Raw genomic sequence first — 235,112 nt, 5'->3', positions numbered from 1 at the left:
AAGTACAGATGATGGATGCTGACGAAGGGGGACCCTCTGCCTGGAGAAACCTAAGCCCCCTTGCTAGTCTCCAGTCTTCCATCTGCAGGCTGCGGTTTCATCAGTATTTCTCTGTGCTTAGATAAAAACCAAAAAATCCAAACCCATTGGTGTTGAGTTGATTCCAACTCATACCGACCCTATAGGACAGTAGAACTGTCCCAGTTTCCAAGAAGCAGCTGATGGGTTCCAGCTGCCGGGCTTTTGGTTAGCAACAGTAGCTCTTAAACACAGCGCCACCAGGACTCACATTGCTTCAAATATAATTTAATACTATATGGTAAATGAAATATAAGCCCATGAGGGGTAACATATCCCTGATTTTTTTTTTTTAAACTGTGAGAGAAGGAAGAAATTCCCAAGGCGAGAGTAAAATCTTCCCATCGAAATACCGGGTGCCCCTAGTGACCAGGCACTAGCTTAAGCCATGCTTGACTTAAGTTTAATGCAATAACTTAATATTGGTCTCTGCACTTTCGCCATACAACCGTTCATCAACCTGCAGAAGGCCGGGCTAAAATCAAAAAAGGAGACTTGGGGCGGGGCGAACGACAGCATTACCAAGGCAACTCCAGAGCTAGGTCCAGTACTGTACTTGTCAGAGGTGGCGTTGTGAATGGACGCACGGAAACTGAGGCTATCTGCTTGCTCCGTTCAACATCATGAACTGCCGCACTTTCACCACTAAGTCGAACAAAACAAACCTCATCTATATTTAATGGAATTCTTTGCTTATATTCTGAACTTGAAAGGACTGCAAAAGAAGTGAGAATCCATTTTTTTTTTAAACAAATCTGCTAACAGTGGGGCTCAAGTGACAAGGGGCTAAGTGAAGCGAGTAGGTGAATTGAGATACGGGCAATCACGCTACATCAAAAAAAAAAAAAACAAAAACACGCTACATAGCTACAGTGAAATGGAGAAACGGCAAAGCTTTACATCCCCGGACTCCCTCTACCCCTAATCCTCAACGTTTTCTCAGCATCGCCACCAAACGGGGCCCCGACTATCCCCAGCGTGGGCGTGGAAGCGAATCTGCTATCTTTAATATGCAGTCCACGTCGCCTAGAACGGGGTGGGAGGGTGCAATGGGAGGAGCTCTCCCTGCGACCACGCCCCTCGCCTTTTCGCCTTATCAGTATGCATACCCCCTCCACCCAATTTGAGATCAAGTCTGAACCTCCCAATCCTGGCGTTCAGGCCTCTCCAGTCATTCTCTCAGCGGTGGTCCAATACCTGCACTTTTTTCCGGGTTCCTCCCAACCCCTCGTGGCCCAGCTCCACCGCACTCAGCTCTTAGAGAGACTCCATCACCCTAAAACCAAAAAACCAAGCCCGTTGCTGTCCACTGGATTCCGACTTCTAGCAACCCTATAACAACAACAAAAGACCACTGCTGTGGGAGTCGATTCCGACTTACAGCGACCCTATAGAACAGACTAGAACTGTCCCATAGAATTTCCAAGGAGAGAATGGCGGATTCAAAGTGCGGACCTCTTGGTTAGCAGCTATAGCACTTAACCACTACAATACCAGAGCTTCCATAGCAACCCTTTAGGACGGAGCAAACTGCCCCATCGAATTTCTAAGGTTGTAATCTTCACGGAAGCTGACAGCCACATCTTTCTCCCACAGAGCGGCTGGTGGGTTGGAGCCACCATTGTTTCGGTTAGCGGAGCGCTTAACAACTCCGCCATCAGGGCTCCTGTTCCACCACCCTACCACACCCCCAAATCTGTCTCCAGCCCTGTGGGGTGCAGAAACACACACACACTAAAAAAAAAAAAACAGGAGTCTAATTTTCTTGGGACAATTGGTTCTTTGGCAGGAGGGGAGCAGTGGGGAGTATCTTCAGCACAGCTAAACTTTGCCGTGCCTTCCATAAACAATTTCCCACTCTATAATTTGCCTTCTTTCCTTCCCCCAGTCTTCTGGAACTGGCATGAGGCCCATATTTCTGTGGCATTCAGAGTTCTGTGAGGTAGAGCATTCCTTTCAACAGGATCTAGAACTCATTGGGTTGCAGAATTTTAACAACTAAGCTCTGGAGGTCCCAAGAAGCCAGAGTTGGTTGGAGCTTGGCTCAAAATTCCAAGGGAGCTCAGAACTCTACAGGGTCCAGAATTCCATGGAGGTGAGACTCCAATGTCTTTGACACCTAGCGTTCCCAGCTCAGCAACACCTGGGATACTGTGGCTAAGGCAGAAAGGTCTTCATAGCTTGAAAGTGTATGCAATAATGTCACTACATCGGAGCAGCGCCTCAGCCTGCACACCTATCGGAGTCTGCAGCTGCGACACGTAGAAGTTGGCCACATCCAGGTCAGTGGCTCCAAAGCGGGCAGTCACATGCACACCCTCGTGCAACGTGAAGCTCACCTGGTGACCCGCCATGGCCAACAGGCTTCGGAGGTAGCGCTCCCGAAGGATGGCTCGAGCTCGCTGTTCCTGGGATTCTAGAGATTCTTGAACTACGGGAGACTCCTGGACTTCAGGAACCTCTGGCTTCAGAAGGGCCCTGCGTCCATCAGGGGCAAAGCCACGGCTTGAGCCATCAGGGCCCCGGGGCAGCCGGAGCACAGGCACAGGAATGGTGGGTGAACTCTGCATTGCCCTGGCTGTTGGGTGAGAAGAACAGGGAAGACATCAGCTAGGGGGCATGGGGACTAAAAGGAGTCAGGCGGAATTGGATGCACTAGGGGGCATGGGGACTAAAAGGAGTCAGGCGGAATTGGATGCACTAGGGGGCATGGGGACTAAAAGGAGTCAGGCGGAATTGGATGCAGAGGCATGTCTACCAGGCATCTCACGTGGAACCTGTCCAAACCCCAACTCCTGATCTTCCCTCTGAAAATCTGCACCACCTCTCCCCCAGGCCCCTTTCTCAGGAACTGGCAGTCACCCAGTGACTTGGGCCAGAAACAGAGTGTGATATGCACAAGAATGTGAGTTCCATGAGGGCAGAAACTTCTGTCTGCTTTTATCACAGCTTTATCCCTGTTCATGGCTCAGAGTAAAGAATAAGTATTTGCTGAGAGAACCCCAGCCTCCTCTCTCTCTCTCCCTTTCTGACCATCCATCCAATCCATCAGGAAATCTTATCTTCCAAATAGATTCACAATCGCACAGGAGCCAGCTTGAAAGGGCTCCCACTGGCCAAATCTAGAACAATTTGTACATTAAAATAATGATTGCGGGGCTTCCTGGATCTTTGAGAACATTCAAGCAGGTGAGACAGTGGCAGGAAACCATGCTGACACCCCACCCCAGACTTGATCGTCTCTTCACATTTGGCCTTAGGCCAGGATCTGTACCAGGGGTCAGCAAACTTTTTCCGTAAAGGGTCAAATAGATAGAACTGCTCCATCGGGTTTTCTTGGCCGTAATCTTCGCAGAAGCACATCGCCAGGCCTTTCTCCTGTGCAGCCTAGCCACTGGGTGGCTTCAAACCACCAAACCCTTAGAAGCAGCTGGCCTCATAGACTTGCAAAGGCTAATGGAAGGCTCAGTTATGGTACCACCTGGGAAACAACACCTTGCAAGGTTGGGATGCTGTCCCTACAGGAGTGGAATCACTCTGAACCAGCCAACAGTATCTATCTAATACTGTTTCTCTCACCGCCGGAATACGTGGATCTGGGAGCAAAGGGGTGGAAAAGGTTAGTGGCACCTCTCAGTATTAAACCTAACGACTCACTGAAAAAAATCAAATAATGATTGCTACAGATTATTATAACCTGCTGAACAAAGCAGAAATCCATGAGTCCATACTGGTTATAAGTAAAGAAATGGATAAATAAATAAATGAAGGGGGAGAAGGAAAGGTTGTCCCTTACAGTAGAATGGCAACTAATAAATATAAAAGGCATGGCGATGGCATTAGAAAATCATCAATGGATGCTAAAGCTAGTGGGTGAACATTTGGTGAGGTACAGGATTACCTACATCATCTTAAAGTACCTCTTCACTACGTGTTTATTCATTATCCAGGGCAAAGAGTAACTTCATAGTGGAGAAACTTGGTGGACGCTACCTTAATGATCAAACTCACTCATAATGGAACAAAGTGACACCACGTGCCTCCTGATAGCAGGTACTGAGGACAGGGCATCGCTTCTGCAGTCTTCCCGCCAAAAGCGCATCAGCTGAATCTAACGAGGCCGTCATGAGTCAGAAAAGCCTCGACAACTAGCAACAATCATGAGGAAACAGCAAACAAACCCAAATTGTGGGACATTCTATAAAATAAGTAGCCTGGACTCTTCAAAAATACCAAGGTCATAAAAGAGAAAGACTGAAGAAAAAATACATACTTAAATATATTCACAAGGTGCTCTGGTGGCGCAGTGGGTAAGTGCTCAGCTCCAACTAAAAGGTCAGTGGTTCGAACCTACTAGCCGCTCCACAGGAGAAAGATGTGGCAGTCTGCTTCTGTAAAGATTACAGCCTTTGAAAGCCTATGGGGCAGTACTGCTCTGTCCTATAGGGTCGCCATGAGTCAGAATCAACTTGACAGCAATGCGCTTGGTTTTTGTTTTATATGTATTCACAAGAAGTCCCTGGGTGATGCAAACAGTTTACCCTCAATGACTAACTGGAAGTTTGGTTGTTTGAACCCATTCAGCAGCACTGCAGAAGAAAGGCTTGGCAACCTGCTTCTGTAAAGACAACGACCAAGAAAACCCTACAGACCACTTCTACTCTGTAACATATGCGGTCGCCATATGTCTGATCTGACTCCACAGCGACGAGTTTGGGTTTTTTTAATATATATTCATAACCCAACACTTATAACTCCCACCACTGCCGACACCCTGATCCAGTTCCCATCACTTCCTGCCTGGACTATTGAAGTCACTTCCTCACTGACTTCCCAGCTTCCACTTTCACCAACGGCCCCCAGTCTGTCCCACACAGCCATCACAAGGATCCTGTTAGAAAAGTCTGATCAGGCCCCACTTCTGCTCAGAGACGTCCCGGGGCTCCCGCCTCAGAGTCCTCCCTACAGCCCCCCAGTCCTGCATGCTCCGGATCTTGCTGCTCTCTACCCTCAGAGCCTTCATTCCACACCGGTTCTCTCAACTCCCCTCACACTGGCCTCCTTGCTGACCTTCAGACACACCTGGTACAGGCCTTTCTCAGGGCCCTTGCACTAGCTGTTTCCTCAGCCTGTATCTCCTTTTCTGCTGCCTGAACGCTCTGTCTTAAAGATGTACATTTCATCCGTCTCCATCCCTTCACTGGCTTCATCATTGTTTATAGCACACAACACTACTTGACGTGACACCTTATATTTATTGTTCTCTTTATGGCTGTCTCCTCCACCAACCAGTTGCCTCCTTGAGGGTAGGCCCCTTGCTCTTGCACTGCTGAGTCCCCAGTTCCTGGAACAGTGCCTGGCTCAGAAACCAAAATCAACAGCAAAAAACAAACCTGTTGCCATCAAGTCGATTCTGACTCATAGTGACCCTATAAGACAAGTAGAACTTCCCCATAGGGTTTCCAAGGCTGTCATCTTTACGGAAACAGACTGCCACATCTTTCTCCTGCAGAGCAGCTGGTGGGTTTGAACCACCAACCTTTTGGTTAGCAGCTGAGCACTTAACTGCTACACTACCTGGCTCCTCAGCACAGAGGCCAGGCTCAGTAAATACTGTTCTTATGAATGGAGTAGAAATGAAGCTCCCAGGCCCTTGCTTAGCTGTGTGACCTCAAGCAAAAGACTATTTTCTCTTCCATTATATGAAAAAATAGTAGCAATTGCCACCCATGCGTGTTATCAAGATTCAGTAGTAGGCTCGTGCAGAACGGGGCCCGACTCACGCTACACCAGTTGCCATCCAGTCATGGAATGTCAGCGTGTCAGAGTACGACGTGCTCCATGGGGTTTTCAATGATTGATTTTTCTGAAGTAGATCACCAGGCCTTTCTTCCAAGATGCCTGTGGGTGGATTCGAGTGGCCAACCTTTCCGTTAGCAGCCGAGCACAGAAGCTATTAGCACCTCAGGGACTCTAACACATACTAAAAAAAAAAAACATGTTACCATTGAGTCGATTCCTATTCATAGCAATCACATAGGACAGAGTAGAACTGCCCCGTAGGGTTTCTTAGGCCGTAGATCTTTATGGAAGCAGACTGCCACATCTTACTTCCGGGAAGAGGCTGGTGGGTTCAAACCACCAAGCTTTTGGTTAGCAGCCAAGCGTTTAACCACTTCGCCACCAGGGTTCCTTCCAACACAAATGGTTATTATAGTTGTAAGGTGCCGTCAAGTCAGCTCCAACTCATAGCAACACTTCAGGACAGAGTAGAACTGCCCTATAGGGTTTCCAAGGATTTGAACTGCCAACCTTTTGGTTAGCAGCCAAGTGTTTAACCACTGTGCCCCCAGGGCTCCTTACCACACATACTAAGTTCCATATAAAAGATAGTTGTTGGTGTTATTGTTATTCATTGCTGTGACCCGGACTAAGTTGCTTCACCATGCTGTGCCTCAGTTTCCCCATCTGTGAAATGGGGCTGAAAAAGGCCTGAAGTCGCAGGGTTGCTGTGGGGATTAAATGACCTAACAAATGTACACTGCTTAGGACACACCTGGAACTTGTTAAGTGCTACGGCTAAGATGCTGCTTGTCTATAAGGAAATGCTGGCCTTGTGGGTGGGAACAGGGAGAGAGGCGGCCCTGCTCCCTGCAGCTCAGTCCCCTCCTCCCTCAAGCCCAGGGAGGACTCACTGAGGTGACTGGGAGGTGCTAGGCACCCAAGGTGCCCAGGGCCAGGCACAGAATGCAGGTCTGCATTGTCTTTTTTGTGTGTGTTAGGCTCTTCTGTCTCTGCAGCTCAACTGCGAGCTCCTTGCAAGAAAGGACCTGTGGAAAACAGGGCTTGACCCTACTGATATTTGGGGCCAGGATAATTCTTCATTGTGGGGGCTGTCTTGTGCACATTATTGTTGGGTGCTGTGGAGCTGATTCCGACTCATGGCAACTGTACAGGGCAGAGCAGAACTGCCCCCTTGGGTTTCCTAGGCTGTAATCTTTACAGGAGCAGATCAACAGGTCTTTTCACCTGCTGAGCGGCTGGTGGGTTCGAACTGCTGACCTTTCCTTAGCAGCCAAGTGCTTAAACCACTGTGCAACCCAGGTTCCTTTTCACGTGCATAGGTATAGGGTTTAGCAGCATTCCTGGCCTCTACCCACTAGGTGCCAGTAGAACCCTCGCCCTAGTTGTGACTACCAAAATTACATCTCAATAAAGCCGTTAGAAAGTCTCCAGACATTGTCCAATGTTCCCTAGGGGGCAAAAATCGCCCCTAGTTGTGAACCACTTCTGTTAGACAAACAGATGTTGGAGGGGAGGAATAAAGATGGCTACTGAAGACATGAAAATATTCACCACCTCTCTGAGAACCAGAGAAATTCAAATTAAGGCTACAAAGCCATGGATTCTTCACCACTTAGACTCAGAGAGATCAAAAGGGTTGAGAGCACACTCACTTGTGCTGGTAAAGCTGTGGAGAAACAGGCTGTCAAGTCCCTTGGGAGCATAAATTAGGACGGCCTCAGCAGAAGGCAACTTGACAGTAACCATGGTGACGCAGTGGTTAAGCACTCACTCGACTGCTAACCGAAAGGTCAGCAGTTCCAACCCATCAGCAGCTCTGTGGGAGAAAGATGTGACAGTCTGCTTCCATAAAGATTACAGCCTTGAAACCCTAGGTGACGGGTCTGAAAACCTTAAAGGCACAATCCTTCGGATTTAGCACTTCTAATGGAGAGGCCAAGAGGTAGTGTGGGGAGAGCTTTAGCTACCTTTTTCTTTTTGCAGGAGGCCTGGAAACACCATAGTTAATCGCTCGGCTGCTAACTGAAAGGTTGGTGATTTGAACCCACCTGGTGGCTCCACGGGAGAAAGACGTGGTGATCCGCTTCTGTGAAAGACTGCAGCCTTGGAAACCCTGTGGGGCAGTTCTACTCTGTTACATGGGGTGGCTATGAGTCGAAACTGACAGCAACTAAGAACAACAATCTATTTTTGTACCTTTTGAATTTTATACATAATTTTTCTCTTCTACTCCAAATGTTTTTGCTTAATTTTAACTTTACAAAGGACGGGGTATACCGTAATGCTTCCGGGTCTCTTAAAAAAAATGTTAGAAAGAGCCCTGTCCCCTCCAGGGATCTGAACCCCATCTCCTATTATCCTACAGTTCCCCACCCAGAACTTTCCTAGTATCTTGTGTCACCAGCTGGCCAGCCCTAATGATCCTATGCCCCCTCAGGTAGCCCAAATCGAATACTTCTTAGCAGAACTTCACCATGAATCTGAAACTGGTTTGGTTTTTGGTTTTCAGCAGAACATAAAGCAGAGTTCGACAAACCTCCTCTGTAAAGGGCCAGATAGGATTTTAGGTTTTACAGGCCATAGGATCTGGGTCACAACGACTCAACTCTGCAACTGTAGCACAAAATAAACCGTAGACGATTCCTACATGAATGAATGTGGCTATGTTCCAATAAAACTTTACTTATTGGATTACTGCAATTTTATCTAATTTCACATGCTACGAAATTTTTTTTATAAGTTTTTTTTTTTTTTTTTTTAACCACTTAAAAATGTAAAACCACTCTTAGCTCGTGGGCCATGCAAGAACAGGCAGCAGGCGGCAGTATACCACCTGGGCATAGAGAATGGGAGTGTAGACTCTCGGAGACAGCCGGGTCACAGCCCTCCCCGACTTACCACAGGGGAGGGGGTCTGAGAGGTCACTGTGACTTTGTGAACAGCCCATTTCCTCCTCTGGGAAATGAAGCATAAAAAAAGACCTTCGAGGGCTGTTAGGAAAATGAGGGGGCGGCATGCAGAGTCCCTGGGTGGCATAAACGTTAACACGCTTGGCTGCTAAATGAAAGGTTGGTGACTCAAGTCCACCCAGAGGTGCCTCAGGAGAAGGGCTGGTAATCTACTTCTGAAAAATCAGGCACTGAAAACCCTATGGAGCACAGTTCTACTTGGTCCCACACAAGCGGTCACCGTGAGTTGGAATTGACGGTAACTGGAGGATCATGCAGCCAAAGAACATTCCAGAGAGCCTAACACAGACAGAACTCTGGGCTTCCATATCCAACTCATCAGCAAGGCTTGTTGGCTCCATCTTCCAAACATATCCAGGATCCAGCAACACCACACCACCCCTACTCTACTCCCTCACCGGTCCTGCTACTGTCCCCCCCTCCCTTAACTGGACGATTGCAGTCTCCCCCTCACCAGGCTCCTGGCTTCCACCTTCACTCCAGTCTGTTCCCCCAGCAGAGGAGGGCCAGGTGCTAATTTAGGATTTCTCTGTCTCCCTCTGCCTGCTGCAAGAATAGACCCTGAGGGACAACAGGAAAAGCAGGGAGCCCAGTGAGCCCACTGCAACGGTCAGGATAGAAGATAAAGGTGTTTAGGATGGGGTGTGGCAGTGGAGATGAGGTGAAATGGTCAGATTAGTATATGTCTTCATTTTTGTCTTTAATATTTGTTGTATTTTTGGTGAGAAAAAGTATACAAAGCAAAACAGGTTCCCATTCAACAGATTAGCATATGTTTTGAAGGTTGAGAGCCTGCAGAATTTTGGTGATGGTCTGGATGTGTGGGTCAAGGGAAAAACTGGAGTCAAGGGGGACTCCAAGGTTTTTGCCTGATGGGGAAGACCGAGGTAAATGGGATTAAGGGATAAACACATTTTCTAACGTGTCTAACCACTGTCACGGAAAGTTTAGTCATGGGTCACCAGCCCTCAGGGCTTTCCTCCAAAGGATGCTAGCACTTCAGTGTTTGAAGAGAATCACCCTAGTCTCCAGAGTTAGCACTCTATAAGGGGTTGATGACTTAAGCAAGTGGACAAAGATGATGTTAAATCCCTGGATAAAACAAAATCAATACTCATGCAATCCTCATTTCCAAATGAAGAAACTGAAGCTGGAAGACGTAGGGCAATTTCTGAGTGCAAGCTAGAATATGGCAGGAAAAGGAGGCCAACCCAGGTGGGTCTGACCAGGGATCCGGGCCCCTTACCCCTGCCCTGTGCAGGACTGCAGACTTGATTTGGCCAGGACAGGGGAGCCCTTGGAGGTTTTGGAGCAAAGGTATGACCAGATAAGAATCTGACTTGAGAAAGGTCATGGCAGGGCGTGCCCAAGAAGGTGAAGAAAGGTATTATCCACTCTCCCTGGTGACCTGGCCAAAATTCTTTATCCTTTCAGTCTCCAAGCCAAAGATTTACTGCTGGAAGGTTTCAGGGAAATGTCCGCACCCATCCCCCACCACTTGAAAACCTGCTTGGTTAGGCTCAAGAGCTCATAACTTAGTTCAATGGCCAGGGAAGGAGATTCACGGAGATCCCTCCCTGGAGGACATCCTTTTAAGAAAATGAGAGTGGATCAGCTCAGTGGACAAACTTAGCCAGCACTTCAAAAGTATCAAAGTAAGGAAATAACTGAGTTATCAGATTAACAACGAGGTTCCCATAGCCAATCAACCAAGGTGCTCACGTGTCCACACACACCCGTGGGCTGCCCTGTCTTGATGCAAATTAGTGATATGTGGCCTCCAGGGAGGGTCAGAACCCCAAGGACAGAATGCCTCCCCTCCGCTCCGCCCCGGGCCTGGTCAGTTCTCTTTCAATTCCGCCCTGGCCACCCATCGCTCTCCTTTTCTTATACTAAGTAGGTCCTCCAGGCCCCCAGGCGTCCACTCCCCACTCTGCCCTGAGCGCTGGAGCTGGTCATTCTTCCCAGCTCCCCGCTCCGATTAAGGAGGCGATTCTACTCAGGGAAAGACAAGAGTCTGACAACTGCCCCCGCTGTTACTACTCTGAGGATCGTCGTCATCATTTCCCCGAGGGGGAGCATGCCTCCCTCCTGCTACTCCCCAATCCCATGCAGGGCGCGGGGACGTCCCCGCTGCCTGCGTTCGGGTACCAAAGCGTCCCTGCTGCCGGCGTTCCAGGCGCAGCCTCGCCTTTTCCCGCCACGGCCGGCCTCTCACGGGGGTGGGCGGCCCGGGCCCGGGCCAGGGGAAGGGAACCCGCTCCGACTCCCCGCCACCACCCCACACTTACCGAGGTCCGCTGCTGTAGCACCCCCACTTCCGCCGGCGCCTAGCACCAGAGGCCCGGGCGGGCTGCGAGCCGCAGAGCCAGGGTTCCGCCCGCGCTGCCGCGGCTGCCCCACGTGGTGGCCGGCGGGCTTGCAGGCTCAGAAGCGAGCACAGACCTGGGCACCACTCCGCTGGCTTGGCTGGCGGGCCAGCGGGCGCTCCAGTCTAATCTGCTAGCTGCGAGATGGGGGCTTCTGGGATGCCCATTTTACAGTCAAAGAAACTGAGGCCCAGAGAGGAAAAGACTCCTTGCTTGGTCTTTTTGGCCTCCAGGCCTCTGGGCTATGCACCCCCAGGCCCTACACAAACACACCTACCCGTCGCTTCCAGTTAGAACCCACATGCCTTACTTGAAACCAGGAAAAGGCTTGCCGTGGGGTAGCTGGGGTGACCTAAAGGCAGTCATTTTGTCCTCCGGCCCTCCCTGCAGCCCCATTTTACAAAAGAGGCACTGCGAGGGGAATGTCTGCCCTGAAGTGCTGTGGGACCTCACTGCTCCCAGCTCAGGCAGACTTTGCTTCCTCTACACAGAGTTCCACGCAGGCAGGGACCCTGTGGGTCTCTGTGCTCACCAGGTCCCCAGGGCCTGGTACGTGGCACACAGTAGGCTCTCAGCAAGTATCTGTTGAAAGAATGCCAGTCACACAGTAGGAGCTTAATCGATATTTGTGAGGGAACTGTGAATGAGGCAGGTCGAGCCATGTATCAGCCAACAAGACAGATCAGAAGCCTGCCCCTCTCAGAACCTACATTTTAGGGGGTGTGGTGAAGATCAAACACTTGGTGTCCAAACCTGAGCCTCAGGCGGAAAGGCAAGGCAAACGGAATAAATGAGCAAATACGTAAAAGATGTCTCAGGGCATAAGAAGTGATGTGAAAAATATAAAATAAGGGCCACGGAATAGATGGTGGCAAAGTTGGGGGAGCGTCTTTAATTGAGTGGTCAGAGGAGGCAGTGTCAAAGGAAAAGCCACCTTAGGTAACCCTCTAGTTCCAGCCTCTCCAAACTCCTTTGACAGATGGGGAAACTGAGGCCCAGGAGGGAACTGGGGACAGATGGAGGTCATCGAGTGTAAATTGCAAGGCCTTCAGCAGGGTGGGGCTACTTTAGATACCATGGTCAGGGAGGCCCTGGGCTCTCTGGAGGACAATTGAGCTGAGACCTGAATAACAATATGAGAAGCCCACCTGGCCTGGAGCATGGCTCCTCCAGGATGTGAAATGATCAGCATGTGAAATGCCAAATGCACTCAGTTCTGGGCTGGGGTCAGCTGGGGCAGGACAGAGGCTGGCCCTGACCTCAGGGGGCTTGTATTCTGGGGGGTTGGGAGAGCAATCAACAAACAGCCCTATATTATGATGTGGTTGGTAGGTAGTAAGGGATAGAGGGGAGGGCAGGGTGTGGACGCCACTTCAAACAGTGATCTGAAAGGGCCGCTTTGACGAGGGAAGTTAAGGGGTGGAGGGAGGTAAGATAGTTGGCTACTTGCTTTTAATTGCCAGTCCACGTTTAAGAAGAGAGAAATTGCATATCATTACCACCCTCCTGGGCTCCAAACCCTTGTAAGCCCCCAGTCTCAGGAAAATCAAAAGAACTTAAACTGGTCAAAAGACCTTCCTGGATCCGTCCGCGTTTCCTCACTGACCTCAGTCACCCACCGCTCTATCCCTATTCCTTATTGTTCCTCAATACATAAGCCCGCTGCCTAGCCCCCTCACCTCCGTCGGGTCTTAACTCCACCACGCCCTTCCCTGATGTCGGCAAGAAAATTGGAGACCCCACACCAGTAACCCTAGCCCCTTCCTGGCTTTATTTTTCTCCATGGTACTTTATCATGGAAAGCACTCTTTATTTTTACATCTTTATCTTGTTTGAAGGGTACCTACCCCGCTAGAGTATAAGCTATAGGAGAGCAGGAATTTTGCCTGTTTTGTACGGCAATGGGGTGGGGGTGGGGTACCCCCCCCACCCCAGTGCTTAGAACAGGAGCCTGGTGCACAGTAGGCGCTCAGTGTTTGCTAAATGAATTTTGATTGTAATGCATTTCATGGAACAGTCCAGATTACAGTAGGAGCCTAATTAGAAACGTGGCCGCACCATTGTCTCGCGGGGGGTATGTGTAGGCAGCCTGTGCCTCAGTTGCACCAGGAGGAAAATGATTGGGTTTGGGCACTCCGCCAGTCGCAGTGGGCACCGTCTTGATTGCGTCTGGCTGCCGGCCGGCTCCTGCGTGGCCGCCCCCGGCCCCTCCCGCCAGGCCCCGCCCCCGGAGGGCGGAGCCGCGGCCCGGCCAGCACGTGTAAGAGTTCGCGGCGGGTCGCCGCAGTCACTCACCTGAGCGCCGCGCTCCCAGCGCACTGCTCGCGCGTCCTCCGCCTGCCAGCCAGCCTGCCTGCCTGCTCGCCCGGCCCGCGACCCATGTCCCGCCGCAAGGCCGGCAGCGCGCCCCGCCGAGTCGACCCCGTGCCCACCGCCAACTCAGACGACGAGATGGAGATGCCGGACCTCGTCATCGAAGCGAAGCCCGAGCTAGACGCGCGGCCCCTACAGGCCCCGGGGCTGGGGCCCTTCTCCCCGAAGGAGGCGCCCGCACCGCGGCGCCCCGGAGGCGAACCCCGCCATTCCCCCGGCCCCACGCCCGCCGGGGCCGTCCTCCACGCCCTCGGCGCGAGGAGCCAGTGGGCCCTGTGGACGCGGCTGATCCCCAACTCTCTCGGTGAGCTCGTCGGCCCCGGGCCCAGCCTTCCTCCACTTTGACTCTCGGGTCGAGGGGGGGAACCCCTGCACTGGGCGCAGACCCCTCGCCCTGCCCTACCTCCCTCGGCCGGTCCTGGCCCTTAGCCCCCTTTCTGACCCTCGGGCTTCCCCTCTCCCTCGGAACCCCAGGCCCCCATCCTGGCCCCGCCCCACGCTCACCACCCGCTTCCTCCCTGCAGACCGCCAGCCATGGACCGACAAACACCCAGATCTGTTGACCTGCGGCCGCTGCCTGCAGACCTTCCCGTTGGAGGCCATCACTGCCTTCATGGACCACAAGAAGCTGGACTGTCAGCTCTTCAGAGGCCCCAGACCCTGGCAGGGCTCAGGTGAGTAGAGCGGGCGTGCAGTCCCTCTCTCAAGTTCAAGGGCTGGGCTTCCTGCGAGAGAAGCGTGGCTGAGCTGGACAGGCAGGGCAGCTAGCGCGACTTCCCCTTTCTGGCTCCCCTTGGGGTGCAGCCTAGGCGTGGCCAGGGCCTGCCCCGTCCTAGCAGGGACCTGTGGTGGTGGGGGCGGGGGCCGGGCAGGCGGGGAGGGCGGCCCACAGGGTGTGGCCAGCCCCAGAAGACTGGCCTGGGGTTTTGCCACAGGCACCCCCCCCCAATCTAGTTTCACTTCTCCTTCCCCTTGGCCAGAAATAACTGGCCAGGTGGCTGGACCAGGGTGGCAGTAGGGCGGACCTCTGGGAGGGGGCAGCGGCCTGGGGAGGGGGGTAGCCTAGACCAGCTGGAAGGGGAGGTTGCCACCCTCTCCCACCTCTTTCTCACTTCTGGTGCGTTCTGATCAGAGCCCTGGACGGGGCTTCTGTCATCTAACCCCTGATGGAATCTCCCAGTTCTGAGTGCTGGGAAGCCCCTGGTTGAGCCCGGCTCTGGGTGTCTGGATACCTGGGTTCCTTCTCTTGGGAGGGAATTAAAACCCTTAACATGGTATTGTGGCTTGTGGGGCTCATCCATATTTATGAATTTCCAGCCCTGGGGGCCCATGCCCTCCTGGGACTTTTGTGAGAAACTGTGTCATACTCAGGGCTGGGCCGAGGGAGGGTCCCCTGGTGGGAGAGTGAAGGAAGGGAAGAGCTGTGACCAGTCAGGTTTGGAGCTGGACCCCCTGCTGAGTAACAGTTGTGATGAGATTGCTGGACTAACACACTCAGAAATGAGTGTATTTGTAGACTGGGGGGCACCTTGGAGCCGTGGGCTTATTAGTTCATGTTTACTGAGGGCTTAATACAGACCAAAGCTTTCAACCCATATTCTGGTAGCTCAGGAAACAGGCTCAGAGACAGGTATGTCTCACCCAAGATTCCACAGCTAGGGAGCAGGGGAGGGGAATTCAAACCCAGGCTAGGCTGACCCTCCCTGGCCTCTCCCAGTCCTCTTGACCCCCGTATTGCATTCCAGAGGCCACTCCATCCAAGACTGTCCAGGATTTGAAAAATCTTAAAGGCAAGTGGATCTGGGACATGTCCACTGAGGAACCCAGAGAAATATCAAGTGTGGGGTGGATACAGAGGATAGGGGATCTAGGTTACTACCTCTTCACCTCTGTGTGGCTGCTAAGCCTTCTTCCCCACCTGGACCTGAAAGCTACTATGTGGCACAATGGTTAGGCACTCGGCTGTGGTTCCCTCCTGGCGATCTGCTCCTGTAAAGATTCCCAAGCCCAATTTGTTGCCATTGAATTGATTCCAACTCACAGCGATCTCATATATAGGACAGAGATAGAGCTGCCCCATCGAGTTTCCAAAGCTGTCATCTTTTTGGGCGCAGACTGCCACATTTCTCCCAAGGAGCAGCGCTGTAACCATTGTGCAACCAGGGCTCCTTCCATAGATTACAGCCTAGAAAACCCTATGGGCAGTCTACACTGGCCTTTAGGGTTGCTATGAGTCCGAATCGACCCCACAGCACACATTATTAAACCAACAGTCTTTTTTGAAAATCTATTCCCTGCTTCCCAGGTTTCTGGATTGAAATACCAGTCCCAACCCTTTCAATCTGTGTGACCTTGGGGATGGTGCCCCTCTGCCTCAGTTTCCCCATCTGGAAAATAGATCTTATTTCCTGTCTTGAAGCGTGGCTGTGAGAGTGAGCTGAGGCAGGCATGGTCTAACGCACAGGAAGTGCTTACTGGACTTGGTTACCACCTCCTTAGCCAGGCCTTCCTACCACCCTGCACAGCCAAGCACTCCTGCCCCTCTCCCTGCTTTAACCTTTTCTCATGAGAATTTTCAAACCCATGAAAATAGAAGGAATCCCCGGGTACTTGGCACCCACACCACAGGTTACTTTCCTGGTTTCTTGTCTACCCACCCTCTGAGCACCAGCTTTTCTGAGAGCAGGGAGTTGTGTCTGCCTGTCTTGTGACTGCTGTGTTCTTGGCCCCCAGAATACAGCCTTTCCCACAGAAGGTATCCAGCTGGCAGCTGTTCACAGCTGTGAGCTGTGACTGCCATTATTTGATCACATAAGCAGCGAGCTCTCCTACAAACTGCCTTGCCCCTTTTTCTTCTCCAGAATGCGAGGACCTCAAAGCCTTGAGCTGCCTCCGCTGCGGCAGACAGTTCACACAAGCCTGGAAGCTGCTGTACCACGCCCAGTGGGATCACGGCCTGTCCATCTACCAGACAGAATCCGAAGCCCCCGAGACCCCGCTGCTGGGCCTGGCTGAGGTGGCTGTTGCAGTGTCCGCCGTGGTAGGGTCAGAGGTTGAGCCCAGGGGCTCCCGGGTTAGCGGCCGGCGGAGCCCCACCTGCTCTGTGTGCAAGAAGACCCTCAGCTCCTTCAGCAACCTCAAGGTGCACATGCGCTCGCACACGGGCGAGCGGCCCTATGCCTGTGACCAGTGTCCCTATGCCTGTGCCCAGAGCAGTAAGCTCAACCGCCACAAGAAGACGCATCGACAGCTGCAGCCCCAGAGCCCCTGCGCTGCCGACGCTGGTCAGGAGCAGGCCTCCGCGGCACCCCCAGAACCAGCCGCCCACGCTGCCGCTCCAGCTAGCACCCTCCAGTGCAGCGATGGGGAAGGGGGTGGAGCCGCCGCCACAGCCGGTGTCCAGGAGCCTGGGGCTCCCAGGGGTGGGGCTCAGGCAGGCCCTGGGGATGACGACTGGGGAGGTGCCACCATGGAACAGAGAGCTGACCCTGCCAAGAGCCAGAAGCCTCTGCCCAAGAAGATGCAGAAGTCCACGGGCAAGAGCCGCGGGCCAGGGGGCAGCTGTGAGTTCTGCGGAAAGCACTTCACCAACAGCAGCAACCTGACAGTGCACCGGCGCTCACACACCGGGGAGCGGCCCTACACTTGCCAGCTGTGCCCCTACGCCTGTGCACAGAGCAGCAAGCTCAACCGCCACCGCCGCATGCACGGCCTGGGGCCTGGCGGCACCTGCTTCCAGTGCCCCCACTGCTGCATTCCCTTTGGCCTGCGTGCCACCCTGGACAAGCACTTGCGACAGAAGCATGGGGAGGGGGCATCTGAGCATCGGGCTGCCCCTGTGCCCCACTCCTAATGCCACTGTTGGCCTGCCTGTCCTTCCCCTGCTGCAAGTAAATCCTTCCTCCCTAGTACTCGTTCGGACTCTTGGCTTTCTTGGGGTGTATGAGGTGGGGCAGGAGGCTCCCCTCCTTGGGTGGACGGCTGGACAGACCGGTTTGGGGTGAGGAGGTGAGGGGAAAGGCCGGCCCCCAGCGCCTGCGGCACAGCAGGACTGGCACAGAAAGCCGTGCTCCCGGTTCCCGGTGTGGGCGAGGCCAGGGCAGGGGCTGAGGCGAGGGCTGGGGAGCGGCCTGGACCTGTTGCCAGAGGCCCCCGGGCAAAGAGTCCCTGCCCAGCCTCTGCTGGGTGCAGGCCCGCACCCCATCCACACCTGCAGTCAGGTGTGGGCCCTTCCACAGCCCGATGATTGCCCGTGCCTTCACTTCCAGCACACCTGGCTGAGCCTCTGGGCTTTGTGACCCACACAGCAGTTCTCAGCAACAAGCCCAACGCTCTTGCACCATCCAGAGGTCTGGTTCCTTCAGCAAGGACTGGCCCTGCTGGCAGCACTGGCACCCGCTTGTAAACCTAGCCAGTTCCCAACCCAGGACTGCCCTGTACCGACCACAGACCACACTGAGGCCAGGTGAAGGGAATTAAATAATGTTTGATTTTATTACTCCACCAGAGCTAAAACCAGCAGCATCACAGCTTGAACCCTACCCTCCCCTGTCCCACCTCCCCCACCCCCGACTCTTCTGCCTAGTGGCGGTAATGGGGGCTTCGGGAGCGGGACCGTGAGCGCCTGGAGAGAGAAAGGGGGTGGCCCTGTGAGGGTGGCTGTGAAGCAAGAAGCCTGCCCCATCCCCAACATGCTGGGGACCTGTGAGGCTTGGGTGATCAGAATCAGCTGCAGAGAGGACTGATTCCCAAGGGCCACAGGGTTGGAGTGGAAGATGAGGGCTGTGCCCTGCCTGCTACCAAAGGACAACCCTGATTTCCAGGGCAGGGAGGGCCTCAGGGAGGCAGGTGGGCTTCCTTACCTCCGGGAAGAGCTGTATTCCCGACCTGGGAAAGAAAGGAGGAGGGTGAAGACAAAGCAAAGGGCCAGGGCTCTTCCCTGACCCGAGTCAAGGCTGGACTACTGGCGTTCCCTCCACCTGAGGCCACATCCACTGACAGGATGGGAGGGAGAGGGCAGTAGGGACCCGCCGCCTCTGCCCTCCCCTCCCCCGCCCTGGGAATGGGCATTGCACAATGACCCTGAAGCTGAAGCAGTCACACTGTGTATCACCCACTTAAGAGCTTTGCTGTGGAGGGATAACATGAAAGGTGCCTTGGTTCCTCTAACCCTGTTGACATTTTTCTCCCTTTAACGCCTAGAGCCCTCCAGGCTGTGGGCCACTCACTGTAGCGGGGGGAGGGCGAGCGGCTCTGCCGGCTGTACTGGCGTTCCCACTCTTCTCTCTCCTTCTCTCGACGCTCCCGCTCCCTGCAGGGGCACAGGGGAGGCAGCCAAGAGGAAGGGTGCATCCCCCTGGGAACACTGATTGCCGGGGTAGGGTGGCTGTCTGCTCTGCCCAGGATAGGTGCTGGCCACACACCAGTACAAGCAGAACAGTAACCCAAGGGGGAGGTGGTGCTATTGTCCCCATGTGGAAACGAGCCACTGAGGCTCAGAGGGGAGACCGGCTGGTGGTCAGGATCGGAACAAACCTAAGCGGGGGAGTGGATGGTTCCATCACTGCGGCCCCGGCTCAGAGCACCATCTCCTACACAGGACCTATATGTTCTGAGTGCTTACTTGGCCCATGTCACCATGAACGGGCTCAGCAAACCCAACGGCTACATTTAGCGGGTGCCTCCTCCACGCCTGACCCTAAGTCCTCCGACAAGCCTCTGAGGTGGGACTGCAGTTCCCTTCCCATTTAGTAGATGAGTAGCTGAGGCTCGGACAGGAGAAAAGACCCGTAGCACCGGGCAGCAGAGCCAGAATAAGAAACCGAGTTTAAGTGACCACAAATGCCAAGACCCTGACCACTCTGCTGCCCCACCTCCTCAGCCTCTGACACCCAGCACACGGTGGGCATGTGCGTTGCAGTGAATTGCTTAATATGGACCTTCCAGTCATACACAGTTTCTGTACCTCCTACCAGATGACTAGGTGGAACTACGCAAATAAAGTGCTTACGGCCCACCAAGGAGTTTAGATAGCTTGCTAAGAATGTAAATAAGGTGCATGGCACCCTTGTGCGGGGTGGGTCCATGCAAATAAGATGTATGGAACCCTAACAAGAGGATTGGTCAGTTTTGCCATGCCACTAGGCTTGTTAAAATGAGCCATCCCAGAGGTGGCAAGGGGGGATCTCGACACTACCATGGAAGAAGTGGAGCATGTCCTTTGGATCTGGGATCCCTGTGCTGAGAACCTCCTAGATTCAGGAGACACAAAAAGGAGCTTTAACACGGAAGACGTGCGATACAGCACACGATAGCAGGAATCAGAAGACCTGCGCAAGACAGCTGCGGTGGCGCTTCCCAGCCCACGGAGTGAGAGAGCTGAGCAGCTTGAGGCACGAGGCTTACTGGTGGAGTGGGATGCCTTCGGGTACTTATTGGCAGGGCTTATAAAGCTTTAACCTTGCCCGAGCAGGGCAGAGGCCAGGCTACGGGGCCAGAGACAGGCGTGCCTGCGGCACAGCTGAGAAGAGACTGTCCTGATGGAAGAAGTGTATCCTGAGCATTCCTGAACCTGAATTGTAACCTGTTGCTTCCCCAAAAACCCCAGAATCATGAGTATTGTCTGAGTTCTGTGTGGCCACTGCAATGAATTATGGAACCCAGCAGAGAAGTAGTGAGTGCTTAAGAGGGTTGGCTGGTGTCAGAATTAGTAAAAATGGGAGAAGGAAGAGGCATGTCTGACCTCCACCTCATAGGAATCTGCCTTGGGCTGTCGATTCTCCTTCCCCCACCAGGCCATTGTTACAGCACGCAATGGACAACCGTAACAATAGCAGCTTTGGGACACCGCACCTTACTGCAGGACCCTGTGAAAGCCTGCGTGAAGGCCCTGTGGAGATGGGTGCCATTATGACCTCCATCTCACAGGGGAAGAGCCTCAGCTCCAAGAGGTAAGGCAGCTCATTCAAGGCCCTGCAGCAAGAATAGAACGGAACCAGAAACGGCTCACAAGCTACACAGTCAGCCTCCTGGCCACTGACTGACCCGCCTCCTTGACAACACGAAGCGTTACAGCCCCAGGTGCTGCCTTCCGGCCCTGCGCAGGCTGAGCCTTATGGGCACCAAGGCCCAGGCTGTTTGCACTGCAGGCTGTCCTGCTGCACACAGCATGAAGGGCAGCTCCAGAGGGCAAGTCCCCAGCCCAGGGCCACACAGAGAGGCAGGGCTGGGATTAGATCAGCTCTGAGGGCCTAGCCTCCTCGCAACACTGTGACGGAAAGAAAAAGAAGCAGAGGAATGAAGAGAAAAGCCCTGGTCTCCCCAGCACCAGGTGGAACCAGCCATGGGTACGGCATCAGTTCACTAACTCAACAAATGTTCACTGAGCACCAATTACATGAGTTCCAGGAGCTAAGGACACAGCACGAACACACGACAGATGCTAACACGTTAGCGGGGGACACGCATGGTGAGTAAACAAAACGTGTCATTAATGCCGGTGGAGATTAGGGCTACAAAGAATTCTAAAGCAGGTTGAAGGACGGGGTCTTGGGGGAATGGCCAGGGAGGGCCCCCCAAGTGAAATGAGTGAGGGACCTGGGTGGGTATCTGGGGGAGGGCTTGGACCTTAGCTTGGTGGCTGGCGGAACTGGACGGGGTCGCAGCAGCTGGAACTAAGTTGGGAATGTTGTCATTAGGTGCTGTCAAGTCAATTCTGACTTATGGCAGCCCTGTGTGTGCAGAGAGAGGCTTTTCAAGGCTGTGACCTTTCAGAGGCAGACTGTCAGGCCTGCCTTCTGAAGTACCTCTGGGTGAACCGCTTTCTGACCAGTACTCTAGTGCTAGTAGTAACCGTCTGCACCACCCAAGGACTCCAAGTTGGGACTGGAGAATATCAAGGTAGAGGCAGCGGGAAGGTGGCAGTCACCACAGCACAGCCCTGAGGCTCTGGCTCTGATGCGCCCACAGAGGGCCAGCCAGCAGGGCACGTGGGCAGCCCAGAAGCAGGAGAGGGGGTGGCACGATAGAGGGTGGGGGTGCCTTACTTCATACGGATCTTGCGGGCCATGGCACGCAGCTCGTCCTCCCGCTCCTGTGGCAGAGATGGCTGTGAGGCGCAGCCTGGTCTGGCACCCCACCCGCCCCCACGCACACCCCTCACCCCTGCCGCATACCTGCCGCTCATGCTCCTGCTGGATCATCTTCTCCTGAGCAGCCTTCTTATCCGCCTTAACTGTAGGGGAAAGGGACACGGTGGCTGAGCAGAGCCCTCAAGAGCTCCCGAACCAGATGACGACGCTGAACCCAGAGAGGTCAGCCAGGCTGCTGAGAGGCCTGGGCAGGGTGGCCACAGGGCCAGGCTGCAGAGCCACTCCTCTCCGACCACACTTTTTCTGCTCCTGGCCTTTAGGAATAGGCCAGGTTCCTGAGGCCAGGGCTGGTCATCCAAGTGCCTCTACTGCTGGGACAGGAGGAGCGGGACGAGCAGAGGGGAGGGCAAGGGACGTACACTGCCTATTCAGGGCCTTCTGCATCCTCAGCTTCAGCTTCTCCTGTGGCGTCAGCTTGGGCTGGGGAAGGGGAGAAGAGATGGATGGGGGTGGGTGTCCTGGAGCTTCCATAGCCCACTTCAGCCAAGAGCCTGGGACTTGCAGGGGAAGTGGGAGGACGGACAGGCTGTGGACACCTGCCACAAGGGTCTGGGACACTCAGGGACAGTTGTGTGATCAGGAGAAGAGCGGGCAGGGTTCTAGCGGGGCAGACCCCACCCAGTCCCCTCCACCCCTGGGGCTGGATCTCCCGGCCCACCCGGGCCCCCCCGCAGGCCCACCGGGCCCAGCTCTTGGGCACTGCTGCTGACGGGAGTTAGACGGGCGAGTTCCAAATTCTTACTGACTTTGGCAGCTCCTGTCTCTTTACCAGCGGCAGGCTCGGTCCTGGGGTTGGGGAGGCAGAGAGCATGATCAGGACAAGGAGAGGGCAGCTGCCACCTCCCATCTCACACAGCCTGAGCACTGCCTCAGCTCAGACACACAGGGCCATGACCCTTCAGATCCTCCAGAGAGGGGCCACGTCTTCCTCTGAACCCCCTTCCAAGACAAGGTTGTAACCTCAGGGTCCCCCGGGACAGGACAGTGTCCCCTTAGACCTCAGGGCAGGGCCGTGGCCCCTCAGACACCCCAGGACAGGGCCACGTCCCCTCAGACACCCCAGAGCACGGCCATGTCCCTCCAGGTCCCCCCCGCGCAGGGCCGTGTCCCCTCAGACCTCCTAGGGCCAGCACAGGTTCCCTTCAAATAGAAAGCCATGTGCTCATCCTCCCTTCCCACCAGGGGTGACAGCCCTCATCCCTGAGAACTGCCTGCTCACTTTTTCAGCTTCTCGCCCACGGCAGGGGACGCCGCCGGCCTGGCCAGCTTCTCCCTTGGGGGCGATGGTGAGTGACTCTGGCTGCGGCTGTGGCTGCGGCTGCGGCTCCTGCTATGGCTGTGGCTGCGGCTGCGCGTCAGGCTGCGGCTGCGGGACGGGCTGAGGGACCAGCTGCTTCGGCTGCGGCTGCTGCTGTGGTGCCTGGGGCCCCGGGCACCCCGCCTATACCGGTCCCCTGAGCGGGAGCGGCTCCTGGGGGCACAGCAGAGCAGGGGAGAGCCATGAGGCTTGGGGAATCCCATCTGCACCCCTCCCCTGGCTCCAGATCTACAGCTCTCCTGACAGCCTGTAAGCCTGTGCGACCTGGTGTGACCCCCAGATTTCTCTCTTGCTATTTTCCCTCAAAAGCCCCAGAGCCCGTTCCCTTAGGGCTCTGAACCCACACCACCCTCTTAGCACCACTGGCCTGCAACAGTAGGCTCCTCAGGCCTCAGTCATCCCCGACCTGGCTTTACCTCTCACACAACTCACTCAACCGCCAACTTCTCTGGGAGGTGAACACAGGGAAAGGGAAAGGGGGACTCAGCTAGTCATCTCCCCTCTCCGAACGTCACGCCCAGCTCCCAGCACAGGACACACACACCTGGGTGACCTCATCTACACCACCTCTTCATCTTGCCAAGGTCTCAACCCCAAAGGGTCTCTCCTTTCCCAGCCCCTCTCCCCTAGTCTCCAGCACAGAACCCTGAGACCCAGTCTGGGCATGGGCACCCCACCCTCCTCTGCTCAGGACCCTGCGGGGGTAGGGGGTTTCCTACTCAAGCCGGCTTCACCTGTGGCCAAACCCCACCTCCTTCCCTGCCTTTCCTGTTACCACCCTGCCCCGGGCTACAGGGGAATGACCTGGAAGCCAAGCCCAGGCCCCACTCTCATTCTGTTTGGGCTCTCTCAGGTTCTGACAAAATGCAGGTTTGTTGTCAAAATTGTGAAAACAAGAGCTACCCTTTAAAAATCCAGACTTTCAATTTCTCTGGGGCGAGAGGAAGACTGGGCCACACCAGGCCTGTCAGATGGGACATGTGCTCCCCAGGTCACCAGGGTGCACATGGCCCTCCACTTTCCCTGCTGGCCTCTCCCCAGCCCAGCTAGCTGACTTTGAAATCCACGACAACAATGACACAGACAACAATGCTGCCAACACTAAGAGTGCTCGGCCACTTCTGAGCACTTCCCGTGGCTCTACTTGTTGCGCCCTCACAACAACTCAACGCAGTGGGCACTCTCAACATTGTTACTGTACAGACGGAGAGACAAGGCTGAGCTGGCACCCAGGCAGTCTGCTCCACAGTCTGTGCTCTCGACCACCGAACCCCGGTGCTTTCCCGAGAGCACCCCGACCCACTGGGGAAAGGGGATGGCTCACTCTCCCAGACAACATTCCTTCTCACCTGTCTGCGTGCTCGCCCATGAAGGGCTGCCTGCCTACCCCTCCCCCCGCCCCAACACACAGGAGCTCTCCCCAGCCCAGGTCCCATCCCTCACTGCAAACTAGAGTGACTATGCAGCTTCACCTCCTCGGCCTGGGACCCCTGACAGCAGAGGCGTCGTCCCCCTCTCAGAACACAAGGCCCCCAAGAAGAAACGACACTCAGTCTCTCTCAGCCCTGAGCTCGGAGGACAGCACGAGCTTGGACTCTGGACAGAGTGGGCACAGCCCTCCTTCACACAGGGAGCTCCGCGGAATAGTGGCCTACACCTGCCCCTCAGACCCGGCATGCTTTGAACATGGTGGCCATGTCCCCTACTTCAGAGCATGGCTCCCTGAAATCCAAGTCCATGCCCATCCCACACACTTGGGGCCCCACACTCGTCCCACACACCAACCTGCACCCACCTGCTTCTGCGCCGGGGCCCATAACCACCACGCCGGGCGGGTGAGCGGGAGTAGCGGTGTCCGTCCCGGGAGCCCCCACCTGAGTGGCGCCGGCCACGGCTACGGGAGCGTGAGTAGCGCCGGGAGCGGGACCGGGAACGGGACCAGGAGCGGGAGCGGGAGCGGGCGTGGCGGCCAGAGCGGTAGTAGCCCCCACCTCGGCGGGAGCGGGAGCTGGAGCGAGAGCTGGAGCGGGAGCTGGAGGTCCTCGAGGCGGAGGAAGAAGAGGAGGATGAGGAGCGGCGGCTGCAGGCAGGGCACGGAAGCGCGGTCAGCACAGCCCTGGACCACGGCCCCGCACTGCCCCGGGTCCCCCTCAGGATGGCGGGGGCATAGGGCGGGTGGTGTGAGCGTTACCGACCGGGCACTGGCATTACGTCCCGGTGTGGGGCCGCCGGGCTGAGGGGGTGCAGGGGGCTTCCCTGTGGCAGCCCCTGATGCGGCAGCTGCAGCTGCAGCTGCGGCTGCCTCCTCATCGCTGCCCCCAAAGCTGGTAATGAATGTGATCTTCTCCTCGCGGCCTGGGGTCGGGGAGCGGGAGCGGGAACGTGACTCTGAGCTGGACTCGGAGGGTGACCTACAGAGCAGGGGGAACGGGGCTCATTCACCAGGCTCCCTAAGTCTGCCCACTAGATAACCAGACATGCTGTGGGGCAGCAGAACCAGAGCCGCGGGGCCCCACAGCAACACTGGAAACCCCACACCAAGGAACCAACCCAAAACAGCAGAAAGAGACCAGCTATGCACAAGGATTTGGTTCCTGATGACAAAGCCTTTTCAAAAATAGCCAGGAGTGGGATGCAGACCCCAAATTCTCATAAAAAGACCAGACTGGATGGTCTGACTGAGACTAGAAGGACCCTGCAGGTCATGGTCCCCAGACCCTCTGTTAGCCCAAGACAGGAACCATTCCCAAAGCCAACTCTTCAGACAGGGATTGGACTGGACTATGGGATGGAAAATGATACTGGTGAAGAACGAGCTTCGTGGATCAAGTAGGCACATGAGACTATGTGGGCAGCTCCTGTCTGGAGAGGAGATGGGAGGGCAGAGGGGGCCAGAAGCTGCCCGAATGGACACGTGGAGAGAGAGTGGAGGGAAGGACTGAGCTGTCTCATTAGGGGGAGAGCAACCAGGAGTGTAGAGCAAGGTGTATGCACATTTTTGTATGAGAGACTGAACTGATTTCTAAACTTTCACTTAAAGCACAACACAAATTAAAAAAAAAAAAAAAAGCCAGGAAAGCAAATGACAGAAAACCGCGTTCACTTTACTTGGCTGTTAAAAACAGACAAGAAAATCTACGCTTAACACAGAAAGTTTCCCGCCATATATCACACAGGAACCAGCTGCCATAAAGTCGATTCTAACTCATGGCGACCCCACGTGTGTCAGAGAAGAACTGTACTCCACAGGGTTTTCAATGGCTGGGCTTTTGGAAGTAGATCGTCAGGCCTTTCTTCTGAGGCATCTCTGGGTGGCTTCAAACCGCAAACCTTTCAGTTAGCAGCCGAGCACATTAACCATTTATACCACACCCAGGGACTCCCAATATATCCAGTGGGGTGAAAAGGCGAGTTATAAAATGTTAACGATGGCACAATTCCATCTTTATAGAATAAAAAAAAAAAGACTTGGTATTAATAATAATTCTTATCTATACCAGACATTTTCCTGAAAGTTTAACAGGTTTTATCTCAACTAACTGCACACTAGGCCATGAGGCAGAGGCCACCTTCCTCCCGTTCTAAAGAGAGAATAGAGCTCAGAGAGGTGCGGCCCCTTCCCGAGGTTGCAGAGCTCAGATGAGGAGGACTGGGGGTCAGACTGAGGTCTAGCCCTTATCAAAGCCCCTGCCCTCTCCACCACCCACCCACCTCCACACCCAGGTAATTCTAGGCCTTTATTTCTCACTGGTTATTTTGAGAGACTTGATTTCTAAGTCACAGCTATCTGCCATGTTTGATCATTTTTAACACAAGACTGCACAATTACATTTAAAATCAGAAAAATGAAATAAGTGTTCAAATTTTTAAAAAAGGAAACAAAATTGGGAAAGCAGGCCTAACAATCTAGGGAAGAGAAAAATGATTCAAACCCAAAGCTGACCCTAAGTGCTAAGAGACCCTAGAACACATCGCCCAGGATGGCCTACAGGATGGCCCCTGTCCCCGCTGCCCCTTAGTAGCCCAGGATCTCAGGCCCCACCTCTCCTGGGCCCCTGGGACTCACCGCTTATAGGGGTCGTAGGTGGGGCTGTCTCGGCGGGCATAGCTATGGAGAGAATGGGGTGGGGACAAGTGGGGGCTTGAGGTCTGAGCAGGCATAGAATTGAGTCCAGCCCCCCAGCCTAGGGGATCAGGCCAGGCAAAATCAGGAGGGGCTGAAGCCCACTGAGTGTCCTGTCCTGATTCCTCCACCTACCCCGGCTCAGATCTGTCCAAAGACAAACCTCGGCCCCTCCCAGCACACAATGCCCCAGACCATCCTGACCGTGAGCAACAAAGTCTCTGGCAACCTCAGTCCTGCTTCGGCTTCTGACCTCAGACTGGAAGCACTGCTCCTTCCTCTCCATGTCCCCTGTTACACTAACTTGGGTCCTGGCTTCTTGATGATGATGTTTAAACTAAAATAGCTTTCATGTCTTCAATGCTTCCTACATACCAGGCACTAACTGCTCATGACCATTCATTCAATTCCTCTTTGTAACGACCCTCTGATAGGGTACCATGAATATTCATTCATACTTTACAGCTGAGATAGCTGAGGCCCAGAGAGGTGAAGTCACTTGCCCAGGGTCACACAGCTCATAACTGAAGGAACGGGATTCAAACCCAGCACCTAGGCTTTCATGCACTACACTACTGTGCGCCTGTACATGGTGACAATGATGGGCAGAGCAGCGCTGCCCTCCAATAAACGTTTTCAGACCCAGCACCAAACCCTGCACCCACATCATGTCACCAAAGTCTCACAGAAACCCTCAATGGCCGTCCTTGAACAGGCTCGCCACCAGCCACACAGCTTCATCCAAACCTGCCCCGAGACCTCCAGGTGGGGTCATCGTGGCAGGTCTCAGAGCACTGTTTCCTGACAGAGGAAACTGAAGCTCAGACAGGAAGTGCTAGCCACATGCCCAAACTGTGACAGCACCAATGGGACTCCAGGGCCAGGCCTGGGCCCCCCAGCTCTTCCAGCCAACCCTGCAATAGCCTGCACTATGCACTGCCTCCCCACTGGCTCCTGAGAGCACAGTAAGGGTCCCATGAGTGGGACAGCTAATGGGGAGGGGGTCCACACACCCCTCAAGGCCACGCCTACCTCTAAACCTCTCCTGGGGGCATCAACTGCTCCACCTGGAGGTCCCTCTCCTTGAGCTGCAAGTCCACCTCCAAAGTCTTCCTGGCCCTGAGCCCCTGCCCTGCCCCCAGGCTCCTCAGTGCCCCCGCAAGACTGACACTGACAAGGGTTAGCACAGGGGAGAAGGCCTACCTGGGTGGGCTGATTTTGCGGCCCCTTAGCCGCTTCTCCCGGAACTCCCTTCGCTGGCGTCGGGAACGACGGCCCTAGGGTGGGGAGCACCAGGCAGGTGAGGGTGTGCCCCCCAGGTACCCGCTGCTCCCCAGGCTTATAGGCCCCACCCTTACCGAGTACATGGCCTTCTCCTCCTCCAGGGCCTTGGCATGCTTGATGGCCTCTGCCTCCTCCTTGTCTTTCCGGAGCATCCTGGGTAGGAGAGTGAAGGTCATGGTAGAGGAGGGGCCAGTCACAGGATGGTGAAGGGTCACAGGCAGAAGGTGGTGAGGGGGCCTGTGCCATCCTGGGGTCTCTCATTCGTTAGATAATGATCTGTCGAGCACCTACTGTGTGCCAGTCAGGTGCTGTTTTAGGTGCTGGAGACTCAGCATTTAAAAAAAAAAAAAAAAAAAAGCTCATCCCCATGGGCTTCCATTCTAGGAGAGCCAACAGACGATGAACATGGTAGTAAACCACAGCGCATGTCAGATGGTGAGAACCCTGACAGGAGAAAGCAAGCATGGAGGGGGACAGGAAGTGCAGGGGGTGGACAGAGGCTGCAGTTTACACAGGGTGGTGGCAGGGAAAGTGACATCTGAAGAGAAACCTGTGCTGAGGGCAGGTGGAGGACCAGCAGTCAGGGTGGCCCAGAAGAGGGACAGGCCTCAGGCATCTGGGGAGCAAGGAGGCTGTGAAGGCTGAGGTAGCAGAGTGTTCGGGAGGAGGAGATGCTGTCAGGAGGGAGATGGGTCTGGACAGGCAAGGCCTCGTGGGCCGTGGTGAGGACGCTGGCATTTCCTGAGTGATGAGAGCGTGGCAGGGCTCTGCACTGACTCAGGTTTACTCTGTTTCCGACTCACTGCTCTGCTAGCTGGGGCCAGTCTGTGAGATCCTGTGAGTGAGGAACTCGGTGCTGGGAGCACAGGGGAGAGGCCGAGTGCGTGAGCAGATGAGTGAGGCCTTTCCACTAGGGGGCGCTGTCCACCAGGCCCAGAGCCCTCCCTGAGGTGGCACGCTGACCTGACGCTGAGTAATGGTGCTGCAGCCTCGCTTTCTGCACAGGTAAAGGGCTCACCAGTGCCCACCCCTGGGTTCTAGAGCCTGCGTGTGGGGTTCTGGGCGCAGGGGCAGATACGGGAATGTTCAGGAACAGGGTGGCAGGAAGAGGCTTGAGTGGGGCCCACAGGGGGCAGAGGGGAGCTGGTCGGCAGCCCTCACCTGACGAAGTCACCATCGGCCATGCCATAGGTTGTTGCCTGCTTGTTGAGATCTGCCACCTGCTCCTGGTTCAGTTCATCCACGTCCACCTCCACATCTGCACCAACACATAAGCTGTCAGGGGTGGAAGCCCCCGTGCAGGGACAGGGGAGGGGGGACAGTGCCCCGGGATGGGGTGCCGGGGGTGCCCACCAGCCTCAAGGCCACTTCAGGGAGGGACCGGTCGGGCCTGGTGTGTCTGGAGGCCTCCTGAGGAGAGCGTGACACTGTGGTGGGGTGAGGGGGACTGGAACTGGGGGCTGTGGTAGAAGGCAGAGGGGACAAATGGAGGGGGTGGGATGGAGGACTGAGATGTGTGGCTGGAGAGCGAGGGGCCAGTGGGGGTGGGCAGATGGGCAGATGAAGACTCAGGTGGGTGTGCGCAGGGCCTAGGAGGATGGTAAGTGGAGGTGGGATGGACGGACGGACGGACAGAAAGCTCAGGGTCTGACGGAGAGCAGACGCACAGACAATGGCTGAGCAGACAATGGTGCTGAGTGAGCGAGAGTGAAGGCTGGAGCCAGACTGAGGATGCTGGATGGGTATTCAGGTGGGGAGGGGCATGGTGGAGGGCAAGGCAGAGGCTTAGGGGTGGCTCTGTAAACAATGGCCATTTGGTGTGCAGAGGAGACAGAAAGCAGAGGGGGAGACAGCCAGCCCAAGCAGATGAGAACAGAGCCTGAACCTTGCTGAGGAAAGTATCATGAGAAATGAGAGAGCACCACAGGGAGACAGACAGAAAAACGAAGGCAGGGAAGAGAGGAGAGCATGGCTGCGACAGGGCGGGAAGGGAGGAGGCTGGCGCGGCCCGGAGCAGGGTGAGGAAGAGAGGGCTTGTAATCGTGGGGTGCCCCACGAGGGTGAGGGTCGAGACACAGAAACGATGCCCGGGGACTGCGGGTGGGGAGGGCAGAGAGGGGACCCCACCGATGTCGGGGATGACCTCATCTTCGTCCGAGTTGCTCTCCTCCTCTGCCGGCGACTCCTCCTCCTCTGGCTTCTCCGCCACCTTCTCCACCTCGGCCACTGTGCTGTCTTCATAGGTATAGCCGATGGACGCCTTCTTCTCCGCCAGCCTGGGCAGGGAAGTCGTAAGAGGGGCAGGCCCAGTGGACAAGAGGCCATGGGCGGGACACAGCCACCGTGACCAGCCCTGAGGGCCCGCCTCACTCCTTCCCAAGCCCCACACACTTAGCTCTCTGCACGCCAGCCTCTAAGTTCCCAGGCAACACAGGACGCTGGCCTCCAGGCCCTTCCACATGCTCCCCCCCACTCTGGAAGCCCTCTCCTCCACCACGCACCAGCTCCCCTCATCCTCCAGGCCCCAGCTTCCAGCAAGTCCTCCTTGACCCGCCCCCCAAGGGGGGTGGAGCGCTGCCCTGAGTCACACTATCAGGGGATGGGGCCATTTCCCCCACTGGACTGAGTTCTGAGGGCACAGCATGGAGCTATCTTGGGCAACAACGCGCCCTCAGCATTGCCCAGAAGAGAGCAGGAGTCTTGCGAAGGGCTGCTGTGAACTAGTTTAGTGGACATTCCTGAGGTCTTCCCAGCGCCCAGCCTCATCCTGGAAGCTGACATAAGCAGCGTCCTCAGGGAGCTCCCAGTCAGGTTGTGTGAACAATCTTAGATGGAGGAAAGCAGCAAATGCATCAGGCCACCCAGAAGGAAGGCCCGGGAGCAGGAGGGAAGGACCCCCTGAGGAAAGTGCTGGTCCCCTGGGTCAGGGCTCCAAAACTGCCCGTGGACAAAAAAAACCTTGCCCTTGGAGGATGGAAAGGTAACACTGGCAGAAAGAATAGCGTGTACAAAGGCAGAAGGACATTGAGTATGGTCAGACTAGGGTGGAGGACAGAAGCCGGACAGACAGCCCCAGGTGTGGTTCCTCAGGGAACACTCCCTAGAGGCTGCTCCAAGAGAAGGGCCCCACAGTTCCCAGCCATTCCTCAAGGGACACAACTCTGAAAAGGCCTTTCCATAGTGACACGAGCTACTGTTGCTACGAGCTTAGTATATACACCAGGCGCCAAGACAAGTGCCAAGCGCCCTATCAGCTCAACCTCTGACAATCCTCACAAATGCAGGCAGTGGAGGCTCCTGTCAGCCCAATTTGCAGGGGAGAACACCAAGGCTCAGGGAGGGAAGCCCCACTGGGGGTCCCAGCCAGGGTTCACACCAGGGCCATCCCTCCACAGGGCCTGTCTCAGAGCTGCACTGCCCACTGCACCACAAGCTGAAAAGCACAGGGGAAAACCTTCCACAAACACTTGCCCTCTGGCTGTGGCTTGCGTTAATTGTATTAAGTATACTAATTGAGCGAAAACCCACTATGTGCCAACACTGGCCCCAGCCCTGGGAGGCACGGTGGACAGGGTGGACAAAGCTGTGGCCGGGTGGGCCCAGAGCCCTCCTGCCTCCCCCAAGCCCGGCTCACTTCTTCTTCTCGTCCTCACTGGGTCTCTGGAGGCCGCCATACAACTCGTCGATGTAGATCTGGTACAGGCACTGCTCCTCTGAGACTGCAGCAAGGCAAGGGCGTGTGGGTCAGGCAGGGCAGGGACACCCAAGAAGGCAGTGGGGGCAGGTGGGCAGGTGCAACCCAAGTGATGCTGGGGACGGAGTCACTGATTCCAGAGAATGACCAACTGTCTATGGGGACCCGGGAACTGCAGCAGAGCCCTGGCTACACCACTTAACGCCACGTGACCCTGGACGAGTGACTTAGCCTCTCAGCCTCCACTTTCCTTTTCTTTTTAAAAAAAAAAAATAATTTATACTATTTTTGTTCTTAGCGAAAATATACACAACAGAAAAAAACCTGTTGCCGTAGAGTCAATTCCAACTCATAGCCAACCTACAGGACAGAGCAGACCTGCCCTGTGGAGTTCCCAAGGCTGTCATCTTCACGGAAAAAGACTACCACATCTATATTCCACAGAGCACCTGGTGGGTTCGAACCACCGACCTTTTGGTTAGCCAAGTGCTTAACAACTGTGCCACCAGGACTCCTTATACATGGCAGAACATACACAAAAACTCAACAATTTCTACATGAGCAATTTAGTGACACTGATCATATTCTTCAAGTTGTACAACCATTCTCACCCTCTCCCAAGTTGTTCCTCCCTCTGAACATGAACTCACTACCCCCTAAGTTTCCTGTCTAATCTTCCGAGTTTCTGTTGTGAGCCCTGGTGAGCTCACCTCCCCGAGCGTCAAGCCCTGCTGCTCTGCCCACAAAGGCCATCTCTCCGTGCCTCCAGTGCCGGCTCCCTCCCCCTCACCACGGAGCTCCTGGCCACTCTTCATTGACCTCAGGCTCGGTCAAGCACCTCCTGTCGTATTTTTCTCAGGGAACAGCTCACTGTCCGTCATAACACACCTTTGCTTGTAATTACCTGCCTGCTTCTGGAGCTGCGGCCCTCTCCCCGACTAGACTCCTGGTCCCAGAACACTGCCGGACACACCGCAGGTGCTCAGTAATTGTTGTGGGAACAAATGAATGCAGCATCAGAGAGGACTAAGGAAACCCTGGCTCCACCACCAGGAACCTGCATGGTCTCACGTAATAGCAAAAGCAACAGCCGAATCAACAACGAAGAATGTACCTGATTTCAGGCCTCCCCTGGAGATTTTGGAAAACTGATTCTGAAGATGCAAAATATCTTAGAGACAAAGAAATGTGGACTAGCGAACCTGTCTGGAGGGCCAACTGTGCACCAGGCTTTATACACGTGGCATCACGGAGCCCTCATGGCCACCCCGTGGGACAGAAACTGGGACCAGCCCCACAAAGAATCCCCCTTCCCCTAACCCCACAGGAGAAGAGGGGTCTCTAGTCCCTCTTGACAAATCTGGAGCTTTCTGCCAGGAGGGAGCAGTGCTTAAAGGACACAGGTCCCAGCTCAGACCCAGAGAGGTGAGTAAACCAGCCCCTGAGCTCTGAGCCCTGACTGGCACCCCTATAGATGGAGCACCACCCCTGCCTTGCAGGGCGGTTGTGCAGATGTAATGGGGGAACACAGACAAAGCCCAGTCTGTCTGGCCCAAACTGCTCCAGCCAAGCCTCCATCTCCTCACTTGTTAAAGGGTGGTAGGCGTGACGCTGGGCTTGGTGAAAAATACTGGGCGTACATAAACACTTCGCAAGTTAAAAAACACTATGTATTAGTTTAACAAGGAGAAATGTCCTCTTCAGAGCTGACACTGTAATCCAGAGGCAGGGAAAATACACGGGAAAAAAAATGTGCTGCCGCTACTTCCCCAAGCTTTTAGGGAAAAAAGACTGTAGTATCAGAGGATCTGGACTGTGAAGACCAGTCTCCATCAAATCAATTCCAACTCATGTGACCCCCTCCCTGCGTTACACAGTAAAACTGCTCCACAGGGTTTTCTTGGCTATAATCTTTACGAAAGCAGATCGCTGGGCTTTTCTTCCGTGGGACCACTAGGTGGATTTGAACGGACAACCTGTAGGTTAGCAGCCGAGTGCAAACCATTTTTGTCACCAGGGACCTTCTGGACTGTACAGGATCACCTAACTCAGCAGACATCTTCTGTACCAGCTCGAGACAGGCCCCAGACCAGGGAGATGAGGACAGAGCACGTCCAGGACAGGGCTGGGACCAGAGCCATGGCCCTTCAGTAGAAAGTGCTTGGGTAACACTTCTCCCCAGACTTGTCTAAGCCCTTCCAGTCTCCAGGGGCCCCCAGCCCCACTGCTCGCCCCATCACTCACTGCCAGCAAAGTCGTTCTGCACCAGGCCACGATAGCGTTCGTAGTTACATTTCCTCTCATCCGACTCTTGTTCTGGGGAGCTTTGGGGAGGTCAAGATCTTGAGGTCGGAGGGAGTGGGGAGACCCCACCCCAAGCCAGCAAAAAGGAGGGGCCTGGCTCAGGCTCCTGGCGGGGAAGGGACTCCTCCCTTCTCACACTTCCTTTCCAGGAAGATGACAGGCAGATAAGAGCCCAGGGACAGAGGGGACAAGGAGCTGTGCTGGGCCTGACAGCCGGCTGACAGCCTCCAGGGAGGCAGCTTACATGGTGGTGAGCAGCGGGGGGGTGTAGTCAGGGATGTGGTCCAGGTGGGCGCGGACGTCGAAGCGGTCGATCATGTTGTTGGTGTCCCCCTGCCAGGGCATCCTGGGAGGAGGGACAGAGAAGCAAGGAGCTCATTTAGGGGTCCCCATCCCCCAAGACACCAAGTAACTGTTCCCTGCCACCTCAGCCCACTCAGATCTCCATACCAGGGCCCCCACCCCCACCTCCCTTTGACCAGTCTCTTATGCTATAGCTCCCCCTGAACCAATATTCAGGCTCCTGGCACCTGGAGTGAGCCAGTCGTTTAGCCACCCCTGGGAACACCAGGGCCCCGTTTCTCAAAATCAGGAACAATGAGGAACTTGAACGAAATCCCAGGGATCACATGCTGAGGCCCAGTCACCCCAAGACATCTCTCTCTGGTAACCCACTCCTTGCTTCTCTGGGCCTCTGGCCCCAGCCCCACTCCTTCCCCTCGAAGGCCTCCGGCTACCACAGGAGGACCAGCCCAAGGCCTCCTTCCCAACCCCCAGCTGCCTGCCTTAGCCTCTGACAGTCACCTTCACCTGCAAGCCAAGCCTCCCCTGCCTCTCAGTCCCTCAAGTCTGTCCAGATTCCCAGGGTCTCTGCTCCAGACTGCACAACACCTCAGCCCTCAGTCACAACCATTACTCTGCCCCCCAAACTCAGTCTTACATGTTAACGGGGCTCTCGGCAGCCAGGGCGACTGCAGAATCCAGGTGCACCTTGCAGGCTCGGCCGTGTACCTGCAGGAACTGGGCGGGGTCCTTCTTCTGCAGGGACAGACAGGACAGGGTCACCACCCACAGGCTCCAACCCTACGGTCCTACAGCCGAGCTCAGCAACAAGCCCACCTCTGAGTTTAGGCAGAGTCATCCCTCGGAGGTGAACAACCACACACACGTGGGTCAGGGAGGGCAGCGCTAATGAGGCCACCAGACCTCTGGGGACAGGGGACCATCTCCTAACACGGTGGTGGCAAGAGGTTCTGAGCACTGCTCCAATCTTCTGCACAGCTACTACCAGGACATTACTCTCGATGATGTCACCCTCCCCTCACCCCAAGGCCACTGGACCAGCCTATAGGCACCAAAACCAAACAAGCACACGAAAGACACTCGATGTAATCAAGGCAGTGCACAACAAAACCACACCTGCTAAGATGGGATAGCCATAATCAAAACGACAATGACAAGTGCTGTCGAGGATATAGGGAAATTAGGTTCTTCAAAAAGTTAAACATAGAATTTCTACATTATTGTTGTTAGCTGCTGTTGAGTAGACTCACGGCAGCCCCGCATGTGCAGAGTAAAACTGCTCCGGAGGGTTTTCGGGGCCATGACCTCTCAGGACCACATCGCCAGATTGAGGTGCCCCTGGGTGGATGTGGATGGACAGCCTTTCAGTTAGTAGTCCCGTGCTTAACCATCTGTGCCACTCAGGGACTCTAGAATTTCCCTATGACCAGCAATTCCACTCCTAGGTATACACCCCAGAGAACTGAAACCTGGTGTTCAGACAAGTACCTGTACGTGAATGTTGATAGCAGCAACTACTCACAACAAGTCGAAAGGTAGAAACAACCCAAATGCCTATCAACGGATGAACGGATAAACAAAAGGTGGTGTATTCATGCAATGGAATACTACTCAGTCAAAAAGAGAAAACAAGCTCTGCTACCACGTGGATGAACCTCGAAAGAAGCCAGTCACAAAAGGCCAGGCACTATGAGATTCCAGTTCTATGAAAGGTCCAAAACAGACAGGTCCAGAGACAGAAAGTAGATGAGTGGTTACCTAGCACTGGGGAGGTCGGAGGGAATGAGGAGGGACTACTGACAGCTCCGGGGTTTCCTTTTGAAAATGTTCTAGAATTGATCGTGGTGATGGCTGCACAACCCCATGGATACACTAAAAACCACTAAACTGTTCACTTTAAATGGGTGAACTGTATGGAATGTGAGTTATATCCCCATAAAGCTATTAAAATGAAAAAAAGACACCAAGATGGGGGAGCACGTCCTGAGTCTGTGCCCTCAGACCTGAGCCCGTGGGAGGGACACAATTGTAAGTCACTATAACAGGGTCTTGAAAAGGATCAAATCCAGCAGCAGCGGCTCCTGGGGCAGAGTTTCCAAAGTACCACCCCAGAGAGACCCACCAGAGCTGAGGGAGGGGTAGCTGGTGTTATCCATTCAATCCTGGCTGTGCGCCTGTCAGCGCCCACCCAGAGTCCAGCCACCTCTCACCGCTGCCCCCCACCAGGTCCAGCCAGCATCTCCTTTCACCACCTCACTAGGATCCCTGCTGCCACCTTTGCTCACTACAGTCTATCTGCCATACGGCGGCCAGAGGGAATCTGCTGCTAAAACCTATGAGGCCTCCTCTGCTCAGAGATCACTTGATGAGTAAAGCCGACACTGTCCACAGACCACAAGGCCCGGCTTGTTCTGGTCTGTCCCCCATGGCCCCTGCCCCCCACTCTGCTCCAGGTATATCTGAGCTCCCATTCGGGACCTCCAGACTTGCTGCTCCTGGGGCCTGTAATGTTCTTGCACATGGCTGCTCCCTCGCTATCTCACCTCGCCTTGTAGAAGCCTACCTCGTGGACACTATTGAAGTAGCTCCCCACCCACTTTATATACTCTATCCCCTTAACCCTGCTTCTTTCTTCACCCGATGTTACACTTCACATTCATCCCACACTAGAATGCAAATCCCATGGTGGGGGGCGGGTAGCTCTGTTTCACTCACTGCAGGATCCCCAGTGCCTAGAGGGGCCCGGCGCACAGTAAGCACTCAGAACACTGACAGAGGGCAGGAGAAGAGGAATCCTCACAACAGATGGGGAGGCTGAGCCCCTTCAGAAAAAACGTCACCTCCAATTTTCAAAGCTCTGAACTTCCTGGCTCTATCTCCATGCCAGCCCCGCCCCAGCCAGCAGAGCTCAGGAGCAGGGTGCTGTGTACGAAGCTGAGAGACATTGCTACAGTGACCACAGCTCATGAATGGGCCAGGTGCTGGGCAGCTGTCATCCTTACTTCCCACTTGGAGAAACGGAGGGTAGGACACATCCCAGACCCAGGGTCCGACAGGGGCAGTACTGGTGAACTCCAGCTCCCCATCCTTCCCCTCACTCACCCCCTCTCAGTGCCTCCCTCGGCCGCACAGCACATCCAGCTCCCTCAGCCCCATGACAGCTGCTGGCCCAAGTCCAAGGCGAAGATCCCATTGTGCTCCTGAGGCTGCTCTGGGCCACATGCCCAGGTCCTACAGCAGCCAAGGCTCGAGAAACACTGGTTGCCGTCCCGACTTTGGCAGGTAAGGGGAAGCCGTTGGCAGCATTGACGCTGCAGACGGGAAAAATACACTGAGCTGGATGTAAGGACCCGGAGTCCAGGGCCTAGCTCTATCAGAAGATTCTGGAAAAATCAATGCGCTGCTGCTAGCTGTAGTTTTCACATCTCATAACTAGGGGCCAACGAGAACAACTTCTGTCTTCTAGGCAGTTACTAAGAGCACGCATTGAGTTACACACATTTTCTCACTCAAACTTACCAATCATAGGAAAACCAGAAGCTACTGAGCTGACTATGACTCACGGCCATCCCATGTGTGTCAGAGCCGAACTGTGCCCTACGGGTTTTCCAATGGCTGATTTTTTGAACGGAGACTACCAGGCCTTTCTTTGGAGGCACCTCCGGGTAGACACGAACCTCCAACCTTTCAGTGAGCAGCTGAGCTCTTAACCATGTGCACCACTCAGGGACTCCCCAACCACAGAGGAGTGGTTATATTCTCATCCCCATGTTAGAGGTGAGGTAACTGAGGCTCAGAGGGGTGAGACCCACTTGCCTAAGATCACACCAATAAATAAGTAGAACTAGAATTGGAACCCAGATGGTCCTGAATCCAAGATCCACTCTGAACCACTGGCCTATCCTGCCTCTAGGATCAGATGCCGTCAGAAGAGTTCAAGTCATTCAGCTGTTCGTTTGTTCATTCAACTGTTAGACAGGCACCTACTGCACATTAGGCCCTGTACTGGGGACATGACAGCGACGGGCTCTATCCATACCAGCCCAGCCACAGCCAGCAGAGCACAGGAGCACAGCGGTGCTGTGTGGGGAGCTGAGAGGGACACTGCTACAGTGACCACAGCTCATGTACAGGCCAAGCGCTAAGCAGCTGTCATCCTCAGTTCCCACCTGGAGAAACAGAGGGTGGGACACATCCAAGGCCCAGGGTCAGGCAGGGGTGGCACTGCTGGACTCCAGCTCCCCACCCAGCATCCTTTGACACCTGTTCCGGCCTCACAGCACATCCAGCTATCCTGAGACAGCCCTGGCCCTGTCCTCGTGAGACTCACAGTTCGGTGAAGGAGACAGTCCTGTCCCCTTGCTCTAAGACAGTGACAACCTACTGGAGTGGGCACTGCTGAACTAGGAGAGGCCAGTCTGACCCAGCATGGAGGGTGGGGGAGAGCTTTCTGAAGGAATAGACTTCTGAGCTGACACCTGCTTATTTCTCAATTTCACATCATAGGGATTGTTTCTTTATCCAAACTACTGATCAAAACAAGAAAGCTGACAAAGACAGGAGGGATGGCAGAACCAGGGTCAGCCAGGCAGTGAAGACTGAGGGAGAGAGCCAGGACGAGGAACAAAACAGAACAGAGAAACCAGCTCTGTATGGACATACTCGTTCAACCCACCACACTCTGCCTCGGCTTCAACACTTGTCCCACTGCCTCCTTTCTCGGCCCCAGGATAAGAGGAAGAGACCTGTGTGAGCAGCCCCGCCCCTTCCTCAAAGCAGCCACTGGCCACAGCTTGACAGCTCGGATCTCAATGCTGGTCACGTCGGGCAGGGACAATGGCTGCTTGTACAGCCCTGTACCACACAGCACCCCTCGGACACTCGTTCTTAAGCTCCCGTCATCCAGTGAAGAGGGCTGGCTGTCACCAGTGTCTAGAGGGGGGAATGAAGCTCCAGGAGCTTCCCTGTTAACCAGAGGAATGCCTGGAGTCCCAGGCCTTCTGAGTGACCCAAATCCAGCCTTCTTTTCATACACCGTTCCTTGATCTGGGTGCAAATTCCAGCTTGGCCCGGCAATACTAACTTCAATGAACAATAAGAGCTAGTATTTATTAAGCACTAGTTACCATGGGTAGGCCTAGGCTAAGTTGTCTATGTGCCCAATCTCACCAAATCCCTCACACTGTGAGGGAGGAACTCTTATCCTCCATTATTTGGGGCAGACTCCTACTTATCACCAATGTTCACCCCCTTCTTCAATAACAGCTGTTGTCGTTAATTGCCTTTGAATCGGCTCTGACTCATGGCAACCTTATGGATAGAACAAAACGCTGTCGGGTCCTGCGCCATCTTCATGACCGTTGCTATGTTTAAGTTCACTGTTGCGGCCACTGTGTCAATTCATCTCACCTAGGGCCTTCCTCACCTTCACCAACCCTCTACTTTACCAAACACAATGTTTTTTTCTAGTAATTTGTCTTTCCTGATGACATGTCCACAGTAAGTGAGCTGAGGTCTCACCATCCTGGCTTCTAAGGAGCATTCTGATTTGTTTCTTCCAAGACTGACTTGTTCGTTCTTCCGGCAGTCTGTGGCATAGTCGGTCACCATTCAAACGCATCAATTCTTCTGTTCTGGGCACAAGGCCACTCAAAATACAGTCTACGCCTCTTAGCCTTCCTTGCAGCTGCATGTGACCATGGGACTACTTTCTGGTCAGTGGGATATAAGTGGAAGTGCCATGTGAAAAAGGCAAGCAACCTTCCTTTAACAGCAACTGGCAGGAGCCCCTTTGCCCTTGCTTCCTCCTCCTTGCTGGATGGAATGGAGACATGATAGCTGGAGCCTGAGCAGCCCTCTTAGGGTTTGAGACAACACTAAAAAGGGAAGCCATGTGCAAGTGGACCACAAAATAAAAGGAGCTGAGGTCCCTGAGCAGAACTGCTTGCCTCTAGGCTTTTACATGAAAAGGAAACAAACTTCTACCTCGTTTAAGCCACTGAGATTTAAAATCTCTGTTCCTCACAGCCAAACAGGCTCAGGGAGGCTCACCCAAGGTCACACAACAGGTAAGCGGATATCTGGAACTTAAACCAGAGTCCAAGGACTCCAAGCTCCAGAGCCCTCAGCATTATGGGATTTTGCCTTTTGACTGTGTCCCTTTAGGTAAGTTTCTTCTCTTTTCTAAACCTCTCTGTCTGCAGTACAAGGCCTGGGAGAAGAGGTTAAGGGTCAGAAGGTCTGGGTTAGAATGCCAGCTCTGCCCTCTTGCAATGTGGCCATAGGCTGTGATTCTCTGAGCCTCAGCTTGCTCATCTGTAAAATGGAGATAACAGGGACCACCTCCCAGGCTGGAGTGAGGATTTGATGAAGCAGGCAGAGTCATATGTCAACAGCTCAGCCCAGCAGTTAACACGTAAATGCGCAACACCTGTAGCTGTTATTATCAGTAACATCCGGATCACCCATGCCTACCATCGAGGCCTGCCAGAAGGACAAAATGAGTGGACCAGAGCAGCAGGCACTGGGTCAGGCACACCACAGGCCCTCAGTGAAAGGCAACTATTCATTCCTGAACAAGAAGCCCTGATAGCGCAATGATCAAGCACTCAGCTGCTAACCAAAAGGATGGTAACTCAAACCCACCCAGAGGCTTCGCACGATAAAGACCTGGTGATCTGCTCCCGAAAAAAAAACGTTGCTATTGAGTCAATTCCAACTCATAGCAACCCAATACAACAGAGTAGAACTGCCCCACAGGGTTTCCAAGGTTGAAATCTTCAGGGAGGGGACTGCCACATCTTTCTCCTGTGGAGCTGGGAGGCTCAAATCGCTGACCTTTGGGTTAGCAGCTGATTGTCTAACCACCACACCACCTGGGCTCCTCCTGTAAAGATTACAGCCTAGCTTTTTCCAGGTTTTCTTTTTCTGTTGATTTCTACCTTTACTCTGTTGTGGCCAGAGAAAAATACTTTGTGTGATTCCCATCTTTTTAAATTTATCAAGACTTGCTCTGTGGCCTAAAATGTGGTCTATGGTGGAAAATGGTCCGTCTGCACTGGAGTAGAACGCACACTGTGCTGTCGCCGGGTGCAGTGTTCTGTGTGTCTGTTAAGCCTAGTTGGTTTACACTAGCATTCAGGTCCTCTGTTTCCTTGTTCATCTTTCTAGATGTTCTGTCCAATATTGAAAATGGTGTCTTAAAGTCCCCAATTATTACCGTAGTACTATTTCTCCCTTCAATTCTATCAGTGTCTGCTTTACATATTTAGGTGCCCCAATGTTGGGTACATATATGACTGTTAAATCTTGATTAATTGACCTTTTATCATTATATAATGTCCATTTTTATCTCTTTTTGACAGGTTTTGTCTTGAAGTTTACTTTGTCTGATATTAAGATTGCTACTCCAGCTCTCTTTTGGTTATTATTTGCATGGGATATTTTTTTCCATCCTTTCACTTTCAACCTATTTGTGTCCTTCAGTTTAAGGTGTGTCTCTTGTAAACCGCATACAGTTGGATCATGTTTTTTAACCTGTTCTGCCACTATCTGCTTTATGATTGGAGCATTTAGTCCATTTACATTCACTGTAATTACTGCTAGAAACCCTGGTGGCGTACTGGTTAAGTGCTATGGCTGCTAACCAAGAGACTGGCAGTTCAAATTTGCCAGGCGCTCCTTGGAAACTCTATGGGGCCTTCTACATTGTCCTATAGGGTCGCTATGAGTCAGAACTGACTCGTTGGCAGTGGGTTTGGTTTTTGGTTTGTAATTACTGCTAAGACGTGGCTTACTTCTGCCATTCTGTTATTTGGTTTTTGTGTGTCTTAAGCCTTCTTTTTTGTCTTTGTCCTTTAGTACTACTTGCTTTTGTGTTTTGTTGGCTTACTGTAATGAGTCCTTTTGGTTCCCTTTCCTTTCATGTATGTTCTTTTACATATTTTCTCAGTGGTTACTATGAATATCACATTTAAGAGCTTATTTATAACTAATTAGGGTAATGTGGTACCAACTTAACTTGCAAACAAGAAATTCTGTATCTACATCATTTCTCTCCTTCCTCTTTTATTGTTATCTAATTATATCTTTATATCTCATGGGCCCTATAACATAATTTTATCCTGATCTTTTATATATTTGTTATTAAAAAACCTGAAGGAGAAAACATCTGGAATTATCAAGCATTAATACCTTATTATTAGCCCCTATGCTTGTCTATGCACTTCCCTCTTTCTTTTTATATATAGCTTCGAATCACTTTCTAGGGTCTTTTCCCTTCCACCTACAGAACTCCCGTTAGTATTTTCTTTAGAGCCGGTCCGGTGGATATGAACTCTTTATTTCTGTTTGGGAATGTTTTAAATTTCACCCTCACTCCTGAAGGATAGTTTCGCTGGGTATAGTATCCCTGGTTGACATTTTTTTTTTTCCTTTCAGCACCTTAAATGTATCATTCTACTGCCTTCTGCCCTCCAATGTTTCTGAGGAAAAATCAGCACTTATTCTTATTGGGAATCCTTTGTACGGGACTGTTTGCTTCTCTCCCCCTGCTTTCGGGATTCTCTCCTTAATTTTTGAGAGCCTGTGATATGTCTTGGTGTAGATCTCTTCAGGTTTATTCTGCCTCGAGTTTTTTGAGCTTTCTGGACTTGCAGATTCACGTCCTTCATTAGATTAGGGAAATCTTCTGTCATTATTTCTTCAAATATTCTTTCTGCTCCTTTCTCTCATCTCTTTCTGAAACTCTCATGATGTATATATTAGGTCTCACGTTGTTATCCCCTAATTTCATCAAACCATGCTTAGCCTTCTTGAGCCTGTGTTCTTGTTGCTCGTCAGTGTCTGTAATTTTAACTGTCTTACCCCCTAATCTACTGATTCTTTCTTCTGATCAAATCTGTTGCTAAGTCCTTCTATTGTGTTTCTCATTTCAGTTATTGTCCCTTTCAGTTGCAACATCTTTTTTTAGATCTTCATTTTATTGTTTTCCTTACTTACGTTTAATGTTGTAACACAGTCTTCCTTTTTTTTTTTTTTTTCATTATTTGGTCATCCCGATTGTGCTTTCAGAAACCCTGGTGGAGTAGTGGTTAAGAACTACGGCTGCTAACCAAAAGGTCTCAGTTTGAATCCACCAGGTGCTCCTCGGAAATCCTACAGGGACAGTTCTACTCTGTCCCATAGGGCTGCTATGAATCAGAATCGACTTGACAGCAATGGGTTTGGTTTTTTTGGTTTTACTGTGCTTTCATCCCCTTTGTCATGTTTACTTGGATGGGCCACTGTTTCTCTGTTCTTTGTGATTTTTTGGTTGGGGCAGTGAAGTTTTCAAAGGTATTAACTTTCTCAGTTTTCCCCAGTATTTGGTGTTTTTGCTCACAATACTTTCGGCAAGGAGCCCTGGTGGTGCACCGGTTAAGATGTGGGCTGCTAATCAAAAGGTGAGCAGTGCAAATCTACCAGTCACTCCTTCGAAACCCTATGGGGCAGTTCTAATCTGTCGTATAGGGTCACTATGAGTCGGAATCAACTAGACAGCAATGGTTTGGGTTTTTTTTTGTGGGCGAGGTGCTTTCTGCAAGAACCTCTTAGGTAGGCAGAGCCTTCAGCCTTTGTTTACCATTTCCTCTCCCTCTCTGTGATAGCTCCTTCTCCATCCCTGGTTTAGTTGGGATTCAAAAGTCCAGATCTCATTTTTCAACCTTCGATCTCTCCCAAACACCAGAGAACATGTTGTGGTCAGTCTGTCCACCAGCAAGCACCACCACTCCAGCGAGATATTGTGTACCAATCAATCTGTTCACCAGGTGGCACAGTCCCCTTTCTCTGGTTATTACTCCCATCCCTTCTGTTTCTGCAATCACATTTCTGTTAAAATACCCACACCCAGTGAGCCGCCTTCAGGGTTGGGTGTTGCCCTCCAGTTTTGCCTGAGGTTTCCTTACCTGAGGGCTGCTTAAATCTGAACTGGCTTTCAGGGGACACACAGGCAGACTTCCCATCATTTAACGAGGAAGAGGGTCAACACTCCCCAGAAGGACCTCTGAAAGGGCTGTCTTATTTGTTTCAAAGCCCCAGCTGCCCTGTGGTGGTTGGCAGGAGCAGTCCCCACTAAGATGACCCACCTCCCAACTCTATTATAAGGAACTTTCTATAGGAGTTCATATCAGTACAGCGGCCAACAGTTACTTGTTGGGGTAGGGGTAGTCACACCCTGAATGGACCCCCAGAGAGGTATGCCTTGTTCCTATCAGAGCCCAGCCCATAGTACATTGGCTATGGGTATAGCATCCACTCAAGATGCCTGCTTCCTGGCATACAGTAGGCTCAGTGAGCAGTCCTCAGCACCAGCTATAAGAGGGTGGCGACAGATCCAAACTGATTCCAGGGAGGTCTCTCCTATCGTTTCAGGGGTCTGACCCATGGGATGCACAAGGAGGCAGGGAGAGTGCTGACTGTGGGAGCAGGCTCCACTGTGGGGACTTTCTGTAGCAGTTAGTAACAGCCTGGCAACCAACAATAACCAGGTGGGGAAGGGGGTATCGCACTCTGGTCAGATTCCCATGGAGGTCTGCCTTCTTGCTATCAGAGATCCCCCAGTGGATCGCTCATTTTGCGTGCAGCCTCCAACCAAGACTCATGCTTCCTAGCACACGGCAGCCTCAGTCAGCAATTTTCAGTGCCAACTGAAAGTGGGGGCAGACTAACCTTAACTGACCCCCAGGGAGGTTTGTCCTGTTGGTTTCAAAGCCCAGAGCTATGGGGTGTGCAGGCAGCCAGGCAGGATGCTGACTATGGACGCAGACTCTACTGCAGAGCCCTTCTGTAGCAATTCACAGCAGTCTTGCAGGTGACAGTGTCTGGGTGAGGGAGGGGTTGTCACACTCCAAAAAGACCTCCATGGAGGTCTGCCTTGCTGCTATAGGAGCCCTCCCTTTAGTATTTTGGCCGTGGGTGTAGCCTCCACTAAAGATGCCTGATTCTTAGCACACATCAGCTTCAGTCAGCAGTCCTCAGCAATGACTGAAAGGGGGAGCAGACAGACCTGAACTGACTCCCCGGGAGGTCTGTCCTGTTGGTTTCAGAGGTCTGAGCTATGGGGTTCACAGAGAGACCAGCAGAGTGTTCAGGGCGGAAATTAATAAAATAGAAAACAGAAAAACAATAGAGAGAATCAATAAAACCAGAAGTTGGTTCTTTGAAAAGATCAATTAAATGGACAAACTTTTAGCTAGGCTGACAAAGATGCAAATAACCAAAATAAAAAATGAAAGAAGACATTACAAGTGACTCAGTAAAGAGAATTATAACATTATGAACAACTGTATGGCAACAAACTGGATAACCTAGATGAAATGGACAAATTTTTAGAAGCACATAACCTACCCAAACAGATTCAGAAGGAATAGAAAATCTCAACGGTCCCATAACAGCTGAAGAGACTGAATCCATGATCAAAAACCTCCCAGCAATAAAGTCCTAGACCAGATGGCTCCACTAGGGAATTCTACCAAACGTTTAAGGGAGAATTGACACCAATACTGTTTAAACTCTCCCAAAAGATAGAGAACAAGAGGCAAACATAACCCCAAATACCCAAACCAAAGGCACCACAAAGATATGCCAATATCTCCAATGCATATGGATGCAAAAATCCTCAAAAAATTACTAGTGAACAGAATCCAACAGCATATTGAAAGAGTCATACACCATAACCAAGTGGGATTTATTCCAGAAATGCAGGGATGGCCCAACATTAGAAAATAAATCAACATAATACACCACACCAACAGAACAAAGAAAAAGAACCACACGGTCATCTCTACAGACGCAGAAAAAGCATCTCATAAAATTCAAAATCCTTTCTTGATGAAAATCCTAAAGAAGGTTGGAACAGAAGGGAAACCCCTCAATATGGTTCAGGGCATATATGAAAAGCCAACAGCCAACATTATACTTAATGGAGAAAGACTGACAGCTTTCCCCTTGAAATCAGGAACAAGAAAAGGGTGCCCGCTCTCACCAGTGGTATTCAATATTGTACCAGAGCAATAAGACAAAAAAAGAAATAAAAGGTACACAGATTGAAAAAGAAGTAGTAAAATTATCTCTATTCACACATGATATGATACTATATTTGCACCCATTCCAAAGAAAGCTGATCCAACAGAATGCAGAAATTATCAAACAATATCATTAATATCACACACAAGTAAAATTTTACTGAAGATCATTCAAAAGCAGTTGCAGCAATACCTTGACAAGGAACTGCCAGAAATTCAAGCCAGATTCGGAAAAGGATGTGGAACAAGGGATATCATTGCTGACGTCAGACTGATTACAGCTGAAAGCAGAGAATACCAGAAAGATGTTCACCTGTGTTTTATTGACTATGCATTCAACTGTGTGGATCATAACAAATTATGGATAACATTGCAAAGAACGGGAAATCCAGAACACTTAATTGTGCTCATGTGGAACCTGAACTTAGACCAAGAAACAGTCATTCGAACAGAAGGGGATACTGTGTGCTTTAAAATCAGGAAAGGTGTGTCTCAGAGTTGTATCCTTTCACCACACTTATTCAGTCTGTATCCTGAGCACATAGAAAAGTTGGACTCTATGAAGTAGAACAGGGCATCAGGACTGGAGGAGGACTCATTAACAATCTGCTATATGCAGATGACACAATCTTGCTTGCTGAAAGTGAAGGGGACTTGAAGCCCTTACCAATAAAGATCAAAGACCACAGCCTTCAATGTGGATTGCACCTCAACATAAAGAAAACAAAAACCCTCACAACTGGACCAAAAAGCAACATCATGATAAAAAGAGAAAAGACTGAAGTTGTCAAGGATTTCATTTTACTTAGATCTAAAATCAACACCTACAGAAGCAGCAGTCAAGAAATCAAACGACATACTGCATTTGACAAATCTCTGCAAGAGACCTCTTTAAAGTATTAAAAAGCAAAGATGTCACTTTAAGGACTAAGACGTGCCTGACCCAAGCCATGGTATTTTCAATCGCTTCGTATGCACATGAAAGCCGGAAAACGAATAAGGAGGACTGAAGAAGAACGGGTGCCTCTGAATTGTGGTATTGGCAAAGAATATTGACTATACCATGGACTGCCAGAAGAATGAACAAATCTGTCTTGGAAGAAGTACAGCCAGAATGTTCCTTAGAAGCAAGGATGGTGACGCTTTGTCTCACATACTTTGGACATGTTATCAGGAGAGACCAGTCCCTGGAAAAAGACATCACGGGTCAACAAAAAAGAAGACGACCCTCAAGGAGAGGGACTGACACTGACACGGTGGCTACAATAATGGGCTCGAGCACAATTGTGAGGATGGCACAGGACTGGGCGGTGTTTCGTTCTGTTGCACATAGGTTCGCTATGCGTTGGAACCGACTTCACGGCACCTAACAACAACAACAACTTTACCTGTGGTGTGATGAATTACTTAGTATGGCCTTTCTCTCGATAATCCTGTAACTCCCACCCAGGTGACTGGACAGGACTGTGCAAATAAAATAATTGTGGCCCACCAAGGGGACTGGTCAGTTTTGCCTTACAAGAACACCAATTCCAGAGCAGAAAGAAGAGCCCACCACCATTGGCAGGAGACACCCGCAGGAGACAGCACAGTGGGCTTCCCCGCTACGGAACGAGAAAGGTGGGTGCCTCTGGGCAGAGACAGAGGTACAGGGAGAAACCTACGCCCGATGCATGAATCTGGGACTTGCCAGACTCTACAACCGCTTGAGCCATTTCCTTTATACGGTTCATGAGGTCTGGAAACGTTGCAGTGAACTAGGAAACCCAAAGACAGGGGGGAGAGTACCGAGGGGAGAGGGAGTAGTTGATGTTAGAGATGATGGAGTGGCAAGAGGCCCCAAGTAGCTTGGAAAACTTGGCCATTTGGGACATTTTTAACCTCTGCCTCATAGGAAGCAGTTTTGTGTTGATCCTTATAAATTATCTAATACCATGCACAGAAAATCCCGAAGAGTCCATAAGAAAACTTCTAGAGCTAATAGAGGAATGTAGCACAGTTGCAGAGTATAAGGTCAAGAAACAAAAATCAGTTGGGTTTCTATACCCCAGCAATGAGTAATCAGAAAGGGAAATTAGGGAAACAATTACACTTACGACAGTATCTAAGAGATAAAATCCCTAGGAATAAATCTAGCCAGGGATGTGAAGGACTTAAACAATGAAAACTATGAAATACTGCTGAAAGTGATTACAGATTTAAATGAGTGGAAAAATGTTCCATGTTCATGGATTGGAAGACTTAATATCGTTAAGACGTCAATACTAACCAAAACGATCCATACTCAATGCAATCCCGATCAAAATCCCAACAGCCTCTTTAAAGAAATGGGAAAACAAATCCCAAACTTTATATATATGGAATGGCAAGAGGCCCCAAATAGCTAAAAAATGTTGAAAGAGAAGAACAAAGTAGGAGAACTCACACTTCCTAATTTTAAAACATACTATACAGTTTACTGTAATCAAAACAGCCTGGTACTGGTATAACAACAGCCACACAGACCAATGGAATAGAATTGAGAGTCCAGAAATAAACCCACACACCTGTGGTCAAATGATTTTTAACAAGAGTGCTAAGTCCATTCAATAGGGAAAGAAGAATCTCTTCAATGAATGATGTTGGGAAAATTGGATTTCCACATGCAGAAAAATAAAAATGATCCATGCCTCACACCATACACAAAAACAAATTCAAAATGAATTAAGGACCTAAATGTGCAAACTAAAACCATAAAATTCTTAGAAGAACAAGCAGGGGCAACGCTGTCAGGACTAGCTTTCAAAAATCGATTATCTAACATAAGAAAAGCACAAACACAAAGGACAAAATAAACAAATGGGGCGTCACAAAAATTAAAAACTTATGTTTATCAAAAGACTTTACCAAAAATGTGAAAAGATAAGCTACCAACTGGGAGAATATCTTCAGAAACCATGTTATCTGACAAGAATCTAATAATTCAAAAAAGATATGTAACTTCAACAACTTAATAACAAAAAGACAACCCAATCATAAAATGGGCAAAGGAACTGAATAGACATTTTGCCAAAGAGGGCATTCAAATGGCCACCAAACACATAAAAAGATGCTCTGTGTCATTAGCCATCAGAGAGATGCAAATCAAAACCACGAGATACCATTTCACTCCCACTAAAATAAAAAAAATAAAAAAACAGAAAATAGCAAATCTTGGCAAAGATATGGTGAAGTTGGAACCCTATCCACTGCTCGTGGGGATTCAAAATGGTACAGCCATTGTGGAAAACAGTGTGGTAGTTCCTCAAGAAACCAAAAATCGAACTACCATATGATCCAGCAATTCCACTCCTAGGCATATACCCAAAAGACTTGAAAGCAGAGACTTGTACATCAATGTTCATTGCAGCACTATTCACAGAGGCAAAAGGGAGAAACAACCTAAATACCAATCAACAGACGAATGGATAAACAAAACGTGGTACGTACGTACAATGGTAAACTGTGGTTATTGATACAAGTACATAAAATCAGGGCATGAGCATGACTTGATAAGTTAATTTCCATAGTATAAGAGGGACCAGTTAAAATTCTCACCATTTGTTTCACTCCCACAAAAACCACTTCAAGGCCACTAATGAGCTTTTAAAACTGTTCAGTTTTGTGCAAATAAAGCACGTTTCTTTTATAAAGACTTGTGCACTTGCCCAGGCTCAAGATATTAAAATCTAGAACATAAAGCCCATTACTAGAGACAGAAACGTAGGCAATATAACTATTACAGCAATAACCATCAATTACAGTTACGAATTTTTCTGTTAACAACCAAATGGATAATCAATATTTCAACAACTCAAGTATTACTGAGCAAAGTGCATGTCAACAATATTCAGTGTTGCTATTCAGTTTTCTACTACTGTATGGATAGAGCTTGAAGACATTATGCTGAGTGAAACAAACCAATCACAAAAGGACAAATATTGTTATGACCTCACATATATAAAAACACAAGAAATGGCCAATGTTTAGAGACTAAAGTTTATTAGGAGTTACCAGGGGCAGGAGGGAGGGGGGAAAGGGGGTTAATGGTGACAAAAAAAATTCCATTAATTAAGGGTAGGGTTGCACAGCCAATTATTGTAATTGCTGTCAATAAGCTGTACTCCTGTAAAAAGTTGTATTGGCAGAAGTTATGTGACAGATATATTTACAACAACGACCAAAAAACCAAGAGTAGCTGCTGAGGCTGCTAATGTACAACCGAACACCTCATGGGATCTGGTTCCTTGGTTTGGAGTTTAGGGTCATGGTTTCACGGGGCATCCCGGTTAACTGACCTAAATACATGTTTAGTGCTTCTGTTCTACCTCCTAGTTAGTTGAATAGTGCCTGGGGTCTTGAAAGCTTACAAGCAGCCATCAAAGGCACAACAATTGGTCTCTACTCAACTGGAGCAACAGAGGATGAAAGAGTCAAGAATAGCAGGAGGATATGGAATGTGTGGCTAATTGCCTCCATGAACTACTGCCTTCTTTACCATGAGACCAGAAGAACTGGATGGTGCCCGGCTACCATTACTGAACATTTTGATCAAAGATTCCATAGAAGAATCCTGATCAAAAGGAGAAAAATGCAGAACAGAATTTCAATTTCTCACGGACTCTGGAGCCATGAAAGTTGGATGAACCCCTGAAACTACTGCCCGGAGATAATCTTCAAATCTTAAACCAAAAATATCCCCTGAAGTCACCTTAAAACCAAACAAAAGTTTAGCTTAACTAGTAAAAAAAGGTCTATCTTGAGTATTATGTTCTTTCGAGGACTATCTATAAGGGATCTAACTGACAATGGCAACTTGAAAGACTAGATACGAACCTTGAGGGGCAGTGAGTTTACGTTAATGGAGGAGGAACAACTCAGAAAAGGCAGGTGAGAATGGTCTCACAACTCAAAAGAATGTAATCAACGTCACTAAACTGTACATGTAGAAACTGTTGAACTGTTTTGCTGTGTATATCCGCATCAAGGAAAAAAAAAGATTACAGCAGTTCTACTCTGTCACATGGGGTCACTATGAGATGAAATTGACTCAACAGCACCTAACAACAATTCACTCCTGAGCACTCACTCTGCACCTGGGCTGCTGCTGGACCCTCAACTACAATAACACAGAGCCAGTCCCTGTCCTGTGGCCAAGTAATAGATATTCTGACACCACCAGAGACAGGCTCTCCCTCCAACCCAGTGGTTCCTTCCTGGGGAACAGAAGTGAGGGGTTCTCTGCACTTCACCTCGTCTCCAAAGGGGTAGCAATAGCAGCCTGTCTCATTGGTCATTGTGGCGATTCAAAGTACTCGTGCACCTAAAGCCCTTCTCAGGTAGCCTGGTGCCTGAGAAGGACCACTAGATGGCAGCTGCTGTTGTTATTACTGTTTTATTCATCTATTCTTTCAAACCGTATTTGTTGGGCTTAACACGGGGATCCAAACGTGAACCAAATACACCAAGTGCCCGGTGTCACCGAGCTGGGGGAAACAGCTTCACAAGCCATCAAACAACTTCACAAGCATGTACGTGTACACGTGTAGCAAATGCGCCAAGCTGCACAAAGGGGAAGGACAGGGAGCTATGACGGCATTTCTAAGGGCACGTGACTGTGTCCAGAGGAGGGAAGACTTCCCTGAGGACTGAGACCTGACAGATGAGCAGGGGTTAACCAGTGTGGCTGGAGAGCACTTGGGTCAATGGAGGAACAACAAGGAGGCCAGTACTGCTTCAGCAAAGGACTGAGGCAGAGTGGGGTGGCACCACTCTGGAGGTGAGGCAAAAGCCAGACCATGCAGTCTCATAGGCTGTGGGTTTTCTCCCAAGGGTCCTAGGGAGCTATGGAGGAGTTCTGAGCAGGGGAGAGACAAGGTTAGCTTTGGGCTTCAGAAAGACCTCTCTGGCCTGGAGGGGCCAGGAGACAGGGGAAGCTGGGGTAGTGATGCAGCGATGCAGAAGAACGGGTGAATGTCGGTATGAAGCTCACTACCGGGAGCCCATCTAAAAGAACTGAAGCTAGTAAGCAAGCGCCATTTGAAACGGAGGCCTCAAGAACAAGCAGAAGTTAAACCAGTGACGGGGGGCCATGACAGGCACAAAGCCCTATGGTGGGAGACAAGGAAAAAGGCAGGTGGAGCTGCCCTAGGACCAGGGTTTCAAACAGGCTTTTTCTGGTTCGAACCTCTGCTGCGAATTCAAATTTCTAACAAGATCCTAGAAAGTTACACATAAGAATCACCTGGGGATCTTGCTAAATTCTGATTCAGTATATCTAGGGGTGGAAATGCACACTCTCAGCAGGGAACTTGCTAGAAGTGCAAATTCTCAGTAGGGGTTTGAAGCCGTGCCTAGAAGGAAGCTTCAGGCTGGCAGAGGCCAGACCACAAAAGCATTTTAGGCCACAAGATGGAGTCTGGTCTTCTCTCCAAAAGCAAAGGAAGTACCAAAGGATTTTAACAGGAGGACCTGGTCAGATTTTGCCCAATAAATATTGACGGTGCTCCTACTGCGTACCACGCCAAACCTCAAGAATGGCTGAGCTCTCCCAGGCTCTGGGAAGAGAGCAATTGCAGACAGCCAACATTCTGGAGGTGGCCAGTCTAACATCTGCACTGCACTGCTTCCTGCTAACACCAGCTCTGTCCTCTGGGGCCACATCAAACTGCACCTCCCAGGATGATGACAACGATTATGCTCAAGAAACGATTAGTGAATGGTCACCTGAGAAAACAGGGCTCCTCTCGCGCCTTATTCTCGTTTTACCAGGATGACCAGGGCCCCACCTTCCAGGGTTACTCACGATCTTTTCATAGTACTCCCGCCGCCGCTCGGCCCGCTTCTTGTAGTCAACCATCATGCCTCGAAGCTTCCGCTCATGCTTCCGCGCTTCGTGCCACATCGTGGTGAGGCCAAGCCTGAGGCCTCAACCTGGGGGAGGAGGGAGCTGGGAATGTCAGATGGGCCATAGGAACCACAAAGACAGAATCCAAGTCAACCAGCACTGTAGGTGACAGAGCCGACCCTAAACACCTTGTCTCCCAACTTCCGGGAGGGGAAATGAGGCCAGCAGAACCGTGTGCCACAATCACCTGGACGGCTGTTGTGGAGCACAGCCCTGACAACTCTGCTCCAGTAGCTCAGGGAATTCCGGGGCTGAGGAGCCCTGGGGAAGGGGCGTCCTGGATTCAACACTCTGGAGTCAGGGATGAAAGGTTTTGGGATAGGCGTCACATGTGTCTGAAATAAGCTCTGGGGTAAGGGCCGAGTTTCTGAGGCTGGGAACCGGACAAGCTAACCCCTCCCGCCCCGGCCAGGAGACATGCGTGGAAGGGGGTATGGGTTGCAGGAGGATGAGGAGGAAGGCAGGTGAAGGAAGAGGGAAAAAACATAACAAATTAGTGGTATGGGGTTGGGGGTGGAGGGCAGGTGAAGGGCGTGGAGGGAAGAAGATGAAGCTGGGGGGAAGGGGGCACACAGAAGAGTGCAGACCAGAAAGGGACTGAGGTCTGAAGAAGCACTCTGACTTGGGGGAGTGTTCAGGTAAAAAGGGGGGAGGGCCAGGAGGAGGAGGATCTGGCCGACGGGAGGCGGTGGCTGAGTTTGGGGGCAGGGCTTGTGGACAGGGACGGAACCCGACACTTAGGACTGCGATTGCGGACCGGATCGCGGCCTTAGGGTTTGGACCGAGTTCTTTTGACAAGGGGGCGGGGCCTGTAGTAAGCAGCGGGGTCGAAGGCCGGGCCTGACGCCGCAAGTTCGGGCTTCGGGCGGGGGCGGGGAGCGGCCTGCGGCCCCTAAGGCCAGAGGAGGTGCGGAGCGGGCGGCCCTCGGGGCCGGAGCCACGCAGAGGCACACAACGACCTGGGGTGAGGCCAAGGCAAGGGCGGCGTTAAGCTGACGCAGGCCCGAAAGCCAAAGTGTCGGGCCCGCAGCCTTCACTCACCGGCTCGTCGCCACCTCCCACCGCTGCGCTCGCGCGCGGCCCGCACCGGAAGCGGAAATGGTAGCCCGCGCGAAGGGGGAGGGGCGCAGCGTGTCGACGCTCGCAGGCGCCGACGCAAGGGGCGGGACCTGTAGGTGGGAGGGGCGGGGCCCGGAGGTGGGGGCGGGGCCTGGAGAGCGAGGAGAGCCTGGCGAGTTTGCCGCAGAAGAGCCCAGGCTAAGAGACGACATCTCCCACCAGGGCTCAAAAACTCATCTTTATTGGGAAGACTCTGAACAAGCAAACTGCCCCCGCACCTTCAGGCCTGGGGAAGGACAGCCAGGGATCTGCCCCCTACTCCCAATCCGGCTGGAGAAGGTGCCCCCAAGTGTGAGGGGCCAGGCAGCTTTAACAAACCAGTGGTATGGGGGGGCAGGTCCTTTTTCCTTTCCGGACTCAGCTTTCTCATTTGTAGAATGGGCTCAAGGAGATCCCCATCTCCGGACCAGGGCTCCTTGCCAAGCGCTGAAGATGTCCAATTCAGATGGGATGAGGAGGTCTGCAGACCGCCCCAGGGCAGCCCGGGGTGGGGCTGAACGCCAGTCCCTCCACCACCCTCCCCACCCAGTGCTTCTGCTCCGCCGGCTCCCCGGAGGCTACGTGGCCTCGGGTCCGGGGGACAGGAGGCCGCCCCCGAAGGCCGCCTCGCGGTACTGGTTGGGGAACATGTTGCTGCCCACAAGGCTGGCGGTGACCCCATCCCCGGGGCCCGAGGCCTGGTATGAGTCCAGCGTCAGCGGCTCGGGGCCGGGGGGCTCCCCGACCGCGGCCCCCGCGCTCCCGCTGCCAGGGACAGCACTGGCAAGTGGCGGCGCCGGGGGCAGCAGGTCCAGCATGGTGAAGAGCGTGGGCGCCGTGGGGTCGTAGGCAAAGTTGTCATCCAGGAGGTCGGGCCCGCCCGGGGGCTCCAGGCCGGGCAAGGACACTGAGCCGGGGAAGAAGTCTGTGTCCGGCAGCAGGGCTGAGGGCGGGAGGAAGGTGCCTGCGAGGAGAGAAGAAAGAGGGGTGGGCTTCAAGTCCACGTCTGGTGAGGCCCTAACTCTGACACACTGCATTGACATCCTGCTAAAAGTGCTTTGTCAGTGTGGCGTCCTTTAATCCTGAGAACCTACGAATAGGGGCTTATCATCGTTTTCATTTGCTAAGCAAACTAAGACAAAATAACTCGCTGTCACACAGCTGTCGAGTTGTGGAACCAGGGTTGAAACCATGCTCCTGCAGGGCTGGGGAGAGTTTTCTCCAGAAGCAGGAAGGAAAGGAGGCTCCCAGCAGTAGCAGGCTGTTGTTATTAGCTGTCATCAAGTAGGCCCCTGAGCCCTGCAACCTGTGGCGATAGCAGTTTGTGATGAACTGCTAAACTAAAGGTTGGTGGTTCAAAACCACCCAGCTGCACTGAGGAAAAAAGGGATGCTGGTCAACTTCTGTAAAGATCACAGCCAAGAAAAACCTATGGAGCAGTTCTACTCTGCAACACATGGGGTCCCGAGTAGTGGGCAAGCCCCCCAAAATATAGAGACAATCCAAAAAATGAAATGGGGGAAGTTGCCAGTCCAAAAATTAGAAGGTAAAAGAAGTGTGTCATTGTGGGAGAACCTCTCTGTCTTTCTGAGACAAGACTAACCTTATCGAAGAGGCACTATCTGATTACAACGTATTATCTCAGAAAGAAAGTTGGACAATGAAACAGGAAGCTCAAGGAAGAATTGGCACAAATTGTGGTGTTGCCAGAAGAACAAACAAACCTGTGTTGGAGGAAATACAGCCAGAATGCTCCTTAGACACAAGGATGGCAAGACTCTGTCTAGCTTACTTTGGACATGTCTTCAGGGGGATCAATTGCTGGAGAGGGACATCATGCTTCATAAAGTAGAGGGTCATCGGAAAAGACGGAGACCCTCAATGAGTTGGATTGATATAGTGGCTACAGCAATGGGCTCAAACAGCAGTGATTGTGAGGATGACGCAGGACTGGGCAACCTTTTGTTCTGATATACATAAGGTCGCTATGAGACGGAGCCAACTCCACAGCGCCTACCAACAGCAACAGGAAAATCCTTCTTAGCCGTCTCTGATGCTTGGTGTCCTAGAAGTTTCTATTCACTGCTTAAGTAAAAAATAATTAATTTAAACTAAAGATAATAATAATTAATGAGGACCTAGAATTGTCGTTATTTGTATCTCCTTAAAATTGTAGAACTCCCTACCCTGTTTCCCTGCATTATTATCTCCCATAGCACTTAGCTACCTTCAAATACATTACATAGCTCACTTATTTAGTTTATCATCCATCTCTCTGTTAAAATATAAGCCTCGTGAGAGCAGAGACTTTTGTCCTCTTGACACACAAATACATCCCCAGCAACCAGAACAGAACCTGGTATGTAGCTCAATAAACGTTTGTTGAATGAACAAATGAGTGAATATGTGAATGATGAATGGCATAAACTGGATGAACAGAAATAGGGAATTCAGGGTGGAAAGGGGGAGAGTGCCGACACGTTGCGGGGATTGCAACCAGTGTCACAAAACGATGTGTGTATAAGTTTTTGAATAAGAAACTAATTTGCTCTATAAACTTTTACCTAAAGCACAATTAAAAAAAAAAAATATATATATATATATATATATATATATATATATATATATATATATATATATATATGGGTGGCAGGGACTGCCAGCTCTCACCCAATAACCTTTCTCCCCTTCTCCAGGTTTTAGTTGGGCACGTGGCTAAAAAAACAAACAGGGGCCAGTTGACGTCGGCTTTGACTCACGGAGACCCTCTGTGTGTTGGAGTAGAACTGTGCTCCATAGGATTTTCAATGGCTGATTTTTTGGAAGTAGATCATCAGGCCTTTATTTCAAGGCACCTCTGAGTGGACTCAAACCTCCAACCTTTTGATTAGCAGCTGAGCATGTTAACCATTTGCGCCACCCAAGGACTGCAGAGCATGTGGCTACTAGAATGCTATTTCCCCGCCTCCCTTGCTGCTTGATGTGGTCATGTGACTAAGTTCTGGCCAATAGAATATAAGTAGGCATAAGGTATGGGGCTTCTAGAACCCAAAGTTCAGGTTCTTCCTGCTGGCTAGAATGTGGGCGTGGTGGCTGGAGCTGCAGCGGCCACATTATACTGTGAGATGGAAACTATGAATTGAAGATGGCAGGAGCTTGGGTCTCTGATGATCACGCAGCCCCCGTACCATCCCTGGACCACCTACCTCTGGACTGTGTTTATGTAATAGGAGAAACAAAATTCTATCCTGTTTAAGCTCCTGTTATTTTGGGTTTTTCTGTGACTAAAGTTAAACATAATCATTAACAAATTAAGGAGGCATTCCTGATTTCTAGCAAGTTCCTAACATGACTCCGTGCCAGCCACTGTGTTAAGTAACTGTATGACATGCACTAAATTCTAGAAAGGACGCTAAGAGGTAGGATCCCCATCTGACAGATGCATACACTGAGGCTCAGAGAGGTCACACAGCTGCTAAATTGTAGGCTCATAATTCAAAACCGGTCTGATTCCAGAGGCCATGCTCCTAACCATCACACTACAATGCCTGGGTGACTTTGCCCCAAGGATGAGGGAGGGGGCTTTAGACGTGTGGAAAAGTGGAGTGATGGGGGAGAGAGGTGAATGGCAGGTGGCTAATGAGGAAGGGCTTCAGGGATTGGGGGCTGTGGGGGAGCACTAGGATTGGCACAGGGCTTCAAACCATTTTGTTCCAGTTCAAACCCCTGCTGAGAATTTGCATTCCCGTCCCAGATATACTGAATCAGAATCTAAATTTTAACAAGATCCCTGGGTGATTCTTATGTATAACTTCCTAGGAACTTCTTAGAAATGCAAATTCTCAGCCAAGAGTTCGAACCAGAACACACAGGTTCATTCTGGTTCGAACCCTTGGATTGGTGGTTGCTAGAGACAGACCTGCTGTGGATTGGTTACCAATTGTGTGGGGGGTGGGCAGGACAACAGGTGGTATTGGAAACCTCCAGGGTGGGATTGGCTGGAATGGTCCAGGGCTCAGCAGACTCTGGGTGGTAGGTGGCTAGCTGGGAGCCAGGTGCTCTGGGGCAGATGGGGTATTGTTGGCAGCATTCTCGGAGCTGATGATCAGTGGGTGGGGAGGTTTCTTCTGATGGCAGCCAAACAGGGTTGGGGTTCACGGCAACTGGAAGATGGCATGTGAGTTGAAGCAAAGCAAGGGTAGGAAACAGACTAGTGTGGGTGGTTGGGATCGAGGTTGACTACCTCTGATGACCACCCCCATTTATCCACTGTCTACTCCCTGCTACCCACTTTACAAACATGATCATTAGTCCATGCAGATGCCCAGGTTCAAGTCCCTGTTTCACCACAGATCAACTGTGTGACCTCAGGCAGGAGACTTAGCCTTTCTGGGCCTCAACTTCTTCACCCGTAAAATGGAGGTAATGACAGCACCTACCTCACAGGATGATTGTGCAAAAGCAAAAAAAAAAAAACAAACTCGTTGTTGTCAAGTCGATTCTGACTCATAGCGACCCTATAGACAGAGTAGAACTGCCCCACAGAGTTTCCAAAGAGCGCCTGGTGGATTTGAACTGCCAACGTTTTGGTTAGCAGCCATAGCTCTCAACCACTACGCCACCAGGGTTTCCGATGATTATGTAAAGTAATGATTAAATACACACAGCACTTATGTGCTTGTCATACACCAGTTGCCATTGAGTCGATTCCAACTTATGGTGACCCCACGTGTGTCAGAGTAGAACAGCAGAGCTGTGTTCAATAGGGTTTTCAAAGCCTGATTTTTTAGAAGTAGATTGCCAGGCCTTTCTCCTGAGGCACCCCTGGGTGGACTAAAACTTCCAACCTTTTGGTTAGCAGCTGAGTGTTTTAACCATTTGTACTATCTAGGAGTGCCTGTCGAATAGTATCTATAAAAAGAAAGAAATTAAAAGGCCAATGAGGTAGGTAAGTGATAAGGCTTTTCAGGAGACTTCTGAGATTCAGAGAAGTGGTGGAACTTGGCGAAGGAAAATGGCCCAGCCAGGACTGCAGCCTCTGGAATGTCTCCAGAACCCTCGTGTTATGGACTGAATTGTGTACCTCCAAAATACATGTTGCAATTCTAATCTCCAAACCTGTGGATGGAATCCCATTTGAGATTAAGGTTTTCTTTGATACGTTAATGAGGCCATATCAGAATAGGGTGTGTCTTAAACCTACTCACTTTTGAGATATAAAAGGAGCAGATTGGACACAGAAGCAAGCAAGCATGAATGGGGGAAAGACAGATGGCACCTGGAGATCTACAAGGGATGCAGAGAAGAACACTAGAGAAGCTGGAACAAGGATCCCCCTCCTCCCCCACCCTCAGAGGACAGACAGTCTCCCCCTAGAGCGGTGCCCTAAATTCAGACTTCTGACCTCCTAAACCAAACCAAAAAAATCCATTGCAGTCGAGTCAATTCCGACTCAAAGAGACCCTATAGGACAGAGCAGAACTACCCCATAAGGTTTCCAAGGCTGCAGTCTTTATAGCAGCAGACTGTCACGTTTTTTTCCCACAGAGTGGCTGATGGGTTCGGAGCAGCTGGTGGGTTCGAACCACCCGCCTTTCGGTTAGCAGGCGAGCGCTTAACCACTGCACCACCAGGGCTCCTTTCTAACCTCCTAAACTGTGAGAAAATACATTTCAGTTTGCTAAAGCCACCCACTTGTGCTATTTCTATTATACCAGTGCTAGATAACTAAGACACCTTGTTCTTTCCACTTTATGTTGCTAGCCTCACAGGAGCAATCAGGGGAGCCTGAAGGGGCCAGAAGGACTGAGACTCACCCTCAGCCCACTCCAGGGGGCTGGTACAGAGCTGGGACCCACCTGAGCCGTGGCTGGGCAAGAAGTGGTCCAGGAAGGCCGGCTTTTTCTTCCGCCGTTTGCTTTCAATGCCGTGGGGGTCTGAGGAAAGGCAGAGATGAGGACCCCTTGACCCCGACAGCCCTCCCTCCCAGTCTGGAGTGGAGCAGGGCGAGAGCTCATTTATCTCCTCCAGGGTCCAGAGGATGGACATGGGAAAGGGCAGAGGGGACGCACCAGAGCTGTTCAGCTCCCCAAGGACATCAGGCATCCCTCGTTTCCGCTTCTTGTCCACGCCGTAGCTGTCTGTGCCAGAGACACGAAGAGTAATCCGTCAATATTAATAAAGAATTATAAAGTCCAAGAAATTGCGGAGCTATTCCAGTTCTTGGCTAATCAATGCAGACAGATGCCTGCATCTTAATCGGAATAAAACTCAAATTGGCTTCTAGTACCTCATGCTGTTAGTTGCCCTCCAGTAGATTCTAACTTATGGCAATCTCTCATGTGCAGAGAACTGCTCCATAGGGTTTTCAAGGCTGTGACCTTCTGAGGTGCCTCTGCGTGGGTTCCAACTGCCAACCTTTCATCTAGTAGCAAAGCACTTAACCATTCGCACCACCCAGGGACTCCTTTTCAGGATCTATGAAACCTAAAGACGCATTACATTGGGCAAATCTGCTGCAAAGGACCTCTTTAAAGTGTTGAAAAGCAAAGATGTCACCTTGAAGACTAAGGTGCACCTGACCCAAGCCATGGCATTTTCAATCGCATCATATGCATGTGAAAGCTGGACAATGAATAAGGAAGACTGAAAAAGAATTGACGCCTTTGAATTGTGGTGTTGGTGAAGAATATTGAATATACCATGGACTGCCAAAAGAACGAACAAATCTGCCTTAGAAGAAGTGCAACCAGAATGCTCCTTAGAAGCAAGGATGGCGAGACTGCAACTTACATACTTTGGACATTTTGTCAGGAGGGATCAGTCCCTGGAGAAGGACATCATGCTTGGTAAAGTACAGGGTCTGCGGAAAAGAAGACCCTCAACGAGGTGGATTGACACAGTGACTGCAACAATGGGCTCAAGCATAGCAAGGATTGTGAGGATGGTGCAGGACCGGACAGTGTTTCGTTCTGTTGTGCATAGGATCGCCATGAGTCGGAACCTACTCGACGGCACCTAACAACATGAAACCTAAAGAACTCATCTGCCACTCTCCTCACCTCCCTCCATCTTTTCTCCCTGATTTCATTTCCTAGGTATCCTTCTTCTCTCAGGTCCAACTACACTGGTCTTTGCAGTTCCTGGAACACCCCAGGCACAATCCTGCCTCAGGGCCTTGCGCTTGCTGTTCCCATTGTTTAAAACATGCTTCCTCAACTGCCACCACTTCCTTGGAGAACCACTTAGTCTTTCTCCCAGCCTCAGTTCAGCTGTCCCCTCCTCCAGGAACCCCTCTCTAACCCCTCAGGCTGGGTCAGGTGCCCACTCTGGGCTCTCAGAGCCCCCTGAGCTTCTCCATCCCAGTCCTGGCTACTCTGGTCATCACTGTATGGGGACAGTCTGTGAACCTCATGAAGGCAGAGCCGGTGCTGTCTTGGTCACTCCTGTGTCCCCAGCACTGCCTGGCTCAGGGCTGGGCATGAACAGACATGTTGAGGGGATGAATGATTGAATGCTTCCAAAATACCATGAGACAGGTACTATCAAGATTTCCATTTTGCCAGAAGTTCAAATTCCCACGGAGTCCAGACTTCCTGGAGCCATAGAGGCTGGATGAACCCCTTAAATTATTGCCCTGAGATAATCTTTAAACCTTAAACCAAAAGTATCCCCTGAAGTCTTCTTAAAACTAAACAGAAGTTTAACTTAACTAGTAAAGAATGCCTGCCTTGAGCATTGTGCTCTTTTACGATCTATCCATGGTGGCACAGTAGTTAAGCGTCCAGCTGCTAACCAAAAGGTTGGCAGTTCGAATCAACCAGACGCTTCCTGGAAACCCCACGGGGCAGTTCTACTCTGTCCTATAGGGTCGCTGTGAGTTGAAATCAACTGGACGGCAACAGATATATGGGATCACACTGACAACAACTCAAAAGATTAGAGAGAAAGTTTATGAGCTTTCTCTTTTAAAGCAGTGAGTTTATGTTAATGGGGGAGGAACAGCTGAGAAAAGGAGGGTGCGAATGGTCACACAACTTGGAAGAATGTAATCAGTGTCACTGAATCGTACATGTAGAAACCGTTCAACTGGCGTATGTTTTGCTGTGTATATTCTCCTCAACAACAAATAAGTTATAAAAAAAAACAGAGACAGGAAGAGAAGATTTCCATTTTGCACAGGAGGAAACTGAGGTTTGGAAAGGCAAAGCTCACACAGCTGGTAAGCAGCAGAGCCAGGATTTGAACCCCAGTCTACCTGGCTCCCCTGGTGGCATAATGGTTAAGCCCTTGCTGCTAACCAGAAGGTTGGCGGTTTGAAGCCACTCAGTGGCTCCCAGGGAGAAAGACTTAGCAGCCTGCTCCCGTAATGTTCACAGCCTTGCAAACCCTGCGGGGAAGGTCTGCTGTTACACGGGGTCACTGTGAGTCAGAACTGACTGGAGAGCACCCAACGACAACAACATAACTCTTGGAATCCTTGCGCAGTGCAAACAGTTAAGTACTTGATCACTAATGAAAGGATGGCAAGTTGGCAGTTTAAGCCCATCCAGGGGTCCCTCAAAAGAAAGGAATGATGACCGCCCTTGTAAAGACCACAGCTGAGGAAACCCTACGGGGCAATTCTACTCTGTAACACGTAGGGTTGCTGTGAGTCGGAATTGACTATCTGGCTCTGAGCCTGCGTTCTGCTTCTGCCTCTTCCCCCTTTCCCCTCTGGGCCACTCAAAGCAAGGCTAAAGGCCTGGGTCCCGGGGGCAGTGGGCACTCTGGGTTGCCGTGGTTACCGTGGTCCCGAGGCAGGTAGGTGAAAGGCAGTGGCTCGCTGCAGACCCCGTCGGTGAGCCGCTGCAGGAAGACGTTGACGGTCACAGGCTCAGTGATCTCCAGGTCCTCGTAGGGTGGTGTCTTGAACACGATGGCAATCTGGCGGTGCACATCAGCCTGGGAGAAGTCGGCCCGGCCTTCCCAGGAGGCCGTGCTGAACACCACCGATATGTCCTCTGGCAGGAAGGTGGAGTCGTCAGCTGAGCCAGGAGGGCCAGCCTGCCTGGCCCCCAACACACTCAGCCTCCCCCAGAATCAATATCAATATTCCTAAGAACAAAACTGGGACCCTGGATGGTGCAATTGGTTGACAGCCTTGGCTGCTAACCAGAACACTGGCAGTTCAAGTCCACCCAGAGGTACCTTGGAAGAAAGGCCTGGTGATCTCCTTCTGAAAAAAAATCAGCCACTGAAAACCCACGAATAGCCAAAACTATTGCCCTAAGATAATCTTTAAACTTTAAACCAAAAAATCCCCTGGAGTCCTCTTAAAATCAAACAATTTGAATGTTCTGCTGTGTATACTCTCAACAACCACAAAATAAATAAAACTTAGGGGGAAAAAAAAAAACTAGTAAAGAATGTTGCCTTGAGCTTTGTGCTCTTTTAAGATCTATATAGGATCAAATGTACAATAGCAACCGGAAAGATTAGATAGGAAACTCAGGGGGCAGTGAGTTTATGTTAATGGGGGAGGAACAACCCAGACAAGGCGGATGAGGATTGTTGCACAACTCAAAGAATGTAATCAATGTCTCTGAATTGCACATTTAGAAACTGTTGAATGCATGTTTTTGCTGTGTATATTCTCAACAACAAAAATGAAATAAATTATTAAATAAATAAAATCCACGAAGCACAGTTCTACTCTGACACGTGTGGAATCGCCAAGAGTCAGAATCGACTCGACAGCAACTTGTATTTTTTTTAAAATAGAACGCATCATAGCCGCAGCTAACTTTTTGCTGAGTACCTCCTGTGTGCTAGTCACTAAGTGTTTTACGTATTTTTTAAAATACATTTTCTCATGTAATCCTCATTTAACACACCTAACAGGAGCCCTGGTAGCGCAGTGGTTAAGCACTCGGCTGCTAACTGAAAGGTTGGTGGTTCAAACCAACCAGCCGCTCCGCAGGAGAAAGATGTGGCAGTCTGCTTCTGTAAAGATTCCAGCCTTGGAAACCCTATGGGGCACCTCTACTCTGTCCTACAGGGTTGCTATGAGTCAGAATCGACATGATGGCAGCGGGTTTGGCGTTTGGTTTGAAGAGGCAGAGAGAATCAGTGTCCCCATGGGTACCCTCAGGTTTGAAGATTCACTGGGAGGAGTCACCAGACTCTGCATACAGTTGTACTCAAGGCTCTAATTCGTTACAGTGAAAAGATACAAAGCACAATCAGCAGAGGGAGAAGGTACATGGTGCAAAGTCCAGAGGAGGCCAGACATAAGCTTCCAAGAGTCTCTCCCAGTGGAGTCACACAAGATTCACTTAATTCCCCCAGTGACAAGTTGTGACAACCCCTGTGAAGTGTTGTCTACCAAGAAACTCAGAGACTGCAGTGTGATGTATCCCTTTTGTGTGACCTTTCTCACCATGGTCTTGTAACTCCCACGCAAGTGATTTGGCAAGACTGTGTGATAGGGTAATTGTGGCCCACTAAAGGGATTGGTCATTTATTCCCATCCTGCTTGGCTTGAAATGAGCCACCCCGGAGAAGAGAGAGAGAAGATCCCACCACCAACCAGGAAGGACAGCCAGAAGCAGACAGTGCATCCTTTGGACCTGGGATCCCTGTACTAAGAAGCTCCTGGAAACAGGAGACAGAAAGAGAGAGAGCTGTAACACTGCAGACAGTGAGACCTGGTGGCAGAGACCCAGCAGCAGGAGACACTGCAGTGGGTGTCCCGGCCTAAGGAAAGAGAAAGCTGAGTGACTTTGGGCAGAGGCCGAGGGCCACAAAGAGACGTACCTGCGAGCATGACTGGGAAGAGGCTGTCCTGATGGAAGAACTGTATCCTGCGTTTACCTGAGCATGAGTGATAATTGTTACTTCCCTAATAGACCCATAATATTGAATATGGTCTGTGAGTTCTGTGTGGCCATTGCAATAAATTATCAAACCCAGCAGGGAAGTGGAGAGTGCAGTGGGAGAGACAGTTGGTGTCAGGATTGGTAAAGATGGCGGAGAGAGAAGGCATGTCTGACCTCTGCCTCATAGGAATCAGCCTTGGGCTGTTGATCTTGATCTCCTTCCCCCTGTGAAGTTAGAGGAGGTCAAACACCTCCCCCAGAGCGTTTTTTACAGAGACACGGCACCCAGGATTTTTACTGGAGGCTGGTCGCGTAGGCACCCTCTGCCCGGCACCCAGGAGTCCCTGGATGGTACAAATGGTTAACATGCTCAGCTGCTAACAGAAAGGTTGGAGGTTCAAGTCCACCCAGAGGCACCTCAGAAGAAAGGCCTAGACTATCACCATGAAATATCCTTTAAACTTTGTATGGAAACCACACCCAGAGGTCACCTTTCAGCTAAATAACAGATTGGCTCATAAAATAAACATCACCTGTAAGTACTGTGCTCCTTTAAAAAATCATCTATACAGGGTCAAATGGTCAACATTTACCCTAAAGCAAAGATGATGGGCAACAACCGCACAAAAGCAAAGACAAGAAGGCAGAAAGGGACAGGAAAACTGGACGAATGGTCGCGGAGAACTTGAGGTAGAAAGGAGAGTGCTGACACATTGCTGCGATTGCAAACAATCCCAGAAAATAATTTGTGTAGGAATTTTTGAATGAGAAACTACTTTGCACTGTAAACTATCACCTAACGGACAATAAAATTAAAAAAAAACAAAAAGATGAGAAGGTAAGAGGTGGCAGGGAAGCTAGATTAATGGAAACAGAACAACCAGAATGAAAACAGTGAGAATGTGGACACATTGTAAAAAATGTAACCAATGGCACTTGACAATATGTATAAAAATTATTAAATGGGAACCGAATTTGCTGGGTAAACTTTCACCAAAAACACAATAAAATATTATTTTAAAAAAGAGGAAGAAGAAAGACTTGGCAGTCTACTTCTGAAAAAAATCAGTCATTAAAAACTCTGTGGAGCACAGTTCTACTCTGACACTCATGGGATCACCATGAGTCAGAGTCAACTCGATGGCAACCGGTAGGTAGCCAGGCACATAGGAAATTCCAGCCTCTCAGAAGGAAAGGAGGTGTTCAGCATAAACCACGATGTTTGTACAAACAGCTGAGGCACAGTGAGCCATTTTTATCAGGGAATCGTGGGAATCCTCTGAAAATCCAAGTTCCTAGACACTAGCCAAGGACCTTGTAAACAGGTCTTTCCAAGGATAGCAGTCTCAGGCCTGCAATGTTAACTCTCTTCTGCACATCCACTTTAAAGATGGGGAAATCAAGGCTGAGAGGGGTTAAGAGACTTTTCCAAGGTCACACAGCTGGTAGCAGGACAGTCAGGATTCAGTATGCTACTCTGCTTGTTATTTCTTTTTCTTGCCTTATTGTATTGTCTCTTATACACTTAGTCCATGTACTGAGGCTTTGTATGTGTCAGGCCCACACAGATTGCCTCTAAGCCTCATGCAACCCTATGAAGAAGGTACCATTAGGCCCCATTAAACAGAGAAGGAAACCAAGGCACAGAAAGGGAAGCCATTTCTCCAAGGTCACACAGCCAGGAAATGACAGAGCCAGAATGGGAATCCCAACAAACTAGAGCTCGTACCCACCAGCTTTGCTGGAGTCGAGTTAGGGAAGTCACCTGATATTTCTGGACCAGTTTCCTCACCTTGTTGTTGTTGCTGTTAGTTGCCACCGAGTCAGTTCTGGTGCTTGGTAACCCCATGTGTGCAGAGCAGCACTGCTACAGGGAGTTTTCAAGGCCGTGACCTTCCAGAAGCAGATCGCCAGGCCTTTCTTCCTATGACCCTCTGGACGGACTTGAACTGTCAACCTTTCAGCAAGTAGTTGAACACTTAAACATTTGTGCCAACCAGGGACTTCTTTTCTTACCTTAACAGAGGCATAATAATAGTACCGACTAGACACGGTTGTTACTAGAGTTAAATGAGTCAAACCAAGTCAAGGGCTTAGAAGAGGACGTAGTATATAATAGGCACTTCCAAACCAAAACCAAACCCACTGCCATCAAGTTGATTCCGACTCATAGCGACCCTATAGGACAGAGCAGAACTGGCCCATAGAGGTTCCAAGGAGCACCTGGTGGATTTGAACCACAGACCTTTTGGTTAGCAGCCGTAGCACTTAACCACTACGCCACCAGCATTTCCAATTGGCACTCAGTCGATGGTAGATGTAATTGTTCCCATTACTAATGCAGACAATACAGCCTCGCTTGCTGAAAAGAAAGACTTGAGGCACTCACTGACGAAGGTCAAAGACCACAGCCTTCAGTATGGATTATAACCTGAACGTGAAGAAAATGGAGATCCTCACAAATGGACCAATAAGCAACATCATGATAAACAGAGAAAAAATTTAGGTTGTCAAGGATTTCATTCTACTTGAATCAACAATGTCCGTGGAAGCAACAATCAAGAAATTAAAGATGTACTGCATTGGGCAAATCTGCTGCAAAAGGCCTCTTTAAAGTGCTAAAAAGCAAAGATGACATTTTGATGGCTAAGGTGCAGCTGACCCAAGCCATGGTATTTTTGATCGATTCATATGTATGCGAAAGGGGGACAACGAAAAAGGAAGACAGAAGTATTGATGCACTCAAATTGTGGTGTTGGCAAAAAATTTAAAAAAATGAATATACTGTGGACTGCCGGAAGAACAGACAAGTTGGTCTTAGAAGAAATGCAACCAGAATGCTCCTTAGAAGGGAGGATGGCGAGACTTCAGCTCGCTTACTTTGGTCGCGTCTTTGGGAAAGACCAGTCGCTAGAAAAGGACATCATGTTTGGAAAAGCAGTAGTTGTTTGTTGCCATCAAGTTGATTTCAACTCATGATGACCCCATGTGTACAGAGTAGAACTGCCCCATAGGCTTTTCAAGGCTTTGACCTTTCAGAAGTCAATCACCACAACTGTCTTGCCAGGTGCCTCTGGGTCATTTCAGGCCACCAACCTTTCAGCTAGTAGTCAAGCGCTTAACTGTTTGCACCACCTACAGACTCCTAGCAAAGCAGAGGGTCAGGAAAAACGAGGGAAACCCTTAGTGAGGTAGATCGACCCAACAGCCAAAACAATGGACTCAAACGATCATGAGGATGGCACAGGACCAGGCAACCTTTTGTTCTATTACCCATAAGGTCACCATGAGTCGGAGATGACTCAACAACAACTAACAACAACAACCAGCTCCAAGCCTGGCACACTCAGAAAGTCCTCGGTAAACACCAGTGCTATAGTTGTGGTTCTTGGGCCGTTGGGATCTCATCTCATCCCCACAGCCCATTTCAGAGATGAGTAAATGGAGACTCAGAGCAGTGAAATCACCTGCCCAGGATGGGCCAGTGAATGAATGATGGACGAGAACTCACACCCACCTCTAGTGTTCAGCCACACCTGGAGCAGTTTCCCTGCCCTGACCCCCAGTTTCCAGGTCCCAGCCCATCTCCTCTGCAGTCCTCAGCTCTCAGCTCAAACAGCACATCCTCTGAAAGGCCTCCCTTGATAGCTCAGTCTGGTATTTCCACTATTCTAGCTTAGTGCTTTGTCTTCTTCCCTCTCAGCACTTACATTCATGATCTTCCTCTCTTCCCCTCCCTCCCACTGGACTGAGAGCACATGAGGACAGGGCTGGGGCTGTCTTAGTCACAGCTGTGTCCCCAGCACTGCCCAGCACAGGGTCTGGCAGAGAGAAGCCACCCCATAACCATGTGCCTATTCATTTAGTCATTCATTCGTTCAAAATTGTGTTAGAATTCCATGTGAGCCTGAGCATACAGGCTTTAACTAAGTCTTTGTACAGGAGGGAGTCAGTAGGTGAGTCAGTGAGTGAACGAAGGAATCAGCTGTATCTGATTCCGAAGTCAGAGTTCTGGATCTAGCCACTCCACGCACCAGTTAGCCAGCTGCTCCTCATCCTCTGATAGTGGTTGATTTGTGTCCCTCAAAAAGATGTTCAAGTGGGGCAACTCAGTCAATAAGCACAATATAGTTTACTAAGTTCATGTTCTACACCCTAGTTTGGTGAGTAGTGTCTGGGGTCTTATAAAGCTTGTGAGTGGCCATCTAAGATAAAACCGTTGGTCTCTACTTGTCCGGAGCAAAAGAGAAGAAAACCAAAGACTCAAAGAAGAAACTAGTCTACAGGGCAAATAGTCTACGTGAACTGCAGGCTCATTTACCCTGAGACCAGAAGAACTAGATGGTGCCTGGCTACCACTACTGACCATTCTGATTAGGAATACAAGAGATGGATCCTGATAGAATGGCAAAAAAAAATGTGAAACCGAACCTCAAATTCATTTAAAAAAACAACAAAAACCAGACCTGGTTGAGACTGGAGGACTCCCCAAGACTGCTGCCCTGAGACATTCTTCAAACCTTGAACTGAAATTAACCCCTGAGGTCACCTTGTAGCTAAATAACAAATTGGCTCAAAAAACAATGAGTATCACCCACAAGTACTGTTTCTTTAAAAAAAATCACCTATACAAGACCAAACTGTCACAATTTATATAGAAATTGTTGAATGAGAACCTAAACTGCTGTGTAAACCTTCACCAAAAACACACAAAAAAATTCTTTTTTAAAAAAAAAAAAAGAGAGCAAGAGACACAGATACAGAGAGACCTAGAAGGAACACAACCACGGGAAGACAGAAGCAGACATTGGAGTGATGCTGCCACAAGCTAAGGAATGCCTGAGGCCACCAGAAACTGGAAGAGACCAGGAAGGATCCTCCTCTAGAACCCTCAGAGAGAGCCCGGCCTTGGTCACACCCTGAATTTGAACTTCTAGCCTCCAGAACCATGAGGCAATACGTTTCTGTCATGTTAAGCCACCGGATTTGAGGCAACTGGTTACGGCAGCTCTAGGAAACAAATGTACCCTCTCACCCTCCTGGGCTCCCTGGCTACTGGCCTCGGCTGGGCTCACTGCCTGGGCCCCTCACCTTTCTGCACCTTGTCACACAACAGGTAGAGCTCTTCACCACCAGTACACGGCCCGCTCTCCTTGTTGACCCGGCAGATCCTCAGCTCTGACGTGTTTGTGGACTCTGGGAGGGAGTGAGCGGAGAGGCATGTAAGAGAACTGGGGATGCAGTCATCACAGATGCCCCGGGCTCTGGGGTGGAGGGAAATAGAGATGGCAAGACCTGACTCTCCTGGGGCCCGCAGTACAGGTGGAGGACAATGAAGCTCAGATGGGAGGGGCTAACGGGCAATCGGGAGTCCCTGGGTGGTGCAAATGGTTAAGCATTCAACTATCAGCTGAAAGGATGGCAGTTCGAATTCACCCACAGGCACCTCGGAAGACAGGCCTGGTGATTTGCTTCTGCAAAGTCATGGCCTTGAAAACCCTATGGAGTGCAACTCTACTCTGCACACACAGGGTCACCATCAATCAAAATCAACTCAATGGCAACTAACAACAAGAACAATAACAAAGAACAGCCTCACAAGTCCTTCTCCATGCTGAGGTCTGATCCGTGTCTGGAGAGGGCCAAAAGGGAGACCCTCAGGCTTTGGGGAGAGCTGGTGGGGTCAGGGGTCACAGAAGGGTTCCTGGAGGAGGGTTAATGCCCTGAAATCTGTAGTGGACAACTGTTGTCTTGCTTGTCCAGTGATGGATCTTTTCTTCATAAAAGAAAGAGTTAGTATGTATGCTGCCTCTTCCCTGGGGCACCCTGGGGCAGTTTTACAGGTTGTGCACTGCGCAACAGTAGGAAGTCCCATTTACATAGGCTACATAGTAAATCCTGATCCCTGAAATTGAGCAGTCCACAACATGCACAACCACACAGGTCAACCCTGCCCATCCCATGTGTTGAACACAGATAGGATATTCAGAGCTGTGGCAGCTATGTCATGACCATGAGGGAAAGACCAAGAGAACCTGATATTGCTGACTAGCTGAATCGTGCAAACAGACATAAGAATTGAGATAAAAATAAATAACTCTCTGCTTGTTTATACCTCTGTAGGTGGGGCTTTCTGGTACCTGTGGTCAAGGAGAATCTGAATGAGCACAGCACCCCCAACTCACTCTTGTCATAGACGGGCTCGGAGAGCACAGGGTCCATCCGGCACATCTGTCCCTGCTGGTCTCGATACAAGGCCTGGAAGCAGATCCTCACAACATTCATGTCCACCTCCTGATGGTTCTTCAGGGACCCAGCTGTGGGGGAGGGGTGGGAAGGCTGAGTGGGAGGGGACACCCTGGGGGTGGGGACAGAGGGAAGAGATGGGGCCTGGAGAAGGTCAGGGGCAGGCAGAGAGGGTGAAGGGCTTGGGGGCACAGGGTGACCTGCTAAGGCAGGGGGCTCACCGTTGTAAGGGTCGATGCCCAGTTGGATCTTGCGCTCAATGGCGGCCTCAATCTCCTTCTTTCTCACACACTGGATGCCCAGGTTGTTAAAGCTGAGTGGCCCGTGGCGGGGGAGGGGGGACACCCGTGAGGGACAGGCGGCAGCCCTGACCCACGGGAGCTCCGGCCAATGCTGCCTCAGGGCTCACAGCTTTGAGGCGCTGAGACACCCCAGGCCAGGGGTCCCAGCATTAGGAGGGGCCTGAGGTTCAACCCCTCAGGGGTGTCAAGAATTCTTTTTTTCTAATTTAAAAATGATATGAAATAGCTTACTTATATTGAGAAACTAATTTTTTTCAATAATATTTATTTTTAGCCCACATGTCAGAAGGATATTTTTATAGGCTCATTTTCTTATATAACTGTCATAGCGTGAAGTCACGTCTTAGGAAAAATCAGCAAGAAAAATAAGTAATACAAAAAAACAAAAACAAAACCCATTTCCACCGATTCTGACGCATAGCGACCCTATAGGACAGAGTGGAACTGCCCCATAGGGTTTCCAAGGAACAGCTGCTGGATTCGAACTGCCAACCTTTTGGTTAGCAGCCAAGCTCTTAACCACTGCACCACCAGGGCTCCTACGTAATACCAAAAAATAATACCAGTTTACCTGAATTAAAGGATTATATTTCAACAGGCACACTGAAAAAGGCTTTTTAGTTGCTCATTTTGAGAGTGTCTCTAAGTCTCTCGGAGCCTCAGTTTCCTCGTCTACAAAATGGGGAGAAGTAACATGTGTGGGACAGGGTTCCAGGCCTGGTACAGCCCTGATTCTAAGTGTAGGTAAGCCCCTCCACCACCTCCCAGGCCTCAGTTTCCCCATCTAGGAAGTACAGCCGGTCCCTCCCCTCTCCACCCTGAGGTTTCCCTGGGTGATTCTCAGTCCCTCAGAATCTCCACAACCAAGGGTCAGGGGTCAAGGTCAGGGGTCAGGGATCAGGGGTCAGGTACCTGTGCCGGGGGCTGACGTGAGGCCGGAGCCGCACCCTGCAGACGCCATCAGTGCAGTCTTTCCCCACAAGGCTGTGGGGGTGGACCCGGTGAGGCCAGTCCTTCCACACCAGGCACGCTGTCACCTCCACCTCCCGCAGCCCTCCGCAGTCCCGAAGCTGCAGGAAGACCGGTGCTGTCTGGGGCCCCAGCGCAGATGCCTGTACCCACCTGAACTCCTTGGGACTGTCATTGGCAGCTCGCCACCCCTGTTCCTCATCTTCCACCAGAATATGATAGTGGAATAATTTGCAAAGGTGTTTCCTTAAGACCTTTCTAAGACCCTAACGCGGGATAATGGTGGCTTAGTGGTAGAATTCTCACCTCCCGTGTGGGAGACCCGGGTTCAATTCTTGGCCAATGTACCTCATATGCAGTTGCCACCCATCTGTCAGGGGAGGCTTAAGTGTAGCTATGATGCTGAACCGGTGTCAGCGGAGCTTCCAGACCTAGACAGACCAGGAAGAAAGGCCTGGAGATCTACTTCCTAAAAGCAGCTAGTGAGAACCCTATGGAGCACAACAGTCATATCCCCAAATGATCACGGGGATGCTACGGGACCAGGCAGCATCTCGTTCCATTGTTAAGGTTTTTTATTTTTGGCTTGTGACTCTGGAGGCCCCATGGGTTACACAGTACAACTAGTCCATAGGGTTTTCTTGGCTTTAATCTTTACAGAAACAGGTTGCCAGGCCTGTTCCTTCCATGGTGCTGCTTGGTGGGTTTGAACCACCGACCTTTTGTTTACAAGTTGAGTGCAAACTGTTTTTGCCATCCAGGGACCTTGCATTTCAGTCCATTGTGCATGGGGTCATGATGAGCCGGGGGCTGACTCGACGGCAGCTAACAGCAACAACAAGATCCTAAGCCTCTTCCTGAGGCTTCAAGTTGGTGGCCTGGGGGCCCTACGGATATACTTTCTTTGGCCACTTAGAGGTCTGCACAAAGGGTCTCCAAGTAGCACCCCACAAATGACTTACTAATTACAAAGAGAGAAGGCACCTTTACAGGGTACAGACCTGATGGACACCGCCTAAACCAAGTGATCAGACTCAAACCTGGGAAAAAACCATTGCCCTGGAGTCAACTCTGACTCATAGAGACCCTATAGGACAGAGTAGAACTGCCCTATAGGGTTTCCAAGGCTGTAATCTTTACAGAAGCTGACGACCACATCTTTCTCCCACAGAGTGGCAGGTGGATTCGAACCGCCTGCCTTTCAGTTAGCAGCTGAGAACTTAAGCACTGCACCACCAGGGCTTTTTGATCAAATTCAGCATCACCAATGTTGGGACAAAATGACTCGATGCTCCTAAGGGGGCGCACCAGGAAGGTCACAGTATCACTTCTGTGACCTCCCTGCAAAGGAGCATCCCCGAGGGCAGTGAGGGAGCCCTGGTACCACGGTGGTTAAGAGCTCAGCGGCTAACTAATAGGTTGGCAGCTTGAATCCACCAGCCACTCCTTAGAAACCCTATGGGGCAGTTCTACTCTGTCCTATAGGGTCGTTATGAGTTGAAATAGACTCAACAACGGGTTTTCCTTTTTTTTGCAAGGCAGTGAGGTTATGCTGTTGTTGTTGGGTGCTATTCAGTCAATTCTGACTCACAGCAACCCCGTGTGACAGAGCGGAAATGCCCCCAAGGGTTTTCTTGGCTATAATCTGGACGGGAGCAGATTGCCAGGTCTTTTCTCCCACAGCGCTGCTGGGTAGGTTAGAACCACCGACCTTTCGGCTAGCAGCTGAGTGCTTAACCACTGCACCACCAAGGCTCCTTAGAGGTTACGTGAAAGGGAGAAGAAAATTCAGAAAAGGAGGAAGAGAATGGGTGCACAATCTGAATGGAATCAATGTCACTGAATTGCACATGTAGAAATTGTTGAGGTGGCATATGTTTTATTTTGTATCTTTTCACCAAAAAAAATTCTTAAAGGTGCACCCTCTGAATTTAACCATGAAGAAACATCAAAAAAACTAAACCAAACCAGTTGCCGTCAAGTCGACTCCAACTCATAGGGACCGTGTAGGACAGGGGAGAACTGCCCATAGGGTTTCCAAGGAACGGCTGGTGGATTTGAACTGCCGACCTTTTGGTTAGCAGCCAAGCTCTTAACCACTGCACCACCAGGAAAGAAATAACCAACCAGATTCTAACTCCTGGCGACCCCATGTGTGCAGAGCAGAACTGTTCCATAACGTTTTCAAGGCTGTGACCCTTCAGAAGCAGATCACCAGGCCTGTCTTCCGAGGCGCCTTGGGTGGGTTTGAACTGCCAACCTTTCAGTTAGTAGTCGAGCGCTTAACCATTTGCACCACCAGGGACTTCACAATACATAAATTATAGCTCAAGCTTTAAAAAAAAAAAAGGAGCAAGACAAAAGAGACCTGCCAATCAGATACGAAGTATGAACCTTGGCTGGGTCCAGAGTTGACGGGGAAGAAAAACCTACAAAACACATGTTGGGGACAGCTGGGAAATTTAAATCTGAACCGTGGATTAGATGATGATACAGAATTTTTGCCCATTTCTTAGGGGTCATAAGAATATGGTAGCTGCATAGGAGTCTATTCTTCGGAGATGCATGTTGAAGCGACATTATATCTGGAAACCCTGGTGGCACAGTGGTTAAGAGCTACAGCTGCTAATCAAAAGGTCAGCAATTCGAATCCAGCAGGCACTCCTCGGAAATTCTACTCTGTCCTATAGGGTTTCTACGAGTCAGAATCAACTCAACGGCAAGCGGGTTGGTTTGGAACATTATATCTAAAGGAGTCCTGGTGGTGCAGTGGTTAAAGTGCTCAGCTGCTAACTGAAAGGTCAGCGGTTCGAACCCACCGGCCACTCCGCAGGAGAAAGATGTGGCAGTCTGAGCCTGTAAAGATTACAGCCTTGGAAGCTCTATGGGGCAGCTCTACTCTGTCCTATAGGGTCGCTGTGAGTCAGAATGGACTTGACAGCAGTGGGTTTGGTTTGGTTAACCTTATATCTACGACTCATTTTTAAGTGGTTCTGCCCAAGTTTAAATTTTAACTAACATCAGCGCCTTCTCATCAATTTAAAATGAAAACTCTGTGTGTGTGTGTGTGTGTGTGTGTGTGTGTGTGTAGTGCGAGAGAGATAAGCCAAACGTGGTACAATGTCAACTGGCGAATCTAGATGAAGGGCATACAGCTGTTCGTTGTACTACTCCTTTAACTTCTTTGTACACTTAAAATTTTTCAAAATAAAAAGCTGGGAAAACTTTGGAGCCCACATTTAAAAACTGTAAGATATCACGTTTTTTCAGATTTCCAGACACTCTTAAAAAAAAAAAAAAAAACCCAAAACCAACCAAACCCATTCCCACAGGATGGGTCCCGACTCATAGAGACCCTACAGGACAGAGCAGAACTGCACTATAGGGTTTCCAAGGCTGTCATCTTTACCGGAGCATACTGCCACGCCTTTCTCCCACAGAGCGGCTGATAGATTCAAACCGCCAAGCTTTGGTTAGCAGCTGAGCACTTAAACACTGAGCCACTAGGGCTCCTTAAAAATAAAAAAATTTAGAAAGTGGAAGTCATGGCCACCCGGGCTGGAATTCCTGCTCAGCAACCACGGGTAGCGGCAGATGAAGTGGCAGAGACAGACCCACTGGGCTATTTGGCTTCCCTGGGTCATCCCAAGGCCCTGTCCGCATCTGAGGCCTTCTACAGCTAGCTCTGACCTTCGGCAAGGCCACTCCTATAAAAATCCAACAATTAACCAGTGAATCAAAGTAGAGGAGTGCTGCCCTCTAGGGGCCATTTGTAATAAACCCGTTGCCCTCGAGTCAATTCTGACTCAAACCGACCCTATAGGACAGGGTAGCTGCTGGGTTTGAACTTCATATTTTTTGGTTAGCAGCTGTAGCACACCGTAGCTCTTAACCACTGCGCCACCAGGGCCCCTAACAGAAAGCCTGCAGGTTCAAGTTCGCCCAGTGGCACCGTGGAAGAAAAGGCCTGGAGATCTGCTTCTTGTAAGATTGTTTTTGCTGGGTGCCATCGAGTCGATTCCAACTCATAACAGTCCCATGTGACAGAGCAGAACAACCCCATAGGATTCTCTTGGCTGCAATCTTTACGGAAGCAGACTGCTAGGTCTTTCTCCCACAGAGCCACTGGGTGGGTTCAAACTGTCAACCTTTCAGTTAGCAGCCAAGCACTTAACTGTGGCACCACCAGAACACCCTCCATTAAGACTACAGTCAAGAAAACCCTGTGGAGCAGTTCTGCTTTATAACACATGGGGTCACCGTGAGTCAGAACTGACTCAATGGCAACTAACAACAACGTTGGTTAACACAGGGTCCCCTGGTGCTGCAAACAGAGTACTCAGCTGCTAATGGAAAGGCTGGAAGCTCAAGTCTACCCTGAGGCACCTCAGAAGAAAGGCCTGGCAATCTACTTCTGAAAAATCAGCCACTGAAAACCCCATGGAGCCCAGTTCTACTCTGACACACGTGGGGTCACCACGAGTCTAAGTCGATTTCATGGCAACTGGTTTATTTTTTGGTTGACACTGTGATGGGGACCCATAGCAGGTAGTAGACAGGGCCAGAGATACTAGACAGCCTGCAACACCAGAGCCAGTGCCACACAACCGTCCTGTGTCCTCCCAGGCTTCTGAATGTCCTAGCGGACATCCACGTCAGTGACCAAACTGTTTAAAACGAGCAGAGCCCAGAACTTAGCTAGCTCCGTTTTACATATATGGTGTCTTTTTCCCACAATTTTAATACACGTTGAATATGCAACGACTGACTGAAGCCATCATGTTACTTGAGGGAAAACTGGACTTTGTTTAGAACAAGAGTTGCTTGACGCTTTGGAAAATCCAGTTACCAATGGCAACCCCGCATGCGGCATTTAAGTCGCCAAGTTCGCATCATTGGGTCAGGCTGCGTTTGTAGCTGCCACATTAACAAGGAGTCTGCTACAGTCGCAAGCACCTGCCTCCTTCGTTATGTTTGCCGCGGGACTGTGACAAAGCATTAACGTACAAATAGATGTGCTTATGTGGTTGTTATTGGTCATTGCCATCAAATCGACTCCGACTTGTGGCAACTTTACTTATAACAGAAGGAAACACTGCACTCTCCTGAGTCATCTTCACGATTGGAGGTATGTTTGAGTCCATTGGGGTTACTGTGTAGTGCCTTCCAGCCTAGGAGGTTCATCGCTCAGCACTCAATTGGACAACGTTCTGTTGTAATCCATAAAGTTTTCATTGGCTGATTTCTGGAAGTGGATTGCCAGGCCTTTCTTCCTAGTCTGTCTTAGTCTAGGAGCTCTGCTGAAATCTGTCCACTATGGGTGATCTAGTGGCAGAGTTTCCAGCAACATAGTTTCTGGCAACATAGCAACACGAAAGCCACCACAGTACGACAACTTGACAGACGGGTGATGGAAATATGCTTACATAATGTAGTAATTTCCTTTTATTTCTCCTTTATTTTACAGTTATGGCATTATTGATTTTGGGGGTGACTATGAAAGGAGCCCTGGTGGCGCAGTGGTTAAAAGCTCAGCTACTAACCAAAAGGTTGGCAGTTTGAATTCACCAGCCGGTCCTTGGGAACACTAGGGGGCAGTTCTACTCTATCCTATAGGGTTGCAGTGAGTCGGTATGACTCACAGCAACAGGTTGGGTTTTTTTTTTTTTTTTTTTGGTTTATGAGAGAAGAAAGACGCTCTGGTGGCACAGTGGTTAAACGCTCAGCTGCTGACGGAACGATTGCTGATTCAAACCCACCCAGCACCTGCAAAAAGGCCTGGCAACCTGCTTCCATAAAGATTACAGCCAAGAAAACCCTGTGGGATAGTTCTGCTCTGTCACACGGGATTGCTATGAGTCGGAAAAAAAACTCCACGGCACCTAACAACATCAACAACATGAGTGGTCAAAAAAAAAAGAACCAAACCCATTGCCATTGAGTCGATTCCAACTCACAGCGACCCTATAGGACTAGAGTAAAGCTGCCCAATGGGGTTTCCAAGGAGCACCTGGTGGATTCGAACTGCAGACCTTTTTGGTTAGCAGCCATAGCTTTTACCCACTACGCCACCAGGGTTTCCGACATGAGTGGAAGTAGGTAATATTATCTGTACATTTCATTGAGTCAAATAGGGCTAAAGCCATTCATTTAACCAGTTCCCAGCTCTGATATGAGGAGATTCCGAAAAGCTCAGCATCACCAGTCTCAGGATTTATGAAAACTCCACGGCCGAAAGCATTCCATCTTTGAGATGCCACATGGAGTGCTGGATAAAATGTGTAACCTTGGAGTAAACCAGACCTGGCGCCAAACCCAGGCTCTGCCATTGGCCGTGTGTGATAAACCTCTCTGGTCTTACTGCCCTCATCTGTAAAATGGATATAATTAAGCATACAAAGCACCTGGCACACAAGAGCACTCAGTAAAGGTGATTACAGGTAGTCTCTGACTTATGACGTATTCAAGTTACGATGAACCACACTTACGATCGTTCTTTTTTTTTTTTTAAAAAAAATCTCATTGTTAGTAATGGAAACCCTGGTGACACAGTGGTTAAGAGCTACAGCTACTAACTAAAAGATTGGCAGTTTAAATCTACCAGGCGCTCCTTGGAAACTCCATGGGACAGTTCTACTCTGTCCTACAGGGTCGCTGGGAGTCGGAATCGACTCGACGGCAATGGGCAAAATTGTTAGCAATACATTGCAAAGTGTAATTTGCTGATGTTATCATTCTCAGATGTTCACTCACAGCTGTTTAATTTTATGATTTATTGTTCAAAGCTTTGCCAGATATATAATGATATGGATAATAAAAGGCAATAATAACGAAAACTAAAAAACAAAAAAAGAGGTATTTGACTTAAGTCAGAATCAACTTACAATGGAATTTGTCAGAAGAGAACCCCATCATAAGCTGGGGACTACCTGTATTGCTAGAGGAAACTCACTGTGTGTCCCTGAGCAAGTAACATACCCTCTCTGAGCTTCAGTTTCTTCGCCTGAAGGATGAAGATAAAAATCCTGAATCCAGATATCAAGACAGGTCATCCCTATTGTTGGACATTTATCGTCCTGACTCAACGAAACTGAAACCAACACGGAGCCAGAAAAACTGCTGCAAATTTTAGAAATTAAAAGTTCTAAGAACCAACAGGAGCTCTTGGGTGTTGCAAACGGTCAAGTGCTCAACCACCAGCCAAAAAGTTGTTGGTCGAACCCACCCAGACGTACTTCAGAAGACAGGACACCAGAAGTAGAGGGTCAGCGAAAAAAGGAAGACCCTCGACGAGATGGACTGACACAGGGGCTGCAACAATGGGCTCAAACATAGCAACAATTGTGAGGATGGCGCCAGACCGGGCAGCGTTTCGTTCTGTCGTACATAGGGTAGCTATGAGTCGGAAGCGACTCGGCAGCACCTAACAACAACAACAACAAATAAAGGACATTCTGGGGACAACCGGGGCCATTAGAATATAGACTTAATATTAGATAATATCCTTGTATGAACATTACATCTCTTCAGCATGATAATGGTGTTGTGATGATGCAGGTCTTACACTGTAGAAAAACGTCCTTGTTCTCAAAAGACACATGCCAAAATATTTTGGGTGAGGTGTCATCATATTCCCAACTTACTTTTAAATCTCTCTGATAAGGAGTCTCTGGGTGGCACAAACGGTTATGTGCCCTGCTACTAATTTACCCAGGGGCACCTGGGAGGAAGGGCCTGGCAATCAGCTTCCAAAAGGTCACAGCCTTGAAAACCCTACAGAACACCTTGCACCAAAACTAACCCCTGAGGTCACCTTGTAGCTAAATAACAAATTGGCTCAAAAAATAAACCAATGCCGCCAAGTAAAAAAAAGTGTATAAATTGTTAGATGGGAAACTAATTTGCTCTGTAAACTTTCACCTAAGCAACAATAAAATGTTCAAAAAAAGATGAATATGAATAAGTACTGTACTCCTTTAAAAAATCACCTATATGAGACCAAATGGTCAACAATTACTTTAAAACAAAGATGAGAATGTAAGGGGTCAGGGAAACTAGATGCATGGAAACAGACCAACCAGAATGGAAATAACGTGAATGTTTAGGCATTGTGAAGAATGTCACCAACGTTACTGAACAACTTGTGGAGATTGTTGAATGGAAACCTAAACTGCTGTGTAAACCTTCATCAAAAACACAGTTTAAAAAAACAACCTTATGGAGCAGTTCTACTTTGACACACATGGTGTTGCCATGAGTCAGAATCCATTCAACAGCAACTAACAACAACATTGTTGTAAAGTGTCCTTGATCTCAAAAGATACACACCGAAATATTTTGGGTAAAGTGTCACCATGTCTCCAACTTACTTTCAAATTTCTCTCTATAGATCTCTACATATACAGAGAAAGAGAGACAGACAGACTGAAAGACATAAAGTCAATGTAGCAAAAGTTGTACTCTTCTTGGAAACTTTAAGTAGGTTGAAAACTTTTCAAAAGAGAACTAGATGATGCCCGGCTACCACCAATGACCGCCCTGACAGGGAACACAACAGAGAGTCCCTGACAGAGCCGGAGAAAACTGTGGAGCAGAACTCAAATTCGTGTCGAAAGACCCGACTTAATGGTCTGACCCAGACTGGAGGAACCCCCGAAGCCATGGCCCCCAAATGCTCTGTTAACCCAGAACTAAAACCATTCCCACAGCCCACTCTTCAGACAAAATTAGACTGGACTATAAAACATAAAAAAATACTGGTGAAGAGTGTGCTTCTTAGTTCCAGTAGATACACAAGACCAAATGGGCATCTCCTGTCCGGAGGCAGGATGAGAAGGCAGGAAGGGACAGGAGCTGTTGAATGGACACAGGAAACCCGGGGTGGAAAAGAGGAGCGTGCTGTCACATAGGGCCACGTAACAATATGTATATAAATTTTTGTATGAGAAATTAACTTGAGCTGTAAACTTTCACCTAAAGTACAAAAAAAAAAAATTGCCTCCCCCCAATCCTCACCACAACTGCACAATTCTTGAGAAAAACCAGTCATTTGGCACAAGCATATCAAAGTAAACCATGTTTTTAACTAAAACGTCCCAATGACTGCATGCCGCTCTTGGCCACACTCCAAGACTCCTGGAGACCCCATGTGGTACAGAGTAGAACTGCTCCATAGGGTCTTAAAGGGTGTGATCTTTTGAAAGCAGGTTGCCAGGCCTGTCTTCTGAGGCACCTCTGGGTGGGTTCAAATCACTTGTGCCACCCAGAGACCTACGGCCACATTAAAAAAAAACACTGCTGTTGAGTCAAATCTGACTCAGAGTGACCCTATAGGACAGACTAGAGCTACCCTATACGGTCTCCAAAGAGCAGCTGGTGGATTTGAACTGCTGACCTTTTGGTTAGGAGCCGAGCTCTTAACCATTATGCTGCCAGGGCTCCAACCCCTATATTAAAAAAATAGCTGGAGCCAAATACAATAACAACCAACCAATAGATGGATCCTGATAGAAGGGGAGAAGAATATGGGACAGAACTCAAATCCTTGAAAAGCCCTGACTTTCTGGACCGGTTGAGACTAGAGGACTCCCTGAGACTACTGCCCTGAGATACTCCATAAACCTTCAGCCGAAACTACCCCCTGAGGGCACCTTCTAGCTAAATAACAGGCTGGCTCGTAAAACAAAGAATATTACCCATGAGTAGTTCACACCTTTAAAAAACCATCTATATGAGACCAAATGGTCAACAATTACTCTAAAGCAAAAATGAAAGGGTAAGAGGATGGGGAAACCAGATTACTGGAAGAGAAACATCCAGGAGGGAATTAGGAGAATGTTGACACATTGTGAAATATGTAACCAATGTTTCTGAACAATTTGTATAGTAACTGTTAAATGGAGCCAATGTCTCTGAACAATTCATACAGTAATTGTTAAATGGGAGCCTAAACTTTTACCGAAAACACAGTAAGTTAAAAAAAAAAAAAATGACAGCAAAGAAAACCCTATGGGGCAGTTCTACTCTGTGACATGGGGTCACTATGAGTAGGAATCGACTTGATGGTACACAGCAACAGCGGTTAGAAGGCGGTGAGAGAGGAGGTGCTAGATAGGAGGGGCAGTGGGACCCAGACAACCAGAGGTCTTGGAGGCCCTGGGGGGAGCTTGGGCATCCTCCCCAGGGCACTGGGGAGCCTAGGAAGGCTTCTGAGCAAAGGAGTTGCGGAGGTGTAGTGTTAGGGAATTTGGAGAAGACTGGAAGCTGGAGCCCCGGGAGAAAGCTGTGGCCAGCACCGCGGCTGAGGGAATGATTGGTACAAAATTCAGGTTCAAGAACTAGTTGGGTACTTTAAACCAAAAATATCCTCTGAAGTCTTTGTAAAACCAAACAATAGTCAGCTTAACTAGTAAAGAGCGTCTGCCTTGAGTGTTGCGCTCTTTTGAGATCTATCTAAACCAAAAACCAATCCCACTGCCCTCGAGTCGAATCAGACACATAGACACCCTATAGGACACAGTAGAACTGCCCCATGGGGTTTCCAAGGATGTAAGATTTACGGGAGTAGACTGAACTATCTTTCTCCCGCAGAGCGGCTGGTGGGTTTGATAAGCAGCCGAGTATTTAACCACTGCGCCACCAGGGCTCCTAAGATCTATCTATAGGTGAACGAATTGACAACAGTGATTTGAAAGATTAGATAGGAACCTTAGAGGGCAGCAAGTTTATGTTAATGAGAGGAACAACTCAGAAAAGGAGGGTGAGAATGGTTACACAACTCAGAGAATGTAATCAAAGTCATCGAATTGTACACGTAGAAACTGTTGAACTGGTGTATCCTTTGCTGTGTATGGAAACCCTGGTGGCATAGCGGTTAAGAGCTACAGCTGCTAAACAAAAGGGCAGCGGTTCAAATCCACCAGGCGCTCCTTGGAAACCATATGGGGCAGTTCTGCTCTGTCCTATAGGGTTGCTATCAGTCCGAATCAACTTGATGGCAACGGGTTTGGTTTTTTTTGGTTGCTGTGTATATTCTCAACAACAACAAAATAAAATTTAAACAAAAAACAATGATTTGGGCAAAGGTCCAGAAGCTTGTGAAGGATCTGTGTTGGGGAGGTGTGAAGAAAGAGACCTCTCAGACACAGCAGAGAGAAATACTAGCCAGCACAACCCCCAAGGAGGGCAATTTGGGACTATCTGTGAAATTGTCTTTGACCTACACTTGCACTGACAGAAATTTATGTGAGACATACGTGAAGGAAATTAATAGATCCTTAGTTTGTAAAGGAGGAAACTGAGGCACTGAGGGACTGAGTAACCTGCCCAAGGTTGCACAGCCAGTAAATGGCAGAGCTGGGATTCCAACCTGGGTACTCTGGTTGTCAAGTAAAGTTCAAGGTAAACCAGGAGGCTATACACCATTATGAGAAATAAGAATTTTGATAAACACTGCCCAAATGCCAGGAAGGAGGCCTTTCTCTGAAGACCCTTTTGAACCTTTTTTCAACCTCGAGCCAGATAACAGAATTACTGAGTCCGGCAATACCACCAGCAATAACTATACACGTATGAATAAATGGTTAAGCACTTGACTACTAGCCAAAAGGTCAGCGGTTTGAACCCTCCCAGAGGCACCTCCGGAGACAGGCCTGCAGATCTGCTTCTGAAAGGACACAGCCTTCAAAGGACTAGCGGACCACGTGAACCACAGCCTCCACCAGCCTGAGCCCAGAGGAACTAGATGGTGCCCAGCGACCACCACTGACCACTCTGACAGGGATCACAATAAAGTGTCCCGGACAGAGTGGGAGAAAACCGTAGAACAAAATTCAAATTCACAAAAAAGACCAGACTTAGGGTCTGACAGAACTAGAGGAACTCCGAGGCTATGGCCACCGGAAACTCTGCTAACGCAGAACTGAAGCCACTCCCGAAGTCCACCTTTCAGCCAAAGACTAGACAGGCCTATAAAACAAACAATAACACACATAAGGAATATGCTGCTTAGATTAATCAAGTAGACGAGACCAAATGGAGAACACCTGCTCAAAAGCAAAGACGACGAGGCAGGAAGGGACAGGAAAACTGGATGAACAGAAAGGAAACGGGGAACCCAGGGTGGAAAGGGTGAAAGTGGACATATTACGAGATTGCAACCAATGTCATAAAACAGTGTGTGTATAAATTTTTGAATGAGAAACTAATTTGCTCTGTAAACTTTTATCTAAAGCACAATAAAATAGAAACAAAAGAGAAAGAAAGGACACAGCCTTGAAAGCCCTATGGAGCAGTTCTACTCTGCACACAATGGGTCGTCATGACTCTGAGTTGGAACTGACTGGACGGCAACTAACAGCAACAACATGTGTATATGAACAATTTTTTTTAAAAAAACATGTTGCCATTGAGTTGGTTCCAACTCAGGGCAACCCCATGTGTTACAGAGCACAGCTGCTCCATCAGGTTTTCTTTTTCTTTAATTTTTATTGTGCTTTAAGTGAAAGTTTACAAATCAAGTCGGACTCTCATACAAGAATTTATAAACACCTTGCTATATACTCCTAATTGCTCTCCCCCTAATGAGACAGCACACTCCCTCCCTCCACTCTTTCTTTTCCTGTCCATTTGGCCAGCTTCTGACCCTCTCTACCCTCTCATCTTCCCTTCAGAAAGAGATGCCAACATAGTCTCATGTGTCTACTTTATCCAAGAAGCTCATTCTTCACCACTATCATTGTCTTTCCCATAGTCCAGTCCAATCCCTGTCTGAAGAGTTAGCTTTAGGAATGGCTCCTCTTTTGGGCTAACTGAAGGTCTGGGGGCCATGACCTCTGGGGTCCTTCCAGTCTCAGTCAGACCATTAAGTCTGGTCTTATGAGAATTTGGGGTCTGCAACCCACTGCTCTCCTGCTCCCTCAGGGGTTCTTTGTTTTGTTCTCTGTCAGGGCAGTCATTGGTTGTAGCCGGGAACCATCTAGTTCTTCTGGTCTCAGGCTGATGGAGTCTCTGGTTTATGTGGCCCTTTCTTTCTCTTGGGCTCATAATTACCTTGTGTCCTTGGTGTTCTTCATTCTCCTTTGCTCCACGTGGGTTGAGACCAATCGTTGCATCTTAGATGGCCGCTTGCTAGCGTTCAAGACCTCAGACGCCACTCTCCAAAGTGGGATGCAGAATGTTTTCTTAATAGATTTTATTATGCCAGTTGACCTAGATGTCCCCTGAAACCATGGTCCCCAGACCCCCGCCCCTGCTACTCTGGCCTTCAAAGCCTTCAGTTTATTCAGGAAACTTCTCTGCTTTTGGTTTAGTCCAGTTGTGCTGACCTCTCCTGTATTGTGTGTTGTCTTTCCCTTCACCTAAAATAGTTCTTATCTACTATCTAATTAGTGAAAACCCCTCTCCCTCCCTTCCTCCTTCTCCCCTCTCATAACCATCAAGAATATTCTCTTCTCTAAAGTATTTCTGAAGTTCTTATAATAGTAATCTTATACAATATTTGTCCTTTTGCAGCTGACTAATTTCACTCAGCATAATGCCTTCCAGATTCCTCCGTGTTATGAAATGTTTCACGGATTCATCACTGTTCTTTATCGATGCGTAGTATTCCATTGTGTGAATATACCACAATTTATTTATCCATTCATCCATTCATGGGCACCTTGGTTGCTTCCATCTTTTTGCTATTGTAAACAGTGTTGCATGAACATGGGTGTGCATATATCTGTTCGCGTAACGGCTCTTATTTCTCTAGGATATATTCCAAGGAGTGGGATTGCTGGATCACGTGGTAGTTCTATTTCTAGCTTTTCAAGGAAGCACCAAATCATTGTACATTCCCATGAGCAGTGCATATGCGTTCCAGTTTCTCCACAGCCTCTCCAACATTTATTACTTTGTGTTTCTTGGATTAATGCCAGCCTTGTTGGAGTGAGGTGAAATCTCACTGTAGTTTTGATCTGCATTTCTCTAATAGCTAATGATCGTGCGCATTTCCTTATGTACCTGTCAGCTACCTGAATGTCTTCTTTAGTGAAGTGCCTGTTCATATACTTTGCCCATTTTTTAACTGGGCTATTTGTCTTTTTGTAGTTGAGTTTTTACAGTATCATGTAGATTTTAGAGATCAGAAGCTAATCGAAAATGTCATAGCTAAAAACTTTTTCCCAGTCTGTAGGTAATCTTTTTACTCTTTTGGTGAAGTCTTTGGATGGGCATAAGTGTTTGATTTTTAGGAGCTCCCAGTTATCTAGTTTTTCTTCTGCATTGTTAGTTATGTTTTGCATACTGTTTATGCCATGTATTAGGGCTCCTAGCTTTGTCCCTATTTTTCCTTCCATGATCTTTGTTGTTTTAGATTTTATATTTAGGTCTTTGATCCATTTTGAGTTCGTTTTTGTGCATGGTGTGAGGTATGGGTCTTGTTTCATTTTTTTCCAGGTGGATATCCAGTTATGCCAGCATGATTTGTTAAAAAGACTGTCTTTTCCCCATTTAGCTGACTTTGTGCCTTTGTCAAGTATCAACTGCTCATATGTGGATGGATTTATGACTGGATTCTCAATTCTGTTCCATTGGTCTATGTATCTGTTGTTGTACAAGTACGAGGCTGTTTTAACTACTGTGGCGGTATAATACGTTCCCCATAGGGTTTTCTTGGCTGTAATCTTTAGGCACCCCCACGCGTCCGGGCTTCCATGTTGCTGTGATGCGGGAAGCTACACCACAAGTATTCAAATACCAGCAGGGTCACCCATGGCAGACAGGTTTCAGCTGACCTTCCAGACTAAGACAGGCTAGGAAGAAGGACCTGGCAGTCTAATTCTGAAAAGAATTAGCCAGTGAAAGTCTTATGAATAGTGGCGGAACACTGTCTGATACAGTGCTGGAAGATGAGCCCTCCAGGTTGGAAGGCACTCAAAATACAAAAGGGGAAGAGCTGCCTCCTCAAAGTAGAGTCAACCTTAACGACATGGATAGAGTAAACTTTCAGGACCTTCATTTGTTGATGTGGCATGACTCAAAATGAGAAGAAACAGCTACAAACATGCATTAATAATCGGAACCTGGAATGTACAAAGTATGAATCTAGGAAAATTGGAAATCGTCAAAAATGAAATGGAACGCATAAACATCGATATCCTAGGCATTAGTGAGCTGAAATGGACTGCTATTGGCCATTTTGAATCAGACAATCAGATAGTCTACTATGGTGGGAATGAAAACTCGAAGAGGAATGCCGTTGCATTCATCACCAAAAAGAATATTTCAAGATCTATCCTGAAGTACAACGCTGTCAGTGACAGGATAATATCCATACGCCTACGAGGAAGACCAGTTAATATGACTATTATTCAAATTTATGCACCAACCACTAAGGCCAAAGATGAAATTGATCGAACATGCAATCAGGATACATTGGTAATTATTAGTGACTGGAATGTGGAAGTTGGAAACAAAGAAGCATCAGTAGTTGGAAAGTACGGCCACGGTGATAGAAATGACACCAGAGGTCACATGACGGAATTCTGCAAGACCAGTGACTTCATTGCAAATACCTTTTTTCAACAATGTAAATGGCAACTATACACATGGACCTTACCATATGGAATACACAGGAATCAAATCAACTACATCTTTGGAAAGAGACAATGGAAAAGCTCAATATCATCTGTCAGAACAAGGCCAGGAGCTGACTGTGGAACAGACCATCAACTACTCCTATGCAAGTTCAAGTTGAAGCTGAAGAAACATAGAACAAGTCCAGGAGAGTCAAAGTATGACCTTGAGTATATCCCATCTGAATTTAGAGACTATCTCAAGAATAGATTTGACACGTTGAACACTAATGACCGAAGGCCAGACAAGTTGTGGAAGGACATCATACATGAAGACAGCAAGAAGTCATTAAAAAGACAGGAAAGAAAGAAAAGACCAAAATGGGTGTCAGAAGAGACTCTGAAACTTGCTCTTGAACGTTGAGCGGCTGAAGCAAATGGAAGAACTAAGGAAGTACAAGAGCTGAAAAAAAGATTTCGAAGGCCAGCTCAAGAAGACAAAATATTACAATGACATATATAAAGACTTGGAGATAGAAAACCAAAAGGTAAAAACACACTCAGCATTTTTCACGCTGAAAGAGCTGAAGAAAAAATTCAAGCCTCGAGTTGCAATAGTGAAGGATTCTATGGGCAAAATACTGAGTGACACAGGAAGCATCAAAAGAAGATGGAAGGAATACAGAAAGTCACTATACCAAAAAGAAGTGGTCGACTTCAACCATTTGAGGAAGTAGCAAATGAGCAGGAACCGATGGTACTGAAGGAAGAGGTCCAAGCTGCACTGAAGGCACCGGTGAAAAACAAGCCTCCAGGAACTGCCAGAATACCGACTGAGATGTTTCAACAAACAGACGCAGTGCTGGAAGTGCTCACTCGTCTATGCCAAGAAATTTGGAAGAGGGAGAGCTACCTGGTCATCCGACTGGAAGAGATCCATCATTTATGCCTATTCCCAAGAAAGTATGATCCAACCGAATGCAGAAATTATCAGATAATATCATTAATATCACACACAAGTAAAATTTTGCTGAAGATCGTTCAAAAGCAGCTGGGAACTGCCAGATATTCAAGCTGGATTGAGAAGAGGACGTGGAACCAGGGATATCACTGCTGATGTCAAATGGATCCTGGCTGAAAGCAGGGAACACCAGAAGGATGTTTACCTGTGCTTTACTGACTGACTATGCAAAGGCATTCGACTGTGTGGATCATAACAAACTATGGATAACATTGAGAAGGATGGGAATTCCAGAACACTTAAATGTGCTCATGAGGAACTTGTATATAGATCAAGAGGTAGTCGTTCAAACAAAATGAGGGAATACTGCATGGTTTAAAGTCAGGAAAGATGTGTGTCAGGGTTGTAACCTTTCACCATACTTAATCTGTATGCTGAGAAATAATCCGAGAAGCTGGACTATATGAAGAAGAACACGGCATCAGGATTGGAGGAAGACTCATTAACAACCTGAGTTATGCAGATAACACAACCTTGCTTGCTGAAAGTGAAGAGGACTTGAAGCACTCACTGAAGAAGATCAAAGACCACAGTCTTCACTATGGATTACACCTCAACATAAAGAAGACAAAAAACCTCAGAACTAGACCAATAAGCGACATCATGATAAACAGAGATAAGACTGAAGTTGTCAAGGATTTTATTTTACTTGGATCCACAATCAACACCCATGGAAGCAGCAGTCAAGAAATCAAATGACGGATTGCATTGGGCAAATCTGTTGCAAAAGACCTCTTTAAAGTGTTAAAAAAAAAAAAAAAAAAAGAAAGAAAGAAAGAAAAACACAGATGTCACCTTGAAGTCTAAGGTGCACCTGATCCAACCCATGGTATTTTCAATCGCATCATATGCATGTGAAAGCTGGAAAATGAATAAGGAAGACCGAAGAAGAGTTGACGCCTTTGAATTGTGGTGTTGGCGAAGAATTTTGAACATACCATGGACTGCCAGAAGAACGAACAAATCTGTCTTGGAAGAAGTACAACCAGAATGCTCCTTAGAAGCAAAGATGGTGAGAATACATCTCATGTATTTTGGACATGTTATCAGGAGGGATCAGTCCTTGGAGAAGGACCTCATGCTTGGTCAAGTACAGGGTCAGCAAAAAAGAGGAAGACCTTCAGCGAAGTGAACTCACACAGTGGCTGCAACAATGGGTTCAAGCATAAGAACGATTGTGAGGATGGCGCAGGACCACCCAGTGTTTCGCTCTGTGGTAAGTAGGGTCACTATGAGTCTGAACCCACTGGATGCCACCTAATAACAGCAATCTTTAGACAAGCAGATTGCCAGGCCTTTCTTCTGCAGCACTGCTGGCTGAGTTTAAGCCTCCAATCTTTAGGTTAGTAGACTAGTGCAAACAGTTTGAGCCAACCAAGGACTGTATGACAAATGCTCGCAGAAAAATCTCAGGTGTGGGTAACCCCGTGCCCCCCAGCCCACCTCTAGTCCCCGCGCCCCACCTCTATGGCGGGCAGCGTCTTGCTGGCCTCCGTGCTGCTCTCGCCCAGGATGCTGCCGGCCGAACGGCCCTCGCACTCGTACCGGAAGCGCATGCCTCGCTGCTTGGGCTGCTCCGTGATGACCAGGTGCGGCCGCGGGCCTGGGCCCGGGGCAGGGGGCACGAGCCGGCCCAGGGGGCAGGCCCAGGGCGCCGGCGTGGCCGGGGGCCGGGGCGCCACGGGGCCCAGGGTCACCGTGCTCAGGGAGGCCGCCCCGCGCGACACCAGGCGCGGCAGCCCCTCTCCCAGGCCCGCTGGCGCCCCCTCCAGGCCAAAGCCGTTCTCCTTGATGTACTCGTCGATAATCTCTGCGGGAGAAGCAAAACGCAAAAAAAAAAAACAAAACAGTGGTGACGCTGGTTATCAGACAAGGCTGGATTACCTCCCAAGATCTCCCAGGTCTTTGCCATCCCATTCATTTTTCTTTTTTATTGTGGCGAAAATATTGTTGGGTGCCATGGAGTCAATTCCGACTCATGGTAACCCCGTGTGTACAGAGAACTGCTCCATAGGGTTTTCACGGCTGTGACCTTTCGGAAGCAGATTGCCAGGCCTGTCTTCTGAGGCACCTCTGGGTGGATTTGAACTGCCAAACTTTCAGCTAGTAGTCGAGCACTTAACCATTTGCGCCACCCAGGGACTCCTGTGGTGAAAATATATACACCAAAACACTGGCCAACACAACAACGTCCACATTTACAATTTAATGACATGGATTACATTTTTCACATTATGCCACCATATCTCGCTAGCCTTTTCCAAAATATTCCATCACCAACATAAACCCAAACAACTCGCCCTTCCCCCCTTCTTCCACTCCTAGTAACCATTAACAATCTTTGGTTTCTACATATTTGCTTATTTCATGTAAGTGAGACCACATAGTGTTTATCTTTTTGCGACTGACTTATTTTGCTCAGCATGATGTTTTCAAGGTTCATCCATGTTTTGGCATCCATTATTTCTTCAAGATGTAATTTTTTTTTTTCTAAGACATATTCTTGAGGGCCAACTGTGTGCTCAGAGCAGGAACCGCGACTCTGAACACAACAAAGCCCCTGCCCTCTTTCTTGCTAACAGTCCCAGCAGCCCACAGTTGCTAGGTTCCTCCTTCTCCTGAACGCCCCGTGTCCACTCCTCTCTGTAATAGCTCCCCCACTTGGTCACCTCTCACCTGGATGAAGGTAAGGGCCAACTTACAGGTTCCCCTGCCTTCATCTCCCCCCTCTTTTTTATTGTTGTAAAACTAAAGAAAACACATTTGCCAATTCAATATTTTTCATGTGTGCCAATCAATAAAACCAATGACACCAATCATGTTGTGTTCCCCCTTTTAATAACAGTAATACCTGCTCTGCCCTACCCATGCCCATCTCAGAGAGCAGACCGCCATCCTCTACCCACGATGTCCAATCCACGCAGTTCTTCTGACCCTACCTTGAAAATGTATTTACATTTTGACCACTTCTCCCCATCTGCACTGCCTCCACCTTGGTCCACCCCCTGGCCTGGACCACTAGAGCTGCCTCCTTGATGCTCACTGCTCCCCATTCCCGCCCTGGCTCCTTCCAGATTGCTCCCCACACGCAGCCAGAGGGATCCTGTTAGAACCAATGCCAGAGGCTGTCCTTCCTCAGCTCAGAAGCCTCCCATGTTTCCATCTTCCTTGGAGTCAAAGTCAACACTCTCCCCCTTCAAACTTTCCCCAAACTGTCCATTCATCTCAGAAATAAAACAAACACACACCTCTCATCCTGGCCACAGATCCTTCATAGATTGGTCCTGCTGACCTCCTGGGCCTCACTGCTTCCCGCCACCCCTCTCTCAGCCCACTCCAACTCTGTTTTGTTCCTTGGACCCACCAAGCCTAGCCCTCTTCGGGGCCTTGTCGTTGCTCCTCCATCTGCCTGTTCTGCTCTTTGCCCCGTTCAACCCTTGCTGGCACCTTCTCATCCTTCAGAGCTCAGCTCAAATGTCACCTCCTCTGAAAGGCCTACCCTGATTCACTCTATCTAAGGTGTCTCCCCCGGGGCCATCTCTCCCCTTTCTGTTTATTTCCTTCACAGCCCTTAGCGCCATGCAACATTATCTAGTCCATTTGTTTGTCTTCCTACTGCTTCCCTGACTAGAGTGGCCTCTCCAAGAGGGCAGGGGCTTCGTTTTACTCGAGGTCAAACTCCCAGGGCCTAGAATAGTGCCTGGCACCTGGAAGGTGCTCAGCAAAATTCATTGAACGAGGGAACAACAATGATAATAGAAATAGTAACACTGAGGGCAGCTATCATACGCTGAGGGTTTTCTAAGTGCCAAGTACTTTGTTAAAATCCCAACAGTCCTGAAAGTCACGTGGTGACCTTTCCTAACAAGGAAGCCTGAGACCCCCTCTAGGCACCCCCTCAGCCTCCCCCCAAACCTACCCTTTTGATACTCACCCAATTCATCTGTGGAAGGAAGAGAGAGAGAGATGAGTTTCAGAAAGTGGAAAGACTTTCCATCTTCTAAGACAGACCCCCCACCCCATCTTCTCCTGTAGCCTCCCCCATCCTGGGAAACACTGGGCTCTGACTCCCTAGGGTGCCAAACCCCAGCCCCCATTTCCACTCTTGGGTTACCCTCCCTCCAGCTCCCAACGTTGGGGTCCCTGTGTCAGGGTACCCTCAAACTAAGTCAAATGCAGCCAAAAAATATATAGGTCATCCAAGGAAAAGCAAAGGGCCTCTTCACCAGGAAAAAATGGACCCACAAGATTCTAAACAAAACATGTGGGTGCTTCCTCCCCAAAGTCTATCCTAGACCCCTGGGAGGTCATTGGCTGGTGTCTGAAGATCCAAGGCAGCAAATCCTCTGCCTTCAGGTAGCTGTCTGCTCTGCATTCTTGTCCAGTCCCCCAGAAGTGTCCACCCATAATACGGAATTCCCTCCTGCTTCCTGAGGGAGGAGTAATAGTAACGCTGGGTCCACAGGAAAAAACGAACAAACAAAAAAATAATTGCCGTTGAGTAAATTCGGCTGACTTGCAGTGACCATGTGTGTCAGGGTAGAACTGCACTCCATAGGGTTTTTAAAGACTGATTTTTCAGAAGTAGATCACCAGGCCTTTCTTCCAAGGCATTTCTGAGTGGACTCGAACTTCCAATCTTTCGGTTGGTACCGAGCGCGTTAACCATCTGCACCACCCAGGACTCCCGGGTCCACAGAGAAGCCCCTTTATCACCTCCTTGGGAAAGCTCAGCCCTGGAAGGGGCCATGGAGAAATCACAACCAACCTCCCTTCATTCCTGACAGGATCGGGGAAGCCCACACAGCAAGTGAGAGCGGGTGGGGGCCAGCTACCGCACCCAGGGCTGCCCACGCTGGCTGATGGCTGGTGGGGGTTTACCACCACAGACCTGCCTTCCTCCTCCTCTTTTGGGGAGTGGCTCCCGGCAACCAGACCTTTGCCCCTTGGAAAGCAGTTTCCCTGCACCTCTTATCTCATGTGATCTGTGAAGTCAGCTGGGTGGGGAAGACACTCTTCACTAGTCAAATAGGGAGACTGAGGCTGGGACAGAGAAAGGGACATGCTTTCAGTCACTGGAAGGCCAAACTCAAGTTATTTCAATTTGGAAAGCCTCCCCAGGTGCCTGCGCTGGATGACCTGGGGACGTCGTGTGGCCCGTGAAGGAGCTCCCAAACTGCAGGGGGAGACTGAGTCATAGGTGGCAGTGGCTGGAGCTTTGGACTGTCTCAGTTCAAATCCTGCCTCGGCTACTTGCTAGCTGTGTGGCCTTAAGCCCATTACTTAACCTCTTTGTGCCTTGATTTCTTCATCTATAAAATGGCCACAATCATACCAACTGCCCCCGTGGGCTGGTGTGAAGATTAAATGAGGAAACACATGGGAAACACTTAGAACTGCCACATGCTGTTGTTGTCTGTAGATTCTAACACATAGTGACCCTATAGGACAGAGGAGAACTTCCCCATAAAGTTTCCAAGGCTGTAATCTTTACAGGAGCAGAATGCCAGGTCTTTTCTCCTGAGGAACTGCTGGTAGGTTCAAACCAACCAACCTTTTGCTTAGCAGCCGAGTGCTTTAACCACTAAGCTTCCAGGGCTCCTTAAACTACTAAATCCTGTCAAGTCAATTCTGACTCATAGCGACCCTATAAGACAGAGTAGAACTGCTCCACAGGGTTTCCAAAGCTGTAATCTTTACAGGAGCAGACTGCCACATCTTTCTCCCACAGAGCCGCTGATGGGTTCAAACCCCTGACCTTTCAATTAGCAGTTGATGTCTTAACCACTGCACCAGCAGGACTCCTTAAACTGCCATGTAAACCAAAATCCTTTGCCATCGAGTCGATTTGGGCTTATTGTGACCTTACAGGACAGAGTAGAACTGCCCTGTAGGGTTTCCAAGGAGCGGCTGGTGGATTGGAACTGCCAACCTTTTGGTTAGTGGCTGAGCTCTTAACCACTGTGCCACCAGGGCTCTATATAAATGCTGGCTACTACTAGACAAGGTGTTGGGAGACATCTCTGTGTGACCTGGTGTAAATCTCTTCCTCTCTCTTGGCCTCGGTTTCTCTGTAAAGTGGGGAGGTTGGAAGGCATGGCTTCAGTGTGGGACGTGGAGCCACACAGACAATGGTTTGATCACTGGCTGTGTGGCCTTGGGTAAGTCACTTAGCCTCTCTGAGCCTCCTTCTCTATAAAATGAAGATGATAATAGCTCCTACCTCAGGGGTTAATGTGAGGATTTGGGATCATTCAGGTAAATTGCTTAGCACAGGGTCTGGCCATTCTAGGCTCTCCAAAGCCTCACTAATATTATTATTATCTAAAGTTCCCTTTTGGTCAGGAAATATTGGGAACTCCTCCTTATTTAGGGCTCAGCTCAAATAACAGGCCCTCAACCACCCACAGACGTGCCACCATTCAGGTGCAGCCAGGATGGACCAGGAGCAAGTGTAAAAGACAGCAGAGAACTGGCTGTTTTTCCTGCCTCAGGGCCTTTGCACAGGCTGGTCTCCACCTGAATGCTCTTCCTCTAGTTCTTTGCATGGCCCCCTCCTTCAGTCCCTGCTCAAATATCCTAACACTGATTAGGATTTAACATTACCTTGCATTATGGTAGTTTGAATCTTGCTCCCCCCCGTAGACTGGGAGCATCACAGAGTGGGGAATGTGTCTGTCCCACTTCCACCATATCCCCAGGTCCTAGCATGTGCCTGGCCCATCAAAATGAAACTTTCCTTCTACAACCAGATTTCACTCTCCTCTCTTCCAGGAAGCCTGCCTGGATTTCAATCCCTCCCACTCTCGGTAGTTCTCTCTATTATTCTATATAATTAACTCCGTGATTTCTTCATTACTTTTATCATATTTTATAATCCCACTTTTAATTAATTGTTTGCCTGTGTGTTTCCCCATCTAGGCTGGAACTCCCAGGAGGGCAGGGCCGGGGCTGTCTCAGGCACAGCTGTGTCTCCAGCACCGCTCAGCAAAGGGTCAGGCCCAGAACATCCTTATTGAAAGGATGATGTCATAAATTACTCTCACTTGAAACCAAAGATCTAGGTCTCAAGTCATCAAAGTTCCAGCTTTGTTCCTACCGAGAACCAGAGCTTGGACAACACCTGTCTCCCGATGCCATCCCCACTTTCTCACCTCCTCCCAAAACTCACAGACCTGTTGGAGAACCAGAAGCACCTCCTCCACAGCCGAGACAGCAATTCTGGTGGCCACCCCAAGATTCCACCTCGAGAGAGAGGCCCAGGCCCAGCACACTGAGGTCACTGAGTATTGACAGTGATGGGACTCGATCTCTGTCCCCCACCCCCATTCCAGCAAATCTGTAAGTAAGGGGATGCCATAACTTGGTCAAGAGTCAACATTTCCTTGGACAGGACCGGATTTTGGATTGTGCAGGCTGACGGACCTGTGGTTCCCAGGACCTCTTGGGAACTCGCTACCAGTACCAGTTGCCATCGAGTTGATTCTGACTCATGGCGACCCCACGTGCTGCAGAGTAGAACTGTGCACCATAGCATTTTCAAGGCTGTGACCTTTCAAAAGCATATCACCAGGCCTTTCTTCTGAGGCACCTCTGGGTGGGTTCGAACCGCCAACCTTTTGGTTAGTGATTGAGTACTTCACCATTTGTGCCACCCAGAGACCCAGACTTGCTAGGAACGCAAATTCTCAGGCCTCAACCCAGATCCACTGAAATCAGAAACTCTGGGGGGTGAGACTGAGCAATCTGTTTTAACAAGACCCCCTGGTGATTCTGATGCACAGGAAGGGTTAGGAACCACTGTTATAGACTAACAATAACAACAGCAATAATAATTGCTATTAATGAAGCCTAAGATGCACCTGACCCAAGCCATGGTGTTTTCAATCCCCTCATACGCATGCGAAAGCTGGGCAATGAATAAAGAAGGCTGAAGAAGAACTGATGCCTTTGAAGTATGGTGTTGCTGAAGAATACTGAATATACCATGGACTGCCAAAAGAACGAACAAATCTGTCTTGGAAGAAGTACAGCCAGAATGCTCCTTAGAAGCAAGAACGGCAAGACTTTGTTTCACATACTTTGGACATGTTATCAGGAGGGATCAGTCCCTGGAGAAGGACATCATGCTTGGTAAAGTAGACGGTCAGCAAAAAAGAGGAAGACCCTCAACAAGCTGGATTTACACAGTGGCTGCAACGATGGGCTCAAGGATAATAACGATTGTGAGGATGGTGCAGGACCAGGCAGGGTTTTGTTCTGTTGTACATAGGGTCGCTATGAGTCAGAACAATTACTATACTGTTTTTGACAATTAACAGCTACTGAGCCTTGACTGTGTGCCAGACACTGCTTTGAAAGTTTACCTCTATCAACTCATTGTAATCTCTCAAAGCCTCTAGAAGGGAGGCACTGATATTATACCCATCTTACAGATGAGGAAAACTGAGGCCCGGAAAGGGGAAGTGACTTGCAGATGTTTTTACAGTGAGGCGGTGATGGCACCAGCATTTAATCCCAGCTCCAGGACCCAAGATGGCAATCGTTACCGCTGTACCACTGTGGCGACTCTCCAAACAGGGTTCCTCATAGACGTCAATGGGTGGTTAGTTTACCTCTCCAGCTCCTAAGCTGGGGATCGGGGCACCGGGGGAGCCCATTTCAAAGGGCAGGGAGAGACAGCCTGACAGAGAGGGCTGAAGTGGACTTCGGTGACCCTCCCAGACAATGGAGTGCCCAACCGCCTCCACCGGGCCCCACCCTCTCCCTGCGCGCAGGCGGGCAGGGGCTGTGGAGGGCTGCTCACCCGTGGTCCTGGAAACTGCCAGCGAGAGCGAGGAAAGGTCAGTAGGCCCTGCAGAAGGGAGGAAGGCATGTCCCAGCAGGTGACGGAGGGCAGCGAGGGGACCACCGGATCTCCCAGGCCCCACCCCGTCCCTCTCCTGGCCCAGCCCCTTTGGATCAGGCTCCTCCCCCGGTCGCCAGCAGGATCGGACATTGCTTCCTCCCCTGACTCCACCTTGCTTCACACTCAGGCCCCACTCCTCTCCCTTAAACTCACCCTCAGTGAGGAAAGACCCCACCCTTTCTCCTCTCAGGGTCAGACCCTGCCCCTTCACTTTTTCAGGGTGGAGTCCCACCCGGCCACACCCCCTCCCCGCCTCCTCAGAGCCAGGCCCCGCCCCCTCCTTTCAGCACAGGCTCTCCGCCTCTCCCCGCCTGAATCGGGCCCCGCCCCCTCTTGAATCAGGCTCCTTGTCCTATTCCTCAAGAGTAGCTCCCGCTCCGCCTTCTCCGCGCCAGGCCCCGCCCCTTATGGCCCTCATGGCCGGGCCCCGCCCCCTCTCGAACCAGGCCCCTCTTTTTCTCTTACCTTCCCTTTCCGAGCCTGGCCCCGCCCCCACCCACACAAGGTCCGCTCCCGCCCCTCCTTCTCTGCGTCAAGCCCCGCCCGGGCCGCCCCGCCCCCTTCTCGCCCTCCGGGTCAGGCCCCGCCCCCTTCTCACTCTACAGTGGGACGTCTCTCTCGTACCTTGGGCCGGACCCCTTCGCCATCCCCTGCCTCCTTCCTTCCCTCTAACACAGTGTCCCCGGAACCCTCACACTCTCCCAGCGGAACCCCTAGACTCCCGTAACAACCCCCAGACCCTACTCTGGGACCCCCAGAGCCCCCGAACCGCCAGTTCCCCCCCACAACTCCTCTCCTGAAGCCTAGCCCCGCTTACCCAAAGGTCCCAGCTCCGGCTCAGCGGGCAGTCTGGCGGTGCGGCGGCTCGGCATGGCCCAGCTGGCGGGGACTGAGGACCCAGAGGCCGGCCGGACTGGAGCACGCACGCAGTCAGGCCGGGAGTCCGGACGGCCAGGCGGCACAGTCCAGCGAACGATCGCTGCTCGTACGAGCGGCGCAGGGGCTGGGACCGCGGGCCCGGCTGGACTCGCGGTGCCCAGGGCGGCGGGGGGCGCCGGGCCGAACCGGGCGGCGGCAGGCGGGGGCGGGGCAGCGGAATTCCCCGGCGCTGCCGGGCTGCGCGTCCATTGGCCAGTGCCGCGCCGTTACGTCACACCAAGGGGAACGGGAAAACCCCCACGCGTCACGTGATTCCGGGGGCGGGGCCGGCCGGGAAGAGGAGGCCAGCCGCACGGGAGGGGCCGGCTGGCGCCGCTGCCCATTGCTCTGGCCGAGACAACTGAGGCCTGCTTAGGGACAATCGGCCTACCCATTGAGCAAGTCGAGAAACTGAGGCCCGTCTCCCAGCGGGACTTGAATGTACTGCTTCTCGGACTAGAAGGGGAGCTGCAGGACTGGGAGATTATCAGGACTCTACTGCTCCCAATGACAATGATCTTCACAAAACCTCCATGGTCTCTCTACGCCTCAGTTTCTTTAACTGTAAACTGGGGGTGACGATGTTTAAGGAACCTGTAAAGTAGTTGACTAGAATGTCAGCTTCCAGACTTCTGTCTGTGCTGTTCCTTGCTGTATCCTCGACACCTAGAACAGAGCCTGGAACACAGACCATGCCCGATAAATGTTTGAGTGAATGGATAGATGTTTTATTTACTGTTTTGCTCCTCCTCACACTCCTTTCACGTTTCCTATGATAGCCCAGAATCCTTTCACATCCAAGGCTCAGTAACTCAGTCTGGGAATGGTAACAGTGGAGCCCCAGGTACCGGCAGGAGAGGTGAGCCAGGGACCCCAAGGGAAGGGCTTACTTGGGGAGCCTCACGCCTCACACCTGCACTAGGATTCTTGCAGAAAGGACACTGAGGCTCAAAGAGGGGCAGCCATTTGGCCAGATCACGTTTGGAAGCCTCCCCGCCCTGAGAATGGCTGTGGGTGACTATAGGTTCCCACTTGGATGCCAGGGACCCTCAAACCTACAGCCAGGGTATGACGTACTCCCTGTGTCTGCTTGTGTAAAATCTGGGTATCCCACTTCTTTTCCCCATGGCCCATCCAGACTCAGTGGTTCATTCAACATATGCCTAGTGAGCACCTGCTGTGTGCTGGAGCTTGCACTGGGCACCAGGGTACAGCACTCACCAAGTCAAGCCTGAGACCTGCTCATGGGAGACAGAATAGTGTACAGCAGCGCTTCTCATGTGGCCCCCAGCCCTTCAGAAGATGCAGATACAGGCTCCAGTCTGAGAACCGTTGCTATCAGAGCAGGGATCAGCCAACTTTTTCTGCAAAGGGCCAGATATTAACTATTTTAGGCTGCAGGCTTTGCTGGCCAGAACTCCCAACTCTGCAACTTGGAACTACTCAACTCTCCTATAGTGCAAAAGCAGCCGTTAACAGTGTGACTGTGCCAATAAAACAGTATTTATGGATATTGGAATTTGAATTTCATAGAAATTTCCTGTGTCATGAAATACCCTCCTTTAGATTTTTTTTTTTAACCATGGAAAATGTAAAAACCGTACGAAAACCAGTGGCAGGCTGGATTTGGCCTGCAGGCTATAGTCCTGAATCAGAGTATTTGAGGGTCCAGAATCAGACTGCTTGAGTTCAAATCCCTGGTCTCCCACTTAACAGCTGTGTGATCTCAGGGAAGTAACTGCAACTCTGAGCCTGTTTCCTCATCTGTAAAATGCGTCTAAAACTAATACTTCCTAGGATGGTTCTAAGGATTAAATATTATTAATAATAGCTGACACTTGCATATAGCTCTTAAATGTGCCCAGCATTTTATGTTCTACATATTTGTGTCAAATTACTTCATGTGACCTTGGACAAATTATTTCTCTGGGTCTGTTTTTTTATGTTACCAAAAACCAAACCCATTGCTGTTGAGTTAATTCTGACTTATAGCAACCTTATAGGTCAAAGAAGAACTGCCTCATAGGGTTTCCAAGGCCGTAATCTTTATGGTGAACCCTGGTGGCACAGCGGTTCAGCCATCAGCTAGTAACCAAAAGGTCAGCAGTTTGAATCCATCAGTTGTTCCTTAGAAACCCTATGGGGCAGTTCTACCCTGTCACATAGGGTCACTATGAGTCGGAATCGACTTGATGGCAACCGGGTTGGGGCTTTTTTAAAAATCTTTATGGAAACAGGCTGCCACATCTTTTTTCCATGGGTTCAAACCACGAACCTTTCCGTTAGCAGCCAAGCACTTAACCACTGTGCCACCAGGACCCTTATCTGGTATCTGGTATAGATGGGAAATAAATAACAACACGTGTCTCACAGGTTGCATGTTGTTATTTACCAATTTACAGAGTTATTACGCACCTAGTAAGTGCCAGGCACCATTCCAAAAGCTGGGACACAGCAAGGAACACAACACACTGAAGCCTCTGACATAGTGGAACTGAAATCCAAGTGCGGGAAACAGGTGGAAAACAGATAAGCAGACACCTACCTGGTGGTGAGGGTGGTATTACAGGAGAATAAAGCAGGATATGGGGATCGAGCAGGGGATACAATGTGTTAGAAAGATCAGGGAGGGCGTGGGGTGACATTTGAGATCTGAAGGTAACAGACCCAGGTGGCTACCTGGGAGACTGGTCAAGGCCCAAGGAGCAGGCAGTACAAAGGCCCTAAGGTGAGAACATGCTTGGCACGTTCAGGGCACAGCCAGGAGGCCCAGGGTCTGGAGTGGGACGAAGGAGGGAAGGGATGCAGATGAGGGCAGTGACAGGCCGGGAAGTTGATGGAGATGAGGAGTACAAGGACACTGAATGGAGAAAGCAAACCACACACACACCTGGACTGGAGCTTGGCTTGAGATAAGGAAGGATGAGGAGTGAATCAGAACCCCACCTGGTTCCCCTCTGCCTGAGCAATGCTGAGCCTCACAACTTGAATGACTAACTAAAAGAACATATCTGAAATCCACCGCTCCCAGGATTTCTACTGGGCTGTGAGCCCCATGAGGGCAGGCCTGGGCTGTCCTGGTCCCTGCTGTGTCCACAGAAGCCCCCATCACAGGGTGTGCCAGGGGAGGGGCTCAGGGGCGTCTGTCTACTGACTGCGCATCTCCACCAGGGAGTCCGAATGTGGGCCCCATCGAGGCCATACTTCTGGATGTGCCCAAGTGTCTGAGAGTGAACGTCGGGGTTGCTCAAACATGCACTCCACACCCAACCCTGAGCCGGGCAGTGCTGGGGACACGCAGTGACCAAGACAGCCCTGGTTGTGCCCTTACGGGCTCAATCCAGTGGGGGAGACGGACCTATACCCAGTGATGTGGCAGAATGGGCAGGGCTGGGATGAGGGAGCCCAGGGAGTATCTGACTCGGCCTGGGGATCAGGAAGGGCTTCCTGGAAGAGGGGACATTGGGACTGTGTCCTGGAGGATGCACAGGGGTGAGGCAGGTAAAGAGGAGTTGTGTGCCTGAGGGTATCTTCCAGGTAAAGGGAACAGCATGGTCTAGAGCCTGGAAGAAAGATCAGAACAAAGCAAAGAAGATGAGGTTTTCGGGCTAAGAAGCTTCTCCCTTCAGGGCCTCACAGCATTAGAATCCTGGCTCTTCTCCTGAGAGCACTGGGAAGCCATGGCAGGTTCTGGGCAGGGCCAGGGGGGTAGAGCAGGTTTGTGCTTCCCAGTTCCCTACGGCTACTGGATGGAGGGTAGGTAGGAGAGGAACTGGGGCAGGAAAGCAGGGAAGAGACCGGGAGAGGGACCCTGAAGGGAAAGGAGGTGCCTGAATGGGTGGCGGAAGGGTAAGTGAAGGGGAGGGTCCTGCGTAGTTTGGGGTTACAGCTGACAGGCCTTGCCAAATGTAGGGAGTGGGACTGACAGAGGACGACGACCCAGGGATGACAAGGCCAGCGAGCTGAGGTGGTGTCCATGTCCCTCAATGGTCTGCCTACCCCTGCCCAGGGCTCTGCATGGAGGGCAGGGGACACACTGTGTCTGTGGCCTCCACCACCTCCCCTCAGTTCCAAGGAGCCAGCAGAGGAACATGGCAGAAGCCTGGCTCTCTTCCCCAGGGCTCTGGGAGCCAGAGTGATGCAGAGCGGGGGAGGGAACAAGCAGACATTTGGAGGGGAGTCCGAGGAACCTGTGTTTGTGATGTGGGGTTCCACTCCCGAGGACCTTGTGATCCCTGTGGCTCTGTGAGATGTGGTGACAGGGGAGCCCTGGGGAGCCTAATGTGGCCTCAGCCTGGGCCTCCACTCCCTGCAGTGTAGATGAGACCAGCACCCCGCAAAAGTAAGTTTGGAATGTGGAATCTCAACCTTCGGAACACACAGAAGCCCAGAAGCCTCAGTCTGCTTACCTAGAAGTGGGAGACCTATCCCACTGCCCAGGATGTTGGCAAAGTCCCCATGACACACACTGAAAACTTGACCAGTTCTGCAGGGACACTAATGATACCCCAACTTCTATAGAGCACTAGAGCCAGCACTGCCCTGGGCAACCTGTGAGGATTCTGCCCGACACCCATCCCTGCCCTGGGAAGTGTGCACACGCGGGCAGAGGCCCAGTGTCCAGGATCACGTCTGCTGCATAAGGCCTGACCGGAACCTATGGGGGGTGTTCAGGACATCTGCTGCAGACTCTGCTTCTGTCCCAGCTGCCCTGCAGGGCAGGCAGCCTTGGCATAACAGCTTCCCCATCTGTGAAACGGGGAGGGTGACCAACTCCCCTTGGAGGCTGCCGGGCGGCTCGGAGGGTGGAAAAGGGTCTGGTCCACTGGGCATGGCTCTCGACAGAGAGCCCTCATTCTGCCATTGCTGCATCCTGCACTGCAGCCGCATAGCTCTCCGAGGTGGCAGAGAAAGGAAGGAGGCATGAGGAGGAGAAAGGGGTTGCTGAGTTTAAGTTAAACACCCATATGAATTTATTAAATCCAGACTGTGTTAAAGGGCGGCGGTCTAGGAGGAGAGAGCAGTCAGGACGAGCGATAAGATGATGGATGGCCAGGGGCACCCCCCACAGGGAGCCCCAGCCCCCCTGCCCGGCCCACCCCCACCTTGGCCGCCCCACATCGGCTTCACCATGATTCCCGATGGTGCTGGGCTGGCGGGAGAGATGGTGACAAACACAGAGGAACAGATGGACAGACGGTGCCTCCACATATAACGTGCCCTGGCCGGCTGCGGCCCCACGCACCAGACGCTGGGCCCTGGCCCGAGGGAGGCCTCCTGCTGCCCCGGCCCGATCTGTCCATGGAAGGGGCAACAGGAGGGAAGCGATGGGGGCTGGGGAGGCAGGGCCAGTGGTGGTGACCAGGAACCGGAGCAGATGAGGACCCGGAGTGGCTAATCCTTCTTCTTGTCCTCTGCTGGCTTTGGAGGAGCTTCATGGGGCTCATCTGAAGAGCTGGCCCCCTGGGTGGACTTGTTAGGCAGGGCCGTGGCGGCCTCCTCTTCAGTGGTGGCGGCAGTTGTGGTGGTGGTGGTGGCAGGTGGAGGTGTGAGGGCCCCTGCTGCTGTCGGGGCCTCGGCCACAGGGGCAGCTGCTGTGGGGTCCTCTCCACTCATGCCAAACTCATTCACCCGTGTGGGGTCGACGCGGTAGATCCACCGTTGGTAGAGGTAGATGAAGAAAACCACATCTGGGGGTGGGGGTAAGGGGAGGCTGCATGAGGAGAAGGCACCCTCATCCTGGCCCACAGTCAGGCTGGGGTGCAGGTGGGGAGCTGACTGAGGTCCCTCAAAGACTGAGCCGAGTGCCCTCAGACCAAACCCTGCTCTGGCGGGGGCACCTGCCTAGCTACTGGCCGGGCCTCACCGTCCCGCAGGCAGCCGATCCGGTACATCACGGGCATCTTGATGACGAAGGCGAACAGGTCATCGATGAAGGTGTTAAGGGCCTTGTAGGTGAGCATGCGCCAGGGCAGGTGGGCCACGGACTTGAGCTTGTAGTTGATGAAGAGCTGAGGTGTCATTGTGATGAAGCCTGTGGCAGTGGTGGTGGTGAGACGTGTGAGCAGAGGGCAGCTCACAAGGCCTGAAGCTGCGGGCTTGCCATCGGACCCCGACCTCACTGCCCGCGTCTCCCACCCCTCTCCTTGCCCACTCGGCATCAGCCACACCGGCCTCTCCCTATTTCCAAAACGCCCCTGGCCTGTCCTATCTCAGGGGCTTTGCACGTATTCTGCCCTGTCGCCAGGCCTTTGCAAGGCTCCCTCCTTGGCATTGTGATCCCCTTTGCGTGTGCCCCTCACTGTGCCCTGCCCTGCACTGCCCCACTCTGTGACTCACTCATCTGCTTGCTGTCTGGGTGCCCCCCGGATGAAATGCTGAGGACGGGGACTGAAATGTACTGTTCATCTCCTCCAGGAAGCCCCCTCCCCGACCCCCACGCTGGGTCAGGTGTCCCCCTGGGCTTCCCAGCCCAGCCCACTTTGGGTTGTCACTGAGGGGACAGGTCCGTCTTCCTGCGTGGACCGGGTGCCCTGGGAGGGGCCGATGAGGTCACTGCTGGGTCTCAGCACGGCCAGCCGGGGGCCCGCTCACCGAAGGTCAGCAGGAAGCCATAGAGCATGCTGAGCAACCAGGAGTACCAGCCCTTGTGCTCCAGGTACAGGAGACTGTAGACGGCGTAGCAGCCCAGGAGGGGGAAGAGGATCCAAGACAGGTACCGGAAGGCCATCTGCGGGGTCATGCAGTGGGCTGTGACCTGGCTCCGTGGCACTGCCTCACCCGCCCACACCTGGCCTGGCGGGCCCGCCCAAGGGGAATTTCCAGGTGGCCTTGGGAACTCTGGACTTGGCCAGGAGGACATGTGGCAGGTGTGGAATCAGGGTGTGATGCAGCCATCAGGCACGACCCCACCTCGATCGCAGGCAGATGGCCTGGCCTGCACCCAGTGCCAGGCCCTGGAGACCCCAGGCCCAGGCTCACTTCAGGGGACACTCACGTCATCATACACTTTGGTCGAGGACTCGACATACGTGGACTTGTCCTTGAAGGTCGGACGGGGAAAGATTCCCACCAGCTTGTGCTCCCGGTCCAGCTGTGGACAGGGACAGGGGCCCGGTCAGCTGCCCTGCTGACCCAGCCCCCCATGTCGGCTCCAGCCCCCCACGCCAGCTCCGGCCCCCCACATCGGCCCAACCCCCGCCCCTCCCCACTGTTCCCAGTTCCCCTGCCCCACATGTGACCCAAAAAATCCCCTGATACAAAAATCCCCCTCAGTCCAGGGAGTGTGGCAGACATCGGGAAAGCCCCAGGGCTGGCTCCAGGGTCCCAGCCAGGCCGGAACCGCACTCCCCCCCTGCCCCCGTCAATGCGGTCCCTCGAACGGCGCAGTGGCTGGCTCACCCGGACATCCATGACCTTGGTGATCTTCCAGAGGTCAATGAGGACCCCGATGAAGACGCTGACCTGCACCACGAAGTTGGTTTCGTTGTCCAGGATGTAGAGAAGGACCACTATGGACTGGAACACGCCGAAGAAGACCGAGCGCACGGACAGGCCCTCCAGGGATTGCCGACTGTTCCAGAACTGGATATCTGTGCATGGGAGGGGTGAAGTGGGGACTGAGGGGCCTCAGGGCCCGCATTCGGCTCGCTCAACCCCCCAAGGCAGCCACATCCTCCTCAGATCTTCCATGGGGTGGGGTGCACACCACTGCTCACTCCCACAGAGTCTCTTGTTCACCCGGGACTGGCAGGGCCTGACCCATCGCCTGACTGACCTCGTAGGACAAGGGCATCTGGCCATGGACTGGTGCCCACTGTGCCAGTGAGAGGGTCACAGGGAGCCACAACCCTGAGGCTGCACAGCCTGAGCACGGTGGGATTGGGCGGAAGCTGCGTCTGTATGACACCAGACTGGGGCTGTCCACCGTGATGCCATCCTGTCTGCCTGGGGTGGGAGGATCCTGGACATGCCCTTCAAGACCACCTCCTCCAGCCCCTACCCCGAAACTATGAAGGAACTGGCTCAGAGACACATTTGGGACAGAGACAAGGGCCCTGCACTGTGACCTCCAACCCGGAGCCCCTTCTGAGGCTACTCCTGGATCCCCAGGCACCAATGCCCCTTGCTGAGCCTTGATATCCCCATCGGCCGAATGGGGATGACAGTAACTGTAGCTCCCGTTTTCTGACCAGGATGTGGATGAGTTCTTGTGGCACCACACGAGGCCAACCCCCTGCCACCATGGCCAGCTCAGAGGCCACGACGGGCCCCGGCCTCACGGGACAGGCCTGGGGTTGAGCTGCCCCATTCCAGAGCGCCAGCACGCTCAGAAGGCTCCTTCCCATCTGGCTGCCTCCAGCAGGCCATTTTCTCCCTGAGGAGCTTTGAGGGGGACACTTACAGAACCCTGGCCAATCTCGACTGGGAAGAACGGGTCTGGGCTGGCTTTGAGGGGATGGTGGACACCAGCCCTGCCTCAGACTGGGAGGCAGCACAGCGCTGTGTGTTAAAACCAGACCCAAGAAGACATGGCCCAGCCCCTGGACTCTCTGTTAGCCCAGAACTAAAACCGTTCCTGAAACCAACTCTTCAGACAAAGATTATGCTGGACTATGAGACATAAAATGATACTCGTGAAGAGTGCGCTTCTTAGCTCAAGCAGATACACAAGACTAAACGGGCGGCGCCTGTCCAAAGGGGAGATGAGAAGGTAGAAAGGGACAGGAGCTGGCTGAATGGACACGGAAAACCCAGGGTGGAAAGGAGTGTGCTGTCACATTGTAGGGAGAGTGAATGGAGTCACATAACAATGTGTGTATAAATCTCTGTATGAGGAACTAACTCGAGCTATAAACTTTCACTTAAAGCAAAATCAATCAGTCAATCAATCAATCAAACCAGGCCCGAGCCCCTTGCTGTGTGATCTGGGGCAAGTGGATGTACCACCCTGTGCTTTCACTTCTCATCTAGAATAAAGGGGTCCTTGCCGACCCCAGCTCAGTGTCAGCGGAGTGTTAGGAGGGTGGCGCATGTCCAGTGAGCTCTCAATATGCTGGTTAACAGCCTGCCTGCAAGTCCCTGGTGGTACAAACAGTTAAGTGCTTGACTGCTAACCAAAAGGCTGGTGGCTTGAGTCTACCCAGAAGCATCTTGGAAGAAAGTCCTGGCGATCTGCCTTCAAAAGGTCATAACCATGAAAACCCTATGGCACACAGTCCGACTCTGAGACACATGGGGTCGCCACGAGTCAGATTTGACTCTATGGCAGCTGGTTTCATTTTTTTTTTTTTGGAACAGACTCTATTAACAGTGGGACACCACTGACTGCTCACCTATGATGTTACGTTCTTCTAGAAGGTTTCTCCACAACGGCAGTATTAAAGCAACAGTGATAACCATGCACTCATGACTCCTTCCACTTCCAGAAGCTGCAGAGCAGCAGGCCTCCCCCCTCAGACTGGGATCCGCTGGGGAGGGCAGGTGAGGCCCACACGGCCAGGAGGCTGTAAGTGGGGCTCTGGAGCTGGCCCCTGGGTCCTGTGTGACTGTGGGCAAGCCCCCTAACTCCCTGGGCCTCTGCACCCTCATCTGTAACCGTGGGTAGCAACAGGCTTCCTTATGGCCTGTGAGATCAAGGAGCTACCTGGTGAGGTACTCAGAGCAGTGCCTGGCCTACGAAGAGTCCTCCACAAACACAGGCCACCAGCTTGGCTAGCCTTTCAGACTCAGGGGCCTTATGGGGCCAGGGCTTCCTACTCTGTACTCTGAGGGCCATTCCAACAGGCAGCCTGCCGGGAAGGGTGGCAGGAGCTGCTCGGGGCTTCCCTGCTCCCAGCTCGGAGTTCCCCAGCCCTGCTTCCTGGAGACACCGTCTGCCCCTCCCTCAGCGCCTCGCCCAGTGGGAGGGAGTTTCTGGGTTGGGGGTTTTGGGGCCACTGCCCCTCCCCAAGCCCCAAGGCCTCCAGAGGGTGGGGCTGAGAGACCCCAGGCAGAGGGAGGACATGGGGAGGTGGAGAAGGAAAGGGGCAGGCCCTATCCCCTCAAGCATGCATGCCCCACCCCAGCCCCTTCCCTGCCCGCCATGGCCTCTTGCAGGCCCCAGGACCCCAGCCCTACCATTCTTGAAGGCCAGGAACTCAAAGACACTGTGGACAATGGACACAATGATGGTGAGCGCCAGCAGGTAGGGGTTGGTCTCCAGGAGGGCCACCTGGGCAGGCAGGGGCAAAGGAGAGTCCCTGTGAGCACTGCCCTCTCTTGCTCCAGGACCCTCTCCTGTCCCCTGGGCCCTAGAAGGACCTGTGGACATCTCCCCAGACCTGTCCCCTCGGGCTGCCCAGAGAAGAAGACTGAAAGCGCACTAGCCAGAGAGCAGGTCAGAGATGGATAGGTGGCAACAGAGAGAGCTATGGCAAGACAGAGAGAAGGGGGCAGAGAAGACAGGGCGACAGGGAAAGGGAGAGACGGCAACGTGGAAAGAGGCTGAGACTGGGAGAGAGACAGGGAAACAGAGATGAAAGGACAGTCAGGGTGGAGTAAGGAACAGAAACCCAGCACCGACAACTCCCAGCAGGTGAGGCTGCGTCTCAACGCTAGACACGAGTGAAGAGAAAGATAGAGACGCCAGGCGCTATTTCAAGACGGACTTCGAGAGCAGGCAGAGGCAGCACATCTGAGCCCAAAGTCACAGGGGCAGGCCTGGGCAGAAGCAGGGAGCATTGCCCCGAGGGTCTGGTCCAGCAAACAGATGGGGGACAAAGGCCTCGGAGAGGGGACCCTGAGGCAGAGGGCCCAGCACCCACTTCCTGCCCACCAGGGGGCCCTGGGGGATTGTGAAACCACAGGCCAGGGAGCACCTCTCAGGAGGCCCACTTCCCCTTCCCCCCTCGGCCCAGCAAGGTATTGGGAAGCCCCGGGCCTGGCCCCGCCTGGGCAGAACGCACCTTCACAGAATCCTGCTCCTCGTCCGACTGCTCATACAGCTCATCACCCAGGAAGTTCCAGGGCGACTTGGTGCTCTGGGCAGCATAGAGCTGCCAGCGCCACAGCGAGAGTGGGCAGAAGGAGACACGGAGCGGCAGGCTGGCCAGGCTCTCGTTGATGGGGTAGTAGTCCTTCTGCAGGTTCCAGTAGTCGTTGAAGTAGATGATGGGGTAGTAGTCGCCACTCACCGCGTCAAACTTCACGTCTGCGGGCAGAGGGATGGGGCCGCTCAGCCCGGGCCAGAGGCCATGGGTGCCTGCAACGCTGGGGACACTTCCTGTGGCCTCTGGAGACCAGAGTGGCAAACTCAGACGTCTACAGGGACCCAACGGGCACTTCTGACAGAGCCTGGGGGACGGGGAGCATGTGAGGAGCTGAAGGTTCCTTTGACCTCAGCAGAGGGGGCTGGGGGGCAAAGGGCCGGGCAGGCCTCAACTACAGGGGCAGCTGAGGCTCAGACCCAGCCCATGGCTGCCCAGAGGGAAGGAGGCCTGGGGTTCCACATATCCAGGTTTTATAAAAGCAGCCCAAAACCTGGATTTTTAAGGATGTTGTCCCAATTTCAAAAGTTGGCAACTGATACATGTTTTTGGAAAGTGGCTTGTGGGCTGAATGAGATCTGTCTGCAGACGGGTTTTGGCCTGTGGGTGGTGTGTCCTGGGTCACAGGAGGGTGAGGGAGAGGACAGAGGAAGGGTGTATCTAGGAAGGAAGCAAAGTGGGGTGGTGAGCAGGGTAGGAGATATCTCAGGGGTGCTGGGCCAGAAGACAGGTAAACAGTCTGGTCAGGAGCCAAGGGGGGCCAGGGGCTTATGGGCCCAGAGCAGCTCCCTACAAACTGCTGGGGGGCTGAGGGGCTTACACTGGTCCAGGGGAGGGGGCACGCTGCCCTTGACCCATGGTGTGTGGTCATCCACGATGTTGATGGTGATGTTGGGGTGCCAGTGGGAGATGACCTCCACAGGCCCATAGTCCTCGGCCCTCTGCAGGGAGACAGGCGGAGGCCTCAGAGCAGGCAAGACGCCTTTCTTCTGAGGGCCCCTGTGACGATCATGATAGCAAAGAGCAGCCACCACAGCTAAAATCTGCGGCCCCGAGCCAGCCCCACACCAAGTCCTTTCTAGACGCCATCTCCCTGGATGCTCCCAGCCATCTGAGGATCCTCCCCACCGTACAGAGGAGAAAACCAAGGCCTCCGGAGGTAGAGGCAGGGCCTGGGTGGTGGGTTGGGATGCACATGACAGCCACAAGGAAGGGAATACTCCGGCTCAGGCTCGACCCCCAGGCAGCCTCTTCATACTGGGATGGCACCCTCTCAGAGAGGTAGGCTCCTGGCGCCCACACGGGCTACTACTCCTGGCTCCCTCAGCCTGTTGCCCTCTAGAGCCACATCTGTCAAGCACTCACTCTCTGTGGTCCCAGCCCAGCTGACTGCTTGGGCTGGAATCCCGGCCCTGCCCCTGCCTGGCTGATAAGACTGTGGGCAGGTGACTTCCCCTCCCTGCACCTCGGTGTCCTCATCTGCAAATGGGAATGGTGCCAGGACCCACCTCGCAGGGCTGGCGAGAGGGTTAGGAGTGTGTGTAGAGGGCAGAGCACAGATACTGGTACTGTAATCTCGCCCAGATTCTTTTCCACTCTGAGAGGCAGCTCGGATCCCTAACTTGGTGTCCCAGAGAAGATAGCCAAGTCTCAGAGACCAAGTCCCCACAGTGGCTCAGTAGGGGTGCTCAGACTAGTGCCCCAAGAGTCCAGGAGCTGGGCTGTTACCAGGCCAGGCAGCCCCTCCACATCCAACAGCCCTGCTAGTGTTTACCTTGATCATTTCCGGGTCAGCTTCTGTCTCTCCCGTTAACAGGTTCTTAGTTTTCTGGAACCGCCTGCGCTTGTATTTGTTGATCACTGTGAGGGAAGGTGGGAAAAGGGGTGGACATGAGGCCCACTGGCATCTGCAGTAACCAGGCGCCAGGCCTCCCCACCAACGGCTGCTCACTGGTCTCCCGGCTTCCACTCCTCCACACCCCACTGACAATAACATGCACTGCAAAGCTTGCCTTTCCTTTCGGAATCTGATGCAGACCCACTTTTCCCCGTTTTTACAGTGACACTCTGGGGGCAGTGGTGGAATAATCGCCTTTCATGTGGGACACCTGGGTTCTATTCCCGGCCGAGGCACCTCAAGGGCACCCACCACCCGTCTGTCAGTGGAGGTTTGCGTGTTACTATGATACTAAACAGGCTTCGGTGGAACTTCTAGACTAAGGTGAACTAGGAGAAAGGTCTAGTGATCTACTTCTGAAAATCAGCCAGTGATAACTGTGTGGACCACAATGGTCTCATCTGCAACCGATCATGGGGATGGTGCAGAGCCGGGTAGCATTTTGGTCCATGGTGCATGACGTCACCATGAGTCGAGGCCCGATTTTTTTTTTTAACAGCAGCAACGTGGACGTCTGCCGAATCACCCAGCCAGAAACGGTGTCTTCCTTCTCCAGAATCTGCCACATCCCTTCCATCGGCCTGGCCTGTGGACACTCCCAAATCTGACCACTCCCCCCGCCCCCAGGCTCCACCACGCCAGCCACAGCGCCGCCTCCTGGATGCCTGCAGTTGCCTCTTCACTGGCCTCTAGTCCCCCCGCTGGCCCCAGGACCTCCTCTCTACACACCAGCCAGTGGTTCCTGGAATCCAGGTGTCTGACCATGTCATTCCGATGTTCCGGAACCCCAGATGGCCCTGCTGCCCCAGCAGAATGCCCGCGATGCTTGCCATGTCTGCGGGCCCCACCAGCCCTCACCACCTCCCGCCCTCGCCCGGCTCATCCTCTCTCTTCAAATACGCTGCTCAGTCTCCCTGAAACATTCCCCCCACACTCTTCATGGCTGTCTCCTTCTTGTCTTTCAAGTCCCTGGTTAAAGGTCCCTTCCTCCACAGGGCTTGCCCGACCACAGGACTGAAGGAACTACCCACCCTCCTCACGGCAAGTGTCACAACCCAAAGTGCACCTGGCCATTGGTTTGTTTGCTGTTGGCCCCTCAACCAGACTGTGTGCCAGTGAAGAGAGCACGGGGCCTGCCTCAGCCCAGCGTAGGCAGCGCCCACAGCGGGCACTCAGTGACGACTAGCACAATAAGTGAATTTAAATGGTGGATGGCTGACAGTTTTGAAGATTCGGAGCCACCAGTGTGAGAAGCACTTTGGGATTGTGAATCCCCAGCCAAGAGTCAACCACACTTCCTGTTGCAAAGGCCAGGCCTGGGTCAACCCCTTGGAGCCACCGGCTCCCTGCCACCTGCCCTGAGCCTTCGAGGACTTGCCAGGAGGAAGGGGCTATATTTGCTCACAGGCTTACACTGTTGCCCACCCGCCCCCTTGGCCAGGACACTTTTTAGAACTTCCTTCTTCTTTATTGTTAGTTGCCCTCAGGTCGATTCTGACTCACAGCGACTCCCTGTACGCAGAGTAGAACTGCTCAACAGGGGTTTCAAGACTATGATCTGTTAGAAGCAGATCGCCAGGCCTGTTTTCCGAGGCACCTCTGGGTGGATTTGAACCACCACCCTTTTGGCTAGTAGTTGAGTGTGTAATCGTTTGTGCCACCCAGGGACTCTAGCACTTTCTTAGGCTGTGATAAAACATGGCCTGTGTCTCCTGTGACTTCTTCCTGCTCCCAAGGGCCAGGGAGAGATGGTAAGCTGGGCAAGGAGGTGGCCAGAAGTGGGGGCTCAGGGGCCAGATATCGGCTCTCCCTCCTATGTGCTGAGGGATGTTTGGTAAGGTTCATCATTTTCCTGGGTTTCAGTTCCTCCTCTGGAGAATGGGGATAAAAATCCTCACCTCTTCTTGGCAGAACCTCTCGGAAGTGGCTCATGTCTACACAGAACCCCACCAGGCGGGGCGTCCCTGTCTGTCACTCTTACACAGACCATAGGGTCAAGACCTCAACCACAAAGGACCAGGGCTCAGGCGCTTCAGGACTCTGTGGACAAGCTCACTGTCAGAATCGCTCCTAGGATTCAGAAGGCTTCAGCCCAGGCCTGCTGCTCTCACATCAGCATGCACGGCATCCCATCATTTCCATCATTATTAACTCATTGGCCCCATGCCCACGGGAAGCAGGGAACACCCAGGGGTGGGCATCCCGGAAAGTAACTTCCAGGGGGACTTGCTCCATGGCTGTTCCCCACCTGGGAGACTGCCCAGGCAAGGAGGCACAGCTGGGCTGGGCGTAGCCCCAAGAAGGCAGCAAGTGAGGGAGGGAGAGACGGGCTGGGGCTCAGGCAGACAACTTTCTGCAATGTGGAGGCATCCAGACAGGATTGTAATATGAGGAGGACCAGGCTTCTGCAGGAAAGAAGGAGCGCCCTTCTCAGAGTGAAAGCCCTAGAGCCGCGCCGTCCAGCGTGGCGGCTGCATGTGGCTACCGAGCACCGGAAATGCCGCTAGTCCAAACTGACAGGTGCCGGGAGAGAAAACACCCGCCGGATTTCAAAGATAAAGTGCAAAAAAAAAGAAACGTAAAATATCCCATTAATAATTTTTCATATTGACTGCGTGTTGAAATGATAATGTACTGAGCTCAATGAAACATAGGATTCAAATTAACTTCACCTTTTCTTTTTACTTTTTCTCGTGTGGCTACTACAAAATCTAAAATGTCTTCTGGGGCTGGTGTTCCCTCTCCAGGGGCAGTGCTGCTCTGGAGCACCGATTCCCGGCCCTTTGGAGGGGACAGTGCTGGGGATGGAGGGGCCCCTTCTGGTCCCACAGGCTCGTTCTTTGCCCTGGGGTCAGCGGGCGGACCTGAGCCCTTTAGAGTTCCCATCTGAGGGCTCCAGCTCTGTGGCTGGGGAGGGAGGGCTGGATAGCTGACTCTATTTGTGCTGACTCTATTTGTGCAGACCACACCAACACCCACCCCATCTACCTAGAGCACAACCTCTCACAGAGTGACACGATCACACTCGCCCTAAACAAAACCACAGACAGTGGTCATGGCACACCCTGAGCCCCCAAGCCCTAGGCAACCACTAATCTACTGTCTCCATGGAATCGCCTCAGCAACCCTGGTGGCACAAACAGTTTAACGCATGGCTGCTAACTGAAAGGCTGGCGGTTCACTCACCAAGCAGCTCCGAGGGAGAAGGCCTGATGATCCACCTGCTCCCATAAAGATTACGGTTCTACTCTGTCACATGGGGTTCCTATGAGTTGAGGTCAACTTGACGGCACCTAACAACAGCTGCAGCACGGATTTGCCTATTCTGGATATTTCATATCAACGGACTCATACAATAAAAAAACCACACACACAGCCACCCAGTACTGACATGGATTAGGGGTACACAGGATGCTGCAAGGAGGCTACCCAGCCAGGTCACATTCAGGGCAACCTCTGAGGTATCCAGCCCATCCAACCCAAGCCCCTGACAAACCTCACCTGCAGGGACACATCCATGGGGCCCTCCCTGCGCATCACATGCCCTCATCTCACCTCTGCCCAGAACAATCTTTGCAGATTTCATTACCCAGAAGTCAACCAGGCAGAACATCCCTGTGTAACATGTTTACATAGACACACTCACTAAGGACAGTGCTTGGCAGACGCTAGGTGACTTTTCAAACTCAATTTTGGGGACCAACCAAGGCGCATCAGCTGTTTGTTTCATCCAGTGTAGACGATACCAAAAAAGGCTATTATTCTTCAGGATATTTTTATACGAAAAGTAAGAAAGGAAGTAAAACAACCCCATTTTACAGCTGACATGATCTTTTACACAGAAAACCCGAAAGATTCTACAAGAAAGCTGCCAGGACTGATAAAGAAATTCAGTTAAGTGGCAGGGTTCAAGGCCAACACACATCCATCAGTCAGGTCTCTGTACATCAGCAATGAGCAAGCAGAAACGGAAATTAAGGAAACATTACCATTGACAATAGCGTCCAAAAGAATAAAGTACCTAAATAAATTTAACCGAGAAGGTAAAAAGACTTGTTCACAGAAAATTACAAAACAGTACTAAGAGAAATTATAGATTTAAATAAATGGGAGGGCATTCTGTGTTCACAGACTGGAAAACTTAATATAGTTAATATGTCAATACGACCCAAAGCAATCCATAAACACAATACAATCTCCATCAAAATTCCAACAGCCTTAATTGCCTCCGTGAACAACTGCCTCTTTGCCATGAGATCAGAAGAACTGAATGGTGCCTGGCTATCACTACTGAACACTTTGCCCAAAGATTCTATAGAAGAATCCTGTTCAAAATGGGGAAAACAAAGAACAGAATTTCAAATTCTCATAGAACCCAGACTTTCTAGAGCCACAGAGGCTGGATGAATCCCCGAAACTAATGCCCTGAGATACTCTTTAAACTTTAAACCAAAAATATCCCCTGAAGTCTTTATAAAACCACACAAAAGCTCAGCTTAACTAGTAAAGAATGCTGCCTTGGGCGTTATGCTCTTTTAAGATCTACCTATATAGGATCGAACCGACAACAGAGCTGGAAAGACTAGATAGGAAACTTAGGAGGCAGTGAGTTTATGTTAATGGGGGAAGAACAACTCAGCGAAGGAGGGTGAGAACGGCTGCACAACTCAAAGAATGCAATCAATGTCACTGAATTGCACATGCAAAAACTGTTGAATTGGTGTATGTTCTTGCTGTGTATATTCTCAGCAACAACAAAAATCAATTGTTAAAAAAAACAATTTTAACAGCCTTTTTTAATAGAAATTGAAAAGCCAATCTTCAGATTTATATGGAAGGGCAAGGGCCCATAAAGAGCTAAAGCAATCTTGAAGAAGAAAGTAGGAAGACTCATACTTCCCGATCTCAAAAGCAGTAGGGAAGGCCTAATTCACACGAATAGAATGCTTCTGTCTGTCCCTGTGCCACAGAGACAATCAGATGGATTTTAGCCAATTCCACAGAGCATGACTGGAATAGTTTGAAACAAAAAGGCTAGGCGGAGTACACAAAATTTGTGCTAGCGGAGAAGGGGGCTCTCTGAAGGAGCCGTTCTTCCAATCTGCTGAAACTCAGGTACTGGGAGAGATTCCCGAGTGCTGATGAGTAGACACTGGTCTCAAGGAAAAGACACTAAAATCCAAGGCAGCAAAAAGCAGACAGTTATCAAACCCTGGAAAACAGGAAGCTGAACATGAAAGGAAAAAGAACTATATTCGCTGACTGCTAATCTAATAAAAATTATATTCCTGTTGTTTGCTGTTGTTAGGGGGACAACATTCTAAGCGCTCAGGGTCAGGGGAGACCTGTTAAACAAGAGTTCTATATCCAGCAAAATTATCTTCAAAAAGGCGAAATAAAGACATTCCCAGATAAACAAAATCTGAGGTTTCACTGCAAGCAGATCTGCCTTACAAAAAATTGTTGTTAGATGCCGTTGGGCCAGTTCTGACTCACAGTGACCCCATGTACAACGGAACAAAATGCTGCCCAATCCTGCACCATCCTCACAATCCTTGCTACGTTTGAGCCCGTTGTTGTTGCAGCCACTGCGCCAATCCATCTTGTTGAGGGGCTTCTAAGGAACATTCTGGCTGCACTTCTTCCAAGACAGATTTGTTCATTCTTCTGGAAGTCCATGGTATATTCAATATTCTTTGCCAACCCCTCAATTCGAAGGCATCAATTCTTCTCCGGTCTTCTTACTCACTGTTCAGCTTTCGCATGCATATGAGGTGACTGAAAATATCACGGCTGGGGTCAGGCCCACCTTAGTCCTCAAAGTGACATCTTTGCTTTTTAATAAAGAGATCTTTTGCAGCAGATTTGCCCAATGCTCTACACTGTTTGATCTGTTCTTTAAAGGTACCCACCTGTGGTATATTCTTGTATTGGGAGGGATTTCCTCCTCCTGAGTAGAAGGCAATAGGTAATGCCTTTGTAACAGTTAGTTTTATATCTAAACTGGGCTAGGTTATGGTTCCTAATGGTTTGGCCAAACACTAGTTTAGTTGGTGTTGTGGAGTAGTTAAATAAAACAAAAAACCACTTGCCATCAAGTCGATTCCAACTCATGGAAACCTCACGTGTGTCAGAGTAAACTGTGCTCCACAGGGTTCTCAATGGCTGATTTTTCAGAAGCAGATCGCCAGGGCTTCCTTCCAAGGCACCTCTGGGTGAACTCAAACCTCTAATCTTTTTGGTTAGCAGCCAAGGGTGTTAACCATTTGTACTACCTAGGGACTCTGTAATGTAATTAGCTTATGTCTAATGTAATCACTTTCCATAATACAATCTAATACAATGTCATCAATCAGTTGAGATCCTACCAGTGTACAGTGGATCTCACACCTTCTCACTCAGTTATAAAAAGATCAGAATAGACACACAATGACACAGACAAAGACACACACGGGAAGACAGATGACATGTGAGGACTGTCTTCGAGCCAAGGATCGCTGGCAGACCCCAAAACCACCTGAGATGCTCGTAGAAGGAGACCCTGATTCGGATGCTTAGCCTCGAGAGCTACGGGAAAAGATCTGTTCTTTAAAGCCACCCGCTTGTGGTACTTCTGTTACGGCAGCACTATGTCACTAAGACAGTCTGAAACTGAAAAAAAACAAGACACTGCAGCATCAACTTGTGAATCAGAGCTGTGTAGACAAGGCAGCAGAAGAAACAGCTGGAAGAGTTGGAAAGTGGTTGCTTCTGGGGAGCGGAAACTGGGGTGGGAAGGGCTGGACAGGAAACAGTTCGGTTTTTCTGTCTTGTTGAATTATTTGAATTTTAAACTGTATACGTGTCATAAAATATTAAAAAAATGTGCCTAGGGCAGAGAAAATCTCAGTTTCGATATGAGCCTGTGTCGACGTCGCAAATGGCAAGTCCCAACCCAGGGCTTCTCGGGCCACTGGTGGGTCCCAGGGGTGGGTTGCCCAATCGCGATCCTCGCGCTGAACGCCCAGCGCCACCCAGAGGCTAGCCAGAATGAGCACAGAGAGCAGCCTTGCAAGTGAAGGCCATTTCTCGTTGTGCAGCCCTCACAGCCTTGTCTTGGTCAAGGAAGGGACAAAGGGCTCACAGCACAGCCACTCAAGACCATCAAACGGGCCACCTGGGAGCACCAGTGTTCAATGAAACACTCGCACAAACATCAACCCCCATCTCCAAGGGCAGGTGTTTAGGCGGTGAAGGTTCACACAGGTTGAGCTGACACCAGTGCAATTATAGAGCTCACCCCCCAGGCTGAAGGTCCTCCCAGCTCCCTCTGTTCATTCAATCAGTCCTTCTTTCATTCACAAATTATTTTTGAGCATCTGCTTCTCTCAGAAGGAGCCCTGGTTAAATGAGCTTGGCTGCTAACCAAAAAAAAAAAAAAGGTCAGCAGTTAGCACCCACCAGCCACTCCACAGGAGAAAGATGTGGCAGTCTGCTTCCGGGAACATTACAGCCTTGGAAACCCTATGGGGCAGCTCTACTCTGTCCTATAGGGTTGCTATGAATTGGAATCCACTTGATGGCAGTGGGTTTGGTTGGTTTACTTCTCTCAGGCCCTGTACTGTGCGCCAGCCAACTCCAGTCTTCCCGTTTTTAAGAACGGTCTCCTCTCCTTCAAAAGTCTCTTTCTCCCCCTGCTCTTTCTAAGCTGATTCCTCCACCGTCTCCAAGCCCTTCCTTTGTGTGTCCACCTGCCGGGTGTCCACAGTCAGACTCATAAAGGGTAGTGGGGTTGAGCCCGTCCCACCAACCCCTTCCCCTCTGAGCCTTGGACTCGCTGCCGACCACACCAGCCTGCACGTGGGCTCCCAGGACACTGAGCACTTGGGCAGTGAATCTGGGCCGTGAGGGAGGGACTTACTCCGGGACATGTGGACTGTGGCGAGCCGACGGTACAAGGCCTTCTGCCGGGGGTCTGGGTGGAAGCCACTCTTGGTAAAGTAGACGTGAATGTAGATGGAGCCATTCTGCTGGACACTCTGCAAGAAACAGACAGGCAGGTGGGCCAGAAGGCTGACCGGGAGAAGGAAACATTGAGACCCCTCATGACACGTCGCCCCTTCAATTCTCTTGCCATGTACTGGGTACTGAGGGCAGACAGGGTTACTCAGTGGTTCAGAACAAAACACTGGCGTCAGATGACTTGGATGCGAATCCTCCTGCAGTGCCTAAGCACTGTGGTGATCTCAGGCTTCACCACCTGAGGCTCAGTGCCCCACTGGAAAACGCAGGTAATTACAGCGCTGACCTCAGAGCGGCGCCGTTAAAAGGATACTTAGCATGGTGCCTGGCACAGAGCCAGAGCTCAGGAAGTGTTAGTGGCCTTAACTCATTGAGTAAGATGAGGACCAACCCAGAGCTTTACTACGTGCAGACCTAGGCACATCAAATACCCTCTAAGCGAACGAGAAGGAGCCCTGGTGGCGCAGTGGTTAAAGCGCTCAGCCACACACCAAAAGGTTGACGGTTCAAACCCATCAGCCACTCTGCTGGAAAAAGACGGGGCAGTCTGTTCCCACAAAGACTACATACAGCCTTGGAAACCCTATAGGGCAGTTCTACTCTGTCCTATGGGGTTGCTGTGAGTCGGAATCAACTTGATGGCAATGGCTTTAATACAATGAGTTAACACCTGTATAACACATGGGAACCCTTTGCCACAGGTCGTGTTAGAAAAAAGTTTCCATTGAGTCAACTTCAACTCACGGTTGACCCCATGTGTCAGGGCAGAACCGCGCTCCATAGGTTTTCATTGGCTGGTCTTTCGGAAGTAGATCACCAGGCCTTTCTGCCAAGGCACTTCTAGTTGGACTCAAACCACTGACTTTTGGCTAGCTGCCAAGTTACTATCCCATCTTCCAGATGAGGAGACTGAGGCTCTCACAGGAGGGCTATGTAACGTGCGGTGACCAAGTGGACCCAACCCCAGTGCGTCCAATCCCGCGCCCCTCACATCAGTATCAGCACCTCCACACTGGGCCCTCTGCTTGTGCTTTCTAGTATCACCTCATTAATCTTCACTGCCTCCCAGGGAGGGCGGACTATTCTCACTCTCCCTGGATAGCTATGAGGAAACTGAGAGGGCCGGTGACTTGCCCGAGGGCACAGGATGGAGGCTGGGTGGTGAAGGCCAGGTCTGAACCATCTTCCAGCAGGGCTGATTCTCCTCCTCACTGCCTGCCTTTTATGCTCCCCTGCACCCCGCACACACATGTATTCCACCCTGAGGCTGGTAAGGAGGGCTAACTGCAAGAGCTCGAGGCAGACCAGCTTGCCAACCCCTTGGCATTCCTCGGATCTCAGGGCAGGGTCTGGGGAGAGGGACACGGGCTGGACTTGAGGTCTCCATGGGAGCCGCCCCTCGGCGCACAGCACCACCCCCCCACCCCGCCTCAGACTGTGTCGTCATCTGCTTCCAGCCACCCAGACTGACCTGCTCCTGGCACTATAAATATTATCCCTCTAAGACACAGATGGAGCCCTGGTGGTGCAGTGGTTAAAAGTTACGGCTGCTAACCAAAAGGTTGGCAGTTTGAATCCACCAGCCACTCCTTGGAAACCCTCTGGGGTAGTTCTACTCTGTCCTGTAGGGTCACTATGAGTTGGAATCGACAGCAACGAGTTAAGACAGAGATGGGGGCAACAGTGGATCTACGGCGGAGTTCTCCCCCTCCATGCAGGAGACCTGGGGTTTGATTCCTGACCGACGCACCTCACGTGCAGCCACCACCTGTCTGTCAGTGGAGGCTTGTGTGTTACTAAGCTGCAGAGCAGGTTTCAGCAGAGTTTCCAGGCTAAGACAGACTAGGAGGAAAGGCCTGGTAATCTACGTCTGAAAATCAGCCAGTGAAAACCCTACGGATCACAATGGTTCAATCCACAAGCAATCATAGTGATGGCCAGGTCTGGGCAGCATTTCATTCCATCGTGCCTGGGGTCACCATGAGTCAGGGGCTGACCTGACAGAAGCTAACAGCAACAAGACTGCCCCCACCCAGAAGAGGCGACAGAAGCCTTCTGGGGAGAAACGAATGTGAGGGCGGCTGTCCTGGGCACAGGCCTGCACGGCCCCAGGGAGACGTCCCTCTCCCTCTTCACTGGTTCAGCGTTCACTGCTTCTGCATCAGGTCCCAGGCTGGGCAGTGCTGGGGACACAGCAGTGATGGAGACAGCCCCAGCCCTGCCCTCACAGGGCTCTGTGCAGCAGGGGCCACAGACCTATCCCCAGAGAATGATGACCCAGAGTGGCCAGGGCTGGGATGAGGGAGGCCAGAAGAGACTAGAGGGGGCCCCTGATCTAGCCTGGAGATCAAGAAAGGCTTCCCGGAGGAGGGGATGTTAGAGATGAAACTCCAAGACATGCAGGAGCTGGAGAGGCAAGAGAGGATTTCAGGAACTGAGAACACAAAAGCCCAACTCCTCTCAGCCCCTCGGTGCTCCTGCCCAAGAGAGGCAAGACTCATCCATCCAAGTGGGGGGGTCCCCCATCTGTGTCCCACCTGCCTGTACAGGGTGCTGTCAGCAGGGAGGGCTCTGCCTTTACGGAAAGGCCAGGGCTGACCAGGTACCCAGTGACTGGATAATTCCAGGACAGAGGCAGCCAAGCCCTCTGGCCACAGATCTGGAGCCCAGCCTGCAGAGCCCAGCCCGCAAAGCCCTGAGGTCTGACTCCGAGCTCCATCTCAAGGGCTTTGTCTGTCTCTGCAAGCTCTGAGGAAAGGCAGTGGTCCCTCTCATCCTCCCAGGGCCGGGACCTATAAGCATTCTCGTCTGTGGAGCTCCTTCAGATACTGAGGCTGTCACCTACAGGAGCTCACAGCCCCACCCTTGCCCTGTCACGTGGGTGGGCTCATTTTACAGATAAAGGGACAAAGACTCATCATCTCTGCTGCCACACAGACCACAGAGGAGCCAGGATTTGAAGCCAGGGCTGCCAGAATCAAGAGCCAGGCAGCCTGGGTACAAATCGTTCACTAGCTGTGTGACCTTGAGTAAGTCACTTAACCTCTCTGTGCCTCTGTTTCCTCATCAGTCAAAACGGGATACTAGCAGTTCCTACTTTACAAGGTTGCTGGGTAGATTCCATGTGTTGGCCTAGAGTGGCATCCCGCATACAATAAGCACTCAATCAACGTTAATATGATTTTGAAACAGGGCTGCCTGACAAAGTGGTGCCGATGGAACACGCACAAAGACGATGGCTAACCTTTCACTGGTTTAAACCCAGAATTACAGAGCCTTGGAGGAAGTGGGGAAGATCCCAGGCCAATTCCAACCTCATCCATGTTTCCCAGATGTCAAGGCCAAGGCTCAGAGGCCTCAAGGGCCTGCCGGTAGCAACACCATGTGTGAGCCAAGGGCAGGGCCAGGCCTGGAGTCTGGATTCCAGAGTCCCCAAGCTGGAAATGAGTTGGAGGAAAGGTGTTTGGTGGGAGCGAAGTGGCCTTGGGGCAGGAAACCAGGAGCTGTCCCTACCTGCGGGATGTCAAGCTCAGCAAAGTGCTCGTAGCAGCCGTCTGAGTTCTCGCCGCTTGTCCAGTCGCCATACACAAGGTCATGCTGCTCCCAGAAGAGGGCTGACGTAGCATTGAAGTCTGTAAAGTGCTCGTGCTCCGAGATGTACACGTGCAGGTTCTGGTGGAAGGGGAAACGGACAGAGCTCAGGACCACCATAAGAGCCTCTGAAGGCTGGCAGATAAAGAGCAGATGAAGAGCTAAGGTCAATATATTAATGTGAACAGTTTTCTTTGTTTGTGGGGCAGTGGCTGTTGCAGAGAAGAGTAGCAGCTGGTAGTATAAATTTTCTCCTTTCTCATACCACCACGTCTGTCCTGGTCTGAGCCTGTGAAGTCTATGAGCAAAGAGCAATCAGAGAATGGCCCACCTGCCAATTTCAATTTGGGGTAGAAAGGAGCAGAACCGCCCTAAAGTCCCTTCTCCCTTCTTGGCCTCTTTTGGCCTTCCTGGTCAGTGCTCTGCAGGCTTATAACGAAGCACAGTCAAGAGCAGTGAGAGTGTTAGCCAGCTACTTGGAACACAGGGGAGGTGGGAAGCAGGGTCTCAGAGGGGAATATCACAGGCCCCCATAGCTGTATCTGCTTAGAGCGCTGAAGGCCACTGGTAAAGAAGAGGTGAGCAAGGGCCACCCTGCAGACGAGGATTCCCAGGGTGCTGGTGAACACAGGCTCCCAGAGCTGCAGAGAGCTGCAAAGGTGGGGACACCTGATCAGCTGGGTCTGAGTGATGGCTGTGGAGACTCTGAAGCCCCGGCCCACTCCCGACCCGCTGCAAAAGCACCCTTCTCCCTCACACCCTGCCTCCACCAGTCTCCGCCTCCCCCTCCTCGCCTCTCTCCATCCCTCCCATTCCTTTCCTTTCTCCCGTTCCCCACACCTCCCTTTGCAACTTTTAAAGCCCAAACATATTTTTAAATAAAACGTCTAACGACAGTTAATACTTTAAACAGCTAAATAAAACCTTTGATAGCCCTCTTTCCAAAAGAGAGCACCATCACAGCGCTAAGAGAATTTACTTTTTCCTTGTGAGTGCTGCTGGGTGACACGGGTTTCCTTTGCCTTGGATGGACCCAGAGGGTCTCAATCCTGGCCTATGTTCACAGACCTGGCAGCGGCCAGGGACCCTGCCTGATCCAACTGCCCATGTCGCTACCCCACCCCCGTCCACGTCTGTGCCTGGGCTCCCACCCACGGTTACCATTAGAGTGTCTTTGGGGAATAGGTTGCGGCTGGCGACGCGCGGGGCTCCTCCGGGGCCCGCCTGGTCCTGAGGGCCCGGCCCTCGGCGGAACCAGCTGCTGATGGCCCAGATGATGAAGACCCTGAAGAGGGAAGAGGCAGGTGGTGAGTCCAAGCCTTTCCATCCTCCACGGGGCGCCTGACCTCCGACTCAGCGCCCGCTGGTGCCTGCCTGACGTGGGGCCGGCGGCCAGTGTCCCTGAGAAGGCAGTCGCAGGAACGGCAGGAGTCCAGGTGCCCCCACCTTTCAGAGGAAACTGAATTGCACCCGCTGGAGTAAGTCAAAGCCAACGTCCTTGGGAGACCCCAAATGCCACTGTTGGCTGGTGTGTGGGGGCCTGGTGCTGCCCCTGAGCTCCACACAGACCCCACACCGGGTCCTCTACGAGCTCCTGGTGGCTACAGGGCTGCCTCAGAGCCAACCTGCCAGTGCCCTGGGATCTCACTGTAGGAGAATCCTAGCAATCTGCAGTCCTGGCATTTTAGAGGCACAGAACCTTGGGAAGCACAGCATCTTAGAACTTTCAAGTCACTTATAACTGGCAAAGCAGACGGTAAGTAATGAGTTACTGCCTATTTTTAGTAACAGGGCTAGGTTATTCAGACCAATTCTCCTGTTGAAAACAACTAAAAAAGGCTTGATAAAAACGATATATTAATACCTAGTCCTTTAAAAAATCATGTATATGAGACCAAATGGCCAACAACTGCTTTCAAACAAAGATGAGACTGTAAGAGGGTGGGGAAACTAGATGAATGCAACGGGAACACCCGGAACAAAAATAATGAGAATGTTCACACGTTGTGAAGGATGTATCCAATGTTACTGTAACAACCTGTGCAGAAACTGCTGAGTGGGAACTTCAACTGCTCTGTAAACCTTCACCAAAAACACAACAAAATGTTACCAAAAAAAAGAGGAAAGTTTTTTTATGCAGATAGCGTACACCTTCTAAGTTTGTTTGCCAACTGTGCCCACGCCACTTGAGCCCATCCCCCTTCAGGTATTTTCCTAAGCACTGCTTTTGTTTTTACACATTGCTGTAAAAACAGGAGCAGAGCTCACTCAGGAAAATACCTCCTGGGGGGAGGGCGTGGCTGGCAAACAAACATAGAAGGCCCACATCATTTGCATAAAAATAAGGAATAACTTATTCACAATAGACAAAAGGTAGAAAAAAAATCCAAATGTCCATCAACAGATGAATAGATCAACAAATTGTGGTACAGCCATAGGGGGAATATTATTCAGTCATAAAGAGAAGTGAAGGTCTGACAGACACATGCTATGACATGGATGAACCTTGAAAACATTACGCTCCATGGAAGAAGCCAGACACAAAAGGACAAATACTGTGTGACCCTACATATACGAAATACCTAGACTGGACAAATGCATTAAGACAGGACGTAGAAAAGAGGTTATCAGGGGCTAGGAGGAGGAAGAAATGGGGAGTTATTGTTTAATGAGTACGAGAGTTTCTGTTTGGGGAGATGAAAAAGTTTTGGAAGTAAACACTGAAGCTACGGTTACAGAGCATTTTGAATGTGATGAATGTCACTGAATTGTACATGTAAAAATGGTGAAAGTAAAAACAAAAAAGGTTACAATGGTAAACTTCATGTTATATATATATAATACTGTAATAAAAAATAGGTATCAATGTATCTTATAATTGTATGTGTTGATATAGTAAGACTATATGTCGCTTAAGTAATCTATTATGTGTTCCCTGACATGTATTTTTTATGAAGTTCACAAACACATAAAAATATACATTTTAATATATACATTCTTAAAAGCACTGAAGAATGGACAGACTGTAGATTTATCAGGCAAAACTGAAGGAAAATTGGAACCCAAGGAAGCAAAGGACATCCACTAAAAATTCTGACGAGTAAGAGAAACACTAGCTCACAGCCCACAAAAGGTTACCCAAGGCCTACTCTACAAGAAGCTAAGACCCCAGAAAGCTCCACGTCCAGGATGACGAAAGCAGGCATGGACTCGGCCTCCCCAGGAGTTGCAGACCAGGTACACATGGCCAGAGTGGTACGGGGAGTCTCAAGCCTTGGACCTGTGTGAGGAGAGACCAGTCTGCTAACGCCCCCAGGCAGCTGGCAAAAGCCAAAGCAAATACTGCATGATCTCACTTATATGAAATACCTAGTACAGACAAATGCATAAAGACAGAAAGCAAGTATGAGGTTCTCAGGGGCTAGAAGCAGGGAGAAATATTTTCCTTCTAAGTATGAAATCATTCCTGTGATAACTGTTCAAGAATAATGACCAACACAGAGCCAAAGATAAACCAAGCACACAAGGAAACAAGACACTGTGAGTGATATCCAACAAAGAAACAACAGATACGAAACACAAAGTTACAGAAGCTCAGAGCATTGGAACTGTGACGTTTCAGAATTTGAGTTATAAAATCCTCAAATTTTGCATCAAGAGAGCTTCAGAGGCACCCATACTCAGAATAACATACAAAAAATAGAAATAGGAACAATATCTTAGTGAAAACCAATCTTTTAGAATACTTTTTTTCAATTCACACTATTGAAAAGGCGTATTATTAAGAGTCTTAGAACTGTAGTTGACTTGGAAGTATTTCCAAGATACATGTTAAAAGAGAAAAGCAAGATGAAGGGACATGTATAGAATATGATCCCGTTTCATGTAATAAACAATGTCAAAAAAAAAAAAAACCTATATACACACGTTTTTATGTCTACTTATAAAACTATAAAAATGGAGAAAGGTACGAAGTGATATACATCACACTTGGTTTCCTTTGGTTCAGGGGAGTAGGGGAAAGAGTAGAAGTGAGCAAAAGCAAACAATGCAAAATAAAAACATATGGCATTAAAAAAATGTGTGCAAGAGGAGGGGTGGGAGGGAAAAACACCAGACAGTAGATAGCGGCCCTGGTGACACAGTTGTTAAAAGCTTGGCTGCTAACCAAAATGTTGGCAGTTTGAATCCACCAGCCGCTCCTTGGAAACCTGATAGGGCAGGTCTGCTCTGTGCTATAGGGTCGCTATGAGTTGGAATTGACTTGATAGCAATGGGTTTAGTTTTTTTCGTTTAGAGAGTAGATAAGTGGAAGCTTTGGTGAAGAGTAAGACAGTACCCAATACTGGGGAAATCAGTACAACTTGACCAAGGCAAAGTCATAGAAGCTTCACAGATACATTCAAACTCCCTGAGAGACCAAGTGACTGGGGTGAGGGCTGGGGACCATGGTCTCAGGGGACATCTAGCTCAATTGGCATAACACAGTTTATAAAGAAAATGTTCTACATCCAACTGTGGTGAGTAGCATCTGGGATCTTAAAAACCTGTGAGTGGCCATCTAAGATACGTCTACTGGTCCCATTCCAGCTGGAGCTAAGGGGAATGAAGAAAACCAAAGGCACAAGGGAAAGATTAGTCCAAAGGACTAACGGATCACAACTACCACAACCTCCACCAGACTGAGCCCAGAACAGCTAGATGGTACCCAGCTGCCACCACCAACTGTTCTGACAAGGATCACAACAGAAGGTCCCTAACAGAGGGAGAAAAACGTAGAACAAAATTCGAATTCACCAAAAAAAGGACCAGACTTGCTGGTCTGACAAAGACTGGAAAACCCCAAGAGGAGGGCCCCTGGATACTCTTTTAACTTAGTACTGAAGTCACTCCTGAAGTTCACTCTTCAGCCAAAGATTAGACAGGTCTATGGGCAAACAGTAACACACGTGAGGAATGTGCATTGTAGTTTAATCATGTATACAAGACTAAATGGGCACACCAGCCCAAAAGCAAGGACGAGAGGGCAGGAAAACTGGATGAATGGAAACAGAGAACTCAGGGTGGAGAAGCGGAGAGTGATGACACATCATGGGGTTGACAACCAATGTCACAAAACAATCTGTGTACTAATTATTTAATGAGAAACTAATCTGCTCTGTAAACTTTCACGTAAAGCACACTAAATAAAGAGATCTTTTGTAGCAGATTTGCCCAATACTATATATATATATATATATTTATATATATATGCATATACACATGTGTACATAATAAAAACAGCATGCATATCAATCGACCTGTAAAAGGATCACCACCAACACAGTAATGACGGTAATGACAGTCACCTTGAGGTGACTTTTGTCTTCTTCCTTATACTTTTCTTATTAGAATTTTTTTCAATGCCCAAAACAAAGCTGCAGCAGACTGCTATTTGTTTCCCAATAGCATCTTCCTCTTCTCCCTCCAAAAGAAAACTCCCGATTTCAGCTGGGCCCCTTGGCCACCCAGAATAAAGACTACAATTCTAGCCTCCTTTACACTGGGTGTGACCACGTGGTGAAGTTCTGACTACTAAGATGTTTAAAAAAAAAAAGTGTTATGTGGGGCTTTTGGGAGTGTCCCTAAAGAGAAGATACGTCCCTTCTTGATTTCTTCCTCCCTCTTGCTACCTAGACGTGATGGCTGGATCTTCAGCAGCCATCTCAGGCCATGATGGCTGCTGTCCAGTGAAGGTGGAACAAAAGGCAAGGAGTCTGGGTCTCAGAAGACTGCAGAATCCTGGTCTGCCACACTGGTACATGAGAAAGAAATAAACTTGTATTGTGTTAATTTAGGTTTCTTAGATACTCAGAGTTGTGTAATAAATGATCCAAAGGAAAAAAAACAAAACCCACTGCCACTGAGTCGCTTCCAACTCATAGGGACCCTGTAGGACAGAGTAGAACTGCCCCATAGGGTTTCCACGTCTGTAGTCTTTACAGAAGCAGCCTGCCACATCTTTCTCCTGCAGAGCTGCTGGTGGGTTTGAACAGCCGACCTTTTGGTTAGCAGCTGAGTGCTTAATTACTGTGCCACCTGGGCTCCTAAACAATCCAAGTACTTACTAATTATAGGTATGAAAAGCAGTATAGCAGAGAAGCTGAGCCTAGCCTCTAAACTACAATACTTGGATCTGAAGCCCAGCTCTGCCACTTGCTGACTGTGTGACCTTGGGCAAGGCTCTTAACCTCTCTGGGCCTACATTGCTTCATCTGTGAATAACAGTCCCTACCTCACAGAGCTGTTGATAAGCATCACATGGACTGATGTATATAAACTACCTAGAACAAGGCCTGAGATGCTCAATAAGCGCTTTTGAAATGTTAGCTATTATTGTTGTTATTTTCATCATAGGAAAAAAACATACAAAAAACTCTGAAGCGGAAAAATACTGAGGGAATTCTAGTGTGGGCCCAGATACACAGGACCGGGCAGAGGGACTTGCCTCGGCCTGCAGAAACCATGGAGCCCTGGGTCCAGGGTCTCAGGGGCCACGGCCCAGCTGGGCCACCTGCTGCCTCCCCAGGAACTCCCTGATGTGCATGGCTGGGGACGGCCTGGAACTGGTGCTCTCTGGGGATCCCTCCACGTCAAGGCAGGCTCCCGTTTTAGTAAATATGTTGAGGGGGAGGCTGGGAGCAGAGACACCCACAAGCAGCTCTGCCTCTGGCTGAGTGTGTGGCCTGTGGAGTCCCACCCCCTCGGGACTTCTGGGTCCCCCTGTGTAAAACAAGGAGATAAGACCAAGTCTTTAGAAGGTCCTAGGTCTCCTCAGTCTCCTGAATAATATCTGTGTGTAGCCATATGTCCTAAGTTCTGTGTACCTCTCAGAGGGCTCACCAATGTTTCTGTCTAATCACACATCCCAGGCTGGGCAGCCCGGGTCCAGGACACAGGGCCTGCAGGGGACAGGGCCGACCCTAGTGCTTTTCAACTTATCGGTATAAGCAAACCAAATAGATAATACACTCCCACTCCCCGCCCCCACAAATGGGTATTCCACGTTCACGTGGTTGAGAAATTTTTTAATTATATGAGAAGATACATAATGAAAATTTTCTTTCCCATCCTATCCCTTTATATATCCTGTTCTCACCCCACTCCCACTCCAGGTAACTTTGTTGTCCTTAGCTGTCACCGATTCTGATTCATCGCAACCCCATGTGTGCAGAGTACAAGTGCTCCATTGGGTTTTCAAGGCTGTAAACTTTCAGAAGCAGATTGCCAGGCCTGTCTTCCAAGGTACTTCAGGTGGGTTCAAACTGCCAAACTTTCAGCTAGTAGTCAAGCGCTTAACTGTTTGTACCACCTGGGTAAATACTGGTATGATTTCTTTGGGGACGTGCTCAAAGCCATGGACACCACCCGACCCCTAAAGCTCATTCTCACCCAATCTGCTTGAAGCTTCTTTGTGGAGTTCACAGGGCCCTGAAAACAAACCCTGAATCCCATTTTAAGAACTCTACACGAGGGCTGATGTTTAGTGCTGCCTAATTCAAAGTAAGGGGGCAGCAGTGGTTCAGTGGTAGAATTCTCACCTTCCATGCCAGAGACAAGGGTTTGATTCCCGGCTAACGCACCTTACGTGCAGCCTCCACCCGTCTGTCAGCCGAGACTCGCGTGTTGCTATGATGCTGAACAGGCTTGAGTGGAGCTTCCAGATTAAGACAGATCAGGAGGAAACACTTGGCGATCTACTTCGAAAATCAGCCATCGAAAACCTACAGATCATAAGAGTCCCATCCCCAGCTGATCACGGGGAAGGCACAGGACTGGGCAGCATTTTATTCTGTTGTGCATGGGGTCACCATGAGTCAGAGCTGACTCGGAGGCATCTAACAGCAACAGTTCTAAGGAAGGAAATGAGCTTGTATTGTGGCTGTATTAAAAATGTCTATCTTAAACCACTTTCTCACGTGCTGATGGGGAAAGATTTGTTAATGAAAAAAATCAAGGTCCAGAACGGTGTGTAAAACATGCTACGTCTTTTGTGAAAATGGAGGGAAAAATAAAAATAAGCTTTATTCATAGCTGCTTGCAACATGAAAAGAAAAAACTGGTATCGATGAAAATTCTAAGTTACTTAGACTTACGGGGGAACAGGGAGCAGAGGACCGGGAAGAAAAGGGACAGGGCAGGGCTCTGTGGTTGATGAAGCTTGTGATAAACAGAAGTCAGGAATGACTCCCAGGTCTATCGGCTGGGCACAGTGGGAGGCTGCTTTCCTGCCCAGCTTCTCAGTGTCCTGTGTGACGTTCTCAGAGGGGACAAGGTTCTGTCCCACCCCAGAATGGGATCAGTGAGTATGTCAGCATCCAGGGGTGATTTTTCACTTATTTCTCTTTATATGATATCCTGTGTTTTTGTTTTTGTTTTGTTTTCTTTTTTACATTGAATAATAAAAGCCACCTGGAAAACAATCGTGGCCAGCATTTACAGAATATGTGCCAGGTCCTGTGCCCACGGCTGAACCAAATGCTCGGGGAATCCTTTCAATGACCCCCATGAGCTAATGGTCAGGATCCAGAGGTAGAAACTGAGGCAGGAGAAGGGCAATCACCTGACCAAGTCACAGGGCTTGGGGGTGGTAGGGGTAGGACTTCACTCTCACATGCTGTATGATGTTACTCCTTCAAATTTTATTAGCTGTCACCCTACTCTGAACAGGGAGGTAGTTTCCAATTTCTCTCTATTTTGAACAGCTGAAGCCGTGACCATCTTTCTATAACATAGGTATGTCTTTTAAGGGTGGTCACCAAAACCTTCTTCTTCTTTATATCCTCTGTATAATTATTTTATTTTGTACAACATTGGTCAAAGTTTAGGAAAAAAAAACTAGTAAGATCTTATGGAAGAGATAAGTAGCCCCCCCCGCCCCCCGCTGCAAACCACTCTCCCCTTCTTCCTCAGTAACAGAACACCTGCTGAGAAGTTCCCAGAGTAAAGAGCACAGAGACTGGAGGAACCCCCAACACTATTGCCCCGAGACACTCTGCTAACTCAGAGCTGGAACCATTCCCGAAGCCCACTTTTCAGTCAAAGATTAGACGGGCCTATAACACAAACAATAACATATGTGAGGAACGTGCTTCTTAGTTCAATCAAACACTCAAGACCAAACGGACAAATTCTGCCCAAAAGCCAAGGCGAGAAGGTAGGAAGGGACAGAAACTGGATGAATGGACGCAGGGAACCAGGGGTGGAAAGGGGAAGAGTGTTATCACATTGCAGGGATTGCAACCAAAATCACAAAACAATTTGTGTACAAATTTTTGAATGACAAGCTAACTTAGTGGTAAACTTTCACCTAAAGCATGATAAAATTTAAAAAAAAAAATAAAGAATAAAGAGCCCATTTCCCAGACTCCCTTGCAGCTGGATGTGGCCGCGTGGGGGTACTCTCACTAAGCGGACGGCCCTTTGACCAGCTCTGCTGTGTACTTCCTCACGGCTGATGAGGGGAGGAGCTGACCGCCCAACTGCAGGGCCTGGACTCTCAGCCATTTCGCTAACGTACCTCTCCAAAAGGAGAAAGAGAAGTGTCTGCTACGAATTGGATCATATCCCCTAAAAAGATACATTGAAGCCCTAATCCCTGGTATCTATTAATGTCACTTTGTTTGGAATTGGGTCTTTGCAAGTATCATCGGTTAACATGCGGTCATACTGGAGTAAGCCAGGTCCTAGTCCCACCTGAACAGTGTCTTTACGAAAGAGGAGAGACAGAAGGACACAGTGGGAAGGCGGCCAAGTGAAGACAAGGCAGAGACTGGAGTGATGCACCTACATGCCCAGGGACACCAAGGCTCACTGGTCATCGCCAGAAGCTAGGTGAGAGGCATGAACAAATGCCCTTTCAGAGGCCTCAGAAAGAACCAACATGGCCAACACCCTGATCTCAGACTCCCAGCCTCCAGACCTGTGAGACAATAAATTTGTACTTAGAAGCTGCCCGCTTGGTGCTACTTGCAATAGCCCTAGGACACTAATACAGGGTCCACTTTGCAGATAGGTACACAAAGGCCCAGAGCAGGAAGGGGACGGTTGCCGGGACAGAGCCCCAGACCCACAGCTGCATCACCCGGGCCTCAGTTAGAGGCTGGGCTCCAAGAGAACAGCCCTCACCACGTCCCCCAGGTATGGGTATCTGAACCCATGTGTGAAGGATCGTCACAACATGGTAATGACAGTCACCTTCAGGGAACTCTTTCTTCCTTTCTCTTCTCTTACCTGGATTTTTTTAAGGACCAGAACAGGAGCCCTGTCTGCTCACCTGAACAGCACGCCCTTGATGACCTGCCAGGCATTGGGTGCTGGCTGGGGTGGTGGGTTCTGGGTCTCCGCCGGCGGGTCCCTCCCGATGCTGCCATTGCTGGTCACCTGCAGGGACAGAGGCCCAGAGAGGAGGGTAGATGGGACCTGTGATATCAGGGCTCTCTTAAGAGTCCACCACAAGCCAGGGCCCAGCACAGTGCTGAACCCAGAGCAGGTGACGGATCTACATGTGGAGAATGAAGAAATAAAAGAACCCAGGAAGAGTGGTGGGTCTTCTTCCTTTCAGAGGAAAGTGCTCCCCAAGATCCTGGGGATACAGGGGGCACCAAGACAGCCCTGGCCTTGCCTTCCTGGGGCTCACAGTCCACTGCAGGGACAGCCCTGTCCCCACACAGCAACAACCCAGAGTGAGCAGGGCTGGGATGGGGGAGCCAGGGGTGTACCTGGTCCAGCTTGAGAGTCAGGGAGGGCTTCCTGGAGGAAGGGGCATCAGAGCTAAGACCTAAAATATAACAAGCTGGCCCATGAGAAGGAGGCAGTGAGGGAAGCAGAGTGTTTCAGCAAAGGGAATGGCTGGTGCCGAAACAGAAGTTTAGAGACGCAGAAATGCAGTCAGGTTCCAAGGACCGTCCATTGTCCCTGGGGCTGGAGCCCAGGATACAGAAAGGAGCTGTTGGGGACAACACAGAAGCGGCTGCTGGCAGGTGCTAGATTCTGCAGGACTCAGGTTTACCTGGAAGGCCCTTCCCTAGGCAAACAGTTTCTGGGGCCTCCTCTGTGTCAGGCCCAGGGGGCTGCTGGTCCAGTAGGTGACACCAACACAGAGAACCCCTCCAGAGCACAGTCCACGCCTGGGAAAACAGCAGCACCCAGCACACCCTAAGACACCACCCTGTGAGGCAGGGAGTTAGCATGTCCGTCTGGCAACTGAGGAAATGGAGGCTCAGGGAAGTGAGGCCACTGGTCTGGGTCTCTGGGGAAGCACAGGGACCAGAGACTGGGTGGGGCGGGAAGACAGGCAGGCCCACCTGCCCCTGGGAACAATCTGCACTCAGACGCAGGAATGGGCAGCAGACAATCTCTGGATCTCAGGTTCAGACCTCTGGTCGAGATGGGCAAATTCCTCCCACCTCTCCTCACCTGCTGCTGCCTTCCCAGGCCCTGCCTGCCTTCCTCCTCTTCCCAACCTCTGTCCCCCAAACCCACCCCACCTGAGCGTCCTGCCACCCCCACTCTCATCCCAGTCATCCGTGAGGTCTTCTTCTGTCCACCTCTCTCACCTGACTGAGAACACCCAGGGAGCAGAGACATAGGCCTCCAGGGCTAGGCAGGGCTGCCACAGGGCTGAGGTCAGTGTTTGTGAAATGTGTCCCTTGTCACCTCCTGCCCCCATGGCCAGGAAGAGCTCATCCCTGCCATCCCCCAAGATGTGGGACAGCACTACGGTAAAAAGGTCACGGTCCTAAACAGGACGACCAGAACAGAAATCAAGTGAACGTTCATGTGTTGTGACGAATGCAACCAATGTTATTGAACAACTTGTGTAGAAACTGTTGAATGGGGCCTAAAACACAATAAAGTATTTAAAAAAAAAAAAAAGGCTGCGGCCCTTGTCCACAATTCTTGGTGTGGGCCAAGGCCCAGGGCCTAGCTGGTGAAAATAACCAGTTCCTTTTGGAAACAAAATGTTGTCTTTGTTGCTGAGAAAAATATTTCCTGAGCACCTACTGTGTGCTGAGTGGACCGGTGGTGAGCATGCAGCTGGGGACCCTGCCCTCCCAGAGCGCCTGGTCTAGAGGAAAACACATGCGCAGAACAGTAAACAGGATAATTAAAAGTGGAAAACAAAAAAAGGGCTCCGAAGGCAAAAGGCAGGGAGGCGACAGATGCCAGGGTGGGAAACAGGGGCCTATTTTGGGTTGGGTGGCCAGGGTGGCCACCCTAAGGCACTGCCTTTGAGGTTTGGGTGAAACCCTCAGGCTGGGGCAGTAGAGCCACGTAAGAAGGAGAGGGAGGGTGTTCTGGCTGGGAGAAGGGAGGGTGTGGGGGCAGGGGGGAGCCAGGGAACAGAGGCCAGACAGGCACAGGGCATCCTCCTTCAGGGCTGGCCTCCCTCCTGGGGGAGATGGGGGCCAAGTAAGGGTTCCCAGTAGGCCTGAGCTGATTCATAATGGAAGTAAAATCTATCAGGTCAAGAGACAGAGGCTTGAGGCCAGGCCAGGACGTGAACTCAGGTCTGGCTGACTCCCAGGACTGTTCTCTTCCCACAGTGGTAGCCAGGCTGGCTGAGAAGCTGCCCAGGGAAATGCAAATTAAAACGACAATGAGATGCCACCTCACACCCACTAAACTCATTGCCATCAAGTTGATTCTGACTCACAGAGACCCTACAGGACAGAGAAGAACTGCCCCACAGAGTTTCCAAGGCTGTAATCTTTAGGGAAGCAGACTGCCACATCTCACTAGTGGGTTTGAACCACTGATCTTTCAGTTAGTGCCGAGCACTAAACCACTGCACCACCAGGGTTCCTTTCACACCCACTAGGACAGCTATAATCAAAAAGACGGACAATAGCAAGTGTTGGTAAGGATCTGGGGGAACTGGAACCATCATATGCTGCTGACAGGAATGTCGCGGTTGGCAGTTCCTTAAAATGTTAAACATGGGCCTACCATCCAAACTAGCAATCCCATTCCTAGGTATCTACCCAAGAGGAACGAAGTCATACGTCCACACAAAAGCTTACACTCGAATGTTCACAGCAGCATTATTCGTCAGAGCCAAGAGGTAGAAACAACTCAAACGGCCTTCAGTGAATGAATGAATAAAGGCTCTGATGTAACTCTTCAATGGAATACTATTGTTGTTGTTAGGTGCCGCTGACTCACTTCCGACTCATAGCGATCCTACATGCAACAGAACGAAACACTGCCCAGTCCTGCACCATGCTCAAAACTGTTATGCTTGAGCCCATCGTTGCAGCCACTGTCAACCCATCTCGTTGAGAGTCTTCCTGTTTTTCGCTGACCGTCTACTTTACCAAGCATGATGTCTTTCTCCAGGGAGCAGTCCCTCCTGGTAACATGTCCCAAGTACGTGAGACAAAGTCTCACCATCCTTCTTTCTGAGGGTCATTCTGGTTGTACTTCTTCCAAGACAAATTTGTTCATTCTTCTGGCAGCCCATGGTATAGTCAATATTCTTCACCAACACCCTAATTCAAAGGCATCAATTCTTCGATTTTCCTTATTCGTTGTCCAGTGTATGAAGGGACTGAAAATATCATGGCTTGGGTCAGGAACACCTTAGTCCTCAAAGTGACATTTTTGCTTTTGAACACACTTTAAAGAGGTCTTTTGCTGCAGATTTGTCCAATGCGATACATCGTTTGATTTCCTGAGTGCTGCTTGTATGGGTGCTGATTGTGGATCCAAGTGGAATATTACTTGGCAACAAAAAGGTATGGAGCCACTACTGATCCACATAACTGGACGAACCGCAAAAACACTGTGCCAAGGGAAAGAGGTGGGACACAAGACTATGTGTTGCATAAATCCATTTCTGTGAAATTTTTAGAAAAGACAAAACTACGCAGACAGAAAGCACATGAGTGGGGGGCTGGAGGTGGGAGCAAGGACTGACTGTGAGAGGGACCCTGAGAAAATTCTGAAGAGATGGATGTGCTCTTCAACTAGCCTGTGACGATGGCTGCACCACATGCACAACGGCATACGCTGACTAACGGCCACCGAGCTAGATACTTATGACAGGTGCAGGTTATGGTGCTGGTGTCTAAATTATACCTCAATAAGGAGGTACTTCTCCGTGGTTCCCACTTCCCTCAGAGTAAGGCAAAGTCCTCACTAAGGCTCCCCAGGCCCCCTCTAACTGGCCCTCTCTCTACCTCTCTCCCTTATTTATCCACCCCAGCCAGCCTCACCTCCTTGCCGTGCCTTCGTCCTACCAGGCACATCCCACCTCAGGTTTGTTGTGCTCGCTGTTCCCTTTACCTGGCACACTTGTCCCCCACATGTATCTGCAGGTCTTTGTTCCAATGTTACCTCCTCAGGGAGGCCTTCCCAGACAGCCCTGTTTAAATTGCAACCTCTTCCCCACTGCCCTCTCTTCCTACCCCTCTCAGCTTTAGTTTTCTCCATGGCACTTACGGCTACCTGACCCGCTATATGCCTTTCTCATTTAGACTGTCTGTCCCATCCACTCCCACCCTCAACTAGAACATGAGCCCCACGAGGGCAGGGCCTTTGTTTGGGTCACAGGTGTATCCCCGGCACTTGCACAGGGTCTGGCCTGGAGTGGCGGCTTACTACACATGAGCCAAAGGACGAGTGGCAGAGCTGTGGGCCTGGGTAGGAACTCCTGGCTGACGGAGATGCAGGCTACCTGGGGTGTAAGACTGGGATGAGATCTGCCCGCTCCGAGCTAGGTCTCATGGGTGGGAGGGACACAGTGGTGACTAAGACACAGTTCCTGTTCTCAGACTCGTGTATGCAATCTCACAAACAAGTCCCAGGAATATCCGCCATGGGGCCCAGGAAACTGCTGAGACCATGAGGGCTGGGCTAGGGCCAGAGGAAGCCAAGCTTTCCAGCACCTCTGCACTGACTGCCTGGGAATTCCACTGTAGGCCAGTCTCTGCTTCCAGATCCATTCTTCCCATACTCACCGAGTGCCTGGCCCTGGGCTGGGGACCCACTGCTGACCACAACAACCCCGACCCTGACCTCCTGAGGCTCACAGCGCAGGAGACAGACCTGCCCCCAGACAGTGCTGACCCAGAGCAGGCATGGTGGGATGTGGGAACCCAGGGAGCCCAGAAGGGGCACCTGACTTGGCCTAGGGCGTCATGAAGGGCTTAAGGTGTGGAGAGGGCTGAGAGGGAGCATCTGACTAGTAAGGATTAGCCAGGTAAAGAGGGGAGAAGCATGTGCAAAGGCTATGAGGGAAGGGATACCAAAGTACACTCTTGGAACAGAAAGAGGTTCCAAGTGGCTGATATCTCTAGTCCAGTAGTTACTGACTGGGGCCATTTTGTCTCCCAGGGGACATGGGGCAATGTCTGGAGACATTTTTCATTGTCAAAACTAGGGGTGCGGGTGCTAACAGCACCCAGTATATAAAACCCAGGGATACTGCTAAATAAAACTGCACAGGCCAACCCCACAAGAACTATGCAACTCAAAATGTCGTTAGTGCCAAGGTTGAGAGTCTGAAGAAAACAGTCCAACCCTACAAGGCCTCGGATGCCAAGCTAAAGAATTTGTACTTTACCCTGAAGGTAAAGGGGTAAGCCTTGGAAAGTTTTACACAAAGATGGCACAAGAGGAAACCTGTGCCTATCTGGAAGCTCAAGGTAATCGGCACAACCTGAGCCTCAGTCTCTCTTACCGCCTCCCTCACCCGAAAATCAACAGAACCTTAGAGAGGGCTAGCCTTCCTTTCAGCAAGACTAGGAAGCCACAGGGACTGAGTCTTCATTCTAAAACTAACCCAAGAGACATTTCCTGAGGCCACTCCTGGGACAAGCCCTGGTTGGGACCACTGATAAATTGGAGACCAGGTATGTTGGCTCCATCACACAAATCTTAACCTGGTGTCCTCCCCTGGGGAGATTAATTTCTCCTCATCTGGGCTCCCTCAGGAGCCCTGGTGGCGCACCAGTTCAGAGATTCATCGGCTGCTAACCAAAAGGTCAGCAGTTCAAATCCACCAGTTGCTCCTAAGAAACCCTTGGAGCAGTTCTAATCTGTCCTATAGGGTCGCTATGAGTCAGAATTGACTCGACAGCAACGGGTTTGGTTTGGGCTCTCTCAATCCCTGGCACAAACTTTTACCACCACCCTCATCACCTAGGATTGTAGAGTAAAACCTGTGAGAGGCAGAACTTGAAGGGATTGCCTTGTTTTTCTGGGTCTTGCAAATTTTCCACCTTTGACAGGGTGCAGTTTATCACTTTTCAATTGCTCGCTATCACTGCTTAGTGGAAAATATTTGAGTTTTCCTTCTCTGACAGGATTCCTCCTTATACAGGCTCCAGTTTTTGTAGGTTTTACCGTAACTCCTCGTTCTCACATTAGTCTCCTCTCTCACTCCCCTGATGCCAGGGACATGACTGGAGCCATCTCTGTGGCCCATCACAGGGGCCTATCCATCTCCTCCATTTACCACTGGAGAAACAAAGGCCCAAAGAGGGAAAGGAACCAGCCCAAGGTTACACAGACAGTCAGCTTCATTTTCCTCTCCCAACACACACTCCTCTCTCCTGTGCTGCCTCCCACATTTCAGTGACATCCCAGTGGGTGGGTCGACAGCACCTTCTGTCACTTCATCAATTCCCCAAAACGCCTGACGATGGTGGCCTGAACTCATACTGTCTGCAATGTTGGTTCAGTTAAAGAGGCAATGGGTCTGAAGTCACTAGCACTCGAGATTAATTCCCCCGTAGCACAAGCTTTATACTAAAAGCTCACCCATCGCAGACTGCAACACTCTGGACTATCAATGCCTGGTAACTTACATGGAATGGATCCTCAAGTGAACCTGGGTGACCTTCTCTGCAAGCCCCTAGTTCTCACTGGTCCCTGGATTCCCATCTATCATATGGGTCTGTCGGCCTCTACAGCCCGTGCCCTTGCCCACTATGATTAACTGGCTTCTCTAGAGCTAGAAAACTCTCAGTTCATCATCGGCCACATTACAGGTACTGCGAGCGAAACGCTGAACGTCAAAGCACTCTAGGAACGGTCTTGGAGCCTGGAATCAAGGAGTCGAGAACCCAGGGCGCCTGAGTACAAGTCAGTCCTCTCTGGCGCCACTGTCTCCCCGGCTCGAGCAATAAGCCTGGTGGCCACCCCGCGCGAGGGTGCAGGAGACCTGGCACCGTCCGGCCTTCCGGGCACTCGGCCCCGCCTGGGCCCGGTATTCAAGGTCCCTCTGGGCACGGGGTCCCCAGTGCACCGAATTCCTCGGAAACGTGCAAGACACACCCCGCGGGAGGCCCCCCGGGTGGGGATGGACCCCTCAGACCCCTCCCGGCCTCCGTACCTGACCGGAGCCGCCTCCCCCGGCCGCCACCACGGCGCTGCCGGCCCCGTCCACCTCCTGCGCCGCCGCCATCTTCCCGCTCCGGGTCCCCGCCCCCGCCGCCAGCCCCGCCCCGTCCCCGACGGCGCCAGTGCGATCGCGCGAGATTTCACACCTGGCCCGACCCGCCGAGCCACCGTATCCAGCAAGAGCGCCTGAGCTCTCGCCTCTGGGGAGAGCCGCTTCCGGCTGTGAAAAGACCAGCCCGGCCACCATACTCCCTCCCCCTACCCACCCTAACTCGTTTGTTGTCACCTAATAGACACACTTCGTGCTCCAAACCCCCGGGACTTTTTCGGCCAACATATACGCTTCCCACAGGCTCCAGTATTTCCGTCCCTTCAAATGAACCCGCCTCTTCAAGTTATATGAGTCTTCCAGGTCATCTGCTCGCTTCGCCCTGCCGATTCTTCGAGTCCTCTCCGTTCCACATTTCTTGTGCCTTTCCGGCCACCGTAACGCTCCGACACGCCCTGCTCGGGCCACGCCCCTCTTAGTGTTAAAGGAACCTTTCTGGACACCCTACCCGGACGCAGGCAATAGGCGTTTGCCCAGTGCCTTCTCGCCTTAACCCCTCTTTCACACACAACCATTTCTTCAGACGCTTAGGTCATGGTCTTGTCTTGCATTCAGGGTTTCTATTTCAAGGGTCTTATGGCCACCACACATACGAAATGGACTTTGTCAGCCTTCTTCCCCAAGCTTCCGGGTTTTTTTTTTTTAACAGGGCGCATGCGCATTCCCGTAGTGGTGGTACTTTTTTTAGGTAACGTTGCTGCCTTTGGTTCGGCTTCAAGAGCCTTAAAAACTCCGTGATTTTTCATTAGCTATGTATCTTCCTGCCTGGGCATGTGCTGAGAGACCCCTGGCCTGGAGAGGGTGTCATGGTGGTCCAAAGAGGACAGGAAATTCTCAGCCGTTGTCACATCTTCATCCACGGACTGAGTGGAAGTCTGACCTGGGTTCAAAGTGGTTGAGCTACTGATGAGCTAAGCCTCAGTTTCTACCACATCTATAAAATAAGAGTTATTAGAAAATAATAATATGGTCCCGACCCCCCTGGAGCAAAGGAGAATGAAGAACACCAAAGACAAGGAAAATATGAGCCCAGGAGACAGAAAGGGCCACATAAACCAGAGATTCCATCAGCCTGAGACCGGAAGAACCAGATGGTGCCTGGCTAGTGCTGTCCTGGCAGGGAGCACAACAGTGAGTCCCTGATGCCTGATGGAGCAGGAGAAAAGAGGGGTGCAGAACTCAAATTCTGGTAAAAAGGCCAGGCTTGATGGCCTGACTGAGACTGGAGGGACCCCAAAGGACATGGCCCCTGGACTCCGTTAGCCCAGAACTAAAACCATTCCCAAAGTCAACTCTTCAGACAGGGATTAGACCGGACTATAAGACATAAAATGATACTGGTGAAGAGTATGCTTCTTGGCCCAGGCAGATAAAAGCAGATACATGAGACTAAATGGGCAGCTCAGGAGCCAAAATGAGAAGGCAAAAGGGGACAGGAGCTGGTTGAATGGACATGGGGAATACAGGGCAGAGAGAGAGAGAAGGAGTGTGCTGTCACATTGTAGGGAGAGCAACTAGGGTCACATAACAATGCATGTGTGAGTTTTTGTATGAGAAACTGACTTGAATTGTAAACTTTCACTTAAAGCACAATAAAAAAAATAAAACAGTTGCCGTCGAGTTGATTCAGACTCATGGTGAACCCATGTGTGTCAGAGTAGAACTGTACTCCACAGGGTTTTCAATGGCTGATTTTTTTGGAAGCAGAGTGCCAGGCATTTTTTCTGAGGTGCCTCTGGATGGACTCCAACCTCCCACCTTTCTGTTAGCAGCCAAGCATCTTAACCTTTTACACCATCCAGGGATTCCCAGGGGTTATACTAGCTGCTGTCAGTGAGTCGATTACGGCTCATAGCAACCTTGTAGGACAGAGTAGAATTGCCCTACAGGGTTTCCAAGGCTGTAATCGTTATGAAAGCCAACTGTCACATCTTTCTCCCTTGGAGCAACTGGTGGGTTCTAACTGCTGACCTTTCAGTTAGCAGTTGAACTCAACCACTGAGTCACCAGGGCTTCTTAGGGATTTTAATAGTACTAGCTATTCCTCCCCACTTCCCCTTTGGAGGAGGTCTGGTGGCACAGTGGTTAGGAGCTCTGGCTGCTAACCAAAAGGTAAGCAGTTCGAATCCACCAGCAGCTCCTTGGAAACCCTATGTGGCAGTTCTACTCTCTCCTGTAGTGGGAATTGACTTGCTGGCACAATGGGTTTGGTTTTTTGGTTTCCCCCTTTGGAAGACCCATTGAGATCACAAATGTAAAGTACCTGGTCCACGGCCTCTTGCTTAGTAAGTGGTCAATACTGATGAGCTGTTATTATGAATTCTCTGTATCACCTAGAAGGGAGAGCAGGCTTTGCATTGAAAAAAAAAAAAAAACCATTGCCATCTAGTTGATTCCGACTTATAGCTGCCATATAGCTTTGGATACAGATTTCCTAGTTCTTTGTCATTTTACTGTTTCCTCCACTTTCCTCCAGGTCTCAGCTCTTTGTTACATCCCCTCCTCCAGGAAGCCCTCTATGCTTCTCCTCCCCAAACTGGATCCCTCTCAGCTCCGCCAGATCCTTGGGCTCCCCAACCCAATCCTGCCCACTTTGTGTGGTCACTCTCAGGGATGAGTGGGTCTCCCCCACTGTGCAGGCAGGGCCAGGGCTGCCATGGTCATTGCTGGGCCTCCAGCACTGCCCAGGGCAGGATTGCTGAGTGAAAGGTTGAGGCTCCAAGTGCAGAAGATAGTTGACTGACTTATCTCTGTAAAAATAATAAAAACTCACTGAAATTTGAAATAAGGTTTATTCTGAGCATTTACTCTGTACGCGTATAGGGATACCATTTTGATTCCAGAAAAAGCAAATGACTCAAAGAAACTAGATACGATGAAGCTGTCAAGTGACTTAGGAGATAATATTGGAGCCATTATTCCCTGTCCTAGGTTGTGACTCAGCTGGAGCTGGATTCACAAGGACACATCAACTGGGCCCTGAGGTATAAAGGCTAGGTCAATCTTGGAAAACGTCTTTTAGGGAACTTTTCGCATAAAGAAATCATAAACAGCACAAAAGACCCACATACTTTTCACTCATAACTTTTTCTATTAGCATTATTGAATAGCAAGATTTGTTGGACCAATGTCTTTACTGAAACCTGTACCAATGATTGTTAAGAAAGATAATTCAAAATTAGAAAATCACGGAGATTCAAGCAGTTTGTAGCCAACCTGTGAAAAGGTGACGCTTTCAATGGTTTTGCCCGTTTGTGATGTCAAGATACACTGATGATTCTGTAACATCCTTCAGACTCAGGCAGATGTAGCTCTGGCAGCATGCTCGTCCGTTTCCTCCTTTTGTCCTTTTGAACGTATGCCGAGTAAAACCTTGGTTTTTGCTTTATTAAACTTTGTGGTGTTTTTACCTTAGAACAAAAGAGAAGACCGAGAAATTAAAAAAGAACTCATTGCCATTGAGTCCACCTCATAGTGACCCTATAGGACAGGGGTAGAGCTGCCCCAGAGGGTTTCCAGTGACCACCTGGTGAATTTGAAAGCCATAGCTCTTAACCACTATGCCACCAGGTTTCCCAAAGGGAAGAGGGGAAGGAAATATAGAAGTTCAACCATTGGGTAATCTTAACATGATTGATTGAACCCTGCCTCCCCCTTTATGGAGACAACTGAAAATCAATTTACCTCTGGCCTGGCTGCTAATACTTTGGCCCTCCACCCACCTGCAGCCCTGAGATTTTATGAGATTTAAATTACAAGGTAATGATTTAACAACTAAGGAGCCTCGGTGGTGCAGTGGTTAAAGTGCTCAGCTGCTAATCAAAGTTGGCGGTTCAAATCCACCAGCCACTCCAGGAAACAAAAATGTAGCAGTTGGCTTCTGTAAGGATTACAGCTTTGGAATCTCTGGGGCAGGTGCACCCTGTCCTATAGGGTGGCTGTGAGTCAGAGCCAACTCCATGGCAATGGGTTTGGTTTGACGGTTATCCTTTTCTAGCAGGATAAGACAAATTTACATTGCTGTAAAGCAGATTCTGGAAGGCTTTTGCAGTGTGGTCAGCCTTTTTATGGTTAATATTTGGTCTTGTGGATAAGAAAAACCTTCAAGTAAGATGTCTCTTGTTAACTTTCCTATTCAACATCTCCGAGGGCCAACATAAAACCAAAAAAAAAAAAAAACCCATTGCTATTGAGTCAGCTCCAACTCATAGCAACCCCATAGGACAGAGTAGAACTGCCCGGGAGAGTTTCCGAGGAGCACCTGGTGGATTCAAACTGCTGACCTGTTGATTAGCAGCCATAGCACTTAACCACTATGGCACCGGGGTTTCTGAGGGCCAACACAAGGGCAAGAGAAATCTTCTTGCCCAGTCCGCCTCTCTTAATGATAATTGTAATGATAATGGTTCTGTGAAATGGTCCAGCAAGGAAGTGAATATTGGATGAAAGTGACCACATAGGGGAAGATTGAGATTTTATGACTCCAAAGCTAATATGTTTCAGGGGCCTGTTTTTTAAAAAATAAAAAATTGCCTTACAAACTTAGTTTGCGGACCACAGAAGACACAGGCAAGTGAAGGGCTTTGAAAATCCAGCTTCTTTGTGAGCGCATCTCTGCTGTCAGTTCTAAATACAAAATGCCCCAGTCTGTCCCCTGACTCCCATACACTGCGGAGTCCTGATTTATTGAAACACGGGCGGTTCTCAGCTCGACTATGTTCTTGAAAGGGGCCCTTTAGAAATGCTCTTTCCTGCAAAGACCTCCCTGGTTACTCTATTGAGTAACCAGATACACACTGACGCCCACTAGGGGGTGCCCAACACCGACCAGGAGTTGTGATTTCACATTCCAAGGGAGGAGGGAACTAGGCCGCTGGACTTTTGAGTCCAGAGAGTAGGAGTTGAAGACCCAGACTCCTAAGTCTGAAGGAGGAAGGGTCTGAGATCCCTGACTCCAGAGTTCCGGGAGAGGAGACATCTGGGGGCTGGGTCCTGAAGGAAGTGGAGCTAGGTTGGGGGTCTGAGAACCGAAGGAGGAGTCTGGGAAGGACACCAGGATTGGTTGGAAGCAGAACTGGCCTGGGCAGTGGTTTGCTTTGGCTTGAGTCTGTGGGGAGCAAGTAGACAGAGCAGGGATTGTTTCTGCAGGGTCCCCCCTTCCCATCACTCCCTGGGCTTGGCAGCCTCAGCTCTTCCCAGGCCCTGGGGACTTGGGGGCATTGCCCGCAACCCCTCCCTGGGGCTCCTGTTTTCAGCTGGACTCCCAGCTGCTCAGCCTCAGGATCTGGGAAATCCGCCCCAAGAGTGCCGACACCATGGCCAGACGGCAGTGCCAAGCCGCCTGGGTGAAATACAGTCACTGAGCCTCGGAGAGCAGCAACCCCGCCCTTGGGACCTGAGGGGCCAGGACAGAGCTTTGCTCCCACAGGACCTGGGAGTCTGGGCCCCCAGCCTCATTCACTCACAGGACCTGGAGTCCAGGCCCCAGCCCCTTCCAACCATAGACCCCAGTGCTGTTTTCCCTTAGACCACGGAGCCTTTACTTCTTTTTAACCTGCAATTCTTTACTTCCCAAATAACCAGTTGCTGTGAAGTCATTTCCAACTTGTGGCGACCCCACCTGTGTCAGAGTAGAACTGTGTTCCATAGGGTTTTCAATGGCTGATTTTTTGGAAGTAGATCTCCAGGCCTTTCTTCCGAGGCATCTCTAAGTGGACTGGACTTTTCATTAGCACCAGAGCATGTTAACCATTTGCACTACCCAGGGATTTCACTTTCCAAATACCCTCTTGTAGTCGCTAACCACCCCCACCCTTGCCTGGGAGAAAGTCAGTGCCCCTTTCCCCCAATTTCCAGGCAAGGACAGCTCTCACCACCCTGCTCTGTGAGCTGCTTTGTGATGTAGCCTCTCTGACCAGTGCCCTACTGCAAAGGCTCAAGCCCATCACCTATCTCAGGGCCACGCCCTGATCTCTGCTTATTCTTCTTCATTGCCTGTATTGCTTCCTGCAAGGGTCCTGTCCATTTACACGTCTTCTTGCTCCTCCTCTGCCTCTCCCTACAGCTACCTGAAGGCAAGAAACTCCTAGCCTTGTAGTCTCAGATGGAACAGAGCACCCTGGCCCTAAACAAAACCCAGAAAAGTGTTTTATTTTATTTATTTTTTTAAGCAGGAGCTTATTAAATTCTGTTACTATTACTAACCAAGAAACCCTGGTGGCGCGAGGGTTAAGGGCTCCGCTGCTTAACCAAAACATCGTTGGCTCGAACCCACCCAGCAGCTCTGAGGAAGAAAAGACCTGGCGATCTGCTCCCATAAAGATTATGGCCTAGGAAACCCTATAGGGCCGTTCTACTTTGTCCTATGGGGTCACCACAAAACAACATTACTAATCAAGCAGTTGTAGTTTGGTGGTAGAATTCTTGCCTTCCATGCAGAAGACTGGGGTTCGATTCCTGGCCAAGGCATCTCACGCGCAGCCTCCACCTATGTGTTAGTGGTGGTTTGTGTGTGGCTGTGGTGCTGAACAGATTGCAGTAGAGCTTCCAGACTACCATGGACAAGGAAGAAAGACCTGGCGAATGGACGGCCAACGAAGACTCTACGGATCACAAAGTTCTGATGCACAACCTATCATGGGGATGGCGCAGGACCGGGCAGCGTCTGGTTTCATCCTTTGTGCCTGGGTCACCACAAGCCGAGGACCAAGCTAACAACTATTACTAATCATACTAACCAGTTACCATTGAGGTAATTCAAACTCATGGTGACCCCATGTGTTGCAGAGTAGAACTGCGCTCCATAGGGATTTCATGGGTTCGACCTTTTATAAATAGGTTGCCAGGCCTTTCTTCTGAGGTGCCTCTGGGTGGATTCAAACTGCCAACCTTTCAGCCAGAGTCGCACCACCCAGAGACTCCTACGAAGCATACTACGAAGCTGTAATCCTTAAAACCCTGTGGAACTGGGCCCAACCAATGTGGCTTTTTGAGGGGCCATATAAGAGCAGGAAGTTCACTGTCTTTTCCCCTCCGCTGCAACCCCAGGGCCTGGTACGGTCTCAGCTTTGGATGAACGTGTGGGAATCGCCAAACAGCACAGTCGCTGCAGGTCCAGCCTCTTGGGTCTCAGCCAACCTCAGCACTGCCTTCCTAAACTCAGCAGTGACTTCTCAGCACCCCGTCTCCTCTGTCAGAGGAGGGTAGGACAACTCATAGAGATGGCACATTTAAAGTGTCAGCCCAGGGCCCAACCTCTGCCAGAGGCCCTTGCAGGATAGTAGTTTCTGTGATTGTCATTTTACCAATGAGAAAGCCATGCCTCAGTGAAGAAGGGCAACCGTTATTTATTGTTATCATCATGTATGCTGTTATTCACCTCTTTATTCCCACCGACCAGGTTAGAGCTAAAATGCATACAGTAGGTGCTCAATAAATGCTGCCTGAACTGAGTCAACGCCCTCCCTCTTGGCCCCTGTTGTTGTTGTGTGCCCTCCAGTTGATTCCGACACATAGCGATCCTATATAACAGAGCAGAACTGCCCCATAGGGTTTCCTAGACTGTAATTTTCACGGTTGTAGATCTCCAGGTCTTTGCTCTCTGGGAGTCGCTGGTGGGTTTGAACGACCAGGCTTTCAGTGAGGAGCCTAGCAGGGGGCACCACCAAAAGCTACTTAATTTCTGTGTGCGTCAGATGATAACCTTTGTGCAGTGCTTTTTCTTGGCCCCTAAAGCCTCCGAAAAGCAACCACATCAAAGCAAATAACTTGGATTTTTTTCTTTTATTGATAAGAATTCAGGCTGGAGTTGGGAACGAGATGCTGAGAGCTGCTGGGAAGTGGAGGGGGGATGGTCCGCGAGAGTTCCGATCCTGGGGGAGGTCAGGAGGGCTGCGGAGCTGGGCCCCGGGCTCCTCCCTCCGCCGCCCGCATACTGGGGGGCCCGGGTTTTACTCCTCTCCCTTCACAATAGAAACGATCTGGTCAGTCAAAATCCCCAAGTAGGTAGTCGCAGCTGACGTGCACTTGGTGTACATGTCCCTGGGGAAAAAGGATAAACCGTCTAAGGGAGGAGGGCGCCAGGGGCCAGACTCCTGGGTCTGAGGGAGAAGGGGGCCGGGGGACTGGACTCCTGGGTCCGAGGGAGGAGGGGGCTGGGGGCCCGCATCCTGGGTCGTGGATGCAGTGGAACTATTTCCGAGGGGGTGGCGTTACCCGATTTTCTCGTTTACAGTGGGCAGGGCGGTCTTCTGGTATAGGCCTTCTGCGGTAGTCTTGGCTGCATCCCAGTACCTGCGGAGGGATTTCTGCACCCAGGTGAGGAAGGTCGAACCGTCGGCCTCTTCTGCCTGGGGTCTGAGGTCCCCTTGAACTTCTGCAGGGGGCAGGGGAGGGGAGAGCGTGTTAGGGAGCTTAGCGGCTCGGAGCTCACCCTTCTCCTCCAAGACCCCCTCCCCCGCAGATCACTCACCAAGTCCCAACACCAGGAGTATAAAGAACACAGCAAGGAGGTAGCGGGTGTCCATGACGTCAGCTGACCTGGAACACTGAGGAGGTGTTGTGGGGCGTACACCCCCATGGTCACCAGCGGCCTCTATTCCTGGGGTCCTGACCGAGTCGGGAACTGGGACCCTGCACCCCCTTTCCGTCCCTGAGTCAAGTTCAGAGCTGGGTGCCTTGTGCTGGGCGCCATCCTTGGGCCTCACTTTCTAACATTCTCTTATTCTCCAGATTTAACATTTTAAATTCTAACATGTACTCCTTCTTTCATTCATTCAAGAACCATTTATGGAGCACCTATTTTTTTTACATAAGGTTCAAACCCACTCAGCGACTCTTTGGAGAAAAATATGGCAGTTTGCTTCGGTAAAGATTCCAACCCTGGAAACTGGGCCAGTTCTCCTCTGTCCTGTAGGGTCGCTATGAGTTAGAATCGACCTGACGGCGACAGGTTTTACTCTGTGCCAAAAGGTCCATTGGTGGCACAAACAGTGGTTTGTGCTCAATTATTAACATAAAGGTTGGAGGATAGAACCCACCCAATGGCACTGTGGAAGAGAGGCCTGGCGATCAGCTTCCATGAACATTACAGCCAAGAAAACCCTATGGAGCAATTTTACTGTGTAATACGTGGGATCGCCCTGTGCCCGAATCAACTCGACAGCAACAGGTTATGTGCCAAGGAAAGTTCTGGAGACAGCAGCCCTTCTGAAGCTTACATGAGAGAGAAATAACAAACAATATTAAAACAGGAAAACAGAGAGTGTGCCACCCCGTGACAAATGCTCTGGAAGGGGGCAGAGTGTCTGGCTAGTCTAGGAAGATCTCAAGAAAGGTTATATTTCAGGAGGAACCAAGTAAGTATGGGAGGGCACTGCAGCCACCGTTAAGAACCAACACTTAGATCCAGCGTGTTTCCCCCTTGACAGACCCTGTTCTACCCGCATTAGCTCGTTTGATCTTCATGCCAGCCCCAGTGATATTATCACCCATATTTGAAAGATGAGGAAGCTGCTGCATAAAGAGGTTGTGACCCCTCCCCAGAGGGGGAAGAGCAAGAACAGAAGTTCTATGATTTTAGATTCCCCTCATTCCAGTGATTCCAACACCACTTCTGTTGTGGTAGTTCTTGCCATTTCTGGCTTAACAATCTTTGTCCCCTCCCTGAGTGTTGCAAACAGTTAACACACTCAGCTGGTAACCAAATGTTGGCAGGTCAAGTCCACCCAGAGGCACCTCAGAAGAAAGGCCTGGTGATCTCCTTCCGAAAAAGCAGCCATTGAAAAATCCATGGAGCACAATTCTCTCACACACATGAAGTCACCATGAGTTAGGGGGTGGTCCCCTCCCTGCTGACTACCAGCCCCCCACCTCTGTCCCCCTTACCGGACTCTGGCGGATTGTTCTCACCAGCTCGCAGCGGGCAGAAAACAGCTTTATAGCTCTTCAGATCCACCTCCCCTTCACAGCTGCCGCCCCCACTTCCAGCTTAGGCCAAAGTCCTGGCCAACGGAGAGGCTGAGGGGGTGGGGTGGGGGCCCAAAGGGCAGGGACATCCCTGAGGTCAAGCCACAGGAAGCCCCCACTCTGAAAATTCACCCCTGAGGGAGACAGGCTCAGTGGGTGCTGTGAGGGGCCTGGGGGTTCTTAGTGCCCACAGAGTAGGGTCTGGGGTCCGAGGAGAAAAGTGAGGGCAGAGTTTGGGAGAGTGGCCACTGTGGGGATATGCTGACCCCCACTTGCTCCCCACTCTTTATCCCAAACTGAGGAGCCACGAAGTCCCCCACAAGCCATCAATGGCCAGTCTCAGAATCTGGGGTGCTGCATGGTCCCCCTCAAGGCCCCCCTACTGTCCCTCCCCTTCCAGGTGGCACTTCCTGTACTCATTAATGTATAAACCCCAAGGGTAAGTGAGTGGGGTTATCTCTGGGCCCGAAGGGGAGGGATCTGGACAGGACACGGAGAGATAAGCTTTTCTTTATTCTGGACTTGGCTGCGGGAGGTGGGAGGGCAGTGGTCATCCTGTGGGCGCTTTAATCCTGGTCCTTGTCCTTGCAGAAAAGCCGGGGGCATAGGCTGTGGGCCTTGTCCAGCAGGGTGCCCTTGGAGCTGCGGAGCCAGGCCTGGGTGCAGGGGCCCAGGTCCCTCAGGTGTTGTCACAGTAGGTCTTCATAAAGCTCTTGAAGAATTTGGGGTTCCTGTAGGGAAGGAGCATCACCGCCAAGACCCCAGCTGCACCTCAAAATTCTGCCCCTTCACTACTGCCCCCTCTGACCCAGGGTTCTCCGTTCTCAACTCTCACCCCTCACTCATCTCAGACCCCACCCTCTCTTCCTCCCTCAGACCCAGGAGTCCAGATTCCTGCCCCCTCCTTCCTCAGACCCAAGAATCCAGGCCCCCTGCCCCTCCTGCCTCAGATCGGAGTCCTAATCCCCAGCCCCGTCCTCCAGACCCAGGAGTCTGGGCTCCCCACCTCCCACCCCACCCAGCTAGGGCACATCCTCACCAGAACCACTGCAACCTGTCTCTGGCCCTGGTTACCATCGGCTCCACCAGCTCCTTTACTTTGCTCCGCACCTGGCTCCAGCGACTCCCCTCCGACCTGGGAGTTGGGGGACTCGGGGTCCCTGCAGGCCCTTCATTCTGGCATACTGGGTGGGATCAGAGGGCACCTTGGGTGGGCCAGGCCCCAGAGCCCCTCCTCCTACTGTCCTCTCAGGCTCACTTTCACCCCTGAGGGCCAGGGCAGCCCCTTGCCACTCCCCTCACCACCTGCCTTCACCTTCTCTCTCCCCCTGACCACTTGGCCCCCCTCAACCATTGGTCATCTCCTCTCATCCTCTGTCCCCGTGACAGCCTGTCATCCCTCAGTCTGCCTAGTGTGTTCTCCCTGTCTGTAACCCCATCTCCCTCTCCCCTCCCAATGCCCCCTTCCACCTCCTGATCTTACTGCTGGGAACATCCCCGCTCCCCTCAGTTCTCCTGTGAACCCCGGCGCTCTGTGGGTGCTACTTCTTCAGCAGTGGAGGTGCATGAGATGACCTTCCGTTTCCAAGGGCGGGTGATACCTCAGAGATACACTGTCAGCTCCTTCTGGTGGGCCAGAGGTTCTGCCTGGGATCCCAGGTTGCTTCCTTGCTCAGAACCATCTGTGGTGGTGGTGTTAGCTGCCACTGAGCGGACTCTGACTCATGGCGACCCCATGTGTTCTGAGCAGAACTGCTCCACGTGGTTTCCAAGGCTGTGACCTTTCAGAAGCAGATTGCCAGGCCTTGTCTTTTGAGGCATCTCTGGGTGGATTCAAACCGCCAACCTTTTGGCTAGTAGTTGAACACTTAACCATTTGTGCCACCCAGGGACTACTCTCCCTCTATAGAATGCGGTAATGGTAGTGCCTTCCTCACTGGGTGATTGTGAGATATAAGGCGCTTAGAATGGTACCTGGAATATTGTAGGCACTATATATGTTAGGGGAAAACCTGGTGGAGTAGTAGTTAAGTGCTACGTCTGCTAATCAAAAAGTTGGCAGTTCGAATCCACCAGGCTCTCCTTGGAAATTCTATGGGGCAGTTCTAACTGTCCTATGGTCCGAGTATGAGTCAGAATTGACTCGACAGCAATGGGTTTGGTTTTTGGTTTATATATGTTAAAAGGATCCCTGTTGGCACAGTGGTTAAGTGCTACAGCTGCTAACCAAAAGGCTGGCAGTTCAAATCCACCAGCTGCTTCTTGGAAACCCTCTGGGTGGTGCTACTCTGTCCCACAGGGTCGCTATGAGTCGGAATCAACTCGATAGCAAGAGGTTTATATATGTTAAAAGGAGCCCTGGTGGAGCAGTGGTTAAGAGCTGGGTTGGCAGTTTGAACCCACCAGTGGCTCCACAGGAGAAAGACGTGGCAGTCTGCTTCGGTAAAGGTTTACAGTCTTGGAAACACTATGGGGCAGTTCTACTCTGTTCTGTAGGGTCGCTATGAGTCAGAAACGACTCTAAGGAAAGGGGTTTGGTTTGAATTTGGATATACATTAAATAATATTTTCATGAATATGAAAATTTTAACTTTTAAATATGAAATTTCATCCATTCTATGTTTATACATTTTATATTTTATGCATACAAAAAATGTAGACGTATTCACACACATACCAGTACACAATCACAGACACCCTCATGCTCATGGCCACACAAACACTGAAATCTACTGCATCCATATACCCCTTAGAGACACACACAAATGCACGCTTACAGACACACACACAGAGCACAACCACAAACTCTTCTGCTTACACACACACAAATGCACACCTATGACCACTACCATACCATTCCCACTTACCCATATCATACACAGATACCAAGACACACACACACACACACACACACACACACACAAGCCACAAAGCAAACCCCATACCCACATGTCTGCAAACACGCATGAGAACGCTCACACCCCACTCAGCTTCAGGGTCCCCACACCCATCCCCCACTCCTCCTCACCCACTACACAGGCCACGACCAGAACGCAGAAGCAGAGGGAGGTTAGGATCTGGGGCCTGCATCCAGGCAGCAATGTTTCTGGGGGCTCCTCTGTCCCTCTGTCCCTCTGTGCTCAGCTCTCCTGGCCTGGGGAGGAGAGGGGGCCACTGAGCAGGGCCCTCCCCTAGCTGCCTCCCACGCCCCTTGGCATCGGCTTCAGTGACAGTGACAGAGGCCATGGCTGTCCCCGATGACCTCCCTTTTTCCACCCTCCCTGACAGATGGGAAGACCGAAAGCCTTTCAGTCTCCTACACTGAAACAGGTTCGAATCCTGGCTCCTTGTCATGTGACAGCCCCTCTCTCTAGGCCTCAGTTTCCTTCTTTGTAAGTTGGGACCTCAACCCATACTTGAGGAAGTTGATTGAATGATATGATACAAAGAAAGTTCTTTTTGTTGTTGTTGTTAAAATATATATAGCAGGACCAGAAGAACTAGATGGTGCCCGGCTACCACTACCGACCCTTCTAATCAGGGCCACAATAGATGGACCCTGATAGAACGGGAGAAAAATGTAAAAATGTAGAACAAAACCTTAAATTCCCTAAAAAAAAAAAAAAAAAAAAACCTACTGGACTGGTTGAGACTGGAGGACATACCAACGCTAATGCGCTGAGATACTCTTCAAACCTTGAACCGAAATTAACCCCAAAGGTCGTCTTGTAGCTAAATAACAAATTGGCTCACAAAATAAATAAATACTGTAAATACTGCTGTCCTTTAAAAATCACCTTTATGAGACCAAATGGTCAACAATTACTTTAAAACAAAGATGAGAAGGTAAGGGGGCCGGGAAGCTAGATGAATGGAAAGGGAACAACCAGAAGAGAAATAATGAGAACGTTCAAGAAGAATATAACCAATGTCACTGAACAGCTTGTGTAGAGATCGTTGAATGGGAGCCTAAACTGCTGTGTAAACCTTCACCAAAAACATAATAAAAGATTCTTTGAAAAAAATTTATGTATATATATTTAACACAACATTTGACAATGTAACATTTTACAGATGTTCAATTTAGTGATAACAATTATATTGATCGTGTTCTGCAACCATTACCCTGGGAACCACTGTTAAACTTTGATCTTTCTACATTTGCGTCTTCTCGGTATTTCACATGACTGAGATCACACAATATTTGCCTGTTCGTGACTGATTGACTTCACTCAGCGTAATGTTTTCAAGGTTCACTGATGTTGTAGTGTTTCCACATTTTTACATCATCCTTTACAGAAACTCGAAACCCTGGTGGTGTAGTGGTTAAGTGCTATGGCCGCTAACCAAAGGGTTGGCAGCTCAAATCCGCCAGGCGCTCCTTGGAAACTCTATGGGGCAGTTCTGCTCTGTCCTATAGGGTCGCTATGAGTCAGAATCGACTTGATGGCACTGGGTTTGGTTTGGTTTATCACAGAAACTCAGTACTGGTTGAGCAGCATCTCTCTCTTTCACCGTCCCCTCAGCCCCTGACAACCACTAATGAACTTTGGTCTCTCTGTGTTTGCCTAGAAACCCTGGTGGTATAATGGTTAAGTGCTATGGCTGCTAACCAAAAGGTCAGCAGTTCAAATCCTCCAGGCGCTCCTCGGAAACCCTATGGGGCAGTTCTACTCCATCCTCCTATAGGGTCACTATGAGTCGGAATCGACTCAGGGGCAGTGGGTTTTTTTGGTGTTTGCCCATTCTAAAAATCTCCCATAAACGGAATGATACAGTATTTGTTCATTTGTGTCTGGCTTCTTTCACCCAGCGTAATGTTTCCAAGGTTCATCCATGTCATAAACATGTATCAGGACTTCATTTCTCTTTATGACTGAGTCATCTTGCATTGTATGGATAGACCACATTGTGTTTACCCATTCATCTGTTGGTGGACACTTGGGTTGTTTCCACCTTTTGGCTATCGTGAAAAGTGCTTCAATGAGTGTTGGTGTACAAGTACCTAGGAGCCTTGGTGGTGCAGTGATTAAGCACTTGGCTGCTAACTGAAAGATTGGTGGTTCGAACCCACCAGCCACTCTGCCGGAGAAAGATATGGCAGTTTGCTTCCCAAAAGATTCCAGCCTTGGAAACCCTACGGGGCAGTTCTACTCTGCCCTGTAGGGTCACTATGAGTCAGAGCCGACTCAGCGGCAATGGGTTTTGGTAGAAGTAACTGTCTGAGACCCTACTTCCAAGTCTCTTGGTTATATACCCAGGAATGGAATTGCTGGGTCATACAGGATTTCCCAGTCAGCCTGTCTTTCTTCACCAGTGCGCTGAGGTCTGATTACCTCCAAGTATCCCTTGAGTTTCACATTCCAGCTCTTTTTCCTTGTGGGGCTTTGGCCTCAGACAGACCTGGGCTTCGAGTCCCCCACTCCTTCACTACAAGACCTGGGCAAATGCGTTCTCTTCTGTGAGCCTCTTTTTTTTTTATCTGTAAAATGGCATGATAATAAGCACTGGCCACCCAGAGTCCATGTGAAGGTTAGGTAAGGTCCTGTGTACACAGTAGAAACCAAACTAAACCTATTGCCACCAAGTCGATTCTGACTCATAGTGACCCTATAGAACAGCGTAGAACTGCCTCATAGGGTTTCCAAACCTGGTGGATTCAAACTGCTGGCCTTTTGGTTGGCAGCCAAGCTCTTAATCACTGCACCACCGGGGCTCCGTGCATACAATTGGAAGTTGGCAATGTCAGGCTTGGGCCCAACATTAGACAGAAAATGAACCCTTTTCTCCTGAAGGACTCAACCCCGTACAAGACCACACAGCTTGGCCGAAGGACTGAGGACTGATTCTTTGGCCTGAAATTGCCAGATAAAATACAGGACACACATTTACATTTGAGTTTCAGATAAACAGCACATTTTTTTAGTGTAAGTAAGTCCCATGGAATATTTGCAATATTGTACTACAAAGTTATTCGTTGTTTATCTGAAGTGCAAATGTACTTGGATATTCTATATTTTTATATGCTTAACGACTTGATGGCACTGGGTGGGTAACCTGGCACATAAAAATGGCCACATCCTGAACGACTTCATAGGACAGTCCTGATTCGGAAGCTCCCAGCAGAATTCTATCCATCCCAGTGGCCCCAGCATGAGCCCTGGCACACAGTAGGTGCTCAATAAATGATCCCTGAAGTCCCTTATTAAAAATAATCAGCAAAGTAACAACTACCCTGTGTTGCGTTTTACAAGATGCAGCGCTTAGCTGTGTGACCTGGAGCAAGGTACTTAACCTCTCTGAGCCTGTTTCTGCATCCGTGAATGGAGGCCATGCACCACCTACCTGGAAGGGTGGCCCTGGAGAGTAAAGAGATCCTCTATGTAAAAGCTGGGAGCAGTGTGGATGCAAGATGGTGCTCAGGCAACGTCAGCTGCTATTTATTAATACGAGTTTCCTAAGCATAAGAAGTCTCTGGGTGGTGCAAGCGTTTAATGCCATTGGCTGGTAACCAAAAGTTTGGAGGTTTGAGTCTACCCAGAGATGCCTCGGAGGAAAGGCCTGGCAATCTACTTCTGAAAAATCAGCCATTGAAAACCCTATGCAGTATACCAGTGTTCATCACAGCAGTTTTCACCATAGCCAAAAGGTGAGAATAGCCCAAATGTCCATTAACAGGTGAATGAATAAACAAAATGTGGTGTGTACATCAAGTGGAATCTTACTGAGCCATAAAGAGAAACAAAGTCCTGATGCCTGCCACAACACGAATGTACCTTGAAAACACCATGCTAAATGAAATAAGTCAGTCAGAAAAGGACAAACATCGTATAATTTCACTAGTATGAAACACTTAGAATAGACAAATGAGACATCAGAGTTTGACAGTGATTACCAGGGGTGGGAGGGAAAGCGAAAGAGGGGAATTTTTAGTTTAGCTTGGATTTTCTGTTTATGGGGATGGAAGTTAAGGCAATGGATATTGGTGACGGTTGCCCAACATGATGGATGCAATTGGTTTCAATGAATTACACCAACCAAAAAAAACCAAACCCATTGCCGTCAAGCCGATCCTGACTCATCGTGACCCTATAAGACATAGTAGAACTGCCATATAGAGTTTCCAAGGAGCACTTGGTGGGGATTCAAACTGCCGACCTTCCGTTTAGCAGCAGTAGCTCTTAACCACTACGCCACCAGGGTTTCCTCATTGACTTGAACAAGTGAAAAATGTTGAATTGGCAAATGTTGCATCGTCTCTATTTTTTATAGTTAAAAAAGCAACAACCCTATGGAGGGCAGTTCTACTCTGATACACATGGAGTCAGCATGAGTTGGGCTCACCATGAGTCAGGGTCACCATGGGTCGGAGTCTACTCCACAGCGATCGCTCAGGAGCACATATTGTGCTCCAGGCTCCTTGGAGGCAGGGGCTTTACTCACTGAATTGTCACAACAGTCCAATGGGGTGGGCATGTTTATCAGCCCCATTGTACAGATGAGGAAACTGAGGCTGTGGGGGTGATGAGATGAAGACACTTACTGACAACTCTGTAGACAGCAAGCAGTGGATTTGAACCCAGCCCACCTGGAACTACCTAGCTGAGCCAGGACTACCTCCGCCCACCCCCCCAACCTATGTCCTAGAGAGCAAGAGAGAGGCTGGAGCTGGGCTGGGGGTAGGGTCGGCCAGAGAAGGTCTCTGACCCCTACCCCAGCCCCGAGGTTAGCGTGCAGGGAGGGCCACGGGCTGTTTGCTGTTTGCTGTTTGCTGCTTGCAATGTTTGTCCATCTTAGGGACAGGAACAGGCTGAAGGTCGCTCACAAACAAGTGGATGGGATTGGGGGTAGGGCAGTCACAAGGTCACCTTCTTCCTTTTCTCTCCATCTCCGGGTCTCCAGCTCAGTCCAGACCCCATCCCCTGAGCCCTGAATCCCTGCACCAGCCTCCACCCTGGTCAGCCAGCAGCTTCCCTAATCACTCATCACTCCCTGATTCCAGGACATTTTCATCACCCTAAAAAGAAACTCCTGGGCCCATTAGTACTCCCCACTCCCCCTCCTCCCAGCACTGGCCACCACCCACCTCCCGTCTATCTCTGTGGGTCTGCCTAATCTGGGTTTTTCCAGGATCATGATGCAACACGTGACCTTTCTTTCTGTCTGGCTTCTTTCACTCAGCGTAATGTTTTCAAGATTCCTCTGTGCTGTAGCATGTACCGGAACTTCACTTCTCTTTATTGCCAAATAGTATTCCAAATAACATTCCAAAAAGGCCAAATAATATCCCATTATATGGATATTTATCCTTCTTGTTTATCCATTCATCAGGTGATCGACGATTGGGTTTTTCCACTGTTTTAGGTTATGAATAAGACAGCTATGTACAAGTTTTTGTGTGAGCATATGATTATAATTCTCCTGGGCGGATGCCTAGGAGTGGAATTGCTGGGTCATATGGAAACCCTATGTTGAATACATATATGTATATATATATATATATATTTTTTTTAGGGTTTGGGTATGAGAGTTCCTTGATGGTGGGAACAGTTAATATGCTCAGCTGCTAACTGAAAGGTTGGAGGTTCGAGTTTACCCAGGGGTGCCTCAGAAGAAAAGCCTGGTGACCCACGTCTGAAAAATCAGCTCTATGTTCAATTTTTGATGAACTGCCAAACTGATTTCCAAAGTCTCTCCATTCATTCCTTTAAAAAAAAAAAGTTTTGTGTAGTAAAATATATATCATAAAATTTGTATCTTAAACTTTTTTAAGCATGGAATTCAGTAGCATTAATAACACAATATTATGCAACTGTCACCGCCATCTGTTATGGATTGAATTGTCTCCACCAAAAATACGTGCTGTAAGCTCCCTGAGGGACCGAATTGCTAGGCTGGGGACCGTGGGGACCATGGTCTAGCGGAGCATCTGGCTCAATTGACATAACAGAGTTTATAAAGAAAATGTACATTCTACTTTGGTCAGTAGCGTCTGCGGTCTTAAGAGCCTGTAAGCGGCCGTCTAGGATATTCCACTGGTCTCACCCCTTCAGGAGCAAGGGAGAATGCAGAAAACTAAAGATGCAAGGGAAAGATTAGTCCAAAGGACTAATGGACCACATCTACCATGGCCTCCACCAGACTGAGTCCAGTACAATGAGATGGTGCCCGGCTACCACTACCGACTGCTCTGACAGGGATCACAACAGAAGGTCCCGGACGGAGCTGGAGAAAAATATAGAACAAAATTCTAACTCAGAAAGAAAGACCAGACTTGCTGGCCTGACAGAGACTGGAGAAACCCTGAGAGTATGGCCCCCGGACACCCTTTCAGCTCAGTAATGAGGTCATTCCCAAGGTTCACCCTTCAGCCAAAGATTGAACAGACCCCTGGAACAAAACAAGACTAGAGGGACGCTTCACTCTTGGGGCAGGGACTGGAAGGCAGGAGGGAGCAGGACAGCTGGTGATAGGGAACCCAGGGCTGAGAAATGAGAGTGTTGACATGTTGTGGGGTTGTTAACCAATGTCACACAATAATGTGTATACTAACTGTTTGATGAGAAACTAGTTTGTTCTGTAAACCTTTATCTAAAGTACAGTAAAATACATATATATATATATATATACCCAAACCAAACAAACCCACTGCCGCCGAGTAGATTCCGACTCATAGCGACGCTATAGGACAGAGTAGAACTGCCCCACAGAGTTTCCAGGGAGCACCTGGCAGATTTGAACTGCCAACATCTTGGTTAGCAGCTGTAGCACTTAACCACTAGGCCACCAGGGTTTCATACATATATATATATATATATATATATATATACATACACATATGCTGTAAATCCTAACCTGTGGTTACAGTCCCATTTGGGAATGGGTTGTCTTTGTTATGTTAAAGTGTCTTGAGTCAATCTCTTTTGAGATATAAAAGAGATTAATACAAGCAAGCAGGCAAGCAGAGATAGGGGAAGAGAGAGATGCCAAGCCACATGAAGATCACCCAGGAGCAGAAGCTCAGAAGAGACAAGGACCTTCCTCCAGAGCCAACAGAGAGAGAAAGGCTTCCCCCAGGGCCGGCACCCTGAATTTGGGCTTCTAGCTTCCTAAAGGGTGAGAAAATTAATTTCTGTTTGTTAAAGCCACCCATTTGTGGTATTTCTGTTATAGCAGCACTAGATAACAAAGACACCATCTATTTCTAAAACTTTTTCATCACCCCAAATAGCAACTCTATACCCATTAAGTCATAGCTCCCTATTCTTCCCTTCCCCAGCCCCTGGTAGCGTCTATATTCATTTGCTTTTGTATTCGGTTTTTCATTCATGTGTTTGTACATTAAACATTCATGGAAAAAAAATTATGTTCCTTATCACACTCATTCCCAATTCTCTTCACCTAATTGTGCATTTAAAAAATATATATTTTATTGTGTTTTTGGTGAAGGCTTACACAGTTCAGGTTCCCGTGCATGATTTTCTACAAAAATTGTTCAGTGACATTGGTTACATTCTTCACAATGTGTGAACGTTCTTGTTATTTCCGTTTTGGTTGTTCTGCTTCCCTTCATCTAGTTTCCCTGCTCCTTTACATTTTTGTTTTAAAGTAATTGCTGACCTTTTGGTCTGCATTGTTTTTTCAGCTCTCAGGTCCAATATTCCCTCCTCCAGGAAGCCCTCCTGGACTCCCCCATCTCTGCCTTGCCCATTGGGTGGTGTGTGAGCCATGAATGGGGGCTGTAGCTGCTTTGGATGTGTCTGCCATGTGCCACCTCTATGCCTGGAGTATGAGTATCTCTACATACCCGGCTGGGGCTCTCTGGGTGTTCCTTTCTTGGTGTGATCAGGACTATTTGCTCTCTGTAGTTTATAAACCTGAAAAGAATAAATGTAAGGGCTCTAAAATGTAAAAGGAAAATTGCAGCATTAGAATTCATGAATGGGTAATGAAGCAACTATCAAACATCATGGTACGTCAACTGGAACATAAATGTTTATTCATTGATTCCATAAGTACTTATTGAGCTCCTACTGTGTGCCAAGTATTGCTTTAGGTACTTGGGGGTACTGCAGAGAACAAGACAGCCTCCAAGAACCTGAGATTCTAATTATGAGAGACGGTAAACACGTAAATAAATACATACGATGTATCCTCGTTGTCTTGTTTGTTGCTGTCAAGTTGGCTCCAGTCCATGGCGACCTTGAGTATAACGGAATGAAACATTGCCTAACCCTGCGCCACCCTCATGGTCATTGGTATGTTTGAGCCCATTGTTGCAGCCGTTGTGTCAATCCATCTCATTGAGGGTTTCCCTCATTTTCACTGACCCTCTCCTTTACCAAACATATCCTTTTCTAGCAATTGGTCTTTCCTGACGACATATCCAAAATAAGTGAGCGAAAGTCTCCACATCCTCAGGTCTAAGGAACATTCTGGTTGGATTTCTTCCAAGGTTGATTTGTTCATTTTTTGATATGATATATCAGAGGGTGATAAATGTAGAAAAGAAAGCCAGATAAAGGGATAGAAGCGTGATGGGAACTCACTCTGAGGGGAGTATGATGGGAGTAGAGAGCAGTGACATTTGAACAGAGAACTGGAGTTGGTGAGGACTGAGCCAGGAAGGCATAACTGGACACCTGGGGGAAGAGCATGACAGGAAGGAGCAACAGCAAGCGCAAAGGTCCTGTGGTAGGAACCTGCCACTGTACTGGAGGAGCAGCGAGGAGTTGCATATGAGGGGGCGAGGGATAGGGATGAGGTCACAGAGGTGACGAGGGGCCAGAACTGGAAACTCATAAATTTTGGCAAGTTCTTTCAGTTTTACTCTGCGGGTGGCAGGAGGGTCTGAGCAGAGGAGGGTTGCAATATCACTTGTGTTTTAGCAAGATCCTTTTGGATGTTGAGCAGGAACAGAGTGCAGGAGCTTGGGAGGGGTTGGATCCTGGGGGGTGGGGGCCAGGGGTGGTTCGGTTGTAGACTTCTCCCCTTCCATGAGGGAGACCCAGGTTCCATTCCCAGCCCGTGCACCTCAAGCACAGCCACCACCCATCAGTCAGTGAAGGCTTGCGTGTTGCTATAATGCTGAACAGGCTTCACTGGAGCTTCCAGACTAGGAAGAAAGGCCTGGCGGGCTACTTCCCAAAAAATCAGCCAGTGAAAACCCTATGGATCACAATGGTCCAATCGCCATCGATCATGTGGATGGCTCAGGACCTGGCAGCGTTTTGTTCCATTGTGCGTTAAGTCAGGGGCTGACTCAATGGCAGTTAACAACAGCAAAGAGGGCACTGAGTCTAGAGAGCTGTATTTATTTATTTTCCACCTTCCTTCTCCATCCTCCCTCTCATTCCCTTCTCCTCCCCTCCTTAAGCATCTCTCATCCTCAGACATGCTTGGAGTATGCCTTCGTGCACCAAAGAATATGCTTTTGTGCATGAAAGAATGCGCAGGGTTGTTTCACATGTATGTGTTAATTTTACATCAAGGACATTATGCTGGGAATCTCCTCCTGTCTCTTACCTTTTCGCTCATTGCTCCGCTTTCAGAGCGCTACAAGTTGCTGTAGGAGTCCCAGGGCAATGCAAACCATTAACGCACCCGGGTGCTAATGAAAAGGTGGAGGTTCAAATCCACTCAGAGGTGCCTCACAAGAAAGGCCTGGGGATCTATTGCCAAAAAATCAAGCATCCAGCTTGTTCTTTCCATTGCTACACAAACCTGTGGCTGACAAGTCGATTCCGACTCATAGCAACGATATAGAACAGAGTGGAACTGCCCCATAGGGTTTCCAAGGAGCAACTGGTGGATTTGAACTGCCAACCTTTTGGTTAGCAGCTATAGCTCTTAACCGCTCCCCCACTAGGGCCCCTTTGCTGTTATGCTACATATTATTGTTACATAGTATTGCACATATTTTTTTCATGATGGACCCCTACGTTACTTTCAGCTCCCACCCCCATAAATAACACTGCAGTGAACATCCTGGCACATTCTCCAGTATGTTTCTTCTGGCCCCTCCACCATGCCAGAAGCCAGAGGCGGGATCACTGGGACACTGGGCATAGACACTTAATTTCACTAGAAACTGCCAGGTTGCTCTCTGTAAGAGGGACTGCAGTTCATACTCTCATGTGGTATCTGTGTGGCTTCCCAGGTGGCCACCGCCTCACCTGCACCTGGCATTTTTCATCCTTCTGCTTTCTGCCAGGTGGCTAAATGCTGAGTGGTGTCTCTTGAGTGTTTCAATCTCCTTGCCTGTGAGTTTGAGCCTCTCTTCAAATCCCAGAGTGCATACTCACTTCATGAGCTGCTTGTCCATCTGGTATCCCCGTGCCTATTGGGCCTCCAACCTGAGAGCTCTTCCGGGGCTTAGGAAGATGCTTGTTGCTGTTAGCCGCTATCTAGTCAGCCCCAGACTCATGGCAGCCCCACACACAACAGAACAAAGCGTTGTCCGGTCCTGCGTCATCCCCATGATTGGCTGTGGACCAGACCATGGTGATCCATAGAGTTTTCGTTGACTGATTTTTCGGAAGTAGATCACCAGGCCTTTCTTCCTGGTCTGTCTTAGTCCGGAAGCTCTGCTGAAACCTGTTCAGCCTCATGGCAACACACAAGCCTCCAGTGACAGACAGCGGTGGCTGCACATGAGGCGCATTGGCTGGGAATTAAACCCGGATCTCACCGATAGAAAGTGAGAATTCCACCACTGAACCACCACTGTCTTCAAGAAAATGCTTAAAACCCAGTGCCATCGAGTCAAATCCAACTCACAGTGACCCTACAGGACAAAGCAGAACTGCCCCATAGGCTTTCCAAGCCTGTAATCTTTATGAGAACAGATTGCCCCATCTTTCTCCCATAGAATGGCTGATGGGTTCGAATCACCGACCTTCTGGTTAGCAGCTGAGCACTTAACCACTGTACCACCAGGGCTCCTGTCTGTAAGATAGGGGCAGTAAAAGGTCAAAGGTACACCTGACCCAAGCCATGATATTTTCAATTGCCTCACATGCATGCGAAAGCTGGACAATGAGTAAGGAAGACTGAAGAATCGATACACTTGAATTATGGTGCTGGCGAAAAGTATTGAATGGACTGCCAGAAGAGCAAACAAATCTGTCTTAGAAGTACAGCAAGGATGCTCCTTAGAAGCTGAGGATGGTGAGACTTCATCGCATTTAATTTAGACGTGTTTTCAGGAGGGTCCCTGGAGAAGGATATTATGCTTGGTAAAGTAGAGGGTCAGTGAAAAAGAGAAAGTCCCTTAACAAGATGGTTTGACACAGTGGCTGCAACAATGGGCTCCAACATAAAAACGATGGTGAAGATGGCGAGGGGCCAGGCGGTTTCATTCTGTTGTACATACGGTTGCCGTGAGTTGGAATGGATTTGGTGGCACCTGACAACAACACAACAAAAGGTCTCTGAGTGGGGCAAATGGTTTGTGCTCAACCGGTAACTGAAAGGTTGACAGTTCAAACCCATCCAGTGGCATCTGGTGATTTGCTTCTGTAAAGATTGTTGTTACTTCTGGTGCCGTCGAATTGATTTAGACTCAGAGTGACCCCATGTGACAGAGTAGAAAGTGAAGATCACAGCCAAGAAAACCCTATGGAATAATTCTACTCTAAAACACATGGGGTCACCATGAGTCAGAGTCGACTCCACGGCACAAGACGACGTCTACCTCATAGGCATTTTGTGAAAATTCAGTGTGATTAGTTTTTTCAGATCCAGCGTAATTACTCATTTCAACAAATATTATTGAGGCCCTGCCCCTCCAGGGCTCACAGTTAAGTGGGAGAGACAGACCCATCCATCCCCCAAAACTGATGACCCAGAGTGGACAGAGCTAGGAGAGAGGCACCTGACCCAGACTGAAGGTCAGGGAGGGCTACCTGGAGGAGGTGACATTGGAGCTGAGACATGGAGAGTAAAGATTGTGTCCATCTCCTTCAAGGCTCTAGCCCCGTGTCCCACCTCCCCCTCTTCATTATACCCTCCCTTATCCATATAAAGTTTAATGAGCACCTATTATGAGCACAGTGATAGCCTAATCTCTTACTTTGGGAGCCTCTGGGTGACATGGGTTACACATGAGTTGGAATCAACTAGACTGCAACTGGTTTTTTGGAGGCCCTGGGTAATGGAAATGGTTAACACACTTGGTTGCTAACTGAAGGTTGGTGGTTGAGTCCCCCCAGAAGTGCCTCAGAAGGAAGGCCTGGCATGGCAACCTACTTCTGAAAAATCATCCACTGAGAACCCTACAGAGCGTAGATCTACTTGGACACATAGGGGTCTCCATGAGTTGGAGTCAACGACGGCAACTGGAGGAAGAAAAAAATTATCTTATCATGGGAAGCCCAGTACAGGGGAGAGTGAAGCAGAGCAACAGCACCGGGGTGGGATTTTAATCCAGTCCTCCACTGCCTGGGTGTGTGACCTTATGCAAGTGGCTTCACCTCTCTGGGCTTTAACGACATCATGGAGATGATAGGGCCCAGATCACAGGGCTCTCCAGAGGATTCTTTTTTAAGATCATGAAGTTGAAAAATTCCTAGCACAGGGCAAGTTGAAATATACTCAATACATTTCCGACCTTGCACCTCTTCCCTAAAGGCACCGCACCCACCCTCTTCCGAAGCCCCTGCTCCACGGCGAAGCACTACTCAAGAGAAGATTCTCTATAGGACTTTATTGGTATAGGGGGGTAAGAGACATTACGGTGGGAGTCCTCAGCCCAGGGCTCTGCAGTTTCAGCCTGGAGCAGGGACTAGGCTGCTGAGGAGAGCAGACAGCGCTCCCAGTGTTCAGGGGAAGGTGGTTCCGAAGCGCTTCTTCACTTGCCGAATGTCCTCGAAAACCAGCTCCTGTTGGGGTGTGGGGATCATTTTGTGCCTCCTCCTTCCCAGGATGGCCAGTCCTACCACCTACCTGACTCCCTGATCTTCCCCTTCCTGACCACCATGCCTTCCCTCCACAAGAATAGAGCAGGGCTCCCCACTGTCTGTGGAATTAGGACGTATCCTGGGCTGGTGGCCCAACTTCTGTGCCTCAGTTTCAGATGGACCAGAGCTCCTTGAAGTTGGAACACCTCTCCCTGGCCTGGCTTTCAAGGCCTGCCATCTCTTGCTACCAATCCTTTCTCCAAGGCTGCTCCTGCCCCAGCTGTGCCTTACTCACACAAAGGCACTTTCCAGCCTCTGTGCCTTTGCCCAGGCTGTTTCCCTTGCCTGGATTGCCCTGCTCTCCAGATATCCCTAGCTTGCTTGATCTTGATTATTTATAGATCCTCCTGCCTCAGGTCCTTTGCACTCACCCTTCCACTGGGAACACTCTTCTCAAAAGCTCTGCCTGGCGGGATTTCCCTAATCATTCAGACCTCATTTAAAGAGTCATCTCCCAGGAGACGACCCCACCACCAAGCTTACAGAAGCCCCTCCCCAACCCTTGGCTGTCCCACCTATTGCCTCATAGGTGCTTAGCTCTATCTGGGTTTATCACCTGGCAGCTCACTAGTCTATGATCTGTTCCCCCTGCCATTATCTGGAACTTTGTCTCATCCATGACTGTACCATCCCCCTCCTAGGAATAGTTCCTGGCATTTAGCAGATGCTCAATAAATATTTGTTCATGAATGAATGATTCTCTAAACCCCACGCAACACCAAACAGAGCAAATGTTGGTTAAATACTGAGCATTTACAGTGTGCCAGACACTATACACAGCCTCCAGCTGAGGATCCCTCAGAACCCACCCATTTTACAGATAAGGAAACTGAGTCTCATGGGCAGCCTCTGGCCCAAGATCACACACAGAGTGGGGATCTATACCTGACTCCTTGGGCCCTTCACCATCTCTCAGGGCTGTCTCTAAAAGGTATCCAGGATGGGAGTCAGAGGACACTTCCCTCAAGTATGAGCACCCTAAGATCTGGCTGTGTGACAACAGGGATGTTGTCAGCCTCTCTGGACCTTGGTTTTCCCAATCCGTAAAAGAGGGGAGGACCTTGGACTCTCCTCTCTGCTCCACCCAGATACACCTCAGCCCTCCCGTGCCCGGGGAAGGGGCCTAACCGGGTCTTGGTAGTAAAGTCGCTCTCTTTGATTCTGTCATAGAGTTTCTTGGCCTTGTTTTCCAGGGTACTTCCAAACTCCTTCAGCTTGTCCGGGATGCCCTCCAAGGTGCCGGAGAAGTCGGGGGCCGCCTGTGCTGGGGCTGGGCCTGCCCGGAAAACCAGGAGCGGGGGGGGGGAAATTTTTCAGTATTGGGAGGCCTTAAGATGCGATTCCAGGGATGGGAAAAGGGATCCATAAGTGTGATTTTTTGGAGGTGATGGTGTTAGAATGCGGGGTACGGGCGCAACCCAGGGCGCTTAAACTGCTGGGAATTGCCTTACTCCTCCACCCTCCCTCCCCGCCCCTTTCCAGCCTATAGAATCACGGTAGCCAATCCTGGACGGATGAGAGGCAATGCGTCATCGGTCGCTAGGACCCCCCTAGGCAGATTTTCCGCCCGCGGGACCTCTTAGAGAATTTGGAGACCCACCTGCCGGGGTGGAAATGGGGGCTCCACGAACGCTATGGAGACCTGGCACAGAAGGGGCCCAAAGAGCTCTCAAAGGTCTTCCAAACTTGAACCCCAGCCCCGCGGTCAGTTTCACGCTTCAAAATTCCAAACTCCCAAATCCTCCTACCCCATTTTTACCTTCCAAAACCATCGACAGAACCACCACCAGGACCGGGAGCGACAGAAGGAGCCTCATGGTGCGGCAGGAGGGGACTCTGAAAGCGAAGGCGGGGTGGGGGCGATCAGTGGCAGCCCTCCTCCCTCCCCCGCAGCCCCTCCACCCCTCTCTTGCAGTCATGGGTCGCCCCTACCAGGCACCCAACACCCACCTGCATCCGAAGTAAGACGACAGGTGGGAGGTCCTGGGCCCCGGTGCCTTTATCAGGCAGGGGAGGGGCGGGGCGGGTTAATCTCCCTCCCCCTGAGCCTCCCCTTTGCCAGCCTCCCTGAGCCCACCCACCTTTTCTCCTCTCCGCCCCTGATTGAAGGAGAAGGGGGCTCAGGTGGGGCCCAGGTACTTCTCTCAGGCCCGAGAAGCCCCTTGCTGTTCAGTGCTTTCACCTCCAAATCTCCCTGTTGAGGGGGGTCCCCAGGCTCCAGAGCCACTTGCCACCTCAGGGGACAGCTCTCACCCTCTCTCCCTGCCCTTCTCCCCTCTGGGGGCATCTCCCATTCTCAGGGGTGTTTCAGTAACCGTGGAGGGGGTGCCTCATCCCCCAGTTTACCGTGTCTCCCGGCCCCTTCTTCCATTCCCTTCTTAGCAAGTCTTCTCAGCTCAAACAACCCTTACTCTTTGCCTCTGGGGGTCACCCAGTCAACCCTTTGCACTCCGATCCCCCATGCCACCTCCCGTCTTTCTTTCAAACTAGCCTTTCAAGCTCCTCACCACCTGCACCTGTACCCCAGGCCTCCCTCAAAGTTATCTTGGGTCTTAACAGCTCCCAGTGTCCCTTTTTTGGGCGGGGGCCTTCTCTTCCACCTATCCAAACGCCAAAACCTCAGCTGTGAGGCTCCCAATGTGTGCCCCTCAAACCATTCCACCAACCCTCCCACTCCATTCCCGTGTCTCCTTGACTTTGACTTTTCAAGCCACAAGGTCCGTATAAACAACCCATCTGCCCCTGTGCCCCTATTTACTCTCCCAGGCCCCTTCTTAGTCTGCTGGCCATCCTGGCACTGAGCCCCCCTCCTCATAACCTCTTCCCTCCCACCACCACATCCATCCCCCAGGGCTGGAGTGGAATGCCCCCCCCCCCGCCCCCGTCATGGGCTGTTTTTGACTGATAGTGATCCCTGGGCAGCTGGGGCGGGGAGGCTGGCTGGGCCTTGCAGCCCCTACTCGGCAACCACGTGTCAGATCCTGCGGGTGGGAGGAATGGTTGTGAAAGGGATGGCACAGACACCACGACCCTGGCATGATTGCAACACCCCTCTGGCCAGCTCAGCGCTTCTAGTCCCTGTCAGCCCCCGAATGCCCTCCAGACTTCTGCTTCCCCAGTGAGCCCAGCACTCCCCAGACATCCACCAGATGTCTGCTGTCTTCCCCACCTGCCAAGAACAGGGTCATAAACAACTCCCAGGCCTTTCTACTCTCTTCCTCTCCTCAGCTATGTTGTTGTTAGTCACCAAGGAGTGGATTCAGACTCACCACAGCAACACTATGGGTATAGAGTAGAACTGCTCCACAGGGTTTCCAAGGTTGTGACCTTCTGGAACCAGACTGCCAAACCAGTCTTCTGAGGCACTTCTGGGTGGTTTCAAACCACCAACCTTTTGGCTAGTAGCAAGCATTTAAAAGTTTTCACCATTCAGGGACTCCTCAGCTTTAAGTGTTTCCATTTTACAGATAGGGAAACTGAGGAACAGTCAAGAACATCCAATGAGTCACTGAGGAGTTGTGGGGGAGGGGTTCTTTGTCCTTCCCCCCGCCCACTGCCAGACTCCAGACTGTTTCCCTTCAATCCCCGAATCCCTGCTGGGGTCACCCCCTCACCCCCAGCACCCACTGCCAGCCCCTGTTCCAGAAACTACTTTCCCCAGGCCCTTGCTCCACTTCCTTGGCCTCATGGGGGTTTGGTGAGGTGGGGCCCCCATCTCTGCTTAAATGTCTTCCTGGCTCAGATATTCATGGAATCTCTGAGGGATCCTAGATAGACATGAGAATTCACGGCTCAGATCTTTGAGGGGGGGATTTGGACATCTGAGGAAAACAGGCTCTGAGAGGATGAGGCCTGGAATTCATAGAATCTCTAAGGGACCCTAGATAAAAAAAAAAAAAATTTTTTTTTTTTTTTTTTTTTAGACATGAGAATTCATGATTCAGCTCTTTGAGGGGGAATTTGGACATCTGAGGCAAACAGGCTCTGAGAGGATAAGGCCTGGAATTCATAGAATCTCTGAGGGACCTTGGACATGAGAACTCAGGATTTGGCTCTACAAGGGGAACATGGACATCTGAGGAAAACAGGCTCTGAGAGGATGAAGGCCCCAGTGCCAGGCACACAGTGAGTCAGCAGCAGCCCTGGCCCCCTGCCCCGCTGCCTCTGAGCCCCTGACTCTTCCCCTTCTCTGGGCCCTGAGTGAATCATGTCCCTGGGACGGGAACCCTTCTCCATGGGGTGCCCAGGGCAGCGCCAGGGAGATTGTGCCCTTGGGAGTGTGCGGGAGGAGCCAAAGCAGTCAGAGGGCAGGGGAGAAGTGCAGGCCCAGACCCAGGAGATAAAAGTTCAAGCCTCAGCCTGTCCCCTGTGGTGAGAGCCAGGCTCCCCTCCTCTGAGAACTGAGGGGGTGGGAGAGGAGGAAAGTGCCCGAGGCTCTCTCACATCTCAGTCTCTCAGCGGAGCCAACTCCCACCTCCCAGCCAGCCCTGACCTCCACAGGCTTGGCAGGGACCCTCAGAGGGGTGATGGGAGGCCTCTCCCTTCACCCAGCCCCCCAGCCTGCACCCAACACCCAGTAGGCTCATTGCGAGAGACAAGAGGTAAACAACAGGGCTGGAAGAGAGAAAGAGGAGTTCCAGGCAGCCCAGGACAGCGCAGAGGCATGAAGGCAAGAGACAGAATGCAAAGAGGCAGACACAAAATTAAGCGAATTGCATGTGTAAAAATGGTTGAAATAGCAAATGTTTTCTTATGTATATTTCACCACAAATTTTTTAAAGCAGGATAAAAAAAAGAAAGCGAGAGGCAGAGGGAAGCAGAAAGAAAAAGAAAGCAAGACTCAGAAAGGAGTGAAGGAAGGAGCTCGCTAACTCAGAGGAAAAGAACAGCCCAGTGATGGATTCAGTACTTAGGAGACCCTGAGCATTTAGGGGCGATGGGAAAATCTGGGAACAGATAAGCGTGATGGTTGAACGATATGATGAACATAACTCATGTCACTGCACTATATATGGGAAGAGTGCTGAAACGGGCAATGTTTTGTTACATATTTACCACAATTAAAAAAAGTGATTAACAAGTGAGGGGAAAACAAGCCAGCGCCCCTGGAGCAAGCGAAACCGTAGGAGGCAGATGAAAGACCTCAGCAGAGGAAAACAGGAAGCTGGGAAATGAAGCCTCTCAGGGTCAGCAGGACAGAACCCAGGAGAGGGAGACAGAATCAGGTATGACTAGAGAGAGGAAGGGAAGAATCCTGAGAGTGGATAATAATAGCTTAACTATAATGGCATTGGTCTCGGGTCATTTTGAGTCACGACTTAGTGTAGCAGATGTTATAAGGATGGGGAAACTGAGACTCAGATTTTTTTTTGTTATTATTCCCCAAGATCACACAGGGAGTCAAACGCAACAACAGGATTTAACCCAGGGCGTTATTACAGCTGCTAACCAAAGGGGCGGCAGTGTGAGTCCACCAGCTGCTCCTTGGAAACCATATGGGGCAGTTCTACTCTGTCCTATAGGGTCGCTATGGGTCAGAATCAACTGGATGGGTAATTGTCCCAGAACTCATGTCTTGGAGACAGAATGGAAAGAGGCAAAGCAAGGGAAATTGATGAGCTGTCCACACACAAAAAGAATGGTTGAAATGGCAAATGTTTTTTCATATTTATTTCATCACAATAAAAAAATGCTTAAAGCAAAAAAAAAAAAAAAAAAAAAGGAGAGAAAGTGAGAGGCAGAAACAAGAAAGCAAAAGACTCAGAAAGGGACTAAGCCAAACCAGTTGCTGTGGTCATTCCGACTCTTGGTGACCCATGTGTTACACAGTAGGGTTTTCGTGGCTGTAATCTTTATGGAAGCAGATCACCAAGCCTCTCTTCCATGGCACCTCTGGATGAGTTGGACTCACCAAGCTTTAGGTTAGGGTCTAGGACAAACTGTTTGGTAGCCATCAGAAAGGGACAAAGAGAAGCAAAAAGCAGGGAGAGTTAAATAGAGAAGTGGAGACAAAGAAAGAGACACACCTGATCACACATGGAGTCAGACAGAGGGGGCAGGATGAGAAGTCATGTGGCCAGTGTGGGGAAGGAAGGAGAAACTAAGGCACAAGCGTTAGAAACCACACACAGATGCTTGGCAGCTGCTGTGCAGCCCAGTGGATCTTTATTAAGCGAACGCCCTCCGGGAGGATAGCTGGGGCAGGTGCAGAGCCTCCTGCTGGCGGCAGGGAGGCAGGAGGGATGGGGCAGGAGTGGGGCCTGACAGGTGGTGAGCCTGGGGGCTCACTGATTCTCGCTGGATACAGCGTCGGTCTTGGTGCCCACTGCCGCCTGCACCTTCTCCACCAGGTCGGCCCACTGGCGCTGTATGTCTTCCACCAGGGGCTGGAACCAGCTCTTGAGGCGGGCCTCGAAGGCCTCAGCCTGCAGGCGCATCTGGGCAGCCTGCTCCTCCACCTTGGTGCGCACCTCCTCCACCTGCTGGTTCACCTCATCCAGGCGGTCGCGGGCCCGGTTACCCACCTGCTCCAGCCGCCCACGCAGCTGCTGGCCCCAGGCCTCGGCGCGATCCTGCAGCGGCTGGCTGAACAGAGTGCCCACAGTGGCGGCGCGCACGCGGCCCCGCTCCAGCAGTGGCATCACTTGCTCACGGATAGCACCCACGCCACGCTCCACGCCCTCCTGCGCCCCGGCCTTGTACACTGCCAGGCGCTTCTGCAGGTCCTCGGCATCGCGTAGCAGCCGCTTGTGCAGCTTGCGCAGGTGCGAGGTGAGGCGGGCGCGCAGCTCCTCGACGTTCTGGCCCAGCATGGTCTGCGCCTCGCTGCGGTACTGCGCCAGGCGGCTGCGCACTTCCTCCATGTCAGCGCCCAGCCGTGCCTGCGCGGCCTGCAGCTCCTTGGACATGCGCGCCTGCAGTTCCCTGGACATCGAGCCCACCTGGGCCTCCAGCTCCGACTTGTAGGCAGACACTTCCTTCAGCGTCTTCTCCATCAGCGTCCTGTGGGCCAAGGGGATGGGAGAGGATGAGACGGACGGGGGCCGTGTGTGGAGAGTAATACGGGGAAAGGCCCGGGGCGGGGGGTGTGGGCAAGACAGTAATAGAGCACAAACCAAAAAGTGGGAGGGAGAGAAGGAGACAGAGTGTGAGAGACAGAGACTAAGGAGGAGCTCCAAAGGAGAGTAAAGGAAGGACAGAAACAGAGAAACACGAAGTGTTTTTAGTTGCCCTGGAGTCGTTTCCGACTCAAGACGACCCCATCTGTTACAGAGTAGAACTACTCCATAGGGTTTTCAAGGCTGTGACTTTTTGGAAGTAGTTCACCAGGCCTTTATTCTGAGGTCCTCTGGGTGGGTTTGAACCGCCAACCTTTCAGCTAGTAGTTCAGCACTTAACCGTTTGCGCCATCCAGGGACTCCTTAGAAGATGAGAAAGCTAGTCAGGGAGCAGTCAAGAACGGGAGTTGGAAATGGAGAGACAAAGCAAGAACAGAGAGAACCAGACCCCCAGGAGTTAGTGATGGGGACAGAGAGAAATCCAGACCCACAGAAGCTGAGAGTCTGGTGGGAGCTGCCTCCAGGAGGGTCAGAGGCCGGGGCAGGGCACTCACGTCAGCTCTTGGTTGATCTGGGCACCAAGCAGCTCCTCCTGAACGTCCCCAGACAGCGTCTGCAACCAGTGCAGGTAGTCCCAGAAGCGGCCCAGCGCCAGCTCCCAGGGCTGGCTGCCCTGTTTATCGAGCCGCTGAAGACCTAACTGCACCTCGGGCTCCGGCTCCACATCGGCCTGGCATCCTGCACAGAGCAAGTTCCTGGCTGGTTAGGGCCCTTCTGCCCCTCTGGATACCCAGTACCTGGTATGCAGTAGGTGCTCCACAAATGCTCATGGGCCTTTTTGGAGCATGGTGGGCGGGGGGTGGTGGAGGGACACCCTGTTTAATCACTGGACAAGCATTTATTGACTGTCTTTGTGTGCCTTATGCAGGGCCACGCTGGGGGGATGGAAGATAAGAATAATCATCTCTGATGTGCTCATCTCTAGAGCTCACTACCTGCTAAGCGCTCCACATATACAGTAAAACCTGTGAAAGCTGGAACCTGTGTAAGGCAGAAACCAGTCAGAAAAGGAAAACTCAAATATTTTCCACTTATAGCAGTAGGGAAACCCTGGTGGCATAGTGGTTAAGAACTATGGCTGCTAACCAAAAGGTTGGCAGTTCGAATTAATGAGGCGCTCCTTGGAAACCATATGGGGCAGTTCTACTCTGTCCTATAGAGTTGCTATGAGTTGGAATCGACTCACTGGTAATAGGTTTGTTTTTTTTTTTGGTTTTAATAGCAACAGAAAAGTGGTCAGCTACACCCTGTCAAAGGTGGAAAACTGTCGAGAGCCAGAAAAACAAGGCAGTCCCATCGAGTTCGGGTCTCACAGGCTTCACTGTATTAAGTCATCCACCCCACCCTAGCTGGTAGAAACTGTTCGAGAGAGCTCCCAATTTAAGGATGGGCAAAACAGGCCCAGAGAGGTGAAAACAGCTGCTCAGAGCCAGTGAATGTCAGCGAGGCCTCAGACCTGGGCCTGTCCTCAAGGGGAAGACCGACTTACAGAAGAGGGGACCCAGGACCAGATGGGGCAAGGGCTAAAGATGGAAGTGGGAGGGGTCATGGAACCTGAACTAGCCCCACCCCCATACCTGCCAGGAAGGAGACCACCAACACAGCCCACAGAACCTTCATCTTCTGGGTGGCGATTGGTTAGTCTGGGGAAGGAGAAAATGTGTCTATCAACAGGCTCAGGCCCAGAGCCCTGCCCCGCCCGGCCCGGCCTGGCCCGGCCCAGATAGGCCACAGCTTAAACCAATCTGGCCTAAACCAATCGCAAACAAAGACCTAATGGCTTCTTCGTTGTCTTGTTAAGTCCCTCATTGTCTTCCCGTATCTCCCCATCCAAGGTCGGCTCCAGTCTGCCAAAATTCCATCTCCCTCACCCAGGGTTCAAATTCCACCCCCCAACACTCCGCCCCTGGTTCCATTTCAGTTCCAACTGGGCTTTCTAAGTTCCAGTTTCACATTCCTCGTTCCACCTTCACGTTCTAATCTCCAACTTCACATCTGTGCGCTGTCTTCCACGTGTTAATTCACTGAATTCTCATTTTAAAATCCATCTTCAGATCGAGAATCCAGCCACCCTGCCACTACCCACCCCCTGCTCTCCACCCCCCCCACCCCACTACAGTGCCTATGTCAACAATTAAGGAGGATGGGGCACAGAGTCGGTGCTCAATAAATGACAGTGACAATTCATAGGATGTGGCTATGGCTTGTTTCCTCGTTTTGCCTACAGGTCCAGCTGCTTTCTCCACCCCTCTCCTCAGCTGAGATGGGGCACCCCAGCCCTCCACTGGATCCAGTCTCCTGCTTCCGGCCTCACCCCCAACTCCCGCTTTTGTCCTGACCCAGGCGTAGGGCAGTTGCCTTCTCTTCCCCGGCCCACCTCCACCAACTCTCTTGAGCTTCCTTCATTCCCTTCCCTGCCCCAGGCTCTTTTTTTCCTGGAAGCCAGGGCTCCCAGGGTCCCAAGACACACCCTCCCAGAGGCCCCTCGACTGGGGGCACTGACACATCATCCCAGAAGCCCCTGAGCTGGTGGTCCCACTGCCCCATCCCTGCATCTCACCAGCTCCCGGAGAAGATAGACTTTCGTCTCCGCTCAGGCTGAGTCTAACTCCGGGAATCAGACTCATCCAATTATAGGGCTCCCCCCTGCCCCGCCCCCTCCCCCAGGGCCAGGGCGGGCTGGGCCAGCCCCTAGTCACGAGGTGGGCTGTACCTCTCCCACCGCCCCCACAACAGGGCAGAAGAAGGAAGTGGGGCTTGGAGGCCCTGTGGCCTGTGGCCCCCCCAGCCCCCAGGAAGGGAGATGACACTTCACCCAGTAATCCTACTGCCCTCCTCTACTCTAGGAGGCTGGACATGGAAGGGGATCAAGCAGGCCTGGAGCGCCTCTTACCCCTACTGTGTGGATGGACAAAATTTGGGACAGGAGCCGATGGAGCTTGGACTACCAGGTCCTAGGGGAGGAGGGGACTGGGGGCTCAGATTCCTGGGTCTGAGGAAGGAGGGGACTGGGGCCTGGACTCCTGGGTCTGAGGGAGGGGACTGGGGCCTGGACTCCTGGGTCTGAGGGAGGGGACTGGGGCCTGGACTCCTGGGTCTAAGGAGTTGGGGGCCCAAGCTCTTGGGTGTGAGGAAAGGAGGTGTTTAGGGTCCTGGATTTTTGGTCTGAGGGGAGTAAGGTTTGAATTCCTGGGTCTGAGGGAGGAGGGGGCTGGAGGCTTAGACCCTTGGACCCAGAGAGAGGAGGAGGCTTAGACACTTGGGCCCAGAGAGAGGAGGGGTCTTAGACACTTGGGCCCAGAGAGAGGAAGGGGCTTAGACACTTGGGCCCAGGGAGAGGAGAGGCTGGAGTTCTGGACTCCTGGGTCTGAGGAGGAGGGGTATAAAAACGGCATGGTGGAGACTGTTAACCTCCTCTAAATGCATGAGGTGGGAAGAGAATCAAGATCAACAGCACAAGGATGGTGCCCTGAGGTGGAAGTCAGACATACCTGCACCCTTCAACCTTTTCAACAACTCTGACATCAGCCTTCGCTCTTGGAGCGCTATTACTCTGCTGGGTCTGATAATTCGTTACAGTGGCGATACATAACAAACAGACCGTACTCACCATCATGGGTTTATTAGGGAAGTAACAGGTTACAATTCAGGTTCAGGAACGCCCAGGATACAGCTCTTTAGTCAGGACAGCTTTTTGGTTGTGCCCACAGGCAGGCCTCTTCCTCAGCCCCTGGGCTCCTGGGCCTGGCCTCTGCCCTGCTCATGCAAATCTTACAAAGCTCTTTAGCTCTCCTGACAAGTGCCTAGAGGCACCCCACTCTGCCACTAAGTCTCCTGCCTGAAGGCCTTCAGCTGTCTTACTCCATGGGTTGGCACGCCCACTGAAGCTGCCTAGAACCCTGGGTCAGAATCTTGCCACCTCATGCCGGTCTCCTGGTTCTGCTGCTGCCATTTCTCTGCCGCTGCTTCTCCGTATCTGGTGTTACGGCTGTCTCCTGAGTCTAGGAGATTCTCAGCTCAGGGACCCCGGGGTCAAAGGACGCATTCCACTTCTGGCCTTCCCGCCTCTGGGATGGCTCATTTTAAGCCTGGTGGGATGGCAAAATTGACCAATCCCTTTGTTAGGGTTCCATACACCTTATTTGCATGGTCTCACCCAATCATTTGGCAGGAGTTACAAGACCATGGTGAGAAAGGCCATACAAAAGCAATCCAACCCATTGTAAGGGGGCTTGACCCAGAGAGATGGGGCTGGGGCTGCAATTTTGGAGTCTGGGGGCCCAGATAGAAATGGGATAGAAGGGTGGGGACACTGTAATGCAGTTGCTAAAAGCCTAGGCTTGGAGCAAGAAACCTACATTTTAATCCTGGCTCCACCTCTTTGGCCTTGAACTTGGACACCTGGGAGGCCCTCTTTGAGTCACTTTCCCTACTTTGGGAAATGAGGACCCAGCACTTCCCTCCAGCACAGGTGTTGTGGATCCCAAGAGCTGCCCATGGACTGTGCCTTTTACAGGGCTTTGAGAAGCTGTGGTGCTCAGTTAGAACTGTGGGCTCTGGAACCAAACAGCCTGGACTGGGAGTGCGGCTCTGCCAGTTGCCAGCTGTGTGGCCTTGGGTAAATGACCTAGCCTCTCTGAGCATCAGCTTCCTCATCTATAAAACCAGGAACATAACTGCACCTACACCAGTTTGGTGATGCAGCCAGTTAACGTGCATCTGAAGTACTGAGAACAGTCCTTGGTTCAGGACAGGTACTACATTAAGGCTAATTGCTGGTACCTTCCTAGTTATACAAATCCTGTTCAATAGCAAAACCTGAGGAGTCAAGGCTACACACGAATTGGAGGCGGGACTCATTCCTGGTTCCATGAGGGGGCGGCAACACTGGATTCTGTGGGGTCAGAAGAGGCATTGGGTCCCAGGAATGGAGCCCAATGCCAAGCCAGGCCCTGGACTGCTTGCTTTGGTCTCAGAGGGCACTGGCAGGGAGGTGAGGTGGCCTGGCAGGGTAACTAGGGGTCCTTCTGCCCAGCAGCCTCCCTCTCCCAGACTGCTGAGGGGAGATGAGCAAGGGTTTCAGTTCCCCTGTCTGGAGAGGTGTGGGGTGACAGCCTGCAGTTTACCTAAGGTCAAGCTGGCAAAGCCCTGGGCTCCCTCCTCCCCAGCTTTAGATGCTGAGACACAAGTGACCCACCTCCCACTGCTCGCTCCATCAGGTGCCAGGAGCCTGAGCCCCCCCCCCCAACCCCTCAGCAGTTCTTAAGCTTTTCCCGTGGCTGGAATCTTTGGGGCAGCTTCTGAAAGCTCTACCTTCCTATCAGAATGAAGTTCTCAGATCCCATCACTCCTGCACCTTTTGGAATTGTGGGGCAGGGGAGTGGGGGGAAAGGACTCTGGCTTTGCAGCTCCCTGCCCCCACCCACGCACCCAACAACATCCTCACCCCCACTGCTTCAGTAAGCAGGAACAAAGTCCTCTCTAGCTATGTCAAACCGCGGTGAATGACCTCGAGATTCGGTCTCCTGGTGACGGAAGGCCTGTGGGCAAGAGTCACGGGGAGCCTCTGTGATCTCGAGCCAGCACTTCCCCTTGGAGGTGGGCTGAGGGCAAGCAGCCGCCTTGCGTGGGTCCCCGGCAGGCCGGTGACCTCGAGGCGCTCCTTCTCCTATAGCCCCCTCTGGTGGCAGGCCATGGGAAAGGCAGGTGCAGGAGGCCTCAAGGGAGGAAATGTATAGAAGCTGCTCAAGGGGCTGCGGGATCCCCAGACACACACGTAGGAAAATGGAGGTGTCCCGTTTCACTTATTTTTCCACATATATTTTTTGTCGTTTTTTCTTCTTTTTCTGTAAAATGTTCCGGTTCTTCCATAACTTATAAACATGATTTATGCTGAGGGGCGGGTGGGAAAAGGGATGGGCGGGCTGATTGGGGTTGAAAAGCTCCTTCCTCCGCTGGCTGCCCCTACAAGGGGGCCGAGGCCTGGGCCCTTGCGGGGGGGATGGGGACCCCCGACACTCCTCCCTGAGGTCGTCTGGTCTGGCTGCCTCTGCCCCTGGTGCTCAGAACCCCGAGTGTCCCTCAACTCCAGAATCCCTTCCAGGACCCCAGGCTCACTGGGCATGCAGCCCCGGTGCTCAGAACCCTAAAGCACCCTCGGTTCGACAATTCCCTCCTCAGCCCCTGGGTTGATGGGTCCCCTCCTTTCTGCTGCCCCTCAACCCTCAGAGAAGCAGGGAAGGGAGGGAGAGGGGGGCTCAAGTCTCCCCTCCATGGCCGGGGGAGGGGAGGCGGGGTCTGAAGGAGGAAGGGCGTGGAAGGCGGGCCCAGGTGGGGCTCAGCCGATGGTGAGGCCAAAGCCGCACTGGAACTTGTTTTTGCGGTGGTTCAGGAAGGCCCCGAGTGCCAGGGTCAGGGGCAGTGGTGGGAGCTTCTTCTCCAACGTGGCACCCACGATCCAGTTGCTGTCCACGGAGCCTGTGGGCAGAGCACTGGGTGAGGTGTGCAGGGTCCCCACCCATCCCGTGCAAGCATGCTCCAGGTACCTCTGACACCAGTCAGGCTGACTGACCACACTGTGCCAGCCACCCGGTAACTCTAAAGCACCCCGAGCATCCTTCACCCCAGGTTGCAACCAGCTCTTCTTCCTCTTCCACCTCCATCACATACCCCTTCCTCCCTGACTCTCCCCGTCTCCACCCTACCCCCGTGGAGCCCTGCAAGGACAGGGCCTGGTCACTGCTGTGTCACCAGCACTACCCAACAAAGGGCCAAGCACAGAGTCGATGCTCAGTATCTGTTGAATTTCTTCTGGGGATGTGCACAGAACCTTAGAATGTATGCGCGCTGCGTGCAGCTGCCCCTGCCACCCAGGAGGCCGGGATTACAGCTCATTCAATGGGGGCAGGGAAGCAGCAGCGCTGGAGCCTGGCTGGTTGCAGAGGGAGGGGTCGAGAGGCAGGCAGGAAGGTAGATTCCAGAGCAAACACATCTCTGGGCCCTGCCTCTTGGAGCCCCAACCCAGGCTGCCTGAGTGGGCCTGCCTGTGGGTTTTCACACGCATACAATGAGAAGAACGGAGATTGGAGGCCAGAGACTGGGACTAAGAGTCAGTTGCCCCGGACTGAGGGTCTGCATCCAGCTGTCACCGTGGAACCTGTGGGAGCCTGTTTCCTCTAATGTGATGGCGGGGGGACCCACATTCAGAGTGGGCACCAGTGGGCTGGTTAGGGTGGGATGGGACTGTGTCATGGATGCTTGGCCCCCGCCTGGACCAGACACATGCACCTCATGCCCTGGGGTGGGGCCCAGGAACGTCCACTCCTAATGACTGCTCCCGGATGATTTGGAGGCTCACAGAAGCCGCCTCAACACCATCCTGTGTCGGCTCCTTTGGTCTCTATGCCTGCTCAGAGCTGAGTCACAGCTGTTTTCCATGCCAGGAAACTGAGGTCTGTACCTTTGAAGAGGAGGTTGGCCTTGGGCAGGTCCAGCTGGTACCCGAAGGAGACACTTGTGTCCTGCATCCTTGTGCTGGCCTCAAACTCCACGCCCACTTGCAACTGGAGGGACCGGGAACAGAGTTCACGTGCCAATAGGGGGACACCCCAGGCACACCTGCCCCTGGCAATCCAAGCTGGAGGCACCACCCTGACAGCTGGCCTCTGAGCAGCTCACCTGGTCACTGGCTTTGTGGTAGTATGTGGCGTGCATGCCGGCCTGGCCCAGTGTTACTGTTGCTAACCAGTTGTTCACTGTGAGAAGGTTGGGGAGGGCAGGGGCAGGTTACCAAGGGGACCTGGGGGTCCCCTTCGCCCTCACATCCAGGAGTCTGGGCACCCAACTCCCACAGACCCAGGAGTCCAAGCTCCCAGCTCCCTCTGCCCTCAAATCCAGGAGTCTGGGCCCCTCATAGACCCAGAAATCCAAGCCCCTAGCCCCCACCTCCCTCAGACCCAGGAGTCCAGGCCCCCCTCCTCCCTCAGACCCAGGAATCTGGGCCTCTAACTCCAGTCCCTGGGCCCTAGGCTCACATGTGTATTTCCCAGCTAAAGACATGACGGTGCCCTCCTCCCCCGGCCGCCGGTGGTAGACCAGCTCTCCGCCCAAGGCCAGACACGGGGTGATGCTCTGGAGGTAATGGGCCACGAGGATGCCTGCAGGGAGAGGGATGGGAGATTTATCCTGGTTCGGTGGTCAGTTTCCACCCAGCCAGGGGCCTGGGGTAGGTGCCATCCCTCCTCCAGCCAGGGTGCCATGCCAGACTCAGGCCATCCTCAGACTGAGCCTGCTCCTCACTCCTAGCCTGTGGACCAGCAGTTCCCACGAGGCCAGCATTCACTGGACACCATTTACAGAAGCAGTCTTGGCAACTGATGGAGGCAAAGTCACTCTCCTGGTGTCATACCGCATATCAGGACAGACTCCAGTCTAGGCTCAGCCTAGGCACTGAACCACTCTACCACCTCGAGAGGCAGGACAGCAGGGTGGTTAAGAGCACATTCTGGGGCCAGATGGCAGGATTCAAATCCCGGCCCCACCACTTGGCAGTGGAGTGACCGTAGGGCACCATGTCCCGTGTCTGGTGTCCACAGGACAACCTCTGTGGGGTGACGGAGACAGAACATAGCCTGGCTGCTGCCATTACTCGCTCCTCTGAGGACCACGTCTGGGCTACCTGTCCCTCCCAGCAAGGATGGCTCTGAGTCCTGAGCACCTCCACCGTGGGGCTGAGCTCCTCGAGCCCAAGGCCTGAAACGGATTTGTTTCTGTGCCTTTGGAGCCGAGGAGAGTGAGCGGCCTCATGCATGTGGTGTTATAGGAGCGGAAAAACTAGGAGGAAGAAGGAGGAGCAGAGAAATAGGAAAGACACACATACAGACAGAAAGCAACAATAAGCAAAAGAGACAGAAAGAGGGGCACATAAGACTCCCCAGTGGAGAAACACACCAAGTGGACAGACACAAGGCTTAGAGGCCACCGCCCAGGGACATACAGTGCGGGCGGGAGACGAGGCTGTGAAGGGCACCAGTGCTGGGAGGACGCTCCCCAGACAAAGCCAGAAGCACACGCTGAGGACCTTGGCCCAAGGGAGCGGGGCTGCCCACGAGGCTCCTGGCTCTCTGAAGTGGCAGGGCTGGTGGACAGGCGCAGGGGCCTCCCGCACTGGCAGGTAGCTCTCAAGACAGGCCGATGGGACAGAGGGAGGTGGAGGGCTCTCGGCGAGGGTACTGGTGGTTGTTTCCTCAAGTGGCATGAACAGTAGGGGGCTGGAGCCCATCCCAATGGGCTTCTGAGAGCCAATTGGGCCTCCAACAAGGAAATTATACAAATCAGCTCCCAACGCCTATGCCTCTGGTCAGCATCACCCCATGCATTCAATTGCAGGGGAGACTGAGGACCAGGGGGAAAAGGAGCTGTCTGAAGTCACACAAAAAGACAAAGACTTCAACTCAGGGCCTCTGGCCTCTCAGCTGTTGAGACTTTCCTCCCACCCTCAAAGGGCTCTCCATCTAGCCCTCCCCTCCACGTCCCAGGCCTCTGCTCCTCTCACCCCAGGCTCCCCCCTGGTCTCCTGTTCCAGTTTCGCCCCCTCACACGGAGCAAACCTGACCCTGTCCCTCCCCTGCCCAGAACCTGCCATGGCTCCCCCAGTGCCCTCAGGAGATGAGCCTGGCTCCTCATGTCACAGCTACAAGGCATGGTGGGGCCAGACACCCTCCTCCAGGCCACAGGAACCTGCGGAGCTCACTTGCCTGCTGGGCCTGGCCAACTAAACACCTGCACCTCATTATTGCCTGGACCTGCCTGCTTCTCCCTAGCACCCCCTGGCCTGAGTCACCATCCCCATTGGGCCAGCGGAGTTACCCCTCTGGGTCTCCCTCCTTCCACCCTTGACCCCTAAAGTTAATGAGACCAATAGCAGCCATAGGGAGCTCGTGGGAGCCGCAGTCAGCACACGACCTCTCCTGCAGCTGCTCACGGTCCCGGGAGTCCTCACTCGAATTCTCTCAGCTCCGGCCTCCCTGGCATCTTTGCTGTTTCCCCAGTATGGTCCCCCCTCTGGGCCCCTCCCCCCACTTCCAGCGCCTTAACTCGCTTTGTCTCTTCTGTGACACTCACCCATATCCATGTACCTCCACTGGACAGTGAGCTCCAGCGGTTCTTAGCTGGGATGATTTCACTCCCCAGGGGAGTGGGGCAATGTCTGAACACATCTGCGTCTGTCCCAACTGTCAGGGGACACCACAGGCATTTAGTGCGCATGTGTGGAGGCCAGGGGTGCACAAATGCGGCCTGCTTGGGGCAGGAACAGGAACACTCAGGACAGACGTGTGGCGGGGGAAACACCTGAAGGGATGGTGACCCCCACAGGAGAGAGCTTTCCTTCTGTCCTTGACCAGCCCAGGCCCTCAGGCCTTCATCCACGCAGAGCCCTTGTCCTAGAGCGCTCTCCTCTTTACCCGCCTTCTAACAAATCCCACTCAGGGTCTAGACCCCCTGTAGAGAAGGGGTCGCTGTCCCTCCAAGTCAGACAGGGTTCACTGTTACTAGCTCCCACAGCAGCCTCAACATCTCCCATGTAGGATTTCTCACAATAGCAATGAGTTAATTGTATGATATCTGCTTAAAGGCCAATGTCTCCCCCACCGATGTGGGAGCCCCTTGAGGGCAGGAACAGGCCATCTCATCACCGCTGTGTGGCCCAGCACTGTCCTGCTCAGGGCTGGGTGTACACTAGGTGGTCAGAATGGAGACTATGTGGTCCTGGGTGAGAGGCTGCACCTTTGGGCCTTGCTTCCTTCACCTCTAAAACAGGGGCAATATAAACACTGACAACCCCCGCCCACCGTGGGCCATCACAAACATCCAGGCAGAGGGTGAATCCTAACCACGTGCACTGAAGACTGAGTCCTTCACCTACAAGGCGGTTGCTACTGTTGTGCCCCCCACATGACAGAAGCGGAAACTGAGACCCAGAGGGGGTGGAGCCACTACCTGGGATCACAGAGCTGGCCAGGGGTGGAGCTGCCTGTCTCCAGAGTCTGAGCTGTTAGTAGTACGTTAGCTTAGCACAGATGTGGGCCCTGTTCGTACTAGTGCCTCAGGGAAGGAAGAGATACCTGTGAGAACTAAGACAAAAGCGCTGCCCATGACCTTAGGCTCCAGGAAAGAGGAAGAAAGCACAAAAGGAGAGGTCAATGAGGCGGCGTTTGGAGTTTGAGGTGCCTGGTGCCAGACAGAAGAGCATGGATGCTCACGTCTGACTTGCTGTGCACCCTTGGGGAAGTTGGTTTCCCTCCCTGGGCCTGTTTCCTCCCCTGTAAGATGGGATAATGGCAGCATCTGCCTCGTAGAGCTGTTGAGAAGAATCAATGAGCCGTTTTCCTCACTGCTCTATCCCCAGCATCTGGAATGATGGAATGAAGGAGATTATACGTATGATGTGCTCTGGGCCTGACAAAGAGCAAGAGGGGCCTGCCATCACTATCACTCACTGCTTGGTTCAATAAGCATTTTCTGAGCACCTACTCTGTTCCTGGCACAGTTCTAGGCACTAGGGATACAGTGGTGAGTAAGACAGGATGCCCTCTAAAAGCCAGCATCCTAGCAGAGAAATGGGTGACAGAGAACAAGACAGTCCCAGAGGCAAGTGCTACAAAGACTAGGGGATGGGGCGGTGTGGTACAGCCCGCCAAGTTGTGGGTCACTTTCATCAATGTAGGTCTCTGTGAGCGTGACACGTGAGCTCGAAGTCCGAGGTGAAGGCTCAGCCACCTTAAGACCAGAGGAAAGAGTTTCAAGGCACAAAGATAGCGCGTGTAAAGGTCCCGGGGTAGAGAGAACTCGGCAGTTCCAGGAAGTAGAGGGAGAACTCCAGTGGCGCAACTAACCTGGCACCCCGTGGCCGGCTCTGAGCACCAACATCAGCACAAGGGATCCCGTTAGAAGCTAAGGCAGCCCACCCGCCTCCCTGCTCAGCATGCTCCTGTGCCCCAATACACTCCACTGAAGCCCTGAGGTGGCCCTGTCCCCTCTGACTCCCTTCTTCCTCATCTGTTTAAGAGAAAGGCAGATGATGCCATCAGCCCCCAGCAGGGGACAGAAATGTTTCTGAATGGCTCCCAAGGACCCTCCTTCCCACAAGGCCTCTCTTCTCCTCCTTGCCTGCTCTCCCCAGCTTCCCTCCTCTCTCAGATGTTGTGATCCAGCCCTTCCTCTCTCCTCAGCTCTGCTCCAGCTGCTCTGCTGTCAATGCTGTTGCTCCTTGTTATGAATTGAACTGTGTTCCCCTAAAATGCCCTCACACGCATGCGAAAGTTGGAAAGTGAGTAAGAAAGACCAGAGGATAACAGATGCCTCTGAATTGTGGTCCTGGCGAAGAATACTGAATACACCCTGGACTGCCAAAAGAACAAACAAGTCTGTCTTGGAAGAAGTACAGCCAGAATGCTCCTTAAAAGCAAGGACGGCGAGACTGTGTCTCACGTACTCTGGACATGTTATCAGAAGGAATCAATCCCTGGAGAAGGACATCATGCTTGGTAAAAGAAAGGGTCAGCGAAGAAGAGAAGACTCTCAAGGAGATGGATTGACACAGTGGCTGCAACAATGGGCTCAAACACAGCAACAACTGTGAAAATTGCACAGGACCAGGTGGTGTCTTGTTCTGTTGTACACAGGGTTGCTGTGAGTCAGGACCAACTCCACAGCACCTAACAACAACAAAATACGTGCTGGAATCCTAACCCCGTACCCGGGGATGGAAACACTGGCAGTGTGGTAAAGTGCTAAGTCTGCTAACTGAAAGGTCGGCAGTTCAAATCTGCAAGGTGCTCCTTGGAAACTCTTCAGGGCAGTTCTACTCTGTCCTCTAGAGTCGCTATGAGGTAGAACTGACTCGACAACAATGGGTTTGGTTTGGTTGGTACCTGTGGATAGGAGTCCCTAGGCGGTGCAAACAATTAAGGGCTCGACTACTAGACGAAAGGCTGGCGGCTTGAACCCAAGTGGTTCCTCAGAAGAAAAGCCTGGCGATCTGCTTCTGAAAGGTCACAGCCTTGAAAACCCTATGGAGCAGTTACACTCTGCACACGTGGGGTCACTGTGAGTCGGAATAGACTGGAAGGCAACTAACAACCACACATCTGTGGACGTGATCCTGTTTGGAGATTGTTATGTAACCCAGGCCTTATTAGAGTGGAGCATGTCTAAAACCTAACCACTTTCGAGAAATAAGAGCAGATTAAGCACAGAGGCAAGTAAGCAGGAATGGGAGAAGACAGATGCCAAGTGAAAATCTTTGAGGAACCCCGAGAATAACGCTCCAGAAGCCGAAACGTGGATTTTACCCCTGAGCGGACAGAGAGATCCTTCCCCGACAGCCGGTACCCTGAATTCTGTCTCTAGCTTCCTAAACTGTGAGAAAAGAGGTCTGTTAAAGCCACACACTCGTGGCGTTTCTTTCTGCTACAGCAGCGCTAGGAAACAAAGACACCCCTCTTCCCTCAGCCAGGGGAGCCCTTTCTCTGTCTCTGCAGCTCCAAGCTGACGTATTTCCTGGGAAGTCTCCCTAGACTCCTCTAGGCAGAAGCGATCCCTCTCCCAGACCCTCCCGGCTTCCCATCTTCACGACTCACTCAGTACTCGCTGCCCAAGAGCCTGCTGCTCTGTGACCAAGCGGGCGGCCGCGGACACACACAAACCCGATAATCGGCAGTGCCACCCTACTGGTGCACACACCAAACCCTGTGGAGTCATCTCCGACGGCTCTCTCAGCCTCCATCCGCAAATGGGAACTGGCTCCAACTTCAAACTGCTTTCAGAATCCAGGCACTTCTTACCCCCCACTGCGACGGAATCCTTGCAGTCTGTTCTCCGAAAGCCAGCACAAGGCATCGTGTCAGTCAGCTTTGTTAGCCCCTCTCCTGCTCAGGGTGCTCCTGTAAAGGCTCCACAAAGCCCGCTGCAACACGGCCCTGTCCCCTCTCTGACTGGCTTTATCACTTTGCAGCCACCGTTTCCATGTTCCTTGAACACACCCCGCGTGATCCTGCCTCAGGACTTTTATGCTCGCTGTTCCCTCTGGCTGGAAAGCCCTTCCCCCACATCACTACACGGCTCCCTCCCTCACCAACTCCAGTCTTGGCTCACATGTGGCCCAGGTAGTGAGGCCTTCTCCGAGAGCTCCACCCACCCCGCCCCAGTCCCTCAATTTTCTCAACAGTTCCTATCGTCTGACATCTTTCATTTATGTGTTAGTTTACCCACTGTCTGTCCTCCTGGAATGGAAGCTCTCTGAGGGTAGACTCAAGTCTCCTTTGTTCAAAACTGTCTGCCCAGTAAACATATGGATACACATATACATTTACAGGTACTTATACCGCGTTCAACTGTGACTATGGCAGCACTGAAGCAGCCCTGGTGCCACAGTGGTAAATGCGCTCAGCTAACAAAAAGGTCAGCAGTTCGAACCCACCAGCTGTTCCACAGGAGAAAGATGCAGCAGTCTGCTTCCATAAAGATTCCAGTCTCGGAAACCCCAAGTGGGAGTTCTGCTCTGTCCTATAGGTTGGCTATGAGTAAGAACTGCCTTCACAACAACAGGTTTGTCTGGTTTTATAGGTGCAAACGGCGCAGTGTTGAACAGTGTGTGTATACATACACACACAGGGAGCACACGCTCAACAGATACTCTCGTTAGATGAGCGTGGAGAAATCAAAGACACACACAGACAAAAAAGGGGAAGGGACAGGCTAGAACAGACACAAATACAGACAGAAAACAGGTGGTCCCTGCTCCCACCTGACCCCACCAGGAATGTCCTGTGTCAGCCCCTATCTCTCACCGCCCCCCTCCCCCCCGCCTCCCTGTAGCAGGTGGCTCTGGCCCACCTGCGGACGGCTCCGTGCTCCCAAGCAAGCCGAGAACCCTGTAAGTAACAAGGACCAGAGCAGCCCACAAGGACCTGGTTCCCGCCACATGCCATGTACTAACTCAGAGAACCCACTCAGCTACCCGGTGAGGTAGCTGTTGACAGGCGGAGGAACCGAGGCCCAGAGAGGTGGCAAACCTACCTAAAAGCACATTTAAGACAGCGGTGGAGCTGAGTGGGAACCTGTGCTCTCACCTACTGAGGTGTCAAAACCACTCCTGCCCCTGGCCATTTCTCAGACGGTCTGGGGAAGGGAACTGGTTTGGAGCACCCTCTTACCTGAGCCTACCAGGACATCTGGGTTCCCCAGGGTGACGGCTGCAGTGAAGTCAGAACCCCGGTACTCCCCGTCTACCTGCCAGTTCACAAACTTCGACTGCTGGGTCTGTGGGGGACACAGGCGAGTGTGAGGGCAGTCAGTGTGTAGCGTGGCTGGGAGAGCAGCTGGCTCGAGGCCCTCACTCACCTGGATGGCCATCTTGGACCTGAGGCCAGGGCCCAGCTGATGAATGACCTGAGCATTGAGGCTGCCGCTGTTGTCCATGTCACCCACCAGCACAGGGAATGCCTGGGGGGCAGAGGGCAAGGTTAGAGGTCAGAGGGCCAGCATAATGGGAGTACCTGAGGAACGGGCCTAGTTGAGAAGCCTAGGGTCAGACAGTCTCAGACTGGGGTCCCCTCCTCCAGGAAGCCCTACCCAACCATCTCGGCTGTACCTACCCTTCTAGGTTCCCATAGCTTTCATACTCCCTGCTGTGGAGTTGATTTTGACTCTTAGCCACGCTGTAAGACAGAGTAGAGCTAGCCCATACGGTTTCCAAGGCTGTAACCTTTATGGGAACAGACTGTCATATATTTCTCCTGTGGGGTAGCTGGTGGGTTCAAACTGCTGACCTTTTGGTTAGCAGCCGAGCACCTAACCATCGCAGCACCAGGGCTCCATAGCCTTTGGGCTCTCCCATTTCAGCCCTGCATACTCAGGGTTATTATTCTCTGGGCATAGGTCTGTCCCCCTTCCCCCCCACTGGACCGTGAGCCCCACGAAGGCAGGGCTGAGACTGTTTTGGTCACTGCTCTGTCCCCAGCACTGTCCAATAGAGGACTGGGCACAGAACAGGGGCACAATCAAGGTCGGTTGAATAAATGAACGTGAAGGGAAATAGTAGGAAGAAAAAACCAACCAACCAACCAGTGGCTATTGAGTCGATCCCAACTCATGGCAACCCCATGTGTGTCATAGTAGAACTACACTCCATACAGTTTTGCTGATTTTTCAGAAGTAAACTGCCAGGCCTTTCTTCCAAGGATGCTCCATGGACTTGAACCACCAACCTCTCAGTTAGCAACCAAGCACCTAGGCAGGGACCTAATTCAGTCCCCACTCCTCTTTTGCCTGTGTCCTGCCCCAGTCTCCTTCCAGACCCGCAGTGTTGCCTCCTCCCCTCCTCCAATCTAGCCTCCACAAGACAACCTGAGGGATATTTCTAAAGGATAAAATCTGACGTCTTACCCTCTTTTAAATCTCCCATGGCTGCCTGAGGACCTCTAGAGAAAGTCCAAACGCCTAGTTTTTGCGTTCAACGCCCTGCACAATTTACACTCAGCCCTGCCCGCTCTGGGTCATCACTGCCTGGTGACAGAAAAGGTTGTCATGGTCACCCCAGTATCACCCAGCAAAAGACTGGGCACAGAGGAGGGGTTCGGGGGATGTTTGTGGAATAAAGGCATTCCCCGTGTTCCAACGCACCTTGGAGAGACACCGTCCCAACCCCCCACACCCCAGCTGCTCTGACTTTCTCCTGATGAAGCCTTGGCATTTGGCTACATGTTTGTCCAAAGAAAGATACAATGAACAAATGACATAAGGAATCTCACCTCCGTGGGACTCAGCTGCTTTGTCCCCACGTACGTGACCCCGAAGTGGTAGTTAGATTCCCCGACTGTGCTGAGGGCTACTGTGTGGTTCACCTGTGAGAAGAAGGATGGCTGTGGGCATGAGACTGGGGGCCACCCTCAGCAGAGCTTCCCTCCAGCCTGGGATGGGACATACATGCCAGTCTGCCTCCCCTCTGGGAGAGGGCAAGGCGGGGGAGTGGGAGGCGGTGCGGGCCCTGGGCCGGGCAGGGGATGAAGACTAGGAGGCATGGCCTGGCTGAACTAGAAACTCAGAGAAAAGATGTAGTGGGGCACTGGGGGATGGCTACATACCTGCTACTTCACTTCTGCCTGGACGTTATGTGTGTGTGGGGGGTTATTTCTGGGTTCTGGGTCCCGAAACCCTACCATCAGCCCCTACTAAGGAGTTGGCCTGGCACTGTGTCTTTGAGTCTTTTCAAGCACCAAGAATGCCCATGCCTTTAAAGAAGAGTAAGGGGACTGTCTGTGCAGATGCAGGGGGATGGCTGGGATGACCTGTGGAGGATAAGGGCAACAAGGGGGCTCACCTGGAAGTGGTTACTCAACCCTTTGTTGACTATGAGTTTGACACCCTCCATTTGAATGGGAAACAGTTCTGGAGAAGAGAAATGCAGTCACACTCCACCCCACACACCAACTCTCATCCCTTCCTCCCCAGCTCTCCCTTCTCTACGAACCTACAAGCAGAACAACTGACAAGGCAGCCCAACCACAACCAGTAAAGAGGCAGTATAGGCTACTGGATAGAGCCAGGGCCTTTGCCTGCAAAAAAAACCCTGGTGCCACCACCTACTACTTGTGTGACTTTACCCAAATCACTTTCTCTCTCTGTACCTCAACCTCATCCGTAAGATGGGGATGCTCTCACTAAGTAGAACTGTTGCAAGGATTTTGAGAGTTAACGTACAAGGAATACTAAGACCAAGGGTCAATCCGTCTCCACCACTGTTACTATACTAATTCTTACAAGTCAGGATCCAGAAGCCTTGGATTCCACCCCACCATGATACCTTGCTGACATGGTGACCTTGGGCCTCAGTTCCCTCCCCGGTCACACGAGGAGGCTGGCCAGGCTGATCCCCGGGCACCTAAGGCGTTTTTCTACTGCTTTAGCATTCCACACCAAATTCTACTATTTGATCCCAGCGTTCTAAGCCCCAAACCAAACGTTCCACCATTCGATCCCAACATCAACCCCCAACACTCAGTTAAAAGATTCCAATGCTTCACGCCAATCTCCAAGGTCCCCAAATGACCTCCCCTTTCCCCCCGAGATCCAAGATCCGGGCCATTAGGCCCGCCGAGACCCCTCTCCCCTCACCCTTGCACTTCCGGTGGCACTCCTCGAACGTGCCCGGGTTTGGCAGGCAGCCGCCGGCCCCATCGTCCGCTGTCCCTGCGGCGCTTGCGGCGGCGGGGGCCCCGGGGGTCCGTTCCGAACCTCGGCCCGCAGCGGCCCCGGCCCCCAGGCCGCCCCCGAGCGGTGGCAGTGTGAAACCTGGCGGCGCGGGCGGAGGTGGCGGTAGTCCCACGAGGGCTGGTGCAGGCGGCGGCGGCGGCCCAGCGGGCGGCGAGCTGGCTGCCAACACGTTCCCCATGGTAGCCTACCGGGGAGAGGTCAGAGGCCGGAGGTCAGGGCCCGCGCGCCCCGGGCCCAGTGCCCAGCTAACCCCCACCCTGCTACTGGCCCCAGTTCTCACTGGCGGCGGCTGCGCCTGCCCCCCGCCTGGGATCCGCTCTCACCCCGTGCGCCACGCGCAACCGAACCCTATGCTACAGCCACCGCCGCCGCCACCACCGTCGCCCCGCCCCACCCAGCCCATTGGCTCAGCGAGCCCTGGTGTCCGCCTCCCAGGCCCAGGGTCCGGCCTTGATATTGGAGTCATGGCTGGGAGTCCCACCCACCTCTTCCGAACGTCATTTTCTGTTGGTCTGTGCTCGCAGGCAGGTCACAGCGCACCTCCTGTTTCTGCCTATTGGCTCAGGGTGCCCGCGCCTCTTGGCCTGCGACGCCGCGGGTTCCCGTGCTTTCCTGCCATTGGCCTGTCCTGCAAACTTTGCAACGCCCACTGACGCATCGGCTCCGCCCCTCTCCTGAAGAGTCCTTTCTTTCGACTCCGCCCGCGGCAAGGTTACCATGATAATTGGTCGGTTTTGGCTCTTGCAGCGTACTGATTGGTTCCAGCCGCCCAGCGGGCCGCTCCCGACGACGTAATCTGTCTGGCGCACTCATTGGCTAAAGTGGCCAGGGTCGAAGGACATCGGTAAAGATGGGTTGCGCGGCAGAGCTGCTAGACAGCAAGGTCAGGCCTCCGCGTCCCACCAGCCACCGCGGCAGAGGGGCAGCCCTCTGATCCGGAGCAGCGGACCGAAAACCGGAAGTGCCGGGCCTTCTCACAGTACCTGGGGAGACTTCTAGCAGGTTATGTGAACCCGTCTCTGCTCCCCATTACCCACAATGCTCCGTTACCTATTAACGCAAAAGCTGCCTTTGGCCCACCCCTTTCGCTACCCATCATGCCTTGTGTCATCCTGTCGCTGCAGTTTCTACCTTTGGTCCATTCATTCCTGTCCCATTACCCATCATGCTTCCGCCCCATTCCTTTCAGCTTGATTTCCCATAGAGCCTTTGGCCCATTCCTGCCTATTCACTTTCATCAATTTTCTGGTCCTTCTCCTTTAATTACCCATCATGTTTTAGACCCATTAATTCCTGTCCATTACCCATCATGCCCGCAACCCCTATTTCTCCATTATTCATCCCTCCGCCTTTGGCTCATTCATTTTCATTGCCCATCATGCCCTGAGCTCCTATTGCAATAATTTTCATCATTTTGCGTGTGGCCTATTCTTGTCATTTATCCATCAACCCTAAACCCATTTCCCTTAATTACTGCTATTTCTATTCTTCCGTCTATTTCTGTCCATTACCCATTAGACCGCAGGGCACTGATTAGTTTTCATTACCCACCATGCCCTGGACTCCGTCCTTCCCCATTCTCTCCATTACCCATCATTTTGCCTCAGGTTTATGCATTTTTGCTCATTGCTTTCTCACTTCACTTTTTTTTTCCCCTTCATAGTTTTGGCCCTTCTGTTTCTCTCTGTAACTCATCACGACCACTAGTCTACCATTCCTCTCCTTTACCCTCAAGCCCTGGGCTTCCCATGCATTACCCATCATGTCCACCCTCACCCCCTTATATCCCACAGAAAACGCAAGTCCTGGTCAAAGTATAAACTCATATTTTATGGGAAATGTTAGTGTACAAAACAGTATCAGGTCCGCTACCCCCAACCCAGGTGACCCACTTTGCCCCGAGAGGGATGTTTGGGCGCCCATGCCACTGGGTAGGGGCAAAACGACTCAGTAGTCTCCAAGGTAACAGCAAATTCTTCTTCCAAGGCTGGGACCATCAAAGCACACCCTGCCGGGGCTCACCACTTCTAGCCCTGGGCTGGGGCTCCATGCCCCATCCACAGGAATTGGGGGTGGTGGGGGCTCAGGGGCGGGTCTGGGTCCTGAGACTCCTGCCTGCAGGAGGGAGGAGAAAGGAAGCTCTGCCTTGGGCTGAGGAATCCCTCCATCCTTGCCTCCTTCGGGGATCAGACAGAGGTAGCAGGAGGCGAGTGGAGCTCTGCTGCCTGGAGGGCTCAGGTCTGAGCAGCAGGGAGCCCCCACCGCCCACCCCAGCAGAGCTATTGGGAGTTTACTGCCTGAAGACAAATCAGAGGTCTGGGGTCTTCTTCGGGATAGTGGAGGGGTTTGGAGGTGTCAGTGGGGAGATGAGAGGTATGTTTTAAGGTCACAGCCTTGAGAGGAGTCCTCAGCTTAGAGGTTATACAGAAACTTACCCCCATGACCTCAGGAGATAAGGTGACCAGTGGGTTTCTCTGGGTCAGAGGTCAGGAGTTAAACGTCACCGTGGAGCCACCAAGGTAGAAGTCACAGATGTGATGCATGTGTGTTAACTGGCAGTGGCCTGGCCAGAGGTAAAGGGGCACTAGACCCCTGGCAGGAAGCCGAGGGATCAGACGTACATGGCCCGGGACATGACAAAACCTTTGCCCTGGTAGGACTCAGAGGGGCTGGTGTAGGTCAGGGCATCGTAAATGGGATTCATCTTGTCCAGATAGTCTTCCTCCTCCTCCTCCTCTTCATCTTCTAACTCCAGGGAAACCCCTTCCACAGCAGGTGACCCCGTGGGCACCAGGATGGGGGGCCCCAGGCTTGTGGCCCCCAGGAGCAGAGGCCCGGAACGCTCTTCCAGGGTGGGCAGCTCATGGTATCGAGGCGTTTCCTGGGGGAGAGGAGGGAGTGGGAGCCTAAGGCCACTTCCTGGGCATGACACAGAATCCCAGTCTACCATTTGACCCCAAAATCCTGACTACCTCTTCCCATGCTAACCAGACCTGAGCTCACTCCTTGTTCCTCTTGCCCCCCAAGTCAGTACTGCACTGGGACAGTCACACAGCTCATCTCTAACCCGAAGCCCAGGCATGGGCCTCACCCTGTCAATCCTGGGGTACTCCTTTATCCCCTGGTCCCTGACCCCATGTATTTCCCCCATGACTTTCAACCTCAATCTTGACTTCAACTACTTAATCTTTAGCCCTCAATACCCCCTTGAACCTGGACTTGTCTTGACCTTGGTTCTTGACCCTGACCCGTAGACCACTGAGGCAAGTGCCTGTTGTATCTGTCGCGTCCCAGCTCCTAGCACAGCATCTGGCAAATGTAGATACTCAATCAAGCCTCACGGACCATGTGACCTTTAAACTCTAACCTCATGCCCTTGGACTTTTTTAGCCCTGATCTCCGCTACTGAATCCTGAACGTATCTCTGTGCTCCAAGCTCTGACCAGAGACACAGCCCTGACCTTAAGTTGTGACCTTTAGTCCTTGACTTCTTATGTCAGGGCCTGACCCCTGGCCCTTAAAACTCAGACCCCGAACCCACCCTCGTCTTGCCTCCAAGCTCCTACCTGCTCTGTGCATGAGACGCCAGCATCAAAGTAGGGGGTCTTGAGTGGACTATGCTCTGAGGCTCCCAGGGTGAAGAGCTGGGAGGGCTGCAGTGGGGTGGGAGGGGCAGGTCAGGACCACCCAACAGCTGGCCCCTCCCCAACTGACCCCCTCCCAGTCCTGGCCTCGGTGGGGAGAGTGGGGTATGGAGTGGAGGTGCGGGCAGCCCAGGCTCCTGGCAAAGTGCTCACCATCTCCAGCTCTTCCAGCTTCGCCTTCGGGGTCGGGGGCTTGTATGAGGGAGGGCCCTCCAGGCTGTGGGGCAGGAGGGGGGTCAAGTGGAGGCAAAGACCTGAAAAGGCCTCCTACCTCTGGGTCAGTGCGCATGCTGTTCCCTCTGCCTGGAGCTTCCTTTCATCTCTACCCCTCCCCCACCTGGTAAATTCCTATTCATCCCACAAATCCCCTTTCTTCCAGGAAGCCACTCTGATTCTTCTGACAGAGCAGGAACTCCTGTTAAGTGGTCACATCTACTCCGTACTAACCCCTTGGGACACTTACTGAGCTTGTATTGGAAATGTTATTTATAATGTGGGTCAATTGCTGTTCCCCACTGTGAGCTCTGTGAAGGAAGGAATGAGATCTGAATTGTCAATACTGTGTCCCCAGAACCCACTCTGAGAAATTCGGTAAGTACTTGTTAAAAGAATAAACGAAAAGGGCTTTCCTGTCCCTCAAACTTGGGATAAATTCCTTCATTCTACACACGACAGACCAAAAAAGAGACAAACCAAACCAAACCCACTGCTGTTGAGTTGATTCCGACTCCTAGTGACCCTGCAGCATCCTGCACATATAGAACTGAAGGGTACTTGTTGTTCTTAGTGGCTATGGAGCTGCCTAGTCCTGCGTCATCCCGGTGATTGGTTGCGGATCAAACCATGGCAATGCAAAGGGTTTTCATTGGCCGATTTTTGGAAGCAGACTTCCAGGCCTTTCTTCCTAGTCCATCTTAGTCTGGATGCTCTGCTGAAACCTGTTCAGCATCATCGCGACATGCAAGTCGCCACTGACAGATGGGGTGGCAGCATATGAGGTGCGTTGGGTAGAAATTAAACTCAGGTCTCCTGCATGGAAGGTAAGACTTCTACCACTGAACCACTACTGCCCCCTAAAGGGTGCTTGCTGTGCCTTTAATCCCCAGCTCAGATGTCCTCTCCTCCAGGAAGCCCTCCCTGACTGCCCTGGGCTCTCACAGCCCCCTCAGCTGCCCTGTCCCATCCCCATCCATGCCGGACCCTTACTATCTGGGGATGGGTCTATCTCCTCCCATGCACCGTGAGCACAGAAGGCACCACTGGGTCCCCGCACTAAGCTGGGCACCGGGGAGGAGATCGTTAGCAAGTTGTGGGTTTGAATCGACTAGGCATTTAAGACAGTAGTTCACACACTTCCCTGTATATCAGGACAATTTAGGGAGCTTGTTATAAATGCAGATTCTGAGCCCTTCTTGTAAATATTCTGATTCAGTAGGTCTAAGGTGAGGCCCAGGAATGTGCATTCTTAACAAGTATTTCTCCTGCTGACTCCAAAACACACACACTGGGTGGTGGTATCTGAGAAACATTTGGTCACAAAAAGACTTGCTTGCTGGGTGAATTTCAGTCAGTGATTTCAGGTCCCTGAACCTGTTTTCCTCTTCAAAAGAATAGGTGTCATTAGCTCTCCTCTGAGAATTTGTGTTCCTGTGATATATCTACTGGTGGGGAAACTTTTTAAATGTTTGTCTCACTGTTGAGTCGCTAACCCCCAAGGGCCTGGCCCAGAGTGGGCACTTTCTGAATACTTGTTGAATTATTGAATGATGATGTTTCAATGAGATCATGCATGTAAAATGCATGTCACCAAGCCTGGCACATAATAAGTGCTCTATTCAGACAAGTGTGGCTAGTTATCCCCAATATCCAGTCTCTCTCTTTCTTAATAGTCAGAAATTTTAATCAGGCACATTTCTAGCCAGCATAAAGACTACATTTCCCAGCCTTCCTTGCAGCTAGGGGCAGCCATGTAACTAAGTTCTGGACAATGGGAAGTGAGAGAAAGTGGCAGGTGGCACTTCTCAGCTGTTCCCTAGTCAGCAGTAACCTGCCCTCTATTTCCCTTTCCCCTGGGTGGGATAACAGGGGCCTTCAGAGCAGGACGGCCACATCTGGTTGTCATGTACATAGACCCTGACGGGAATGGCTCCAGCTAGAGTAGGGAGCGATCTTGGAAGGTAGACAAGGGCCAAGTGTAAAGAAAGGTGAAGCAACAAGATAGGAGCCTGGGCTCTGACAGCTTCGCAGAGCAGACCTAGCATACCAGTTCAGGCCTTTATGGGAGACAGAAGTAAACATTCCCTCCACTTAAGTCACAGTTATTTTGGGTATCTCCGTTCCACACAGCCACTTTGGATGGTTCTCTCTCACCTCACCACCCAGCCCGAGCACCTCAGTTCCGGCCCCCCATGCCACTCCCGCCCCCCGCCATCTACTTATCAGGGCCCATCACTTACTCATCATCTGCCTCTGCCCCCTGCAGCCTCTGCTCCTTCCGCTGCTGCCGGCAGATGAGGATGCCTGTGGCGGCCACGGCGGTTGCAATGATGGCCGCGATGATGCCCCCAATGATGCCGCCGGTGGCCCCTGCACCTGCTGTGTTGGGGGTCTCTGCAAGGAAGAGAAACAGCATGAGGGGCGTCTCCAGGAGGGAACTGCAGTTCCTGATTCCCAGCACTGCCCCCCGTCACCCTCACCTGCCTCCCTTCTCTCCCAAGGGCAGGGGACCCTTACTGAGCATTTGCTGTGCATCAGGCAAGGGAGACAGAGGACAGGACAAGACATACAAAAGTCCCCACTCTCATGGAACTTATGTTCTAATTGGGAAGGGTGTCCAACAGTAAACACATAGATTCAATATCTAAGATGCCAAGTAAGGATAAGTGACATAGAATAATGACACACTGAGGGTGGGGAGATAAGTGATGAAATAGAGGCTCAAAGCAATTTTAAATAGGGTAGCCAGGGAAGGCGTCACTAAGAGGGTGACATTTGAGCTAAGACCTGAAGGGGAGGTGGAGGCAAGTCACAAGGAAATGAGGGAAGAGCATTCTGGGAAGGAGGAACAACTGCTGCAAAGGCCCTGAGGTGGGAGCGATGTGGTGTTTCTCAGAAACAGCAAGGAGTCCATGTGGCAGAAGACTGATGAGGGGGCGAGCGGGAGATGAGGGCAGGAGATGGGTGGGGTGGGGGAGATAAAAGACTGAGAATGGGGGTAGATTCTGGGATTGGGAGCCGAACCTTGTTCATTACAGAAGTGGAGTCATCCTGAGTGGAGGTTCATCACACCCCCAACCTAACAGGAAAAGAGGTGGAGAGGGACTCCTGGCCCCCTGGACCTTTCCTTCCTAGCAGTTCCGCCTCTCCTAAGGAAGTGAGTATGGAGTAATTACCTGTTTACTTGTCAATTTCCACATCAGACCGTGAGCTCCACAGGGCGGGACCTGGAGCTGCCCTGCCCACATCATCTCCAGCCCAGGGTCTGGCACACACTAGGTCTTTGCTAGGCAAATAAAGAAGGACCGCACAGGGTGTTCAAGGACCTACTGTATACCCGGTCCCACTGGCACTGGGTTGCAGATGGACACAATTCTCTGCCCCTGCCCCAGCACTAGCAGGGGACAGTAACACACACGCATGCAAGAGCCCCACAGGTTTCACCCTTTACATCAGCCCGTTAGACAGACGAGAAGATAAAGCTTCCCAGAGGAATGATCTCTGAATCCCAAACCAGTTGCCATCAAGTTCGACTCATGGCAGCCCCACGCGTGTCAGAGTAGAACTGCGTTCCATGGGGTTTTCAAGGCTGTGACCTTTGCGGCAGATCACCAGGCCTTTCTTCCAAGGTGCCTCTGGATGGATTTGAACCGCCAACTTTCAGCTAGTAGCCTAGTGCTTAACTGTTTGTGCCATCCAGGGATTCCATGCCTGGATCCCAAGGCTAGCCAATTTCCTCCTTCCTGTTCCACAGCCTGGCACCCTCTGGAGGGACTCAGAGGGTGGGGAGAATAACAGTAATTGCCACTCACCCACAATCCATCAATCAAAAATTCCTGTTATTCCTGCCGTTATTATTGACGGTGCGCCCTGAGAAGGAGCACTAGGTGTGTCTCAGTTCCCGTGTCCCCGGCGCCAGCCAGCACAGGACCCACAGAGTAAGTGGAAGTAAATGCTGGTTGAAAAATGAACTTGGTTGCTCAGTCCTGTACCAAGGGCACGTCCTCACTGAATCCCACAGCAGCCTGAAGAAGCAGATACTAAACACGCCCATTTCAGAGGTGGCGCCTGAGGCTCCAAGAGCAGAGGCAACTTGCCTAGTCACAAGGTCCACTGAGAGGCAGAGCTGGGGCTTCAACCTTGCTCCTTCCATGCCCTCCTCACTCTGAGCCTGGGCGCTCCAGGATCCCATCTGGGGTTGCAGGGTGGGGTGTGACGCTGTGGGATGGCCCCCACCCCTCCCTCTGAATCACTGAAAACTCCCAGCTGGGCCCTGGGGCCAGGGAAGAGGAAGGAGGTATGGACAGGCCACATATGGGTGTTGGAGGTGGGTCTTCCCTGGTCCCTCAGGGGCCCACTGTCCCCAGAACCAGCCCCTCCCCGTACCTCTGGGGTCCCAGGAAGTAGAACCGCCGTCTCCATCAGACCACACCCATCTACCTTTCCCCACTTTCAGGACCCTGGACACAGATTGTCCGGCGGCCCTACTCAAGACCCAACTCTTCTGGTAACTCAGAACTCTGTCTGGCCAACCTCACCTGGGAACACAGGCCCTGTTTTGGGACTCAGGAGTCCAAGTGTCCCAGCCTCAAACTCCAGACCTCATTGATCTGGTTCCCAGTCCCCTTGCCTGGGCGTCTCAGGCGTCCAACGTGCCTTTCAAGAACCCAAGTGGTCAGATTCATCCAGCCTTCCCTGGTCTGACCCCTCACCAGGTCCCCACTCCCCTGGGACCTGGAGGCTACCCCCCACCTCAAAATTTCTGGGGACCCAGGAGAGTTCAGTGCTTCAGCCTCACCAACCCCTGGGATCCAGCTGTCCCTGTCCCTCCCATTTTTCCCCCCAAGACCCAGGAGGGGTCTGATGTATTACAAGACACCCCTGCCAGTTTCCTCCAAGACGTTTATTAACTCCTGAGTGTCCACGGCAGGGGGTAGGCCAGAGCAAAAACGAGTCTCTGGGGCTCCCTCCTGGGTCCCCAGTACTCAGCTCCTGGGGCCTCCCCACCCCCATGCAGCCCTGGGGACCGAAGTCCAGTGTGCAAGCCCCCCTCCCCTCCAAATTCCAGCACGGTCAGGAGGGAGCATTCCAACTCCAGTGTGGTCCAGACAAACAAGTTCAACCAGTCCAGAACCTTCTGCTTGCATGCTGGCGGGCGTTGGGCAGGCAGTGGGGGGGGGCTCTCCGAGCTCTGTCTCTATGTCTGTCTGTATCCAGGTCACACGTAGACGGCCCGCCGTGAGATGAGGGAGCCATCCAGCTGGGACTCCATGTCGTCCTCCATGAGCACCTTGGGTGAAGGCAACATCAGGCCTTCCTCTGCCTTCTCCGCCTCCTCCTCTTGGTCCTCGTCCTTGCCCTCTGGCATCATGGGACCAGGGGTTATCGGGGTCCAGAAAACGGGCCCCCCATTCCCAAACTCCTGAGTTTTCGGATCATATGACCCTCCACTGTCGTCAGCTTCTCCTCCTCCTCCTGGGCTTTTCCTCCTCCTCCTCTTCCTCAGCAGGATGAAGGCCAAGAACCCCCCAGCCAGAAGCAGCAGCACCAGCAGCGTCCCCCCCACGGCCCCCCACACCACTGGACCCACATCTCGGGTCAAGGCCCGGGGGGTGTCTGAGGAGAGAAGGGGGTATGAGAGAGAGAGAAAGGGAGACGAGGTCAAGAGGATAATTTGGGGGATGAGGGAAGGGGAGACACAGGATGCAGGGGGGCAGTGACAGGAATTGGGGGGCACTGACTGGGCAGAAGAATGAAGAAGGTGGGGGGGCAGGAGAACCCATTCCCTCTTTGATATGCTCTGAGCACTTTGTATGTGGGTGGGGTTGCAAACTGGTGGCCCCCAGGTTGTATTTCCTTATATCTGCATGGTGTTGTTCAAAAACTACAGCAGTTAGCTGACATTTCAAAATTCAGTGATTTCGCCCAAAAATCTAGGTCTCTCTTAGGGGAAAAAAAATCAGGTGACCTAGCCACACCGAACACCCATATTCACCTGTCACTGCAGTCCAAGTGAAGACTGGTTAGGTAGTTACTCATTTCTGGTACCTGCCTGGACCCCCTGGGGGCCGTGTTGTAGAATCCTCACAAAATCTTTAAGGCCAGGGTCAGGGGATTTCTGGGTGGATCCAGCCAGGATTTGAACATGAGGCTATCTGATTCCAAAGGTCTTTGAGGCTGAGAAGGGCAGTTGTTAGTTGCCGTCAAGTAGATTCTGACTCCTGGCGACCCCATGTGTGCAGAGTAGAACTGCTCCATAGGGTTTTCAAGGCCATGACCTTTTGGAAGCAGATCCTGTCTTCCAAGGCACCTTTGGGTGAGTTCAAACGGAACCTTTCAGCTAGTAGTCGAGTGCTTAATTGTTTGCACCACCCAGGGGACTCCTGAGAAGGGCAGGGGCCTCCTCTAATTACTTGCTCCAGCTGGCTGCCTCCTCTCTAGGCCATGTATCCCCCATGTCTGGTCTCCCATAGTGTACCCTGCAGTGGCTAAGCTCAGAGGGGTCTACGGGAGACAGGAGGGAGGTAGAGAGAGGTAACCAGGGAGGGCTAAGGAGGGAGGGGGGGACATTCTGTGCCCCAAACCAGGAACAGGTGCAACTGGAACCTTCTCACACACACTCCTCTGCCCACCACCACAGGCAGGGCTTGATGGGAGGGATTTGTGGAGGTTCACTGATTCCCAACTCTGAACCCCACCTCCCTGTCACAGGAGAGGCTAAGACCCAAGGGGACCTGCTCCTGGCGGGTGTGCTTCTGGGTGTTTCTTATAGAATGTTTTCAATGGCGGGGGGGGTCCCCCACCCAGTGGGCTGTCAAATCAGGTGAGTGACTTACAAACAGCATTTAAAAAGAAAGTAGGATAGAAAAAACTTGTCTCCAGTATGAAAAGTAAATTATCTGTATATAACCTGTTGCTGTTGACTCAATTCCGACTCATAACGACCCTATCTGTGTGCGTGTATATATGTGTACACACACACACATACACACACATTTTTTTGGGGGGGGGGATTGTTGTCGTAAGGTGTCACTGAGTCAGTTTCAACTCACAGTGACCTCCTGTGACAGAGCTGCCCCATAGGGTTTTCTAGGCTATAATCTTTATGGGAGCAGATCGCCAGGTCTTTGTTCCGTGGAGCCGGTGGGTAGGTTTGAATTGCCAGCCTTTCAGTTTGTGGCTAGGTCTGTAACTGCTGGGCCACCAGTTGTGTCTGTGTGTATGTGTATATATATATATATATTTTTTTTTTTTTTTTTTGGAGTGGGGAGGGAGATATATGTGTACAGTCGTGCCCCGCGTCGAACTGTGAGACAGGTATCTCACGATGCCAAACCAGTTGCTGTCGAGTCGATTCCAATTTGTGGCGACCCTAGGTGTCAGAGGAGGACTGCGTTCCAGAGGGTTTTCAGTGGCCCATTTTACAGAAGTAGATCACCAGGCCTTTCTTCCGAGGCACTTCTGGGTGGACTCAAGCCTCCATCCTTTTGGTTGGCAGCCGAGCATGTTAACTGTTTGGACCACCCAGGGGCTAAGACTTATGAGGCGACCTGGTTAAAAACACCTGGAAAGTACTGCATAAGCCAGTGTGGAATGCCCTCTGTGTTTCTGTAGGCAGTGCTCTGGAGACGGCTGCTGGCTGTGTTTGTGCACCTGGAGTTCTAGAGCTCATGGGCGGCCCCGATGCAGCTCCCAGCGGGGACACCTGTGCTTGGACTAGGGTAAACCTGAGAGTGTGGCTTTGCGACAGCATGTCTGAGTACGCATGTGTGTGGGAAATAAGGACCTGGTCTCTGTGCATGACTCTACAAGAGACTTGAGCATGCTTTCTCTCAGGGCGTGGGTACCGGTGTTGGCGCACTCGCCCCCTTGAGACTGGCTTTCCTGAGTGCTCCGAGTGTGTGTCAGCATCCATCTTTGGGCGTGTCTGTATGATGCTGTTTCTGACTATAGCAAGGTCTGTGGCTACCTTTGGCGGGAATGGGGTAGAAGGGAGGATCCTTTCACAGTGCTTAGTGTTTTTCTGGGGGGCGTGCTTCTTTGCTGGGGCCTCTGAGTATGTGTAGGCTGCAAGCCGAAGCCCGCTGCCATCAAGTCAATTCCAACTCATAGCGACCCTACAGGACAGGGTAGAACTGCCCCACAGGGTTTCCAAGGAGTGGCTGGTAGGTTCAAAGTGCCAATCTTTTGGTTAGCAGCCGGGCCCTTAACTACTACACCACCAGGGCTCCATGTGTTTGCTGCAGTGGGTATACATGCTGAAGGGGCAGTGATGGTTCGGTAGAAGAATTCTTGCCTGCCACGCGGGAGACCCGGCTTCTGTTCCCGGCCAACGCACCTCATGCGCAGATACCGCCAGTCTGTCCGTGGAGGCTTGCCTGCCTGTTGCTAGATGCTGAACAGATTTCAGCGATGCTTCCTGACTAAGATGGACTAGGAAGAAAGACCTGGAGATCTGCTTCGGAAAACCAGCCGATGAAAACCCTATGGATCAGAACAGTCCGCTCCACGATCAATCGCAGGGCTGGTGCAGGACCAGCCAGCGTTTTGTTCATTTGCGTGTGGGCCTGATCCCACAGCAGCTAACAACAATACATCGCTGAAGGGTTGGATCCTGAAGCTTGTGTTTTCTTTGAGGCTGGAGGTGTTTCAGGTAGTAGATGGCCCCGGGGTTTCTCTAGAGAGTGTTGCCGTGTGTTGGGGGTGTCCATGTTTTGGTGGGGTTGTATTGTCCTCCAATAATCCTTCAGTGTGACTCTGTGTTTTGCAGGCTCCCTGCCTTTGAGGTGCCTAGTGGGTGAGTAGGAGTGGGAAGCAAGATCTTAGGTGTATTTCCAGTTTGGTGTCTTGCTGGTGGGTGGAGCTGACCCTCCCCTGGGTGTACCTTGGAGGGCAGGGACTGTGTCTTATTCACCATTGTTGACGGCATTGGGTTTTTTTTTTTTATTCCCATCACCAAACAGAATGCCTGGCAAACAGGAAATCTCAACAAATATCTGTCCGATGACTACTTGTGTGCTGCGAATCCCCCGTAAAGGGGTTTCCCCAGAGTTCCTGAGGGCGTGCACCCTGGGAACTTCTTTTGAGTTTCTCCCTAAGTTTCTGTGTGTGAGTGATGTTTCTGCATGTGGGATTGGTCCTGACCGAGGTTCTCTGTGCTTCCAGGTGGTCTGTGTGATAGTGTCCTCCTCTCCAAATGTGTTTGTTGTGAGCGTGTAAGACTTGCTGGGGCTGGGCCAGGGTCTCTGTGGGATTCTTGTTCGGCACAGTGCTTCTGAGTAGGTACCTCATTCTCCCTGGTGAGCGTCTCTGACTTCCTGATGAAGGGTCTGTTTACGTTCGGGTGTCTCTCCGAATGTTTGCATTTGTGCGGGGTGTGTGTGTGTGTGCGTGTGTGTGTGTAGCATGTGTGTGCTGGGTGTGCGTAGTGTGCTTGGGTTATGTGGTGTATGCGTATGAGTGGTGCAAAGTGTGTGGTGTGTATGGAGTGTGGATGTCGATGTGTGTGTGGATGTCAGTAATGTGTGTGGACATGTGTGGACTGTGACATGTATGTAGTGTGTATGGGGGTGTATGTGGTGTGCAATATGTACGTACTGTGTGTGGGGATGTATATGGTCTGTGGTGGGAAACCCTGGTGGTATAGTGGTTAAGTCCTACGCCTGCTAACCAAAGGGTCGGCAGTTCAAATCCTCCAGGCACTCCTTGGAAACTCTATGGGGCAGGTCTACTCCATCCTATAGGGTTGCTATGAGTCGGAATCGACTCGACGGCACTGGGTTTGGTTTGGTTTTTTGGTTGTGTATGTAGTGTGTGTGAATGCGTATCTGGTGTATATGTAGGGTGTGCAGATGTGTATGTAGTGTGTGGTGTGTGTGGGTGTGTATGTGGCATGTATGTAGAATGTATGGATGTCTGTGGGTGAGTATGTAGTGTGTATGTAGTATGTATGTAGTGTGTGTGGTGTATATGTGGTGTTGGGTGCATATGTAGTGTGTGTATATGTGTGTGGACTGTGTATGTGTGGCATGTATGTAGTACATGTGGTTGTGGATGTGGTCTGTGGTTGTACATGGTGTGGATGTAGTGTGTGGATGTGTGTACATGGTGTGTGACATGTATGTAATGTGTATGGATTTGCATGAGTGCATACACAGTGTGGCGTGTGTGGGTTTGTGGTATGTGGTGCGCATGTAGTATGTGTGCATGTAGTGTGGATATGGGTGTGTGGGAGGTGTGGATGTGGTGTGTGTGGATGTGTGTGGAGTGTGTACATGGTGTGTGACGTGTATGTAATGTGTATGGATGTGCGTGGGTGCATACGTGGTGTGTATGTGAGTGGAGCGTGTATGTGGTATGTGGCCGTATGTGGTGTATGTATGTAGTGTGTGAGGTGTGTGTGTGTGTGTGTGTGTATGTGTGGGGAGTGTATATGCGGTGTGTGGCAGATGGTGTAATATTATGTGTCACTAAGACGGTCTGTTTCCTGTCTCTGGCCACGGGTGTCTGTCTCTAGGTGTCTGTGTGTGACGGGGCACCCTATCTCTGTGTGCCTGCCTCCTTTCCAAGGGGCTCTGCTCTCGCCAGCAGCAGCCGCCCCCCGAGCCCCGTGGTGTGGTGTGTGCACAGGTGTGCTGCGGGACGGTGTTCCTAAGCCTGGCTCTTCTCAGGTCCATGTGGCGTCTTACAGGCTCTGGCTGGGTGTCACCTGGCTCTTTGTTAAGTGTGTCTTGGCTGCAGCCACTGTTGTCTCAGGGGTGTGTCTTGGTGATGATGGCTGTGAGTGTGTGGGGTGACGTTATGGGCGAGTGTCTGGATGTCAGTGCATCTCTGCGGAGCCTGGGGTGAGTCTCTGCAGGTGAGGGTCCTGCTGGCTGTGCTGATGTCGGGGGCTCTATTCCCAGTCTGGTGTCGTGTGTCTGTGTCTTGGGGCGTACAGCGTGTAGCAGCCCCTGTCTCTCCAGGCCTGAGGGTCTCCGACTGGGATTTCGGCGCTGTTTTCAGTAGCCAGTTCCCCTGGCCTAGCTTGGCTTCACTCCTTTCCTCCTGGCTACGTGTCCCGGTGCTCATCTGTGCTTCTGTCTAGAGGCCTGACTCTTGGCTGTCTGACGGCATGTGTGGTGCTGTGTGGGTGTGTCTTTCCCAAGCTGAAGCCCCTGGAAGCTTCTCTGGCCTTTCCTTTTTAGAAAGTCCCCAGCACAAGCCTCACCTCCTAACTCCCCTCCATGCTACCCCAAATCTAGATCCCAGCCTCAGGGCCAGAAGGAAAAGCCAATTGCCCTTGCCTCCTTCAGCGAGGAGGGTTGGGTCCCTGCCCACGTCGGCGGCACAGCCCCCCCAAAGCCCCCTACACCCAGGGGGTGGGATGATTAGGGAACAGACTGGGGTCCTCTCATGCTGCCCCCAAACCTGCTTACCTCGGACGAAGATGATCTGCTCGGCGTGGCCCGTGCCCACGGCATTGGTGACCGTGCAGATGAAGGTGGTGTTCAGCAGTCTGTCCACCGAATGGATGAACAGCTGGGAGCCCTGGACGACCGCCGAGGGTGGGAAGACACCTGACGTCCTGGGGGAGGGGTGGGTGGGTCAGGTGAGGGGAGACTGGGGCTGACAGGGGTACACAGACCTGGTCCCTGCTCATAAGTCCTCAGGAACCAGCCTCCCAGGACCCAAAATATACCCTAAACCAAAACCAAATCAAGCCCTTCACCACTGAGTCAGTTCTGACCCATAGCAGCCCTATAGGACAGAGCAGAACTGCCCCATGGGGTTTCCAAGGAGCGGCTGGTGGATTCACACTGCCAACATTTTGGTGAGCTGCCAAGCTCTTAACCACTGCGCCACCAGGGCTCCAAATGTACCCCAGAGACCCCAGATTGTCAGCTCTCTTCTTTCTTAAGGACTCAGGAGTCCCCAGCCTCTGGCCCCCTCCCCTATCACACCCAAGAATACTGGGCCCCTGGCCCCCTAGCCCCAGACCCAGGTGTCTGGGCCCTTGGCCCCCTCCTCCCTCAGACCCAGGAATCCTGGGCCCCTAGCCCCCTTTTCCCCCAGACCTAGAAGTCTGGGCCCCCGGTCCCCTCTTCCCTCAGATCCAGGAGTCCAGGCCCCTGGCCCCCTACCCCCTCAGACCCAGGTATCCGGGTCCACTCAGGACTCACGTGCTCCAGTCATAGCCTGTGGGCTCTGGGTTGCTGCGGACGTCACAGTTCAGGGTGGCCTCACTGCGCCCAAGGTACCAGTTGTCATCATAGCCAGAGATGGAGACCTCAGGGGCGTCTAAGGGAAATGAGGGGGCTGGCTCAGAGATGGAGAGAATTCCAGGAGTGGATAGGTAAGGGAATAAATGCCATCCTAAAGCAATGGGATGAACTGGCAAGAGGAGACCAGGGGAAACTCTTGAGGGCGGGACAGTCCGGGCTGGGTAGGCTGAGGCCAGTGTAGACACTGCGCAGGGAAGCCACGGTAGATAGTGTGTGTGTGTTCCTTTCCACACGCCCAGAGCAGATGATGTGGGCAGGAAGGGTGTCGAAGCAGACAGTGTTTGGGGAACCAGTGCAGACACCTGGAGGAATTCAGTGTAGATGGCACTCGGGAGCTCCAACATGTGCACGGTGAATACTACCTGAGGGAGCCAGTGTAGACACAGCTTGGGGCATCAGTGTGACCAAAGGCATTGCCTGCAGAGCCAGTGTCAATAATGTTGAGTTGGGGTGTGGTGTAACTTTGGACAGTTTTTAGGAGAGCTGGTAAAGTTCCTATTTGGCAGGGTTCATATGGAGACCATCAAGGGGAGTCTGTGGTAACATTCCAAACCAAACCCATTGCTGTCAGATCGATTCCAGCTCATAGTGACCCTATACGACAGAGTAGAACTGCCCCATTGGGTTTCCAAGGCTGTACTCTTTACGGGAGCAGACTGCCACATCTTTCTCCCGAGGAGCAGCTGGTAGGTTTGAACCACCGACCTTTTGGTTAGCAGCTGAGCACTTATCCACTGTGCCACCAGGGCTCCATGAGTAACATTAGGGGGTGTCAGAATAGGCAGTTTCTGGAACAGCTAGTATAAAACATATTGGGAGGGGTTAGTATTGACAGGGTTCGGGGCGGGGGCAATGCAAATAATATCAGGGGGTAGAGGTCGGTGTGGAGACCCTAGGAGAGTCAATATAGACATTACCCACATTACCCAGGGAAGCCAATTTAGACAATGTAAGGGGCTACATAGTCAATGTTGGGGTAGGCAGTGTATACCATGGCCCAGGATAGCTGATATAGACAGTAAGAGAGCAGTGCCAACTGGGATCCATGGAAGCCAGCATAGAAAATGTTGGGGGGCACTGCTGTGCTAGTAAACTGGCTCTCTGCAAGCAAAGAAAAAAAAGCCCCGATTTGCAGTGTTTGCCAATTTCCTTGGTGTAAATACCATCCCCATGGTTGATTTCAAGCTACCAATGTAAGTTCACTGAAAGTGGGACTGGGAAGAAGTGCACAAAACTGGCTCTTGAAAGCCCACTCTGGCATACCGTTGGTTGGGGTCAGCATAGAGAGCGCCCAGGGAAGCCACTGTAGACAACATGAGGCTGAAGAGAAGCCAGTGTAGGCAATTGGGGGTATTGTAGATGTTGTCCAGGGAAGTCAGCGTAGACAATGAAGGGACGATGTAGACAGTGGCTCAGGAGAGCCAACATAGACAATGGGAAGAAGGCAGTGTAGAAAGAACGTGGCTTAGGGGAACCAATGGAGCCCACATTCAGGAACAGTGTAGACACTGCCTGAGAGATGCCAGTGTAGACAGTGTTGGTTGGGGTGGGCCACAACCTGGTGTACTCACAGCGTACAGTGAGGGTCACAGGCAGTAGGACGGGCTCCGTGAAGCTCTCGTGCTCCACTCTGCAGGTGACCTTTGCACCATCTACTTGGCCCGAGGGCACCAGGGTGAAGCGGCTGGTGACAGTGAAGGTGCCGGCCAGGGATCCTGGCACCTGGGTCTCAGTGGCCTTCCCATTCAGGGACGAGGACCAGGAAATGCGGGCAGGTGGGCGGCCCTCACTGGAGACGCAGCGGGCCACAGGCACAGGCTCTAGGCTGAGTGTGACCTCCTGGGCTTCAGCGTGGTTCCGGGGCTGGGCTGGGGAAGAGGACAGAGTCGGCAGGTCATATCATGCCTGTAGCCATTCAACAAACACCTGAGCAGTGGAGCAGGGGGTCGAGGCACGCCTGCCTGGGTTCCATTCCCAGCTCTGCTGCTCAGCAGCTGTGTGGCTTTAGACAACTTATTTTACAACTTGGTGCCTCAGTCTCCTCTTTTGTTTAATGGGGATCATAAAAGTGCCCACCCCATGGGATTGTTGAGTGGATTCAATTAATGAATACATAAAGTATTTAAGACCGTGCTTGGCACATACTATGCTATATACATATTTGCTGCGATATGATATGTCTGTACTCTCAGCCAGAAAACCAGAGACAGGATCCAAATGCCTGGAAAGGACTGGAAAAGAAAAGCCAATTTTACAATAGTAAAAAAGAAAAAAAGAAAATCCCCACCCATACAGAATCACGTGTCCCAAAGTTCCACCTGGCCAGACCCCCCATGCCAGCAACTTCTCTTCCTGTAATCAGCGTTATCACGCAGTGCTGGAAGTGGGATAAAGATTTCCAAAGCTGGTCATTTTTTGCCCTTTCACCCTGTCCTTCTGGAAAACATGGGAAAATGTTAGGGAAAAAACAACAAAAACTCCAGGAGGAATAGTATAATACCAGCTGTCACTGATGCATCACCCTAACCCAGACTGTCCTGAGTTCTGACTCAGGTCTCCAAGCGCCTTCAGGACTCTCCATCTGGGGACTCTTCTGAGCCGCTCAACTGTGGTATGGCCTTTCCCTTCTCTCCTCTCCCACAACCCCCTCCCCTAACCCCTGCAGAGCCTCCAACAGGCCTCCCTATGTCCTCCCTGCCTGCTCCTCCCATCTGTCCCCCATGGCAGCCAGGGTGAGGCTCCAGAGCCAACCATAACCACATCCTTTCAGACGCCTCCCACGGCCCCCAGAGCCTAGCATGGTTCTTCCTCTGCCAACCACTCCAGGCACCCAACCCAATGCTCCCCTCGGTCCACGCCCCCACCCAGCACAAGGTCTCGGCAACCCTGCATGCTCATCTCCTCTGCCTGGAATGTCCTGGCCTCCCCGTCCCCTCACCTTGCTCCTCCTCATTCTCCAAATCCAAGCCCAAGCCTCACTTCCTCAAGGGAACTTCTCTGACCTCTCAGGCTCCGTCCCATCTCCTGTTAGTGGCTCGCACGTCACCTGTTCCCTCCGTCAGGGCAGACACTTGGCTGTTTTGTCTTCCATCCCTTCCCCAGTACCAGTATATGCCTACCCATTGACATCAAGTCACCCCACGTGTTACAGAGTAGAAATGCTCCATTCGGCTGTAATCCTCACAGAAGCAGATCGCCAGACCTTTCTTCTATTGTATTGGTGGATGGGCTCAAACCACTAACCTCTTGGTTAGCACTCAAGCATGAACTGTTTGCACCACTCAGGGATCTTTCGCACATGTTTCGTGCATAGTAAGTGTTCTCTAAGTCATCTCTTGCACAGGACAAATGACCATACGTGAAGAGAGACTTTTGTGCTGTGCTTCGAATGATGGAAAACAACCATGGTTTCTGGGCTTCTTGGAAAGGAAAGCGTTTACTCAGAGATGGCGCAGGGTAGACTTCTCAAACTCTCTGTGGCTGAGAGGGGAAAAATCAAGTGTCCTGAGTGAGTTGGCTTCTGAGAAATTACTAGGGGAAGGTGGGATCTCAGGGGAATCCCAATGGGGTGCTTCTTCCTGAGATTTAGCAAGAAAGGATATCCCTTGAAAAAATACCTTCGTAAGTCTTCCCCATTTTGCTTTGTGGCTGTGCTGGACATCCCCCCGCTGGAGCCAGAAGGCTGGGGATTCTCCCTGGTTCTATTCCTCCATGGACAAGTCCAGTGCCTTCTAGCTCTGAAAAGCATCTTCCTTCTACCTCCTTCTCTTGACCTCCGCTGCCTCCTCCCTCTTCTAAGCCAATTCCCTCCGTCACCTTCTACTTTTCTCTACTTTCTTTTCTCTGTCCATCCCTCCGATGGCCCTCCAAACAGCAGCCGCTCATCTGTTTATAATGTCAACAATCAGGTCAGGTCACTCTTGTAGTCTGAACCCTACTGATGGCTCCGAATGGTCCTTAGGATGAAGTTCAACCGCTTCCCCTTGGCCTACGAGGCCTATGCAATCTGGCCCTTGAGTTCTCCTGAGTCACGGAGGGTCACTGAATCCCTCAGCCAGCCTCACTAGCCTCATTGCTGTTAGGGGTTGAATTGTGTCCCCCTGGGGGATATGCCTAAGTCCTAACCTCTGGTACCTGTGAATGTGACCTTGTTTGGAAATGGGGTCTTGGAAGACATATCAGTTCAGTTACCGTGAGGTCATCCTGGTGTAGGATGGGTCCTAATCCAATAAGATTGGTGTCCTTATGAAAGAGAGACAGAGAGCAGGCAGTCAGGGAAGACAGAGGCAGAGATCAGAGTGATGCCTCTACAAGCCATGAAACACCAAGATGGCCGCCATCACCAGATGCTGGAAGAGATCCCCCCTCAGAGGCCTCTGAAGGAACCAACATGGCTGATGCCCTGATCTAAGACTCCTATCTCCAGAACTGTGCAACAATCAATACATTTGTTCTTAAAAGCCACCCGCTTGGTGATACTTGTTACAGCAGCCCTAGGAAAGGACTATACTGGCCTCTTCTTGGCTCCTGGAAAGTGTCAAACTTGCATCCACCTCCCTGTGTCTGCACATGCTGTTCCCTCTACCTCTACACCCACTTCTCTGTGGTGCCCTTGGTGGCTCCTCCTGACACATCAGGGCTTGATGAAAATGTCCTTTTGTCAGACACTTTCCCCAACTGTTCCATGTCAATTAGGTCACGAGGTCCCTTATTTTAAGTGAGTATGACCACATGCCAGTGCCCCCTTTGTTTCCTATTTTGATTATTCTCTGGCTTTATGTCGAAAACATTTCCAGAACCTGAGCTTTTTTTTGTTGCCACCCCACTATCTCCACTTTGCTCTAGGCCCCATCAACTCCTGCCTGGATCACTGCTTCCACCCTCGCCCTCCTGGCCCCCCACATGCAGCTATGAGCCAGGGAAAACCCAAACCAGGTCACATCCCTCCGCAGCTCAGAACCTCCCCTAGCTCCCGTTTCAGGGCAAGAGCCAAAGGCATTGTGGTCCACGAGACCCCACACGGTCTCAATCACCTCCTTGATCAACTCCCACTCTCCCCTGCCTTCATACACCTCCAGCCACGCTGGCTTCCTGGATGTTTGCAAATATTCCAGGTGTCCTGCCTCAGGGCCTTTACACTTGCCGTTCTTCTACCTGGCACACTATTCCCCATGTTACCCACAGGGCTCCCTCATCTCCTTCAGGTGTTTGTTCAAATATCACCTTCCCAGCTCTCCCTCACTATAATGACAACGTGCCCACCTCTCTCCACCTTCCTGTCCCTTCTCCCAAAGCACTGATAACTGCCTGACATCCTCTTCATTTTCCTTACGTATGTTATTTACTCTCTGGTGCCCAATGACTGGACAGTAAGTTCTATGAAGGCAAGGAATTGTCTGTTTTCTCACTGTTTTATCCCTAGAGCCTAGAACGGTACCTGGCACACAGCAGGTGCTCAATAAATGTTTGGTGAATGAGTGCCTCATTGACTGCTGTATCCCCACCATTCTAAACAGGCTCTGGCACACGTTGTTAGCTGCTGTGGAGGCGGCCCCGACTCATGGTGACCCCATACACAATGAAATGAAATGCTGTCCAGTTCCGTGCCATCCCCAGGATCAGCTGTGGATGGGGCCCTCGTGCTCCGTAGGGTTTTCATTAGCTAATTTTCAGAAGTAGATTGCCAGGCCTTTCTTCCTAGTCCGTCTTAGTCTGGAAGCTCTGCTGCCACCTGCTCAGCATCACATCAACATGCAAGCCTCCAATGATAGACTGGGAATCAAACCAGGGTCTCCAGGAAGAAAGAGAGAATTCTGCCACAGAACCACCACTGCCTGGTGTCTGGTACATAGTAGATGCTCAGTGAGGGTTTCTCAATTGACTGGAGACCAGAAGGCAAGTCAACGTCACAGCTGAATGAGAGATGGGGCTCCCTCACCCTCCCGTCCCACTACCGCTCACCAATCACTCTGAGCCAGGTCACTCCTCGGATAGTGCCATTGGGGAAGGTGGCAAAGTCACAGGTGTAGTTGCCCTCATCCTCCACCGTCAGCCCCCTGAAGGCCAGCGTGGCGTCCTGCAGCTTCACGTCAGTGCCCTGCCCGACCGCGACGAAGGACAGCCGATCTCGGCCCGGCTTCAGGCTGGGGAAGCTGGGGCCATACGAAGGGTGGAAGACGGCCACGTTTGGGGTGCCCCCAGCCGCATCCAGGCGCTGCCATGTCACCTGGGAGATGCGTACATCAGAAGTCAGTGGCAACAGGTGGCATGGCAGCTCCACAGTGTCCCCCAGGCGGCCCTGGACCTCAGGCAGCACACGGACACGCACGTCCTGGGCTCCTGGGAAGAGAAGAACAGGAGGTAAGGCAGGCCCCAGGTGGGGATGTCGCGGAGGGGGCCCCACAGGGAAATGCAAGAGCCTTGCAGGATCCTGATTCTACGAGAGAGTAGCTCCAAAAGACATTTTGGGAGGAACTAGGGAAATTTGAGTCTGGACTAGATGAGATGTTGTTGTTGTGTGCCATCGAGTCCATTCTGACTCACGGTGGCCCCATGTGCAACAGAGTAGAACTGTACTCTACAGGGCTGTCAATGGCTGATTTTTCGGGAGCCGATCACCAGGCCTTTTCTCCCGAGCCACCAGTGGGTGGGTCTGAACAGGCAACCTTTTTTATTAATTAATATTTTATTGTGTGTTTTCAGTGGAGGTTTACACAGCAGTTTAGGTTCCCATTCAAAAATTTCTACACAAGTTGTTCAGTGACATTGGTTACATTCTTCCCAACGCGTGAACATTCTCAGTATTTCCATTCTGGTTGTTCCCTTTCCACTCATCTAGCTTCCCTGCCCCCTTACATTCTCATCTTTGTTTTAAAGTAATTGTTGACCGTTTGGTCTCACATAGGCGATTTTTTAAAGGAGCACAGTACTTACAGGTAATATTCATTATTTTTGAGCCAATTTGTTATTTAGCCACAGGGTGACCTCAGGGGTTAGTTTCCATTCAAAGTTTGAAGAGTATATTAGGGCAATAGCCTCGAGCCCTCCAGTCTCAATCAGTCCAATAGGTCTGGCTTTTTTTTTTTTTTTTTAAGGAATTTGAGTGAATCACCAACCTTTTAGTTACCAGCCAGGTGCGTACAAACCATTTGGGCCACCCAGGGATCTCCAGATTAGATGATATTATGGAGTTATTATGTTAATATTTTAAGGTACAGTAATTAAATTGTGGTCATGTAGAATTCCTTTTCTTTAGAAGATTAAAAAAAAAAAACAAAACCCACTGCCATCAAGTTGATTCTGACTCACAGCCACCCCATAGGACAAGGCAGAATTGCCCCTATAGGGTTTCCAAGGAGTGGACTGGTGGACTCCAACAGCTGGCCTTTATGGTTAGCAACCTAACACTTAACCATTGTGCCACCAGGGCTCCAATCTCAAATGGTTCAGAAAAAAAAAAAAAAACTGTATAAGAAGAGTTGCTGGGTGGAGCAAAGGTTAATGTGGCTGCTAACCAAAAGATTGGAGGTTCGAGACCACCAGAAATACCTTGGAAGAAAGGCCTGGCAATCTACTGCTGAAAAATCGGCCACGGAAAACCCTATGGTGTGCAGTTCTACTCTGACACACACAGGGTCACCAGGAGTCAGAATCGACTGGGCGGCAACCAACGACAGAGGAAGAGACGAAGCAGATGTGGCCATGTGTTCCTCCTGCCAAGCCTAGTGTGGAGGAGGAGGGGGGCTCCTGGACCACTCCTGGGACTTACACTTGATATGTTTACAATTTTTCACAAGGAAAACGGGGGGAAAAAGGAATCCTCCTAAGATAAATCAATAAAAATAAGTCTATCACAAATAAACTTTAAGAAATTTAAAATGGGAGGCTAGTCTTATATTTTTCCCTCAGTTACACTTTCTTGCATACCTTTCTGTGAACCTACAACTCTCTTTGGCCTATCTTATTTTTAAACAGCTTTACTGAGATATAATTCACACACCATACAATTCATTCATTTAAAGTGTACGATTCAATGCCTTTTTGTATATTCACAGAGTTGCGGGTTATCATAAACAATTTTAGAACATTTTCATACCCCCAAAGGAAACCCCATACCCATTAAGTAGTCACTTCCCAATACCCCAATAAACACCGCCCCCCCGCCCCAGTTGTTATATGCCATGGAATTGACTCCAACTCACAGCGACCCTATAGGACTGAGTAGAATTGCCTCAGAGGGTTTCCTAGGCTGAAATCCTTACGGGAGCAGATTGCCGGGGCTTTTCTCCTGTGTAGCCGCTGGTGGGTTCAAACCACTGACCTTCTGGTTAGCAGCCGGGTGCTTAACCAGTGCGCCACCAGGGCTCCTTTTTCTCTCCCTAGGTAGTTACTACTTTCTGTCTCCATAGATTTGCTTATTCTGGACTTTCATATAAATAGAATCATATAATATGTGGTCTTTTGTGACTGGCTTCTTTCACTTAGCGTGTTTGAGGTTCAGCCTCATTGTAGCACGCATCAGTACTTCATTCCTTTTTATGGCTGAATACTATCCCATTGTATGGCTAGACCACATTTTACTTACCTTTTTATTCATCAGTTGAAGGATATATGGGTTGTTTCCAAACTTTTGGCTATTGCAAATAATGCTGCTATAAACACTCATGTACAAGTTTTTGGGTGAACACGTTTTCATTTTTCAGATTACCTTTTTTCTTTCCATCTAATAAAAACAGGAATAAAGAGGAATGCTGCCCTGTCATGCAAGGCAGTACATCATGGAGGCATAGAGAGCACAGGCTGCCTGGGTTCAAATGCCGACTCTGACACTTACTGGCTGTGTGACTTTGGGTAAGCCACTTAACCTCTCTGTACCTCAGTTTCCTTATCTGTAAAAAGAGAATAAGAGTAGTGCCCTCTTCCTAAGATTGCTATAAAAATTAAGAAACATTACAGCCATCTAAGATACAACTATTGGTCTCTATATGTCTGGAGCAAAAGAAAAAGAAGGAAACCCGAGAACTGGAATCACAGAGCTAACGGTCTCTGTGAACCACAGCCTCCTCTACCTTGAGATCAGAAGAACTAGACGGTGCCCAGCTACCACTACTGAATGTTCTGGTCAGAGTCACAGTAGGTGGATCCTGACAGAAAAGGAGAAAAATATGGAACAGAACTTCAAATTCTCAAAGAATCCAGACTTATTGGACCCACTGAGGCTAGACAATTTCCCAAGACTATGGCCCTGAGTTGCTCTTCAAACCTTGAACTGAAACTATCCCCTGAAGTCACCTTTAAACTAAGTAACAGTTTAGCTCAAAAAGCAAAGATTGTCACCCCTGAGTATTGCATTCTTAAAAAAGAAAAAAATTTATATGCGACCAAATGGACGACAGCGATTTTATTAAAAATTTTTTTAATTGTACTTTAGATGAAGGTTTACACATATTGTTTTGTGACTTTGGTTGCCAATCCCACGACATGTCAACACTCTCCCCTTCTCGACCTTGGATTCCCCATTTCCATTTGTCCAGCTTTCCCGTCCCCTCCTGCCTGCTCGTCCTTGCCCCTGCGCTGGTGCGCCCCTTTAGTCTCATTTTGTTTTATGGGCCTGTCTAATCTTTGGCCGAAGGGTGAACCTCAGGAGTAACTTCATTACTGAGCTATAAGGGTGACAGGGGCCGTACTCTCAGGGTTTCTCCAGTCTCTGTCAGACTAGTAAATCTGGTCTTTTTTTTTTTTGTGAGTTAAAATTGTGCTCTACATTTTTCTCCAGATCAATCCAGAACCCTCTATTGTGATCCCTGTCAGAGCAGTCAGTGGTGGTAGCTGGGCACCAGTGAGTTGTGCTGGACTCAGTCTGGTGGAAGCCGTGGTAGCTGTGGGACAACAGCTATTTTAAAGCATAGATGAGAAGGTTAGAAGGCAGACATTAAATCAATGGGAATGAAGCAACCAGAACAGAAATAAGGAGGATGTTGATACAATGTGAAGAATGTAACTAATGTCACTGATCATTACGTCTAGAAAATGCGGAATGGGAGTGCTGTGTATACCTTCACTAAAAATAAAAAACATTAATTAAAAAAAAAAAAGAAGAAGAAATATTTGCAAAGCACTTAGCAAAGGGCCACAGGAAACGCAAGATCAGGGCTTATTAAATAAACACAGTGAGGAGGTATAATTACAAGGGGCTCTTGACATTCAGAAGGAGCCCTGGTCCACAGTGGTTAAAGTGCTCCGCTGCTAATCAAAAGGTGGGAGGTTCGAAACCACCAGCTGCTCCTTGGAAGAAAGACTGCTTCCATAATCATTACAGCCTGGGAAACCCCACAAGGCAGTTCTACTCTGTCCTACAGGGTCACTATCAGTTGGAATCAACTCAAGGGCATAAGAGATTTGGTTTTGTTTTTTGGCTTTCTTTTCACTCAGCCCTGAGGCAGGGCTAAGGGCACATGATCCAATTCTGGACCCTGTTTCTGCCTGGGATGGGTGTGTGTGGGCGCGTCCTGCCTCAGGCAGGAACCCAGGCAATGTGAACAGATGACTCTAAAGAGAGGTCCCCACCATGGTCTCAGGGAACATCCAGCTCAACTGGCATAACAGAGTTTATAAAGAAAATGTTCTACATTCTACTTTGGTGAGTAGTGGTCTTAAAAGCCATCTAGGACACTCCACTGGTCTCACCTCTTCGGAAGCAAGGATGAAGAAAACTAAAGACATAGGGAAAGATTAGTCCAGAGGACTAACAGACCACAACTACCACAGCCTCCAACAGACTGAGTCCAGTACAACGAGGTGGTCCCCGGCTACCATCACTGACTGCTCTGACAGGGATCACAACAGAGGGTCCCGGACAGAGCTGGAGAAAAACGTAGAACAAAATTCTAACCCAAAAAGAAAAGACCAGACTTGCTGACCTGACAGAGACTGGAGAAACCCTGAGAGTATGGACCCCAGACACCTTTTCAGCTCAGTAATGGGGTCACTCCTGAGGTTCACCCTTCAGCCAAAGATTGAACAGGTCCATGGAACAAAACAAGACTAAAGGGGCGCACCAGCCCTGGGCCAAGTACTGGAAGGCAGGAGGGAACAGGAAAGCTGGTAATAGGGAACCCAGGGTTGAGAAAGGAGAGTGTTGACTTGTCATTGGGTTGTTAACCAATGTCATACAACAATGTGTGTACTGACTGTTTGATGAGGAAACTAGTTTGTTCTGTAAAGCTTCATCTAAAATTCAATTAAACAAATAAATAAAGAGAGGTCCCTGGCAGCAGGCAACCCCGCGGACTTTCAGGAGGAAGCCATCGGTGAAGGTGTAACTGTGCCCCATCATCATGTCATGGAATCCCCAGCATGCCCTGTGACTAAACCTGAGGATGCCACCTTAGGAAATAGGGCTCCTCCCCTCTGGAGGGGCATAGGGCCAGGTGTGCAGAGTTCAGGGCCCCAGAGCCGGCTCCGGCGTAGGCTCCCTGCTGCCTTGGCCCCTTTCTAGCTGGGTGACCTGGTTTCTGAGTCCAAATTCCTCCAGGGTCCATTGTGACAATTCCACTCAGCGACGCTCTCCTGGACTCTCTTGGTAAGGCCCGGTACCTGAGTGGACAGAGTGAGTAAGCTGCTTGCTGTAGGCCAAATCTGGCACTCGTGTGTATTTGTGTTGGCCCACGCAGTGCTGTGAATGAGTGGCCAACACAGAAGGGTCTGGAGTGTTGGCCCACGCAGTGCTGTGAATGAGTGGCCAACACAGAAGGGTCTGGAGCCAGCACATGAAAGCTCAGAAAAAATATCAGGGGATGGAGCTCCAGGGGCAACACTTGGCTGGCTCTGAGGAAGGGTTGCCACCTTTCCACAGGGCTCTCCCTCACAGGCTCACCCCAGCTCCCTGAGCCTGGAGCTCGGCTTCTCTCAGAAAGGGATAAAGGGAATCAAAGCTTTCCTTCAGGTCCCCTATTCCAGGATGTCCTCCCTCCTTCCCTCCGTCAGGCCAGCGCCCCCCGCCCCCCGCAGTCTCCATGGTGTTCTAGGTGATAATTATTTGTTTCAATATTTGTCTTCCCCACTAGAATGTCAACCCCTGGAGAGCAAGCACCTGGCCTGGCAACCCGCACTCAGCACCAGGCCTGATCCCCCTTCAAGTGTTTACCTAGCACCCACTATGTGCCAGGCCATATTTCCTACCCAGCCCCCAAAGGCACTGCCCTTTCTAGCTGGCTGAGAAGGGCAGGGCACTCAAGTCAGACGCAAGAAAGCCATCCAGACCTGTAAAAGCTGCAGACAGCAAAGAAGGGTGGGGCCAAGGAGTTGGGTTTTGCCCTGAATGCAAGTGGGAGCCATTGAGGGTTCTTCAGTTGGAGAGTGACTTAACTTCACTTAAGCCAAGGAGGCCTGAGGGACCGGTGGTGAGATGGATATCAAAAATATCAAAATGGGCCAAAAAGGTGTCAAAGACACACCCAAGAGGTTATGCCTAAGACTGGGTGTGGGGATGTTAACAAGACTTAGAAAAGGAAGGGATTTGGTGGTAGGGGGTGAGGGAGGAGTATTAGGCTCTGTGCTGGCTGAGGGTGCAAGTTGGGTACTTGCTCTCCAGGGGCTGACATTTCAGTAATGGCCGAGTCTTTACAGTGGCCCATGAGGTCCTGCACAATCTCCCTGTCCCCTCTCTGCTCTCAACTCCACCCTCTTCTCTTGCTCACTCAGTTCCAGCCACGCTGGCCTCCTCACTCTTCCTCAAACATGCCAGCAAGCCCCGCCTCAGGGGCTCTACCCAAATGACCACCACGAACAGCCATAAGGAGTCCTGGTGGTGCAACAGGAAAGCGCTTGCCTGCTAACCAAAAGGCTGGCAGTTAGAAACCACTCAGCAGCTCCCGGTGATCTGCTGTCACATGGGGTCGCTATGAGTCACCTAACAAGAAGACCAGCCACGAAGACTGCAAGGGGTGGGGCCTCATTCATCTGAGGGAAGGAGGGAGGGCTTCCTGGAGGAAGGGACCTGAGAAGAATCTGATTCCTGTATTTGTTTCCAAGGGAAGCCGAGTTCTAGGCCCATGGAGCCCCACACCCCTTTCTGAGGGACCCATCCTTCCGGGCCTTAGGTTTCCCTGTGACTACAAGGTGCTCAGATCCCCCTTCTGAGGAAGCCTGCCTTTGGCAACCAGGGTGCCACCTGAGCACCATCAGCTGCAAATGATAAGCAGCTGCCACGGAGTCGACTCTGACTCACGGCGACCCTGGGTGTGTCAGAGAAGGACTGTGCTCCACGGGGTTGTCGGTGGCCGGTTTTCCGGACGTGGATCACCACGCCTTTCTTCTAAGGCACCTCTGGGTAGACTCGAGCCTCCAACCTTTCACTCAGCAGCCGAGCATGTTACTTATTTGCGCCACCCCGGGATTCTACAGATGATGAAACCTGTTGCCATCGAGTTGCTTCAGACTCACAGCGGCCCTACAGGATGGAAGAGAACCGCCCCACAGGGTTCCTAAGGCTGCCATCTTCATGGAAGCAGACTGCTGCATCTTTCCCCTGCAGAGTGGCTCGCGGGTTCGAATTGCTGAGCTTTTGGTTGGCAGCTGAGCGCTTAACCACTGTCCCACCAGGGCTCCTTCTACAGATGATAACCCTCCACATTTAGCTTCTTTGGGGTGAAATCCTCAGGTAGTTCTTTCACCCCAAAGCCTCTCCCCTTCCTGCCTAGCTGCTCTGTTCCCTTCCCTGCACGCTGTGAACGTCGTCAGGACAGGGATTTTTGCCTTGTTTTACTCACAGCTGTATCCCTAGTAGCTACAACAGAGACTGGCACATGTCAGGTGCTCAGTAAACATCTGCTGAATGAGCAGGTGAATCAGGTTCTAAAATCCCATTGCTTCCCCATGCCCACCGTGAGCTTAGAACTAGAATTCTGAATGGCTGAATAGGATGGTTTAGCCCCTTGTGGGGCCAAGTCTATTTTTTAAAGCGTTTCCACCTCAGTAAAACATTCAGGATAGAGACCTTGGAGTCAATCCTGACTCATTGCTTTCTCTTTCAACACACACGTAGTCCGTGAGGAAATCCTGTTGGCTCCATCTTCAAACTGTGTCTATGATCTGACCACATGATCCCTCCACTGCTCCAAAAACCAAGAATGGGTTGGTTTTGAAGTAACGGTTGTGACCCCATACGTATCAGAGTAGAACTGCATTCCATAGGGTTTGCAGTGGCTGATTATTTGGAAGTGGATAGCCAGGTCTTTCTTCCGAGGTGCCTCTGGCATGGACTTAAACCTCCAACCTTTTGGTTAGCAGGTGAGCACATTTACCGTTTGCACCACCCAGGGACTCCCCACTGCCTCCAGCCTGGTCTAAGCCACCGTCCCCTTGAGCCTGGACTATTGTGTTGTCCCCACCACCCATTTCCACATGAGCCAGCAGGATCCTGTGAGAACCTACATCAGCATGTCCCTCCTCTCTGCTCAGAGCTCTCCTGTGGCTACCACATCACTCAGAAAAAAAGCTCAGGTCTTTACAGTGGCCCATGAGGCCCTGCACCATCTGTCCTGGTCCCCTCCCTGTCCTCATCGCCCATCCTCTTCCCCTGGTTAACTCGGCTCCAGCCACACTAGCCTCCTTGCTATTCCTAAACCCACCAGGTAAGTCCCCCACCTCACGGCCTTTGCACCAGCTCCTTCCCTACAGGTCCCCATAGCTCCCTCCCATAATTCCTTCAGGTCTTGTTCAGTGAGGCCTCCTCTGACCACCCTACTGATATTATCGCTTTGACCCTGCTTTATTTGTCCTTAACTCCTCCTGGCACCCATTACTACAAAACACATAGCTTACTATATCTCCTCCAGCACCAGGTGAGCAGGTATCTTTGTCTTGCTCCCTGCCGTATCCCCAGAGTCTGGCACAGTGCCTGGCACACAGTAGGAGCTCCATAAATACGTTGAATGACTGAGTGAGATGCTGAGGGAGAATCAACTGTGCATTAGATCACACAGGCAGATGCTGGGTGAGAGTTTGGGCTTTTTGCTGAGGGCACTAGGGAGCCATGGAGAGTTATAAGCAGAGCGGGGGACAAGGCCAGCTTTGTGCTTTAGGAAGATGCCTCAGAACAGTTTGGAAGGGAAAGACTGAGGCAGAGACCCAGGGGAGAGGAGATGCCTGGATCAGGGTCGGGGCTCTGAGGGTGAGGGGGACCCAGGGTGTGGGTGATGCCCCGATGTTTGTGCTTCAGGTGGAGATGGGGAAAATGAAGGCAGGAGGACGGCTGGCCAGGAATAAGAACCCTGGTGTCCAGCACACTGCAGATGGGTGCCTGAGCTCTGACCTTGGCTGGGACGTGGCCAGCACTGCAGTGGGGGAGGGTGGTGTGGGAAAACTGGCCTCCTGCAGCTTCTGTGACAAGTCAGCCTGATGACAGCTTCATGAGGTGTCAGCTGGGTCCCCTGACACACTTCCTCTCCCAGTGGACTGGGCCTGCAGGCTTCCTGCCACGGGAGCGCAGGGCTGCCTGGGGCCTGGTGTGAGCCAAGGGGAGAGATCTGGGGACAGAGAGACCCAGGGATGGGGAGACTAAGGCAGAAGGGAGTGTGCACAGTGACTCATGGAACTCTGGAGAAAGATGGGGTTGGGAATCTAGACTCCTGAATCTGAGGGAGTTGGGAGCCCAGACTCCTGGGTCTGAGGGAGGAGGAAGCTGGGGACTGGACTGCTGGATCTGAGGAGGAGGAAGCTGGAGACTGGACTCCTGGGTCCGAGGGAGGAGAAAGCTGGGGACTGGCCTCTTGGGTCTGAGGGAGGACGAAGCTGGGGGCTGGCTCCCTGGGTCTGAGGGAGGAGGGGCCTAGGGTGCCCTGGACCCCAAGAACCTGGGGAGGAGGGACTGGAGGCTGGGCTCCTGGGTCCCTGCCTGGCTGGCTCCTCAGGACTTGGGTTACCCCAACCTCAGCCTATAAAACCCTGTGACCCACCCTCCCATCGCATGACGTGGCCAGACCCTAGCAGGCCCTTGAAGGCCTGTGTGCTTTGAGCCCTGGCCTCAGCTACTGCCTCAGCCACCTCATTAATTAATTAATTGCATTCATCATAGTGACCACCCCCGCAGCGGAAATCCGACCAGTTTGGGGGGTGTGTGGCAGGGGCAGCCAGGATATAGGACTGTCTGTCTGTGCCTGGAGCTCTGCCCCTCCCTCCCTGCTTCCCCCAGCCTGTCCTGCTGATTGTGATTTTTACTCAGCCCGGGAGAACTGAGGGCTGAGACTTCCCTTCCTTTCTGCAGGGGCCAGGGCCACCCTGATGGTCTCCCCTGTGGGCTCTGCCCCTTCTGGGGTTGAATCTGTAGGGCTGCTCTTTTGGGCTGAGCCCCTGGTAAGACCACCTAACGCCTCTACCCCTTAGAGACTCTCACCTCCCCTTCTTGCAGGTTCTATCGCTTGAAAGTCTTAATTCTCTTCGAGGCATCTCTCAGTGTCTCTTGTGTCTCCCAGGATCTCTGGTATCTCTGCAACTGGTTCTGAGGGTCTTGTGTCTGCCCCTCTGTGCCTCTGACTCCTAGAATTTCTATCTCTTTGTCAGATCCCTGGGTGGTGCAAATGGTTTGTACTCATCTACTAAACTAAAGGTTGGCAGCTCGAACCCACCCAGCGGTGCTGTGGGAAGAAAGGCCTGGCAATTGCATATTAGCCCATAAAAAAAAAAAAAAAAGCCCTAAACCCATTGCTGCTGAGTCGATTCCAAAACACAGTGAGCCAAGAAAACCCTATGGAGCACAGTTCTATTCTGACGTGCATGGGGTCACTGTGAGTCAGAATCAACTCAAAGGCAACGGGGTTTTTTTGTTTTGTCTCTTTGCCTCTCAGGTCTTTGCCCTTATATGTGTTAGAGTCTCTGTCACTCTTATCTGTATCTCCCAGGGTCTCCGCTCTGTGTCTCTCTTATTCCCCTTCCCCTGGTTATTTAACAGCTTTATATAATTCATATACTGTACAATTCACCCATTTAGAATGTACAATTCAGCGGCTCGAGAATCCTCAGAGTTGTGTGTATATCACCACAGTCAACTTTAGAACACTTTCAGTCCAAGAAGACGCCCCTGCCCTCGCCCCGTTGTTCTCAGCCGTTCTCATAGTCTCCTTTGTGACATCTGAGGTCTTGGTTCTTAGGGGTCTGGGTCTCCCAGTCTCTGGAATCTGGCTTTCTGCACCAGATTCCTGGAGTCTCTAATCTCTCAAGTTCTCTGTCTCTCAGGGTCTCTGCTTCTCTGTCTCTGACCCTGGGGTTTCCTATCCCCTTTTCTGATAAATATTCTCTCTGCCCAAGCCAGCTTGGGCCATTGCCTTGGGCCTCCTCTTCTCCTCCCCCTCCTGCTCCATTTCTCAGCCTTCCTGGGACATTAAAAATGTAACAGCATCCTGGGCAGGGGCGGGGGAGCTGGCCTGCATGCCCCACTCCCTGTCCTTTCTATGTGCACCACTCCCTGTGGCCCACACATGACTGGCCTTGAGACTGGGCTCGGCTGTGCCCTGACCTCCCTGGGTCATGGCATCTTCACCCTCCTTCCCTGACTGTCACCAAACCTTTCAGACTCTTCTTTAGTTGTTCCCATCTTCAGCCCGCTGTCTTTGTCCAGCTCTCTTCCCCCCCTTTCTCTGCCCCATCCCTGTGTCTTTCCCCTCCATCTCTCCACTTCATTCCTGCACGTGCCTCTGGCCTCTTCCCAAATTTATTTCCTCCACTTCTTCCTTCTGTCCGTTTCTGCTCCCATTCCTGTTATCTGTTCCCATCTTTGTATATCCAGCCTCTTCTGTATCCCTTCCCCACCCCCACTTCTCCTCTGCCCAGCCCCCCTTGCCTAACGAGAGGTGACAGCTAGACCTGCAGTCCCCTTTCCTCCTGTCCCCCTCCACCACCAGGGATGAACAGTGAACGCTTAGAAAGGCACTGGGAGGGGGAGCCAGCCCAGGTGGGGCTCCCTCATCCCTTGTGGAGGCCGAGGAAGGGGAAGACAGAGGAGGTAGAGACAGGTGAACAGAGATGGATGGAGAGAGACAGACAAATAGACTGGGAGAAGGGAAGAGAGAAAGCACTCCAGAGAGACATGGAGGGAGAGACAGAGGAAGAGAGAAATGAAGAGAAAGGGAGGGTGAAGGAAAAAGGTAGACAGACCCACAGAGAGAGAAGGGAAGAGACAGAATCAGCCAGCAGAGAGCTGAGGCAGAAGGCTTCAGGGTCAGTTAAGGGGAACGGCCCCTTCCAGGAACTAAAAGCTTTCACTTGGGGCCAGTGGGACCTTTAAATCCTTCCCATAGCTTCACAGGGAAGGTGTTATGAATTGAATTGTGTCCTCCCAAAATATGTGCTGTAAATCCTAACCTCTAAGCCTGCAGTTACAATCCCATTTGGGAATGGGCTGTCCTTTTTATGTTAATGGCGCAGGATTAGTGTAGCATGTATCTTGAGTCGATCTCTTTTGAGATATTAAAAAGATTAAACAAGCAAGGCAGTAGCAGAGAAGGGGGAAGAGAGATGCCAAGACACATGAAGATCGCCCAGGGGCAGATGCTCAGAAGAGACAAGGACCTTCCTCCAGAGCTGACACAGACAGAAAGCTTTCCCCTAGAGCCAGCACCCTGAATTCTGACTTCTAGCCTCCTAAACTGTGAGAAAATAAATTTGTTTGTTAAAACCACCCACTTGTGGTATTTCTGTTACAGCAGCACTAGACAACTAAGACAGAAGGGACTATTATCTCCCTTTTACAAAGGAGGAAAATGGAGGCTCAAAGAGGCTCCCACCCAGCTGAACAGAGCGGATCAGAAGAGCAAAGAGGGTAGGCTCTGGAGCTGGACTCCCCAAGGACTGGCTGTGGAACCCGGGAAAGTGGCTTGTCCTTTTTGAGCATCTGTTACCTCATTCGCAAAATGAGAACAGGTATAGGACCTGCCTCCTAGAGCAGTCTAGAACTCTCCGTGAAAGCTATCTAGAACCTTCCACGATAAGTCAACCGAGCACTCACTCAGAGGCTCTGATAGGGTCTTTGACACGAGGCAGGGGGATGAAGGAGATAGTCCCCAGCTCTGGGTCAAGGCTGATAGAGACTCAGAGACATCCGGAGGGGGGTGGGGAACGACACCAGGGAGCTGGCTCGGGTACTCCCACATCCCTCCGCACCCCTTTCTGAAAGAACCGTAGGGAAACCCCAGCATCCCGAGATTCCAGCTGAGGATAAACAGCCCGGTCACCTGCAGGGGGCGGAGCCGGCACCTCCTTCACCTGTTCCCTCCTAGCCCCTCCCTCCCCTGGGGTCCTCGCCCCCAAGCGGGGGTGGGGACAGGAGGAAGGGCGGGGTGGGTAGGGTTAAGAGCAGAGTAGAGGGTGGGGCGGAGGATTAGGGCGGCGATTCCTGCCGCCCAACTCCAGCAGCGGCTCAGAGGACAAAGGCGCAGCGAGAGGAAAGATAAGGTACCGAAACCCGGGAGTCCGGAACCGGGAGTCGGGAGAGCGCCCGCCCCGCCCCGCCCGGCTCGGCTAAAGTGAAACCGGGAAAAGTTCCCCCGGGACGTCCCCGCCGACAGCTCACACGGAGGGATGTCCCCTCCCCTGGCCTCCGGGACACGGGCCTCCTGTTCTGCTTGGGACCCAGCTGACCAAGACTCCGGCCCTCGACTGTATCTGGAACCCAGGAGACCAAGTCCCTGCCCAGTTATATCAGGATCTCATACGGCATTCCTCTGCCCACAATGAAATCGGAAGCCCATGAAATGGAGCCTCCGCCCCCCAATTCTACCTAAAACCCAGAGCCCTCTGCCCACAATCAAATATAGAACCCATAAGATTGAGAACCCCCAGGATTCAACTCCACCTGGACTCCAGTAGACAGAGCCCTCAACCCAGGATTAAATCTGGAGCTCACAAGATCGAGACCCCGCCCCCAGGCTCCAGCTCTACCTGAACTCCAGTATACTGGGGCCCCTATATAAGCCTACCCACAACTAATTCTGGAGCCCACAAGATTGAGACCCTCCAGGCTCCAGTTCTATCTGGACTCCAGTAGACAGAGCCTCTTGCCCCAAATTAAATCTGAAACCCACAAAATTGAGTCCCTTTTCCTAGTTCTGTCTGGACCCCATTAAACAGAGCTTCTGGTCATCATTCCACCTGGAACCCAGGACACAGAGACCCTAGCCCCGAATTTTTCTGGAACCAAGGAGTAAGCCTCCAGACCCTTGTAATCTGAGGCCCACAGTCGGAGCCCTCAGCTCCCTGAGATCCGGACTTGAATCCCCTCGGCCCTTCCCCTAGGTCACCCAAACTCTCATCCTCCACCCTCCGAGATCCCAAGTCCGAGCTCCCCACTACTCTCGTGGTCGACACCAGGCCCCTGCCCTCAATTCTCTCCAGGCCTGAGACGCTCAGCCCTGGGAGAAGGAAAAAGAGGCGGGGGGTGGTCTCGCCTCATCACCGCGACCCTCCTGCTGGGGTGGGGGGAGACATTCCCTACATTCCTGAGTGGGGAAGTGGAGACGGAAACCCAGATCCGGGCTAACAGCTCGGCGCAGGGTGGGGAGGGGGCGTGAGGGCTCCGGCCGACCTCAGGTTTAACCCTTTCAGCGGCAGGGTCTCAGGGAGGGGGAGGAGAGGAACAGAAGTTGGGATTGAGAATGGAGGTGAGGGGTGAGCAGGAGGCAGAGAGGAAGAGTCAGCCAGGAAGGCGGCACAAGAGAGGGGGGCTCGGTAAACTGGGGGTAAGTGCGGGATAGAAAGTGGGGGATGGGGGAGGGTCCCCGCGGAGGAAGAGGAGTCCCCGGGGCCGCCCGCGCTCTCACCGGTTTCCCAGACCAGCAGCAGCAGCAGCGACAGCAGCAACGTCGGCGACGATTTCGACGGCGTGAGCGCTGCGGCCCGGGCCATGGAGGGCCCGGGAAGGGACTGGACCCCGGTGGGGGGCCGCGGGCCACTACGCGAGCGCTGATCGGGTGGGTGGGGGAGCAGGTGCCTGAAGGGCCCCGGCACCAGGCCGGTTATTACCGCGCTCAGCTTTCCTGTGTCCGCGCCCGGGGCCCCTAGCTCCGCTCTGGCCGTTCGGACCCGCTGACGTCACAGGACACACCCCTTTGCTCCCCGCCCCCTCGAGTGGACCCTGGGCTCCGGCCCGCCCCCTCCCGGGATTCTCCGCCGGGCGGTTACCCAGGATTCTACCCGGACCGCCTCCCAGGATTCTGACCACGCCCCCTCCTGTGGTCCTACGCCCGCCCCCAAGCTTCTGACCCCGCCCCCTCCCAGGAGTCTACGCCCGCCCCCAGCATCCTGACTCCGCCCCCTCCCGGTGTTCTATTTCTGCCCGAGTCTGGATCCTGACCCCGCCCACCCCCGGAATTCAACACCCGCCTCTCCCCAGGATTCTGTGCTCGCTCCTCTCCCAGAATTCTACCCTTTCCCTCTCGATGTTCGAACCCGCCCTCTTCGGTATCCTATCCCCGCCCCCAAGGTGTTGTAACCACGCCCCCACCCTTTGCACCCTAGAGGCCCCCCACACCCCTCCCCCAGCTCCGCCCAGCTCCGCTAAGGTTCTGACACGCCCCCTCCGGAGCTTCTGGCCTCCTCCGCCCTCGCGAAGCCACGCCCCCGGTGCGGCCCCGCACACCTGCTCCCTCGGATTCTGCGGTCCTGCCTGGTTTCGGTCCGGTTTAAAGTTCTGACCCTCCCCCTTCAGCATTAGCCGTCCACACGCCTGCGTGAGGCACGTGGGCTCTTACAGGCCCGCCCGCTCTAGGGCCTCGCCCCCACGTTGAGCCTTCGTCCCCATCCCCCCGCGCGTCTTGCCCAGTTTGTGCCCCTCGCGTTCTTTGGGCTATTCCCAGCGTGTGCTCGCCTGTCGTCTACTCTGTGCCGCGGACTCTGGGTGTCGCTGCGTAGCTTATTTCTAGATCTCTCTCTGCCCCTCTGAATGTCTCTGTCTTTGTGTCTCTCACTGTCTGGGTTTCCCTCTCCGTCCCTGTTTCTCTGAATCTGGTCGCTCTATTTCTGATGTTTCTGTCACCGTTTCTGTGTCGTGTGGTCCCTGTCTCTTTCCGTCCCTTAGACTCCGTCTCTGTGTCGCTCTCTCTCTCTCTGGCCCTATCTCTTTCGGTGTTTTTGCCTCTCTGCGTCTCGTGTTTCTCTCGCGGTGTCTTTTTCGATGTCTCTGTTCTCGGTTCTGTCTCTCCCTCCCGCTCTCACAATGGTCGGCGACGCTTCCTTACCGCAGCAGCCCGCCAGGCGGCAGCACAGACCCGCCCCGCGCTCCGCGGGCCCGGCCGGGCAGAGTGGGGCTGGGCTAGGGTCCGGCCTCCAGTCCCGCCGGACCCTTCCAGTGTCCTTGTCCCACTTCTCCTATCTCCCCAGCCTTCTGCCGTGGCTCGCCTCTTTGTGTCTCTCGCTCTGACTCGGCCGCTTTGTCTCTCCTCGGCGGCTCCCGCTCCTCCTCACCCCCACCTACCTCTTCACATTCTTCAGGCTGTCTAGGGAAGCTGGCAAGGCCGCCCGGGAGTGGTGGGATAAGGGCGGGCAGCCAGGGGGTGGAGGGTCAGGGAAGGGTGCCACCGAGCTCCTGAAATCCCTCCATTCGAGTTTCTTAAGGGCCAAGGGCAAGAGGCTGATCAGCTGGGGAAGCTTCTTGATCTAGCAACGAGGACCTCCCCAGGTTGGCAAGTCTCAAGTAGTGGAGACTCTAATTGACCTGAGTTCAAGGCCTGGTAATAATAGTAAATGGATTAAGCACTTACTATGAGCCCTGATCTAAGTGCTTTATAAGTATCATTTCAAATAACCTACACAGCACCCTATGTGATAAGGAAACTGAGGCACAGAGAGGTTAAGTGGCTTGGCCCAAAGTCACAGTTACAGAACGGCTGATCCAGAACTGACACTGTTCTAAGCACTTTGTCTTAGTTAACTCCTCACAAGAATCCCTTGAAGGGGCCACTCTTGATTATGATCCCCATTTCACTGAAAATTAAACTGAGGCACGGAGTGGTTATTTGCCCCCAAGCCACCCAGCAGGACAATAGCAGGCTGAGATTTGAACTCAGAATGTGCTTTATGCTAGCTGAACTCCAGAGAGTATGTATTTCAGGCTTGGCACAAATCTGGGGGTGAGGCTGGTTGGACAAACTAACTAACCATTTGTTGTTAAGTGGATTCTGACTCATGGTGACCCCATGTGTTACAGAGTAGAACTGAGCTCCATAGGGTTTTCTTGGCTGTAATCTTTATGGAGGCAGATTGCCAGACCTTTCTTCCATCATGCTTTGTGTGAATTTGAACCACCCACCTTTAGATTAGTAGCTAAGTGTAGACCATTTGCGCCACCCAGGGACCTTGCCAGTGCATGGTAAATACATTCTAGATCTCTCTGTCCTCTCTTCTCAATCTGGGGCCAGGCTAGGGGTTCAAGACCTCTAGATATTAGTACCAGCCTTGCCACTAACTTGCTTTGCAGCCTCTGCATGTACTGGCCCAACTTGGGCCCTGTTGCTTTCTTGATCAAAATAACCAGTTCTCAGGGAAACCTCTTCCAGGAAGGCCTCCCACCAGCCCATCTTCTCCTGGCCTGTTAGTGTGTGGGCTCAGCCTCTTCTGGCTGTTCTCTGGGGACAGGAGTGAGCCCAGGAGGGAAGTCCTGGGAGAAGAGGCTGGAGTTTCATACCCCCACACATGCATACCTCTGGGCACCGTTGTGTTTGTTGACAAATGACTGGGTGGGTCCAGTATCAAGGAGTCCCAAAGGTAGCACTTCACTGAAGAGGCACGAGCACAGGGCCAAGGGCCTCCTGATGGAGCTGTGGAGTGGACGCGAAACATTTTACCTGCCCAGTAGTCTCTCTCCATTCCTCCAGAAGTAGCCTCCCAGTTTTCCTATGGGAAGCCCCCACATCTAGTCCTTATTGTTTGGAATGAATCTGACACAGGCCATGCCCATCAGAGCATTCCATCCCCTTGGCCACAGGGATTGGTTGAGGGATGGATACAAAACCCATTCCTGACCAATGAGAATTATCCCTGAGATTTCTGCTACAACTAATGGGAAAAGGACAGCATCTTTCATTGGGGTTGCTAAGCTGATAGGGTAGAAACCTGTGCCGTGGGTGGCACCTGAAACAAAAGACCCTGCCTATGCATGGAGGACAGCAGAGCTGAAAGATGGAAAAGAACAGCTTTTCAGTGAACCGCCTGGATCCAGCTATGCCTGAAGCTGGTGAGCCCTTGAATTTCTCAGTTATATGAATGAATAATTTTCCCTATTCACTTACATCAATTTTCGAGTTTAGGTTTTTGTCATTTGCAGCCAAACATATCCTTACTAATAAAATCAGAGTCCTGAAGAGGCACAGATTCCTGTAGAGTTACAGGCTCAAGAAAACCCATTTGTAAACCCATTGCCTGTTGAGTTGATGGACCCCATAGGGTTTCCAAGGTTGTAAGGTTTACAGAAGCAGATGGGCCCCATAGGATTTCCAAGGCTGTAATGTTTACAGAAGCAGGCTGCCTGCCACATCTTTCTCCCATGGAGCAGCTGGTGGGTTTGAACCGCTGACCTTTTGGTGAGCAGCTGAGCGCTTTAATCACTGTGCCACCAGGGTTCTTTGACAGCTTTATAGACTCCTTCAAAAATGTCCAGGCCTTGAAGAGAGACAAGCTTTGTTACAGTGGGGGAAATGGGGAAAGTCATTCCATGAAGCAAAGTCATGAAGGCAAAGACAGAGTGGATGTGTGTGAGGGAAGCATCCTGAAAGACCTTGATGCCCAGGCACAGGGATGGCTCATAATCCTGGGAGTAATGGGGGGCTACAGAAGGTTGATGAGCAAGGGTATTGTATTCCAAACTTGCCTTTACATCCTGGCATCCCATCCTGTGGTTCACCACCCCTCTTCTCTTCCCCCAAGGTGGGAGGTGGGGTCAGACTGAGGAGGGCCCTGGCTGCCATCTGTATGCAAATTGTCTGCCATGTTATGCAGATGAGGGACTTTATGCAAATATATGCCCTCCTGGGAGGTGGGCTGGGACCCTCCCTTCATTAACTCAGGGATCAGGTGCTGGGTGGGAACCCCTTCCTCCCAGGAGTCCCCTCTCTCCCCTCCCCACAGCCATCTGTCAACTCCCCCTCCAGCTCCCCAGAGCCCCCCTCACCTCTGTCTGCCCTTACAGTGGTGTCTCTCTTCACGTCAGTCCCTTTCCTGGACCAAGGGATCCTTTTCTGCTCTTCTGTCCCCCCAATTTGCCTTCGATAATAATTAACATGTACTAAACACTTACGATGTGCCTGGCTTTGTAATAAGCACTTTCAGCGGACCATCTCATTAAATTCTCCCAGCCATCCCTTGATCCTATGTGTGTTTGTTGTCTTTTTTTTTTTTCCTTAAATAGTCAATTCTATGGCTTAAGGGGACTTCTAAGTCAATTGGCAAAATAATTCTATTATGAAAACATTCTGCATCCTCCTCTGAAATGTGGTGTCTGGGGTCTTAAATACCGACAAGTGGCCATCTAAGATGCATCAATTGGCCTCAACCCACCTGGATCAAAGGAGAATGAAGAACACCAAGCTCACACGATAACTATGAGCCCAAGAGACAGAAAGGGCCACATGAACCAGAGACTTACATCATCCTGAGACCAGAAAAACTAGATGGTGCCCGGCCACAACAGATGACTGCCCTGACAGGGAGCACAACAGAGAACTCCTGAGGGAGCAGGAGAACAGTGGGATGCAGACCCCAAATTCTCATAAGACCAGACTTAATGGTCTGACTGAGACTAGAAGAATCCTGGTGGTCATGGTCCACAAACCTTCTGTTGGCCCAGGACAGGAACCATTCCCGAAGACAACTCATCAGACATGGAAGGGACTGGACAATGGGTTGGAGAGAGATGCTGATGAAGAGTGAGCTACTTGTATCAGGTGGACACTTGAGACTATGTTGGCATCTCATGTCTAGAGGGGAGATGGGAGGGTAGAGAGGGTTAGAAACTGGCATAATGGCCACGAAAGGAGAGAC

The 235,112-nt window shown here is 51.3% G+C and overlaps 11 protein-coding genes across 22 annotated transcripts; 1 reads left to right on the top strand and 10 right to left on the bottom strand.

Annotated features, from left to right (window-relative positions):
- Positions 1-1,838: 1,838 nt before the first annotated feature.
- On the bottom strand, positions 1,839-14,398 carry GEMIN7 (gem nuclear organelle associated protein 7). Of its 7 annotated transcripts, none has more exons than XM_064293802.1 (3): positions 14,159-14,398; positions 5,862-6,061; positions 1,839-2,656 (listed from the first exon to the last, which is right to left on the bottom strand). In XM_064293802.1, the coding sequence occupies exon 3, from the start codon at positions 2,646-2,648 to the stop codon at positions 2,253-2,255; it is 396 nt and encodes a 131-aa protein (XP_064149872.1). In that variant the 5' UTR covers positions 2,649-2,656; positions 5,862-6,061; positions 14,159-14,398; the 3' UTR covers positions 1,839-2,252. The 7 variants fall into 7 exon arrangements, 6 of the variants coding, with proteins under 6 accessions (XP_064149872.1, XP_064149873.1, XP_023398931.1 ...); XM_064293803.1 differs by lacking the exon at positions 14,159-14,398 and adding an exon at positions 9,307-11,095; XM_023543163.2 differs by lacking the exon at positions 14,159-14,398 and adding an exon at positions 7,932-9,274.
- On the top strand, positions 13,567-18,070 carry ZNF296 (zinc finger protein 296). The gene is made up of 3 exons (XM_064293800.1): positions 13,567-13,898; positions 14,119-14,268; positions 16,456-18,070. The coding sequence occupies exons 1-3, from the start codon at positions 13,601-13,603 to the stop codon at positions 17,445-17,447; spliced, it is 1,440 nt and encodes a 479-aa protein (XP_064149870.1). The 5' UTR covers positions 13,567-13,600; the 3' UTR covers positions 17,448-18,070.
- Positions 18,061-54,861, bottom strand: CLASRP (CLK4 associating serine/arginine rich protein). 4 transcript variants are annotated; one of them, XM_003406518.3, is made up of 21 exons: positions 54,802-54,861; positions 53,659-53,786; positions 35,408-35,505; positions 34,712-34,813; positions 34,408-34,487; positions 32,104-32,188; positions 30,597-30,745; positions 29,631-29,727; positions 28,544-28,622; positions 28,389-28,462; positions 27,129-27,170; positions 25,258-25,473; positions 24,858-25,142; positions 22,964-23,215; positions 22,491-22,530; positions 22,104-22,164; positions 21,769-21,827; positions 21,640-21,686; positions 18,823-18,905; positions 18,457-18,481; positions 18,061-18,218 (listed from the first exon to the last, which is right to left on the bottom strand). In XM_003406518.3, exons 2-21 carry the CDS (start codon positions 53,755-53,757, stop codon positions 18,176-18,178), a joined length of 2,016 nt encoding a protein of 671 aa, XP_003406566.1. In that variant the 5' UTR covers positions 53,758-53,786; positions 54,802-54,861; the 3' UTR covers positions 18,061-18,175. The 4 variants fall into 4 exon arrangements, with proteins under 4 accessions (XP_003406566.1, XP_064149867.1, XP_064149866.1 ...); XM_064293797.1 differs by lacking the exon at positions 27,129-27,170; XM_064293796.1 differs by lacking the exon at positions 54,802-54,861 and having other exon boundaries at positions 53,659-54,594.
- A 181-nt stretch (positions 54,862-55,042) lies between these two features.
- RELB (RELB proto-oncogene, NF-kB subunit) lies at positions 55,043-100,033 on the bottom strand. The gene is made up of 14 exons (XM_064293502.1): positions 99,954-100,033; positions 99,538-99,836; positions 98,619-98,666; positions 93,732-93,755; positions 91,276-91,622; positions 73,178-73,335; positions 72,185-72,276; positions 71,903-72,034; positions 70,809-70,913; positions 65,656-65,712; positions 63,645-63,860; positions 60,930-60,998; positions 60,675-60,794; positions 55,043-55,822 (listed from the first exon to the last, which is right to left on the bottom strand). The coding sequence occupies exons 1-14, from the start codon at positions 100,031-100,033 to the stop codon at positions 55,437-55,439; spliced, it is 2,133 nt and encodes a 710-aa protein (XP_064149572.1). The 3' UTR covers positions 55,043-55,436.
- Positions 100,034-104,917: 4,884 nt separating this feature from the next.
- CLPTM1 (CLPTM1 regulator of GABA type A receptor forward trafficking) lies at positions 104,918-141,622 on the bottom strand. The gene is made up of 14 exons (XM_064293799.1): positions 141,535-141,622; positions 134,470-134,576; positions 125,316-125,439; positions 124,077-124,235; positions 120,463-120,580; positions 112,440-112,525; positions 111,486-111,606; positions 110,585-110,829; positions 109,758-109,851; positions 107,040-107,230; positions 106,636-106,731; positions 106,233-106,368; positions 105,505-105,672; positions 104,918-105,328 (listed from the first exon to the last, which is right to left on the bottom strand). Exons 1-14 carry the CDS (start codon positions 141,604-141,606, stop codon positions 105,033-105,035), a joined length of 2,013 nt encoding a protein of 670 aa, XP_064149869.1. The 5' UTR covers positions 141,607-141,622; the 3' UTR covers positions 104,918-105,032.
- Positions 141,623-149,600: 7,978 nt separating this feature from the next.
- APOC2 (apolipoprotein C2) lies at positions 149,601-150,521 on the bottom strand. Its single transcript, XM_003406504.3, has 3 exons — positions 150,122-150,521; positions 149,866-150,025; positions 149,601-149,691 (listed from the first exon to the last, which is right to left on the bottom strand). The coding sequence occupies exons 1-3, from the start codon at positions 150,174-150,176 to the stop codon at positions 149,601-149,603; spliced, it is 306 nt and encodes a 101-aa protein (XP_003406552.1). The 5' UTR covers positions 150,177-150,521.
- A 1,644-nt stretch (positions 150,522-152,165) lies between these two features.
- APOC4 (apolipoprotein C4) lies at positions 152,166-152,971 on the bottom strand. The gene is given in 4 exon segments (XM_010586908.3): positions 152,166-152,305; positions 152,308-152,348; positions 152,657-152,801; positions 152,920-152,971. Coding segments are annotated over 4 exon segments (360 nt in total). The 3' UTR covers positions 152,166-152,183.
- A 14,335-nt stretch (positions 152,972-167,306) lies between these two features.
- On the bottom strand, positions 167,307-171,062 carry APOC1 (apolipoprotein C1). 2 transcript variants are annotated; one of them, XM_023544166.2, is made up of 4 exons: positions 170,846-171,062; positions 169,336-169,412; positions 168,705-168,852; positions 167,307-167,498 (listed from the first exon to the last, which is right to left on the bottom strand). In XM_023544166.2, exons 2-4 carry the CDS (start codon positions 169,391-169,393, stop codon positions 167,468-167,470), a joined length of 237 nt encoding a protein of 78 aa, XP_023399934.1. In that variant the 5' UTR covers positions 169,394-169,412; positions 170,846-171,062; the 3' UTR covers positions 167,307-167,467. The 2 variants fall into 2 exon arrangements, with proteins under 2 accessions (XP_023399934.1, XP_003406493.1); XM_003406445.4 differs by lacking the exon at positions 170,846-171,062 and adding an exon at positions 169,527-169,583.
- A 2,646-nt stretch (positions 171,063-173,708) lies between these two features.
- On the bottom strand, positions 173,709-177,317 carry APOE (apolipoprotein E). The gene is made up of 4 exons (XM_003406443.4): positions 177,255-177,317; positions 176,272-176,337; positions 175,189-175,372; positions 173,709-174,578 (listed from the first exon to the last, which is right to left on the bottom strand). Exons 2-4 carry the CDS (start codon positions 176,312-176,314, stop codon positions 173,861-173,863), a joined length of 945 nt encoding a protein of 314 aa, XP_003406491.1. The 5' UTR covers positions 176,315-176,337; positions 177,255-177,317; the 3' UTR covers positions 173,709-173,860.
- Positions 177,318-180,492: 3,175 nt separating this feature from the next.
- TOMM40 (translocase of outer mitochondrial membrane 40) lies at positions 180,493-193,250 on the bottom strand. Its single transcript, XM_003406486.4, has 9 exons — positions 192,869-193,250; positions 192,075-192,142; positions 191,506-191,598; positions 190,097-190,198; positions 189,910-190,015; positions 182,728-182,850; positions 182,372-182,448; positions 182,154-182,256; positions 180,493-181,171 (listed from the first exon to the last, which is right to left on the bottom strand). Exons 1-9 carry the CDS (start codon positions 193,143-193,145, stop codon positions 181,032-181,034), a joined length of 1,089 nt encoding a protein of 362 aa, XP_003406534.1. The 5' UTR covers positions 193,146-193,250; the 3' UTR covers positions 180,493-181,031.
- Positions 193,251-194,776: 1,526 nt separating this feature from the next.
- NECTIN2 (nectin cell adhesion molecule 2) lies at positions 194,777-230,170 on the bottom strand. 2 transcript variants are annotated; one of them, XM_010586907.2, is made up of 9 exons: positions 229,901-230,170; positions 215,052-215,429; positions 210,662-210,958; positions 208,989-209,106; positions 208,245-208,393; positions 199,068-199,221; positions 196,765-196,828; positions 196,534-196,620; positions 194,777-195,848 (listed from the first exon to the last, which is right to left on the bottom strand). In XM_010586907.2, the coding sequence occupies exons 1-9, from the start codon at positions 229,983-229,985 to the stop codon at positions 195,579-195,581; spliced, it is 1,602 nt and encodes a 533-aa protein (XP_010585209.2). In that variant the 5' UTR covers positions 229,986-230,170; the 3' UTR covers positions 194,777-195,578. The 2 variants fall into 2 exon arrangements, with proteins under 2 accessions (XP_010585209.2, XP_064149862.1); XM_064293792.1 differs by lacking the exons at positions 194,777-195,848; positions 196,534-196,620; positions 196,765-196,828; positions 199,068-199,221 and adding an exon at positions 201,710-202,443 and having other exon boundaries at positions 229,901-230,164.
- Positions 230,171-235,112: the final 4,942 nt, after the last annotated feature.

Source organism: Loxodonta africana, chromosome 11 (genome assembly GCF_030014295.1).
Source record: "Loxodonta africana isolate mLoxAfr1 chromosome 11, mLoxAfr1.hap2, whole genome shotgun sequence".
Lineage (NCBI taxonomy): Eukaryota > Metazoa > Chordata > Mammalia > Proboscidea > Elephantidae > Loxodonta > Loxodonta africana.
This window is presented reverse-complemented; position numbering and strand designations above follow the sequence as displayed.

Coding starts and splice junctions, on each gene's coding strand:
- GEMIN7 (XM_064293802.1), bottom strand. CDS start 2,648: ATGCAGAGTTCACCCACCATTCCTGTGCCTGTGCTCCGGCTGCCCCGG.
- ZNF296 (XM_064293800.1), top strand. CDS start 13,601: ATGTCCCGCCGCAAGGCCGGCAGCGCGCCCCGCCGAGTCGACCCCGTG. Junction 13,899..14,118: donor GCTGATCCCCAACTCTCTCG/GTGAGCTCGTCG, acceptor TCCTCCCTGCAG/ACCGCCAGCCATGGACCGAC. Junction 14,269..16,455: donor CAGACCCTGGCAGGGCTCAG/GTGAGTAGAGCG, acceptor TTTCTTCTCCAG/AATGCGAGGACCTCAAAGCC.
- CLASRP (XM_003406518.3), bottom strand. CDS start 53,757: ATGTGGCACGAAGCGCGGAAGCATGAGCGGAAGCTTCGAGGCATGATG. Junction 25,143..25,257: donor GGACGTAATGCCAGTGCCCG/GTCGGTAACGCT, acceptor CCCTGCCTGCAG/CCGCCGCTCCTCATCCTCCT. Junction 23,216..24,857: donor GGGCCCCGGCGCAGAAGCAG/GTGGGTGCAGGT, acceptor CTGTGCCCCCAG/GAGCCGCTCCCGCTCAGGGG.
- RELB (XM_064293502.1), bottom strand. CDS start 100,033: ATGGGTAGGCCGATTGTCCCTAAGCAGGCCTCAGTTGTCTCGGCCAGA. Junction 99,837..99,953: donor GGCGCCAGCCGGCCCCTCCC/GTGCGGCTGGCC, acceptor ATGGACGCGCAG/CCCGGCAGCGCCGGGGAATT. Junction 93,756..98,618: donor GGCAGTTTCCAGGACCACGG/GTGAGCAGCCCT, acceptor TTCCTTCCACAG/ATGAATTGGGTGAGTATCAA.
- CLPTM1 (XM_064293799.1), bottom strand. CDS start 141,606: ATGGCGGCGGCGCAGGAGGTGGACGGGGCCGGCAGCGCCGTGGTGGCG. Junction 111,607..112,439: donor CTGACCCGGAAATGATCAAG/GTAAACACTAGC, acceptor GTCTCCCTGCAG/AGGGCCGAGGACTATGGGCC. Junction 105,329..105,504: donor GATCGGCTGCCTGCGGGACG/GTGAGGCCCGGC, acceptor CCCCACCCCCAG/ATGTGGTTTTCTTCATCTAC.
- APOC2 (XM_003406504.3), bottom strand. CDS start 150,176: ATGGACACCCGCTACCTCCTTGCTGTGTTCTTTATACTCCTGGTGTTG. Junction 150,026..150,121: donor ACTCCTGGTGTTGGGACTTG/GTGAGTGATCTG, acceptor TGCCCCCTGCAG/AAGTTCAAGGGGACCTCAGA. Junction 149,692..149,865: donor ACTGTAAACGAGAAAATCGG/GTAACGCCACCC, acceptor CTTTTTCCCCAG/GGACATGTACACCAAGTGCA.
- APOC1 (XM_023544166.2), bottom strand. CDS start 169,393: ATGAGGCTCCTTCTGTCGCTCCCGGTCCTGGTGGTGGTTCTGTCGATG. Junction 168,853..169,335: donor TCTGTCGATGGTTTTGGAAG/GTAAAAATGGGG, acceptor TTTTCCGGGCAG/GCCCAGCCCCAGCACAGGCG. Junction 167,499..168,704: donor GACTTTACTACCAAGACCCG/GTTAGGCCCCTT, acceptor ACACCCCAACAG/GAGCTGGTTTTCGAGGACAT.
- APOE (XM_003406443.4), bottom strand. CDS start 176,314: ATGAAGGTTCTGTGGGCTGTGTTGGTGGTCTCCTTCCTGGCAG. Junction 175,373..176,271: donor GGTGGTCTCCTTCCTGGCAG/GTATGGGGGTGG, acceptor TGCTCTGTGCAG/GATGCCAGGCCGATGTGGAG. Junction 174,579..175,188: donor CAGATCAACCAAGAGCTGAC/GTGAGTGCCCTG, acceptor CTTGGCCCACAG/GACGCTGATGGAGAAGACGC.
- TOMM40 (XM_003406486.4), bottom strand. CDS start 193,145: ATGGGGAACGTGTTGGCAGCCAGCTCGCCGCCCGCTGGGCCGCCGCCG. Junction 192,143..192,868: donor GTGCCACCGGAAGTGCAAGG/GTGAGGGGAGAG, acceptor TCTCTTCTCCAG/AACTGTTTCCCATTCAAATG. Junction 182,257..182,371: donor ACCACAAAGCCAGTGACCAG/GTGAGCTGCTCA, acceptor CGGTCCCTCCAG/TTGCAAGTGGGCGTGGAGTT.
- NECTIN2 (XM_010586907.2), bottom strand. CDS start 229,985: ATGGCCCGGGCCGCAGCGCTCACGCCGTCGAAATCGTCGCCGACGTTG. Junction 208,394..208,988: donor ACAGGCTATGACTGGAGCAC/GTGAGTCCTGAG, acceptor CCCCTCCCCCAG/GACGTCAGGTGTCTTCCCAC. Junction 195,849..196,533: donor GCGTCTCATGCACAGAGCAG/GTAGGAGCTTGG, acceptor CCTCTCCCCCAG/GAAACGCCTCGATACCATGA.